Raw genomic sequence first — 288,358 nt, forward strand, 5'->3', positions numbered from 1 at the left:
ACCATGGCCCACCGAAGAGTACACACCCTGGTGAATAGCTTCAGCCGTGGGCCTGTAGGAAGCTAGATTGACATATCAATGGATTGTCACACATGGTGCACACTTTGTATTGGTGGTGTGTCGCTGTTTTCATCAGAGGTCTATGGAATATTGACAAAGCTGTAGACCAGGTTCGACGCGTTATGCCAGCAGCAGTGGCCGGCCGCTACATCATACAGGGAAGAAATCCACGCACACCTGCTGCGTCATCTGCTTGCAGCAGATGTGTGCCTCTGGCCAAGCAACCACTGACACCGCAACACTACCCCCGTGTCGTGAAAGAGTTCACTGGGGAATGGAATGGCTCTCTGTTGTCTTGAGTGATGAGAGTACATTCTGTCCGCATGCGAGTGATTGATGTACAGGTGTGTGGCGTAGACGTAGTGAGGTGTCTATTCCAGACTGCATTCGCTCACGACAGACAGACCCCACCCCAGATTCATGATCCGAGGGGCCATTGGGTGTTTCTGCATTGTAAAGTAACCAGCGTCCGGTACATTCCATGCTCTGTTATCTCCATGCTACAACCGTTTCTTCGACTTGAGGGTGGTGTGCTCTTTCAGCAGGACAATGCACGTCCACATATAGCGTACTATGGCCAGCGAGATCAAAAGGTCTCTCGCCAATGGAACAGGTGTGGGAAATAATGAAGTGGGAAATAGGATCTGCAGGAACCATTGGTGAATTGCAACAAAAGGCGTAAGGTTGTTGGGACATTTTATCACAGGATGCTATGCGGCACGTTGACGACCATTTGCTTGTGAGGATACATGCCTGAATTGTCACCAGAGCAGTACACATTGATGCGGTAGTTTCAGCGCCCTTTACTGCGACATGTGCGTTGCATTTGGTCTGAATTTTCGCCATATATGGAATTGAAACGTGTACGATAAATAGCAGAGACTAGAATAGAAGCTTTCGAAATGTGATGCTACAACAGAATGCTCAGGGTCAGATGGGTAGATGGCATATCTTACGAGAGGGTACCAAATCGAAACGAGGAAAAATGAAATTTACAGCACGATCTGACTAAAAGAAGAGATACGTTATTACGACAACTCCTGAGGGGTCAGGGAGTCATCGATTTGGTTATGGAGGAAGACTTAGGCTTGAATGCAGTACTAGCGTTCTAGTGAACTGCAGTAGCTAGGCAGGACAGAAGGGACTTGCATAGGATACACTGGTGTTCAGGATTCTCTCAAACCAGTATTTGGACTGAAGGCTACAGGAATAACAGATTATATTAGACTATGATAATCACTAGTCCTTAACTACGAATTAGGTCGTCACAATGTCATGGGAAAAATATATACACAGCACACACACACACACACACACACACAAACGCGCGTACACGCAATTTGATGAACATCAAGAAACTTGGAGTACTTATGTTGACTACATTTAAATTATAATATTGTGGTCCTCACCAAAACATTCATGTCGCTTACTTTTCAATGGAGGTGATTAGCGTTCTCTTCAGAGAATTACAGACTTAGATAGTGTGAATAGTAGGAACACATCACGTTGGTCTCCAAGGAAGATGTTAAAACATGTAATTGGCCTGGGCCTGAATAAACGCCGTGTGCATCTTACGCTATTCAGATATCCACTAAAGATCTCACATCAGAATGAATATGGTATGTGGAATAAAAACTGACTAATTTTATTTGTCACATTCACGAGTGAGTGTTTACAGAAGGCGCTATGGCCGCTTCTCAGACGAAGATGGCGCCGTCGTCTTCCTTGTTGTCGCCGTCTGTCCGACCGGGCACGTAGCTGATTGGACGCGTGATCCCCGGTGGTGCTGGCGGTGCCTGAAAACGAAAGCAAACGTTGAAACCCTTCCTCGGTTGCTGTTACTGTTGTTCTTGATGTCGTCTTTAGTTTCCATACTGATCTGATGTGGGACTTTGGTGACAACATGTACAGATTTCAAATGGTCTTGAGTGTCTCACTAAATGATTAACCTTCGGTCTATGTTTTTTTTAAATTGTAAGTCTAGGATAAAGAAATAACAACTGTGCTTAAAACCGTGCGTCCGCTGAATCTCTCCACAGCGGCAAGGTTGGCAGGACATACAAGTCTCGCCAGCACGTGTTACGTTGACCTGAAGTGGCTGGGTGGCTATAATAGTGTTGCATGTGCAATGCACCTATTAGTTGTGTTATTGTCCAATTCATGTGTAAGCTGAGTGTAGTGAGAATGCCTACCATTGCAGAGAGAGCGTTTTTGGAGATAGAGTTTTTACGTGCAGTGGGCAACTTTACGGAGCATGTGAGGTAACAATTTAGATTCCGTTTCCCCGCTTCGGGGTGACCTCATCGTGACAGTGTAAGTGATTTAACTCGCAAATTCTGGGCAACAGGTTCAGTTCATCATGCCCCATGTACTGGAAGGCTCACAATTTTAACAGAACGGAAGATTGACGATATTTCGGACATCACGTTGCAGAGACCAACAAAATCAGTGAGGAGATTACAGCAAGGGCTAAAGTCTCTTCTACGACAGTACATAAGGCCGTAACAAAAGAACAGGGGATGAATCCATATAAAATCACTGCTGCGCAACAATTACATTGTAGAGACCATGTGAAACGAATAGAGTATTGTGGTTTCAGCCATTTGTTAACCTTGGTGTTTTAGATCGAAACTTTTTCACTGATGACTTGGTTTCACCTATCTGCCTACATTAGTTCCCAAAATTGACAAATTTGGTCATTAAGAAATCGTTGGAGAGAGAGTAATTACGAAATGTCTCTGGTTCCTGTACTCGCTATATCTGTTTCTACCAGACTATCTTCTATGGGGTGTGACTGTATATCAGAATAAGCCAAAGACAATAGATGAACTGAAGGGAGCGATAATTGATTGTCTACATTATATCACACGTGAAACATTGGTGAAGGTATTCGCAAATATATGTAAACGCATTGAACTATGCCTTCAAGAAAGAGGAAAACGTTTCCAGCACATACAGTGGTGTTGGTGGGTGCAGTGTATTTAAGTGTAATTAATATAATTAATTTCGCTGTTATAACTGAAATAACGTTAAACCCCATCTCCCAATGTAACTGCAGCCACTAGCAATGAATCCTGTCCCAAAGCTTATGGAGTGGCATGGCTCCTGGCAACATTATGCACCCCGCAACATTATGCACACTTGGAGCTCGTCACTGCAGAGAGATTTTACGGACGCACTGTACACAGGAACTCTCTATCCTCAAACTATGTTTCCTCACTTATGATTCAGCCTGTATGCAGGGTGTATCATCTATGTGAAAGCTGGTCCAGGTGAAAATATTTCACCCATGACCCGCAGTTGGACAATGCGATATATGCATTGTAGCCCACCAGCCCTTCTTGCTACTAACGTCAGGCGACGTGTAGCACACACCTTTCGCCCAGGAGGGTCTGTAACTTGGCTTCTGAGAGCACCTGTTCTCGGAGTCCTCATTGACGAAATTTCAGGCCAGTCAGACGGGGTTCTTAATCAAATAGTTTCCATTCCATTTGCACTTTTACTAACGAGGACAGTAAATGATACTGAAGTCATTAACAATTATCCCCCTAAACGGCTCGTTTGCGGACTCATTTAGACGGAAATTTTTCATTTTACTGTAATAGTTTTTCACACGTGTAATTTTTATATGTATTCATGGTGTCTGTCCTTTCAGACATGTCAAATAGAATGGACACCACACATTTATATAAATGATTCAACTTAACCACCTTCAGTCTGGATCTACATCTACATCTACATGGATACTCTGCAAATCACATTTAAGTGCCTCGCAGAGCGTTCATCGAACCATCTTCACAATTCTCTGTTATTCCAATCTCATATAGCACGCGGAATGAACGAACACCTATATCTTTCCACACGAGCTCTGATTTTCCTTATTTTATCGTGGTGATCGTTTCTCCCTATGCAGGTCGGTGTCAACAAAATATTTTCGCATTCGGAGGAGAAGGTTGATGATTGGAATTTCGTGAGAAGGTTCCATCGAATCGAAAAACGCCTTTCGTTTAATGATATCCAGCCCAAATCCTATATCATTTCTGTGACACTCTCTCCCAAATTTCGCGATAATACAAAACGTGCTGTCCTTCTTTGAACTTTTTCGATGTACTCCGTCAGTCCTATCTGCTAAGGATCCCACACCGCGCAACGGTATTCTAAAAGAGGATGGACAAGCGTAGTGCAGGCAGTCTCCTTACTATACCTGGCACATTTTCTAAGTGTCCTTCCAATAAAACGTAGCCTTTGGTTAGCCTTCCCCACAACATTTTCTATGTGTTCTTTCCAATTTAAGTCGTTCGTAATTGTAATACCTAGGTATTTAATTGAATTTACGGCTTTTAGATTAGATTGATTTATCGTGTAACCGAAGTTTATCGAGTTCCTTTTAGCACTCATGTGGATGACCTCACACTTTTCGTTATTTAGGGTCAACTGCCACTTTTCGCACCACTCAGATATCTTTTCTAAATCGTTTTGCAGTTTGTTTTGATCTTCTGGTGACTTTATTAGTCCATAAACGATAGCGTCATCTGCAAACAACCTAAGACGGCTTCTCACATCGTCTCCCAAATCGTTTATATAGATAAGGAACAGCAAAGGGCCCATAACACTACTTTGGGGAAAGCCAGAAATCACCCCTGTTTTACTCGATGATTTTCCGTCAATTATTACGAACTGTGACCTCTCTGACAGGAAATCACAAATCCAGTCACATAACTGAGACGATATTCCATAAGCACGCAATTTCACTAAAAGCCGCTTGTGTGGTACAGTATCAAAAGCCTTCCGGAAATCCAGAAATACGGAACCGATCTGAAATCCCTTGTCAATAGCACTCAGCACTTCATGTGAATAAAGAGCTAGTTGTGTTTCACAGGAATGATGTTTTCTAAACCCACGTTGACTGTGTGTCAATAGACAGTTTTCTTCGAGATAATTCATAATGTTTGAACACAATGTATGTTCCAAAATCCTGCTGCATATCGACGTTAACGATATGGTCCAGTAATTTAGTGGATTACTCCTGCTACCTTTCTTGAATATTGGTGTGACCTGCGCAACTTTCCACTCTTTGGGTACGGATCTTTCGTAGAGCGAGCGGTTGTATATCATTGTTAAGTATGGAGCTAATGCATCAGCATACTCCGAAAGGAACCTAACTGGTATACAGTCTGGACCAGAAGATTTGCTTTTATTAAGTGATTTAAGTTGCTTCACTACTCCGAGGATACTTACTTTTACGTTACTCATGTTGGCAGCTGTTCTCGATTCGAATTCTGGAATATTTACATCGTCTTCTTTTGTGAAGACATTTCGGAAGGCTGTGTTTAGTAACTATGCTTTGGCAGCACTGTTTTCGATAGTATCTCCATTGTTATCGCGGAGAGAAGGCATTGATTGTGTCTTGCTGCTAACATACTTCACATACGACCAGAATCGCTTTGAATTTTCTGCCAGATTTCGAGACAAACTTTCGTTGTGGAAACAGTTATAAGTATCTGTGGACAGGTGGTGGTAGGTGGGGACGTGGGTCAGCTGGGAGGTGTGGCAAGACAGTCCGCGCGACTGCAATAAACTTTGTGTTCGGGTGGTGCGGTGGTTAATGTAAATGCCTAGTAAGAAAGAAAAAATGAATCAAATGGCTCTGAGCACTATGGGACTTAACATCTATGGTCATCAGTCCCCTAGAACTTAGAACTACTTGAACCTAACTAACCTAAGGACATCACACAACACCCAGTCATCACGAGGCATAGATAATCCCTAGAACTTAGAACTACTTAAACCTAACTAACCTAAGGACATCACACAACACCCAGTCATCACGAGGCATAGATAATCCCTAGAACTTAGAACTACTTAAACCTAACTAACCTAAGGACATCACACAACACCCAGTCATCACGAGGCACAGAAAATCCCTGACCCCGCCGGGAATCGAACCCGGGAACCCGGGCGTGGGAAGCGAGAACGCTACTGCACGACCACGAGCTGCGGACAGTAAGAAAGAGATCCCGGGTTCGAATCCCTGTCTGGCACACGTTTTCAGTCACCACTGCTGATTTTATATGAAGTCCGGATGCAGCTGACATCAATAGTCCCTTCCCTTTCTTTTCTGTTCTCCTCCTCCACTTTCAATTTTCATAATACGTATCATTTTTTGTATACAGACACAGGAAGTAACAAAAACCACACTAAAAAACTTTCATAGGTTATAAGCGTGTCTTGGGTAATGTGTTTAGTATAGAAACTCATTTTCAGAAATGTTACCATATGAAGGCGATAAAAAAGGGTCTATTATCAGTGTTGGATGACATAAATGAACATAAATTCAAATCCTTAATTAGTTCTTCAATTCACTCTACCACATCTCCAAGTTTGTTGGCATTGTTATGTGTACGAGATGAACATTAATGGAACTGACAAACTGTAGGTACAGATTCCACAGTTGTTTGTCCTGGAGAATGAAAGTTCCTCTGGCCATGTGCCATGTGTTCCTTGTGGTCCGTATTCATGTTGGGAACAATCAAAGATGTTTGTGTACAGCCAAGATGCAGCACGGTCCAGATGCAGCATGGCTATACAAATACAGGTACCCTCACAGACATCAACCACAACACACAACATTTTATTCCTTTTTTGAGTGTTCGTGTTATTATGGGCTCGGGCAGTGGACTATGCATACAGCCAGACACCACACTTGCTAGGTGGTAGCCTTTAAATCGGCCGCGGTCCGTTGGTATACGTCGGACCCGCGTGTCGCCATCATCAGTGATTGCAGACCGAGCGCCGTCACACGGCAGGTCTAGAGAGACTTCCTAGCACTCGCCCCAGTTGTTCAACCGACATTGCTAGCGATGGTTCACTGACAAAATACGCTCTGCTTTGCCGAGACGATAGTTAGCATAGCCTTCAGCTACGTCATTTGCTACGACCTAGCAAGGCGCCATTACCAGTTACTATTGACACTGTAAAACATGTACCGTCAAGAGCGATGTTCACCATTTATGGATTAAAGTTAAGTATTCCACAGCTACGTCCTTTTTTGCTAGTCTAATTTCCTTGACCTGTTCCAGACTTCACGCCAGCCTGGGTGAGCTAAAACGCGTGCCTATCGGCTTCCTCTTGTAGTACCGGGTTGGCTCTCTTGCCAATCCACAACACATTGTGTGTTGCAGGCTGTGTGATTGATACAGCGTAATGTAAACAGCAGAATGGTCCGTACTCATGTTGGGAACAATCAAAGATGTTTGTGTACAGCCAAGATGCAGCACGGTCCAGATGCAGCATGGCTATACAAATACAGGTACCCTCACAGACATCAACCACATCACACAACATTTTATTCCTTTTTTGAGTGTTCGTGTGATTATGAGCTCGGGCAATGGACTACGCATACATCATATCTGGAGGACCGGGTTCCACAGGATATTGAGACAAACCATAGTACAAGCTCCAGGCAAGTCGCCCACCAACGCGGTGTAAGCCAAAGTACGATTATGCTTATCTTGTATGACAACTGCTGCATCCCCATCTCCTGCAATCCCATGGAGGCCCCTTCCAACGTATGTTGTGACGTGGACATGACGGAACTCTGTACTGTGTTCCAGGACGATGTGTTGTTGCAAACATACTCTCCATTTCTGGACACATGTTCATTGGACCTTTTTTCTTCCATTTCGATTCAGAAATCTGTCACTGCAGTTTACCGGTTTCATTAATGTTTACCCTGGATATTGAGTGAACACACTGCCTGACAAAAACATTAAAGAATCCATGTGACATGTTCAGCGTTCAACATAACTTTGTGCATGTACTCTCCATCGGTGGGTATGTAAATGATTACTGATTAGAGTTACTAAAGTGCGCTTCACTAAAATCAGTGTGTTCTCTAAATTTAAAGCCAATCCTCAAGCAATAAGAGCTCATTTACTAGAATACAAGCTTTCTGCTTATGATATTAACAGAAACAGAACCACTCTCCACAAAGCAAAATAAAAAGGCAGATTATTAGATATTCTAGAAGAAAGTGAAAAATACACTCACATGACAAACCAACCGGACAACATAATGAACAAACAGAACTACCTTATACGATGTATATACAAAATTTCAACGGTGTTTTAACCGAATAATTTTAGTCGGGAGTCTATGTTCTGAAAGGAAAATTGTCTAATTTGGTGTGATATGTTGGATTATTTTGCAATCTTATATCTTTTGATTATTCTGCCTTCACATGCCTATTATCAAACAGTGTAATTTACACAATTATATGAATGCATGTCACAGATATAGACGTATATATTATCTTAGAAATAACAAAATACAGGTAATGTAGACTCCTTGGACTGTCAGTTTCATGTTTACTCTATATGACAGATATCAAATGTTAGTGCCTAAAATTTGACAGCAGTAGCATAGATGACAAACTGTGCACTGTGTTATAGGTCATATTTAAGATCCTGTCGTATTGACAAACAAGCATATCATTGCAATTGAAGTGCATAATGTAAGGAGACTTACATTACAGCTATAAGTGCACAGTTATCATTTCACAGATATCGATGAACATATAGTTGTTTGTCCCTCTGTATCACATGGCACTACTCATGGGTTACAAACCTGAAAACCAGTTTTGGAAAATGAAACATTTCTAGTGCAGCTCTTGATGTATAGAAGAGGTCCGTTAATGAATATCTGGAAGTTGTGGATCACTAAACACGCAAGACTGATGAACTCTGGCAGAGCGGTGAAGGAGTATAGAATGACATAAACGTATCACCACATGAGCTCATTTGAACTTGGCGAACAACTATGTTCCAGCCTTTCCGACTGCATGAAGTGGCACCTCTGTGTACTGTATGCCCACAAATCACTTACAGATGTAACCATACTACTACACGGTACGTGCATGACTAATAGAATTTGGTTATTTACGACGGCAATCCAGAAAGTAACAGACGTTTTGGTCTTTGGCGGCGTTGGTCGGGTCTACAGCCGCCATCTCGGTGCCGTAACGTTCCCACACTCACAAGGGGAGGCCACGACGTTTGGAACGCGGATTTACTGCAAACTTCGTACACTCGTAGTAATACATGAGGACAACAAAATGTGTAAGCAGTTGCGCGTACTTCTCAAGCGTTATTGAGAAAATCGCAAGATAATTTCGGTCTTCAAATATAAACCTGTGCATGGCCATTTTTACCACGAAGAGCCGGCAGCCGAGTGGTCAGTGTTCAAGCTCTGTAATCGTTGGGTTGCTGGATCGAGTCCCGCTCGTCAGTTTTTTTATTTCTAACACAGCCATTTTCTTTACTATCTATATTACAGTTGATGTAATGGGAAAAATACGTGTAATCGGATGAACTTTTATTAAATTTACTATGTTATTTGGCAGTCTACAAATTTTTGTTATCACAAATAATATAATACTCATAACTACCGAATAGCAAACGACCAAACGCATAAAGTGATACTGAAAATGTATGCTTGTCCGTGTCTTCAAAATTGTTCGTACTGAATCGAAAGAGAACGAGAAATTGCTTCTCTTGAAGACGCTATTAAAATACATTCGATACTGCATGACAAATGATCAGCGCCGATTTTTAAGGAAATGCTGCGTTATGCATGGTTTGCTCCATATTATCGGCTGAAAGAGAGGTTTTTGAAAATGTTAACGAGTTTTGGTTTTCCACGGAAAACCTCAAAAGAGCTTGCGTGTGCGGAAACATAGCATTTATTCAATGCAGCTAGTGCCGTTTACCTTTGTTTTTCATGTTTTCACGAAAAATACCATCCCGCAACTTGTACTCGTAATGTCGAAGGCGACGATTAATTGTATATCTTTCGAAAGCCGTCTGTGCCGGTCAAAACTTGGAGATAACAAGTCGTTTCGGGCTCCTTCCAGGTATAAGGGATTTCTCAAATCACGGACAAGCGTAAATTTTCAGTATCACTTTATGCGTTTGGCCGTTTAATAGTCGGTAGTTGTGAATATTATAATATTTGTGATAATAAAAATTTGTAGGCTGACAAATAACATTGTAAATTTAATAAAAGTTCATCCGATTACACGTATTTTTCCCATGCATCCATTGTAATATAAATAGTAAAAAAAAGACTGCGTTAAAAATTAAAAAAAACGAACTGATGAGCGGGACTCCATCCAGCGACCCAGCGATTACACTGCTTGAACGCTAACCACTTTTTTCCCTTTTTTCTTCTTCGTTGTTGATCGTTGTATTTGGTCGTTTCTGACGCCACATGGCATGCGGTCAAGTTCCTTTGTTGATCCTTCCACTCAGTTTTTTGTTACAGAGGCCAACCAGCTCTCTGACCGAACACGCTGAGCTACCGTGCTGGCGTACCACTCGGCTGCCGCCGCTTCCTGGTAAAAATGGCCACTCACTGGTATATATTTGACGACCGAAATTATCTTGCAATTTTCTCAATAACGCTTGAGAAAGTACGGCCTACTGCTTACACATTTCGTTGTCCTCGTGGAGTACTACGAGTGTACGAAGTTTGCAGTAAATCCGCGTTCCAAACGTCGTCGCCTCCCCTTGTCAGTACGCAGCCAGCGGTGGTAACGGGTGGACTATGTTTCCGCTACTTTGCTTTTTGTGACGTGTTAAAATGTGCGCTGCAATAAAAAATCCCACCCCTTGTGAGAGGCGTTTTGTGATTAGGCTTTCATTGGCAAAAAACTGCAAACCAATTGAAATTTATCGCGTCGTTTTTGATGTGTACAGAAAAGGAATAATGACTGAATGTTAAATGAGAGGCCGAGAGGTTCTAGGCGCTTCAGTCCGGAACCGTGGTGCTGCTACGGTCGCAGGTTCGAATCCTGCCTCGGGCATGATGTGTGTGATGCCCTTAGGTTAGTTAGGTCTAAATACACTCCTCGAAATGGAAAAAAGAACACATTGACACCGGTGTGTCAGACCCACCATACTTGCCCCGGACACTGCGAGATGGCTGTACAAGCAATGATCACACGCACGGCACAGCGGACACACCAGGAACCGCGGTGTTGGCCGTCGAATGGCGCTAGCTGCGCAGCATTTGTGCACCGCTGCCGTCAGTGTCAGCCAGTTTGCCGTGGCATACGGAGCTCCATCGCAGTCTTTAACACTGGTAGCATGCCGCGACAGCGTGGACGTGAACCGTATGTGCAGTTGACGGACTTTGAGCGAGGGCGTATAGTGGGCATGCGGGAGGCCGGGTGGACGTACCGCCGAATTGTTCAACACATGGGGCGTGAGGTCTCCACAGTACATCGATGTTGTCGCCAGTGGTCGGCGGAAGGTGCACGTGCCCGTCGACCTGGGACCGGACCGCAGCGACGCACGGATGCACGCCAAGACCGTAGGATCCTACGCAGTGCCGTAGGGGACCGCACCGCCACTTCCCAGCAAATTAGGGACACTGTTGCTCCTGGGGTATCGGCGAGGACCATTCGCAACCGTCTCCATGAAGCTGGGCTACGGTCCCGCACACCGTTAGGCCGTCTTCCGCTCACGCCCCAACATCGTGCAGCCCGCCTCCAGTGGTGTCGCGACAGGCGTGAATGGAGGGACGAATGGAGACGTGTCGTCTTCAGTGATGAGAGTCGCTTCTGCCTTAGTGCCAATGATGGTCGTATGCGTGTTTGGCGCCGTGCAGGTGAGCGCCACAATCAGGACTGCATACGACCGAGGCACACAGGGCCAACACCCGGCATCAGGGTGTGGGGAGCGATCTCCTACACTGGCCGTACACCACTGGTGATCGTCGAGGGGACACTGAATAGTGCACGGTACATCCAAACCGTCATCGAACCCATCGTTCTACCATTCCTAGACCGGCAAGGGAACTTGCTGTTCCAACAGGACAATGCACGTCCGCATGTATCCCGTGCCACCCAACGTGCTCTAGAAGGTGTAAGTCAACTACCCTGGCCAGCAAGATCTCCGGATCTGTCCCCCATTGAGCATGTTTGGGACTGGATGAAGCGTCGTCTCACGCGGTCTGCACGTCCAGCACGAACGCTGGTCCAACTGAGGCGCCAGGTGGAAATGGCATGGCAAGCCGTTCCACAGGACTACATCCAGCATCTCTACGATCGTCTCCATGGGAGAATAGCAGCCTGCATTGCAGCGAAAGGTGGATATACACTGTACTAGTGCCGACATTGTGCATGCTCTGTTGCCTGTGTCTATGTGCCTGTGGTTCTGTCAGTGTGATCATGTGATGTATCTGACCCCAGGAATGTGTCAATAAAGTTTCCCCTTCCTGGGACAATGAATTCACGGTGTTCTTATTTCAATTTCCAGGAGTGTAGTTCCAAGTGTAGGGGACTGATGACCTCAGATGTTAAGTCCCATAGCGCTTAGAGCCATTTGAACCATTTGCTAAGTGAGACAATGGGTCTTTGACTTTAAAAGTGGCCGTACCGGTCTTGACGATGAGAGCTGCAGTGGCAGGCCTAGCCTTGTGACTAGGAACTGGTGACGAAAATCAACGACAAAATTCAAAAAATCGTCGTTTCACGATTACGGAAACTTCGCAATATTTTATCCAAATTTCACAGGGTTTGGTGGTTGAAATTTTGGCAGACAAGCTCGGTTACCACAAATTTTGTGCTAGGTCGGTTCCCAAAATCCTATTGGAAGAACACAAAAAACAGAGAATGGCTGCAGCGCAGACCTTCTTCGAAGATAACGATAAAAATGGTAACAAAGTTATAGATCGTAACTGGGGACGAGACTTGACGGAAGCAAGTCAGCTACGAAACAAAAAGGCAGTCGATGGAATGGGGACACACAAATTCTCCCGATAAACCAAGGAAGTGTTTGCAATCGCTGTCGGCAGGAAAGATCATGGCTATGTGCTCTGGGATTCTAAGGGAGTGATTCTCGCTGATTTCCTTGAACGAGGCACAACAATTAACTCAGAAAGGTATTCAGAATGAGATTTTTCAGTCTGATGCGGAGTTTGCGCTGATACGAATCTTTGTGGCAGATTAAAACTGTGTGCCGGACCGAGACTCGGACTCGGGACCTTTGCCTTTCGCGGGCAAGTGCTCTACCAACTGAGCTACCGAAGCACGACTCACGCACAGTACTCACAGCTGTACTTCTGCCAGTACCTCGTCTCATACCTTCCAAACTTTACAGAAGCTCTCCTGCGAGCACTTGCCTGCGAAAGGCAAAGGTCCCGATTCGAGTCTCGGTCCGGCACACTGTTTTAATCTGCCAGAAAGTTTCATATCAGCGCACACTCCACTGCAGAGTGAAATTCTCATTCTGTAAACATCCTCCAGGCTGTGGCTAAGCCATGTCTCCACAATATCCTTTCTTTCAGGAGTGCTAGTCCTGGAAGATTCGCAGGAGAACTTCTGTAAAGTTTGGAAGGTAGGAAACGAGGTACTGGCAGAAGTAAAGCTGTGAGGAGGGGGCGTGAGTCGTGTTTGGGTAGTTCAATTCGTAAAGCACTTGCCCGCGAAAGGCAAAGGTCCCGAGTTCGAGTCTTGGTCCAGCACACAGTTTTAATCTGCCAGAAAGTTTCAGAGAGGTATTATCAAACACTGACAAAGTTAAGGCGGGCGACACGAAACAAGCGTCGGGGAGAACTTAGGCCATTATTATTTTTTTTTTCCAGGAGCACGCCACGTCCGCAGATGGCAAGTTGTACTCGAGAGCTCCTACAGGGTTTTGGATGGGAAGCGTCTGATCATCCACCAAGCAGTTCGGGTTTGGCGCTGAGCGACTACCATCTCTCCGCAGCAATGAAGACATGGCTCGCTACACAACGCTTTGACAATGACGCCGAAAAGCATGCCAGTATAAACCAATGGTTGCAATTGCAGACGGCAGATTTCTGCAGACAGTATTGAAAAACTTGTGCCACGGTATGATAAGCGCCTCACTTTGAATAGCGATTATGTTGAAAGACAGCTCAAAAGAAAGCCTTTATAATGTGTCTAATAAAACTGGTTTTCCATACTGTTAATTTTTTTTTTTTCAAAACGTCTGTTACTTTCTGGGTAGCCCTCGCACTACTTGAACTGTGACGGAATTTGACGGTTGGTTCTCTGCGTTTCCTCCTTGCCTGTAGCGCGTTCCTTTTGAAATTCCCGCTTCGCGCTCTGCTGTTTCCTTACCCTAGCCAGAGGGCGCTGTGGCTTTGCTGCAGCCGGCTGCCTGCCATGTTTGCGGGAGATCGTCAGTCTTGAGGAGGGACTGTGACTGCGGGCGTCTGGGAGCGTACAGGAGCCCACGCCGTTTTGTTGATGGTTTGGCGTGACTCGCGTCAGGTGTGATGCATCGTTAAAGCCGTGATAGCAGCCAATGTCACTGTCTTGTTCGTAGATGGATCGAGGGGGATGAGGCCTGGTTGTTCATTGAAACTCCTGTCCTACGGATGTCGTCGGACTTAAAATAAGACGTTTTGACCATTCATTTGCGTTATTTGCAAGCAACTGGGTATTCCGGCGTCTACAGTAATTCGGCGAAGATTAGTTGTTTCGTCGGTGTGTAAATGAACAAGGAGCAGTTTATTTAATGTTCACTTTATGCTCCTGTTCTAAGTGTGCTGTTTGCGACAGTTAACTTGATTCTCATTTTTGTCTGTTGACTTTGAGCGCATCGTGAAATACTGGATCCAAGTAGTGACTTTCAATTACTTAGCTGGATTCTTGCTTTTCCTAGTCACGACGCGTGTAAAACGGCAAAATAGACTTGTATACCTTAACTTGGTCCCTCAATTGCGTTGTCTCAATAACAGAGCCTAACCTGTTAAGTAATTAAGGCTTATGGTAAACAAAGGTATTTAACTACGTTGTTTTAAAATATTATATGAAATGTGCCAATGATTTATGTTGCGCTAGCTGACTCTGGGGTATGAACGGATGTGTTGGCACGTCTGCCGTGTAAGGGAATCCTGCTAGTTTTTATTACCTTCTGACCAGGTTCCTTGCTCGACACTTGTCTTTAAATACGCCGCTAATCTGGTTAGCGTATGTTGTGGCTATTTTAAATTAATCGCTGCTCAATAGTCCAACACAGTTTGTCGGCCGCCAGAAAGCGTGTATGTGTTATTTATTCCTTCATTCTAGTCAATCTATAAGCATGCTATTCTTAGTTTATTACACTAGGTAGCCATTAAGTTGCCATTTTTGACCTGTTTACATGGAGTGCGGGTCCTTTGAGTATAGATTTGTCAATTTCCAATTTATAGTTTTTGCACCAGTTTTTAATTGTGCTTATGCTCGTATATGTTACAAAAAGGTACGGACAAACTTTCAGGAAACATTCCTCACACACAAAGAAAGAAAATACGTTATGTGGACATGTGTCCGGAAACGCTTACTTTCCATGTTAGAGCTCATTTTATTACTTCTCTTCAAATCACATTAATCATGGAATGGAAACACAGAGCAACAGAACGTACCAGCGTGACTTCAAACACTTTGTTACAGGAAATGTTCAAATGTCCTCCGTTAGCGAGGATACATGCATCCACCCTCCGTCGCATGGAATCCCTGATGCGCTGATGCAGCCCTGGAGAATGGCGTATTGTATCACAGCCGTCCACAATACGAGCACGAAGAGTCTCTACATTTGGTACCGGGTTTGCGTAGACGAGAGCTTTCAAATGCCCCCCATAAATGAAAGTCAAGAGGGTTGCGGTCAGGAGAGCGTGGAGGCCATGGAATTGGTCCGCTTCTACCAATCCACCGGTCACCGAATCTGTTGTTGAGAAGCGTACGAACACTTCGACTGAAATGTGCAGGAGCTCCATCGTGCATGAACCACATGTTGTGTCGTACTTGTAAAGGCACATGTTCTAGCAGCACAGGTAGAGTATCCCGTATGAAATCTGGCGGTGAATCGAGGAAGTACAGTACATACTGACGAAACTAAAATGAGCTCTAACATGGAAATTAAGCGTTTCCGGACACATGACCACATAACATCTTACCTTTATTTGTGTGTGAGGAATGTTTCCTGAAAGTTTGGCCGTACCTTTATCTAACACCCTGTATATGGGTGGAATCTAAAATTTTTTATTGCTGTTGAGCTGTACTTATGTCATACCGAGAAGAAAGAAACTTATTGGAGGTTAACTGTCGCCGTAAGGTGCTGTGGACGGTGCACTTTCCTGTAATTCATTTTAATGCTCTAGTCAATGTGTAAACTTGTTAATTATTTTCTCTTTACATGGAGTGTGCCTACCCTGATGCTGTGACTGTTTGATAACCAGTTCTTTAACGCTGTGAGTAGGCTGCTAAGGTTTTTATATTGGTAACGCCACGTAGCGCTCTGTATGAAAATAACTGGCTGTGCTGTGTGCAGTGTGCGTGTGGTTTGAGGTTTTCGGGCGCTAAACAGCGTGGTCATCAGCGCCCAAACGCAGAGAAACGGGAACACATGTGGTGAAGGGACGAAGACGGACGGTGAATAAGGAGAACGGCTAAAAGACACAGACCTGACGCAGTTCCAAATCCTCACATACAGAGGCAAAACAAGAGGAGACGAAGCGCACTAAAAAAGGAAACACAAGGAAAAGAGAACAGAAATCGAAGTGAAACTGCTGTGTGCAGTCTGTGGCTGGTTAGCATTGTTGTAATACTCGCTATTGTAGTGTTGGGCAGTTGGAGGTGAGCCGCCAGCAGTGGTGGATGTGGGGAGAGAGATGGCGGAGTTTTGAGAGCGGATGATCTGGACGTGTGTCCATCAGAGACAGTAAATTTGTAAGACTGGATGTCATGAACTGATATATATATATATATATATATATATATATATATATATATATATATATAATATTTTATAACTTTTGGACACTATTAAGGTAAATACATTGTTTGTTCTTTATCAAAGTCTTTCATTTGCTAACTATGCCTATCAGTAGTCAGTGCCTTCAGTAGTTAGAATCTTTTCTTTAGCTGGCAGTATTGGCGCTCGCTGTATTGCAGTAGTTTGAGTAACGAAGATTTTTGTGAGGTAAGTGATTCATGAAAGGTATAGGTTATTGTTAGTCAGGGCCATTCTTTTGTAGGGATTATTAAAAGTCAGATTACGTTGGGCTAAAAATATTGTGTCAGTTTAAGCACAGTCATTTATAATTTTTCTAAGGGGACGGTTCAACACGCCTACGTGAATATTTATATTTATGGGAGAACTTAAGGTGTGTCCCCCTGTTGAACTTTAACTAAAGTGCAGAAAACTGAATCAGGTGTTTATTATTGTTCTAGTGCTATTACGAGAGCTTACGTTTTGGAATTAAAAATAAATAAAGTATTGGAATTTTTTTTATTATATACAGATGAAAGCCACACTTAAATACTACTTTTCTACATAGTTGCCATTTAAATTAAGGCACTTATCGTAGCGATGGACGAGCTCGGAAATTGCTTCGTAAAATTCGGCCGCCTGCGCCTTCAACCACGTGGTTACCTCTTCTTGAAGCTGTGCGTCGTCATCGAAACGCTGCATAGCCAACCACTTCTTCATTGCTGGGAATAAGTGGAAGTCGCTCGGTGCCAGGTCTGGACTGTACGGCGGATAAGGAAACAACTCCCATTTAAAAGATTCGAGAACTTCACGAGTGGCATTTGCCGTGTGGGCCCGGGCGTTGTCGTGAATCAGGAAGATCTTTGAGCCCAACTTTCCCCTGCGCTTGTTTTGTATTGCTCTTCTGAGGTTGTGCAGAATTTGACAATAACTTTGAGAGTTTATTGTAGTGCCTCTTTCCAGGAAATCCACAAAAATCATACCTTTTCTGTCCCAAAAGAGGTAACCACGTGGTTGAAGGCGCAGGCGGCCGAATTTTACGACGAAGGAATTTCCAAGCTCGTCCATCGCTACGATAAGTGCCTTAATTTAAATGGCAACTATGTAGAAAAGTAGTATTTAAGTGTGGCTTTCATCTGTATATAATAAAAAAAATTTCCTATACTTTATTTATTTTTAATTCCAAAACGTAATGTACTTTGTGGATAGCCCTCGTATCTGTCAAGTATAGCACCCGAAATTTTCTTGGCCTGTTATCAAGTGTTACAATAAATGAAAATTGCAGTGGAGCGTTGCGCTATTTCAGTTGTTCCCGTGATTTCCTACCTCCGCATTGGTTAATCTACACTCATAATATTTAAATGTTTAAATATTGCAGGGAGGTGCATGTGTCCCACCACCCCTGGCTGGTGTCGCAGTGTCAGTGGTCGGCAGGGTAGACTCACCGTGGCCGGCAGCGGCGGGGGCGGCGAGGGCGGCTCCCCGGCGTCCGGACCCCCGGAGGCGGCCCTTCCGGCGGCCCTCAGGCTGAGGGCGGCGTGTCCGGCGCCGCCCACCAGCTGCCACGTGCCGCGGCCCACGCCCGCCCTCTCCAGGGCCTTCCCAGACTCCTCGCCCTCCGAGGAGCTCGACGACGAGGACGAGGACGTCGACGACTGCTTGTCTTTTTTCTCTTTCTTCTCTTTCTTCTTCTCTTTCTTCTGGTCCGCCTCTTTCGCCTTCTCCTCTCTGTCTTCTTTGGCCACAGGCGGCTTCGGTGGAAGTGGAGGAGGCTGCAAAGATAACAACATTGACACTGAGGTGACAGAAGTCATTTGATAGCGGTATGCTCATATGCAGAGGGTGGTAGTATTACGTACAAGGGCAGTGCACTGGCGAAGCTGTAACTTGTACTTAACTGCATGAAGAATGTAGGTATCACACCAGCCTTAAATACATGTATTTCAGCGTAACATTTGGAATAGAATGGTTTAGAAAATTCAGGGTGGTTTATGGATAAACTGAGATCAACAGATGAATAGAAATCATTTAGTGCATGCATTCCTCTCAATATACAGATGGGTTACTTGGAAGATCTGAAATGCATTATAGTGAATTTAAAGGAAGAACTCATTTTAGTATCAAGTGGAATTGGGAGCAATGCATACATCCAGGGAGACACCAGTCCTTAAGAGAACAAGATTCTGCTTGACAAATTAATTTGAAAAATGCCCCATAGCTCTGTAATCGATGAGGAATGCTTGCAACTTCTGAAAATAATTGATATTGGCATTCAGTTGCCTCTAAATTTCAGATCATGGGATCTATCTGAATATCCTCTATTTCTGAATGCGTATTGACAGCTGGTATTTAATTGCCTCTAAATTTCAGATCATGGGAGCTATTTGAATGTACTCTACTTCTGAATACATATTGACAAACGTGGAGTAGTAAAACGTCAGTTCAATTAGAAACACTTCAAGTTACCACACTCGTACTTCAAACCAATAACAATGCAAATCTGAACCATGATTTGGCTGAATTTGGTAACTTCATTTTAACAGATTCAAAAGTTTGTTAATTCAGAGCTCTACCCTTATGGCAATTTGTAACAGGATTTGCCGAATAATGTCTACACCATGCTGTTTGATATTCATGCAAGGATCTGTCCAACGTACTATGTGGGTGTAGAGAATGATGGTGTCTGCTCAGTCCAAAGGAATTTAATAAATTAGCTTCAACCGTAGTTATAGATTGTTCAAAACAGAATAAAAGTGTGAAGACTGGACTGATTGATGTCCTTATTCAGTTCGAAGCCTCTAAAAAGTTCTCAGCAAACGTACCAGCACTCTAATTAATACTCCACAATCACTTAATTAACTACTGTCCACATACAGGAATTCTGCAAAGCCTTGTAAAAACTGGTAAGTGCCATATCAAATCCTAACCATTCCACTGTGGCATCTCAAAATGCGAACATTCTAACTGGTGTACAAGGCTTCCTTGATGAATATGGCCAGTTTGTATTTAAGGATGTCACTTTCATCATTTTCCCAAACGAGGGTCACATTAGCAGGACTTATTAACAATTATCATTTAGAGAATACCTTTCAGAGACGTGAAATATATCATGAGACTTAAAGGTGCTTTAGGGTTAAGTCAAAATCGCACAAGGATAAAGTCAGACTGCCATCACTACGAATTTTTGATCGTATTGACTCAATCGCTTAGATAGTGTCGAACCGATATGGATACATGATATTTATCAGAATTTCGGAGTTACAAATCTAGAAATATATGAGTGTCCTCCATTATACCTCCTTAGGACGAAGATGAAGAAGAATTGGTTTGTACATGCATTAGATAATGTAACATTCCATTAAGTTGGGTAAAAAATAAGTGCCTTACCTTAGAACAATTTCTTGTCTTATTATTTCACCCATGGCGTCCCCCTAGCACTCCCCACCACAGCCACAGGAACAGCATCATATATCTCCAACCCTGATGAAAGCTGCATCCCTACTCATGGACTTCACCCCCTCCCAATGCTCCCGCAACTGAGACAATATAAAGTGGGCTGGCAGCACCCATTTTACTTCATTCCGCCTGTAACATTTGTGTTGTCAGCATTAATAGCATCTTCGTCACAATGATGTGCTCCAGCAGTTGCAGTAGCAGTGGTAGTGGCAACAAACGATAGCATCTCGAATAGGAGGATGATACTATGCCATGGCTCCTTTAATGTAACGCACTTCAGAGGAAGACTTACGGGTTACTTTTTTTAATTTAAATATGTGTGTGTGAGTGTGTGTGTGTGCACGTGTGTGTGGGTGCGCATTTTCACGTTCTACTTAATGAGCGCTGTTTTTAAGATTGTTGAATGGTGATGATGGTATAACAAGGCAGTTCTTGGCTTTCTACATCTACATCTACATGATTACTCTGCAATTCACATTTAAGTGCTTGGCAGAGGGTTCATCGAACCACAATCATACTACCTCCATTTCATTCCACTCCCGAACAGCGCGCGGGAAAAACGAACACCTAAACCTTTCTGTTCGAGCTCTGATTTCTCTTATTTTATTTTGATGATCATTCCTACCTATGTATGTTGGGCTCAACAAAATATTTTCACATTCGGAAGAGAAAGTTGGTGACTGAAATTTCGCAAATAGATCTCGCCGCGACGAAAAATGTCTTTGCTTTAATGACTTCCATCCCAACTCGCGTATCATATCTGCCACACTCTCTCCCGTATTACGTGATAATACAAAACGAGCTGCCCTTTTTTGCACCCTTTCGATGTCCTCCGTCAATCCCACCTGGTAAGGACCCCACACCGCGCAGCAATATTCTAACAGAGGGCGAACGAGTGTAGTGTAAGCTTTCTCTTTAGTGGACTTGCTGCATCTTCCAAGTGTCCTGCCAATGAAACGCAACCTTTGGCTTGCCTTTCCCACAATATTATCTATGTGGTCTTTCCAACTGAAGTTGTTCGTAATTTTTACACCCAGGTACTTAGTTGAATTGACAGCCTTGAGAATTGTACTATTTATCGAGTAATCGAATTCCAACGGATTTCTTTTGGAACTCATGTGGATCACCTCACACTTTTCGTTATTTAGCGTCAACCGCCACCGGCCACACCATACAGCAATCTTTTCTAAATCGCTTTTCAACTGACACTGGTCTTCGGATGACCTTACTAGACGGTAAATTACAGCATCATCTGCGAACAACCTAAGAGAACTGCTCAGATTGTCACCCAGGTCATTTATATAGATCAGGAACAGCGGAGGTCTCAGGACGCTTCCCTGGGGAACACCTGATATCACTTCAGTTTTACTCGATGATTTGCCGTCTATTACTACGAACTGCGACCTTCCTGACAGGAAATCACGAATCCAGTCGCACAACTGAGATGATACCCCATAGGCCCGCAGCTTGGTTAGAAGTCGCTTGTGAGGAACGGTGTCAAAAGCTTTCCGGAAATCTAGAAATACGTAATCAACTTGAGATCCCCTGTCGATAGCGGCCATTACTTCGTGCCAATAAAGAGCTAGCTGCGTTGCACAAGAACGATGTTTCCTGAAACCATGCTGATTACGTATCAATAGATCGTTCCCTTCGAGGTGATTCATAATGTTTGAATACAGTATGTGCTCCAAAACCGTACTGCAAACCGACGTCAATGATATAGGTCTGTAGTTCGATGGATTACTCCTACTACCCCTCTTAAACACTGGTGCGACCTGCGCAATTTTCTAATGTGTAGGCACAGATCTATCGGTGAGCGAGCGGTTGTATATGATTGGTAAGTAGGAAGCTATTGTGTCAGCGTAATCTGAAAGGAACCTAATCGGTGTACAATCTGGACCTGAAGACTTGCCCGTATCAAGCGATTTGAGTTGCTTCGCAGTCCCTAAGGTATCTACTTCTAAGAAACTCATGCTAGCAGCTGTTCGTGTTTCAAATTCTGGAATATTCCATTCGTCTTCCCTGGTGAAGGCTTTGCTAGCATTAGAGAGATAGTCCCTTGATGTGAATTCACATGTTGGTCACATCATCTCCGGACCCTGATGGTGATGATGGTAAGTAACTTAGCTATTTATATGTGTATGTCCATGTATGTTTAACAAGTACCATTGTTTTCTTCTAGTAAACTGAGTGCCCTCAATGAAAGGCAGACAGTGTAATACATTATGGGCCACTGCATTCATGATTAGTCAGCTTACACATTCACAGAGTTCGATGTTAGATGATGAATTCAATCAGAGATTGCTGCCTCCTGCCTCTGACAATTTGCATGTGAATGCTAGAAGAGAAGCTCGAGGGGGGATACACACTCAAGAGGCATTCAGCAAAGGCTGAGCTTTTGTGTTTTGGATATGTCTGTCTCTCTCTCTCTCTCTCTCTCTCTCTCTCTCTCTCTCTCTCTCTCTCACGCTCTCACTATACGGATATGTTTGTGTGGGTGTCTCGCTCTCACTACATGTGTGTGTGTGTGTGTGTGTCTGTGTGTAAACTTTCGATACTCGTAGACTAACGCTGTTTTTACACAAATGTTGACTGGTTTGGACCTACCATCCCCTTGGATGGCATCGTCTGCACACACAGCCGGGCCTTGGCGATTGGCAGTGCTGACTTCGCCGCCCGCACTGGTGGCTTTCGCACCGCCGGCTTCACCTGCATCTGCGCCAGTGGCTGCGAAACAGTCCGCGTCCGGGTCTTCACGACCGCTGGCGCCCGCACTGACTGCATTGCCAGAGATTGGCTCCGCACTCTCTCTTGCGGCAGCATCGTCACCTGCGCCATGAGTGTCTGTGTCACCATCGACCGCACACAGACCAACATGAGCATCATCAGTATCTGGGCCATCGACATCTGCAAGGGGATTCTGTAGGCCAGCAGTAGCCTCTCTGGCCATCTGTTAGTGATGATGAGGGTCAGATGCTAATTCGAGTTGCACTTTGGGGCAGGATATCGTTTGATCACATTGATAACACTGTCCGGCATTGTGATCTGATTCTTTTTCTAAATGTGTGCCCATCTGTTTTGGAAAGGGAACTATCGAAGACCACAAATGATCCATAGTATCCTGCGAGTAAGTCTATTGTTGTGCTATGCAGCGAGTTTGCTGCCCCATTGAAGGCATCTCCAAAAGCTCAATTGTACCCATTGGAGTGATAATGGTGTGGTATTGTGGGACGCCGCAATATAATTGGAATAAAGGGCGTCAATAATGTCCAAAATAACGACTATTGTTATGCATGTTCACATTTGGGTTGCGAGAGAGAAATTGTGATACATTCTGAGTGTACGAGCAAATAACACATTGATAGTATTTGAAGGTGTTAAAAGCATGATGGAGTTGAATTCCCCGTGAGAATCTACAATGTTGCTGATTTTGCGGGGTAGAATCGCCATATATCTATATTTACGACACAGATGACTCCAAGTCAGATGGGCATGATGGGGAGAATAACATTAAGCATAAATTTGTTGGACCCCCTTCACTTATCGTCATTCACAGGTAGAAACATGAAGAGTTGTTGTTAATCTGTCAGTGTTGAACAACACTACTGCTGGATGTAAGACATGTCCCACCCAGTTTCCTCGAAATGGTTTCAAAATATGGTGGATGACATATTTTTCCTAGGTGCCTGAACTCATTTCGTATGAATGAGCGATTAGTAGAGTATCTGGTGGGTTACTCTATATATGATCTGGTATGTGCTGAGATGCCTACTCTGGGGCGAGTAAGCTTTAAAGTTTAAGAATGTTCTCCACAAGAGGCATGTGGCCTTTGAGGTATACTTCAAGTTCTAACATCTTCTCACTCAAGCGGCACACTGTCGGAGCAACACCATTGCCTCATATACTACCCTCATAGATATTTGTATCAGTGTATTAGGTTGTATGTGCATACAACTCAAGTCATAACTATTTTGAGTCATACGTCAGGGAAGATCCTGTGAGATGGTTGCTCTCTGAGCTTGAAGGACTTGCAAAGAAAGTTAGTGTGAATTATCACATGTACGTTTCTGTGAACAACACACAGGAAAATGAATCACTCTATGACAATGGAATTGCCTTCTGTATTTGTGGGCAGCCATTAGTTAATAAAGCTGAAATATCACTTAGAGATTAGTGCCATCTACCAGCAAATTCTGAGCGCTGTACACAATTCATGCAACGTGAATTATAAACTACCATTCCACATACCTGTATTCTTTTACAATTTAAGCAGATATGATACTCTCCTCCCTGCTGAGCACTTGGGTAAGATCGGTGTGTGCAATCATCAATTTAGTTTCATACCTGACAGCACAGAGAAATGTATTTCATTTTTAGAGATAATCACCAAGGATACTGCGCTGCATTTCCTGCACTCACTAGGATTCAGACAGGTAACGCTTCAAAAACTTACTGAAACCATGCATCAGGAACGTATTACTCTGACTCGAGTAGCACATCCTTATGACGGTAAGTTGCTGCTTAAAACCGAAGGGAGTCTTCCCATAAAAGTACATGGATATGATGGAGAAACTCAACTAAACCACATTACCTGACATAACCACATTCTCCAATAAACTCGCAGACAATGCTATAACTGACACAGAGTATGGGAACATGGTAAATTTTTTGCAGGAGTTTAACACCTCTAACTTAGGGGACTATGGAAGTCATATGGACACAGATGCATGCTTACTAGCAGACATTTTTGAACAATACCAGATGTATGCATGGAAACATACTTGCTGGACCCTGCATTCTGCTACACTGCACTGCTATCAAGCTCACACATGTCAACATTGAACTTTTAATCAATGATGCCATGCAGGTGTTTATGAACGCGGCATCTGTGGGGGACTTTGCAAAGGTTTTCATAGGCACACCATGGGAAATAAACCATTTATGCAAGAAATATTCAGTGCATTCGGCGATTTAGGTACATTATGTATTTAGATGTAAACAACTTATGCAGTCATACCATGTAACAATCTCTGTCCATTGGGAGGTCTCCTTGCCTATAAAGTGAAGAAATCACTGGATTTGGTAACTTCTCATCTCTGGTAGTAGATTCTGAAACTTTTTTTGAAGTAGCCTTAGTGTATCCTAATAGATTGCGTGACACGCACAGCGATTTCCGTTATGTTCAGAGCACTGATTTCCATGAAACGGTTTCCATCCACACTGGACTCGCATTCGGAAGGACGACAGCTCAAAGCAGTGTCTGGTCATCCTGATTTAGGTTTTCCATGATTTCCCTGGATCACTCTGGGCAAATGCTTGGATGTTTTCTATGAAAGGGCACTGCCGATTTCCTCCCCATCCTTGACCCCATCTGACCTTGCACTCCATCTCTAATCACCTCTAAGTCGATGGGACGTTGACAATGGTGTTGACAATTCTGGAGGGAAAAACAAGGAATTATCGAAACCTCCAGTGATGTATCGAGCTTGGGTTGGAACTGTAGAGTCACACAAGCTACTTCCTTCAAGCAACAGCCAGGTTCAAGGAATACACTGATGTAAATACAGAAAGGAGGATTTCTGCGGTGTCTGATTTTGAAAATGTTTTTATAAGTTAATGAATAATGCAGTTTTTGGTAAAACTATGCAAAATGTTAGAAACCACCGTAAGATACTCTTGTTCGTTTTTTGGGATGGCGTTGTGATACAAAAAGGTATATCATCAGGTCAAATTTTAAATGAACCACTATCTTTAATGAACTCGTGGTTCTAGACACAAGGTTTTTGTAGGTATGTGTATATTATACGTATTTAAACTCCACTTGTACTAGTTGCATTAGACATTTGCAAAAACTCATTTTGCTAAAGCAAAATCACTTTACATGGATACAGACAGCTCCATCTACCCGGTGCCAAGCTGCAGTGCATATGAAGCAAAAAGATGCCACCCTAATGCCTTTGACAATCTGGACATGGTTCTGATAATCTTTATGGCACCTGAAGAGCGGTAGCTACCTTTTCAGTGGTTGAAGAGGTAACAGTCAGGATGACTGACTGATCTAGTCTTGTAACATCAACCACAATGGGTTTGCTGTGCTGGTACGGTGAATGGCTGAAAGCAAAGCGAAACTACAGACGTAATTTTTCCTGGAGGCATGTAGCTCTACTGAATGGTAAATGATGATGGCATCCTCTTGGGTAAAATGGCACCCATTCGGATCTCTGGGTGGGGACTACTCAGGAAGACGTCGTTATCAGGAGAAACAAAACTGGCGTTCTATGGATTGCAGTATGAAATTTAAAGATCCCTTAATCACTCAGGTAGACTAGAAAATTTAAAAAGTAAATTCGAAAGGTTGAACTTAGATATAGTGGGAATCAGTGAAGTTTGGTGGCTGGAAGAACATTACTACTGGTCAGATGAATACAGAGTTATAGATACAAAATTAAATAGGGGCAATGCAGAATTAGGTTTAACAATGGATAAGAAAATAGGAATTCGGGTAAGCTACTACGAACAGCATCATGAATGCATTATTGTAGCCAAGACAGACGCAAAGCTCACACTCACCAGTGTAGAACAAGCTTATATCCCAAGTAACTCTGCAGATGATGAAGAGACTGAAGAAATGTATGTTGAGATAAACAAAGTATTCAGATAGTTAAGGGAGGCAAACTGAAATAGTGAAGTGTGATTGGAATTCCACACGAGGGATAGGAAGAGAAGGAAAAATAGTGGGTGAAATTGGCCTGGGGGAAATAAATGAGAGAAGGAGTTGCCAGGTACAATTTCGTACAGAGCAGAATTTAATCATCATTAACATTTGGTTTAAGAATCATGAAAGAAGGTTGTACATGTGGAAGACACCTGGAGACACTGGAAGGCTTCAGTTGATTGTATAATGGTGAGTCAGAGTTTTCAGAGCCAGATTTGAAATTTTAAAAGATTCCAGGGGCAGTTGTGGACTCTGACCACGATTTATTTTTTACGATCTGTACATTACAATGTTGAAATTACAAAAAAGGTTGGAAGTTAAGGAAATGGAACGTGGATGAGCTGAAAGCACCAGATGTTGTTGGAAGCTTCAGAGGGAGTATTAGACAACGATTGACAAGAATAGGGGAAAGGAATAGAACTGAAGATGAATGGATAGCTTTGAGAGATGAAACAGTACAGATAGCAGGTAAAAAGACAAGGCCTAGTAGAAATCTTTGGACAACACAGGAGATATTTAATTTAACTGATGAAAGGAGAGAATGTAAAAATGAACTAAATGAAGCAGGTGAAGGGGAAAACAATTGTCTACAAAATGAGAATGAAAGGAGGCGCGAAATAGCTAACAGGAATGGCTAAACGATAAATGTAAGGATTTAGAAGCATATATCACTAGGGAAAAGATTTCTATCGCCTACAGGAAAATTAAAGAGGCCTTTTGAGGAAAGAGAAACAGATGCATGAATATCAAGAACTCAGATGAAAAACCAGTCCTAAGCAAAGAAGGGAAAGCTGAAAGGTGAAAGGGGTATGAAGAGGGTCTATACAGGGGAGATACGCTTGAGGGCAGTATTATAGAAATGGAAGCTAAGATACAGATGAAGATGAAAATGGAGATACGATATTCTAGAAGAATTTGATGGAGCACTAAATGACCAAAGTCGAAACAAGGTCCAAGGAGTGGACGACATTCCGTTAGAACTACTGACAGCCTTGCGAAAGCCAACCATAACAAAACCCTTCCTCATGGTGTGCAGGATGTATGGGACATGCGAAATATCCTGAGACTTCAAGAAGAACACAATAATTCCAGTTCCAAAGAAATGAGTTGCTGACAGGTGTGATTATTACCGAGCTATCAGTTTAATAAGTCAAAGTTGTAAAATACTATCACCAATTCTTTGCAGAAGAATGGAAAAACTGATAGAGGACAACCTCGGGGAAGGTCAGTTAGAATTACCGAGAAATGTAGGAATACGTGTGGCAGTACTGACCCTACGGCTTCTATCAGAAGATAGCTTAAGGAAAGGCAAATCTATATTTATAGCATTTGTAGACTTAGAGAAAGCTTGTGACAATACTGACTGGAGTACCCTCTTTGCAATTCTGAAGGTTAAAAAGGCAAAATACAGGGAGCGATAGTTTATTTACAACTTATACAGAAACCAGACGGGAGTTATACAGGCTGACAGGCATGAAAGGGAAGCAGCGTTTGAGAAGGGAGTGAGACAGGATTGTAGCTTATCCCTGGTGTTATCCCATCTGCACAATCTGATCACATACTAACTCCAAAGGGTCTGTCATCACACCTACTCGATAAGGACCGTAAGTGCTGGAGCACTACTCTAGAACTGGTCACACAAGAGAGCTTTACCCAAACCCCTTCTGAGCAGTCAAACTCTTCCACTCACATTCCCCAGCCAAAGATTTTAGTTGCTCACCACTTGACGCCTCGACACATTGCTGGACAGTACGGAAGGTGCTCTATCGAGTTTTCAACAAGAATAAAGCAGGAGCGGCCACGGGCAGAAGTCTGAGAAACTCATTGTGGCAGTCAGCACTCGAAAAATGGCTCTGAGCTCTATGTGACTTAACTTTTGAGGTCATTAGTCGCCTAGAACTTAGAACTAATTGAACCTAACTAGCCTAAGAACATCACACACATCCATGCCCGAGGCAGGATTCGAACCTGCGACGGTAGCGGTCGCTCGGCTCCAGACTGTAGCGCCTAGAACCGCACGGCCACTCCGGACGGCCGCAGTTAGCACTAGACTGTTGTGTGAGTGTGATGAGCCTAGTAATCTTAGGCAGGTGGAAGACATGCCAGAAGCAGGTGTTCTAGTGACCTACAGATGAGGAGGTTGGAATCTTTGAGCAACTCAAAATAGACAGGTGATTTAAAATTGAGTTGTAAATACTAGGCAGTTGATAATACGCTACAAGTAGGTGTTCAGCTGACCTTCAGTAGGATGGGAATCTCAGGCTGGTAAAGGCGCAACGGAAGGTGATCGACTGATATCCAGGGAAAGACGTTGGGAATTTCGACAGATTTCGAGAAGGCAAAAGCAAATGCTCAGCTGATCTGCAGATGAGGATGTTGGGAATCTTGGAGAGATGGGAGCCACGCCAGAAGCTGGTGCTCAGCAGAGCTGCTCTCTTGATGCAGAGGTATAGAATCTTGCACGGGCAATGAGATACCAGAAGCAAGTGTTCAGCTGACGTCCCGTTGAGGTGTTTGGGAAACGCGGACAGTGGCTGAGACGCCAGAACAGTGGTTTGGGCTCACCTGCTGTGGCCTCTGTGGGGTGGCTGGCTGGGCTGCCGGGGCGTCTTCGTGGGCCGCAGCGGCTGGGCTGTCCTGGACGAGCGCCCAGGACTCGGCGCGCTCGGTGCCCTCCAGGGAGGACTCCAGTTGGGAGTGGGGGCGGCGCCGCCCCCTCTGGGAGCCCCGCAGCGACAGCCGGCGCTCCAGCTCCGCCTCCTCCTCCTCCAGCAGCGCCTCCGCCATGTTCTCCGTGGACACGCTCTCCTCGTCCGCGAAGATGTTCTCGATCAGGTTCTTCAGGCGCTGCTTCCGCTCCTGCAGCAAGGACGAGAGCGTGTCTCAGTTTCTGTAACACTGCAGTTGTCTCTACTGTTATGCGCCTAACAATTATGCTATGGTGTTCAAGAAGCAAGTTTCCGCATCGCAGAAAAGAAAACGAAAATGTAGCTATCTGGAAATCTTTATTGGAACAGATAGGGTAGCCGTTTGGCTTTTTCAGATAATCCTGAACTGATATACACTACTGGCCGGTGGCGACACCTACAACGTGCTGACATGAGGAACGTTTCCAACCAATTTCTCATACACAAACAGCAGTTGACCAGCGTTGCCTGGTGAAACGTTGCTGTGATGCCTCGTGTAAGGAGGAGAAATGCGTACCATCACGTTTCCGACTTTGATAAAGGTCGGATTGTAGCCTATCGCGATTGCGGTTTATCGTATCGCGACATTGCTGCTCGCGTTGGTCGAGATCCAATGACTGTTAGCAGAATATCGACTCAGTGGGTTCAGGAGGGTAATACGGAACGCCGTGCTGGATCCCAACGGCCTCGTATCATTAGCAGTCGAGACGACAGGCATCTTATCCGCATGGCTGTAACGGATCGTGCAGCAACGTCTCGATCCCTGAGTCAACAGATGGGGACGTTTGCAACACAACAACTATATGCACGAACAGTTAGACGACGTTTGCAGCAGCATGGACTATCAGCTCGGAGACGGTGGCTGCGGTTACGCTTGACGCTGCATCACAGACAGGAGCGCCTGCGACGGTGTACTCAACGACGAACCTGGCTGCACGAATGACAAAACTTCATTTTTTCGGATGAATCCAGGTTCTGTTTACAGCATCACGATGGTCGCATCCGTGTTTGGCGACATCGCGGTGAACGCACATAGGAAGCGTGTATTCGTCATCGCCGTACTGGCGTATCACCCTGCGTGATGGTATGGGGTGCCATTGGTTACACGTCTCGGTCACCTCTTGTTCGCACTGACGGCACTTTGAACAGTGGACATTACATTTCAGATGTATTACGACCCGTGGCTCTACCCTTCATTCGATCCCTGCGAAATCCTACATTTCAGAAGGATAATGCACGACCGCATGTTGCAAGTCTTGTACGGGCCTTTCTGGATGCAGAAAATGTTCGACTGCTGCCCTGGCCAGCACATTCTCCAGATCTCTCACCAATTGAAAACGTCTGGTCAATGTTCGCCGAGCAACTAGCTCGCCACAATACGCCAGTCACTACTCTTGATGTGTGGTATCGTGTTGTAGCTGCATGGGCAGCTGTACCTGTACACGCCATCCAAGCTCTATTTGACTCAATGCCCAGAAGTATCAAGGCCGTTATTACGGCCAGAGGTGGTTGTTCTGGGTACTGATTTCTCAGGAACTATGCACCAAAATTGCCTGAAAATGTAATCACATGTCAGTTGTAGTATAATATATTTGTCCGATGAATACCCGTTTATCATCTGCATTTCTTCTTGGTGTAGCAATTTTAATGGCCAGTAGTGTACTTGTTATACGTCTACAATGACATCTCTAGTCCGTAAGGCTCAGAACAGTGTGTATGGAGTGGGTGATGTAGAAACTGTTGTAAGGTCTATGTTCGATATGGAGATCATATGACAGTAGGACTTCTGTATTTTTTTTGTACACAGGACATTTCGTAATTAATACACACAATTTTTTTTAATTTACTAATTTTTCCAATATGTCTCTACTGTCCTTCAGCATTGTCACCCTGCTTCTCTATGAATGAATCCCAAGTCTCGAAACCTCTATTAGTCCATCCAGGAAACCACTTCTGTCCACCTCTCGAATGGCTCGGATAACGGTGGTAGAGAGCTCTTCCAGAGAAAGATAACGACGTCCACGAATAGATTTTTTCAAATTTGGGAACAAGTCGAAGTCTGGCGGACTCCCGTGCGGGCTGTAGGGGGGGATGTGACAACACTTCCGATCCGTATTCGCGCAGTTTTTGAGCTACAGAAAGGCTGATATGTGAGCGAGCATTGTCGTGGAGAACGAGTGGCGTAGCCGCGAGCAACTGATGTTGTGTTTTGTGCGCAGGTTTTTCATGAAGTTACAGTAATACACTGCTGTGCCCCTTGTTACACATCGGACTGTGTCATGATGATTCCTTGGTGAACATAAACAGAAATCATCATTTACTTGAGCTTTGATTGAGAGCGTCGAAATGTTTTGGACGTGGAGTACCTGAAGCTCTACATTCATTGTACTGCGATTTCACCTCCGGTCCAAAGTCTCCAATCGACATTTCATCAATACCAACAATTCGACACAAGAATCCTTGACCTTCACGGTCGAATTGTTATTTGAGCAAGGTTGCAATGACCAGGCGTTTCTACTTATCTTAGGCAGACAAAGTGCAGGATCTATCTCGCAGTATTTTTCTCTTCTTCAAATTATTTGTCGGAATACGGAAAACTGGTGTTGGGGGAATTCTCGTGGCTTCAGGGAGTTCCTTACAAATAGCACTGCGATCTTCTTCAAGAGCATCTGCCACAAGCCTTACACATCGTTCATCTGTTGACGCTTTTGGCCTTACAGATCCTGGATTATTTTCTATACTCCCACGACCACCACGAAAAGGATTAACCCAACGTGAAACTGTACTATGGTCCTCTGCAAACTCACCACAAACTTCACTTGAAGTACTGTGGATTTCGGTTGGGTTTTGACCGCGCAAAGTTTTGATCTTGATGTACGACCTCTGGTCTTTAATAGTCACAGTACCCGAGACCGTGGAGGGCCCTTATCTACCTCTCGCCAATTTTATGTTAGAGTACACAGCGAAAAAACAAAAAGAAAAAAAAAAAACGTGCTTATTCCTCAAGCTCCTAACTACATCCGACCATCTGACGTAATTTTCATTGTTGTTGCATCAAACAATCCACAGTAATACCAACGTGTGCATAATTTATGAATTGTCCCTCGTATTTATGGTATGTGAAATTCAGAACTTAAATATCAATCAACCGAAGCAAATTGATGCAACTCTCAAAAATTATCGAGAAAATCTACTTTGAACCTTTCAAAGCATCTTTAATAGACCAAAATAAAGGTCACCATTCCGTAGTCAGCCTGGCTGTGTGGTACTCGTAGAACGTTCGCCTGCCACGTCGGCGGTATGAGTACGATTCCAGGCCGATTGAAATTATTAAATGTTCTAATAGCATTTTAGAGATGCGTAAAACACATAACGATGGAAAAAAAATCTGTAGCACATCATGACTAGTGATTGCTGGATCGTTTGTTCGAGTCTCACTTCGGTCATTATATTTTTCTTTTGTTGTGCATCCTCGAATACCTACGTTACTTGCTACAGTTTTTATTGCCGCTGTATCAAATTTCATCACTTGAGAACAGCTCGACCGATTTGGGTGAATTTTTTTGTTGTGTTCGTAATTATCAGAACAAGGTTGTATGAAGACAGTAGGAGTTGTCCATTAAATTACAGGCCCATGTTATTAACGTTGACATGCAGCAGAATTTTGGAACATATATTCTGTTCGAACATTATGAATTACCTCGAAGAGAATGGTCTATTGGCACGCAGCCAATACGGATTTAGAAAACATCGTTCTTGCAAAACACAACTAGCTCTTTACTCACACGAAGTGTTGAGTGCTATCGACAAGAGATTTCAAACTGATTACGTATTTATTGATTTCCAGACGGCTTTTGACACTGTACCTTAGAAGCGGCTTGTAGTGAAATTGTTTGCTTCTGAAATATCGGCTCAGTTATGTCATTGGATTTGTGATTTCCTGCCTGTGAGGCCACGGTTCATAGTAACTGACGGAAAGTCATCGAGTAAAAGAGAAGTGATTTCTGGTAATCCCCAAGGCAGTGTTGTAGACCCTCTGCTGTTCCTTACCTATATAAGCGATTTAGGTGACCATCAGAACAGCTATCTTAGTTGTTTGCAGATGATGCTGTTGTTTATGGTCTAGTAAAGTCACCGGAAGATCAACAAACTGCAAAACGATTTAGAAAAGATGTCTGCATGGTGTGAAAATTGGCAGTAGAACCTAAATAATAAAAAGTGTGAGGTCGTCAACAAGAGTGCTGAAAGGAATCTGTTAAACTTCGTTAGCACGATAAATCTATCAAATATATAGAACGAGAATTTAACTAAATGCCTAGGAATTAAAATTACGAACAACTTAAATTTGATAAGAACACGTAAAAGTGTTGTGGGGAAGGGGAACCAAAAACTAGGTTATTTATTTTTAGAACATGCAACAGTTCTACTAAAGAGACTGCCTACACTACACTTGTCCGACTTCTTTTGGAGTACTGCTGCGCGGCGTGGGATCCTTACCAGGTGGGATTAACGGAGTGCACCGAGAAAATTCAAAGAAGAGCGGCACGTTTTTTGTTATCGAGAAATAGGGGAGAGAGTGTCACTGAGATGATACAGGATTTGGGGTGGACATCATTAAAACAAAGGCGTTTCTCGTTGCGCCGAGAACTTTTCACAAAGTTTCAGTCACCAGCTTTCTCCTCCGAATGAGAAAATATTTTGTTAACGCCGACGTACATTGGAAGAAAAGACTATGTTAATAAAATAAGGGAAATCAGAGCTCGCACGGAAAGATATACGTATTTTTTTTCGAGGTCTGGTCGAGACTGGAATAATTGAGAATTATTGTGAAGTTGGTCCGATGAACCCTCTGCACGCAGTCAAGTATGATTGGCATAGTATCCATGTAGATGTAGATGTGAACCGCCACATTGATTTCCTTCTTCCGTTCGTCACAGGTTGAAATGACTCGGCAGCAGAGATACATTCCTTTCAAGAGAGTGTCTCATCGATAGCAAACGAAGTGAAATGAAAATGAGTGAAGAACGAAGAGGGGGGGGGGGGGCGGGGTGGGTGGGGGTTGGGGGGGGGGGGAGGGAAGGCGTGCTGTTAGTAGCCAGACCTGGACCAGCGCTCCACGGCAGGGCACTGACCTCCATCTCGCGCTTGCGGTCCTCCTCCAGCTGTTGGTCCAGCTGGAGCCTCTGGTCGCACTCCTCCTGGAAGTCGCGTAGCAGTCGCTCGCACTCGCTCTGGACGCGAGACGTCGCTTCCAGCTCCAGCGTGGAGAGCCGCTCCTGGGCCTGTAAAGTGCAAGAAAAGAAAATAGCTGACTGAACGCTTCTCTTCTCGGCACATTAAAAATGCTTCTACGCTTTCCAGTACATTCTTCTACTTGTCAAATAGATACTGTGTTATTGAAGATATTCCCCGATACTAGGGCCTTTTCCTCAATTTACAAGTTATTCGCCGAGCACGTAACCAATCGAATAGTACAGAACAAGCAGTTGATTTTAATAAGGCAAACCAACTAGCGGACTTTGAATATACTATTTCCCTTGAATACGAACTGTTGTTGTTGTTGTGGTCTTCAGTCCTGAGACTGGTTTGATGCAGCTCTCCATGCTGCTCTATCTTGTGCAAGCTTCTTCATCTCCCAGTACCTACTGCAACCTACATCCTTCTGAATCTGGTTAGTGTATTCATCTCTTGGTCTCCCTCTACGATTTTTACCCTCCACGCTGCCCTCCAATACTAAATTGGTGATCCCTTGATGCCTCAGAACATGTCCTACCAACCGATCCCTTCTTCTAGTCAAGTTGTGCCACAAACTTCTCTTCTCCCCAATCCTATTCAATACCTCCTCATTAGTTATATGAACTACCCATCTAAACATCAGCATTCTTCTGCAGCACCACATTTCGAAAGCTTCTATTCTCTTCTTTTCCAAACTAGTTATCGTCCATGTTTCACTTCCATACATGGCTACGCTCCATACAAGTACTTTCAGAAACGACTTCCTGACACTTAAATCTATACTCGATGTTAACAAATTTCTCTTCTTCAGAAACGCTTTCCTTGCCATTGCCAGTCTACATTTTATATCCCCTCTACTTCGTCCATCATCCCAAATAGAAAACTCCTTTACTACTTTAAGTGTCTCATTTCCTAATCTAATTCCTTCAGCATCACCCGACTTAATTCGTCTACATTCCATTATCCTCGTTTTGCTTTTGTTGATGTTCATCTTATATCTTCCTTTCAAGACACTATCCATTCCGTTCAACTGCTCTTCCAAGTCGTATGCTGTGTCCGACAGAATTACAATGTCATCGGCGAACCTCAAGGTTTTAATTTCTTCTCCATTGATTTTAATACGTACTCCGAATTTTTTTTTTCCTTCACTGCTTGCTCAATATACAGATTGAATAATATCGGGGATAGGCTACAACCCTGTCTCACTCCCTGCCCAACCACTGCTTCCCTTTCATGTCCCTCGACTCTTATAACTGCCATCTGGTTTCTGTACAAATTGTAAATAGCCTTTCGCTCCCTGTATTTTACCCCCGCCACCTTTAGAATTTGAAAGAGAGTATTCCAGTCAACATTGTCAAAAGCTTTCCCTAAGTCTACAAATGCTAGAAACGTAGGTTTGCCTTTCCTTAATCTAGCTTCTAAGATAAGTCGTAGGGTCAGTATTGCCTCACGTATTCCAATATTTCTACGGAATCCAAACTGATCTTCCCCGAGGTCGGCTTCTACCAGTTTTTCCATTCGTCTGTAAATAATTCGCGTTAGTATTTTGTATCCGTGACTTATGAAATTGATTGTTCGGTAATTTTCACATGTGTCAGCACCTGAATACGAACTATTGCTGTAAAACTTCAGAGGTTGTGCCGGCTGTTTTCTGAGTGTTGTAGTAGCACGGCAGCAGGGTCTGCAGTGGCTCGTTACAGAGTAGTTAACTCCATTTCGTTAGACTTCTTTTTCTTATAAACATTTTTATTTTTACCTGTCACAGGTCAAAGGTGGACAACTCCGCTATTAATATTCACTAATAGATGTCTGGATACTTTTATGACATAGTGCATACTTTGAGGGCCGTTCTGGGTGTTTCGCCGCCCTTGGCGAGAACTGAAAAATGACTACACCTCTTTTTCACAACCAACAGTCTCAAGCTCATATTATACTTTTAATCATTAAAGTATGGTGACTTGACGTCCTAATTTCCTGGGACAGTTGTCATTTTCACGATCTGTCTACAATTCCTTTAAAACTGACTGAGAACAACAAATCAATTTCTTATTTTTTGTTCTTAGTTTTGAAATTTCCCCAAATAACTGAAACAGGAAGAGTGTAGTGAACATTTTAAACTAGCACTGAATTGAATATACCAATGCAACCGAATTTGGCATCACTTCTTATTTCATTTCATTGCAAGAAAAGGGACTAATACATTTGTGGAACCATTTTCTGGAGCGAATGAATTTTTCCTTGAAGTTAGAACTCACAATATACTGCCAGGAGACACGCCGAAGCATCAAACTACTCCACCGCTGGACAGATATGAATCAGGGTCATGTTCGTTTTCACTTTGTGCGCAGTAGCGTATGTTTTAGTTTTGAGGTAGGTAGAGGCAATGTGTTTTCTTTGGTCAAAGTAACAAGTCTTATTATGTAAGTGTTCCGTACGCTTTTGAAAATAATTTGGTCTTTTAATACCTCCTGTTTTTTATTTTCTCACCTCATTTACTCAATTCTTTCGTTGTTTTATATGAAATTAATTTTTTCCGTCTCTTGCCACACCTAAAATTTTACCGGCCTAGATAGCCGCCTAGTGTTGGCTAATGCTAGGAGTAGAAACGGTCCTGTATACTGATAGAAGCCGACCTCGGGGAAGATCAGTTTGGATTCCGTAGAAATGTTGGAACACGTGAGGCAATACTGACTCTTCGACTTATCTTTGAAGAAAGATTAAGGAAAGGCAAACCCACATTTCTAGCATTTGTAGACTTAGAGAAAGCTTTTGACAATGTTGATTGGAATACTCTCTTTCAAATTCTAAAGGTGGCAGGGGTAAAACACGGATGCGACCATCATGATGCTGTAAACAGAACCTGTATTCATCCGAAAAAATGACGTTTTGCCTTTCGTGCACCCAGGTTCGTCGTCGAGTACACCATCGCAGGTGCTCCTGTCTGTCATGCAGCGTCAAGGGTAACCGCAGCCACGGTCTCCGAGCTGTTTGTCCATGCTGCTGCAAACGTCGTCGAACTGTTCTACAGATGGTTGTTGTCTTGCAAACGTCCCCATCTGTTGACTCAGGGATCGAGACGTGGCTGCACGATCCGTTACAGCCATGCGGATAAGATGCTTGTCATCTCGACTGCTAGTGATACGAGGCCGTTGGGATCCAGCACGGCCTTCCGTACTACCCTCCTGAACCCACCGATTCCATATTCCGCTAACAGTCATTGGATCTCGACCAATGCGAGCAGCAGTGTCGCGATACGATAAACAGCATTCGCGATTGGCTACAATCCGACCTTTATCAAAGTCGGAAACGTGATGGTACGCATTCCTCCTCCTTACACGAGGCATCACAACAACGTTTCACCAGGCAACGCCGGTCAACTGCTGTTTGCGTATGAGAAATAGTTCGTCAGCACGATGTAGCTCATCATTTGCATATCACAGCATTTTCTTCCTGTCGGTTAAATTTCGCGTCTGTAGTACATCATTTTCGTGGTGTAGGAATTTTAATGGGCAGTAGTGTAGATGTTTTGTGGCCAGAGAAGTGTGTGTAACCGCTATTTACCGTCACCGTTACCCAAACTAGCCGTTATTTTGCAGGAAGAATGGAATAAGGTTGCCTTGGAAACCACACAGGACCTGTATTTATCTATTCCGAAACGACTGGAAGCTGTATTGAATGCCAACGGCATTCCTGTACCGTATTAGGCATGGTAATGGGTTATGTTTGTGGTATTTTCGTATTTTTGTACACACTTTGTATGAGAATTGTTCCATATGTCACCGAAGAATAAAAGTGTAGAATGAACTTAATTCTCAGATGCTTTCGCCATCAAATCACCAGTTACACTCAGAAGACACGTTTTCGAACTGAAGCGTTTGGGAAAATCTATAATACGTGTTTCCCAATGCAAATTCTGATCAGTATACACACTCAGGAATTATGAACAACCAGTTCCACATATCTATGTTCCTCCATGCAGTGTTATTATTGATGATCATATCTGAATGATATTGATGATCATATTTGAATAAACTCTGTTTTTTTGAAGATAAGCAATGGACCATTCTCAAGAACCAATTAATAATGCATTCGAATATTCCTATAATAGCCGTTTCTATTGTTTCAACTAGGTTGGGTTTTATTATGATTCCTGCATGGTCAGCTAGCAGCTAGGAGCACTCATTTTGATTCATCAGTTTAAGCGAAAAGAGAAGTGGTTTCCAAATTCAGCCCTGTGGGTATATCTTGTCTTGTACAGAACTGACATGATATAATTTCATTCCGCCCCTGAAGGAAATGGTGAGCTGCAGGAGATCATAGCCCTTTTCAGCCTGTGGTTGTAGTTTGTTCTGTTGTGGCGCCATTTAATTACGTTAATTGAGTGTTTATTCAATTTTTTAGGCTTTATGATTGCATAAAAAAGTATAATTGAGAGGAAGATGTTGTATTATGTTTTATTCCTTTCAAATACCGGTATTCGCCTTACGGCTGAGGGTAGAGCCTCTCAGTCGAAAAAACCCCAGCTGGGATTGGTTGCCTAATGTTCTGACTTATATATCTTCATATTATCTCAGTGGCCTTGACATGGTATTGTGATCGTGGAATTACGTTTATGTAGAGAATTTACGTCAAATTACGTAGAAGATGAAAAGCTTAAAAATCTAGTCGATGCAGAGGATATTGTCTCCTTCTGAAGGAGTTGACTGAAATATTTTTGCTCAATAAGTAACTTGTTCTGTCTATATCAGACTGCTGCAACGTCTCAAATTCTTGCAGGCGTTCTTGGTCTGTTGACAATCTCATTGATCTCTTCGTTTCCCTGAGGATTCTGTTCGAGTGAAATCGATACTGCTTCGAGAATAATGTAAAGAGGAAACACATACTCGAATTTCGGAAAATTAAACATTGTAGGGTCATGCTGTAAGAATGATTTTTAAATTTGTTGTTACGAAGTCTGATGAGTCAGAATCTGGAGACGGGATCTTTTATTCTGTCTAGCATATTTTTGAGTGTTTGTACAGGGAATTTGTTGCGAAGTCACAGCATAGGTCTCCATCTCTTCGAAACATCCTTCGGTCCGCAGATAAAATCTTTTTCGTTCGGTTAGATGACATAATCGACGCTTGTGATCTATATTCGAGACTGGGGCGGACAAACATTTTGTATGTAAGAAGGGCAACTGGCTGTTCCATCCCACGTGTTCGGTATTTCATGAGACGTACTAAGTTAAGTAGCCTTTCAGCTAGTTTAATTTTTTCCGATGTGTTTTTGTGCCAATTTAAGAGTTCATCCAGATAGATTCCGAGATATTTAATATTTGGTTGTGGAGTAATTTCTTGTCCCCAAAGTCGTATGCTGAGTTTGTGGGGGTCCTTTTGTTGGCAATTAGTGCGATTTCTACGCCTGACCAGAATAAGTTGACTTTTGGTTGGATTAGATCTGATTCTCCATTCGTTGAGGCAGGTTCCAAGTTTGTTGATGTAACTGCTGGCTTGTTCATTGACTACATCGCTAGTGGGAGCGTCACACCAGTAAGTGGTGCCACCAGCTTACAGAGCTATGTCCTCACTGCGCCAGGTCTTGGGATGTCAGAAACGCGTATCGTATATAACAATGGAGGGATGGCGGCACCCCGGGGGACTCCCGCTTTGAGTATGAAGCAAGATGACTTTTGACTCGTAGTTGTACTTTTCTATTTCCAATGAAGCTAGATATTAATTGTGCCATTTCAGGTGGGAAGTTGAAACTTGGCATTTCGTGAAGAAGTCCCGCACGCCATGCCTTATCAAGAACCTGTTCTATGTCCATAAAGGGGGTATTAGTCGCTGCCACGTTCCCGGCTGCTGCTACCTTGCTAACAAATCTTAATAATAGATCGTACGATGTATATTTTCCTAAGCGTTGTGTTACAGGGCATCTGACATACGATTTTATTAAGCTGCGAGAGAAGCTGTATCTCCAGATAAAACCACGACGTCAAAATGTTAAGCAGATCGATAAGAGTTGTGGTATTGGGAATCTACACATGTGTAGTCGTACGGGCTTGTTTTATTTCCAAATAACATTTTTCAGGCATCGCGGTTATGCGCTAGGTGCAGCAGTGACTATGATAACGGACTCCGACCTGCTACGGCTGAGATCAGACCTTGTGTTTGGCGTTGCCCACCAGGAGTTGGTTTTGCACAAGGACTCGGCAGTGTGTACTGACGCATCATAAACCCTGTCTGGCACACCGTTTACGAATGTGGGATACTGAAACGTCGTGCGCATGCTGGATTCAAATTCCCGATTTAACTGTAAGTGTACTGACTAGGGTTGCCAGTTATCACTAAAACAACAACAATTTAACGTAAAACTTAAAACCGCTCAAAATAAGCGGTTTCTGAAGTAACCGATAATCGGTTTTCTGTTACAACTATTGTAAGTAGGCTGTTTAGGTTTTCTTATTGGTAACGCCACGTAGCGCTCTGTATGAAAATCACTGGCTGTGCTGTGTGCAGTCTGTGGCTAGTTTGCATTGTTGTCTGCGGTTGTAGTGTTGGGCAGCGGCAGCTGGATGTGAACAGCGCGTAGCGTTGCGCAGTTGGAGGTGAGCCGCCAGCAGTGGTGGATGTGGGGAGAGAGATGGCGGAGTTTTGTAATTTGTCATGAACTGCTATATATATTATGACTATTAAGGTAAATACATTCTTTGTTCTCTATTAAAATCTTTCATTTGCTAACTATGCCTATCAGTAGTTAGTGCCTTCAGTAGTTTGAATCTTTTATTTAGCTGGCAGTAGTGGCGCTCGCTGTATTGCAGTAGTTCGAGTAACGAAGATTTTTGGTGAGGTAAGTGATTTGTGAAAGGTGTAGGTCAATGTTAGTCAGGGCCATTCTTTTGTAGGGATTTTTGAAAGTCATATTGCGTTGCGCTAAAAAATATTGTGTGTCAGGTTAAGCACAGTCCTGTACAATTTTTCAAAGGGGACGTTTCGAGCCCTAGCTAATATGGTATTTGCTTATACAACTTTACGCATCGGTACCATATTTCTCTAACACATAAATTACACAGCTATCTGATCATTTAACTGTGAGAGACAAACATTTATTTTACTACATCAGTGACAAATGTTTACGTAATTACACAGATGGATTACTTCACACTTACGAAATTGTACTTTGTCTGTACTTTGTAAACTGTTCATATTTTTTTTGGAACCATTGTGATACTATGAGAGCTTTGAATGATGTATTTGGTATGGGATCATGATTTTTAAAGTACGTTTGAGGCAGATAACACTTTTGACATGAGCAGAGAATTTTTTTTAGGTTTTGACACTATTGGAGGAAGCTACAACGATTTTGAGATTTGGCTAAGGTTTTATGAGGTTATTATTACGATGATGATGTGTATTATGCTGTTGCCATATGTTTATGATCAATAAGCTGATGCTATATGAGTTATTTGATTATGCTACGTATCTGTTATGATGAAATATTGAAGAAGTGTCGACGAATATTTATATGTGTAATAAGGTAAGGAGTAATGAATAGTGGTTAGGGACTCTGATTTGTGAAAAAGGTTGTTGGAAACCAAGAATCGTACTTTAAGAGTTATGAAATGTGTGTAAATGCGTGAATGTATCACAATGCAGGCGAAAATTTTTTGCGCACTGTTATATTCATAGGATTTTGTTTCTACACATTTGTAACATAAATTTTCGACCTGTGAAATTTTCATATGAGACTGTCACTGTAGTGGAAACTGGTGTCGTAAATATTTCGGTAAGAAAGTTAAGTGACCACCTGCACGTAATGCGTCGTGGGCACCCAGCTGGGCGACAGTCGCCTGGAAAAAAGCCATTAGCGTGTGCCCCTTTCAGAGGTACTGGTGGAGGAAAAAAAAGGGGAGGCCATTATCCTCGCTATTGACGTTCCTTTGCAGAAAGCATCGCAAAAACGACATGGTCGAACTTGAAAACATATGATTACACTGTGGAGCTCTTAATTTATGATATTTACTAAAATGCCTAATGAAACGATGAGAAACATTTCACGGCTATTGTCTTGCTAATTGAGAGAAATGCCACATGGCTTGCTTTATGTATTTATTTACTCATTTTGTTTAATATCTAGTTTCTAGCTGCACTGCAGCATTGGTTAAAATAAAATTTTATAGATGTACTAATATAAATATTTTCAGTCTACAGATAGAGTAAATAATAATTTTTTCAAAATAATGAGGAAGCACAAAAAGACATTTACCTTCACAGGAACTGCATTCATAATTTTCTTTTCAAGTACTTGGTAATTTCTTTTGTAGAAATAGTTGTGGTGCACCACTTTAATTACATAGTCATTAAGATGTGAATAGACATTTCCCTTATATGCATTGTTGTCTTTAGTGTACTATTTTTTCTGCTTGAGCTTTGTCATGTTTAGGTATAAGTTATTTCATTTTCTGCTGCTGGTTTTCCAGGCATAGTGCTACTAAATTTCACTTTGTATTACTCTGTTAAGCTAGTTTTACTACTGATTTATTTTTCTTGCTGCTGCACATTGGCTCATATTAGTTGTAATATTGCTGCTTGCTTGGCCAATTTGAATATTTTGTCATTGCTGTTTGTGTTAATTGTTTTGTACTGCTGCATTGCCTTGTCCCTTAGTTTAGCATCTGAGCTCAGTAGATTTAAGTTAGCTTAAGATGGGGTAGGCTGTATAAGAGAACGAGTTGTGATGAATTGGAAGAAATGCATTGAGAAGATATAAGAAAATGGTTTGGCCAAAAAAAAAAATGGTAGTGTACAGTGGAGAAAAACTATTTTGAAAGAAATATGAATAGAATACAGAAAGCAGGTATAGATAGGACTTTTTGGAAATAATGAAGAACGAAGGGAGATCTCCGAGAAGAAAAGGAAGTTTTGTTAGCAAAATACTGCAGTAAAAGAAACTCTGTCCTTTCCTTGTGTTATCCCACTATGTGTTTGTGTACTCTTGTATATTTGTGTTTTTCCTGTCTTTATGTGTTTAGCTGATGTTGTTCTGTTGTAGAATTTTTCTAATACTATGTTATTTACTTTGTAAAGATGTTTAGCCATTATTTATTCTGTTTTAATGCTCATGTGTAAAGTTGATGTTTCAAAAGTTATTCTGATCTTTTATGTATCTACTTATCTCATAATTCCTGTAACATTGATGTATATGTTTATTTCTATTCTGTTGTAAAGCCTGTACTACATATGTTATCTGTATTGTTATGTTCTTTAATGATGTATTTTGTACCTTTGTAATAGTATTCACATGTTATAAAATAGTAATTGACACCAGTTCATCAAATTAAGTAACTTGTAAGTTACATTTCACTGCACACGTTTCTGTTGGGTATAGTATATGGGTATAGTATATGTGAGAAGTAGGGACTGATAGTGTTTGCACGTGTGTTAATAATTCAGCAAGGGACTGGATAACAGCATTGCTGGTTCTAAGGACAATTCCAGAAACTTTGTGAGTGCACAAGTTGTGGTTTATGGACTTGCTATATTCTCTGCAAGACTCTTCGATGGTGATTGTGCACCTGCACAGTCGCAACAGATGGCTGCTAGCTATCTCTACAAGAACTACAGTGGGTCTACACCTTTGATGACTCACCAACACCATTATTTCTACAAGGACTGCAGTGGGTCTGCGCCTCTGGTGGCCCACCAATACCATATTCTCCAATATTCTTCAAAACGTCGAATGACTCTGCTGTGGGTTTGCCCTGTTGTGGCCCATTACATGTCAAGAGTCAGCACTGTCTTTCCATTGGAAGGACAACACTACTTCTTCAAGACTGCATGGAAATCCACTACTTCCGTGTGCATTGTCTTTTACTGCTCAGACTTTGAGAAAAGAAACGGCAGTTTCACTGTGATGAATGATCAGGACTGTCTTTATGGACTCTGAGAAAATTTTAGCTTTTGACCAACATTGTATTAATAAGTGTGTGCATCTGATATCTTTGTTATTGTAATTATGAAAAATTTCTTCAAATCATTATTGGCCACTGCCCAAAACAATTTGTAAAATTTTTTGTGGGGAGCATGGGGGCTATGTAAGTAGGCTGTTTAGGTTTTCTTATTGGTAACGCCACGTAGCGCTCTGTATGAAAATCACTGGCTGTGCTGTGTGTAGTCTGTGGCTAGTTTGCATTGTTGTCTGCCATTGAAGTGTTGGGCAGCGGCAGCTGGATGTGAACAGCGCGTAGCGTTGCGCAGTTGGAGGTGAGCCGCCAGCAGTGGTGGATGTGGGGAGAGAGATGGCGGAGTTTTGTAATTTGTCATGAACTGCTATATATATTATGACTATTAAGGCAAATACATTGTTTGTTCTCTATTAAAATCTTTCATTTGCTAACTATGCCTATCAGTAGTTCGTGCCTTCAGTAGTTTGAATCTATTATTTAGCTGGCAGTAGTGGCGCTCGCTGTATTGCAGTAGTTCGAGTAACGAAGATTTTTGGTGAGGTAAGTGATTTGTGAAAGGTGTAGGTTAAAGTTAGTCAGGGCCATTCTTTTGTAGGGATTTTTGAAAGTCATATTGCGTTGCGCTAAAAAATATTGTGTGTCAGGTTAAGCACAGTACTGTACAATTTTTCAAAGGGGACGTTTCACTATTTCCTACAATAAATGTAGAAATAGAATAAAGAATGAAAAATTTTGTCTGCTTTAGTTTCAAGTTACATAGAATCAACATATGAAATACAGTAGCCAAGTAGAAGAAAACTTCGTCCGTCCACCGCTCGCTGCTTCTCTCGGTAAGTGGTAACTGGTTGAACTTAACAAAAAATCACCGGTATTCTACTACTGATTCCAATTTTTTGAAACTTTTCTCAAAATTCATGTAATCGTCGCACATACTGCTATTTGGGCATCACGAATAGTCAGTACTAAAGGGTGGAAACTTAAGTAGTACAACTCTATTTTTCGAGTTAATTTATACGTTTTCAAAGACTAGAAGCAGATAAAGACGTATTATGTAGACCCTACGACATATCTTAGAAAATAGATGAAGGAAAGTCAAACCTACTTTTCTAGCATTTGTAGACTTAGAGAAAGCTTTTGACAATGTTGACTGGAATACTCTCTTTCGAATTCTGCAGGTGGCACAGGTAAAATACAGGGAGTGAAGGGCTATTTACAATTTGTACAGAAACCAGATGGCAGTTATAAGAGTCGAGGGACATGAAAGGGAAGCAGTGGTTGGGAAGGGAGTGAGACAGGGTTGTAGCCTCTCCCCGACGTTATTCAATCTGTATATTGAGCAAGCAGTAAAGGAAACAAAAGAAAAATTCGGAATAAGAATTAAAATCCATGGAGAAGAAATAAAAACTTTGAGGTTCGCCGATGACATGGTTATTCTGTCAGAGACAGCAAAGGACCTGGAAGAGCAGTTGAACGGAATAGACAGTGTCTTGGAAGGAGGATATAAGATGAACATCAACAAAAGCAAAACGAGGATAATGGAATGTAGTTGAATTAAGTTGGGTGATGCTGAAGGAATTAGATTAGGAAATGAGACACTTAAAGTAGTAAAGGAGTTTTGCTATTTCGGGAGCAGAATAACTGATGATGGTCGAAATAGAGAGGATATAGAGTGTAGACTGGCAACGACAAGGAAAGCGTTTCTGATGCAGAGAAATTTGTTAACATCGAGTATAGATTTAAGTGTCAGGAAGTCGTTTCTGAAAGTATTTGTAAGAAGTGTAGCCATGTATGGAAGTGAAACACGGACGGTAAAAAGTCTGGACAAGAGGAGAATAGAAGCTTTCGAAATGTGGTGCTACAGAAAACTGCTGAAGATTAGATGGGTAGATCACATAACTAATGAGGAGGTATTGAATAGGACTGGGGAGAAGAGGAGTTTGTGGCACAACTTGACTAGAAGAAGAGATCGGTTGGTAGGACATGTTCTGAGGCATCAAGGGATCACCAATTTAGTATTGGAGGGCAATGTGGAGAGTAAAAATCGTAGAGGGAGACCAAGAGATGAATACACTAAGCAGATTCAGAAGGATGTAGGTTGCAGTAGGCACTGGGAGATGAAGAAGCTTGCACAGGATAGAGTCGCATGGAGAGCTGCATCGAATCAGTGTCAGGACCGAAGACAACAACAACAACAACATATAGACACAGGCAGCAGGTGAGGTATTTTTTTTCATCGTAAACTATTAATGAGCAGTTAATTTTTGTGTTTCTTCCTAATATGAAGTCACAAGTTTCTTGTGGCTCCTCCCGTTTTTAATTTTGCAAAGCAAACTAAGCATTGTACTTCTTTGCTATGTCACTTTGTGAAAATATTGTTTGGTGCCATTCTGTAATACGTCGCACGTCCGGTGACGACTGTCAGAAAGTACCGTACAGATCAGGTGGGACAAGGCTTGTACGATGCATGTACACGCGTACCGCCTAAGAGACCACAGCACATAGTAAGGTCCGTTTCACACTGGGACAGTGATGACGGTCACAAGCGACGGTCATCGAGAGAGATACATTCATTTGAACTGGAGCGTTCACACTGGGACACTACACTGCATCACCGAGCCACTGTGACCCAGCAGTGACTCAGCCTCGCCGCATGTGACGGACAGGGTAAAAAAAATGGTTCAAATGGCTCTGAGCACTATGGGACTCAACTGCTGTGGTCATCAGTCCCCTAGAACTTAGAACTACTTAAACCTAACTAACCTAAGGACAGCACACACATCCATGCCCGAGGCAGGATTCGAACCTGCGACCGTAGCAGTCGCACTGATCCGGACTGCGCGCCTAGAACCGCGAGACCACCGCGGCCGGCGAACAGGGTCACTGTGTTCACACCAGTCACCGCCTGACATACGTTAGTTTGGAATGTTCACACTGGGACACAGACCACAGACACAGCGCTGCAGATTAGCCAACAGACAGGCAGTCATATCTGAGACAGTGCCGCGAAACATTCATTATATATTATACTATACACATTGTAGCCATGAGTTTAGATTTCATTAACATAGAAGATTTTATACACTACTGGCCATTAAAATTGCTACACCACGAAGATGACGTGCTGCAGACGCGAAATTTAACCGACAGGAAGACGATGCTGTGGTAGGCAAATGATTAGCTTTTCAGAGCATTCACACAAGGTTGGCGCCGGTGGCGACACCTACAACGTGTTGACACGAGGAAAATTTCCAAGCGATTTCTCATACGCAAACAGCAGTTGACCGGCGTTGCCTGGTGAAACGTTGTTGTGATGCCTCGTGTAAGGAGGAGAAATGCGGACCATCACGTTTCCGACTTCGATAAAGGTCGTATTGTAGCCTATCGTGATTGCGGTTTATCGTATCGCGACACTGCTGCTCGCGTTGGTCGAGATCCAATGACTGTTAGCAGAATATAGAATCGGTGGGTTCAGGAGGGTAATACGGAACGCCGTGCTGGATCCCAACGGCCTCGTATCACTAGCAGTCGAGATGACAGGCATCTTATGCGCATGGCTGTAACGGATCGTGCAGCCACGTCTCGATCCCTGAGTCAACAGATGGGGACGTTTGCAAGACGACAACCATCTGTAGAACAGTTCGACGACGTTTGCAGCAGCATGGACAATCAGCTCGGTGACCGTGGCTGCGGTTACCCTTGACGCTGCATCACAGACAGGAGCGCCTGCGATGGTGTACTCAACGACGAACCTGGGTGGACGAAAGGCAAAACGTCATTTTTTCGGATGTATCCAAGTTCTGTTTACAGCATCATGATGGTCGCATCCGTGTTTGGCGACATCGCGGTGAACGCACATTCGAAGCGTGTATTCGTCATGGCCATACTGGCGTATCACCCGGCGGGATGGTATGGGGTGCCATTGGTTACACGTCTCGGTCACCTCTTGTTCGCATTGACGGCACTTTGAAATAGTGGACGTTACATTTCAGATGTGTTACGACCCGTGGCTCTACCCTTCATTCGAACCCTGCGAAACCCTACATTTCAGCAGGATAATGGACGATGGCATGTTGCAGGTCCTGTACGGGCCTTTCTGGATACAGAAAATGTTCGATGCTGCCCTGGCCAACAAATTCTCCAGATCTGTCACCAATTGAAAACGTCTGGTCAATGGTGGCCGAGCAACTGGCTCGTCACAATACGCCAGTCACTACCCTTGATGAACTGTGGTATCGTGTTGAAGCTGCATGGGCAGCTGTACCTGTACACGCAATCCAAGCTCTGTTTGACTCAATGCCCAGGCGTATCAAGGCCGTTATTACGGCCAGAGGTGGTTGTTCTGGGTAATGATTTCTCAGGATCTATGCACCCAAATTGCGTGAAAATGTAATCACATGTCAGTACTAGGATAATATATTTGTCCGATGAATACCCGTTTATCATCTGAATTTCTTCGGCTGCTAAGCCACTTCACTTTGAGGGCTAACGAAGTAGTTTGCAAAGTCATGTCTGATACTGTTCGCAATATTTCCTTCACGGACTAAACGCGGTGACATGTCCCGCAATCTCTGAATAGTTAACGTATCCTCAAACGACATAAAGAGTATAAAACAATCCTTTCTCCAGTCGATCATGTAGCAGTGGATGTACGTGAAATAAACTTTTGTCTTCGTTCTCCTCCTCCTGCTCAGAAGTACCAACAAAAGTTCCTCCTCGCTCGAGTGCATTTCACTCACTAATCAGTTGCCAATACCTGCAGTTTCGGACACCGGTGATTCAGGAGTGTTCACCACAGTCACCGGTGACTGTCACTGGCGACCGTCACCAGTCTCTCAGTGTGAAACGGGCCTAACGGTTACAGTAACGTCTCAGCAATGATGTACCAGTATTGTTACTCGTTACCGTCAGCATTTTTATTAAAATAGCACTGGTCGCTTATACTATTTTCTATTGTAATTTAATATTATAAGACAATGGAAATCTTACGAATAAAAATTACTCGTTTTTAAAAAAAGGTTTAGTTAAAAACCAAAAATTTTAACACTGCTGCTGTCGTTAATTGGTATTTCGATTCCTTTACGCGGTTATTAGGAAATAATAAAAAAACACCTGATGCAACCGAAGCCAAACAAATACCGGAAAATACCAGCTATTCAGAAGTATAATACTGGTGTCGTTCTTAACAGGTCAGTTTCCCACATCCCTACTACTGACGAATGAAGACCAAACACGGGGATTCATTGCCCACTGATAGTGTAGAGGTGCTTACCTTGTGGACTGCACTGTCAGCAGAATCTCGAATTCCTGAGTTAATCTGATCCGTTGCCTTCTCGATCTGGAAAAACAAGAAAGAAAAGCAAAAATCAGAAATACCACCAGTGTAACATGCCGTCTCTCTAGATTTCTCGACTTCTTACAAGTAAAATGACGATGGTATCTCCACAGTCAGAAACAGTGAACAAAATTGTGTGGTCTTTTATTAATAATGAAACCAATTGCGGAGGATTAATCCATCCTCAGGTGGCAGGTAGCTTAGTGCCAAGAGACGTGCTGCGCCGTTGGTGTAGGAGTCCTTGACGCTTGAGGTCTGAGAATAGACAACTAATTCTCCAGAAGTGGTATTATTTTTATTAAAGGACAGTCTCTTAGTAAAGCTTAGCCACATCGTGTGCCATAGCATAACAGACAAACAGAATATTGTATTTGAAGATATAGGGTTTTTTTATGTGGAGGATTTCTCTACTATTATTAAAAAAGTAAATGATTATTTATGTTTATGATCATTTTCAAGAAATATATAAAGTTTATCTCAATGTTTACTTCATGAGTGATGTATGCAGATATTATGTATCTCCACTGGTTTCTATTCAGGGATTCGACACGTATTGAGAAGCATGTAACGTAATGATGAAGGTACACACATCAAAAAAAGTTTTGCATCACCCCAGTTCCCATAATTCCTCAAGACAGACGTTGACTGTGGATATTGTATCACAGACACAGACCCTTTGACTGTTCAGAGATGTCACTAAATCCGCCCGCCCAAAGACATAAACACCTATGCATGAGCAGCGCCTATTAGACGGAGGGGGTCCGACAGTCGATCAGTTCCAGTCATTCCACCAGGAAGGAGGTACACGGTTCGTGTTGTCTGTAGTTCAAACATGCCTAGACGGTCAAGACCGCGGTTCGATCGCGTCCGCATTGTTACATTGTGTCAGGAAGGGCTCTTAACAAGGGAAATGCCCAGGCATTTCGGAGTGAACCAAAGTGATGTTGTTCGGACACGGAGGAGATACAGAGAGACAGGAACTGTCGATGACATGCCTCGCTCAGGCCGCCCAAGGGCTACTACTGCAATGGATGACCGCTACCTACGGATTATAGCTCGGAGGAACCCTGACAGCAACACCACCATGTTAGATAATGCTTTTCGAGCAGCCACAGGACGTCGTCTTACGACTCACACTGTGCGCAATAGGCTGCATGATGCGCAACTACACTCCCAACCACCATGGCGAGGTCCATCTCTGCAACCACGACACCATTCAGCACGGTGCAGATGGGTCCAACAACATGCCGACTGGACCGCTCAGGATTGGCGTCACGTTCTCTTCACCAATGAGTGTCGCATATGCCTTCAACCAGACAATCGTCGGAGAGGTGTTTGGAGGCAACCCGGTCAGTCTGAGTGCCTTAGACACACGGTCCAGCGAGTGCAGCAAGGTAGAGGTTCCCTAATGTTTTGGGGTGGCATTATGTGGGGCTGACGTACGCCGTTGGTGGTCGTGGAAGGCGCCGTAATGGCTGAACGATACGTGAATGCTATCCTCGGAACGATGGTGCAACTATATCGGCAGCATATTGGCGAGGCATTCGTCTTCATGGACGACAATTCGCGCTTCCATCGTGCACGTCTTGTGAATGACTTCCTTTGGGATAAAGACTTCGCTCGACTAGAGTGGCCAGCATGTTCTCCAGACATGAACCCTATCGAACGTGCCTGGGATAGATTGAAAAGGGCTGTTTATGGAAGACATGACCCAGCAACCAGTCTGAGGGGTCTACACCGAATCACCGTTGAGGAGTGTGATAATCTGGACCAACAATTCCTTAATGAGCTTGTGGATAGTATGCCACGACGAACGTCGCATTTTCTAGTATTTCCCATTTGTTGATGCGTATTATGGACACCGGATTTGCTAGCGAGATGTTAATTTTACTGGATCCTCCGGCGTTGTTGCAGTGTGTAGGTGTTTGCCCTGCATTGTTTAGAACAAAGAGGCTGCATTCATTTATTGTGTCAAATACGATTTGTCCGCTATTGTCTGTTCTGTCTGCGTGCCATAGACACGACGGTGCACTGAAGTCACTAAGTATGAGTGATCTTTTGTGCCTAGAAAGTTGTGATATATCTCTTAGTTGCTCAGCAAAAGTCTCTGCGTCATGTGAATACTGCCCACACACGGATGTGATGGCTCAAATGGCTCTGAGCACTATGGGACTTAACTTCTGAGGTCATCAGTCCCCTAGAACTTAGAACTACTTAAACCTAACTAACCTAAGGACATCCCACACATCCAGGCCCGAGGCAGGATTCTAACCTGCGACCGCAGCGGTCGCGCGGTTCACACGGATGTGACAATCCATGATTCTCATCCATGTGTAATTTCAGATGTGGCTACACGTTCAGAACATAGCTGTGCTATTTTTGTGAATGTGTAATTTAAATTCGCTATTACAATCGCATCCTTGGCATTTTGGGTCCCAGCAATTGTTATGAGATGTTTGGAAACCCTGGATGTTTCCCACCACTCTTGGAGATAGATTATACCCGCCCGTACTTCTTTCAGAAGTCTACGCAGTTCCACTCCAATCACAGTGCGAAACCCTTATAAACTTTATCTATGTTTAAACCCTCACATCTTCGTGCGCACGGTGGCCAGTTGGCAGGTTCTCTGTCCAAGGTGTCATTCTGTCTACCTGCTCCGTTGTCTGGAAATATATTTTTTCCCTTCGCTTGCAGAGGAGTATGAAAATTTTCCCTATTTTCTAAAGTACTTATACGTAAGTGACTCTCAAGATCGTTATATTCAGTTACGTTGTTCTTGTATTGTTTGGGGTTTCTGTATGTGTCCTGCGGTACATACCGGCATTTGTCTTCCTCTGTTATTAGTGTACACTGTGAACTGGGTGTGGATGAAGTATTTGTAATTTTGTCATTAGATAGCTTATTTGTATTTTGCATTAGGCTGCGGCTATCTGATTTATTATCTGAGGACGTGCTGCAGTAAACATTAGTACGGCAGAGGAACATATCTTCACTTCAGGACTGATCGCTGATACGGGGGATGAACTTGCAATTCTCAGCCACTACTGCGACCATCCTTGGGTATCAGCAGAATGGCAAGCATGGGCCGCATTTCTACATCTACATCTACATTTATACTCCGCAAGTCACCCAACGGTGTGTGGCGGAGGGCACTTTACGTGCCACTGTCATTACCTCCCTTTCCTGTTCCAGTCGCGTACGGTTCGCGGGAAGAACGACTGCCGGAAAGCCTCCGTGCGCGCTCGAATCTCTCTAATTTTACATTCGTGATCTTCTCGGGAGGTATAAGTAGGGGGAAGCAATATATTCGATACCTAATCCAGAAATGCACCCTCTCGAAACCTGGATAGCAAGCTACACCGCGATGCAGAGCGCCTCTCTTGCAGAGTCTGCCACTTGAGCTTGTTAAACATCTCCGTAACGCTATCACGGTTACCAAATAACCCTGTGACGAAACGCGCCGCTCTTCTTTGGATCTTTTCTATCTCCTCCGTCAACCCGACCTGGTACGGGTCCCACACTGATGAGCAATACTCAAGTATAGGTCGAACGAGTGTTTTGTAAGCCACCTCCTTTGTTGATGGACTACATTTTCTAAGGACTCTCCCAATGAATCTCAACCTGGTACCCGCCTTACCAACAATTAATTTTATATGATCATTCCATTTCGAATTGTTCCGCACGCATACTCCCAGATATTTTACAGAAGTAACTGCTACCAGTGTTTGTGCCGCTATTATATAATCATACAATAAAGGATCCTTTGCATGCGTCATGATGAGGGGACTGTGAAGTTAGTTGGTTCAGCTCAAAATTTCGTTCTGCTGAACTAATTCACAGCCAGTTACCTGCACTCAGCATGTACCTAGGCGAGATAACTGGTGCTCTTTCTTATTTTTCTGCCTCTTTTCGTTAGGTTATCAATTTTCTCAGCAATCATTACCGATGTTCTTGTAGTGTTTCTGTATCATTCTATCTCAAACCTACCCACCTGTACCAAGATTTTTCGGACATGTTTTTGCATCCTTCTGTTCTTTTGTAATTACTTTTATTGTTTATTCCGTGACTAGACTTGCATTAATGCATCTAGCAATAAATCAAATTGTTGTAGTGATGTTTAGTTTCATATAGTAGCTGGATGGCAACCTTTACCAATATTTCTATTGCGTTTTGGTACCCATGTTTCATGTTGAATTGGGCCACCCCTGTTCAGCTCAGAAAGTCAGTACATGACTTTGCACGACTTGTTCGCATATGGGGTCATCGGTTCACTGAGTAGATCAACAGATTCCGATCTCGTAGAATAGCAGAAGTGTGTCAGATGATCAACTGACACCTCACACTAGAGTTTCTAGGGGAACGTTCTAGGCCCTCTGTTGTTCCTAATATATATAAACGATTACAGAATACATTCTAAGGGGTCCCCTTAGATCGTTTTCAGATGACGCTGTCGTTGACAACCCAGTAAAGTCATCAGAAGATAAAAAAAAGTGCAATATGACTGAGACGACGCATCTGCATGGCGCAAAAGTAGCAACTAACACAAAATAATAAAAATGTGAGGTCTCAGAATCAAAAACTAAAAAAATCCATTAGGCTTCGGTTACATGCTAAATCACACAAACATGAAGGCTAACGATTCAGTTAAATACCAAAGGTTTACAATTACGATGAACATGGATTGCAACAATAACACAGCTAATGTTGTGGGCAAGGCGAATCAAAGACTATGTTTTACTAACAGAACGCTTGGAACATAGAATAGGTCTACTAAAGGCACTGCACACACTGGGCTCCTCCATCCTCTTTCGGAGTACTGCTATGCAGTATGGGATCCTTAGCAGACTGTATTGATGCAGAGAATTGAAAATGCACAAACAAGGGCAGTTCGTTTTGTATAGTGGAGAGATGGGGTCGCAGTCATGAACATAAAGGCGTTCCACATCCACATCTACATCTACATGGTTATCTGCAATTCACACTTAAGTGCCTGGAAGAGGGTTCATCAAACCATTTTCACACTACTTCCCTACCATTCCACCCTCGAATGGCGCGTGGGAAAAAGGAGCACCTAAATCTATCCGTTCGAGCTCTAATTTCTCTTATTTTATTATGATGATCATTTCTCCCTACGTAGGTGGGTGTCAACAAAATATTTTCGCATTCGGAAGAGAAAGTTGGTGATTGAAATTTCGTAAATAGATCTCGCCTCGAAGAAAACCGCCTTTGTTTCAGTGACTGCCGCCCCAACTCGTGTATCATATCAGTGACACTCTCATCCCTATTGCTCGATAACACGAAACGAGCTGCCCTTCTTTGCACTTTTTCGATGTCCTCCGTCAATCCTACCTGGTAAGGATCCCACACTGCGCAGCAATATTCCAGAAGAGGACGGACAAGTTTAATGTAGGCTGTCTGTTTGGTGGGTTTGTCGCATATTCTAAGTGTTCTGCCAACAAAGCGCAGTCTTTGTTTAGCCTTCCCCACAATATTATCTATGTGGTCTTTCCAATTTAAGTTGCTCGTAATTGTAATTCCTAGGTATTTAGTCGAATTGACAGCCCTTAGATTTGTACGATTTATCGTAAACCAAAAATTTATCGGATTTCTTTTAGTACCCATGTGGATGACCTCGCACTTTTCTTTGTTTAGTGCCAATTGCCACTTTTCGCACCATACAGAAATTCTCTCTACATCATTTTGTAACTGGAACTAGACGGTAAATTACAGCGTCATCTGCAAACAATCTAAGGGGGCTTCTCAGATTGTGACCTAGACCATTTATGTAAATCAGGAACAGCAGAGGGCCTATGACACTACCTTGCGGAACGCCATATATCACTTTTTCGTTGCTTCTGCGACAGTGTTCTGACGTGTTTTGTGTACCATGGTGGACCAGTCCCGCCTCTTATTAACTTATGCGGTATGTATCTATCTATTACTGTCGATACTGTATCTTTGAATTTGAGCCATATCTGGTCTACGTTTACATAAGTAGCTTGGAAGGAATGGAGACTCTCTCTTAGGAAGGCATCAAGCGATTTTTTATCTGCTGTTTTAAATAGATATATTTTGCGTTTATTTTTAGTGGTTTTGGTTGATATGGTTTTGATCCTCACTACAATGACCTTATGTCCACTAATCTCTGTATCCGTCATGACGCTCTCTATTAGATCAGGATTATTTGTGGCTAAGAGGTCAAGTGTGTTTTCGCAACCATTTACAATTCGTGTGGGCTCATGAACTAATTGTTCAAAGTAATTCTCAGAGAAAGCATTTAGTACAATTTCGGAAAATGTTTTCTGTCTACCACCGGCTTTGAACATGTATTTTCGTCCGCAAATCGAGGATAGATTGAAGTCTCCACCAATTATAACTGTATGAGTGGGGTACTTATTTGTAATGAGATTCAAGTTTTCTTTGAAGCGTTCAGCTATTATATCATCTGAGTCGGGGGGTCGCTAGAAGGAGCCAATTATTATTTTGGTACGACTGTTGAGTATAGCTTCTACCCATAGTAATTCGCAGGAACTATCTATTTCAACTTTACTACAAGATAAACTATTACCAACTGACACAAACACACCACCACCTACTTTATTTACTCTATCCTTTCTGAACACGGTTTGCGCCTCTGTTGAAATTCGGGAGAATTTATCTCCGGCTTTATCCAGCTTTCTGTTCGTATAACGATTTCAGCTTCAGTGCTTTCTATCAGCTCTTGAAGCTCTGGTACTATTCCAACACAGCTACGACACTTTACAACTACAATACCGACTGTTGCTTGGTCGATTCTGGTCGTTTCTTTGCCCTGTATCCTTTGAGACTGGAGCCCTTTTTGATCTTTCCCAAGACTGTCTAACCTAAAAAACCGCCCAGTCCGCGCCACACAGCCCCTGCTACCCGTGTAGCCGCCTCCTGTGTGTAGTGGACACCTGACCTATTTAGTGGAACCCGAAACCGCACCACCCTATGGCGCAAGTCGAGGAATCTGCAGCCTACACGGTCGCAGAATCGTCTGAGCCTCTGATTCAGACCTTCCACTCGGCTCTGTACTAAAGGTCCGCAATCGGTCCTGTCGACGATGCTACAGATGGTGAGCTCTGCCTTCATCTCGCTAGCAAGACTGATAGTCTTCATCAACTCAGATAGCCGCCGGAAACCAGGGGCAATCTCTTCCGATCCATAGTGACACACGTCATTAGTGCCGACATGAGCCAACACCTGCAGTTGGCTGCACCCTGTACCCTTCATGGCATCCGGAAGGACCATTTCCATATCTTGGATGACTCCCCACGGTATGCACCCGGAGTGCACATTGGCTTTCTTCCCGTCCTTGGCTACCATACCCCTAAAGGGCGCCATCACCCGCCTAACATTGGAGCTCCCAATGACAAGCAATCCCATCCTATGCGCTTGTCCGAACCTCTCAGGAAGACCGGCTACTGCCGCAATAGGCGAGGCCGCCCTTGCTGGCCCAGAAATACTTTCAACAATGGGAAGCACCTCAAACTCGTTACGCCTTCCACCCAGGGATTCGCGACCCCGCCACTCTTCGCCAATCACCGTCAGGCAAGTGTCGACCGGCAGGGACGTCCGAATCCGTGGGCGCAGTGGCATCAGAGATCCCAGGCGATGCTACAGGTTTCAGAGGCGCCAAAGCGATCGCCTCCTGTGTCCCAATGTCAACGTGGCCCAGGGCAACAGCAGGAGCCTGTCGACCACGGCCAACACAACTTCCAGCTGTTTACGGACGGTGACAAATTCCCTCTGAATCCGTACAGGCGCAGTCCCTATTCATCCTTAACAATTTTTTTCCTCTCTTTTATCTCACAACCCGTTCAAAACAAACAAATGACTGACGACTACGCGAATTTACACTATACAGGTACTAAAACGCGATGCTACAACTCTCAAATACTGTAATAACGCCCGAAATTTGTGAATTAAACTATGCAAGTATCCAATAACACGCAAAGAAATTAAGAATTAAACTAGGAAACAAATAAGTGATCTGAGAATACGACTTGCTGCTGGCTGATGTATTTCACCTTCATACTCTGAACGGACCTTGTTGGTGTACAGTTTGTATTGAAAGACTTTCCTTTATTAAGTGACTTAAGCTGCTTCGCTACACCAAGGGTATATATGGTAAATTTCTCTTGTTAGTAGGTGTTCTTTATTCGAATAATTACTACATCTTCTTTCATAAGATAACTACACAAAACCGTGACTGCTGACTATGCACTGAAGATGCAGTCGTTGGTGATATTACCATTGATATCATACAGTGAAAGAACAGATTGTCTCTTTGTATTTGTACCCTCTGCATATGACTACAATTTATTCGAGTTTTCTGCCAGATTTATAGGCAGAGTTTCGTTGTAGAAACTATTAAAAACATATCGCATTGAATTCACATTAAGTTAAGAGATTGCGTAACCTGTTGCATGCCCTATAGATTCTGTGTTCTTTTATAATATGTGATATGCTTCTTTAGTTGCTTCTACAGCTGTGTCCTGACCTGTTTTATGTACCATGGTGAAACACCAGAAAAACCTCAATGGTGATAGACGATGTAATTTGAACCCCAATCCTCCTAAATGTGAGTTGCATGTCTTAACCACTCTTCTGCCTCTCTTTGAGACGGTCCTTTAATGTTAAGTTTTCTTCCAAAGATATTGTTTCTGTATATCACAGTGCAAAAGGCAATACTGATGTGACCCTGTGCATGGTTTTATGTGGTCATAGGAAATAAGACACACAGTAACCAGAACTGTGTAAAAAGTACATTTACAATAAGAAAAAAGTAACAAAATGTTTCAATAAGAAAAGTTCACAAAATGATGCCGAGAACAGCAGAATGGACCCTAAGCTGATAGCGCCAGTTAGTTAATGAAGGACATTAAGTTTTCTTTCAAATACACAGCGTAGAGGTGAGATAATGAAACAAAAAATTTATAAGGCATCCATAATATACAGGGAGGTATAGCCAAAAGGAGAATTATTCTTATGGGGCAGCCGAAACTGTTTAAGTGCATTTTGAAAATTGAAGAAACCGAAGAAAAGTTGCTTAATCCACAAACTTTCACTGTGTTCATGAATGGTTTTGGGATACTTAAAATTCAATGACCTGGTTAAAAAAAAGATCACTTCATCATTCTGAGATCATCTTCACACCAATGGATCCATGACAACATTGAGGGTGAGGATGACCTCAAAATGATTAAGTGTTTTTTATTTTTAAACCAGATCATTGAACTTTAAGTGTCCCAAAACCGTTCATGAACACAATAAAAGTTTGTGGATTAAGCAACTGTTCTTCGGTTTCTTCATTTTTCGAAACAAGAGTCGTCATCTGACAAGAAGTTTCCGATGGTGGGATCGACTTTCTGAAAAGATCTCTGGGGTTATGCAGGATAACATCCGAGGTGTCATACCCTGAAGCCATTCACCCTGCTGGTCCTTCGTTTGCGAATAATTCACTAAAAATGATGTCGGTATTTCACTTGTCTCTCACAGCTCTGAAAATGTAGCATTGTAGACATTGTTTGCATAGCATAAGGGCTAGGGTGAGAGTTTCAACGACAGAATATTGTTAGATCGAATCGCTTCAGGTGCTTTAATATTTTTGTTATTAACTCTTTGTCAAAATGGATTTGATCATTATTTTTATTCAATTAGTTGGTTTAAGTGTAAACTTTCTTCTATTCCTTTGTTACTGCTTTTACTCACCCTATGACCTATTTATTTGTTCTCATTTTTTCTTTATATCATTCCTTTTCCACTCAGAAGTTTTGAGAATGTGAATTTAATTACATTTATTTACCTATTTTAAAGTTTAAGCACTTGAAAATGCCGATCTACTGCTTAAAATTACAAAAGACGAAATAATCTCTCTACATTGACGGCGCAGTGGGGTCAAAACTTTCATTTGAAAGATGTGCATTTTTTTTGGAAGGTAATCGTCTCGCAAACATTTAATACAAAAATTTCGTACTGCACTATGGACAAAAATATGCAAACGAAAATTGAATGAGGAGAAGGAATTAAAGCTAAAACAAAATTCAAGCAAAATGAGAATTAGAAATAATGAATGCAATAACATGGAAGGAAGTATAAGATGATAAAATGAAAGAAATGGAATCTAAATTAATTCATAAAGTTAAATAGTTTCACACGAAGAAAGATTACAAGTGGAAAAGGAAGAAAAATGAGAAAAAATGTAAAAGTTGGTAGGATGATTAGCATAATGTGATAAAGGAACTGAAATTGAAAAACACATTTAAACTAATTAATTGAATAAAGATAATGATCAAAGTCATTTTGATAAAGATTTAAAGCCAGCCGGTGTGGCCGAGCGGTTCTAGGCGCTTTAGTCTGGAACCGCGCGACCACTACGGTCGCAGGTTCGAATCCTGCCTCGGGCATGGATGTGTGTGATGTCCTTAGGTTAGTTAGGTTTAAGTAGTTCTAAGTTCTAGGGGACTGATGACCTCAGATGTTACGTCCCATAGTGCTTTGAGCCATTTGAACCATTTTTGAATGATTTAAAAATAAAAAATTGGGCTCCTGACGAGATTCGAAGCCATGACTTACTGTATGTGAGAGCTTTACACTGTCCATTGCGCTGCACAATCAGTCTATACAACATGACATTCTTAAAGCTACTGAGCATCATGAAAAATTTTAAAACTTTTTCTTGTTGCTTATTTGCAAATGTTTGCGCACCAGGATGAATAGCTGCAGGGTGTGATGTCTGGGACCTTAACCTACATCACTATATAAATGGTTTCAAAAAATCGATGCCACTGCTGGGAACTTCTGCTACAGAGTAAAGATTATGATACACTTTTGCATTATGTTATACACAGTCTGTCACTTATCAAATATGCTGCACATTGGTATGTTCTCTTGCTCAAGAAGGAATCTCTAAGCCTAAGCACACTAGTCGATTTGTAGGTGAGCTCGCTGCTCTAAAGAGCTGTACCACAGCGAGACAAGTGAGTTCACTGGGCCAAACTAGTCATCTTCACCCTACCACCATGGCTGCTGACCCCTACCAGCCACTCCATGTCACATCAGTGTACCACCTAGTGCCTTGACAACAGCGAGCTCACTGCACGAAGGGTATCAGCATAGTATGGGGCGACAGGAGTGCTGCTGTGAATGACAGACACCTCCCATATCTGCTGCTGACCCCACTGAATGGAAGAAATGGACAGCAGGTGAACAGCTGTGGGTTATATACTCATGTTCGTATCTCCTGAAGTTCCAAATGAATGGAGGGAATGGGTAAAATATGAGACAGTACGTGAGCAACTGTGAGTGACATGTCACATCCCATATCTTCTGCAGCTCTCACTGTCTGAAACAGCAGATGAACTGCTGCAAGTGACACACCATCTGCTGACGGCCCAGCTGAATGGAGACGTCGGAGAGAGTAGGGGGACAGCAAGTGCACGGGCCCACACTGTACAGAGTGCTGGGGCAGGGTGTGGGGTGTGGGTCAGACAGCTGGTGCGGGTGACTCACCGCCTCCCTGATCTCCTGCAGCCCGCGGTCGCAGCAGCGGCCCAGCCTGTCCAGCTGGCCCTTGATCAGCTCCTGGCACACCAGCTCCAGGCGGTCGCGCGCCTCCTGCTCGTGCCGTGACAGCGTCGCCAGCACGCGGCCGCACTCCACGCTCACCGCCTCGCGAACCACCGCCTCCGAGTCTGCAACCACAATGGCACCACTGCATGTTTGCGAGTTTGTCATGTCGAATAATGTCTCAGGTAATATATCAACCAACTCGAGAGCATCTGCAATTTAACAACGACTGCACTTCTGTTTGTAGATACCCAAACGGCACTGCAGCTAATGAGCACACCTCATTTAACAATATAGTCAACACTTAAAAAAAGTTGTGCCTGTGATGGGGTCTTATAGACCACATAAAAATGTCTGATCTCCTTGTCATCCTTCACCATTAGGACCATGGAGCCTTAGATTCGATTAGAGATTAGATTAGATTAGTACTTGTTCCACAGATCATGAATACGACACTTTGTAATGATGTGGAACATGCCAGGTTAATAAAAGGTGTCTATACAAGATATTACATTACACAAAATATTACAAGACACTTTTTTGTGGGGGTTGGGGAAATTACCCACTTACTATATCCAAAAATTCATCTAATGAGTAGAAGAACTTGCCATTAAGAAATTCTTTTAATTTCCTTTTAAATGCTATATGGCTATCTGTCAGACTTTTGATGCTATTAGGTAAGTGAACAAAGACTTTTGTGGCAGAATAATTTGCCTCCTTCTGAGCCAAAGTTAGGTTTAACCTTGAGTAGTGAAGATCATCCTTTCTCCTAGTGTTGTAGCCATGTACGCTGCTATTACTTTTGAATTCGTTCGGATTGTTAATAACAAATTTCATAAGTGCACATATATATTGTGAGGCTACAGTGAAGATACCTAGATCTTTAAATAAGTGTCTGCAGGACGATCTTGGATGAGGTCTAGCAAATATTCTGATTACACGCTTTTGTGCAATAAACACTCTTTTACTCAATGATATGATGCCATACGAAAGCAGAGAATGAAAATAGGCATGGTAAGCTAATTTACTGAGATGTATATCACCAAAATTTGCAATGATCCTAATAGCGTAAGTAGCTGAATTCACACGTTTCAGCAGATCTTCAGTGTGTTTTTTGCAGTTCAACCCCCCATCAATGCATACACCTAGAAATTTTGAATATGCTACCTGAGCTACCGATTTCTGATCCAAGTCTATATTTATTAATAGTATCATTCCATTTAGTATGTGGAACTGTATGTACTGTATTTTGTCAAAGTTTAATGAGAGCCCATTTGCAGAGAACCACTTAATGATTTTCTGAAAAACATGGTTCATGGTTCATGCTTCTAATTCCATAGACCGAAGTGATTAATGCCTTAACTTAAAACATGGAGTTATCACGTTTTTATTCTTTTGAGAGGAGCTTAAAATCTTAAGTACACTCGGGCAACATAAGAAAAGATTTTCAAACAAATGAAACCCCGCTTATACCCTTTTCAGCACCGATAGCTACGCGTTTGGCCGCTAGAGAGCATCTGGTACTACATTTTTAGTGCAGCTGTCGTGTTTTGGTTGAGGTGGTTGCCACTTCTTTATTGTGTGCGGGTTTCGATACTCGCCAACAAAACGCTTGCCTTCAGACACATTCTTGTACTGTTGTTTAATCAATGCTTTCAGAAAGGATGGCTACAGTGATCGTGAGCTTGACACCGAATTTAGCGGCTCAGGCACTGAAGAAGAATGTGATGTTACTTCATTAGAACTGAAAGTGACGACAGTTCATCAGCTGAGAGGAAAGTGCTCCCCAGATGTACGAGATAAATACATCCACTGTGCTCCAAGCAGCTCCTCCGGGATTTATGTTCACAGGAAACCATTGTGAAATACCTGAGTAGACTTCTTAGCTACACAGACAGTAAACAATACTTCAAGTTTCACGATATTTTAGTCGAAGTTCAGTGCACGAGTATAGTCGGGCTTTTATTATTGGTCATCTTCAAAATTTTGTAACTCATTATTTTGAGCTTTAAAAGCTGTTTTTTTAAGTCTATGTGCAATGGCATTCAATATAGGATGTTTTTCATTAGCACTGTTCCTACCGCCACTGTTCTAAGTTTAACTCTACATGTGCTATGTCTAAAACAACTGCAGAGAGTAGGATAGTAACAATTCATCTTTGTTTAAAAAAGCAAAGAGATATCAGATTGGGAAGAAGTCCCATTTCAGCGATCACAGAGTTTGTGATTGAGGAGGAGTAATGTGCATCTATTGGTGTTAAATTTCTGTCCAGAATGCATGTATGTACGTATGTATGTTTGTGTGTATGTGGGGGGCGGTTGTAGATTGTTGGTGCTCCTCGCTAGCTGTCCTAGCCTTCCTTTCTCATTCTCTATTGAGTAGACTAGGCTGGAGGAACTCTCCTGTGCTTTTCAATAGTAAACTTCCCAGCTCATTCCCTATTGAGTAGACTTGGATGGAGCAACCATACAGTGCTTCTCAATCCCTGCATTCCTATCACTCGCAGTGATGTAACCCTGATGATGATGATGTTTGGTTTGTAGGGAGCTAAACTGTGCGGTCATCAGTGCCCGTACAAAGTCCCAATTTTTTACACAGTCCAATTTTTTCACAATCCAATCTAGCCACTGTCACGAATGATGATGATGGTGATGAAAAGAGGAGGACAATACAAACACCCAGTCCCTGGGCAGAGAAAATCCCCAACCTGGCCGGGAATCGAACCCGGGACCCCATCACCCAGAGGCAGCAACGCTAGCCACTACACCAAGAACTGCGGACGCTATTATCCTGGCAGTGGTGTGCAGTGATACAACAAAACTAAGCTTCGGGAGTGGCTACTAAGGAAATTGCATTTCAACAAGACATTGCAAGACTTCCCTCACAGATGTTTTGGCTGTTGCTCTGGTGAGATTGCTCAAAAATGGTTCTAACGGCTCTGTGTACTATGGAACATAACATCTGAGGTCATCAGTCCCCTAGAACTTAGAACTACTTAAACCTAACTGTAGCCGAGCGGTTCTAGGCGCTACAGTCTGGAACCACGCGACCGCTACGGCGGAGGTTCGAATCCTGCCTCGGGCCTGGATGTGTGTGATGTCCTTAGGTTAGTTATGTTTAAGTAGTTCTAAGTTCTAGGGGACTGATGACCTCAGAAGTTGAGTCCCATAGTGCTCAGAGCCATTTGAACCATTTTTTAAACCTAACTAACCTAAGGACATCACACACATCCATGCCCGAGGCAGGATTCGAACCCGCGACCGTTGCGGTCACGCGGTTCCAGACTGAAGCGCCTAGAACCGCTCGGCCACAGCGGTCGGCGGCGAGCTGGCTCTCCCCAACGCCCGCTCACTAAAAATTTCTTTTCAGGGCTTGATGGCAGAGTGGTAGAGGACCACTCGCTAGTATCATGGAATGAAATGTCCGTATCTGTCTTACAAGATCACTTCTGATCGACGACTGCCCGGGTTAGGTATGTTGTTTCTGCCTGATGTGGCAGCTCTGTGTGGTTAACTCAGCAGCCTATACACGCCCAGATGACCTACAGCTACTGCTTACAAGCACTATAAGTAAAATTTGCTGTCCTTCCTGCTGCTGCAGTTGTAGTAAAGAGCAGAGCAGAACGGCCACGGATGGTCTATATCTAGGTCAGGTGAGGATATTTAATAAGAAGTACATGGGTTAATATCACAGTGGGTAGAAATACTACTGTTGCATTGCTTAGCACCAGTATGAGATGGCAGTGGAAAAGTTATAAAATTACTGATTCTTTATAAAATAAATACAAGGAAACATTTACAGCTGATTGGCCAATCATAGAGCTCTCTCTGCAGACCAGAGAAAGAGATACTCTTGGACTCTTGTGTTCTACCACCTGTTTGCGGGGCTCTGGAGGGATATACATGTGTTCCCCATTACAGTCTAATAATACAATAGCTGTGCAGCCCCTTGTAGAATGTTGCTTTTCATATTTCATGAGTAATGAATGAGGTGCCAACAGTAGCGTTTGAAACCTTAGGAGTCTTTATACAGCAATACAGAGTTGTTCTGATATTTTTGTGTGGCAGTTTATAGTCTCGCAATGTTCAAACGAGTGGTAGTTCACTTCTACTCCAGCCAGGAGACCAACCGATGTGGTGACTGCGCCATACAAATGTCTTTTGAAAGAGTGTATCCATTGTGTTCATGAAAGTGCGCACCATAATTTGGCCAGAGACTTAGATTCCATCCTTGGTCCACGGTTTTAACCGTTTCGCACAAAAATCTAGAACAAGAAATCTCGTATTTAAATTGTTGAGAAAGAAACCTTAGATATTTATTTCTCTTGTACCGATACGTAAGTGTGCCGGTCACGATGTTGCACAACAAAACCAAGACAGAACGGCCATAGTTCGATATAGGGTCGTCTACGGCAAAGGCATCTCCATTTCATGAATAATACGGGTTTCTGGCCTTTAGCGAAATGAAAATGCGCCGGCTGCCATTTACGATCGAAATCAGGGCCTATCCACAAAGAGATCTGTCATCCATTGATCTGGAGTCCAACATACACCCTCTTAAGATCACTCCAAACGCCCTCTGCTCCTCGATGTTTCATTTTATCACCATTACAATAAAGAGAGGTAATGCATGGGATATGACCGAGATCCTATTCAATAAGCTTCATGATACTGAATACACAGTATTAATCAAAGATACTCACCGGGAAGTCTCAGCTTAATGTCTCAGTTAAATGTTTGACCGGTGCTAATAAATCGACGACGCAGGCCAATATTTACACAACAGTCATAATTTTGCATATGATGACATATGCCTTTCGAAATTTTCGAACTGGTCTCAGAAATCACTTATCTGAAAAGGATAGGTGACGTAACTGGATTACTGCGCCAAAGGTTTGCTTACGACGGCTTAGTGTAACACTGAAATCAGTATAGGCAACTTTGGTGTTATTTGTTTTGTGTTTTCCCGACTGTTGCTTGTGCAGTTTTCCACAAATTTATGAATACATACAGAGTCTGGTCATCATCAGCGTCATAGAAGGCAGGACGACTATCTACTCTGCACTTACTCATGCATTACAGTCTTCAGTTTAATGCATCGACGCTTCTCTTGTTTTCTGTCCTTATGTCATCTCCCGAACATTCATTCACTCGTAGTCCTTTTGTCTTAGAATCCAGCACAGGACTTTCTTGGGACTCGAAACCATCAACTCACTTACCTAAATGTCCCATTCAAATGCATTTTATTCCCACTACAGTGATAATTACGTCTTATACTCTAGCCTTTCACCTGCTCCATCCTTTCTTCATGTGTCTCCCAAAAGTTTCAGCCATTTTTCTAATTACAAATCGGAGACCTATTCTTGTAAGTCCATACTGATAATGCACATTGACTAGCCACATCCGAAACTTGGTTTTAAAATGCGTATTTGACTTACTAAACGTACTGTACGCTATTTTTACTCTTTATTTCTTCTTCAAATGCCATAAATACTAATACTCAACAACTAGATTCATAGCTTCATGGTTAATACGTATTATTTCTCTACTGATATGTTACCTACACGTTATTTTAGTCCTATTATATCTGATGTTCTGGACTACTTTCGAACATCTTGTATCACGTTCTTTCACTTGGCTGCTCAACTTCGTTTCCACTAGAGTCAAATGGAACAGTGACATCTGGGAAATGAATGAGGTCGAAATACGTTACATTAGGTCGTAGCCCTTCTTCATTTTCCTAGTTCAAGGATCACAGAATAATTTTGATTTTGTGAAATGTCCTTAATTGCCTCCTGTGGATCTTACGAGCACAAACAGTGTGACGCATCATCGCCAATATCATTATTGGAATTAGGCAAATGTACTGCAAACATTTGCTGCTGTAGCGTAGGTTTACCTGTGACACTTCCCTCCAGTGGTAAACTGGTGATACCTGATGTCTCAGAAAGTGTCCTTCCAACTGATCCGTTCTTTTAGTCACGGTATGCCACAGATATCTTGTCTCTCCAATTCTCTTCAAAAGCCCCACACTACTTACGCGATCTACCACTGTGATCTTCACCATTCTTCTGTAGCTGCACCTTTCAAAACCTTCTACTCTCTACTTGTCTAAACTGCTTATCGTCCATGCTCTACTCCCATACCTACAGAAAAGACTTTGCTAACACTCGAATTTATATTCACTGATTACAAATTTGCCTTTTTAAGAAATTCTTCTGGTTCTATAGTCAGTCTTATTTTACTTTTTCTCTACTCCGGCGATCAGAAGTTATTTTTCTACCAAAATAGCAAAACTCACCAAGAACCTTGATTGTCTGCTTTCCTAATCTAATTCCTTCAGCATCACCTGATTTTACTCGACTACATTCAGTTATCCTTGTTTAATCATTGCTGATTTTCATCTCATATCTGCTTGCTACATCACGAAGATGACGTGCTACAGACGCAAAATTTAACCGACAGGAAGAAGATGCTGTGATATGCAAATGATTAGCTTTTCAGAGCATTCACACAAGGTTGGCGCCGGTGGCGACACCTACAACGTGCTGACACGAGGAAAGTTTCCAACCGATTTCTCGTGCACAAACAGCAGTGACCGGCGTTGCCTGGCGAAACGTTGTTGTGATGCCTCGTGTAAGGAGGAGAAATGCGTACCATCACGTTTCCGACTTTGATAATGGTCGGATTGTAGCCTATCGCGATTGCGGTTTATCGTATCGCGACATTGCTGTTCGCGTTGGTCGACATCCAATGACTGTTAGCAGAATATGGAATTGGTGGGTTCAGGAGGGTAATACAGAAAGCCGTGCTGGATCCACAACGGCCTCGTATCACTAGCAGTCGAGATGACAAGCATCTTATCCGCACGGCTGTAACGGATCGTGCAGCCACGTCTCGATCCGTGGGTCAACAGAGGGGACGTTTGCAAGACAACAACCATCTGCACGAACGTTTGAGCAGCATGGACTATCAGCTCGGAAACCATGGCTGCGGTTACCCTTGACGCTGTATCACAGACAGGAGCGCCTGCGATGGTGTACTCAACGACGAACCTGGGTGCACGAATGGCAAAACGTCATTTTTTCGGATGAATCCAGTTTCTGTTTACAGCATCATGATGGTCGCATCCGTGTTTGACGACATCGCGGTGAACGCACATTGGAAGCGTGTATTAGTCATCGCCATACTGGCGTATCACCCGGCGTGATGATATGGAGTGCCATTGGTTACTCGTCTCGGTCACCTCTTGTTCGCATTGACGGCACTTTGAACAGTGGACGTTAACATTTCAGATGTGTTACGACCCGTAGCTCTACCCTTCTTTCGATCCCTGCGAAACCCTACATTTCAGCAGGATAATGCACGATCGCATGTTGCAGGTCCTGTATGGGCCTTTCTGGATACAGAAAATGTTCGACTGCTGCCCTGGCCAGCACATTTCCAGATCTCTCACCAATTAAAAACGTCTGGTCAATGGTGGCCGAGCAACTGGCTCGTCACAATACGCCAGTCACTACTCTTGATGAACTGTGGTATCGTGTTGAAGCTGCATGGGGAGCTGTAGCTTTACACGCCATCCAAACTCTGTTTGACTCAATGCCCAGGCGTATCAAGGCTGTTATTACGGCCAGAGGTGGTTGTTCTGGGTACTGATTTCTCAGGATCTATGTACCCAAACGGCCCATGTCAGTTCTAGTATAATATATTTGTCCAATGAATACCCGTTTATCATCTGCATTTCTTCTTGGTGTAGCAATTTTAATGGCCAGTAGTGTAGTTAAACCTAACTAACCTACGGACATGACACACATCCATGCCTGAGGCAGGATTCGAACCTGCGACCGTAACAACAGCGGGGTTCCGGATTGAAGCGCCTAGAACCGCTTGGCCATAATGGCCGGCAAACCATTCACAATGGACTATTCGTTTCCCATGGTCCATACAATGTAACTGTTGCACAGCAGTAATGTTATACAGACACATCTCCAGTTCTTTGTTTACGGTCTTATGAACTGTCGTACGAGACTCTTTAGCCTCTTCCCATATGTGGTGTGCGTACTGTAAGACCTTCGGTACAGACACCATCAAATTATTTGACTTGTCGCTCTAACGAAGTAGGCGAGTGTCAGCAATATGTCTCGTGGTCTTATCGTGGTGTGTTTATCTTCTGCTGTTAGGTCAGACGATAGAAATGACACTTGCACGCTTAGAGTAGCAGATTGACGGTGACCACCTTTAAACAGAACTTGACATTTATTAAAATAATATAAAGGATATACATTACGTAACTTGATTCTGGATGCTGTTTACAATTGACAATCTGAAGTTCCTTTGGTTTTGGTACGTTAATCTTATTCTCACATATCTCTGATACTTGACAAAGTGTTTATACATTTATCTTCATGGCTATGTACAGGAATATGATAATCTTATTAGGCACAGACTGAAACTTGACTATAGACTGGTACAGACAAATGCACACTAATGCAGACTGACTAATCGGAGGTCTGTACACTCATTATAATACCTCGCGCGTTCAGGTATCACTGCGCGAGTGTGATCTGCGAGGAGAAAAGGTTCTACGTTAGCAGCAATCTCATTGGCTGCGTTACATAATAATACGCGGATCGGCGGAAGCAGAATTTGGTCTGTCTCTAAGGCAGCGCCATCTCGTAGTGCGGAGATGGACGAGCGCTGCGCCTGCGCTGTTGTGCTTAGCGGGGCGCGCTCTAGTGGGAAAGTTGTGTACGCGCTGACTACGCGGAACTATGTACACAACACCATAATTTTATCAATTTTTTGTTGGGCTCTGCAACGTGATGTCCGAAATATCGTCGATCTTCCGTCCTGTTAAAATTGTTAGCCTTCCAGTACGTGGTGCATGATGAACTGAACCTGTTGTCTGGAATTTGCGAATTAAATCACGTACAGTGTGATGATGTGGGTATCTTGAAGCAGGGAAATGCATTCTAAATTGCCACCTTACACGCTCCATAAAGTTTCCTCCTGTGTGGAAAACCTTTCCACTGAAATAGCTCTCTCTGGAATAGTAAGCATTCTCACTGCAGTCACCTTCACAAGAGCTGGACAGTAACACAACTAACAGCTGCAACCCACACACGACACTACTAGCCCCAGCCTACCAGTGCAGGTCCACGGAACACGTGCAGGCGAGACTTGAATGTGCTGCCAACCTTACGAGCTCCAAAAGGCGAAGCACGAGAGGCTCGTCGCAGTGGAGAGACTATGTGGACGCACAGTATTAAAATCTCATGTCGGATTTGAGTAGGAAAAATTGAAACTCGAGCTTTCGAATAAATGGAAAATTTGAAAATTTGTGGTACGTTCTTATGGGACCAAACTGCTTAGGTCATCGGTCGCTAGGCTTCCACACTACTTAATCTATCTTAAACTTACTTACGCTAAGGACAACACAACACACACACCTATGCCCGAACCTCCGACGGCAGAGGCCGGGCGAAACTCGAATATATGTCCCATCCTCATAGACACGAGACGACTTGCCTACCACGAACGAAGTTTAACTCTTGCATAATGGCGGTTTAGAAGCATTTAGGAGCAAGATATAAAATTAAGGTAGGCAAGAGCGAGCAAAACGTTTCTCAAAGTCAGCAACTTATGAACACTGAATACAGATTTAAATATATACTAATGCTCATAAATTAAGGAGAATTGCAGAATGTGGTGCCACATAACGTGGCACTACACAAAACTGGCGCTAATAGCATAGACACATAGGGAACACACGCGGCACAGATGTGTAAGTCCACGGTATTGGTGATAAGTTGAGAAAACCATCCCGAAACACATGTGCTACAAAACGCCACTGTTTCCTGCGCATGTATCCCATCAATATGGGATATGATCACCATGCAGCCGTACACAGTCCGCACAATGGGTTGGCATACTCTGGATCCGGTGGTCGAGCAGCTGCTGGGGTATAGCCAGTGCCTGTCGGAGCTCCTGAAGTGTCGTAGGGGTTTGAAGACCTGAAGCGATACGTCGACCGAGAGCATCCCAGATGTGCTCGATAGGGTTTAGGTCTGGAGAACAGGCAGGCCACTCCTTTCGCCTGATATCTTCTGTTTCAAGGTACTCCTCCACGATGGCAGCTCGGTGGGGCCGTGTGTTATCATCCATCAGGGGGAAGGTAGGACCCACTGCACCCCTTAAAAGGCGGACTTACTGGTGCAAAATGACGTCCCGATACACCTGACCTGTTACACTTCCTCTGTCAAAGACATGCAGGGGTGTACGTTCTCCAATCATAATCCCACCCCACACCATCAAACCACGACCTCCACACAGGTCCCTTTCGAGGACATTAAGGGGTTGGTATCTGATTCCTGGTCCACGCCAGATGAAAACGCGGCGGGAATCGCTGTTCAGACTATACCTGGACTCGTCCGTGAACATAACGTGGGACCACTGTTCCAATGACCATGTACTATGTTCTTGACACCAGGCTTTACGTGCTGTCCTGTGACCAGGGGTAAGTGGAATGCACCTTGCAGGCCTCTGGGCGAATAAACCATGTCTGTTCAGTCATCTGTAGACTGTGTGTCTGGAGACAACTGTTCAAGAGCCTGTGGTAAGGTCCCGAGCAAGGCTACCAGCAGTACTCTGGGCCCTGATGGTGAGATACCGATCTTCTTGTGGTGTTGTACACTGTGGACGTCCCGTACTGTAGCGCCTGGACACGTTTCCTGTCTGCTGGAATCGTTGTCATAATCCTGAGTTCACACTTTGTGGCACACGGAAGGCCCATGCTACGACACGCTGTGTTTGACCAGCCTCCAGTCGCCCAAATATTCTACTCCTCATAAAGTCATCGATGTGTGTTCTTTAAGCCATTTTCGACACACAGTCACCATTAGCACGTCTGAAAACGTTTACACACTTACTCGCTGCACCGTACTCTGACATGCACAAACTCTACGGGTCAAATGCACCGCATGGTCATACCCCGAGGTGATTTAAACCCGCAAACCGCCCACCGTAAGCGTTATTTCACTATGTATCAGCATTATTGGAACACGTGAGGCAATACTAACCTTACGACTTATCTTAGAAGAAAGATTAAGAAAAGGCAAACCTACGTTTCTAGCATTTGTAGACTTAGAGAAAGCTTTTGACAACGTTTACTGGAATACTCTCTTTCAAATTCTGAAGATGGCAGGGGTAAAATACAGGGAGCGAAAGGCTATTTACAATTTGTACAGAAACCAGATGGCAGTTATAAGAGTCGAGGGGCATGAAAGGGAAGCAGTGGTTGGGAAAGGAGTGAGACAGGGTTGTAGCCTCTCCCTGATGTTATTCAATCTGTATATTGAGCAAGCAATAAAGGAAACAAAAGAAAAATTCGGAGTAGGTATTAAAATCCATGGAGAAGAAATAAAAACTTTGAGGTTCGCCGATGACATTGTAATTCTGTCAGAGACAGCAAAGGACTTGGAAGAGCAGTTGAACGGAATGGACAGTGTCTTGAAAGGAGGATATAAGATGAACATCAACAAAAGCAAAACGAGGATAATGGAATGTAGTCAAATTAAATCGGGTGATGCTGAGGGGATTAGATTAGGAACTGAGACACTTAAAGTAGTAAAGGAGTTTTGCTATTTAGGGAGTAAAATAACTGATGATGCTCGAAGTAGAGAGGATATAAAATGTAGACTGGCAATGGCAAGGAAAGCGTTTCTGAAGAAGAGAAATTTGTTAACATCGAGTATAGATTTAAGTGTCAGGAAGTCGTTTCTGAAAGTATTTGTGTGGAGTGTAGCCATGTATGGAAGTGAAACGTGGACGATAACCAATTTGGACAAGAAGAGAATAGAGGCTTTCGAAATGTGGTGCTACAGAAGAATGCTGAAGATAGGGTGGGTAGATCACGTAACTAATGAGGAGCTATTGAATAGGATTGGGGAGAAGAGAAGTTTGTGGCACAACTTGACTAGAAGAAGGGATCGGTTGGTAGGACATGTTTTGAGGCATCAAGGGATCACAAATTTAGCATTGGAGGGCAGTGTGGAGGGTAAAAATCGTAGAGGGAGACCAAGAGATCAATACACTAAGCAGATTCAGAAGGATGTAGGCTGCAGTAGGTACTGGGAGATGAAGAAGCTTGGACAGGATAGAGTAGCATGGAGAGCTGCATCAAACCAGTCTCAGGACTGAAGACCCACAACAACAAAACATCAGCATTATCCTTAATTTTTGAGCATGAGTGTAAAAAGCCCATTCCGAATGTATTTGTCTCGAGTGCAGTGCTGTACAGAGCTGGAACGTGGGGGATAAGCCGATCAGACATGAAGAGAATAGTAGGTTGGGTAGATGACGTAACTAATGTGGAGGTACTGAGTAGGAGAAAAGAAATTTGGGGTGGAAGCTGCCTATAACAGGTAATCGGTTGGTAGGACACATTCTGAGGCGACAAGCAATCGTCAATTTCGTAATCGAGGAAAATGTGGTGAGTAAAAGTTACAGGCGGACACGTAGGCACGAACAGAGTAAGCAGGTGCAGGCTGTTGCAGTAGTGATAGACATATGAAGAGGTTTGCACAAGGCAGAGTAGCAAGGACAGCTTCTTCAAAACAGTCGTCAGAGCTATGACCACAACTACAATAAGAGAGCACAAAGCATTTTAGCAATGGCTACTAACGATGCAACGTGCTTAATTTTCCTAGGAAAAGTGCGATAATCTGCTTTCTTTTGAAGCTATAATTTTGTTAGTGGAGCTTTCGAAGAATATCATCTCTGAGTTATTGAATTAACGAGAAATACGATTAGTCTGTTCAGTGTTGCACGTCAGCGCGTTTCGTCTCACTTAAAGGTTAGTTATTCTTGTCACGGCAGCGAGATAAACGCGATCCGAACATACTGACTCACGCCACTTGTTGAAACAGTATACAGGCCTGCCGCACAGATAAGGCTGAGACGAAAAATTGACTCACACCCAGCTTTAAGTCGGGGCTGTGGCCAAAGTGTCCCAGATATGGCCTCATCTGCAGCACAACGGCGCGTGATGGATCGACTCTTCTTGTACGGTTTGCAGGCCCGTTCACAGAGACATTATCACAGGGTTGCACTGACGTCTGCCTTAATGATACTGGATTACTACTAATTCGTCATCGCCAAAAAAAAGAAAAAAAGAAGAGTAGAAGTCGCGCCCTACAAACTTATTTATACTACCCTACAAATTTATTTATGCTAGGTGTTTCACAACTCATGTTACACACTTCTACAGGTTGTAGAAGGGAGTTAGTACACTATTGGCCATTAAAATTGCTACACCACGAAGATGCTACAGACGTGAAATTTAACCGACAGGAAGAAGATGCTGTGATATCCAAATGATTAGCTTTTCAGAGCATACACACACGGTTGGCGCCGGAGCATACACCTATAACGTGCTGACATGAGGAAAGTTTCCAACGGATTTCTCATACACAAACAGCAGTTGACCGGCGTTGCCTGGTGAAACGTTGTTGTGATGCCTCGTGTAAGGAAGAGAAATGCGTACCATCACGTTTCCGACTTTGATAAAGATCGGATTGTAGCCTATCGTGATTGCGGTTTATCGTATCGCGACATTGCTGCTCGCTTTGGTCGAGATTCAATGACTGTTAGCAGAATATAGACTCGGTGGGTTCAGGAGGGTAATACGGAACGCCGTGCTGGATCCCAACGGCCTCGTATCACTAGCAGTCGAGATGACAGGCATCTTACCCACATGGCTGTAACGGATCGTGCAGCCACGTCTCGATCCCTGAGTCAACAGATGGGGACGTTTGCAAGACAACAACCGTCTGCACGAACAGTTCGACGACGTTTGCAGCAGCATGGACTACCAGCTCGGAGACCGTGGCTGCGGTTACCCTTGACACTGCATCACACACAGGAGCGCCTGCGATGGTGTAGTCAACGACGAACCTGGGTGCGCGAATGGTAAAACGTCGATTTTTCGGATGAATCCAGGTTCTGTTTACAGCATCTTGATGCTCGCATCCGTGTTTGACGACATCGCGGTGAACGCACATTGGAAGCGTGTATTAGTCATCACCATACTGGCGTATCACCCGACGTGACGGTATGGGTGCCACTGGTTACACGTCTCGGTCACCTCTTGTTCGCATTGACGGCACTTTGAACGGTGGTTGTTACATTTCGGATGTGTTACGATCCGTGGCTCTACCCTTCATTCGATCCCTGCGAGACCCTACATTTCAGCAGGATAATGCACGACCGCATGTTGCAGGTCCTGTACGGGCCTCTCTGGATACAGAAAAAATTCGGCTGCTGCCCTGGCCAGCACACTCTTCAGATCTCTCACCAACTGAAAACGTCTGGTCAATGGTGGCCGAGCAACTGGCTCGTCACAATATGCCAGTCACTACTCTTGATGAACTGTGGTATCGTGTTGAAGCTGCATGGGCATCTGTACCTGTACACGCCATCCAAGGTCTGTTTGACTCAATGCCCAGGCGTATCAAGGCCGTTACTACGGCCTGAGGTTGTTGTTCTGGGTACTGATTTCTCAGGATATATACTACACAAATTGCGTGAAAATGTAATCACATGTCAGTTCTAGTATAATAAATTTGTCCAATGAATACCCGTTTATCATCTGCATTTCTGCTTGGTGTAGCAATTGTAATGGCCAGTTTTTACACCCATGTCAGGAAACGTCATCCAACGACGTTATATAGGTGCTGGCACGTTTTTATATACGGGGTAAACACCAGTAAACCGACAAACTGTAGGGACGAATTGTTGACTGGAAATGGAGGAAAAAAGGTCCAATGAACATGCGTCCGGAAAAGCATCGTTGCCACGGTAGATGGCACTGGCGAATAACAGTTCCTTTGACCACGGGTGTGCGTTCCTTGTGTGTTGCAGGTTCATAAGAGGGCGCCACACGGCCAACCGACGTGTTCTGTGCAAAGCCTACCTTCATTATACAGTAGTTTTTATTGGACTGTGACAAGACCCTGAACTACAGGTGTAGACCTACTACGACACAAGTAACAACTCCGAAATACTGGTATGCAATTTAATGTAATGTACGAGGGTTGGAAGTTTGAATAGTGTCAACTATTTATTCCCACCCTCCTCTCCCCCCCACCCCTCCCCCACCGCACCTTCCTACCCTCTTTTTCCCTCGGCTCCAGTCTCCAGTCCCTCGCCGGGTTGCTACGACGGTTTTTTATTCTTCATGAGGGCTCCGTCGTTTCCAGTGGTTTTTTAAGTGTCGTGCTCTGTGTGAATTTTATCCTGTGGCCGACTTGTGTTTGCTTTCACTGTTTTTTTTTAATTTTTTTTAAGTGCACTTTGATGCCAGCTGTGTTCTTTTAACTTTATGTCGACTTTTTAACTGTCCCCCAACGCATGTCCCCATCTTAGTGTATATTTTAACTCCCATTATCTCCATTACTATGTTTTTTATGTCCCCTTTTTTATCCCCCCTTTTAATGTAATTAGCTTTATGTACTTTTGTAAAGCCAATTGGCGGAAGAGCGGTGGACCCATATGGGGCAGGGGAATGAAATTACAATAAAGAAACAAAATATTCACTTCCGATACAAAAGAGTTACATGTTTGCATCTGTTACTGTCCTTCAAAGTAGTCACCAGCGTTGTGCAGAACCTGTTGCCAGCGATGTGGAAGGCGTAGTATGCCGTTAGCAGAGCCTGTTCTGTTGATGGTGTAAATTGAGCGGTCTATTGACTATCGAATCTCTGGAACAGTTCTGAAGCGAATGCCACGAAGTGGTTCCTTCATCTTAGCAATCAAATCAAAGTCTCAAGGACTTAAGTCCGGCGAGTATGGGGGACGGTACAGTACTTCCCTCTAGGCGCTTCAGTCTGGAACCGCGCGACTGCTACGGTCTCAGGTTCGAATCCTGCCTCGGGCATGGATGTGTGTGGTGTCCTTAGGATGGTTAGGTTTAAGTAGTTCTGAGTTCTAGGGGACTGATGATCTCAGATGTTAAGTCCCATAGTGCTCAGAGCCATTTTTTGAGTTCTTCCCAGTCCCATCGAGCGAACAGAGCAGCCACAGCTTGCGCCGTATGCGCCCGCGCATTGTCGTGCAAAATGATGGGTGGGTTGCGCAGAATGAGTCGCCGCTTCTTTCGCAAAGCTGGTCGCAGGTGATGCTCCAAAAACGAACAGTAATACTGTGCATTGAAGGTCTGCCGTGGAGGAACGTAATGCGTTAGAATAACACCATCACAGTCGTACACGAGAATCACCATAACTTTCACCATACTGAGGCTCTGACGCACTTTCGACTTTCGCGGCGACCGGCAATGACGCCATTCGTTTGATTGGCGTTTCAGTTGTGGCTCGTACGATGTGGCCCATGTTTCATCCAGTGTTACGATACGGCGGAAGAAAGCCTCTCCTTCGCGCTCATAGCGCTCCAAGTGCGTCTGAGCAGCGTCGTAACGCATCCATTTCCGTCAAGTCATGCGGAACCCATCATGGTGCGATTTTTCGCATGCCCAGGCGTTCTTTCAGCACAGTCGTATACGCTAATCCGGTTTCGTTGGCTAGCTCACGAATCGTATTGCGTCGATCACTGTCCACTAACGCGGCAACAGCATACACTTCTTCTTCAGAGACGCTAGGACGACCTGCCTTTGCACGTCTGCCACAGTTTGCCGACCTTCGTTGAAGGCTTTTACCAAACATGCAACTGTTCCGTACGGCAATGCCGATTCCCCGCACGACTCTCGAAGACCTTGATGACACTGTGGTGCTGTACGACCCCTGGCACATTCAGTCTTGATCCAACTCCGTTGTTCCTGATTCGAGAACATAGTGACACCGTTACGTTAGACCGCTCGCTCACAAGTGACTGTGATTCCCGCGATTGTGCGCACGCCGGTGACGTGGGACGGGCGAGTCCATTTGCTCGGAGGTAAGGGTTTCGAAGCTCCTCCTCATGCATTTTTTCTTTTTAATTTTTAAATCTTTATCGAAGTAACTTTATCATTGTTTTTATTAATTTAGTTGATGTAAACGTAATTTTTTGTTTCTATTACTTTGTCACATCATTTTAATCATCGTATTTTTTTTCAGTTCTTTACACTTTTTCTTTGCATCACCATTTTTCCACTCGGAATTTTTGCGATTATCAATTCAGCTGTATTTACGTAATATATCATTTAAATATTTAAAAACGCTCAACTATCAGTTAAAAAACAAAATACGACATAATCCCTTTATTTTGACTGTGGAATGGCGTGAAAAATTTATTTTTCGGTAGAAAATATGCATTTTTGGAGAGGTAATCGTCATACAAACATTTAAAACATATCTTAAATTCGTATTTCACTATGGACAAAATAACGCAACTGAAGATTTAAATGACAGAGGAGATTATAAGTAAAACGAAATCCATGTAAAATGACCAAACGAAGCAATGAACGCATTAAAATGGACGAAAAAATGGGGTGATAAAGAGGTAGAAATTAAAACGTAAGATTAATTAAAATCACATGAACAAAGACTTCTGCCAGAAAAAGAGTGTCAGGAAGAAAAATGAGAGCAGTTGAAGAAGTTGATATGATGATCAAAATGATGTCACAAAGGGCCAAATATAAGACGTTAAATTTAAACCCATTAACTGAACCAAAACAATGACAAAGTCATTTAGATTTTTTTTTTTTTTTTGGTCATCAGTCTACTGACTGGTTTGATGCGGGCCGCCACAAATTCCTTTCCTGTGCTAACCTCTTCATCTCAGAGTAGCACTTGCAACCTACGTCCTCAATTATTTGCTTGACGTATTCCAATCTCTGTCTTCCTCTACAGTTTTTGCCCACTACAGCTCCCTCTAGTACCATAGAAGTCATACCCTCATGTCTTAGCAGATGTCCTATCATCCTGTACCTTCTCCTTATCAGTGTTTTCCACATATTCCTTTCCTCTCCGATTCTGCGTAGAACCTCCTCATTCCTTACCTTATCAGTCCACCTAATTTTCAACATTCGTCTATAGCACCACATCTCAAATGCTTCGATTCTCTTCTGTTCCGGTTTTCCCACAGTCCATGTTTCACTACCATACAATGCTGTACTCCAGACGTACATGCTCAGAAATTTCTTCCTCAAATTAAGGTCGGTATTTGATATTAGTAGACCTCTCTTGGCCAGAAATGCCTTTTTTGCCATAGCGAGTCTGCTTTTGATGTCCTCCTTGCTCCGTCCGTCATTGGTTATTTTACTGCCTAGGTAGCAGAATTCCTTAACTTCATTGACTTCGTGACCATCAATCCTCATGTTAAGTTTCTCGCTGTTCTCATTTCTACTACTTCTCATAACCTTCGTCTTTCTCCGATTTACTCTCAAACCATACTGTGTACTCATTAGACTGTTCATTCCGTTCAGCAGATCATTTAATTCTTCTTCACTTTCACTCAGGATAGCAATGTCATCAGCGAATCGTATCATTGATATCCTTTCACCTTGTATTTTAATTCCACTCCTGAACCTTTCTTTTATTTCCATCATTGCCTCCTCGATGTACAGATTGAAGAATAGGGGTGAAAGGCTACAGTCTTGTCTTACACCCTTCTTAATACGAGCATTTCGTTCTTGATCGTCCACTCTTATTATTCCCTCTTGGTTGTTGTACATATTGTATATGACCCGTCTCTCCCTATAGCTTACCCCTACGTTTTTCAGAATCTCGTACAGCTTGCACCATTTTATATTGTCGAACGCTTTTTCCAGGTCGACAAATCCTATGAAAGTGTCTTGATTTTTCTTTAGCCTTCCTTCCAAATTATTAGCCGTAACGTCAGAATTGCCTCTCTCGTCCCTTTACTTTTCCTAAAGCCAAACTGATCGTCACCTAGCGCATTCTCAATTTTCTTTTCCATTCCTCTGTACATTATTCTTGTAAGCAGCTTCGATGCATGAGCTGTTAAGCTGATTGTGCGATAATTCTCGCACTTGTCAGCTCTTGCCGTCTTCGGAATTGTGTGGATGATGCTTTTCCGAAAGTCAGATGGTATATCGCCAGACTCATATATTCTACACACCAACGTGAGTAGTCATTTAGATAAAAAATTTAAAAACAAGAAGAAATTTAATCTATCTGATGAGATTAGAACCGACGGCCTTCTACACATGAACTTTTTACCGTATGCATCACACCAAACAACCACTGAACACAACTATCCCTCCTTTTGGTAGTACTGAGCGTCACCTGGGATCTTAACCTACATCACTGTATAGATTGATTGGCGACTCCATGGAGTGCTGTGTGCACAACGACCATATATGTTAAATTAAAAGGAAGGTCAGCGTTAGCGGTAATATTGATGTTTTATTGATAGCAGAATCGATTTTCGATCACATGGTGATCATCTTCAGTGCTGTACAAACTAAACTCAGACACTGGTGTCAAGTTATCAATAACCAAAACTGAGAAGCTCAAAACTCAGTTTTGGTTATTGATAACTTGATGCCAGTGTCTGAGTTTAATTTGTACAGCACTGAAGATGATCACCAAGTGATCGAAAATCGATTCTGCTATCAATAAAACATCAATATTACGGCCAACGCTGACCTTCCTTTTAATTTTAACCGTATAGATTGTTTCAAAAAGTCGGTACCACCGCCGGGGCGTCTCCTTGTAAGTGTGAATGTAATCACGCGTGCGCGCATGTCGACAAAGAGGCGCGCACGCACAGGCATGCGGCGTCTTGCGTGAGAGGAAAACGCAAGGGCGCGGCGTTTGCGCACAAGGCGCACACGTGTAAACGCAACTTGAATGAAATTATTAAAAAAGTACAGGACTAACTGGATTTTTATGTTCTTCAGGAGGCTCACACCATAGGATCTATTACGAGGGCTGTTCAATCAAGAACGATCATAATTTTTTTTGACAGCATACCTTTAGTCATTCTAACAATTTTGATGATCCTTCTCAAAGTAGTCTCCTATGAATGCGATGCACTTGTCCCAGTGTTTCTGCCAGTCTTCAAATACACGCTGGAAACCATTTTTGAGAGGTCCTTCAAAATCGCCTCCGCAGCCTTCACCACTGCTTCTGATGATTGATAATGCCTCCCACGAAGGCGTTTCTTCATGTTAGGGAATAGAAAAAAGTCCCATAGGGCTAAATCCGGACTATAGGGAGGGTGAGGAATGCACTTCACGTTGATTTTTGCGAGATATTCAGCAACAACATTGGCCATATGCGGCCGCACATTATCGTGGTGCAGCATCCAGACTGCTTCACAGGAATGTGGTCTTTTGTGCCTGATATGGACTTGCAATGTTTTCAGGACATCCCTGTAGTATTGTCCAGTTACTGATGTGTGTCCAGGTACAATATGCTGATAAACCATTGCATGAATATCAAAGAATGAGATGACACAAACTTTCCCAGCAGAAGCAACCACAATTGCTTAAACCACCTTCGAACTGTGCTGTAGGGAAGAACAGACTCTCAATAGGTCTCATGTAACATTGTGTAGACCTCAGCTGAAGATATTTTGGACGAAAGCAGAATTTCAAAGCCGCATATTGTTCCTCGCGTGTTACCTCCATTGCAGCGGTAGGCGATACTGAACATGTCTGACCTTGCCTGCCTCTCATAGGCGGGAACCACGAGTCCCAACAATGAAACTACTACGGCGTATTTGCCGCCCATTAAGCTTCCAGAATATCATAAGATTAAATTTTAGCGCGAGAAATTGTGACCATAAAAAAATTATGACTTTTTTATTGAACAGCCCTCGTATTTATAATCTTCCATTACGGCGTTTGACCGTCGTTCTCTGTCTCATATTCATACAGTTTCTCTCCTGCAGTACCCCTGAAGTTTCGTATCACTGTCACGGGAACAGCTTCTGAAGCGTCCTCAGTGTTCATTTCTTCTCTTCCGCAGAGATCAATATGCTTTCCACAAACAAAGATAGCGTGAAAGCCAACTCGCACTGTTTGTCCACGAGTAGGGTTGCCATCGGTCCAGAGATGGCGGGAGCATCACCGTTATGGGCCTTCTTATTCCGATATCCCGACAAGAGTCAGTTTTGTCCCGATTCCTACACCATAACATTGGATTACTTAGACAAATGGGCTATTTCCATGAATACATATCAAGTATTTGATTGGTTGACGCTATCTGAAACCGCAGACTGGGCAATGATTCAAAAAACGATTGTATAACTGACTAAAAATGGTGTTTCAGGTGACAATTGTTTTTAGGAATATATATACCTGAAGGGCTTTTTAGAAAATAAGCGTGACTCAGAAGAATGGAAGTCTAAACATTCCGTGGAAGGAAGATGGATTTACTTTCTTAAGGAAACCGAAAATTCTAAACACAAATGCCAACTGCTAAAATTATGCGAGTACTTGTTTTCTATTACCGCACACAACATCACTGCGGAAAGAGTATTTTCGCTGATGTCGAGCCAGTGGATGCATAAAAGAAATCGACTGCTGCCTGGGATGGTGTAATAAACGGCGCCAGTTTAAAAACAAGCTGACTTGCATGGAGTGTTATATATACGTAAAAGGGAAAAAAAGACTTGCTGAAAACGGTGAAATCTACCGAAAAAATGGAGTACCAGCTACTTCTGCCGCAACAAGTTCCATGTACGTATGTTCCAAATGAAAAGTAACTATATTAAATAAATTTTTTACTTCGTTTATATATCCCACCTCCCCCCTGTCTCAGAGTGTACCGACGAGGCCCCAACCAGATATGGCAACCATGTGCGCGAGGGCCATAAGGCGGCAGATGCCGATGTCCAGTTCGATGCTCCTTGACTTCCGAAACAGGGTCGTACACAATATCGTACGACCGCCTAACGGATAAATCCCGTGCTTACTCAATACAAGACGTGCTTTGTGACTAGACTGAAAAGTTTCTGCCAAATAGAACACACTTGCGTCGCCTGGTGTCTACAGAAAGCTATCGTTTGTTTTCCGTTACAAACAAAACGATTTTTAAAGCGGAATTTTACGAGCCCATTCGATAGGGCGGTCCCTGATTAGTCTAAAGAGATATTCGTGTTATCGATATGTATATACACGGACAGTAATACACGAAGAATAACCGCTATCTGATTTTTTTACTATGAAAACTCGAGTTTAAGGATGAATTAGAAAAGAACCAATAGGACTGTCACAAAATGAATGATATTATTATTTTTCTTGTTTTATTCTGCGTTAGGCTATGTGGAACAATTTGGTTTTAAAGATTAATATATATTTTTTTATTCTAGACTGTAGTAAGGATTGTGCAGTTTTCGGCGTCTTCGCTACGAACTGCTCACTTAAAAACTATATAGTGTAAAATATATTTGTCTGATGTCACTGAAATGTTCATAGGTTGTTGTTCTTGTGGTCTTCAGTCCTGAGACTGGTTTGATGCAGCTCTCCATGCTACTCTATTCTGTGCAAGCTTCTTCATCTCCCAGGACCGACTGCAGCCTACATCCTTCTGAATCTGTTTAGTGTATTCATCTTTAGGTCTCCCTCTACGATTTTTACTCTCCACGCTGCCCTCCAATACTAAATTGGTGATCCCTTGATGCCTCAGAACATGTCCTACCAAGTGATCCCTTCTTCTGGTCAAGTTGTGCCACAAACTTCTCTTCTCCCCAATCCTATTCAATACTTCCTCATTAGTTATGTGACCTACCCATCTAATCTTCAGCATTCTTCTGTAGCACCACATTTCAAAAGCTTCTATTCTCTTCTTGTCCAAACTATTTACCGTCCATGTTTCACTTCCATACATGGCTACACTCCATACAAATACTTTCAGAAACATCTTCCTGACATTTAAATCTATACTCAATGTTAAAAAATTTTTCTTCTTCAGAAACGCTTTCCTTGCCATTGCCACTCTACATTTTATATCCTCTGTACTTCGACCATCATCAGTTATTTTGCTCCCCAAATAGAAAACTCCTTTACTACTTTAAGTGTCTCATTTCCTAATATAATTCGCTCAGCATCCCCCGACTTAATTCGACTACATTCCATTATCCTCGTTTTGCTTTTGTTGATGTTCATCTTATAACCTCCTTTCAAGACACTGTCCATTCCGTTCATCTGCTCTTCGAGGTCCTTTGCTGTCTCTGACAGAAGTACAATGTCATCGGCGAACCTCAAAGTTTTTATTTCTTCTCCATGGATTTTAATACCTACTCCGAACTTTTCTTTTGTTTCCTTTATTGCTTTCTCAATATACAGATTGAATAACATCGGGGAGAGGCTACAACCCTGTCTCACTCCCTTCCCAACCACTGCTTCCCTTTCATGCCCCTCAACTCTTATAACTGTCATTTGGTTTCTATACAAATTGTAAATAGCCTTTCGCTCCCTGTATTTTACCCCTGCCACCTTCATAATTTGAAAGAGAGTATTCCAGTCAACATTGTCAAAAGCTTTCTCTAAGTCTACAAATGCTAGAAACGTAGGTTTGCCTTTCCTTAATCTTTCATAGGTTATCGACACATATATTTCTACTGGAAATTTCAAGTTACAGAGTTTTCCAGTCAGCCAAAAAAAAAGTTGTTATGATTTTTCTAAAGTAATTTTTTGTCAGCCCAGGACAAACATGCTAACAGAAAGCGTGGCTTTGTTTTGAAGGTTTGTTTTCTCGTAGTAATAAACTACAACCACTGTGACCGTACAGTGTGGTACGGATTTGATAAAGAGTGGTATTTAAGACTGGTTCTGTACGTGCTGGACCGTGGGAATAACAGTTGAAACGTCCCCTTTGAACAATTATACATGACTGTGCTTAAACTGACACACAATATTTTGTTAGCGCAATGCAATCTGACTTTTAAAATTCCCTACAAAAGAATGGCCCTGACTAACATTAAACTATACCTTTCACAAATCACTTACCTCACAAAAATCTTCGCTGCTCAAGCTACTGCAATACAGCGAGCGCCACTACTGCCAGCTAAATAAAAGATTCAAACTATGGAAGGCACTAACTACTGATAGGGATAGTTAGCAAATCAAAGATATTAGTAGAGAACAAACAATGTATTTACCTTGATATCACCATATATATATATATATATATATATATATATATAGCAGTTCATGACAAATTACAAATCTCCGCCATCCCTCTCCCCACATCCACCACTGCTGGCGGCTCACCTCCCACTGCGCAACGCTACGCGCTGTTCACAGCCAGCTGCCTGACACTACAATGGCGAGTATTACAACAATGCAAAGCAGCCACAGACTGCACACAGCACAGCCAGTGATTTTCATATTGAGCGCTACGTAACGTTGCCAATAAGAAAACATAAACAGCCTACTTACATAGAGAAAACATAAACAGCCTACTTACACAGTAGTCGTAGAGTCGGTATCAGGTGCTACGTTGCCAGACACAGATAACTCGTTTTCCAACAGCCCGGGGCTTCGTCGCAACGGCGCATTCATTTTCACAGCCGGACACGCTGTTAGTTAATGGCGAGGTCCAGCACGCACAGTGCCAGTCTTAAAATCATCGCAGAAGAAGCTGACTAGGACAGTCATCGTGGTGTAGTGGTTATGATACTAGAGTGTTGCATGGAGGGTCGTGAGTTCGAAACTCACCTGAACTGTAAAATTCTAATTTCTATATTCGGTTCGAGTACATTCTAGAAGTATCCACAAGTGTCAAGAATCATTGTACTGGACTGTTCTGTAACTGTATGTATACCGCATGTGTTCTGGCCGGAGGCAGTTCACTCCGCTCTCTTGTATGAGCAAGTGTTGAATAAACGTTCGTTAAGTGAAGTTAGTGTTCGTCATTCATCTAATTACACCTTCTTCTACGTGACAATATTACTCTTCATAAAATCCGTATCACACTGTGCAGTCACAGTGGTTGTAGTTTATTACAATGAGAAAAGAAACCACCAAAACAAACCCACGCTCTCTGTTGGCATGTTAATTCTGCGCTGAGAAAAAGTAACTTTAGAAAAATCAGAAAAACATTTTTTTGGGTGATTGAAAAAATCTGTGACTTGAGATTTCCACTACCAATATGTGTCCTTGTAACATATCAAAATTTTGTTAACATACGAAAAATACATTTTCATCTGTATAATTTTGAAGTGAGCATTTCATAGCGAAGACGCTGAAAACCAGCCAATTCTTACTACAATCTAAAATAAAAAATATTTACTGAACTTTAAAACCAAATTGATACATGTGGACTAAAGCAGAATAAAACAAGAAAAATACTGATGTAACTCATTTTGCGATAGGCCTATTAGTTTGACTGGACTCGCATTCGGGAGGACGACGGTTCAATCCCGCGTCCGGCGATCCTGATTTAGGTTTTCCGTAATTTCCCTAAATCGCTCCAGGCAAATGCTGGGATGGTTCCTTTGAAAGGACACGGCCGACTTCCTTCCCCACCCTTCCCTAATCCGATGAGACCGATGACCTCGCTGTTTGGTCTCTTCCCCCAAACAACTCAGCCCCTATTAGTTTGCTTTTAATTAAAACTTAAACTCGAATCTCCATGAAAAGAATCCGACAGCGGTGCACAGGGCCCGAAAGCCAGCTGACTGCGGCGGTGGAAGCGGCTGACGTAGGAGCATGTGAATTGCGGGACCGAAGTGGGCAGCCACAAAAGAGCGGGAAACCGAGGTTGGCTGGTCCGCCCGCTTACTAAGTGTGGTTCGCAAGATTGCTACAAACGGTAATTACAAATATAATACTAATAAAATAGCATGCAAACATGGGGAATAGACATAATGCCTACGGGCGAACTTGACGGACTACATCAGGTAAAAGAGATATAAGATAAAAATACAACTAAAACAGTGCGTACGGATTATTCATAAAAACATACATCGGAACATTGAGTAACAAAAGCAGGAGACCTGAGATGTGGTGGGAGAATGATGCAAAGTGTTACGATCGTTAACCCTGTATACACTCCCCCTTGCAGGGCAAAACCATTTTAGTATAAAAAGCTTAGGTAGGATTAAAATGATAAACGCAAAACCAATAACAATGTACACATACACATGTTCGGAAATTCCCATAACAAATTCAAAGTCTTGTAGAGAGGAGTGAGTACATAATATTTTGAATAGGAACCCATGTCCAGGGAAATCATCCAAAGACGCTGCAGAGCGCCAAAGTTACAGGCGCCGGCCACTGTAAACGTAAACTGATGCAGGGTGATTCTGTCATGATGTTACAAACTTTCTAGGATGGTAGAGTAGGAGAAGTGTACCAATTTGAGGTAAGGATCCTTGTGCTGGAAACGAAGGAGTCAAAAGCTATAAGCGAAACCCGTTCTGATACCTCTGACTGGTACTCCTGTTGCTAAGATTGCAGAGTAGGCAACTTTCGGAGGCGGTAATATGAAGTAAAACAAGAACAACTGTTAAGTAAACATGTGCTCTAAAATGCATACCTTATGAGTAGTTAGAACGAAAAAAATGTTTTTCACATTTTCGGCTTTTTATCTCATTATAAAATTTGAAATTTTTTGAATAAAATTATATATATAATGTTAAAATGTTTACGTGCATTGCTTCAAGATCTAATAAAGTCAATAATTTTTTTTATATAGAAGGCTGTGGATTGCTGTGTTATATAGGTCATCTCCAGAAGAGGATGGGCACCAGGTTGAGGAAGTTGAAACAAAGTTTGAGAGACAAGAAACTTTCTGATGGGGTAACCATAAGAGGCAGGCTGACAGACAAAAAGATTGATGAACTACAGCAGTATTATGGGATGACCATTAAAAATAATACTGAGGACTTGTTTACAATGAAGCAGTATGTGCTACCTTCTACCGCAGACTGTCAACTGATGAAAAACGAGTACACAATCTTTGCCCTCCTGGACGTGATTCATGGTGCCCAGTACTCGAGCAGCTCATACAGTCATAAATATTCCATCCCAGCAGCAGTCATGGATATCATGAAACCTATTTACAGAGAGCTGGCGAGTCCTAAATTACTGAAAAAGTGTCTGCATGGCCAGAATCTAACCCAATGAGTCGTTCAAGAATTTTATATGGACTCGCTTACCAAAAAATGTTTTTGTTGGTATGAAGACACTAAAGTGAGGGGTCAGTGATGCTGTTATTTCTTTTAATGATGGCAAAATTGGTAGGGTGTAAGTGCTACAGCATATGGGAATTAATCCTGGAGCAAACTGCATCAGAGAACTTGAACGGATGGACAAGGTTCGCATTGATAAAGCAGAGTATGCAGCACAGTTGGCCACTAAGGAGTCCAGAAAGAAGAAAAAACTTGAAAAAAATCAAGAGGATGTTATACAGTATAGTGCAGGGTGCTTCTGAGTGGCTAAAAATAAAAAATTAAGCATATATCAAGTGAGTTAGAGTCTTTTGAAACTTTAGAAGCCGGTCCTGAGAATTTTCATTTTCTGTTGCATTTTTCCCTAAATCTCAGAAACCACTTCGAGTAGAGTATTCAAATTTTCAGGGAGTAATAACATACATATCCTGAGTCTACTGAACTAGAGGAAGAACATTATGTTATGTATAAATAAAATTATTTAGGATAACGTACAAGAAAGTACACAACATTTTAAACGTGTAATTAAAAAATTGTATTTCCGAAAGGAGTGGGTGAACTGCAATTATTGTAATTCAGTAGACTCAGAACATACAGTTTAATGTTCTGGAGTTTCATGTTAATGGCTCCAGTGGTTCCTTTAATACAAGGAAGCCAAGTCACTAAATTTAACATTGTCGCCATAGGGCGTTCCAACTCTCCTTAAGAGCTGTAAGCACTTCTTCAATAAAGAGCTTGCGTTTCACACTAGCGAAGATAAACAAGTGCTCATAGCTCCTCAGGTATGCATATTAGAACCCATGTTTTCTAGACATTTTTTCCTTGTTTTGGTCCATACTACCATCTATGAAAGTTGCCTAGCCTACAATCTTAGCAACAAGAGTACCAGTACGTGTATTCCACGGTCAGAGGTAACAGAACTATTTTCGCTTATAACTTTTGACTCGTTGGTTTCCGGTAGAGAGACCCTTACCTCAAATTGATATATTTACCCTTCTCCATTATGCTAGAAGGTTTGTAACATCATCACGGAATCACTCTGTATATACACTCCTGGAAATTGAAATAAGAACACCGTGAATTCATTGTCCCAGGAAGGGGAAACTTTATTGACACATTCCTGGGGTCAGATACATCACATGATCACACTGACAGAACCACAGGCACATAGACACAGGCAACAGAGCATGCACAATGTCGGCACTAGTACAGTGTATATCCACCTTTCGCAGCAATGCAGGCTGCTATTCTCCCATGGAGACGATCGTAGAGATGCTGGATGTAGTCCTGTGGAACGGCTTGCCATGCCATTTCCACCTGGCGCCTCAGTTGGACCAGCGTTCGTGCTGGACGTGCAGACCGCGTGAGACGACGCTTCATCCAGTCCCAAACATGCTCAATGGGGGACAGATCCGGAGATCTTGCTGGCCAGGGTAGTTGACTTACACCTTCTAGAGCACGTTGGGTGGCACGGGATACATGCGGACGTGCATTGTCCTGTTGGAACAGCAAGTTCCCTTGCCGGTCTAGGAATGGTAGAACGAGGGGTTCGATGACGGTTTGGATGTACCGTGCACTATTCAGTGTCCCCTCGACGATCACCAGTGGTGTACGGCCAGTGTAGGAGATCGCTCCCCACACCATGATGCCGAGTGTTGGCCCTGTGTGCCTCGGTCGTATGCAGTCCTGATTGTGGCGCTCACCTGCACGGCGCCAAACACGCATACGACCATCATTGGCACCAAGGCAGAAGCGACTCTCATCGCTGAAGACGACACGTCTCCATTCGTCCCTCCATTCACGCCTGTCGCGACACCACTGGAGGCGGGCTGCACGATGTTGGGGCGTGAGCGGAAGACGGCCTAACGGTGTGCGGGACCGTAGCCCAGCTTCATGGAGACGGTTGCGAATGGTCCTCGCCGATCCCCAGGAGCAACAGTGTCCCTAATTTGCTGGGAAGTGGCGGTGCGGTCCCCTACGGCACTGCGTGGGATCCTACGGTCTTGGCGTGCATCCGTGCGTCGCTGCGGTCCGGTCCCAGGTCGACGGGCACGTGCACCTTCCGCCGACCACTGGCGACAACATCGCTGTACTGTGGAGGCCTCACGCACCACGTGTTGAGCAATTCGGCGTTACGTCCACCCGGCCTCCCGCACGCCCACTATACGCCCTCGCTCAAAGTCCGTCAACTGCACATACGGTTCACGTCCACGCTGTCGCGGCATGCTACCAGTGTTAAAGACTGCGATGGAGCTCCGTATGCCACGGCAAACTGGCTGACACTGACGGCGGCGGTGCACAAATGCTGCGCAGCTAGCGCCATTCGACGGCCAACACCGCGGTTCCTGGTGTGTCCGCTGTGCCGTGCGTGTGATCATTGCTTGTACAGCCCTCTCGCAGTGTCCGGAGCAAGTATGATGGGTCTGTCACACCGGTGTCAATGTGTTCTTTTTTCCATTTCCAGGAGTGTACACAGATTTACAGACGCCGGCGCCTATATCTTTCACTATGTGTAACTTCGCTGGATTACTTTTCTAGACGTTGGTTCCTATGCAAAACTTAATCTATTAAGTCATCTCTACAAGTCCTAATAGTCTGTAACGGGAATTTCTTAACACCCTGCATTAATAATCTAGTAGAAAGCGGCGGATGATCTTTAAGTTTGTTCGAAGATGATGTGTTTTACTATATGGTTGTAGCAACGCCAAAAGACAATAACGATTTCCAGAGTCATCTGCAGAGGATTGATAAACGGGGCAACACATTACTTCCTCCCACATACGTCTCGCGAAATAACGACGACGAGAAAATTCTTGAAATTGAGCCAACACAGAGGCTTACCGACCATCATTCTTCCCTCGCACCATTCGCGACTGGACCAGGCAGAGGAGAATCAGTTAGTGCCACCAGAAATACCCTCCGCCACACGCCGTCGCGTGGCTTGCGGAGTACTGTTGTAAATGGAAATGTTGCTACCTAGACCAAGGTAGATGACCATTTTCAAATCAATGGGCATCCGTCCGAAGTAATACTGAGGAGAGGCTTTAATTTTAGCCTTTTGCTCTTGCCATTCTAGGCGAATAACAGGATGCTACCCATTTCAATTTAAATTACCACTACCAACAGAACACAAATACTGAAAAATACAGTAGAAGAGAATGTTGTACGCTGAGGATAGGCTTCCGAGGAAACAAACGATGCTTCTGGGTCATTCTTTCAGTCTAGTGACCGATTTTAGGATCACATCAAGGAATACACACTACAGTCAGTGATAAGCAGTTTCCACCACTTTCTACTGTTTTCGTCGTCGTTGAGACATGGGGTTCTATTTCGTCTAGCGCTTGTATACAGGGTGGTTCATTGATCGTGACCAGGCCAAATATCTCACGAAATAAGCGTCAAACGAAAAAACTACAAAGAACGAAACTTATCTAGCTTGAAGGGGGAAACCAGATGGCGCTATGGTTGACCCGCCAGATGGCGCTGCCATAGGTCAAACGGATAACAATGAATGTTTTAGTTGGATCACTTTTTTCGCTTTGTGATAGATGGCGCTATAATAGTCACAAACATATAGCTCACAATTTTAGACGAACAGTTGGAAACAGGTAGGTTTCTTAAATTAAAATACAGAACGTCGGTACGTTTGAACATTTTATTTCGGTTGTTTCAATGTGGTGATACATGTACCCTTGTGAACTTATCATTTCTGAGAACGCATGCTGTAACAGCGCGATTACCTGTAAATACCACATTAATGCAATAAATGCTCAAAATGATGTCCGTCAACCTTAGTGCATTTGGCAATACGAGTAACGACATTACTCTCAACAGCGAGTAGTTCGCCTTCCGTAATGTTTGCACATGCATTGACAATGCGCTGACGCGTGCTGTCAGGCGTTGTCGGTGGATCAAGATAGCAAATATCCTTCAACTTCCCCCACAGTAAGAAATCCGGGGATGTCAGATCAGGCTAACGACGACCAATCCATCTGTCATGAAATATGCTATTCATTACTGCTTCAACCGCACGCGAGCTATGTGCTGGACATCCATCATGCTGGAAGTACATCGCCATTCTGTCATGCAGTGAAACATCTTGTAGTAACATCGGTAGAACATTACGTAGGAAATCAGCATACATTGCACCATTTAGATTGCCATCGATAAAATGGGGGCCAATTACCGTTCCTCCCATAATGCCGCACCATACATTAACCCGCCAAGGTCGCTGATGTTCCACTTGTCGCAGCCATCGTGGATTTTCCAACAGTGCATATTATGCTGGTTTACGTTACCGCTGTTGGTGAATGACGCTTCGTCGCTAAATAGAACGCGTGCAAAAAATCTGACATCGTCCCGTAATTCCTCTTGTGCCCAGTGGCAGAACTTTACACGACGTTCAAAGTCGTCGCCATGCAGTTCCTGGTGCATAGAAATATGGTACGGGTGCAATCGATGTTGATGTAGCATTCTCAACACCAACGTTTTTGAGATTCCCGATTCTGGCGCAGTTTGTCTGCTACTGATGTGTGGATTAGCCGTGACAGCAGCTAAAACACCTACTTGGGCATCATCATTTGTTGCAGGTGGTGGTTGACGCTTCACATGTGGCTGAACACTTCATGTTTCCTTAAATAACGTAACTATCCGGCGAACGGTCCGGACACTTGGATGATGTTGTCCAGGATACCGAGCAGCATACATAGCACACGCCCTTGGGCATTTTGATCACAATAGCCATACATCAACACGATATCGACCTTTTCCGCCATTGGTAAACGGTCCATTTTAACACGGGTAATGTATCACGAAGCAAATACCGTCCGCACTGGCGGAGTGTCGCATGATACCATGTACTTACACGTTTGTGACTATTACAGCGCCATCTATGACAAAGCGAAAAAAGTGGTCCAACTAAAACATTCACATTTCTTTACGTACTACACGAATATGTAATAAAAAATGGGGGTTCCTATTTAAAATAAAAGAAGCAGTTGATATCCGTTCGACCTATGGCAGCGCTATATAGCGGGCCAACCATAGCGCCATCTGGTTTCTCCCTTCAAGCTAGACGAGTTTCGTTCTTTGTAGTTTTTTCATTTGATGCTTATTTCGTGAGTAATTTGGCCCGGTCACTATCAATGGACCACCCTGTATATTGAGATATTCATATGTAAGTGGAGTGTAATGTAGAGGATTTTTCAAAATGAATATACCGGTTTTAAGGCGTTGTACTATTTATTACGTTGAACGTACAATTGTAAATAATACACCAAATGAAAGAGCAGCTCCAACAGTTTTTTTTGTATGCCCGTGCGCAATGGGAAGAGTTTGGAATGACAAAGAATGACTGAAAAACGTGTTGAACCAGTGCGAGTCTTTCACGCTTTCTCCGCGGAAAATTTATGGGCCTTTCTTTTTCGGTGAATAATCTGTAACTGATGTGTCTTATCTTGATGTGCTACAGCTATGGCCCGTGCCTCAATGGGAAGGAGCTGAACAACACATCTTTATTTGCGAGCAAGATGGTGCGCCGCCTCACTGGCATAACTCAGTACGCGACTGGTTAAACGACGTTGTATCCGAGCGGTGGAATTGGGCGCAAGGGGCTGGTTGACACAGCAGTTTATGCATGACCTCTACGTTCACACACGATCTCACACGGTCATGTGTGTGTGCGTCCGATACCAGCTGATCTATCCGACTTAAGAAACAGTGTTATTTCAACAGTTGCTCCTGACACATTGATCAAGGTTTCGGAATGACTCGCCTAGCGACTCTGTGGTGTGATCAGTGTACACACTGAATAACTGTAAGACAAACTGTTTGTGTTTCTCTTTTGTTTGGTGTATCATTTATAATTGTCAGGGGAATGTTATATGTGCTACAAAGCCTTAAAACCCTTTTGCTCATTTTGAAACAACCTGTATTAAAACTCCTTGGAGGATATCGTTAATTCTTCAGGTACAGAGTTTCATGCCGAGTAAAATTCTGTATATTTTTGAAACTAGTTGTATAACGTGTGAACGTTTGGACCATACTTCGTCGTTCGTGCACCACGTTGTACCTTCAAACGCAAGAAGGTCTTTTGCTACAGAACATGTGATACTTGCAAATGAGCTGAGTTTCTTTAATCTCTTAACATTTTTCCATATCTTTAAAATGAAAATTTGGTTTCGCTTCCAATAGCTGCCGTTTCACTATGTATTTAAATTGTAGCTGGTTTTTGATAATACTTCTACCTAATTTTTTTCACTTATTGATTGTTAGTGTGTAGTAATAATATAGCGGATAGACCATCAAATACAGTTCTGAAATGATTTTTTCTCACAGCAACGCTTTCAAATTTTAATACATTATTTGTTCCTAGGTAATAGACCATATTATATTATGGAAAATTTTTTCACATTTGGAAACATCTTACTTTTCCAGAGTAATTTCAGCAAAAAACTATAGCGTACAGGAAGTGGATTTCATCATTTAAAAATGGAATACGACAATTTTGTGGGTGTGGTTTATTTGTGTTGTACCGTCATATTATTGTGCTCACTGGGTCCTGAGTGAAACGATTGTACAGGAATGGCTGCTTTGTGTACAACTCGATACATATCGATTGCTTGTTATACACCGAAGATCTGGGATATTGAAATCTGGAAATTTACAAGATTACCGATCTGGAGTATCTTCATCGAGTAATTGCGAATTACTTACTGCATTTTGACATCTGAAAAAACGTGTTTCAGAATCTCCATAGGTAGACACACAGCCGTGCCTGTTGGGACCATGATACTGGGGTATGCTCGATTCACTTAATGTCTGAGGCTACGATTCGGGGCATATTATGGAATAGACGTGACATATAACCGTTAACTTTACACATTACTATCACAGGGCGCTAGTTTTTTTTTAAATTTTTTTGTTGCTACTGTTGTGGTCTTCAGCCCAGAGACTGGTATTATTCATCTCCGAATAACCACTGTAAACTACATCTTTCTGAATCTGCTTACTGTATTCATCTCTTTGTCTCCCTCTACCATTTTTACCCTCCACGCTGCCCTCCAATAGTCAATTAGTGATCCCTTGATGGCCGCGCGGGATTAGCCGAGCGGTCTATGGGGCTGCAGTCATGGACTGTGCGGCTGATCCAGGCGGAGGTTCGAGTCCTCCCTCGGGCATGGGTGTGTGTGTTTGTCCTTAGGATAATTTATGTTAAGTAGTGTGTAAGCTTAGGGACTGATGACCTTAGCTGTTAAGTCCCATTCGATTTCACACATATTTGAACATTTGATCCCTTGATGCCTCAGAACATGACCTACTAACCGATCCCTTCTTCTACTCAAGTTGTGCGACAAATTCCTCTTCACCCCTCGTATGTTTAGTACCTCCTCATTAGTTATGTGATCTACCCATCTAATCTTCAGCATTCTTCTGTAGCATCACATTTCGAAACCTTCTATTCTCTTCTTGTCTAAACTATTTATCGTCCATGTTACACTTCCGTATATGGCTACACACCATACAAATACCTTCAGAAACGACTTCCTAACACTTTAATCTATACTAGATGTTAACAAATTTCTCTTCTTCAGAAACGTTTTCCTTGCCACTGCCAGTCTACATTTCATACCTTCTCTACTGTGACCATGATCAGTTATTTTGCTACCCAAATAGCAGAACTCATATACTATTTCTTCTGTCTCATTTCCTAATCTAATTCCCTTAATATCATCTGATTTAATTCGACTACATTCCATTACCCTCGGTTTGCTTTTGTTGATGTTCATCTTATATCCTCCTTTCAAGGTACTCCCTACCCCATTCAACTGCTCTTCCAAGTCTTTTGCTGTCTCTGACCGAATTACGATGTCATCGGCAAACCTCAAAATTTTTATTTCTTTTACCTAGACTTTCATTACTACTCCAAATTTTTCTTTGGTTTTCTTTATTGCTTTCTCCGTGTACAGATTGAATAACATCGGCGATAGGCTACAACCCTATCTCATTCCCTTCTGAACCCCTGCTTCCTTTCATGCCCCTCGACTCTTATAACTGCCATACTTCGGTCCCTGTATTTTACCTCCGCCATCTTTAGAATTTCAATGAGTGTATTCCAGTCGATATTGGCACAAGATTTGTCTACGTCTACAAAAGCTATAAACGTAGATTTTCCTTTTCTTCTAAGGTTTGGGATTCATCAGTCGAAATATGCCATTTAATTTATGATGTATATTTGTTTGTTTCCGAAACTAGCAACTATGGTCTTTCATGAATTACACTGCTGTCACGCTATGGTTCTTGCTCCAAACTTACCTTGTATGACTTGCTGTTTGGTCTTCAGGAGCTCCTCTTCCACCAAAGATTTCGTCGTCTGAGATATTTCACTACCAAACTCTTCCTTTAGCTGGTACTGCAAGCTGGCCAACTTTGTTCCGACTTCGGCAGTGATGATCGCTTTCATCTTCACCTCGCTCTCCTTAACTTCTGAGAGTGCTTTCTCCGTTACGTCTTCCCGAATGTCTTTCTTCACTTTTTTCACTTCTTCTTTTATTTCCTCCTTGAGTTTCTCTTCCAAGTCCTTCCTGATCTTGTTGCTGTCTTCTTTCCAGCGCTTTCTAACTTCTTCAGACACTTCCTTCTCCATTTTGTCCCTCAGCTCGACTGTGGAGCGTCTGACGGTCTCGTTCCACTGTTCGATCAGTTCCTGCCTGGCTTTGTCCTGGTCGACCTTAATGGAGTCTTTCACGTGGACCAGCACTCCCTGCAGTAGCTTCTCATCCATTTCTCCAGAAACCAGTTTCCCCCTTTCTTCGATCAGACTGACGACCAAACTCTTCGTGTACTCTCTTTCGTCATTTCTCGACGTAGACAGTGTTTCTCTGACCCTGCGGTCCACTTTATCCTCAACATCGTCTACAGTTTTGCGCAGTTTCTCCTCTACCTCCTTGGCAACAGTTTGTTCGATTTCGCTTATATCTTCCTTTCTCTCTTTCTTGACTTTCTCCATGACGGCCGACACGATGTCTTTCTCCAGCTGCTTTGCGGTATGACTCCATTTCTCCTCCACCATTTCGGCAACGACAGACGCTACTACAGCTGTTCTCAGATCTTCGATCTTACTGTACACCTCCTCCAGGGTCTTGGTCTGGATGTCTCGTTCCATATCGTGCATGTATCGCCGCACCTTCACTTCCAGGTCCTCCGCCAGTTCTTCCTTGATCCCCACCCTCTCCAGCTTCCATTTGGAGCTGATCTCGTTGGCGGTCTTCTCCTTGAGCTCCTCGGCCAGTTCCTCCACGCGCCGGCGGATCTCCCCCTGCGACGCGTCGCCGTCCCCCCCTTCGGCGCTGGCCGCCTGCTCGATCTCGCCCAGCCGCCCCTCGATGCGGGCCACCAGCGCCGCCTCCATCTCCTTCAGCACCAGCCGCGACGTCTCGTTCCGCTGCTCGGCGGCCCTCCGCTGCTCCTCCCGCAGGTCCTCCTTGACCCTGTCCAGCTCGGCCAGCACCTGGCCCCACACCTCAGCCTTCAGCTTCTGGACGGACCTCCCTCTGGGACGCTCGGATCCGCTGTCGCTGTCGCTGCTGCTACTGCTGCCTCTGCTGCGCTTCCTGGACCCCGAGACCGCCTGCGCCGCGACGGCCGCCGCCAGGGCCTCCAGCCTGCTCCGGCTCTGCTCCAGCGCCTCCTCCAGCTGGCGGACGGTCCCCTCCTGGGCCTCGCGCCAGCGCCGCAGCTCCTGCGAGGCCTCTTCGTCCAGCTGCTGTCTCCTCTTGGTCTCCTCGTCCCGACGCCTCGCCAGCAGCGCCTCGTAGTCCCGGATGCGCAGCGTGAGCTGCTCCTGGGCGCCGTCCTGATCTCGGCGTGCGGCCTCCAGCTTCCTCTCCAGGTCTGCGGTCATCTGCTCCCGGTCCCGTTTACGGGCCTCCGTCAGTTTGCGTTCCAGTTCGTCAGAAGTGCGTTGCAGATGGTCCTCCGCCTCCTTGAGGAACTTCTTCCTCGCTGCAGAGTCTTCCTCAAGGAGAGCTTCATGGTCCTGTATTAGTGACCTCACCTTCTCCTCGAGTTTGTCGCCATCCTGAACAGAACAGACGTTACATATAGCCACCACTTTGCATATCAACATCTACATATACATTTACATCTACATGGCTACTCTGCAAATCACACTTAAGCGCCTGGCAAGGGCTTCATCGAACCACCTTCACAATAATTCTCTAGTATTCCAATCTCGTACAAAATGGTTCAAATGGCTCTGAGCACTATGGTACTTAACATCTGAGGTCATCACTTAGAACTACCACGTGTACCGGTATGAAATGAGCGTTAAGATACAAATGTGTCGATAGGGAACATTTGTTGTGAACGAGCCTTAATTTTTTTTTTGTTTGGTTGATATGACATCTGTCAAAGATATTTAGTATACATCAGGTCATGGAACAAACAACATCATATGTTTTCATCGTGTTAACAATGTCGAATTTTGTACCAGAATGTTATGATTTGCGGAAAGCATTAATTTTTTGTTTTCATTTGAAAAAAAGTGCTGCAGAGTCGCATAGAATGCTTGTCGAGGCATATGGTAATCATGCTCAATCAGAAGCAACATGAAAAAGATGGTTTCAACGGTTCAGAAATAGATTTTGATGTAAGAAATGAAGAACGTGGAAAATCACCAAAAAAGTTCGAAGACGCCGAATTGCAAGCAATATTAGATGAAGATGATACTTTGAGTCAGAAGCAAATGGCAGCAATGCTAAATGTTGCACAACAAACAATTTCTGACCGTTTGAAAGCTATGGGAAAGATGCGAAAGTGTGAAAATGGGTGCCACATGAATTGAATGAAAGACAGATGGAAAACCGAAAAACTATTTGTCAAATTTTGCTTCAAAGACATGAAAGAAAATCAATTTTGCATCGAATTGTTACTTGCGATGAAAAATGGATTTATTTTAAGAATCCTAAACGGGAAAAATCGTGGGTTAATCCGGGACAATCATCAACATCGACTGCAAAACCAGATCGATTCGGCAAGAAGACGATGCTCTGTGTTCGGTGGGATCAGAAAGGTGTGGTGTATCATGAGCTTCTAAAACCCGGTGAAACTGTGAATACTAATCGCTACAGACAACAAATGATCAATTTGAACTATGCATTGATCGAAAAAAGACCAGAATGGGCCAGAAGACATGGCAAAGTAATTTTTTACACGACAATACTCCTGCACACAAAGCAAAACTGGTTCAGGATACAATCAAAACACTTGGCTGGGAGCTGCTACCCCACCCGCCGTATTCACCAGCCTTGGCCCCTCCCGACTACCATTTGTTTTCATCAATGGGACACGCATTGGCTGATTCCAACGAAGAAGTCGAAAATAGGGTGTCTGATTGGTTTGCTTCAAAAGACGAACATTTCTATTGGCGTGGTGTCCACAAATTGCCATAAAGGTGGTCAAAATGTATAGAAAGCAATGGTCAGTACTTTAAATAAAATGTGTTTACTTTTCAATTCAAAATTACTGTTTCATTTTCACAAAAAACAAACGCTCATTTCATACCGGTACACCTGGTACTTAAACCTAATTAATCTAAGGACATCACACACATCCATGCCCGAGGCAGGATTCGAACCTGCGACCGTAGCGGTCGCGCGGCTCCAGACTGAAGCGCCTAGAACCGCTCGGCCACCAAGGCCGGCCTACATCTACATATACATCTACATGGCTACTTTGCAAATCTAACTTAAGTGCCTGGCAAAGGCTTCATCGAACCATCTTCACAATAATTCTCTAGTATTCCAATCTCGTTCAGCTAGCAGAAGAAACGAACACCTACACTGTTGTTGTTGTTGTTGTGGTCTTCAGTCCTGAGACTGGTTTGATGCAGCTCTCCATGCTACTCTATCCTGTGCAAGCTTCTTCATCTCCCAGTACCTACTGCAACCTACATCCTTCTGAATCTGCTTAGTGTATTGATCTCTTGGTCTCCCTCTACGATTTTTACCCTCCACGCTGCCCTCCAATGCTAAATTTGTGATCCCTTGATGCCTCAAAACATGTCCTACCAACCGATCCCTTCTTCTAGTCAAGTTGTGCCACAAACTTCTCTTCTCCCCAATCCTATTCAATACCTCCTCATTAATTACGTGATCTACCCACCTTATCTTCAGCATTCTTCTGTAGCACCACATTTCGAAAGCTTCTATTCACTTCTTGTCCAAACTGGTTATCGTGCATGTTTTACTTCCATACATGGCTACACTCCATACAAATACTTTCAGAAACGACTTCCTGACACTTAAATCTATACTCGATGTTAACAAATTTCTCTTCTTCAGAAACGATTTCCTTGCCATTGCCAGTCTACATTTTATATCCTCTCTACTTCGACCATCATCAGTTATTTTACTCCCTAAATAGCAAAACTCCTTCACTACTTGAAGTCTCTCATTTCCTAATCTAATCCCCTCAGCATCACCCGATTTAATTTGACTACATTCCATTATCCTCGTTTTGCTTTTGTTGATGTTCATCTTATATCCTCCTTTCAAGACACTGTCCATTCCGTTCAACTGCTCTTCCAGGTCCTTTGCTGTCTCTGACAGAATTACAATGTCATCGGCGAACCTCAAAGTTTTTATTTCTTCTCCATGGATTTTAATACCTACTCCGAATTTTTCTTTAGTTTCTTTTACTGCTTGCTCAATATACAGATTGAATAACATCGGGGAGAGGCTACAACCCTGTCTCACTCCTTTCCCAACCACTGCTTCCCTTTCATGCCCCTCGACTCTTATAACTGCCATCTGATTTCTGTACAAATTGTAAATAGCCTTTCGCTCCCTGTATTTTACCCCTGCCACCTTTAGAATTTGAAAGAGAGTATTCCAGTTAACGTTGTCAAAAGCTTTCTCTAAGTCTACAAATGCTAGAAACGTAGGTTTGCCTTTTCTTAATCTTTCTTCTAAGATAAGTCGTAAGGTTAGTATTGCCTCACGTGTTCCAACGTTTCTACGGAATCCAAACTGATCTTCCCCGAGGTCCGCTTCTACCAGTTTTTCCATTCGTCTGTAAAGAATTCGCGTTAGTATTTTGCAGCTGTGACTTATTAAACTGATAGTTCGGTAATTTTCACATCTGTCAACACCTGCTTTCTTTGGGATTGGAATTATTATATTCTTCTTGAAGTCTGTGGGTATTTCGCCTGTCTCATACATCTTGCTCACCAGATGGTAGAGTTTTGTCATGACTGGCTCTCCCAAGGCCATCAGTAGTTCTAATGGAATGTTGTCTACTCCCGGGGCCTTGTTTCGACTCAGATCTTTCAGTGCTCTGTCAAACTCTTCACGCAGTATCTTATCTCCCATTTCATCTTCATCTACATCCTCTTTCATTTCCATAATATTGTCCTCAAGTACATCGCCCTTGTATAAACCCTCTATATACTCCTTCCACCTTTCTGCCTTCCCTTCTTTGCTTAGAACTGGGTTGCCATCTGATCTCTTGTTATTCATACAAGTGGTTCTCTTCTCTCCAAAGGTCTCTTTAATTTTCCTGTAGGCAGTATCTATCTTACCCCTAGTGAGACAAGCCTCTACATCCTTACATTTGTCCTCTAGCCATCCCTGCTTAGCCATTTTGCACTTCCTGTCGATCTCATTTTTGAGACGTTTGTATTCCTTTTTGCCTGCTTCATTTACTGCATTTTTATATTTTCTCCTTTCATCAATTAAATTCAATATTTCTTCTGTTACCCAAGGATTTCTATTAGCCCTCGTCTTTTTACCTACTTGATCCTCTGCTGCCTTCACTACTTCATCCCTCAGAGCTACCCATTCTTCTTCTACTCTATTTCTTTCCCCCATTCCTGTCAATTGTTCCCTTATGCTCTCCCTGAAACTCTGTACAACCTCTGGTTCTTTCAGTTTATCCAGGTCCCATCTCCTTAAATTCCCGCCTTTTTGCAGTTTCTTCAGTTTCAATCTGCAGTTCATAACCAATAGATTGTGGTCAGAATCCACATCTGCCCCTGGAAATGTCTTACAAGCACCTACACTATGTGCTCAAAAGTATCCGGACACGTGGCTGAAAATGACTTACAAGTTCGTGGCGCCCTCCATCGGTAATACTGGAATTCAGTGTGGTGCTGGCCTACCCTTCGCCCTGATGACAATTTCCACTCCCGCAAGCATACGTTCAGTCAGGTGCTGTAAGGTTTCTCGGAGAATGGCAGCCCATTCTTCACGGAGTGCTGCGCTGAGGAGAGGTATCGATGTCGGTCGGTGAGGCATGGCACGAAGTCAGCGTTCCAAAACATCCAAAAGGTGTTTTATAGCATTCAGGTCAGGACTCTGTGCACGCCAATCCTTTACTGACGTATAACCACTCCGCCACAGGCCGTGCATTATGAACAGGTGCTCGATCGTGTTATGCAATCGGCATCCCAGAATTGCTCTTCAACAGTCGGAAGCAAGAAGGTGCTTAAAAACATAAATGTAGGCCTGTGCTGCGATAGTGCCGCGCAAAATAACAAGAGCTGCAAGTCCCCTTCATGAAAAACAAGATCACACCTTAACACCACGGCCTCTGAATTGTACTGTTCACACTACACACGCTGGCAGATGACGTCCACCGGGCATTCGTCATACCCAAGCCCTGCCATCGGATCACCACACTGTATACCGTGATTTGTCACTCCACACAACGATTTTCCATTGTTCAATCGTCCAATGTTTAGGATCCTTACACCACGCGAACGTTGTTTGGCATTTACCGGCGTGATGTGTGGCTTATGAGCAGCCTATCGACCATGAAATCCACGTTTTCTCACCTCCCGCCTAATTGTCATAGTACTTGCAGTGGATCCTGATGCAGTCTGGAATTCGTGTCTGATGGTGTGGATAGATGTCTGCCTATTACACATTATGACCCTTTTCAACTGTCGGCAGTCTCTGTCAGTCAACAGACGAGGTCGGCCTGTATGCTTTTGTGCTGTGCGTGTCCCTTCACGTTTCCACTTGACTATCACATCGTAAACAGTGGGCGCAGAGATGTTTAGGAGTGTGGAGATCTCGCGTTCAGACGTATGACACTTGTGACACCAAATCACCTGACCACGTTCGAAATCCGTGAGTGCCGCGGAGCGCCCCAATCTGCTTTCTCACGTTGTCTACTGACTACTGAGGTCGCTGATATGGAGCAGGTGGCAGCACAATGCATCTAATACGAAAAACCTATGTTTTTGGGGGTGTCCGGATACTTCTGATCACATAGTGTAAGTAAATCCTGTTATATAGTGTTTGATGTCATGTTAGTGACTGTTTGTCTCAAATAAACCATTTGTGTAATAAATCACGCGTACTTACAGTATTCTCGTCGTAACTTTGACGACTGATATTTCCTGTCCTAATAGTCTATAGCAGCTGAAATTTTTATAGTGTTGTTTTATTAACCACGCTATGTATGAATATTATTTGCGCGACAAAACATTCCGACCTTCCCGTACAAGATTACACTGCTTACGAGGAGAACACTGTAAGTGTCATAACCCGATTTCCTAGAAACTTCGCTCAGTGGAAGAAGAGCCAAAATAAGCGAACACGAATCTCGGTTTATCCGTACGTGTTGGACCGTTTCTGAAAATTTAGCCAAGTGTTTCACACTGTTATACACTGATGCGCCGGAGAAACTAGTATAGGCATGCGTATTCAAATAGAGATATATGTAAACAGGTAGAATACAGCGCTACAGTTGTCTATATAAGACAGGTGTCTGGCGCAGTTGTTAGATCGGTTACTGCTGCTACAATGGCAGTGAGTCTGAACGTGGTGTTATAGTCGGCGCACCGCAATGAAATTGGTGATAAATTACTAATTACTGTTTGAGAAGAATAGCATTTACGTAAGTAATATTCACACTTTTCTTCATAATTATTTATTTGTGTAGTATTCAACCTGCTCCAGTTCCATAACGATTAAAAATCTGACACGTGTTCATAGAACGTTTTCGGCTTCTTACCACATGTAGAACCACTTCACAAATTGCCTGACTTGCCTCCTGAACCAGTCTGTATATGTGTGCGTCCAGCACTATTGACATATGTACATATACGAAAGAAAGCTAAGCGTATCATACCAGGAATGGTAACGCAAGTTATGCAGTAAAGTCACAATTATCCGCGGGCGACTGTAAACACATGTGCTATTCGAAAAGTGCAAGCGCTGGTCTGTAGCTATTGCGAGAACGGGCTGTTAATGCCGAATAATCTCTGAAAAGCTAAAACGCATTGTGTTACTGATACAGCAGAAACTGGAAATAGTACACGTACCCAAGGAAGGCGGTATTGGCACGTGAAATCGGCATTGATTTACAATGTGGGTGAAACTACGATGTGTGATATTGGAAAAACGAAGACCAAGTAATTGCCCTTCTGCAGTGGTAACACCGGTTCCCGTCAGATCACCGAAGTTAAGCGCTGTCGGGCTGGGCTAGCACTTGGATGGGTGACCATCCGGTCTGCCGAGCGCTGTTGGTAAGCGGTGTGCACTCATCCCTTGTGAGGAAAACTGAGGAGCTACTTGACTGAGAAGTAGCGGCTGCGGTGTCTGACACATGGCCGGGAGAGCGGTGTGCTGACCCTCCATATCTGTATCCAGTGACGCCTATGGGCTGAGGATGACACGGCGTCCGGTCGGTACCGTTGGGCCTTCATTGCCTGTTCAGGAGGAGTTAAGCACTTGAGTTTGCTAGCACTTCTGACTCATTTAAAGGTTTGTCACAGTGGAAGGCTGTCAAAATGTCTACAATGAGGTAGCGAATGTCATGGGATTGCGAGATGAACATATACAGACGGCGGTAGTATCGTGTACACAAGGTATAAAAGGCCAGTGCATTGGCGCAGCTGTCATTTGTAGTCAAGTGATTCACGTGAAAAGGTCTTCGACGTGATTATGGCTGCAGCGCCTCTCCTTGGCTCGTCACCATATCGGTTGAACACTAGACGACTAGAATACCGTGGCCTGGTCAGATGAGCCCCAATTTCAGTTCGTAAGAGCTGATTACAGGATTCGAGTGTGGCGCAGGCCCCACGAAGTCATGGACCCAAGTTGTCAACAAAACACTGCGTAAGCTGGTGGTGGCGCCATAATGGTGTGGGCTGTGTTTACACGGAGTGGAGTGGGTCCTCCGGTCCATCTGAACCGATCATTGACTGTAAACGGTTGTGTTAGGCTTCTTGGAGACAACAACGTAGCAATTCTACATCTACATGCATACTCCGCAAGCCACCTGACGCTATGTGGCGGAGGGTACCTCGAGTACCTCTATCTGTTCTCCCTTCTATTCCAGTCTCGTATTGTTCGTGGAAAGAAAGATTGTCGGTATGCCTCTGTGTGGGCTCTAATCTCTCTCATTTTATCCTCATGGGCTCTTCGCGAGATATAAGTAGGAGGGAGGAATATACTGCTTGACTCTTCGGTGAAGGTATGTTCTCGAGACTTCGACAACAACCCGTACCGAGCTACTGAGCGTCTCTCTTGCAGAGTCTTCCACTGGAGTTTATCATCTCCGTAACGCTTTCGTGATTACTAAATGATCCTGTAACGAAGCGCCCTGCACTCCGTTGGATCTTCTCTATCTCTTCTACAACCCTATCTGGTACAGAACCCACACTGGTGAGCAATATTCAAGCAGTGGGCGAACAAGTGTACTGTAACCTACTTCCTTTGTTTTCGGATTGCATTTCCTTAGGATTGTTTCAACGAATTTCAGTCTGGCACCTGCTTTACTGACGATCAACTTTATATGGTCATTCCATTTTAAATCATTCCTAATGCCTACTCCCAGATAATTTATAGAATTAACTGCTTCCAGTTGCTGACCTGCTATATTGTAGCTAAATGATGAAGGATCTTTCTTTCTACGTATTCGCAGCACATTACACTTGTCTACATTGAGATTCAATTGCCATTCTCTGCACCGTGCGTCAATTCGTTGCAGATCCTCCTGCATTTCAGTACAATTTTCCATTGTTACAACCTCTCGATATGCTACAGCATCAGCCGCAAAAGGCCTCAGTGGACTTCCGATGTTATCCACAAGGTCATTTATATATATTGTGAATAGCAACGGTCCTACGACAGTCCCCTGCGGCACACCTGAAATCACCCTTTCTTCGGAAGACTTCTCTACATTGAGAATGACATGCTGCGTTCTGTTATCTAGGAACTCTTCAATTCAATCATGCAATTGGTCTGATTGTCCATATGCTCTTATTTTGTTCATTAAACGACTGTGGGGAACTGTATCAAACGCCTTGCGGAAGTCAAGAAACCTGGAAACCCGTGTCTATGGCCCTCTGAGTCTCGTGGACGAATATCGCGAGCTGGGTTTCACACAATCGTCTTTTCCGAAACCCATGCTGATTCCTACAGAGTAGATTTCTAGTCTCCAGAAAAGTCATTATACTCGAACATAATACGTGTTCCAGAATTCTACAACTGATCGACATGGATTATTATGGATGACAATGCGTCATGTCATCAGGCCACAACTGTTCGCCATTGGTTTGATGTACGTTCTGAACAACTGAACGAATGTTTTGGACACCCATAGAACGTTAATGGGATATAATCAAGAGGTCAGTTCGTGCACAGAATCCTGCACTAGAAAAACTATTGCAATTGTGGACGGCTAGAGGCAGCATGGCACAATATTTTTGCACAGGACTTTCAACTACTTGTTGAGTCCATGCCACACGGAATTGCTGCACTATGCAGGGCAACAGGAGGCGTGACACGATATTAGGAGGTATCCCATGACATTACTTACCTCATTTCACATACGGAGATCTGGAGAAAGCTACGTTGGACTTGTTTCAGGAGAGAAGACCAGTGGGCACACAAGTTGGGTAGGTGGGGACAAAGATCTGAATCTGGTGTTTTCTCCTACTTGTGAGACCTTTTACGGTGGAAGAGTCAGGTGTGTTCTGTTAGTGGTTTGCGCTTTGAAGCTTTCGAGATATAAGGTGAGTTAGTTTTTTGAAAATTTCAGTCTAAGTATATACAATTGTTATCGATGGTATAACAAAATGCCTTATACCTCGTGTTAAGTAAACCAATTCAAGCTTTAAGCGTAGTAGTTAGTTTAACAAGCTGCTACATATGGCAACTGGTACCACAATATCAGAAATGCGCGCAAGGGGGCAAAGATCCTACGAACTAGGTAAGGAAAATGTCCGCATGCGTACCTTTGCCCGAAAACCTTTGTCTTTTCTTTCTTCGGTTTTAATACTGTTTGCATATTGTTGCATAACATATTTAATTTGCCTTAATTTATAATTCAATATCTCAGATCGATTATTCAGTAGTGATAAGACTAGTTGAACTTCATAATACACAAACTACGCCACTGTCTTCTAAAAGGTCCAAATGGCTCTGAGCACTATGGGACTTAACTTCTGAGGTCATCAGTCCCCTAGAACTTAGAACTACTTAAACCTAACTAACCTAAGGACATCACACACGCCCATGCCCGATGCTGGATTCGAAACCGCGACCGTAGCGGTCGCGCGGTTCCAGACTGTAGCGCCTAGAACCGCTCGGCCACTCCGGCCGGCTTACGGTCACCGAATGAATAAAATAAGAGCGTACGGAATACCAGACCAGATATGTGACTCGACTGTGGACTTTCTAGCACAGCATGTCATTCTTATCGGAGAGAAATCTTCAGACGTAGAAGCAGTTTCGTGCGGACCCCAAGGGAGGATGGCTTAACTTGAGACAACTAAATATCTCGATAACGAAGCACTGTAGGAAAAAATATTGTAAGCGAAAAATTAATGTTAGTAAAGGGGACCTCTGTCTGTGCTACAACCGGCCACGTCCTAAGAACCCCTCCTGCGGTTCCGGACTGCGCGCCTAGAACCGCGAGACCACCGCGGCCGGCGCTTCTAAAAGGTTAGAGGAGTCTAAGACGCTAAAAGAAAATGGATCTTCGATTCGAAATGCAGCTAAAACGTTTCGATGTAATGAATCCACATTACGTAAAGGACTTAAGGCGGGCTATGAAGTTAGATCACTCGGCCTTTTCAAGAGAGTATTTTCTGAGACACAGGGAACTGAATTGGCGGAGCACTGTATCGGGCTGGATTCTATGTTCTATGAGCTTATGTTTAAGCACTTTCAACATTCAGCATATCGGTTTGCCAAAAGAAATGGCGTAAACCGCATGTTGAGTAAAGAAATCCAAGTGGTAGGGGAAGACTGGACTCATTCGTTCATAGCCTATCATAATTTAAATTTGAGGCAACCGGAGAAAATCAGTATCGGGTGGATGACAAGAGTTCAATAGAGCACAGATGGAACGTTCTTCCAGCAACTTGGAAACTTCGCAATCAAAATATAAATTTCCGCCCCATCGAGTCTATAATGAATACAAAACAGGAATACAGAGTGTACCTGCAAAACAACAAGAAAGGGTGGCAAGAAAACGCCAAATAATAATAATGCAACGTGTTTCCTTGTGCGAAAATGTTTTGTATTGAAATTAGTGATGCGTTAATGTCCCGTTTCGATGTCTAATACGATCTCGATGATGGAGACAATGAGATTAATATTGTACGGATTAATCATGGTAGTACATGACAGGTACTATAATTCTTCTTTAGTCTGTTATAATTATAATAATTTCTTTTTGTGTGAAATTTTGCAACGTAACAATACGATTCCAGAATGAAATTTTCACTCTGCAGCGGAGTGTGCGCTGATATGAAACTTCCTGGCAGATTAAAATCGTGTGCCGGACCGAGACTCGAACTCAGGACCTTTGCCTTTTGCGGGTATGTGCTCTACCATCTGAGCTATCCAAGCACGAGTCACTGTGCGAACGTCCAGTGCCGATGGTCATTTGCCCATTTCAGTCGCAGTCGCCGATGTCGTGGTGTTGACATCGGCATATGTGCGGGGCATCGGCTGTGGAGGCGCACCGTCAGGAGTGTTCGAATCACTGTGTGTTCAGACACACTTGTACTCTGCCCAGCATTAAAGTGTGATGTCAGTCCGGCCACAATTCGTCGCCTATCCTGTTTTACTAGTCTGCCCAGCCTACGACATCCGACATCTGTAATGAGGGGTGGCCACCCAACATCATGACACCTGGACGTGGTTTCAACTTGCTTTCGCCACGTATTGAAGCCACTCACCGCAGCACTCCTCGAACACCTGACAAGTCGTGCAGTCTCCTGGCCATCACAATCTGCCCTCGGTCAAACTCAGATAGATCTTGCACTTTCCCCAATCTACATACGGACAGTACGCTCACTAATACTACATGCACCGTGCGTATGTCTGACTAGCAGTCATTCCACGCAAGGTGACGGGTTTATATCGATAGTAGGTCGGTGGTCATAATATTCTGGGTGATCAGTGTATAAACTTCATAGCCGGCCGGTGTGGCCGTGCGGTTCTAGACGCTTCAGTCTGGAACCGCGTGACCGCTACGGTCGCAGGTTCGAATCCTGCCTGGGGCATGGATGTGTGTGATGTCCTTACGTTAGTTAGGTTTAAGTAGTTCTAAGTTAGGGGACTGATGACCTCAGATGTTAAGTCCCATAGTGCTCAGAGCCATTTGAACCATTTTTTATAAACTTCATATTGGAAGCAACATTTCAGTCTCAGGAGTCAGTACTGTGAGACGTGTAAACACTTCAGGCCCGGAAATGTAATGGCGCAAACATTCCTTGGTAACAGTGCCCCACAATGTTGGCACTTAATGTTGCCAGGCTACATTGTCAACAATACATAATTTCTATTGCTAGTCTAAACCTACGTTTAGAATTGTTTTTATGAGATCGACACATACTTCCAGATGATTAGTGCCCGGAGCAAACTGTATGTGTGAACAGCGGCAAGCTATTTCTCATGCCTCTTTTCATTTAGTATGAGAATAACACACTAATTAGAGGAGCAGATTTCAGTATTAATATTTTATTAAAGGCAACTGCATTACAGTGACTGTACGTACTGACTTCTAACTTCATATAAAACACATTTATTATGGTGTAGCTCTTTCTTGTTTTTCTGTATGCTTTCTGTGAGTGTGGGGGAATGGAAAGCACACTGCCCTGAGGCAGGCAACATCGATCAGTTGTGAAGTTTTGGAACACGTATTATGTTCGAGTGTAATGACTTTTCTGGAGACTAGAAATCTACTCTGTAGGAATCAGCATGGGTTTCGAAAAAGACGATCGTGTGAAACCCAGCTCGCGCTATTCGTCCACGAGACTCAGAGGGCCATAGACACGGGTCCCCAGGTAGATGCCGTGTTTCTTGACTTCCGCAAGGCGTTCGATACAGTTCCCCACAGACGTTTAATGAACAAAGTAAGAGCATATGGACTATGAGACCAATTATGTGATTGAGTTGAAGAGTTCCTAGATAACAGAACGCAGCATGTCATTCTCAATGGAGAGAAGTCTACCGAAGTAAGAGTGATTTCAGGTGTGCCGCAGGGGAGTGACGTAGGACAGTTGCTACTCACAATATATATAAATGACCTTGTGGATAACATCGGAAGTCCACTGAGGCTTTTTGTGGCTGATGCTGTAGCATATCGAGACGTTGTAACAATGGAAAATTGTACTGAAATGCAGGAGGATGTGCAACTAATTGACGCATGGTGCAGGGAATGGCAACTGAATTTCAATGTAGACAAGTGTAATGTGCTGCGAATACATAGAAGGAAAGATACTTTATCATTTAGCTTCAATATAGCAGGTCAGCAACTGGAAGCAGTTAATTCCATAAATTATCTGGGAGTAGGCATCTGAAGCGATTTAAAACGGAATGGCTATATAAAACTAATCGTCGGTAAAGCAGATGCCAGACTGAGATTCATTGGAAGAATCCTAAATAAATGCAGTCCAAAAACAAAGGAAGTAGGTTACAGTACACTTGTTCGCCCACTGCTTGAATATTGCTCACCAGTGTGGGATCCGTACCAGATAGGGTTGATGGAAGAGATAGAGAAGATCCAACGGAGAGCAGCGCGCTTCGTTACAGGATCATTTACTAATCGCGAAAGCGTTACGGAGATGATAGATAAACTCCAGTGGAAGACTCTGCAGGAGACACGCTCAGTAGCTCCGTACGGGCTTGTGTTAAAGTTTCGAGAACATATCTTCACCGAGGAGTCAAGCAGTATATTGCTCCCTCCTATGTATATCTCGTGAAGAGACCATGAGGATAAAATCAGAGAGATTAGAGCCCACACAGAGGTATACCGACAATGTTTCTTTCCACGAACAATACGAGACTGGAACAGAAGGGAGAACCAATAGAGGTACTCAAAGTCCCCTCCGCCACACACCGTCAGGTGGCACGCGGAGTATGGCATGGGCACAGCTGGGTAGCTGCTGGTGCTGACTCCATGGAAGTCGCGATGCCGGGTCAGCCACGGGTGGGCGGGGGGGGGGGGGAATGGGGAAGGGGAGAGAGTCAGCTGTTGTACATTAACGACCTAGCCTGCCCTGAAGTCGAGCTGAGGTCAGGGAATGGTCTGTGTCAGGGGGGGGGGGGGGCAGCGCTTACTCATGTACTGGAGAGTGCCTTCAAGAGATCAAAATCTTACACTGTCCCAATCAAACATGGCCTGCAGAAAGATAAGAACCTAGTCTTGGGCTCAGTTTTCTACACTCTTGGCCATCCAAAATACAACACCCTGAAGGAAGCATTCAAATCAGGTGAAATCTGCAGTATACATTTGCGCGATGACAGAGGGAGATGAATAGCATTTCAGCACAGGTGCACATCACGGGAGCCGGTAGCGGCACCTGCAAGCACTATATGAATGAGGAACAAACAGCCATATTGAAGCACTGTGATTGTTCTTTCGTATGGTTGTTTTGAGTAAGCATCTCCAGACTGCCTCTCAGCAGACAGCAAGTGTCTTTCGAGTACATCCTGGAGTTCGAACGAGGAAGAATAGTTGCCTATAGGGATTGCAGATTATCTGTCATAGAAATCGGTGATAGTGTCAGAGAGACCGAAACAACTGCGATGTGGATCTGTAATCGCTGAATGAAGAAGTGAATGACGGACCAAGGGGACCGATTGCAACCACGACTACACATGATGATGGGCATATTGTGGGCATGGCAGTGATGGATCACTCTGCCACATCGCGTACCGTATCACAACAAATTCTGTCTGTTGTGCAACAAGCAGTGTCCATGCCTACCATTTGACGTCATTTGCAGCAGAATGGACTGTCACAAGGCGTCTATTGCTGCGTTTGCCTCTGAGTCAGTGCTATAGGCATTTGTGTTGGCAGTGATGCGATAAACGACGGACATGGGCAACTGAATGGAACAACACTGTTTTTACCGAGAAATCCCGATTCTTCCTGCACCACCGCGATGGTTGGATTAGAGTCTGGAGAGATTTTTTAACTGTTGCCTTATGCATCGCCATACTGGTCCTGCACCCGGTATTATGGTTTGGGGTGGTATTGGATACCACTCCACCCCCTCCCCTCATAGTATGCGGTGCTGGTACACTAAACAGACAGCGTTACATCTCTGAAGCGCTAGAGCCTGTTGTCTTCCTACACCTTCAGAGCTTGCCGAAGTCACATTCGAACAGGATAGGAGACATCTGTAAAGTAAACTGATAACCTTTCTTAGTAGATCTGTTTCACGTGAATTTAATTGAATAAACGAATGTGTTAATCCAAAGCTTGTTTCTGTTAACACCTCCCATTCACAAAAATTTTTTTCATTGTAATTCTCCACTTTAGGATCCATACCTATAGCCTCAAATTCTTCACGTTATCCATTCCATTGTGCACAATAATGGCTTGGGTCTTAAAGGCATGTCTAGCTCTTAATTAACTTTCTGTGTCAGGGTAAACATTTTTACACGTAAGGACTTTTTCAAGGGGCGATCAAAAACTTTCCATTCGAGAGCGCTGTTGCAGTATATATGCAACCCAGTACGACTCTGATGCGAGTATATAAGCACCGACATGTAGGGTTATTGGCACCTTCAAATGCAGACTCTTTGATGGCCCATTACATTTGCACTTGACTCTCAACAAAGTAAATGTAACATAATGCACACACATGGACTTGAGGATATAATATGGTTTGACTGTGTAATTGGTGGTCAATCACTGGAATCACACACAGCCTACAAATACGAAGAAGTTTCTATCAAAAGCAACTGAAAGACACAAATTTATTGAAAGAATCCACATGATGTGTAATAGTCATATGAGAGAGATCTCTTATGTATCACTCTTCAACTAATTCTTGAGTATTTTTTGTAAGCGTGGGTCCATCACCAAGCTGGATTAACTGGAGAGATAGAAAAGTTCCAAAGAAGAGCTGCACTGTTGATTTAGAATTTGGTTTGTCAGTGTGAATGTCAGGAGAAAGACTCCAAAAACTGCAGTGTGTAATGAGTGGGATAGCTTGTTGTGGAAGGACTTACTCACGGAACTTACTACATCCTCCACTACATATCCTCAATAATGTACAAATTCCGTGAATAATAGAGAAATTCTGACTCTGAGACATTCGTACCGACACCGTTTTCCCCTCATAAAATCTACGAATCGAATGAATTGTAAGGAAAGTTATAGTGGTGCTCCGTGCACCCTCCCTGTCACATCATACGGGGATTGGGAGTGTACACTATATGTACATGAGGTGCACAAAAATATGGAAACACCAAAAACTCAACACATTACCACGCCTAATACGGTGTAAGAAAACTTCTGGCATGCAAAAGATTCCAATCACGTCGAAATGGATAAATACAGGCCGTGTTTGGGTTTCAAGGGAATTTTACCATTCTTCCTGAAAACTACCAGCAATCTCACATTATTATGATGGAGGTGGATAGCGACCATGCACCCTTCTCTTCATATCAGATTACAAATCTCAATAACACTGGTGTCTGGTGACGATGGTGGTCATGGTAGATGTGTTAATTCAGCCTGGTGCTCACAAAAGCAGTTCTGCATAATGCAAGCTGTGCAAATAGGGTTTCTGTCGTTTTGGAACACAGCATCACCTTGGGGGAACAAACTTTGTGCCATGGGACTTAGACAAGTTGCCTCTTGAAACACCGAAGACTTTGGCTCTCTTCGTTATAGAAGTATGCATTGTAGCAGCACAGACAATTCTCCCACGTTCTAAATCACTCAACTGGGATATAATCTACTCACAACTGCACAGAGCGCTGTTCTGACCACGACTGACACTTGCGCCATATGGGGGCACTGAACAGGTCGCACTCGTGGTCAGATACAGCAGCGCAATCAGCAGGCTTAGCCAGCAGCGGCCGCAGCCGCACAGCTGCCGCCGCCTCTGCGCCTACACACCTGTGCGGCGGGCCGCAGCTGCTGCAGCGAACCCAGCTGCGCCGCCAGCTGTTCCCTCGCGGCCGCCAGTCGCTGTTCCTGCTGCTCCACCGCCTCCCTCAGCTGCCTCGTCGCCTCCTCCCTCTTCTCCAGGGACTTCTGCCACTGCTCCCGCTGCTGTCTCTCCGACGTCTCCAGCCGCTCCAAGCGCTTCTTCGACTCTGCCTCCAGCTTCTCCAGGGACACGCGCCACATCTGCAAGCATTGCAAAGTTCTCCAGCTGAGATGGGTGACAAATTACGACAGTAATAATAGTTTTAAGCGTTCATCATTATGAACATTATAGTCTACACTAAAGTAGGACATTCAAAACAACAATGAGAGAAGCTCAGAAAGTAGTGCACAATAATTTTATTACCACAATGTATAATAGGTTACAAAAAAATCACAAATGAACTTCCCTGTTCGTAGAAGTCCGTTTGGTTCGAGTATAACCATCTGAAGACTGCTGGATTTCACTTCTGGATCCTTACAAGTAATCGTGAATACCACACACCTCGCCAGAATAGAACAACATACTGCCCTCCTAGGCGAAACTAGGAAGCCAGTATTGACACACACAGCACATAACTGCGTACATATGATCAACTGGCTCTCTAGGTGTCCATTACAAAGCATATTAGTAAACACTCTAGCACCCCACTACTCTAAGACACTGGGTAAGGCAACACATGGAATGGAACCAGTGTCAATGCTGTTCCATTTTCTACACTGAGAGGCGCAACAATATGCATTGAGGTGACAACAGTCATTGGGTAGCGATATCCACATGTAGAGATGGCAGCAGAATAGCATATGATGATGATGAACTCCCATACTTCGAGGAGCATAGGGGACGATGCGGGAGACCTGCACCACCGTACTAGGCAAGGTCCTAGCGGAGGTGGTTTGCCATTGCCTTCCTCCGACCGTAATGAGGATGACTGATGATGGTGAAGACGACACAACAATACCCAGACATCTCGAGGCAGGAAAAATTCCTGAGCCCGCCGGGAATCGAACCTGGGACCCCGTGCGTGGGAAGCGAGAACGCCACCGCAAGACCACAAGCTGCGGACATAGAATCGCATATGCAAGGTGTAAAAGGACATAGGATTGGCGGAGCTATCATCTGCACCCAAGTGATTAATGTGGAAAGGTTTCCGACGTGACTATGGCCGTACAACGGCAGTTAACAGACGTTGATCGCGGAACGGTAGTTGGAGACATGGGGCGATCTGTTTCGGATATCGTTAGGGAATCAAATATTCCGAGATCCACACTGTCAAGAGTGTGCCAAGAATACCCCCCCTCCATCCCTCCCTCCCCCTCCCCATAACACACTTTATATATCCTCTGCTGCTAGCATTCACACCTGGCGTCTGTGAGTGGTTATTGAATGTTGACGTCCAACATAGGCAGTTGTCACATTAATGTCACTAGATCGTCTATCTGGGGGATATTATATGAGGTAAATGAAAACATCATATTCAACATTGATAATACTATAACGTGAGTGAGTGATACGGGGTGCCCACGTTGTTATTCAACGTCGTTATTCAATCGGCACATTGTACAAGCTGTAGACGAAACCAAGAAGAAATTTGGAAAGAGAAACAAAGGTGAGGGGAAATAATGACATTCTAAGTCAGTGACAGACGCCAAGGGACCTGAAAGAATAGCTGTACAGAGAGGCTAGTGTCATAAAACATGGTATAAGATGAACAAAACACAAGCAAAGAAGGAGTAACGGAATGTAGCTGAGTTAAATCAGGCGATGCTGAGGGAATTAAATTTGGGAATGATGCACTTAAAGTGCTAGATCAATTGTGCTACTTTGGTAGCAAAATAAGTGCTGATGGCTGAAGTAGAGTGGACATATAAAATGCGGATTGACACAACCTTGGGAAGCATCTCTGAAAAACAGAGATATGTTAACATCGATTATCAATTTAAATGGTGATCCATCTTTTCTGAAGGTGTTTGTCACGAATGTAGTGTTATGTGGAAATGAAATGTGAACGATACACAGTTCAGGCAAGAAGATATTAGAAGCTTTTGAAATATGGTACTAAAGGTAAATGCTGAAGATAGATGCACAGATCGAACAACTACTGAAAAGGCGCTGAAAACAGAAACAGGAATATTTCTGTATATGTAATTTTTTTTTGAGACAGTAGTTCCTGTATCATCTGCGAAAACCTGCTAATATTGTCTTCCATGTTATAGATGTATGTATGATAATGACAGGAAGTCTGCTTTCTGACTTCCGTCCCATCCGTTCCTGTTCCTGCTGACCCACCTGTTCCTGTTCGGATCGTCTTTCTGCGGCACGCTCCTCTTCTTCCAGGATTCGTTCCAGGCGCATCATAGCCTGCTCCGCTTTCGACTCCAACTCCTGCTGTTGTTCCTGGAGCATCAAGAATAAACATAATGACATATCATGACTAGTCAATGAATGTTTTCAACAGGAGGTACAACAAACATTCGACCAAACAGTCTTACCAATTCTACAAGACCTAACCAACGGTTCAAATAAAAATGTGTTTCACTTATCGTATTAAAAACATTATCAGTGGATTTTTCTGGAATAGTGCTCAGTGTTTTTACATATATTGCTTATACACTAATCCACCTATGTAGCTGAGTTGTCAGCGAGTCTGGCTGGTATGCACCACTGGCAGAGGACGACGCGGCGGTCGGTCGGGACAGATTCGTCCATCATGGCCAGAAGATGGAGCTCTATTTATAGATTTGACAAGATTGTAATTTTTTACATTAATAAAATGTTACTTACAGAAAACTTGTGCCTGTCATAAGCGTTTCCAAGTTTTGTAATGAACTGTTTCTGCTGAAGAGTTAATCTATGGTAATGGAGTTGTTAAAGAGAAACGACTACAGTCTATATTTTGACGTAATGCTGCTGCCTGTCAAACAAATGGAAGGGCCGGAGGTAGAAATCGTTACCCATAAGAGCAGCCCGCCATGAATTCCTCTTCTTCTGTGCCAACCTTTTCATCTTAGAGTAGCACTTACAACCTGCCTCCTCAATAATTCCATTCTCTCAAGAAAAATATAATAATTCCAATACCAAAGAAAGCAGGTGTTGACAAATGTGAAAATTAGCGAACTATCAGTTTAATAAGTCACAGCTGCAAAATACTAACGCCAATTCTTTACAGACCAATGGAAAAACTAGTAGAAGCCAACCTCGGGGAAGATCAGTTTGGATTCCATAGAAATATTGAAATACGTGAAGCAATACTGACCCTACGACTTAACTTAGAAGCTAGATTAAGGAAGGCAAACCTACGTTTCTAGCATTTGTAGACTCAGAGAAGGCTTTTGACAATGTTGACTGGAATACTCTCTTTCAAATTCCGAAGGTGGCAGGGGTAAAATACAGGGAGCGAAAGACTATTTACAATCTGAACAGAAACCAGATGGCAGTTATAAGAGTCGAGGGACATGAAAGGGAAGCAGCAGTTGGAAAGGGAGTGAGACACGGTTGTAGCCTCTCCCCGATGTTATTCAATCTGTATATTGAGCAAGCAGTAAAGGAAACAAAAGAAAAATTTGGAGTAGGAATTAAAATCCATAGGGAAGAAATAAAAACTTTGAGGTTCGCCGATGACATTGTAATTCTGTCAGAGACAGCAAAGGACTTGGAACAGCAGTTGACCGGAATAGGCACTGTCTTGAAAGGAGGATATAAGATGAACATCAACAAAAACAAAACGAGGATAATGGAATGTATTCGAATTAAGTCGGGTGATGCTGCGGAAATTAGATTAAAGTAGTAAACGAGTTTTGCTATTTGGGGAGCAAAATAACTGATGATGGTAGAAGTAGAGAGGATATAAAATGTAGACTGGCAATGGCAAGGAAAGCGTTTCTGAAGAAGAGAAATCTGTTAACATCGAGTATAGATTTAAGTGCCAGGAAGTCTTTTCTGAATGTATTTGTATGCAGTTTAGCCATGTATGGAAGTGAAACGTGGACGATAGATAGTTTAGACAAGAAGAGAATAGAAGATTTCGAAATGTGGTGCTATAGAAGAATGCTGAAGATTAGATGGGTAGATCACATAACTAATGAGGAGGTATTGAATAGGATTGGGGAGAAGAGAAGTTTGTGGCACAACTTGACTAGAAGAAGGGATCAGTTGGTAGGACATGTTCTGAGGCATCAAGGGATCACCAATTTAGTATTGGAGGGCAGCGTGGAAGGTAAAAATCGTAGAGGGAGACCGAAGAGATGAATACACTAAGCAGATTCAGAAGGATGTAGGTTGGAGTAGGTACTGGGAGATGAAGAAGCTTGCACAGGATAGAGTAGCATGGAGAGCTGCATCAAACTAGTGTCAGGACTGAAGACCACAACAACAACAATATTCCATTCTCCGTTTTCCTCTACAGTTTTTATCCTGTACAGCCCCCTCTAGAGGTGTGGAAGCTATTTCGTAATGTATAAACAGATGTCCTATCGTCCTGGCCCTTCTCGTTATCGCTGTTTTCCAGATATTCCTTTCCTCTCTGAAGTTAAGTGCTCAGAGCCATTTGAACCATTTTTGAGAACGACCTCTTTGGTGCCTTTACCTTTCCAAAAGCCAAACTGATCGCCATCCAACACATCCTCAATTTACTATTGTTATGTTGCATGTTTGGTTAAACTGAGATATGAGAGCAATACCATATGGCAAAGCAAATTGTACTACAGACAATTTTCTAGCGATACTTGCGGATCTGCATTGTACCAGAATATGCTGCATTCGAAAGCACAACAGATAAGGTGATCAGACTAATCGATACCAAACTGAAAGTTTGGACCGAACCAATAGACAGGGTATCAAAAAGTTTTACAGCTGAGTTATGTGTTCGTTTCTATGCAAATGGTTCAAATGGCTCTGAGCACTATGGGACTTAACATCTGAGGTCATCAGTCCCCTAGACGTAGAACTACTTAAACCTAACTAACCTAAGGACATTACACACATCCATGCGAGAGGCGGGATTCGAACCTGCGACCCTATCAGCAGCGAGGTTCTGGACTGAAGCGCCTAGAACCGCTCGGTCACATCGGCCGGCTATAGCCCCTAACGTTGTGAATATTAACCACATTAAAGGTGAGCAAAGAGCATATAAACCTTCCCGTACTAACGTCTCACTCACACATTTAGAACAGAAACAGCACATCTCCAGAAGTGTCGTTTCTGTACGAAGCTGAAATTTTACACACTGTCTGTGGGTGAGGCATCTATTTCTACATAAAACTATGGGTACTGCCTCTATAACCACGAAAATATGAATAACTGATGCAGTGTCAAAAAGTGGAGCAGTGCTGTTTCTGTACTAAACGACTGAGCCGAAAATCGATATTGAATTGAAAATTACAAAATAATCTACATCTACATTTATACTCCGAAAGCCACCCAACGGTGTGTGGCGGAGGGCACTTTACGTGCCACTGTCATTACCTCCCTTTTCTGTTCCAGTCGCGTATGGTTCGCGGGAAGAACGACTGTCTGAAAGCCTCCGTGCGCGCTCTAATCTCTCTAATTTTACATTCGTGATCTCCTCGGGAGGTATAAGTAGGGGCAAGCAATATATTTGATACCTCATCAAGAAACGCACCCTCCAGAAACCTGGACAGCAAGCTACACCGCGATTCAGGGCGCCTCTCTTGCAGAGTCTGCCACTTGAGTTTATTAAACATCTCCGTAACGCTATCACGCTTACCAAATAACCCTGTGACGAAACGCGCCGCTCTTCTTTGGATCTTCTCCATCTCCTCCGTCAACCCGATCTGGTACGGATCCCACACTGATGAGCAATACTCGAGTATAGGTCGAACGAGTGTTTTGTAAGCCACCTCGTTTGTCTATGGACTACATTTTCTAAGGACTCTCCCAATGAATCTCAACCTGGTACCCGCCTTACCAACAATTAATTTTATGTGATCATTCCACTTCAAATCGTTCCGCACGCATACTCCCAGATATTTTACAGAAGTAACTTGTACCAGTGTTTGTTCCGCTATCATATAATCACACAATAAAGGGTCCTTCTTTCTATGTATTCGCAATACATTACATTCATCTATGTTAAGGGTCAATTGCCAGTCCCTGCACCAAGTGCCTATCCGCTGCAGATCTTCCTGCATTTCGCTACAATTTTGTAATGCTGCAACTTCTCTGTATACTACAGCATCATCCGCGAAAAGCCGCATGGAACTTCCGACACTATCTACTAGGTGATTTATATATATTGTGAAAAGCAATGGTCCCATAACACTCCCCTGTGGCACGCCAGGGGTTACCTTAACGTCTGCAGACGTCTCTCCATTGAGAACAACATGCTGTGTTCTGTTTGCTAAAAACTCTTCAATCCAGCCACACAGCTGATGTGTGTAGTCTCGCATGACTCTTTAATATGCTCAGAGCTGCAGAAAGCGCCAGTCCGAGGAAAGCTGGCATCGAAGGGAAGCACAAAAAAGGAAAACGTCCAGTGCCAAGCGAATACGAGAGCTACGACAGTGTCCAAAATTAAATGGAGAAACGGCGCTAGCCCGTCAGGCATACGGCGACGATGTGAGAGAGTCTAAGTTTGTGACTTATCTAGTCTGTAAACATCACATTACTCTGTGCAACCAGTGCGTTACAGAGATTGGTAATTAAATTACACATAATTACGAAATACTTGTTACGCTTTTATCCTGACTTTATCACGAGAAGTCTACAGCGCGGACCCGACAGGCGTAAACAGAATTTTTTTCTCGGTATAAGTCTCCACAGAGTTCGTAAAATACTGGACTGTCACCACACGATGGAATACTTTTCATTTCTGTTACTCTATATAAAAACTTCTCCTGGAAGCGGAAGGCAGTCAGATCGACGCATATATTGTGAGCTACAGCGTTTCACGAACAACCGTTGTTGTTGTTGTTGTTGTTGTTGTCGTTGATGTTGTGGTTTTCGGTCCGAAGACAGATTTGACGCAACTACTCTATGATGGGCAAGCCTCTTCATCCCTGAATAACTATTGCGACCCTCAACCTTCTGAATCTGATTACCGTGTTCATTTCTTCGTCTATCTCTATGATGTTTACCCTCCAATACTAAATACGTGATCCCTTGATGTCTCAGATTGTGTCCTATCAACTGATTCCTTCTTCTAGTCATGCTGTACTAAAATTTCTTTTGTCACCAGCTCTATTAAGTACATCCTCATTACTTACGTGACCTACCCATTTAAACTCCAGCATTCTTCTGCAGCATCGCATTTCAAAAGCTTCTATTTTTCTCTTTTCCAAACTGTTCATCGTCCATGTTTCACTTCCATACATTGCTACACCCCATACAAATACTTTCAGAAAAGACTTCCTGCCACTTAAACCTCTATTTAATATTAACAAATTTATCTTCTTCAGAAACGTCTTGTTGGCCATTGCCACTCTACATTTTATATCCTGTCTACTTCGGCCATGGTCAGTTCGTTTGCTACCCAAATGGTAAAATTCATCTGTTCCTTTTAGTGTCTCGTTTCCTAATCTCATTTTCTCACCATAACCTGATTTAATTCGACTACATTCCATTATCCTTGTTTTGCGTTTGTTGATGTGCATCTTATATCCACCTTTCAAGTCACTTTCGGTTTAGTTCAACTGCTCTTTCAAGTCCTTTGCTGTCTCTGACAGAATTACAATGTCACTGGCAAACCTCACAGATTTTATTTCTTCTCCCTGAAATTTAATTCTGACTCATAATTTTTCTTTGGGTTCCTTTATTGGCTGTTCAAAGGACAGAATTAATAAATTTGGGGGTAGGCTACAGGCCACCCTCAGTCCCTTCTCAACTACTGCTTCCCTTTCAAGCCACTCAACTCTTATAACTGTCGTCTGGTTTCTGTAAAAGTAGGAAACGGCCTTTCACTCCCTGTATTTTACTCCTGCTATCTTCAGTATTCCAAAAAGAAGATTCCAGTCAACATTATCAAAAGATTTCTCTAAGTCTACGAATGCTGTAAATGTAGGATTGCCTTGCCTTAACCTATTTTTTAAGATATTTCGTAGGGTCAGTTTTGCCTCGCGTATTCCCACATTCCTGTGGAATACAAACTGATCTTCCCAGAGGTCGGCTTCCACCAGTTTTTCCATTCTTCTATAAAGAATTCGCGTTAGTATTTTGGAACCATGAATAATTAAATTGATAGCTCGGTAATTTTCGCACCTGATTAACTGTAGGATGTTGCAAACACAAGAAGCAGTTTCACTAGTCGTTCTCCGGTGAACACTCACCTTGCGGACGAGCGCCTGCTCCAGCTGCCTGGAGCGCTGCTCCAGCTGCAGTTCCAGTTCGGTCAGCGCCTCTGCTTGCGAAGCCAGTTGCTTCTCTCTGTCTGCCATCTTGCTCTCCATCTGCTGGAGTCTGGAGTCCAGGGCGTTCACGCTGCTCAGCTTGGAGTCAAGTTCCTCTTGTTGGCGCTCCTGGACAGATAAAACGAAGACGTAGAGCAGTGGAGACTCCAAGGGCGTCGGGCGGTTTGAGAATTCATAATCGTCAGTGTCAAGTTACAGAACTCGAACATTTATTGAAGCAGTCGTCATTAAATACGTACACTGGAAAAAGTCTTGTGTTATGCCACTAATCCTATTCCAGAAAAAAAATTGAACATCACTGGAGCATCGACACATTACAGACAACTCACAAGGGAGGTCCGCAGGTGTGGGTCTGACATTTTGAAGCCAATTCACACGGTGAAATAGGTTAGGGTCCAGGTATCACCTACTGCAGCCACTCAGCATTGTGAGAATGCGAGAAATCGAAAAAAATTTTAGAATTCCGTGTTACGGTCTAAAGTCTGTAAATAGTAAGTTTATGCAGACTTAGAGTGTAGCGCAGTGGATCAGATACCTTCCTGCAGTGCAGAAGATTGTGGTTTCGAATCTTCTCTTGGACTTGGAAATATTTCACTTCAAAACCTTTATGGTAATGGATTTGATCACTATTTTCATCGAATCAATTAGTTTGAATTTATTTTTTATTTATAGTATTTTGTCACGTAAGTTTAAACATCTTACTAACTGTTTCAGTAACCCTTACTTTTTCACCCTGTTATTCTTTCTTCATTTGGACTGGTTATGCATGTGATTATAATTATCTTTATTTATTTGACACAGCACGTAAAAGTAGGAAAATGCTGACCCATCAGTTAAAAAACAAAAGACGAAGTAATCCATTTCTGTTGGCTGCTCATGTGGTCTAAAATGTATTCTTCGTTACAAGATGTGCATTTTTTCTGATGGTGATCTTCATATAAACAGTTAAGATGTAAATTCTTGTTACGTTCTGGACAATATAATGCAGATGAAGATTTAAACATAAGAAGGGATTACGTATAAAACGAAATTTAAGCAACGTGTGGAACAGAAGTAATAAATGCGCAAGGACAAAAATGTACGACCATAAAATGGAAGATATTAAACAGAAGTGAATACATAAAAATAATTTAAATCACATGCACAAGGAGTCTAAACGAGAAAAGAATGACGAGAACAAAAAATGAGAGCTAATGAAACAGTGAATACGAAGTTTAAAATGATGTCACAAAGGATTATAAATACAATATAACGTTTAAATCAATTAATTGAATAAATATAGTGATCAAAGCTTTTTCGATGAAGATTTTAAAATAAAAGATATCGAAGCACCTACCAGAATTTCAACGCACAACCTTCTGGATATCAGGAATGCACTTTCTCCTCCACACTACTTACTCAGTATACATAGTGCTACTATTTTTTTTGGTTCTAGTCCATTACGTGACGTTCCGAAATTTTTTATCGATTCCTATCAAATGAGTGCTCACCCTGGTGAATGAATGGAAGATGTCCCCACAGTGGGGAACTCTCTTTGTCAGAAAAAAGTCTGGTCGTTCCCCTTTTGAGGAAGAGTCGTCAGACAGATGTGCACAACTGAAGTCGTATATCGACGATATTAATCTATTTTACAATTATTTTCGAGGATTTTAATATTTTTCGAGCATTAAAACACCTGATATTAGAATCAACATGGATTCCTCAAACAGCCAGCAAGCGAAATTCAAGTTTTTGATATCCAGAACTAAGTAAATAGTGTGTCCAAGATGATGATGTATCCCTTGATCCAGATGCTATTCAGTGCAGTTATGCAGTGTTTCCTGGTAAATAAATGAGCTTATGGAATAATGACTTTGTGACTTGTTTGAAGGCATTGTAGCCAATGGGACTCAGCACTTGGTTCTTATGGTGGAGGAATCGGCCAGTGTGAGGTTTTCCAGAAGAATAGTTCATATGCTGAGGATGATCAAATTAAATGAAACAGAACTATGAGATATGCCACTAAGTGAAATAAATCCCTAATGAGATATGTATTGAAATTGGCTTGAAACTGTTTGATCGCATCAATGAATGGATTAACAACAAGCGCTAGAGTCTGGTTTGAGAAAGGAGTCAAAGCAATGATACAGCTAAGGAAGACATAGTTCAATTATTGCTGAAACGACTTCGCATGGCGAGATTCAGAATTATAGCTGAAATACTCTTGGATAGAAATAAGTGCAAAGTGCACTCTCATTCTGTCTGGGAAACTGGTGCTTCGTTAAGAAAACGGCGACGTAATTCATATTTATTGGCTGGACTAGAAGCTGGACATCTCATATAGGAGAACTATATTCTCTCGTGTGGTGATCAGTTAATCACTGGTGTCCAGTGTCACTTGTCATGTACTGGAGTATTAGTCACCATGTCTTCACATCATCTCGTGAACTAGGAAGGAAGAATTTCTCCACAGAAGTCAGTGGTCCCAGTAAACAATAGCTCCTTTACTCATTGCCTAGCAGTAATAAAACCACCGCCCACTGCAAACGTGAACTTTTTGGAGGTGATACCACTGTTGCTCTTGTACTGTGAGTGTGGACCTAGCGTCTGAGTTGACCACGCCTACCCAGTGTAAAGTCAGGATACTCCATGTTCTCAGACAGCTGTCATGAAACCCATTTCACTGATACTATAGTACTTCTCATGGCGATCTTACTCTCCCCAACATTGAAAACTCATGTGCACTGTCCCTGTGTCATGTTTCTGTTGTCAATGTATGCCTGTTATTCTAGTGTGTAGGTTGGCGTACTTCACAGAAAACTTTAATGGTGAAGGCTGTGTTGTCGGTCAAGGGACTATGTCGTAACTCTGATGAGAACTTACACATGCCAACAACTGACATACTTCCTCCTTGCCCAGCCACTGTGGTCGAGCGGTTCTAAGCGCTTCAGCCCGGAACAACGCGGCTGCTGCTGTCGCAGGTTCGAATCCTGCCTCGGGCATGGATGTGTGTGATGTCCTTAGGTTAGTTAGGTTTAAGTAGTTCTAAGTCAAGGGGAATGATGACCTCAGATGTTAAGTCCCATAGTGCTTAGAGCCATTTCAACCAACTTGCCCCATGGTTTCCATATAAACCTGTTGTACCTGGGTTGGCGACATTTCCTACAAGACATTTGAAGTTCTAACATCAACAACACTTGTGCATTACTTCTGGGAAACGTTCCTGATACTGTTACATGGCATATGTCCATTACTCACATGCCAAATACCAAGTGACAGAATTAGGAGTAAATGTCGTGTATATGAATCGGCTACATTGTGGACCAGAGAGGGAATCAGTTATTAATGAGTTCCACAACAGATGTTGTGGATATATTGATCAGCGGACATAGTACCAAACTGGCAATGACTACTGTAGCTAGAAGAGACTATCAGTTGACAGAGTATGCTGGAGGATGGCTTGACTTGGGAAAGAATAATGGAATCTCCAGCTCGGCCTTGTGCCTGCTGAGTACAGTGGTGGCCTCTTGGTTTACGGCCTAGTGTGATCATCCTGCTCACTGAGCACCCCCATGAACCTGCACCAGTTAAGCCTCCAGCATAAAGTAGTGGAACCACAAGCTCAGCCTCGAGCTGCTGAGCGTAATGGCGACTGCAAAAGCCACTGTACAGTCTGTTCTCTACCTGCTTTCTGAGCACCTATGCGTACCTGCAGCTCTGAGACTCGCCAACAGTGAGCGGTGGACTCACCAGCTCGGTCTCACATGTGCTGAGCATTGTGGTGTCTGTGACGAAATACACTCCTGGAAATGGAAAAAAGAACACATTGACACCGGTGTGTCAGACCCACCATACTTGCTCCGGACACTGCGAGAGGGCTGTACAAGCAATGATCACACGCACGGCACAGCGGACACACCAGGAACCGCGGTGTTGGCCGTCGAATGGCGCTAGCTGCACAGCATTTGTGCACCGCCGCCGTCAGTGTCAGCCAGTTTGCCGTGGCATACGGAGCTCCATCGCAGTCTTTAACACTGGTAGCATGCCGCGACAGCGTGGACGCGAACCGTATGTGCAGTTGACGGACTTTGAGCGAGGGCGTATAGTGGGCGTGCGGGAGGCCGGGTGGACGTAACGCCGAATTGCTCAACACGTGGGGCGTGAGGCCTCCACAGTACAGCGATGTTGTCGCCAGTGGTCGGCGGAAGGTGCACGTGCCCGTCGACCTGGGACCGGACCGCAGCGACGCACGGATGCACGCCAAGACCGTAGGATCCCACGCAGTGCCGTAGGGGACCGCACCGCCACTTCCCAGCAAATTAGGGACACTGTTGCTCCTGGGGTATCGGCGAGGACCATTCGCAACCGTCTCCATGAAGCTGGGCTACGGTCCCGCACACCGTTAGGCCGTCTTCCGCTCACGCCCCAACATCGAGTAGCCCGCCTCCAGTGGTGTCGCGACAGGCGTGAATGGAGGGACGAATGGAGACGTGTCGTCTTCAGCGATGAGAGTCGCTTCTGCCTTGGTGCCAATGATGGTCGTATGCGTGTTTGGCGCCGTGCAGGTGAGCGCCACAATCAGGACTGCATACGACCGAGGCACACAGGGCCAACACCCGGCATCATGGTGTGGGGAGCGATCTCCTACACTGGCCGTACACCACTGGTGATCGTCGAGGGGACACTGAATAGTGCACGGTACATCCAAACGGTCATCGAACCCATCGTTCTACCATTCCTAGACCGACAAGGGAACTTGCTGTTCCAACAGGACAATGCACGTCCGCATGTATCCCGTGCCACCCAACGTGCTCTAGAAGGTGTAAGTCAACTACCCTGGCCAGCAAGATCTCCGGATCTGTCCCCCATTGAGCATGTTTAGGACTTGATGAAGCGTCGTCTCACGCGGTCTGCACGTCCAGCACGAACGCTGGTCCAACTGAGGCGCCAGGTGGAAATGGCATGGCAAGCCGTTCCACAGGACTACATCCAGCATCTCTACGATCGTCTCCATGGGAGAATAGCAGCCTGCATTGCTGCGAAAGGTGGATATACACTGTACTAGTGCCGACATTGTGCATGCTCTGTTGCCTGTGTCTATGTGCCTGTGGTTCTGTCAGTGTGATCATGTGATGTATCTGACCCCAGGAATGTGTCAATAAAGTTTCCCCTTCCTGGGACAATGAATTCACGGTGTTCTTATTTCAATTTCCAGGAGTGTAGTTCAAATGGCTCTAAGCACTATGGGACTTAACATCTGAGGGCATCAGTCCCTTAGTCTTAGAACTACTTAACCCTAACTAACCTAAGGGCATCACACACATCCAAGCCCGAGGCATAATTTGAACCTGCAACTGTAGTGGCAGCGCGATTTCGGACTGAAGGGCCTAGAACTTCTCGGTCACAGCAGACAGATGACTGTGACGGTCACTGTCGAGTCGGCAACCTCCACCACATGATCTGCCTGCTATCTGAGTCCCTCTACACATCTGCATTTGTGTGCCCAGGCTGACCAGTGGACTCACCACCTGGGCTTTAGGCCACTTGAGTGTGGCAGCTACTGTGAGGGTCACTGTTGTGGACATAGTTCCGCGTAGTCAGCGCATACACAACTTTCCCAATAGAGTGCACCCCGCTAAGCACAACAATGCAGGCGCAGCGCTCGTCCGTCTCCGCACTACGAGATGGCGGTGTCTTAGAGACGGACCAAATTCTGCTTCCTCCGATCCGCTTATTAATATGTAACACAGCCAATGAGATTGCTGCTAACGTAGAACCTTTTCTCCTCCTGGATCACACTCGCGCAGTGATACCTGAACGCGCGAGGTATTGTAACAAGTGTACAGACCTCTGATTAGTCAATATGCATTAGTCTGCATTTGCCTGCACCAGTCTGCATTAGTCTGCATGAGTCTGCATTAGTTTATAGTCACGTTTCAGTCTGTGCCTAATAAGATTATCGTATTCCTGCACAAAGCCATGAAGATAAATGAATAGACACTTTGTCAAACATCACAAATATGTGAGAATAAGATTAACGTATCAAGACCAAAGGAACTTCAGATTGTCAATTGTAAATAGCATCCTGAACCAAGTTAAGTAATTTTTACGCTTGTTATTATTTTAATAAATGTGTGTGAAAATTAATCAAGTTCTGTTTACAGTTGGTCACCATCAATCTGCTACTCTAAGCGTGCAAGTGGCATTTCTATCGTCTGACCTAACGGCAGAAGATAAACACGCCACGATAAGACCACGAGACATATTGCTGACACTGGCCTACTTCGTTAGAGTGACAAGTCAAATAATGTGATGGTGTGTGTACCGAAGGTCTTACAGTACGCACACCACAGTCACCATACAGTTGCCCACATCGGGCATTTTCTGCACGTGCTCTGACAATCCCTCCGCATATTTGTACCTCTAACGCACCATCAGTGAGTAGTGGTTGTACCAGATCGGCTATGTGCCATTGAGAGCAGTGGGGACAGTGGCAGCCTCGAGCACGTCCTACCCCTGCTCAGTGAGTACCTCCACATACCAATAGGAGTGGGACACCCCATCGGATCCACTAGCTTGGCCTCGAGCCTGCCGAGCACAGCAGCCATTGGAATGTCCGTCGCATGCACCTGCTTCCTCTGTGCATAGCTACAGGCCCCAGCGGACTCACCAGCTTGGCCTTGTGCTTGCTGAGCGCGGCGGCGACCGCGGCGGACACCATCTGGTCGGCGGCCCGCAGCACGTCCTCCGCCTGCTCCCGGAGCGCCGCCTCCGCGTGCTGCCGCAGCGCCAGCCGCGCCCCCGCCAGCGCCTGCAGCCTCTCCTCGTCCAGCTCCACCCTCAGCATCTGGCGCGCCTCCGCCACCGCCTCCTGCAGGTCGGCCTCCCTCCTGCCGCGCAGCCGCTGCTCCTCCGCACGCAGACGCTCTGCCGCCGCACGCCATTCCTCGTCCACTGTCTCCATAGCCAGTTTCCACCTGCCGTACGAATGTACACACTTCTCTTCGCAAAAGGTAATTTTCTGTGTCACAAACTGTTAAGACTATGTGTGACTGCCATAATCTAAAAAGTCTATTTTCACAGCACAATGATTTCTTTGGAATGGAACCATTGAAAATACAGTGCGTCAGCAAAGTCTCCCCACAGTGGAATGCTCCGCATGTCATGCCCTGCGGGACTTGTTAGTTTGGCAACATATTCATGCTGCTGTATAATCTAGAGGCCGGGATCCATTGCTAGTCGGTGCAGTAATTTTGGGAGTTGGGATTCTACAATATTGCAATTAAAGTAGTAAGTGGGTACGTTGAGTGCAGTTGCAGATAATTTAATGATGTTTTTTTATTTTCATATAACAGTTATTTCTTATAAACAGTTATTTTCTTATAAACAGCTAGACTGCACACAAAAGTCACTTACTTACTAAATTTTTTTATAAACGGATGCAAGCCAACACTACCATAAAAAATACAAATTTTTAAAAATTTTCAACTAAAATTCTATGTTGTGAATGACATGTTAAATTCTTTTTACCATACATTACCACATACATAAACGTATTTTTCTGAATTTTATCATTAAAATTTGCACACAACTTCATTCTAGTTTTCTGAGTAGATAACACATTCATTCTTCTAGACATATTTATAACAGACAGGATAATTTTCAATAAAGCTGAGTGGACTCACATTAACGTCACCGTTCAATTGTGTAGTTCTCTTAAAATCTAAGAAAGCATCATAAGCTTTTTAATAATTATTTGGTGGTTCTAGATTCCACATTTTTTGAGGAAAAATCTCTCTCTTCCATTTTTAATATAGATATTCTGTAATTTAACATGATCGATTAAGGAAGAGCCAACTAACTGATTATTTTTAAAAATTTTCAACTAAAATTCTGCAGCTACACAAAAAGCTCCAGGTCATGAAATTCGTTATCATTACTTTTAGTTCTTTTCATTCCTTTATATTTTAATTTAATTTCACCATCTTCAAAAATTGGAAGTCCCAGTTATCTATTATTTTATTGAACCTTTCTGGCAAAAGATTTTTTAATTTATTATCGAGCTCAAGAGAAATTTTATCACCATATCTAGTTTCTAAACATTCACAATCGGTAATGTAATAACACTCATTTACCTCAAGGTCACTAATCTTATTAAACAGATTAAAATTGCTTGCATTATTGAGCTTCTTCAGTAGCGTGTCTATTTACACAGAACAAAATTTTAATAATCTTTTAAATTTTTAATCATTATAAATGTGACTAATGTATGGGATAAATTTCAATTTGACATCTTTGTCGAAAGAAGTAATAGTCCAAGAGAGAAACAAGTTGAGTGTAATACTTGCAAAGAATATTTTAAACCATCATTAATTATATAACACTAGAGAAGTCAGGATCATACTACATGTGTTAGTGCATGAAAGAGAATTTACAGAGAAGATTATGAAAAGTACTTTGATAGCTATGAGGAAACTGAAATAGAGATATGGGAGGAAATTGGAAACTCTGATTCTCTCTTTTCTATGACCATAAAGCAAATAGTGAATTATAATTTGCCAGTTAATAATTTACCTACAAAATTACAAAATTACATTAAAGCCTATTCGTTACTTTTAAAAGTTTATCACTTTATAACCAAAAAGTTGGACGAAGTAGAATACAACAAAATGCAACTAACTAATTTATTATATTTATATAAGGAATGTGGTACGAATTTTTTATTTTCATTAGAAGATATAGATAAATTATTTAATTTTTAATATCGATAAGGCACTGTTTGGATTCCGTAGAAACACTGGAACACGTGAGGCAATACTGACCTTACGACTTATCTTAGAAGAAAGATTAAGGAAAGGCAAACCTACGTTTCTAGCATTTGTAGACTTAGAGAAAGCTTTTGACAATGTTGACTGGAATACTCTCTTTCAAATTCTAAAGGTGGCAGGGGTAAAATACAGGGAGCGAAAGGCTATTTACAATTTGTACAGAAACCAGATGGCAGTTATAAGAGTCGAGGGACATGAAAGGGAAGCAGTGGTTGGGAAGGGAGTAAGACAGGGTTGTAGCCTCTCCCCGATGTTGTTCAATCTGTATATTGAGCAAGCAGTAAAGGAAACAAAAGAAAAATTCGGAGTAGGTATTAAAATTCATGGAGAAGAAATAAAAACTTTGAGGTTCGCCGATGACATTGTAATTCTGTCAGAGACAGCAAAGGACTTGGAAGAGCAGTTGAATGGAATGGACAGTGTCTTGAAAGGAGGATATAAGATGAACATCAACAAAAGCAAAACAAGGATAATGGAATGTAGTCTAATTAAGTCGGGTGATGCTGAGGGAATTAGATTAGGAAATGAGGCACTTAAAGTAGTAAAGGAGTTTTGCTATTTGGGGAGCAAAATAACTGATGATGGTCGAAGTAGAGAGGATATAAAATGTAGGCTGGCAATGGCAAGGAAAGCGTTTCTGAAGAAGAGAAATTTGTTAACATCGAGTATAGATTTAAGTGTCAGGAAGTCATTTCTGAAAGTATTCGTATGGAGTGTAGCCATGTATGGAAGTGAAACATGGACGATAAATAGTTTGGACAAGAAGAGAATAGAAGCTTTCGAAATGTGGTGCTACAGAAGAATGCTGAAGATTAGATGGGTAGATCACATAACTAATGAGGAAGTATTGAATAGGATTGGGGAGAAGAGAAGTTTGTGGCACAACTTGACCAGAAGAAGGGATCGGTTGGTAGGACATGTTCTGAGGCATCAAGGGATCACCAATTTAGTATTGGAGGGCAGCGTGGAGGGTAAAAATCGTAGAGGGAGACCAAGAGATGAATACACTAAGCAGATTCAGAAGGATGTAGGTTGCAGTAGGTACTGGGAGATGAAAAAGCTTGCACAGGATAGAGTAGCATGGAGAGCTGCATCAAACCAGTCTCAGGACTGAAGACCACAACAACAACAACAAGGCACTGTATCATAATTTCTTTAGAACAATTCTTTTACCAGACTGAAATGAAAATTCTTTCTTAACCTGTTTCTTTTTAGTATGAACATCTCTGGTCATCTGATTGTATTTTAAATGTATCTTTTATTTTACTTCACTTTCTATTAGCCTTATCATAGATTCGCCATTCAACTTTTGAATATTCTTGCAATTTAATGTGAATCCTTTCACCATCATTTCTGTTTTTCCGTCATTTATCTCATAATAGTAACTTTTGGACCTGTTGAAGCCTAATCTGTAATCCAATTATTTCCTAATTCATTTGTCCATTCACCTAACATACAACCTGTTTCCACATTATTTTTACCATTATCAATATATACTACTCTGGATACAGAAAATGTTCGACTGCTGTCCTGGCCAGCGCATTCTGCAGATCTTTCACCAATTGAAAACGTCTGGTCAATGGTGGCCGAGCAACTGGCTCGTCACAATACGCCAGTCACTACTCTTGATGAACTGTGGTATCGTGTTGAAGCTGCATGGACAGCTGTACCTGTACACGCCATTTAAGCTCTGTTTTACCCAATGCCTAGGCGTATCAAGGCCGTTATTACGGCCAGAGGTGGTTGTCCTGCGTACTGATTCCTCAGGATCCATGCACCCAAATTGTGTGAAAATCACATCTCAGTTCTAGTATAATATATTTGTGCAATGAATATCATCTGCATTTCTTCGTGGTGTAGCAATTTTAATGGCCAGTAGTGTAATATGAACACCATACCTCAAGAGCATAGACAAAGACATAGTGGCAAATCACAGGAGAAATTTTCGCAAATAGCCTACAGTTGCGTGAACCATCGGCTTTGATCCATAGAGATCCATAGAGGAGGCGGCGGTTAGCACCCCGTATGCAAGCCGACCACGGCCGAGCGAATTTCCTGTCATGTCACGGAACTTTTATGGTGCAAACTTAACATGTCTCCATACTGGGGTTTCTAAATGGTGACAGGCAGCATACGTAAGGCAAGTCACTGAATTTTCTCGTCTATTTTATGGTGAAATCAATGAATAACTTTTCCATATCTATGAAATTACCACCGAAATAGCTGCCAACCTCCGTTTCCAGCTGTAGTCTTATGCTTTTGAAACGAACATTGTACCGACGACAACACTGAGTTTTACTGTGTTGGTCCACATGTTTTCAGTGTCGCAGTTCTGTGTAACCCGAAATGAACAAGTGTGTGATAGGATGAAAGAGAAGGAATACATGTTGTTGTTATTCTGTCTCCAGAAAGGCCATTAAACTTTTTCCAAAACTGTACAGCCGACTAGTGTTAGTGATATAGATCTTCGGTTCTATGCATCAACTCCATGATATTTTGCACAGTACATTTTACATTCCTACTATAATTTCGGACCTGCAGAACAGATGTTACTTTGACATATGGTGGTGCTATCCATTGAATTATCACGTCAAGTTCCTCCTGGATCGAGCAGCGTGGAGAAAGATGAAGTACAGCAATGAAAATGTCAACTGACCATTGACAGAAAATATTAGAAGCAGAACAAAGAAATATGCAGAGCAGTGGATGCCGCTATTCTGCCGCCCCCTCCTTACCTGGACTCCCGGTAGCTTTCCTCTTCCTTCCGCTTCTGCAGGCGTTCTTCAAACGCGTTCTGCTCGGCCTCCAGCGCCTCGCGCACCTGCCGCACTATGTCTTCCGCCTGAAACACACACAGGGAAAGGTTCATCTCCGACACTGGCGTGGAAATTTCCTGCTGCCCGCGACCATTTTTCAGACTCACACCATCTGAATTCCCCTTAACTTGATACTTATCCAATTCAACCTTCGTTATGGTGTTTCGCTGAAAAGAACGTTACTGTACAATACACTGTTGTTGTTGTTGTGGTCTTCAGTCCTGAGACTGGTTTGATGCAGCTCTCCATGCTACTCTATCCTGTGCAAGCTTCTTCATCTCCCAGTACCTACTGCAACCTACATCCTTCTGAATCTGCTTAGTGTATTCATCTCTTGGTCTCCCTCTACGATTTTTACCCTCCACGCTGCCCTCCAATGCTAAATTTGTGATCCCTTGATGCCTCAAAACATGTCCTACCAACCGATTCCTTCTTCTAGTCAAGTTGTGCCACAAACTTCTCTTCTCCCCAATCCTATTCAATACCTCCTCATTAGTTACGTGATCTACCCACCTTATCTTCAGCATTCTTCTGTAGCACCACATTTCGAAAGCTTCTATTCTCGTCTTGTCCAAACTGATTATCGTCCATGTTTCACTTCCATACATGGCTACACTCCATACAAATACTTTCAGAAACGACTTCCTGACACTTAAATCTATACTCGATGTTAACAAATTTCTCTTCTTCAGAAACGCTTTCCTTGCCATTGCCAGCCTACATTTTATATCCTCTCTACTTCGACCATCATCAGTTACTTTACTCCCTAAATAGCAAAACTCCTTTACTACTTTAAGTGTCTCATTTCCTAATCTAATCCCCTCAGCGTCACCGGATTTAATTTAACTACATTCCATTATCCTCGTTTTGCTTTTGTTGATGTTCATCTTATATCCTCCTTTCAAGAGACTGTCCATTCCGTTCAACTGCTCTTCCAAGTCCTTTGCTGTCTCTGACAGAATCACAATGTCATCGGCGAACCTCAAGACTGAGGTAAGAAAAATCATGCGATAGCGATGTGCACACATATAGATGGCACCAGTATTGCGTGAACTAGGTATAAAACGGCAGTTCATTTGTGTGGTTGTAAACTATACTCAGATGATTCATGTCAAAATGTGCACACATATAGATGGCACCAGTATTGCGTGAACTAGGTATAAAACGGCAGTTCATTTGTGTGGTTGTAAACTATACTCAGATGATTCATGTCAAAATGTGCACACATATAGATGGCACCAGTATTGCGTGAACTAGGTATAAAACGGCAGTTCATTTGTGTGGTTGTAAACTATACTCAGATGATTCATGTCAAAATGTGCACACATATAGATGGCACCAGTATTGCGTGAACTAGGTATAAAACGGCAGTTCATTTGTGTGGTTGTAAACTATACTCAGATGATTCATGTCAAAACGTGCACACATATAGATGGCACCAGTATTGCGTGAACTAGGTATAAAACGGCAGTTCATTTGTGTGGTTGTAAACTATACTCAGATGATTCATGTCAAAATGTGCACACATATAGATGGCACCAGTATTGCGTGAACTAGGTATAAAACGGCAGTTCATTTGTGTGGTTGTAAACTATACTCAGATGATTCATGTCAAAATGTGCACACATATAGATGGCACCAGTATTGCGTGAACTAGGTATAAAACGGCAGTTCATTTGTGTGGTTGTAAACTATACTCAGATGATTCATGTCAAAATGTGCACACATATAGATGGCACCAGTATTGCGTGAACTAGGTATAAAACGGCAGTTCATTTGTGTGGTTGTAAACTATACTCAGATGATTCATGTCAAAATGTGCACACATATAGATGGCACCAGTATTGCGTGAACTAGGTATAAAACGGCAGTTCATTTGTGTGGTTGTAAACTATACTCAGATGATTCATGTCAAAATGTGCACACATATAGATGGCACCAGTATTGCGTGAACTAGGTATAAAACGGCAGTTCATTTGTGTGGTTGTAAACTATACTCAGATGATTCATGTCAAAATGTGCACACATATAGATGGCACCAGTATTGCGTGAACTAGGTATAAAACGGCAGTTCATTTGTGTGGTTGTAAACTATACTCAGATGATTCATGTCAAAATGTGCACACATATAGATGGCACCAGTATTGCGTGAACTAGGTATAAAACGGCAGTTCATTTGTGTGGTTGTAAACTATACTCAGATGATTCATGTCAAAATGTGCACACATATAGATGGCACCAGTATTGCGTGAACTAGGTATAAAACGGCAGTTCATTTGTGTGGTTGTAAACTATACTCAGATGATTCATGTCAAAATGTGCACACATATAGATGGCACCAGTATTGCGTGAACTAGGTATAAAACGGCAGTCCATTTGTGTGGTTGTAAACTATACTCAGATGATTCATGTCAAAATATTTCCGACGTGATTATGGCCGCACGACGGTAACTAATAAGGTTTGAACACGGAGAAGCACTCCATTTCGGAAATGGTTTGGGAATTCAATATTCTGAGATTCCCAGTATCAAGACTGTGTTAAGAATACCACATTTCAGGCATTGCTTCTCGCCACGGGCAACGCAGTGGTGGGGGGCCTATGCTTAACGAGCTAGTGCAGTGACGTTCGCGTAGAGTTGGCAGTACAAACAGACAAGCTCAAAATTCAAATGGCTCTGAGCACTATGGAACTTAACATCTGAGGTCATCAGACCCCTAGAACATAGAACTACTTAAACCTAACTAACCTAAGGACATCACACACATCCATGACCGACGCAGGCGTCGAACCTGCGACCGTAGCAGTGGCGCGGCTCCAGACTGAAGCGCCTAGAACCGCTCGGCCACACCGCCCGGCAAAAAACAGACAAGCAACACTGTGTGAAATAACCGAAGAAATCAAAGTCGGACATACGACGAACATATCCGCTAAGATAGTGTGGCGGAAGATGGCGTTAATGGGCTATGGCAGCAGACGACCGACGCAAGTGTCTTTACTAACAGCACGACACTGCCTGCAGCGCCTTGTCTGGGATCGTGGACATATCGGTTGGACCCTAGACGAGTGGGTCAGTAAGTCCCGATTTCAGTTCGTAAGAGTTGACGGTAGGATTCGAGTCTGGCGCAGACCCCACGAAGCCATTGACCCAATTTGTCAACAAGATAGTGTGCAAGCTGGTGGTGCCTCCATAACAATGTGGGCTGTGTTTACATGGGATATACTGGGTCATCAAGTCCAAATGAACAATCACTGACTGCAAATGGTTATGTTCAGCTACTTGGCGACCATTTGCAGCCATTCACGCACCTCATGTACCCATACAATGATCTCATGTCACCAGGCAACAAACGTTCACGAATGATCTGAAGAATATTCTGGACGATTTGAGCGAATGATTTGGCCACACGGATAGCCCGACACGAAGCCCATCGAACGTTTATAAGATATAATCGAGAGGTTACTTTGTGCACAACATCCTGCACAGGCAATACTTTCGCGATTATTGACGTCTGTAATGGCAGTATGGCTCCATATTTCTGCACGAGGCTTCCAACGACTCGTTGAGTCCACGCCACGTCTACACTCGTGCGCATAAACTGAGGATAATGCTGATACATGGTGAAACAACGCTCTGGTGGGCGGTTTGCGGGTTTAAATCACCTCGGGAATGACCATGCGGTGGCGCTCGCAGCAGTCCACATACGCAGCGGTGTGACGGTGCAGTGAGAAAAATGTGCAGACGTTTTCAGACGTGCTAATGGTGACTGAGTGTTGAAAGTGGCTCAAAGAACACATATTGATGACGTTATGAGGGGTAGAATACTAGGCTGGTCAAACACAGCACAGCAGGTCGTAGCACGGGCCCTCCATGTGCCACGAAGTGTGATCTCCATATTATGGCAACGATTCCAGCAGATAGGAAACGTGTCCAGGCGCTACAGTACGGGACGTCCACAGTGTACAACACAAGACCGATATCTCATCATCGGTACCCGCAGACGGCCACGGAGTACTGCAGGTAGCCTTGCTCAGGACCTTACCGCAGCCACTGGAACAGTTGTCTCCAGACACACAGTCTACAGACGACTGAACAGACGTGGTTTATTCGCCCGGAGACCTGCAAGGTGCATTCCACTGACGCCTAGTCACAGGAGAGCCCGTAAAGCCTGGTGTCAAGAACATCGTACATGGTCATTGGAACAGTGGTCCCAGGTTTTGTTCACGGACGAGTCCAGGTCTAGTCTGGACAGTGATTCTCGCCGGGTTTTCATCTGGCGTGAACCAGGAACCAGATACCAACCCTTAATGTCCTTGAAAGGGACCTGTTGGGAGGTCGTGGTTTGATGGTGTGGGGTGGAATTATGATTGGTGCACGTACACAACTGCAAGTCTTTGACAGAGGAAGTGTAACAGGTCATGTGTATCGGGACGCCATTTTGCACAAGTATGTCCACTTTTCAGCGGTGCAGTGGGTCCCACTTTCCTCCTGATGGATAATAACGCACGGCCCCACCGAGCTGCCATCGTGGAGGAGTACGTCGAAACAGAAGATATCAGGCGATGTCAGGGTACACGCGCAGGAAACGGTGGGGCTTTGTAGCGCATGTGTTTCGGGGCAGTGTTCTCAACTTATTACCAATACCGTGGACTTACAGATCTGTGTCGTGCGTGTTCCCTATGTGCCTATATTATTAGCGCCAGTTTTGTGTACTGCCACGTCGTGTGGCACAACATTCTGGAATTATCCTTAATTTATGAGCATGAGTGTAGATGACACCAGTATTGCGTACACAAGGTATAAAATGGCATTCGATTTGTATAGCTGAAAATTGTACTCAGATGATTCATGTCAAAAGGTTTCCGACGTGGTAATGACCGCACGATGGTAACTAATAGAGTTTGCCGGCCGCTGTCGCCGAGCGGTTCTAGGCACTTCAGTCCGGAACCGCGCTGCTGCTACGATCGCAGGTTCGAATCCTGTCTGGGGCTGGGATGTGTGTGATGTCCTTAGGTTAGTTAGGTTTAAGTAGTTCTAAGTCTAGGGGACTGATGACCTCAGATGTTAAGTCCCATAGTGATTAGAGCCATTTTTTGAGTACTTTGAAGGGTATTGAAGGCTTATGCTTAAATGTGAATAAAGAAGTTTAAGAAAATGAATTCGGTATCTTTTGGGTACCCCTTCGTATTTGGAACAGATGAAGAGAAATTGATAATAACAAACGATTACAATTAATATGCACTGCGCAACATGCTTAGAGCCATTTGAACCATTTTTAATAGAGTTTGAAAGCGGAATAGTAGTTAGAGTTGGACACACGGGCACTCCATTTCGGAGGTGGTTTGGTAATTCAATATTTCGAGATTCACAGTATCAAGGCAGTGCCGAGGATACCACATTTCAGGCATTGCCTCTCGCCACGGGCAACGCAGTGGTCGAGGGTCTTTGCTTAACGACGTTTGCGTAGAGTTGGAACTGCAAATAGACAAGCAACACTGTGTGAAATAACCGCAGAAATCAATGTGGAATGTAAGACGAAGGTATCCGTTGAGATGGTGCGGTGAAACATGGCGTTAATGGGCTATGGCAGCCAACGACCGACGCGAGTGCCTTTACTAACATTACGAAGTCGCCTGCAGCGCCTTACCTGGGCTCGTCACCATATCGGTTGGACCATAGACGAGTGGGTCAGAGGACTCTCGATTTTAGGTGTTAAAAGTTACCGTAGGATTCGAGTCCGGTGCAGACCCCAAGAAGCCATGGACACAAGTTGTCAGCTGGCTGCTGTGGCCGTGCGGTTCTAGGCGCTTCAGTCCGGAACCCTGCGGCTGCTACGGTCGCAGGTTCGAATCCTGCCTCGGGCATGGATGTGTGTGATGTCCTTAGGTTAGTTAGGTTTAAGTAGTTCTAAGTCTAGGGGACTGATGACCTCAGATGTCAAATCCCATAGAGCTTAGAGCCATTTGAACCCAAGTAGTCAACAACAGTGTGCAAGCTGGTGGTGTATCCATAACGGTGTGGACTGTGTTTATGTGGAATAGACTGGATCCTCTGGTCCAACTGAACCAATCGTTGACTGGAAATGGTTATGGTCGGCTACTTGGCGACCATTTGCAGCTGTTACGCACTTCATGTTCCCATACAATGATTTCATGTCACAGAGCCGTGATTGTTCACGACTGGTTCGAAGAACTTTCGGGACTACTCGAGCAAATGATTTGGCCACCAGATAGCCCGACATGAAGCTCATCGAACATTTATGGCACATAATCGAGAGGTCAGTTCGTTCAATAAATCCGGCATGGGCAACATTTTCGCAATTATCGACGGCTGTATAGGCAGTGGGGCTCCACATTTCTGCATGAGACTTCCAACGGCTTATGAATCCATGCCACATCCACAGTTGCTGCGCTACGCTGGGGGGGTGGGCGGGGGGGGGGGGGGGGGGGAGGTCTGACGTTATGACGTGATATTAGGAGGTCTCCCACGACTTTTGTATCTCAGTGTAGGTCAGAAACGAAAGACCCCCCCCCCCCCCGCCCCTGTATCTTTAACACTTGTTGTTGTTGTTGTCTCTCAGGTATACTCGGGGTGTTTGCCTAATGGCGTGCTTCCGGGTGTTCTGCTGAGCTGTTGTTTTGTTTTTATGCGCTGCTCTACAGAACACCCAGAAACACACCATCGTCGTCGTCTGAAGACTGGTTTGATGCACCTCTCTGCGCTACTGTGTCCTGTGTAAGAGTCTTAATTTCTGCATCACTACTGCGACCTACATCCTACTGAATCTGCTTACTGTATTCATTTCTTAGTCTCCCTCTACATTCTTTTTACCTCTCACACTTCCATCCATCACCAAAAACTGGCGATTCCTCGACTCAGGATGTATTATATCTACCAGTCCACTCTGTTATTTACAATGTGCCATATATTTGTTTCTTACTCTGTTCTGATCAGTACCTATTCATCACTTATTCGATCTACATATTCTCAGCACTCTCTGTAGCACCAAATTTCTAAAGCTTCTATTCTGTTCTGATATGAAGCTCTTATGGAGGTATTTCACTTCTGTACGTGACTACACTGCTAACCAATGACTTCACAAAAACTTCCTACCATCCACATTTCTATTCGATATTTACAAATACGACTTGTACAGAGTTCGTATTCTACGCATTGACATTCCGTGTTTTTTATCCTCACTATTTTGGTCAGCTGTTCTGCTGCCTAAATAGCAAAATACATCTAATACTTGCAGAGTCTCATTTTCTCAGCAAATTGCCACAGGATCGCCTGATTTAGTTCGACTGCATTTCATTACCTTTGTCGTACTTTTGTTGATGTTCATCCCGTATCCTCATTTCAAGCCACTATACATTCAGTTCAGCTGCTCCTAAACGTCCTTCCCTGTTTCAGACAGAATTAGAATGTTATCACCAAATCTCAAAGTTTTCATTTCTGCTACTCGAACATTAATTTCCTTAACAAAGTTTTCTTTGATTTCGTCTTGTGTTACAAGGACACAATATGAGAATCAGATATGTTGATTTATAAGGAGACAGTATGACAAGTGAAGTTCAGAACTCAAATATCAATCACCCAAAGTGTGTCGATACAACTCTCTAACATTCTCGAGTAGTTTTCTAAGTGTCTTTAATAGAGTAAAGTGTCAGCTTTTCAGACAGGCTCTGTGGAAGAATGCTCGCCTGCCTTGTGGGTGGCCCAAGTTCGATTCATGGCTGAGGATATTAAAAAGTAAGTGTATGTTCTATGAGTGTTTCCGTGAAGCATAAAATACATAATGATGAAAAAAGTAATTGCTAATGTTTTTTAATTTAAACAATCCTCTTTAACAATATTTTATAAAAGATCAGTAATTACGAATTTATATTTGCAGTAAAACTGTATTTTTGTGTGTGATAAATAATTAGAAACAACAAGACGTATATTTTTTGTAAAAATTGCATTTTGATATGTGTTAATTAGCATATATTTGATGAATTTTATATTTAAATGACGTAGGTATTCGAACTGAATGGAAAAAAGAGGCAATAATGATTCAAACAAGAGCCGAACATGTGATCCAGAGCCTATGTCTCGAGCGCTATCAACTTTATTCCACTTTTATGTATTTCATGCATCACAGAAATGCTCATACAGCATGCACCTGTGTTGAAAACTTTTCTTCAGCGAGGATCTGAAGCCAGGTCGCTAGCAAGCGAGGATTCTACGATGTAACCAGGTTTCCTGTCGAAAGTTTGAACACACTTTAGGACAAGGTTCCCAAAATTTTTGTCACGTGTAACATTTGACATTTTTAGTAATTTGGGTGTACCTCTACATCTTGTTTACTTTTTAACTAAACCTCTGCTTTGTTTGGGGGGGGGGGGGGGGGGGAGAGGATGAGCGACGACTGCCGCCAGGGAAGTAACGGTAAGGGGGGGGGGGCAATAATTTTCGCCATATTGCTCAGCTCTGACAACACACATACGGTTTTTGCGTCGTACCAGTCAGGTAGTATGTACGGTAGGAATCTGACGCACACAAGTAATAACGTTCCATGGAAGCATTTTTTTACACAGTCCTTTATGTGGTACTTATTTGTAGCAAATAATATGAAATTACATTATCCTGGTTGTGATACAAATATTCACTGAATAAGAAGGGAATGATATCTAAAATATTACTTTTACATTACAAAAAATTTATACCAGAATTGCAACAGAGCAGTAAACTGAACATGGACTATAGTAAATAAAAGACAAAAAAAAAGTCAGAATCGAATCAAATGTCGGCGTTAAATCGAACTTCAAAATCTGTAATTAGTCAGATTTAAGTTTAGATTCTGATGAAAGAACATCTACATATTTCAGTTGGAAGCACGCTGTCGTTTATTTTTAATTGGACTTCAAAGTCTGGCTCGATTCAGCTCAACTTAATCCCCAAGTCTTCTTCAGTACTTAGTCTGTTATTGTATTTAATGTACAAGAACTCAGACGACCCACATCTCGCATATGTACCTAGCAACAAACGGGACCAAAAAGTGGATTATTTGTTTGAAAAGAGAATGGTATTCTGTTTTTGTCCACATCCAAAAAGAGAGCAGAATTTTCTTTTTGAAACCACCTTCCATTCAACTGTCGCTAGTCACGACGATGAAAGTTTCTTTCGTGGTTACTTCTTCGGGTACTTTTCCTGAAAATGGATTTCTTAGACAGTCATATTTTGTGTAATCAACTGGACAGTACTTTTCAAAACCTCTCTGAAGATCCCGAGTTCGAGTCTTGGTCCGGCACACAGTTTTATTCTGCCAGGAAGTTTCATATCAGCTCACACTCCTCTGCAGCGTGAAAATCTCATCTTTTGTGCAGGGCCTTTAAGTGTATAATGTCTTGAACTAAATCTTCCATGGGAGCAAGTTCATTGTCTTACAAAAATGATATAAGGATAAGGAATGCGAAAAAGTTATTGTTCAGCACTTCAGAACTAAACAAAGTCGACTTTCTATGGAATGACGAAATTCTTTTACCGGCTAAGAAAGCTGTTGTGCCTAGTTTTGTAGGCCCATTTTCAGTATGTGAAGTCTGTCAGAGATATCAGCTAAATAGGCCAATCTTGATAACCACTGATCATCGGGGATAAAAAGTTTCATGCCATTGTTTTTGTCACTGAGAAAAATAAAATCCTCGGACCTCATTTCAAGTAATCGGTTTAAAATATTACCCTGGGTCAGCTGTCTTACGTGAGTATGAAGAAGCTAACTTTTAATAGCTTGAATTGAACGTAAGTTTAGAACCCTTACTGTGGTGACGTTTGTAATCTTTAGATCATCTGTCAAAACTATATGAAGAGTTTCGGGTATATCCTCAGAAGCCAGCGCTTCTCGGTGTACTATATGGTGTGTGCTTTGACAATCAGGCGCAACTTTGTCATTTTTGCTGCCAGTGCTGCTAAGCGTAGCATTGCCATCCCTTCCGATACGTCGGGACCGTCAGCGTTATGGACCTTCCTGTCCCGACATCCCGACAGGATCCAGCATTGTTCCGATTTTTCGAAATCCTGTTACGAGATTGGCTCAAGAACTGAAGTAATGCCATCCGTTAGCGCAGCATATAAATGCAGCCTCAATTGGTTATATTTATGTCAACAGGTTTATGTTGACAACGTCGTCTCATAGATGGTGTTGCATGTTGCGTATCCTGTATCGACGATGCAGGCACCTTCTAGATATGCCGTCATGATTCAAGAAATACTGCGAATTCTATTAGACAAATTAATCGCTGGTTGTGGAGACAATACCAATATCAGTTTCGGACGGCTTCATCGAGGCGGCCAACGGAATATGTTTCACCAGATTAAAGAAGAACTAGAAAATTGCATGCCCTGCCCATATTCTCCACAACACCGTATCAAGAGCTGCTGGAGTATTAGCTGTCAGCACTGAAATAATTGTCATGAAAATATTTAATTATTTTTAAATATGCACGGTAAGGACAGAGAAGCTGAAAGCGTTCTGCTTATACGTTGATGTCAGTCATCTCCCCTCTCACTCAAAAACAAGATGGCTGTCATTAATGCCCATAGTTGAGAGAATTCTTAATCTTTGAATTAGATTAAACAATTTTATGACGCCGAAGGCAAGCAAGCTAAAATAATTTGAAATCTTTTCGGTAGTCCGATCACTGAAATTTACATGTTTCTGCAGTGAAACTTAGCTCTGCGAGAAAAAATATAAAATTGTCGAGAAGAATAACGTGTCAATAATTGAAATAAGAAATATATTGATCGACACTCAAAGATGTCTCAGTGGAAGGAAGACTGACAATTTGATTGGCATGCAAATAAAGATGAATTTCAACAAACTAAAGAATCAGAACCCTAACGAAGAAATAATTACTTTTGAATTCGAAATTTGAAGACCAGAAAATGGCTTTTTCCACCAGAGCATTTGACTGCTTAGAGAAATGGGCTATTTCTTTTAATAAATATCAAGTATTTGATTGGATGACGCCATCTGAAACCCTAAACTGGTTGATGATTCAAAAAACTATTGTATAACTGACTAAAACTGGTGTGAAGATATCTTGTTTCCCGGAATATATGTGTCTGAAGGGCTTTTTAGAAATTAAGCGTGACTCAGAGGAGTGGAAGTCTAAACGATTTGTGGAAGAAAGGTGGATTTACTTTCTTAAGGAAACCGAAAATCCTAAACACAAATGCCAACTGTGCGAGTTCTTGTTTTCTATTACCGCACACAACGCCACTATAGAAAGAGAATTTTCGCTGATGTCGGCCCAGTGGACTGATGAAAAAGAAATCAGCTGCTGCGTGGGACTGTGGAATCAATCTTAAAGTGCCAGTTTAACTACAAGCTGACTTGCATGGAGTTTTATCAACACATAAAAGGAAAAAAGACTTGCTTGAAAAGGTGAAATCTTCCGGAAAACATGGTGTACCAGCAACTTCTGCCGCAACAAGTCCCACGTAATTGTGTTCTAAATGAAAAGTAATTATATTAAATAAAGTTTTTGCTTAATTTCTACACCACCATCTCAGAGTATCCCAAAGGGGTCCCAGCTGGAGATAGCAGCACTAGTTAAATGATCATACATTGCTTTGGCCCCATCTATACAAATACCAACACATTTTTTCCGAGCAATACTCACTATTAACAAGTAAAGGTCAATAACATTGAAAATATTTTCTGTTGATAGACAAAACGAAAAAAACGAGTAATAGCGCCGTATTTGTGACATCTGTACTCTCGTCTATTTGAAGAGCGAAATATGCGCACTCTTGTAGTCGTAATACCCGTTTCTTCAATACTGGAAGACATGTCTTCAATTCTCTTTTTTACCTTATTGTTGGATAACGGAACTTCTTAATTTTTCGTTATTACTGTACAACACTCATCATTCACTACAGTTGAGAATGCAAGAATTTTAGTGTGATGCTGTTGACTATGGTGAACTACACGTTTGCAGAATATGCCGACATGATGTATTGTGCGGCTAAGCTCGTCAGTTGTACACGGAGCATTTTCCACACTGGCACACACCTTCGGTCTCCCTCTCTGCTTCCAAAGCACTGCCAGGGAGTCTCTGAGACAGATAGATTCACCACCAGCAGGGCCGACTGTGGTGCGCCCACAGCTGCACCGCACCACATTGTACTCCATGTAGTGGAAAACCGTGTGACAACAAACACCAGAAACGTGGTAGGCAGGCTGAATGTGGATCAGCAAGATGTCTGTCTGGCATGATCTGCATGAGCAGCAGCTACACTCCGACCTCCCGTTACGATTTTTCGTCACAAGCCGACTTTTGCAAGTGGTTCTTGCACTGTTGTTTGGATGAGCCCAGCTCCCCATGGCGGATCCTTTTCACGGATGAAGTCAAGTTCACCAGCTAAGGTGTTCTCTGTTCCTACAACTTATTTGTGGACCAATGAAAATCCACTTGCTGTGCACTCCCAAGGGTTTCAGCAACAATGCGGTCTGAACATTTGGCTAGGGTTCCTGGATGGATGTTCGACTGGGGCACATGAGGGTGATTCAAATGAGGACCTTAAAGGTTCCATGAAATTTCGAAAAGTTTTGTGATGTATTTGCCAGGTTCCTTGGGGTTCACAAAGTGATCGACAGGTGGCAGAGTGATGATACAGCACGGGAGAAGGCAACAAGATGGCCGACCCGCTGTCAACACACACTGACTGAGCAGCGATATGCGATGCGTTTTTTGTGCAGTGAAGGTGTCAAACCAATCGAAATTCATCGAAGAATTACAGCGCAGCACGGTGATTCGTGTTTATCGTTGCAGCACGTGTACGAGCGGTGTACAAAATTTAAAAGCGGTGTAGCGTCTGTCAAGACCAGGACAAGCTCACCACGTAGTGGTGGGCGAGAACATGGCTTTAGTGGAGGAGCTTCTAAAGGAGAACAGACCGAATCTCTGAACAAAATACCCGCAAATTTGAAGAGTGGTATTGGTTCAGCACATACTATTATTCACAACCTATTGCACTTCAATAAGATGTCTGCAAGATGCCTATGAAGAACTTTTGCATCGTTTCCACGACGTAGGTGAAGTGCATTTTTGAGAAAAATTGTTACAGGCCATGAGGCTCGGTTCCATTATCGCCAACAAGAAACGGAAAGGTCAAGCAAGGAATGGCGCCACAGCTCATTGCCGAAACCAAAAGAATTCCGCACTCAACCGTCTGCTGGAAAAGTCATGCTAATTTTCTTCTGGGATGCAAATGGATTAATTTTGGAGCGTTACATTGAAAGGGAGTGACGGTAACCAATACTTCTACGACAGCAAATGATTCCACTGGCAGATCAACCCCACTCCCACACTCCATGAATTCGGTATCGATGATGAAGTTAATTATTGGGTTAAGGAATCCTTCACAAACAGGAAATCTTAACTGAAATTTCTCGCAAAAATCTCCGAATCATTCGAAACAATAACAGGTGTCAGGCAGGAAGATGAACCGTCACCCGCGTACTGTAACTGGCTTGAAAAATAAAAATCATCCGAGAGTGGTAAGAAGCACTACCAAAGACAGATATAAATAATGTAAAACTAGGACTATAAGAGAAAGGATTCAAAACCAACAGTTTCTCTTTCGCTAGTAACCTAGAGATATTTACCAGATACACAAATTCAGCCATAACTCTGAGGAATTATATAGAACAATTGTTAGGAAACATGCCTAAAAATAACGACTTACAAGTAGAAATAAATAAGTAACACACTAGGTGCCTCAAAATAATTATAAACAGACTCTGAGGGGCTCAAAAAAGTTAAAAAAAATCAAAGATATAAGAGATGTCACTTAGATCAATGGACTGCATAAAGAAACAAATGGTACCACAGACTAAAAGTCTGTGACTGAATGCCTACTCTGCAAAGGCTTCTGTAACTAAATGTTATACCATTGTAATAAGACCTCGAGGAGTCAAACCAACAGAGCATATTACGTTACTGAGAGTAGGACAAATGGAGATAATACAGAAGAATCCTTCGAAAAATTCTTGATCCGTTATCTGATGACGATGGGCAACACTTGCTAAGGAGCGACAACGAACTCAGTAGCAAAAGCTCACAAAAAAAGTCCGTCCGAACAGGCCTCGGCAGGCCCAACGGCACCGACCGGCCGCCGTGTCATCCTCACCCACAGGCGTCACTGGATGCGGAGATGGAGGGGCATGTGGTCAGCACACCGCTCTCCCGGCCGTATGTCAGTTTACGAGACCGGAGCCGCTACTTTTCAGTCAAGTAGCTCCTCAGTTTGCCTCACAAGGGCTGAGTGCAGCCCGCTTGCCAACAGCGCTCGGCAGACCAGATGGTCACCGATCCAAGTGCTAGCCCAGCCCGACAGCGCTTAACTTCGGTGATCTGACGGGAACCGGTGTTACCACTGCGGCAAGGCCGTTGGCAAAACCCCACAAAGTGCCAGACAAAATTCAGAGCGTTTCCTTTGACGAATAAAAAATGAGGGAAACATGATACCTAAACAAATATTCCAGTACAAAAAAATAAAAGAAAGACACTCAATCAATGAACCTCAAAGAAGAAATGAATGTTTCTCTTTTAGATATCCAGAACAAAGAAAAAGGTTAGAAACTAATTAAAGAACTCCGACGTTTTTCAAGAAAAAGAAAAATACTAAATAAATAAAAATATTCACCGAGTAACAGACTTAAAGACTGAAAAAGTACTGGTAAGAAGAAAGGAACACCAGAAATAAGAAACAAGTGACGGTGGTCCATAGTCATCAAGATTCAATACAGCAATGGCAGCCACTGTCTCGAAGATATATATGACTCTAAAACACTAAGGGGCCTACACAATTTTTTTCACTCTTGACGAACACACTCATTTAATTCACTATGAAATGACATTAACCCTCGGTTTGATTACACGGTCTTTAAACATATTTAAACCTAATTTGACCAGTCGGTATTGTTAGCTGTTATACGAGGCACATTGCTACAAATGAAAAGGTGGAAGGACCGAGTTTATTGTTCCGTCTTATCCCAAATAATGGGACACGCACCCTTGGATTACACGTAGATCCGCTAGTAACTGGACCAGTGATGGACCCGTCCCAGCAACTGCCTCGCAAAGGATTTAGGAACAGCCTGTGTATGAACCCGCCTGCTCTGAATGGGATCAAAGTGCTTGCCTCGATCTGAGAGTCAGTTTTCTCATACAGTTATGTACTCTATAAACCATTCTGGGTGATCGATGTTTCATAATTAATCAGTCCGTGTCACGTACGGATAGAGGAATTAGTCTCCGCATACATCAGCTAATCTTTCTTATCACGTACTTAATACTCTGAAGTGAAATATGCGATAGAGACAACAGAACTTCAAATACGTGTTGATTTAGCTTTAGATTATCGAACAGCACACAAAGAGAAGAACTCCAGTTTTATTCCTGCAATTTAGATTTAAAGATACCTGAAGAGCGAACGGATGATCAATATGCGTCAGTTTTCAATATCTTTCTTCATCATTTTCGAAGGAGAACTGTACTTGTGGGTTAATGGCTGATAAAATATTTATTTTGTAAAAGAAAGTCTAGGTGTAGTGTTATTCTTTCTATTTTATTTAGTTGTGTTTCATTTTTTGCAACTAGTTTCTCGATCGCTCCTGTAAAAAAATACTAAGTTAAGAGTGCTCTGACCTTATCGCCCTCAGTTCTAAGGTACATCTGCTATATCAAACTTTTAAGTTTTTCTGGTTCAGAAGATCAATTAAAATCGCTGTCTCATTGTTGCACATATTTTATACCATGTGATTTCTGTGGATCACTTGTTTCTGTTCCTGCATGTTCGTAGCAGGTGGCAGTATCTGCTTGAAGAAAGCCGTTTATCGCAGTGTCAGCATGGGTTCGAGATAGAAAGTTCTGTATGTTTTCAGTAACTTTTAACTAGGATATGTTTATAATATACTGTAATATGGTGACATATCCTGCTGCATCGAACAAGCCATTGCTTATTGCATTACAACACTAGAGCCGGCCGCTGTGGCCGAGTGGTTCTAGGCGCTTCAGTCCGGAACCGCGCTGCTGCTACGGTCGCAGGTTCGAATCCTGCCTCGGGGATGGATGTGTGTGATTTCTTTAGGTTAGTTAGGTTAAAGTAGTTCTAAGTCTAGGGGACTAATGACCTCAGATGTTAAGTCCCATAGTGCTTAGAGCCATTTGAACTCCAACTACCAGAATCGCTTTTTGGTCAGAAGTATGCCCAGTTACAGTAATTAAAACGTCAACTTTTGTTGAATTGTTTGTTAGAAACTGTAAAAACTGAGTCTCACTGTGACTTAGCGTTAGTTTCTTTTCTACAAGCTATGAGCTTATGTCTTGAACTGCACAATTTGAAGCCGGCCGCTGTGGTCGAACGGATCTAGGCGCTTCAGTCCGGAACCGCGCTGCTGCTACGGTCACAGGTTCGAATGCTGTCTTGGACATGGATGTGTGTGATGTCCTTAGGTTAGTTAGGTTTAAGTAGTTGTAAGTCTAGGGGACTGATGACCTCAGATGTTAAATGGTTCAAATGGCTCTGAGCACTATGGGACTTAACATCTGACGTCATCAGTCCCCTAGACTTAGAACTACTTAAACCTAACTAACCTAAGGACATCACACACATCCATCCCCGAGACAGGATTCGAACCTGCGACCGTAGAAGCAGCGCGGTTCCGGACTGAAGCGCCTAGAACCGTTCGGCCACAGCGGCCGGCAGATGTTAAGTCCCATAGTGCTTAGAGCCATTTGAACCATTTTTGAACAACACTGGAGCAACATATTTTTTTCCCCGGAGTAGCGCTGGTTCTACATTCGGCAACGACCTATACTTCCCCAACACAATGGCAGTTTTCATAAATTTTGGGTTTTATGATTGATTCTTCTACATAAGTATCTGGGTTATTTTATAACAAGAATAGTATTCACTTTGAACATGAGCTGAAATTTTGGTGACGCATACAGCTTTTTTAAAATTTGATATTTTTGTCTTATTTTCTCCCGGTCCGCAGCTCGTAATCTCGCGGTAGCGTTCTCGCTTCCCGAGCACGGGGTCCCGTGTTCGATTCGCAGGCGGGGTCAGGGATTTTCACCTGCCTCGAGATGACTGGGTGTTGTTTTGTCGTCTTCATCATTATCATTCATCCCCTTTACGGTCGGAGTAAGGGACCTTGCCTAGTACGGCGGTGCGGGTCTCCTGCATCGTCCCCTACGCTCTGTTACGGAGTATGAGACTTCATCATCATCATTTTCTCCCAGAACAGCGCATTGATCACCAATACACAATGAGGTGACGGAAGTCATGAGACAGCGACATACACACGAGGTGGTAGTATCGCGTACATCAGGTATAAAAGGGCTGTGCATTGCCTGTGTTGTCACTTGTACTCAGACGAGTTATGTTAAAAGGTTTCCGACGTGATTACCACAGCACGGTGAGAATTGACAGGCTTTGAGCGTGGAATAATGATTTGAGCTAGGCGCATTGGACATTCCATTTCGGAAATCGTTATGGAATTCAATATTGCGATATCCACAGTGTGAATTGTTTGTCGAGAATACCAAATTTTAGTCATTACCGTTCACCGCGGACAACACAGTGGCCGATGGCCTTCACTTAACGACCGAGAGCAGTGTCGCTTGCGTAGAGTTGTCAGTGCTAACAGACAAGCAAGACTGAGTGAAATAACTGCAGAAAGCAATGTGGGACCTACAACGAACGTATCCGTTAGCACAGTGCGACGAAATTTGGCGTTAATGGTCTATGGCAGCAGACGACAGATGCGAATGTCTTTGCTAACAGCCCGACATCGCCTGCAGCACCTCTCCGGGGCCCGTGACAGTATCGGTTGGATCCTAGACGACTGTAAGACCGTGGCCTGATCAGATGAGTCCCGGTTTCAGTTGGAACGAGCTGATGGTAGGGGCTGAGTGTGGCGCACTTCCCAAGAAGCTATAGACCCGAGCTTTCAACAAGACACCGTGCGAGCTGTTGGTGAATCCATAACGGTGTGGGCTGTGTTTACATGGATAACTGACTCGAAGTGGTTATGTTCGGCTAATTGGACACCATTTGAGGCCATGCATGGATTTCATGATCCCAGACGATTGAATTGTCACCAGGCCACAAATGTTCGTGACTCGTCTGCAGAATATTCTGTACAATTCCAGGTAATGAATTGGCCAGCCAGACCTGCTCAGACATACGGGGTGTTCAAAAAGTCTCTCCGAAGCGCCGTATGATTGTTAGCCGCGCGTATGATTGTTTGCCTGCCCCGGTTACTTCCCTTCAAGTGGACTCTCCCAACATTCCACTGTTTCGTTTATCTCAGCCAGCGTCTGTAGTATCGTTGGTGTGTGTCGTTACGTGTTGACGTGAACGTTCAAGTTTAGTCCCTTTGTTCGTTTGTTTCGTTTTTGTCACTGTTAAAATGGTAACAGTTGAAGAACAATTGTTCAAAGCTGGCCGTAAATACACAGCTTCAGTTCGTCAAACATTTAATTCAGTTTTCCAGGAGACAACATTCCCACATCGCGATACTGTGCGAGATTTGATTAACAAATTTCGAAGTACGGGTTCAGTGACGGATGCACCAAGAAGTGGTCGTCCTAGCGTTTTGTCTGAGGATAAACTACTCGATATTTCCGATGAAATGTCCATGAGTCCGAACAAGTCAGTAATAGAACTCGTCCAGGAAATCGATGTTAGTGTCGGAACGGCCCAAACAGCTCTAAGGAAAAAATCAGAACTTTTCCCATACGAAGTGATACTCGTGCAGGGACTGAAAAAAATACTGATCATGGCAAGAGATTGCATTATTGTCAATGGTTCAAAAATTTCGTTGAGAAAAATGGAAGGGATATTCTTAATGAAACGTTTTTCACTGATGAGGCGTGGTTTCATTTATCCGGGTACATGAACTCGCAAAATTCTCGTATATGGAGTACTGCAAATCCATTGTGTATTCATGAGGAAGCACTTCATTCTGTGAAAATACGAGTTTGGATTGCAATTTCTAGACGTCGGATTGTGGGTCCCATATTTTTCAACGAAACAATAAACGCACAACGATGCTGCAGTGATATTCTGTACCCAATCATAGGAGAACTTGTTTTAAGTGAAATACTGACCGGTTATTTTCAACAAGATGGTGCAACCGCGCATACAGCTCGCGGTTCAGTGTCACTGCTTGCTGATGTTTTTGGTGATCGCATGATTTCACAGGGACTTTGGTGTCCACTATCGCCTGACCTAATACCACCTGACTTTTTCTTCTGGGGTGCAGCGAAAGCAACTGTCTATAAAAACCGTCCAAAATCCATCGATGAATTGAAAACTGCAATATCAACTTTCACTGCTTCTCTTACAGAAGAAATGCTACAGCTTGTGTTTGGAACCATGATTAGACTAATTGAATAGTGTATTCAGCAACAGGGGGGACACTTTCAACATTTAATGTGAAAATCTGTAAGTAAAAATGAGTATTCAATGAATTAATAACTTGTATTTCACTTCGTTTCATTTCGGTATATTCACTGCGGCATACGGCACGCATGGCTAACAGTCATACGACACTGCGGAGAGACTTTTTGAACACCCCGTATATACCTGGCGGTTCTGTAGTCACGCTGGATTGACAGGCTGGACGGGTCCCGTGAAGCTTGCCAGCCGAGCGGAAACACAAGCTAACCTGCTTTGACCACTGCGCTTTAGTACGCGTGCACTCTTGTGGCAGGCTAGGGTGCTTTAATGATTAAGGCGGAGACAATGGCAGGCAGGGCTTGTGCAACAGCCTGTAGCAGTTAGTGTGGGGACTCGCTAGTACAGGGTGATTCCGTCAAAGAGTTACGAACTTCCTAGAATGATGGAGAAGGATAAAGTTATCAAAATGAGGTAGGGGACCGTATACAGGGAACAACCGAGTCGAAATCATAAGGGAAACTCGCTCTGATACTTCCGACAGTGGACTAGATCTACGGGTACTGTTATTGATAAGACAGTGGGGTAGGAAACTTTCAGATGGACCAAACATGGGCTCTAAAATGCTTACCTTAAGAGTTACGAGCACTTCTTCACCTTTGATACTATAAAACGCATCTGATCTCCTGCAAGCCCTTTCGTTTCCATGTACACTCCTGGAAATGGAAAAAAGAACACATTGACACCGGTGTGTCAGACCCACCATACTTGCTCCGGACACTGCGAGAGGGCTGTACAAGCAATGATCACACGCACGGCACAGCGGACACACCAGGAACCGCGGTGTTGGCCGTCGAATGGCGCTAGCTGCGCAGCATTTGTGCACCGCCGCCGTCAGTGTCAGCCAGTTTGCCGTGGCATACGGAGCTCCATCGCAGTCTTTAACACTGGTAGCATGCCGCGACAGCGTGGACGTGAACCGTATGTGCAGTTGACGGACTTTGAGCGAGGGCGTATAGTGGGCATGCGGGAGGCCGGGTGGACGTACCGCCGAATTGCTCAACACGTCGGGCGTGAGGTCTCCACAGTACATCGATGTTGTCGCCAGTGGTCGGCGGAAGGTGCACGTGCCCGTCGACCTGGGACCGGACCGCAGCGACGCACGGATGCACGCCAAGACCGTAGGATCCTACGCAGTGCCGTAGGGGACCGCACCGCCACTTCCCAGCAAATTAGGGACACTGTTGCTCCTGGGGTATCGGCGAGGACCATTCGCAACCGTCTCCATGAAGCTGGGCTACGGTCCCGCACACCGTTAGGCCGTCTTCCGCTCACGCCCCAACATCGTGCAGCCCGCCTCCAGTGGTGTCGCGACAGGCGTGAATGGAGGGACGAATGGAGACGTGTCGTCTTCAGCGATGAGAGTCGCTTCTGCCTTGGTGCCAATGATGGTCGTATGCGTGTTTGGCGCCGTGCAGGTGAGCGCCACAATCAGGACTGCATACGACCGAGGCACACAGGGCCAACACCCGGCATCATGGTGTGGGGAGCGATCTCCTACACTGGCCGTACACCACTGGTGATCGTCGAGGGGACACTGAATAGTGCACGGTACATCCAAACCGTCATCGAACCCATCGTTCTACCATTCCTAGACCGGCAAGGGAACTTGCTGTTCCAACAGGACAATGCACGTCCGCATGTATCCCGTGCCACCCAACGTGCTCTAGAAGGTGTAAGTCAACTACCCTGGCAAGCAAGATCTCCGGATCTGTCCCCCATTGAGCATGTTTGGGACTGGATGAAGCGCCGTCTCACGCGGTCTGCACGTCCAGCACGAACGCTGGTCCAACTGAGGCGCCAGGTGGAAATGGCATGGCAAGCCGTTCCACAGGACTACATCCAGCATCTCTACGATCGTCTCCATGGGAGAATAGCAGCCCGCATTGCTGCGAAAGGTCGATATACACTGTACTAGTGCCGACATTGTGCATGCTCTGTTGCCTGTGTCTATGTGCCTGTGGTTCTGTCAGTGTGATCATGTGATGTATCTGACCCCAGGAATGTGTCAATAAAGTTTCCCCTTCCTGGGACAATGAATTCACGGTGTTCTTATTTCAATTTCCAGGAGTGTATTTTTGGAGGAGCTACTACGGGCCAAAACAAAGAAAAATTCAGTAAATATGGACACTGAAATCTGTACTTTTTACATACATCTACATCTGCATTTATACTCCGCAAGCCACCCAACGGTGTGTGGCGGAGGGCACTTTACGTGCCACTGTCATTACCTCCCTTTCCTGTTCCAGTCGCGTATGGTTCGCTGGAAGAACGACTGCCGGAAAGCCTCCGTGCGCGTTCGAATCTCTCTAATTTTACATTCGTGGTCTCCTCGGGAGGTATAAGCAGGGGGAAGCAATATATTCGATACCTCATCCAGAAACGCACCCTCTCCAAACCTGGACACCAAGCTACACCGCAATGCAGAGCGCCTCTCTTGCAGAGTCTGACACTTGAGTTTGTTAAACATCTCCGTAACGCTATCACGGTTACCAAATAACCCTGTGACGAAACGCGCCGCTCTTCTTTGGATCTTCTCTATCTCCTCCGTCAACACGATCTGATACGGATCCCACACTGATGAGCAATACTCGAGTATAGGTCGAACGAGTGTTTTGTAAGCCACCTCCTTTGTCTATGGACTACATTTTCTAAGGACTCTTCAAATGAATCTCAACCTGGTACCCGCCTTACCAACAATTAATTTTATGTGATCATTCCACTTCAAATCGTTCCGCACGCATACTCCCAGATATTTTACAGACGTAACTGCTACCAGTGTTTGTTCCGCTATCATATAATCATACAATAAAGGATCCTTCTTTCTGTTTATTTCGCAATACATTACATTTGTCTATGTTAAGGGTCAGTTGCCACTCCCTGCACCAAGTGCCTATCCGCTGCAGATCTTCCTGCATTTCGCTACAATTTTCTAATGCTGCAACTTCTCTGTATACTACAGCATCATCCGCGAAAAGCCGCATGGAACTTCCGACACTATCTACTAGGTCATTTATATATATTGTGAAAAGCAATGCCCCCTGTGGCACGCCAGAGCTTACTTTAACGCCTGTAGACGTCTCTCCATTGAGAACAACATGCTGTGTTCTGTTTACTAAAAACTCTTCAATCCAGCCACACAGTCTGATGTTCCGTAGGCTCTTACTTTGTTTATCAGTGCGGAACTGTATCGAACGCCTTCCGGAAGTCAAGGAAAATGGGATCTACCTGGGAGCCTGTATCCAATACTTTAAGAGGTATGAACAGTTTTTCATCTTTACTACTGTGAAGGCAAGCATTTTAGAGCCCCTGTTTGCTCGACATTTTTCTCTTTTATTTTGGACGATACTACCTCCTCCCAAAACCAGAGAACCAGAGAACTAGAAGAGGTCCACAGCCAGAAGTATCAGAACGATTTTCGCTTACAACTACTGCTGCACATACGATAAAACTGAGTATTCGTGTCTCACCTGCTTCTCCAGTTCCTCCCTGGCGTTTGGTGGGAGCTCCGCCACAGCCTCTGGTTTCTTCTTGTTGCGAGGCTCAACAGTCGCATACTGGAACACAGAAGAACGACTGAGTCATCGCTATTGCGAAACCTTCTCACAAGTAAAACAGTTAAACAGATTCACTCGCACACACCAAGGAAGCACTAGTATAATTATTGAGACTGTTCTTGACATTGCCGGCCGGTGTGGCGGAGCGGTTCTAAGCGCTACAGCCTAGAACCGCGTGACCGCTACGGCCGCAGGTTCGAATCATGCTTCGGGCATGGATGTATGTGATGTCCTTAGGTTAGTTAGGTTTAAATAGTTCTAAGTTCTAGGGGACTGATGACCTCAGAAGTTAAGTTCCATAGTGCTCAGAGCCCTTTGAACCATTTTTTGTTCCTGACTTTATGACCTTCCGCTCGTACAGCTTAACACGCTGCGCGGTAGCTTGCGAGACGGCGAGCGAGGCAGACCTGGACCGAACCCGCCTCAGGAGGCAGTTAACGGACGAAGTCACCCGCGCAAAGTTCACTCGTTTCCCAAACAGATCACGCGAACAACTCCCCTCTCTTATGTCAAGTGCCCATTATACACTCCTGGAAATTGAAATAAGAACACCGTGAATTCATTGTCCGAGGAAGGGGAAACTTTATTGACACATTCCTGGGGTCAGATACATTACATGATCACACTGACAGAACCACAGGCACATAGACACAGGCAACAGAGCATGCACAATGTCGGCACTAGTACAGTGTATATCCACCTTTCGCAGCAATGCAGGCTGCTATTCTCCCATGGAGACGATCGTAGAGATGCTGGATGTAGTCCTGTGGAACGGCTTGCCATGCCATTTCCACCTGGCGCCTCAGTTGGACCAGCGTTCGTGCTGGACGTGCAGACCGCGTGAGACGATGCTTCATCCAGTCCCAAACATGCTCAATGGGGGACAGATCCGGAGATCTTGCTGGCCAGGGTAGTTGACTTACACCTTCTAGAGCACGTTGGGTGGCACGGGATACATGCGGACGTGCATTGTCCTGTTGGAACAGCAAGTTCCCTTGCCGGTCTAGGAATGGTAGAACGATGGGTTCGATGACGGTTTGGATGTACCGTGCACTATTCAGTGTCCCCTCGACGATCACCAGTGGTGTACGGCCAGTGTAGGAGATCGCTCCCCACACCATGATGCCGGGTGTTGGCCCTGTGTGCCTCGGTCGTATGCAGTCCTGATTGTGGCGCTCACCTGCACGGCGCCAAACACGCATACGACCATCATTGGCACCAAGGCAGAAGCGACTCTCATCGCTGAAGACGACACGTCTCCATTCGTCCCTCCATTCACGCCTGTCGCGACACCACTGGAGGCGGGCTGCACGATGTTGGGGCGTGAGCGGAAGACGGCCTAACGGTGTGCGGGACCGTAGCCCAGCTTCATGGAGACGGTTGCGAATGGTCCTCGCCGATACCCCAGGAGCAACAGTGTCCCTAATTTGCTGGGAAGTGGCGGTGCGGTCCCCTACGGCACTGCGTAGGATCCTACGGTCTTGGCGTGCATCCGTGCGTCGCTGCGGTCCGGTCCCAGGTCGACGGGCACGTGCACCTTCCGCCGACCACTGGCGACAACATCGATGTACTGTGGAGACCTCACGCCCCACGTGTTGAGCAATTCGGCGGTACGTCCACCCGGCCTCCCGCGTGCCCACTATACGCCCTCGCTCAAAGTCCGTCAACTGCACATACGGTTCACGTCCACGCTGTCGCGGCATGCTACCAGTGTTAAAGACTGCGATGGAGCTCCGTATGCCACGGCAAACTGGCTGACACTGACGGCGGCGGTGCACAAATGCTGCGCAGCTAGCGCCATTCGACGGCCAACACCGCGGTTCCTGGTGTGTCCGCTGTGCCGTGCGTGTGATCATTGCTTGTACAGCCCTCTCGCAGTGTCCGGAGCAAGTATGATGGGTCTGACACACCGGTGTCAATGTGTTCTTTTTTCCATTTCCAGGAGTGTATCAACAGAAAGGGTGTCACAGCAGAAAAATCAAAATCAAACGAATCTTCTGAAATAATAAAAACATCAGAAACCGTACGATCCACCCACACTTCGGTGTTTCGTTTACAAAAGGCGGGCCGGAGCCGATTATCAAATCTACAACTCACATTCGAAAGTCAACACTTATCTTGTCGTTATTCTTTTGACCAAGGCTGCGAGTCCTTGGCTTCAATTCATGGTTAGTTGATTTTAAATTTACACTACTGGCCATTAAAATTGCTACACCACGAAGATGACGTGCTACAGACGCGAGATTTAACCGACGGGAAGAAGATGCTGTGATGTGCAAATGATTAGCTCTTCATAGCACTCACACAAGGATGGCACCGGTGGTGACACCTACAACGTGTTGACATGAGGAAAGTTTCCAACCGACTTCTCATACACAAACAGCAGTTGACCGGCATTGCCTGGTGAAACGTTGTTGTGATGCCTCGTGCAAGGAGGAGAAATGCGTACCATCACGTTTACGACTTTGATAAATGTCGGATTGTAGCCTATCGCGATTGCGGTTTATCGTATCGCGACATTGCTGCTCGCGTTGGTCGAGATCCAATCGGTGGGTTCAGGAGGGTAATACGGAACGCCGTACTGGATCCCAACGGCTTCGTATCACTAGCAGTCGAGATGACAGGCACCTTATTCTCATGGTTGTAACGGATCGTTAGCCACGTCTCGATCCCTGAGTCAACAGATGGGGACGTTTGCAAGACAACAATCATCTGCACGAACAGTTCGACGACGTTTGCAGCAGCATGGACTATCAGCTCGGAGACCATGGCTGCGGTTACCCTTGACGCTGCATCACAGGCAGGAGTGCCTGCGATGGTGTACTCAGCGACGAACTTGGGTGCACGAATGCCAAAACGTCAGTTTTTCAGATGAATCCAGGTTCTGTTTACAGCATCATGATGGTCGCATCCGTGTTTGGCGACATCGTGGTGAACGCACAATGGAAGTGCGTATTCGTCAATGCCATACTGGCGTATCATCCGGCGTGATGGTGTGGGGTGCCATTGGTTACACGTCTCGGTCACCTCTTGTTCGCATTGATGGCACTTTAAACAGTGGACGTTACATTTCAGATGAGTTACGATCCGTGGCTCTACCCTTCATTCGATCCCTGCGAAACCCTACATTTCAGGAGGATAATGCACGACCGCATGTTGCAGGTCCCGTGCGGACCTTTCTGGATACAGGAAATGTTCGACTGCTGCCCTGGCCAGCACATTCTCGAGATCTCTCACCAATTGAAAACGTCTGGTCAATGGTGGCCGAGCAACTGGCTCGTCACGATACGCCAGTCAGTACTCTTGCAGAACTGTGGTATCGTGTTGAAGCTGCATGGGCAGCTGTACCCGTACACGCCATCCAAGCTCTGACTCAATGCCCAGGCGTGTCAAGGCCGTTATTACGGCCAGAGGTGGTTGTTCTGGGTACTGATTTCTCAGGATCTATGCACCCAAATTGCGTGAAAATGTAAGCACATGTTAGGTCTAGTATATTTGTCGAATGAATACCCGTTTATCATCTACATTTCTTGTTGGTGTAGCAATTTTAATGGCCAGTAGTGTATGTATGCTTTGTTGTCTTCAGTCCGAAACTGGTTTGATGCAGCTCTCCACGGTACTTTGCTTTGTACAAAGTACACTACACTATTTATGAGAAACAGCTGGAGACAGCGTCTGCCGTAAAATATCCAGGCGTAACTATCGAGTACGACCTTAAGTGGAATGACCGTATAAAACAGATAGTGGGAAAAGCAGACACAAGACTCAGATTCATCGGAATAATCTTAAGGAAATGTAGCTCATCCACGAAAGAAGTGCCTTACGAGGCGCTTGTTCGCCCGATTCTTCAGTATTGTTCAGCTATCTGGGACCCCTATCAGGTACGACTGATAGAGGAGATAGAGAAGATCCAACGAAGAGCGGCGCTTTTCGTCACGGGATGGTTTAGCTGGCGAGAGAGCGTTACGAAGATGCCAAACAAACTCCACTGGCAGACGTTACAAGAGAGGCGGGGAGATTTACTATTGAAATTTCGGGACAACACTTTTTAGGAGGAGTCAAACAACATAATACTTCCCCCCACATACATCTCGCGTACTGACCACGAGGAGAAAATTCGAGAAATTAAAGCCAATACAGATGCTTACCGACAATCATTATTCCCACGCACTATTCGCGAGTGGAACAGGGTTGGAGGGTTCAGATAGTTGTACCAAAAGTACCCTCCGCCACACATCATTAGGTGGCTTGCGGAGTATGATGAAGGTGTGGATATATATTCAGTTCCTCCTCATTAATTACACAATCTACCCATCCACTCTTCAGTATTCGTCTGTAGCACCACGTAGCTAGAGCTTGTGTTCTCTTCTTGTCTGAACTGTATATCGTCCACATCTCAGTTTCATACAAAGCTACACTCCAAACAAATACGTCCAGGAAAGACTTGAATCTGTTTTCGATGTTAAAATATTCCTCTTCTTCAGAAACGCTTTTCCTCCCATTGGAAGTGTATATTTTATATCCTCTTTGCTTGGCAATTGTCAGTAATTTTGCTACTCAAATATCAAAACTCATACATTACAGTTGGTGTCTCGTCGCCTAATCTAATTCCCTCAGCATTCAACTACATTCAGGGGCCGAACCGCACAATAACCCTGAAGGAGAGGAAGCCATTCCTGCTTACCCATTTTGCACTTTCTGTCAACCTCATTTTGTAGACGTCTTGTATTCTTTTTCTCCTGCTTTCTTTTTTCTGTTTTCTGTTTTCTTCAGTTAGATTCACAACTCTTCTGTTATCCAAGGATTACTGATAGGCGTCGTCTTTTTACCTATTTGATCCTCTGCTGCCTTCACAATTTCTTCATGTTCTACTGCATTCTTTTCCGTGTTTCATTCAATCGTTGCCTAATGATCCCTCTGCAAATCGGAACAATCTCTGGAATGTTTAGATTATCTAGGGCTCATCACCTTAATTTAATACCTCTTTATAAATTTAATTTACAGTTAATAGCTAATAAATTATGGTCTGAGTCCTCATCTGCCATTGGAAATGTCTTACATGTTAATACATGTTTTCGAAATCTCTGTCTTACAATTATATAGCGGCTCCATGTTTGCAGTTATATAGCGACTTCATGTCTACAATTAGATAGCGAGTCCGGTCTCATGCAAGCTTACAACATTGTTACATGATCTTTAAACCAAGTGTTAGCGATCATTAAATTGTGGTCTGTGCAAAATTCTGCCAGATAGCTTCATCTTTTAATCCTTTCCCCCCAGTCCATATTCTCCTTCTATTTTTCCTTCTCTTCCTTTTCCTAGTATCCAGTTCCAGTTCCACATTTCAGTTTTCGTCTCCTATAAGTGTCTGAAAAATTTCCTGTATCGCAACATAAAGTCTTCGTATCTCTTCATCATCTGCGGTGTTAGTTGGCATGTAAACTTGTATTTCTGTGGTGAGTGTTGCTTTTGTGTCTGTCTTTCCTGCGATAAAGCGCTCACTATGCTGATCGAAAAGAGTTACCCACATTCCCATACTGTTATTCATTATTAGGGGTACCCCTCCATTACCTCTATTTGATTTCGTATGCATAATCCTTTATTCACCTGACCGGAACTGATTTTCTACTGCCGGCCGTGCTGGCCGTGCGGTTCTAGGCGCTTCAGTTCGGAACCGCGAGACTGCTACGGTCGCGGGTTCGAATCCTGCCTCGGGCATGAATGTGTGTGATGTCCTTAGGTTAGTTAGGTTTAAGTAGTTCTAAGTTCTAGGGGACTGATGACCTCAGATGTCATGTCCCATAGTGCCCATAGCCATTCGAACAATTTTTTGCTTTTCTACTTGCCACCCTATTTCAGTAATTCCACTATATTTCACGTTAACCTATCCATTTACATTCTTAAATTCTCTAACATATTTTCGCGAATAAGGGATCTAACATTCTTGCTGAAACTTGCAGATTGTCAGTCTTGTTTTTCCTGATTACGATATCCTCCTGAGTAGACCCCGTTCGGAGTTTCGAATGGGTGGCTATTTTACGCCTGAAAATCTTTGCGAACACGATGACATCATGGTTAAACCATGCAGTAGACTTGCACATCTTCGAGAAAAAGAACGGCTGCAGTTTGTCCTAGCTTTCAGCTATTCGTAGTTGCAGTATAGCAAGGCCACGTCGAGTAATGTTAGAAAGGCATATCAGTCAATCCTCAAGACTGTTTTCACTGCACTTACTGAAAACACGGCTGCGTCTGTTCACGAAGCACATATTGTATCTGGCCCCTTCACAGATACCCCTCCATTGATACAGCTATCTGTATCGTTCAGGAACGCAAGCCAACACACCTCGGTAAGGTCCATGATTCACAGAAATTTATAAATAAAAAACAAAACTTTGCCTCATCTTTGCTTCTTATCGTCGGGCAAGAAACTAAAAACTGCTCCGCTTCAGTATGGTTACATCTCATTGCTACCATAAACCTGTCTAGTACAACAGAATCGTCCGAAACTAATGGTCTCGTCAGTCTGCTAGTAACTCGCCTAATTAATTGAAGACTGTCCAGAACTACTCACAGCTGCCCACCTAAAAGTGAGGCGACCACGTTTAAATGGCGGCTTGTGACGTCATTCTTATGGTACCAAACAAACTATACGTTACAATTAGAAGCTGTCTCATGAAACAAATAACCATATATAAAATTTCCAGTTACACTGAAGGCGAATTTGTTGTATGATTCAGTGGAGCAAACTAGTATTCGAAGATCTTCCCAGATTGCCGATTAAGTCTTCTATGCTTATCATGTTTACAAAACACTGATTGAACCTGCATATCACGGGCATAGAAGGGTTACAAACACACAGAAACGAAAATTAGCACAAAAATTTCAAAATACAAACCAAACAAAATCAGTTTCATATATACATCACACGATAGCATTTTCATCACAGATTCCAAATCTATGCTTGGATTTTTCTAAGGTAAATTATCTCATAAACTGGGATTCTCCTTACCCAGTATACCATAAGTAGCATCAAATGAAAACGAGACACGTGAAAAAAAGTAAATATACTTTTTATTATTTCAAAAGTAATCTTCATAACTGTTAATATATTTAGTTCTCTGTGAGACAAGACGGTCAGTGCCTTCATGGAAAAATATTTGCGGTTGCCTAAAGAAACAAAGATCGTACCGGGCGTGCACCTTTTCGTCTGAAGCATATCGACGGTCACGAAAATCTTTCTTCGGGGCTCCAAAAATATGGATATCGCATGCCGAGAGATTCGGAAATTTTCGAAATTTTTGGTAAGTTCCTATGGGAGCAAACTGGTGATGTCGCCGGTCCGTAAGCTTACACTCTACGTAATCTAACTTAAACTAACTTGCGCTATGGACAACACAGACACCCATGCCCGAGGGAGGACTCGAACCTCTGACGGGGGGAGCCGCGCAAACCGTGGCAAGGCGTCCTAGACCACGTGGCATGAGTCTGGGACTCTATGGAGGAAGTGTAAGGGTTTCCAGCAAAAGCTCTGTACTGTACTCGAAACAACCCAGACGTTTGCTAGCATGTATCGACTATTCTGCAGAAGCTTCGCTGGGAAGCCCTTATACATCCCCCACAGATTCTCGCTCTTTCCCCATGCGATTTTGTTTTGTTTTTTGTTTTGTTTTTGTTTTTGAGCCCCGAAGCAAGACATTCGTGGCCGTCGCTTTGCTTCGGACGAGGAGGTGCACCCCTGGGTACGATCTCGGTTCTGTAACATTTTTCCATTTGTCTCACAGTAGGATAAATGAAGTAACAGTTACAGCGACTACTTTTGAAACATTAAACAATTTACTTACTCTTTTTTCGTCTGTCTCGCTTTCATTCGACTGCCGCTTATAATACACGGTTATTCTAAATGATGGACCCATTTTCAAAACTTCGTATTTATTAAAGTGCAAAACCAAAATGAACAAGCTTTGTACCAATGAAAAGAGGAAGTTTCAAAGTTTTTTTCATAATATTTGATATCAATTTAATAAATTTAGTAATTCGTAATTAATTAGTTTTCAATAATTATTTAATAATTAGAAATGTGATAAATGTTATGAACGTTCTATGTGACCACTGTTGGCTGCACGGCAGACATCGACGCGATAGCCAAATTCGTCCCACACAAGCGAAAGCGTATCTGCTGTTGGTACTCAGTAACAGCAGTGATACGGTTCTGTAGATCGTTCAGAGTGGTTGGTAGAGGTGGGACGTAAATAGCTTCCCGCACATAACCCTATAAGAAATAGTCGCAGGTGTGAGATCAAGAGACCTCTGTGGCCAGAAGTGCAGAGCCAGGTCTTCAAGTCCACTGCGACAGATCCAGCGCTGAGGAAGGGAGTAATTCAAAACGCCTTGTATATCATGGTGCCAATGGGTACGGAGCTCCAGCCTGTGGGAAAATGAAGTCCTGGGACTCTTCCATGACTTGAGGGAACAGCCATTGTTCCGACATGTCCAGGTACGTGATTCCCATTACAGTTATTTCTGTAAAGAAAAACCGTCCGTAAACCTTTGTACAAGATATAGCACAGAACACTTTTGATCTTCGGTCAGACTCTTTCCTGTTGCAATGGTGAATGTGGATTTTCCAACCCAATATGCGAAAAATATGTCTGTTGACTTTTCCACTAAGGTGGAATGTCGCTTCATCGCTAAAAATTACACGCTGTAGAAATGCGTCATCCTCCATCTTTGCTAGCACATAACCACAATATCCGAGACGCTTCTATTTGTCTGTAGGCTTATGGGCCTGCACAAGTAGTAATCGGTAGGGCTTGTACAGCAAATGCAGTCTCAGAACTTTCCATACAGTTGGTTGGGGTATTCCAAGTTCTCGACCAGCGCTGTTGGTAGACTTACAGGGACTATGCACAGATTTTTCTTGAATCCGTCGGACAACATCCTCCGACACATGCAATTCAAATGGTTCAAATGGCTCTGAGCACTATGGGACTTAACATCTGAGGTCATCAGTCCCCTAGAACTGAGAACTACTTAAACCTAACCAACCTAAGGACATCACACACATCCATGCCCGAGGAAGGATTCGAACCTGCGACCGTAGCGGTCGCGCGGTTCCAGAATAAAAAGCCTAGAACCGCTCGGCCGCAGATACCGGCCATAATACTGCCCTCAGCTATATCGCCCTTGTATAAACCCTTTATATACTCCTTTCACCTTTCTGCTTTTCCTTCTTTGCTGAGAACTGGTTTTCCATCTGAGCTCTTGATATTCATACAAGTGGTTCTCTTTTCTCCAAAGGTCTCTTTAATTTTCCTGTCGCAGTATCTGTCTTATCCCTAGTGAGATAAGCCTCTACATCCGTACATTTGTCCTCTAGCCATCCCTGCTTAGCCAATTTGCACTTCCAAAAAAAAATGTTCAATTGTGTGTGAAATCTTATGGGACTTAACTGCTAAGGTCATCAGTCCCTAAGCTTACACACTACTAAACCTAAATTACCCTAAGGACAAACACACACACCCATGCCCGAGGGAGGACTCGAACCTTCCGGTCGATCTCGTTTTTGAGACGTTTTTATTCCTTTTTGCCTGCTCCATTTACTGCATTTTTATATTTCCTCCTAAAGTACGATAACTAATCACAAGGTGGTCGCTGAAACTTTCAAGGTGACCAATTTCACTACTACTACCACGAGTAATAGCAACGGTCAACCAGCTGCCATTATACTACTAAAATTCAACACTCCTCCAAAGAAAACACAAGGGCCATCAAACGGCTAGGAAAGATCCATTTCATTCCCACTTGACTTGATTCTCCGTAACCGTAGACCGTGTCATAATGTTTACATCGTCAATGTTGTTGTTGTTGTGGTCTTCAGTCCCGAGACTGGTTTGATGCAGCTCTCCATGCTACTCTATCATGTGCAAGCTTTTTCATCTCCCAGTACCTACTGCAACCTACATTCTTCTGAATCTGCTTAGTGTATTCATCTCTTGGTCTCCCTCTACGATTTTTACCCTCCACACTGCCCTCCAATACTAAATTGGTGATCCCTTGATGCCTCAGAACATGTCCTACCAACCGACCCCTTCTTCTGGTCAAGTTGTGCCACAAACTTCTCTTCTCCCCAATCCTATTCAATACTTCCTCATTAGTTATGTGATCTACCCATCTAATCTTCAGCATTCTTCTGTAGCACCACATTTCGAAAGCTTCTATTCTCTTCTTGTCCAAACTATTTATCGTCCATGTTTCACTTCCATACATGGCTACACTCCATACGAATACTTTCAGAAATGACTTCCTGACACTTAAATCAATACTGGATGTTAACAAATTTCTCTTCTTCAGAAACGCTTTCCTTGCCATTGTCAGCATACATTTTATATCCTCTCTACTTCGACCATCATCAGTTATTTTGCTCCCCAAATAGCAAAACTCCTTTACTACTTTAAGTGTCTCATTTTCTAGTCTAATCCCCTCAGCATCACCCGATTTAATTTGACTACATTCCATTATCCTTGTTTTGCTTTTGTTGATGTTCATCTTATATCCTCCTTTCAAGACACTGTCCATTCCGTTCAACTGCTCTTCCAAGTCCTTTGCTGTCTCTGACAGAATTACAATGTCATCGGCGAATCTCAAAGTTTTTATTTCTTCTCCATGGATTTTAATACGTACTCCGAATTTTTCTTTTGTTTCCTTTACTGCTTGCTCAATATACAGATTGAATAACATCGGGGAGAGGCTACAACCCTGTCTCACTCCTTTCCCAACCACTGCTTCCCTTTCATGTCCCTCGACTCTTACAACTGCCATCTGGTTTCTGTACAAATTGTAAATAGCCTTTCGCTCCCTGTATTTTACCCCTGCCACCTTCAGAATTTCAAAGAGAGTATTCCACTTAACGTTGTCAAAAGCTTTCTCTAAGTCTACAAATGCTAGAAACGTAGGTTTGCCTTTCCTTAACCTATCTTCTAAGATATGGCGTAGGGTCAGTATTGCCTCGCGTGTTCCAACATTTCTACGGAATCTTCACCGAGGTCCACTTCAACCAGTTTTTCCATTCGTCTGTAAAGAATTCGCGTTAGTATTTAAAAACTGTGACTTATTAAACTGATAGTTCGGTAATTTTCACATCTTTCAACACCTGCTTTCTTTGGGATTGGAATTATTATATTCTTCTTGAAGTCTGTGGGTATTTCGCCTGTCTCATACATTTTGCTCACCAGATGGTAGAGTTTTGTCATGACTGGCTCTCCCAAGGCCATCAGTAGTTCTAATGGAATGTTGTCTACTGCCGGGGCCTTGTTTCGACTCAGGTCTTTCAGTGCTCTGTCAAACTCTTCACGCAGTATGTTATCACCCATTTCATCTTCATCTACATCCTCTTCCATTTCCATAATATTGTCCTCAAGTACATCGCCCTTGTATAAACCCTCTATATACTCCTTCCACCTTTCTGCCTTCCCTTCTTTGCTTAGAACTGGGTTGCCATCTGATCTCTTGTTATTCATACAAGTGGTTCTCTTCTCTCCAAAGGTCTCCTTAATTTTCCTGTAGGCAGTATCTATCTTACCCCTAGTGAGACAAGCCTCTACATCCTTACATTTGTCCTCTAGCCATCCCTGCTTAGCCATTTTGCACTGTCGATCTCATTTTTGAGACGTTTGTATTCCTTTTTGCCTGCTTCATTTACTGCATTTTTATATGTTCTCCTTTCATCAATTAAATTCAATATTTCTTCTGTTACCCAAGGATTTCTATTAGCCCTCGTCTTTTTACCTACTTGATCCTCTGCTGCCTTCACTACTTCATCCCTCAGAGCTACCCATTCTTCTTCTACTGTATTTCTTTCCCCCATTCCTGTCAATTGTTCCCTTATGCTCTCCCTCAAACTCTCTACAACCTCTGATTCTTTCAGTTTATCCAGGTCCCATCTCCTTAAATTCCCGCCTTTTTGCAGTTTCTTCAGTTTCAATCTGCAGTTCATAACCAATAGATTGTGGTCAGAATCCACATCTGCCCCTGGAAATGTCTTACAATTTAAAACCTGGTTCCTAAATCTCTGTCTTACCATTATGTAATCTATCTGATACCTTTTAGTATCTCCAGGGTTCTTCCAGGTATACAACCTTCTTTCATGATTCTTGAACCAAGTGTTAGCTATGATTAAGTTACGCTCTGTGCAAAATTCTACAAGGCGGCTTCCTTTTTCATTTCTTCCCCCCAATCCATATTCACCTACTATGTTTCTTTCTCTCCCTTTTCCTACTGACGAATTCCAGTCACCAATGACTATTAAATGTTCGTCTCCCTTCACTACCTGAATAATTTCTTTTATCTCGTCATACATTTCATCAATTTCTTCATCATCTGCAGAGCTAGTTGGCATATAAACTTGTACTACTGTAGTAGGCATGGGCTTTGTGTCTATCTTGGCCACAATAATGCGTTCACTGTGGTGTTTGTAGTAGCTAACCCGCACTCCTATTTTTTTATTCATTATTAAACCTACTCCTGCATTACCCCTATTTCATTTTGTATTTATAACCCTGTATTCACCTGTCCAGAAGTCTTGTTCCTCCTGCCACCGAACATCACTAATTCCGACTATATCTAACTTTAAACTATCCATTTCCCTTTTCAGATTTTCTAACCTGCCTGCTCGATTAAGGGATCTGACATTTCACGCTCCGATCCGTAGAATGCCAGTTTTCTTTCTCCTGATAACAACGTCCTCTTGAGTAGCCCCCGCCCGGAGATCCGAATGGGGGACTATTTTACCTCCGGAATATTTTACCCAAGAGGACGCCATCATCATTTAATTATACAGTAAATCTGCATGTCCTCGGGAAAAATTCCGGCTGTAGTTCCCCCTTACTTTCAGCCGTTCGCAGTACCAGCACAGCAAGGCCGTTTTGGTTAATGTTACAAGGCCAAATCAGTCAATCATCCAGGCTGTTGCCCCTGCAACTACTGAAAAGGCTGCTGCCCCTCTTCAGGAACCACATGTTTGTCTGGCCTCTCAACAGATACCCCTCCGTTGTGGTTGCACCTACGGTACGGCCATCTGTATCGCTGAGGCACGCAAGCCTCCCCACCAACGGCAAGGTCCATGGTTCATGGGGGGGGGGGGGGGGGGGTAATAACATAACGACTCATATTTGTGGATCGTTCAATGCAGTTGTCTGGAAGTAACGCCGCTTCTATAGCCGAGCGTGGGCTTAAACCGCAACTCTCGGCCCTTCAGGAATATGCCTGAGCCCCATAGTAAAACTAGTCGTGCTGAGGTGGGAAGGACGCAGTAGCTACAACATGTCTTAAGTGATATAAGTGCGTGTTGTGCAATCGTGAGCATTCGAGCTGCGAATCACAGAGTGGCAGTGAGAGCATCCCAGTGTGCCTCTAGTATTTTCGAGATATCTCGTGTAAAGAGAACAAACTGTCTTTCGTACATCCTCAGACGGTACACTGTGAAAGTGCTCATGTCACTCTGATTTTCTTTCCAGTTTGTTCACCAACTCACTGCTGCAGTTTTAAAGGCGGTAATAAAAGGGAGGCAGAAACAAAGTGAGAATGATATGAAGATGGTATCTATTCTTTCGGACATGTCCGAAAGAACAGATACCATCTTAATATAGTTAAGGCTAACCGGCCATTGACTTTCTTCTTCTGTGCTGGATGCACACGTATTGCCCGAACCCTTACGGGACGCGGTAAGATTGTTTGCAGTGAGTAAAGAGTGTAGTGGGCAGGGGCACTACGAATGTAGTTTGTGGACATTAAGTTGGGAATGTGGGTTTCACGGGGAGCGTGCAAGCGATAAATCCCTGCAGTCGCAATATGTTCTGTGTCCTCGGTGGCTCAGATAAATGGAGCGTGTGCCATGTAAGCAGGAGATCCCAGGTTCGAGTCCCGGTGGGGGCACACATTTTCAACTGTCCCCGTTGATGTATACCAACGCCTGCCGACAGCTTAGGGTCCTGATTTAATTATCATTTCAAGTGAGAATGAAGCGATGCGGCCTTACCAGACTCTCGGCCCTGGTGGAGCGCGCGAACTCCTCCATCCTCTCCCGCTGCTGGCGTTCTCTCATCTGCTGCACCACCATGCTCTCCTGTAACAGAGTGACAGGAACACACGGTATCAGCTTAGTTGACTTTCCTGTAAGTTCCGTGGGCCATATTTGTGACTCCTTTCAATGACGTAGAACGTGTCACGAGGCTTATAGGCAAGATACGTTACCTCTGTGGATACATGGCAAAAAAGGGCAGCGGGGGTAGACAGCATTCCACTAGAGCTGCTGACAGACTCGGGAGAACCAGCCACGACAAAACTGTACCATGTGGTGAGCAAGATGTATGACAGGCGAAATACCCTCAGACTTCAAGAAGAATATAATAATTCCAATCCCAAAGAAATCAAGTGTTGGCAGGTGTGAAAATTACCGAACTATCAGTTTAATAAGCCACGGCTGCAAAATACTAACATGAATTCTTTACAGACGAATGGAAAGACTGGTAGAAGCCGACCTCGGGGAAGATCAGTTTGGATTCCGTCGAAATGTTGGAACACGCGAGGCAATACTGACCCTATGCCATATCTTAGAAGATAGGTTAAGGAAAGGCAAACCTACGTTTCTAGCATTTGTAGACTTAGAGAAAGCTTATGACAGTGTTGACTGGAATACTCTCTTTCATATTCTAAAGCTGGCAGGTGTAAAATACAGTGAGCGAAAGGCTATTTACAATTTGTACAGAAACCAGAATGCAGTTATAAGAGTCGCGGGACATGAAAGGGAAGCAGTGGTTGAGAAGGGAGTGAGATAGTGTTGTAGCCTATTCCCGACGTTATTCAATCTATATACTGCGCAAGCTGTAAAGGAAACAAAAGAAAAATTCGGAGTAGAAACTAAAATCCATGGAGAAAAAATAAAAACTTTGAGGTTTGCAGACGACATTGTAATTCTGTCAGAGACAGCAAAGAACCTGGAAGAGCAATTGAACAGAATGCACAGTGTCTTGAAAGGAGGATTTAAGATGATCATCAACAAAAGCAAAACGAGGATAATGGAATGTAGTCGAATTAAATCGGGTGATGCTGAGGGAATTAGATTAGGAAATGAGACACTTAAAGTAAAAGATGAGTTTTGCTATTTGGGGAGCAAAATAACTAATGATGGTCGAAGTAGAGAGGATATAAGATGTAGACTGGCAATGACAGGGAAAGCGTTTCTGAAGAAGGGAAGTTTGATAACCCGGAGTATAGATTTAAGTGTCAGAAAATCTTTTCTGAAAGCATTTGTATGGAGTGTAGCCCTGTATGAAAGTGAAACATGGACGGTAAATAGTTTACACAAGAAGAGAATGGAAGCTTTCCAAATGTGGTGCTACAGAAGAATGCTGAAGATTAGATGGGTAGATCACATAGCCAATGAAGAGGTACTGAACAAGATTGTGGAGAAGAGAAATTTGTGGCACAACTTGACTAGAAGAAGGGATTGGTTGGTAGGACACGTTCTGAGACATCAAGGGATCACCAATTTTGTATTGGAGGGCAGCGTGGAGGGTAAAAATCGTAGAGGGAGATCAAGAGATGAATGCAATAAACAGATTCAGAAGGATGTAGGTTGCAGTAGATACTGGGAGATGAAGACGCTTTTGCAGAATAGAGTAGCATGGAGAGCTGCATCAAACCAGTCTCTGGACTGAAGACGACAAGAACAACAACATGGCAACATGCTTGTTACTTACGTAATGCCATTTTTTGTATTAGTGTTTTGTTACTCGTAGTGCAAAATTTGATAAATTTACCCAGCCAGCTAGATATGGTATCTATTTAGAAACAAATCTACACAGCATAAGGAGTCATGAAGAATAAATGATGTCAACTCCGTTTTAAAACTTTCATTATCTGCCAGCACCCTTGATTCACAAGCATGCTGATCAATAATTTTTTGATAGGACATTTGTGAGACATTCTTTACAAGGGAAGAGGTAAGTTGTGAATAGCGGAGGCTCTTATTGTTCCTAGTGTCATGCACGTTTATTCGTAAATGCTTGGTGGTTGGAATTAAAATGACACTTTTCCGAGTGGTGTAGTGTGGGCTGTATAAGTCGCAGGACGCCGAAACATCGTATGCAAGTTTATCAATCGGTGTGCTCTGGAGTACGCTGAAAAAATAGTAGTTTCACTTTCTGTCACCAGGCGAAAAAATGCCGCTGTAAGCAGTCAGAAAGTGGTGTGAGACCAGAAAAAGGGGAGGAACGATGGGACACATGATAATGGCGGTTAAGGTACTTTTATTATGGTACTGTTGCAAGTTACAACATGTGTTCAAAATGGTTTCCCGACTCAGCAACGTACTGCATCTGTAATACGGCAGGATTGACAGTTGCTCGAGGAACAACCAGTGCAATCAGAATGCTATGTCATTGTGCACTGTCATTCAGATCAGGAAGAGTCCGGATACATTCCTGGTAGTCACGATCTTTCAGATATGCACACAGCCTGAAGTCACATGGTTAGGGGATCAGGAAGGCCACACATCTTGAAACTGCCCTGAGATGATGCAGTCGTTACCGAAGTTTTCTCGAAGCACATCTTTCACCTGACAAGTGACACATGGTGTCACCTCATTTTGGATCAAAATAATGGTGTGGACGCAGTTGTGCTCTTGCAGAGCTCGAATGACATGATGCCAATGGAGGTCCTTACAATATGCAAATATCACTATACACAAAACAGGCCTGCAAGGTGTCATCTCCTCAAAGAACAACGGACCGAGAATGAAGGAGCTTGTGAAACCACACCACACAGTCACATAAGCGGAGTGCAGTGGATGTTTTTGCACAACACGTGGACGAGTAGACCGCCACATGCAACCGTTCTGTGCATTCACAGAGGCGTGCTGAGTAAAATGTAGCTTGTCCATTCAAAGAATATTCCGTGGCCACAAGTCATCCATTTCCACGTGTGCCAAAAAATGAAGCGCAAAATCACGGCGTTGCAGCCTATCTTCGAGCTTCATCTGGTCCACATTCCGAACCTTGTAGGGATACCAGTGCAAAATGCGCCGCAAAATCTTTTGAACTGTTGACCAGGGGGGAGACAATTCCCTTGACACAGCTCGAGCATTGGTCGCAAAATTTGAGTCATGTGCTGCACGGTCGGCTAACTGCACCAACGTCAACAACTGCCATGGGAATGGGCCACCTCCCTGTCCCTGTTGCACCACATAATTTACCTTTTCTTCAAATTTTTGTTATCATGTTATTCAGCCCATTTTAGGACATGGGGCTTATTCGCAGTTGTTTCTGTCAACGATATTCCTCCAATACAGCGCTCCTATAGCTCCCGTATTGATAAAGCAACTTTACCATCAGCGCAAAGTCTTTGTTCTCAATAGCCACTGCGTTTCACACTTCAACCTCCTTAACCCTTTACATCAACAGTCACTTCACAAAATAAATGAACATGCATAGCCAAGTGACAATAAACGTGCTGATGTCAAAATGGGAAACATTTTATATTCTGACTGCCTACATATCCATATTTTCAACTTGTGGCACAAAGTGCAACTATTATTATTTTTTCAGCATACTCCATGAGCGCACCGATTCAAGAATATACCCAGGATCTTTCAGCATCCTGCGATGTATGCAGCCCACACTGCAACAGTTGGAACACCATCAGTTAAATAATAACCAACCGGGTACTTCCGTGGTTTCAGAAGACGACTGCAACAAAAAGAATAAGACAGACAGAAAAATGGCAGGTATCAGTGGATAGAACATCTCAACCAATTTCGATTCGTAATACATGCCACGGCACATTAGAGGGCAGCCGTGTCACAACAGGTCGACAACTCATCCACTCCATATTGTGGCATCGGCCTCGTTCCTGCAGATAGACAAACCATTGAATAGTTATACAAAACAAGCTGCTTTTATCCCTTTCTGGACAATTGGTATTAGCGGATTTAATCAACTACACATACGTACTGACATCTGATGCGTCACAAACGGTTCCAGTATTCCCCACCTATGAACTGAGTTAAAAACTTTGAGAAATGCTCTATCCACCCATAGGTGTCTATTTTCTGTACATGTTGTAGTTTTAATGAAGTCGTCTTCTCAAATCACAAAGATAGGAATAACACTGTATATATGAATGTAGAGCCGGCCGGAGTGGCCGTGCGGTTATAGGCGCTACAGTCTGGAACCGCGTGACCGCTACGGTCGCAGGTTCGAATCCTGCCTCGGGCATGGACGTGTGTGATGTCCTTAGATTAGTTAGGTTTGAGTAGTTCTAAGTTCTAGGGGACTGATGACCACAGTAGTTAAGTCCCATAGTGCTCAGAGCCAGCCAGCCATTAATGTAGATATTATTATCGAATTCTCCCTAATGCTTCACAATACAGTCGCATATCTGTCGCGAATGAGCAGCGTGAAGTATTGTGAATGTATAGCGAAGGCTATACGAGGTGCGACAATAAAGTAATGAGACTGATTTTCTTTGCAAGATGTGGCAACCCTGCAGGCTTGCGTAAGCACAATATCTTTGACCTTGGTTCTATAAGCTGCTTCAAGTCCAAATGGCACATCGATGCAATTGCTCAGTCGTGAGTTGTGCTGTAATAAGTTAACACGTGTTTGTGCCTCTTGTCACGGAAATGGGACGGCAAAATATTGCGCAACGGTATGCCATTCCTTTTTGCGTTAAATTGGGTTAAAACGCGACGACAACTTACGGTAAGCTCCAGAAGGCTTAAGGAGAGGAGGTTATGTCAAGAGCTCAAAGGGATCACCCAGACCAAAAAGAGCTCGCATGTCAAAGTCAAAAGTGAAATGGATGCTTGTGTGCTTCTTTGATTCCAAGGGAATTGTTCATAAAGAGTGGGTGGCTCCTGGACAAACAGTTAACCAATATTACTACAAAGAAATTTTACAAAGACTTCGTAAAAGAATTCTTCGTTTCTATGCCAACATTGCTGATAATTGGATTCTGTTTCACGATAATGCGCCATCCCATACTGCTCTGTCAGTACAGCAATTTTTAAACTCAAAACAAATTTCAGTACTACCACAGCCACCTTATTCACCAGATATCGCTCCGTGTGACTCTCCTCTATTTTCAAGAGTCAAAACGGCGGTAAAGGGGCACAATTTTCAAACAACACAGGATGTACAAAAAGCTGTGACGAGGGTATTGGAGGATATTACAGAAGATGAGTTCCAGAAATGTTACCATCAATGGCAGAAGCGCTGGAAAAAGTGTGTGCAATCAGAAGGGAACTACTTTGAAGGAGACAACACTGAACTTCACTAAAACGGTAAGCAATTTTTTTTACATCAGTCTCATTACTTTATTGTCATTACTTTATTGTCGCACCTCGTAATGTTGCACAAGATGTGCCATTAAGGAGTACCCTAACGTGAGCAGGGAGGCCAGGAAGGAGGTGGAACTGCGCTTTTGTGGTAATGGTATTGTGGGTTACGTGGCCGGGAACATAGAAGCTTCAGGAAGGAGCCGAGGTCAGGTCAGCACGTGATCGCGTCGGAGGCGCGTCATGCGAGACTACTGTACAAGCGGCGCCGCCGGCGCTGCTGAAGATTCCGACTCCGATCTCAGTCTGCCTCAGACGCTGGACCTGCGTTACTCTGCCCCCGAGACGGAACTTTCTTTCTCGTGGCTCTTGACTGCACAGGATACATGCAGGATTGCAGACCTTAGCCAATGTGTTGGTGCCTCGTAGGATTCGATAGTAGTTTCCAATACTACTTTGTTGTTTAGTGTCAGTTATTATGCAGAGTTCCTCGTCATTTCCCCACCGAGCTTCCTTATATGGAAATATTCCAGCTTGTTTTCTCAGGCACCAGCCTTACAAGTTGGACGAGCCACTTCCCAACTGGAGACAGCGACAGCTCGCATCCTGATCCGCTCACGGGACACTAGCACACGCTTAGGTGACGAATGTCTTGGGATACCGAGATCTATCGCTTGCGCCTTTGTCCCGCATTGTGCGCGGGGTTGGCGTGGTTAAATCGGATTTGGCATGTTAATTTGAAGGGGTGGCCGGATGCCCTTCCTGCCGCCACCCCGTACCCATCCCCCTCCCCCCCCCCCTCCCTGGACGGAATTAGAGTACCCCATCTGTCTGCGTCTAGTGGAAGTCATGGAAAAGTGCGGATGTGTTTCAAATGTCTGTGAGTCGTGTAACTGAGGCGGGACGTGGGGACTAGCCCGGTATTCACCAAGAGCGATGTGGAAAACTTGGGATACCGAGATGCACACATACATATGCTGCACAAAACGTATCAAAGTACAGAGCTGTAAACTACTCAGATTCGATTACACGAATAAGTCACACAAATTTTAAGGCTGTAAATTCAACTAAATACTCAGGGACTACAAATACCCTAAATTGGAACGATAACATAGATACATTGTGGGTAGAGCCAATCAAAGACTGCGATTCATTGGCAGAACACTTAGAAGGTGCAACAGGTCTACTAAAGAGACTGCTGACACCAAGCTTGTCCGCCCTATTATGGAGTATTGCTGTGCGGTGTGGGATCAGCATAAGATGGAACTGACGGATGACATCGAAAAAGTACAAAGAAGGGCAGCTCGTTTTGTATTATCGCGAAGTAGAGGAGATAGTGCCACAGACATGATACGTGAACTGGAGTGGCTATCATTAAAACAAAGGCGTTTTTCGTTGCAACGGGATCTTCTCATGAAATCTGTATCGCCAGTTTTCTCCTCCGATAGCGAAAACATTCTTTGGCACCTACCTTAATTCGGAGAAATGATCATCACGATAAAATAAGAGAAATCAGGGCTCGCACAGAAAAATTTAAGTGCTCGTTTTTCCCGCGCGCCGTTCGAGAGTGGAACGGTAGAGGGTTGTTTTGGGAGAAGAGACCAAACGGCGAGGTCATCGGTCTCATCGGATTATGGAAGGACGGGGAAGGAAGTCGGCCGTGCCCTTTCAAAGGAACCATCCTGGAATTTGCCCGGGGCGATTTAGGGAAATCACGAAAAACCTAAATCAGGATGGCCGGACGCGGGATTGAACCGTCGTCCTCCCGAATGCGAGTCCAGTGTGATAACCAATGCGCCACCACGCTCGGTAGTGGAACGGTAGAGAGACAGCTTGAAGGTGGTTCATTGAACTCCCCTTTATTGTGAATAACAGATTAATCACGTAGATGGAGATGTAGATGACTCATGTTAAAAGGTTTCCGACGTGATTGAGACAGCACGACGAGAATTAACAAGCTTTGAGCGCGGAATAGTAGTTTCAGCTAGACGAATGGGACATATCATTTCGGAAATCGTTAGAGAATTCAGTATTTCGAAACGCACAGTGTGAAAAGTGTGCTGAGAATACCAAAATTCAGGCATTATCTCTCACCACTGTCGATGCAGTGGCCGACGTCCTTCATTTAACAGCAGTGGCGTTTGCGTAGATGTATCAGTGCTAACAGACAAGCAACACTGCGTGAAGTAACCGCAAAAATCAATGTGGGACGTACGACGAACGTACCTGTTGCAACAGTGTGGCGAAATATGGTGTTAATGGGCTATGGCAGTAGACGACCAACGCGAGTACCTTTGGTAACAGCACAACATCGCCTGCAGCACCTCTACTGGGCTCGTGACCATATCAGTTGGACCTTAGCCGACTGGGAAACTGTGGGCTGGTCAGATGAGTCCCGATTTCAAATGGTAAGAGCTGTTGGCAGAGATCGAAATCGGCGCGGATCCCACGCAGTCATGGACCCATGTTATTAACAAGATAGTGTCCAAGGTGGTGGTAGCTACATAACGGTGTGAGCTGTGTTTTCGTGGAATGAAGTGGGCGCTTTGGTCCAACTGAACCCATCAAGGACAGGAAATGGTTATGTTCGGCTACTTAGAGACCATTTGCAGTCGATCATGGACTTCATGCTCACAAACAACGAAGGAATTCTAATGGATGATAATGCGTCATTAACAACATTTTGGACAATTCGAGTGAATGATTTGGCCATTCAGATGGCTCGACATGAATCCCATTGAACATTTATAGGACCTAATCGAGAGGTCATGGCAACGGCCTTGCCGCCTTGGATCCACCGTTTCCCGTGAGATCACCAAAGTTAAGCGCTGTCGGGCGTGGTCGGCACTTGGATGGGTGACCATCCATGCCGCCATGCGCTGTTGCCATTTTTCGGGGTGCACTCAGCCTCGTGATGCCAGTTGAGGAGTTACTCGACCGAATAGTAGCGGCTCTGGTCAAAGAAAACCATTATAACGAGCGGGAGAGCGGTGTGCTGACCCCACGCCCCTCCTATCCGCATCCTCCTCTGAGGATGACACGGCGGTCGGATGGTCCCGATAGGGCACTCGTGGCCTGACGACGGAGTGCTTTAATTGAGAGGTCAGTTCGTACACAAAATCCTGCACCGGCAACACATTCACAATTACGGACAGCTACAGATGCAGCCTGACTAAGTATTTCTACGGGGAACTTCCAGCGAGCTGTTGAGTCCATACCACATCGAGCTGCTGCAATATGCCGGGCAAAAACAAGTCCGACACGATATTAGGAGGTGCTCCATGACTTTTGTCACCTCAGTGTTTTGTATAACAGTGCCTTAGATTTCGTTCTCATATGAAGAATATAGACTAGCGTGAAGAGCAGCATCAAAGCAGACTTTGGACTGAGGACTGCACCACCGCACTCACCTGCACCTTGAGCTCCACCAGCGAGACCTTCTGCTCCAGCTGGACCTCCTGGGCCGCCGGTGTCGTGACCTGGCCGGCGTCACCCCCCGCGGACTTCTCAAACTTCTCCACCATCTCGGACACGCTGGGCTGGCGCGGGCCCATGGGCGACAGCGGCGGCGAGCTGCTGGAGCTGCTGCTCTTCCTGGAAGCCGCCGCCAGCGTGACGGAGGGGGGCGACGGCGGCTGGAACTCCACCTGCGCGCTGGACGCATCTCTCTTCCCCTTCTTGTCCTTGCCCCTCTTCTTGGCCTTGGCCTTCTTCGGAGGCTCCTTCTCGGTGGGGGAGGTGGCCGGACTGCTGCTCCGGCTGCTGTACCTGCTCTGGGGCCGGCCCTCCGTCACGTCGTCACCCGAGTGGCCATTCAGCTGGACAGTCTGGAACAGGCACAGTCACTCAGATTAAAAGGCTAGCTGCAACCATTTCACACGCAGGATGATCTACCAAGAAGCGGCGTCAGCAGTACCAAATCTGAGTCACAGCATATCTCTGTACAGGGCGTTACAAAAAGGTACGGTCAAACTTTCAGGAAACATTCCTCACACACAAATAAAGAAAATATGTTATGTGGACATGTGTCCGGAAACGCTTAATTTCCATGTTACAGCTCATTTTAGTTTCGTCAGTATGTACTGTACTTCCTCGATTCACCGCCAGGTGGCCCAATTGAAGGAAGGTAATGTTGACTTCGGTGCTTGTGTTGACATGCGGTTCATTGCTCTACAGTACTAGCATCAAGCACATCAGTACGCAGCATCAAAAGGTTAGTGTTCATCACGAACGTGGTTTTGCAGTCAGTGCAATGTTTACAAATGCGGAGTTGGTTCAAAATGATCAAATTACTCTGAGCACTATGGGACTTAACATCTACGGTTATCAGTCCCCTAGAACTACTTAAACCTAACTAACCTAAGGACATCACACAACACCCAGTCATCACGAGGCAGAGAAAATCCCTGACCTCGCCGGGAATCCAATTCGGGAACCCGGGCGCGGGAAGCGAGAACGCTACCCCATGACCACGAGCTGCGGACGCGGAGTTGGCAGATGCCCATTTGATGTATGGTTTAGCACGGGGCAATAGCCGTGGCGCGGTACGTTTGTATCGAGACAGATTTACAGAACGAAGGTGTCCCGACAGGAAGACGTTCGAAGCAATTGATCGGCGTCTTAGGGAGCACGGAACATTCCAGCCTATGACTCGCGACTGGGGAAGACCTAGAACGACGAGGACACCTGCAATGGACGAGGCAATTCTTCGTGCAGTTGACGATAACCCTAATGTCACCGTCAGAGAAGTTGCTGGTGTACGAGGTAACATTGACCACGTCACTGTATGGAGAGTGCTACAGGAGAACCAGTTGTTTCCGTACCATGTACAGCGTATACAGGCACTATCAGCAGCTGATTGGCCTCCACGGGTACACTTCTGCGAATGGTTTATCCAACAATGTGTCAATCCTCATTTCAGTGCAAATGTTCTTTTTACGGATGAGGCTTCATTCCGACGTGATCAAATTGCAAATTTTCACAATCAACATGTGTGGGCTGACGAGAATCCGCACGCAATTGTGCAATCACGTCATCAACACAGATTTTCTGTGAACGTTTGGGCAGGCATTGTTGGTGATGTCTTGATCGGGCCCCATGTTCTTCCACCTACGCTCAATGGAGCACGTTATCATGATTTCATACGGGATACTCTACCTGTGCTGCTAGAACATGTGCCTTTACAAGTACGACACAACATGTGGTTCATGCACGATGGAGCTCCTGCACATTTCAGTCGAAGTGTTCGTACGCTTCTCAACAACAGATTCGGTGACCGATGGATTGGTAGAGGCGGACCAATTCTATGGCCTCAACGCTCTCTTGACCTCAACCCTCTTGACTTTCATTTATGGGGGCATTTGAAAGTTCTTGTCTACGCAATCCCGGTACCAAATGTAGAGACTCTTCGTGCTCGTATTGTGGACGGCTGTGATACAATACGCCATTCTCCAGGGCTGCATCAGCGCATCAGGGATTCCATGCGACGTAGGGTACATGCATGTATCCTCGCTAACAGAGCACATTTTGAACATTTCCTGTAACAAAGTGTTTGAAGTCACGCTGGTACGCTCTGTTGCTGTGTGTTTCCATTCCATGTTTAATGTGATTTGAAGAGAAGTAATAAAATGAGCTCTAACATGGAAGGTAAGCGTTTCCGGACACATGTCTACATTACATATTTTCTTTCTTTGTGTGTGAGGAATGTTTCCTGAAAGTTTGGCTGTACCCTTTTGTAACACCCTGTATAAGGTAATTCAAAAAAATGTTTAGAAACAGAGATAGCATGTCTACATCTACAAAAATGTTCAAATGTGTGTGAAATCTTATGGGACTTAACTGCTAAGGTCATCAGCCCTTAAGCTTACACACTATGTAACCTAAATTATCCTAAGGACAAACATACACACCCATGCCCGAGGGAGGACTCGAACCTCCGCCGGGACTAGCCGCACAGTCCATGACTGCAGCGCCTTAGAGCGCTCGGCCAATCCCATGCGGCTCTACATCTACATCTACAACTACATGGTTACTCTTCAATTCACACTTAAGTGCCTGGCCGAGGGTTCATCGAACCATTTTCATACTACTTCCCTACCATTCCACTCTCGAATGGCGCGTTGGGAAAAAGGAACACCTAAATATTTCCGTTCGAGCTCTGATTTCTCTTATTTTATTATGATTATCATTTCTCCTTACATAGGTGGATGTCAACAAAATATTTTCGCGTTCGGAAGTGAAAGTTGGTGATTGAAATTTCGTAAATAGATCTCGCCGCAAAGAAAACAGCCTCTGTTTCAGTGACTGCCACCCCAACTCGCGTATCATATCGGTGACACTCTCGCCCCTGTTGCGCTATAACATGAAACGGGCTGCCCCTCTTTGCACCTTTTCGATGTCCTCCGTCAATCAAAAATGGTTCAAATGGCTCTGAGCACTATGGGACTTAACTGCTGTGGTCATCAGTCCCCTAGAACTTAGAACTACTTAAACCTAACGAACCTAAAGACATCACACACATCCATGCCCGAGGCAGGATTCGAACCTGCGACCGCAATCCTACCTGGTAAGGATCCCACACCGCGCAGCAGTATTCCAGCAGAGGATGTACAAGCGTAATTTAGGCTGTCTCTTTAGTGGGTTTGTCACATCTTCTAAGTGTTTCCCAACAAAGCGCAATCTTTGTTTAGCCTTCCCCACAATATTATCTATGTGGTATTTCCAATTTAAGTTGCTCGTAATTGTAATCCCTAGGTATTTAGTCTAATTTACAGCCCTTAGATTTGTGGGATTTATCGTATACCCAAAATTTATCGGATTTCTTTTAGTACCCTCGCACTTTTCTTTATTTAGTGCCAATTGCCACTTTTCGCACCATACAGAAATACTCTCTAGATCATTTTGTAACCACTGTGCCACCTCGCTCTTTCGACAACGTTGCTGTATCTCCATAACTCTGTTCATCATTTACATGTATGAGGTAAAGCATATATGGAAATCAGAATTTCAGAAAGATATATACCTAAACAGGAGGACACCCTCAAACATACGCCAACGATGTAGTGATCCTAACAGATAAAGAAATCTAACATGAAGCTCTCAGCAGAAGAAATTAAGATAATGACCTTTATATGGAAAAAACAAAGTAGTAATGGGCCAGAAGATTCTAGAACAAGTAAACCACATCAGTCACCTATGGCGGGAGTCGATATATGGCTACAGAAAAAATATAGAAATTAAGCTTAGTAAGTTCAGCAGGGTAGATACTCAAATTAAATTCTACAAAACTGTTGCAGTCCTCTCACTGCTCTATGGAAGCGAGACCTCAGTATTTACCAAAAAGCAACGACAACGTATTCAGGCACAATAAATGAAATTCCTGAGAAGGGGTAAAGGTTGCGTGATAGAAGGAAGACTAAGGAACCAAGATGTTAGAGAAGAAGTAAAGGTATCTAATCTAATTGATGAATTGTAGATGACACAAGGAGGTGGAACCAACACCTACCAACAATGGAGAGTGAGAGACTTCCCTTAAAGGCCAGACATTCTAAGCGGGAAGGAAGGAAAAGCAGAGCTAGATTCTGGCAAAAATGTGTTTCTGGGAGCGCCACCAGCCCTGGATCAAATCAGCCCGGCGGATTAGCGGCGAGGGTTCGGTGTGCCAGCCAAGCTGGATGCGGTGTTTAGGCGCTTTCCCACATGTCATTAGGTGAATACCAGGCTGGTTCCCACATTCCGCCTCAGACGCACTCTACGCAAACATTTCTCACACTTGGATACAAGATTTACTTCATACACAGGCAGAATGGGTACAATACTACTGTTCTCGGGAGTGAATGGTGAATAGGAGACTGATTGTCCTTAATTTTCTGGTCTCCTTAAACGCTCAACCAGAGAATCAAAAAGATGAGTACCGTAACACACAATTTTGCCTAATACCTGAAGTGAAGACGAAGAAGAAGGAGAAAACAAATTGTGAGAAATGCGAGGGCATTTCAGAAAGTAACAGTAAACTATCAACATTAAATGCAGTTAATATGTCAGGAATTTGAGACTCCTGGGGAGTGAAGATGCATGTTTTGAGGAAGTTCTGGCGTAAGCCTATATATGTCATGACAAGGTGAATAGGAAAGGTGGCTGAAACAAAATGGACGCATCCCTAGCTATGTGCAGGTTAGAAGAACAGTAATACAATTTTTGTGGTTGGGGGCATGAAACCTCGACACAATCATAGAGGCATGTTGTAAAGGTATAGAGATAGCTGCATTAATGAGAGAAGAGTGAAAAAGTGGATAGATTCCTTTAAAATGTGGAAGTAACTAAGCCACATGAGCAACGGTCTGGTCGTCTCAGCACAGCCGTTACTGATGAGTATATAGGACATGCTGATGCTATGATTCGTGAGAACCGCCGTATTTCTGTAGTAGCTTAGTATCACTGTCAGATGCCGTCATAACATTGTTAGTGAGGTTCTCAAGTACTGTTTTTCCTGTGCACGATGGGTGCCTAGGATGCGCACTGGTGAACACAGGATGATGCGTGTTCGGGCTCGACGTCGTTTCTGGCGCGATGTAACGCTGAAGGACAAGACTTTCTGTCACGTATCGTCACAGGACACGAAGCCTGGGTGCATCACCATGAACCAGATAGCAAAAGGGAGTCTTCATAATGGTGACACACATCTTCTACAGCCAAGAGGAAATTCAAATCTCAGCCCTCTGCCAGAAAGCCCCTTTTCACCTTCTTTCTTTCTTTCGCTGACGCCATAGTCCCGCACCGATCGCAGGGTCGGCGTGGTTACAACGGATTTGGCAATGTTAGTGTTAGGGATGGCCGGATGCCCTTCCTGCCGCCACTCCGTACCCCCCTGGATGGAATCAGTGTACCCCAACTGTCTACATCTAGTGGAAACCGTGAAATAGTGCGGACATGTTTCACATGTCTGCGACGCGTGTAACTGAGGCGGAACATGGGGACTAGCCCAGTATGCATCTAGCGGGATTTGGAAAACCGCCTAAAAACCACATCCCGGCTGGCCGGCACATCGGCCCTCGTCGTTAATACGTCGGGCGGATTCGATCCGGGGCCGGGGCGCCTACCCGCGTCCAGGAAGCAGTGCATTAGCGCTCTCGGCTACCCTGGCCCCTTTTCACCCTCTTCTGGTATATAAATGGGCCGGTTTTAGAGCACTGTTAGCAACGAGGTGAAACAGTGAACAGTGCCCGCCAAAGTCCCATGTTTGAGAATTAGCTGAAGCCAACAATACGGAGCCGTCGCAGAGGGCTTCTGTCTAGAGGCGTTCTTCTCCTTGACGACAACGCGCGCCCCCACACCGCCGCTGAAACTCTTGCCGGCATTCGAAGACTGAGGTTTTAGGTGGTACTTCGCACCCCATACAGCCATGATCTCTCTCCTTCGGAGTACCGTGTGTTCGGACCGCTGGAGGACCATTTCAGAGGACGACGATTTGAAAGTGATGATGAGGTTAAAGAAATGGTGCACTCTTGGTTGCGGGCACAACCAGAAACCTTTTATTCTAATGGAATAGAATAAGTTGACGCAACGATATGAGAAATGATCGAAAAGAGGGTAGTTATGTTGACAAATGACATCTTGTTTGTACCTGTAAGTGAAATACACTACTGGCCATTAAAATTGCTACACCACGAAGATGACGTGCTACAGACGCGAAATTGACCGACAGAAAGAATATGCTGTGATATGCAAATGGTTACCTCTTCAGAGCATTCACACAAGATTGGCGCCGGTGGCGACACCTACAACGTGCTGACATGAGGAACGTTTCCAACCGATTTCTCACACACAAACAGCAGTTGACCGGCGTTGCCTAGTGAATCGTTGTTCTGATGCCTCGTGTAAGGAGTAGAAATGCGTACTATCACGTTTCCGACTTTGATAAAGGTCGTATTGTAGCCTATCGCAATTGCGGTTTATCGTATCACGACATTACTGTTCGCGTTGGTCGAGATCCAATGACTGTTAGCAGAACATGGAATCGATGGGTTCAGGAGGGTAATACGGAACGCTGTGCTGGATCCCTACGGCCTCGCATCACTAGCAGTCGAGATGACAGGCATCTTATCCGCATGGCTGTAACGGATCGTGCAGTCACGTCTCGATCCCTGAATCAACAGATGGGGACGTTTGCAAGACAACAAGCATGTACACGAACAGTTCGACGACGTTTGCAGCAGCATGGGCTGTCAGCTCGGAGACCATTGCTGCGGTTACGCTTGACGCTGCATCACAGTCAGGAGCGCCTGCGATGGTGTACTCAACGAAGAACCTGGGTGCACGAATGGCAAAACGTCATTTTTTGGGATCCATCCAGGTTCTGTTTACAGCATCATGATGGTCGCATCCGTGTTTGGCGACATCGCGGTGAACGCACATCGGAAGCGTGTATTCGGGACCGCCATACTGGCGTATCACCCGGCATGATGCTATGGGGTGCCATTGGTTACACGTCTCGGTCACCTCTTGTTCGCATTGACGGCACTTTGAACAGTGGACGTTACATTTCAGATATGTTACGACCCGTGGCTCTACACTTCATTCGTTCCATGCGAAACCCTACATTTCAGGAGGATAATGCACGACCGCATGTTCCAGGTCCTGTACGGGCGTTTCTGGATACAGAAAATGTTCGACCGCTGCCCTGGCCAGCACATTCTCCAGACGTCTCACCAACTGAAAACATGTGGTCAATGGTGGCCGAGCAACTGGCTCGTCACAATACACCAGTCACTACTCTTGATTAACTGTGGTTTCGTGTTGAAGCTGCATGGGCAGCTGTGCCTGGACACGCCATAAAAGGTCTGTTTGACTTAATGCCCAGGCATATCAAGACCGTTATTACGGCCAGAGGTGATTATTCTGGGTACTGATTTCTCAGGATCTCTGCACCCAAACTGCGTGAAAATCTAATCACATGTCAGTTCTAGTATAATATATTTGTCCAATGACTACCGGTTTGTGAGCTACATTTCTTCATGGTGTAGCAATTGTAATGGCCAGTAGTGTATATACTTCACAAAATATAGTTTGCAGTTACTTTTGGAATCACCCTCATACAACCTTAGAGATAAGATAACCAAACTAAGCCCAAAAATAACAATAAGGCAAAGCACTTATGTAATGGATAGGAAAAATTATACAAAGCGATAGCCTGCCGCAGCACTGTGGCGGAACTCCGGCGCTCACCTGTGAGGTGCTGCTGTCCAGTGGGACCTCCCAGAGGCCGTCCTCTCCAGCCCTGCCCTCCTGGCTCTCCCTCAGGATGCGGTCCCTCTCCTGGAGATCCTCCTGGAGGCGGCGCTCTTGCTCGGCCTCCGCGCGTCGCCTCTCCTTGCTGCCGCGCCTATTCAGAAGTCCCGACCCAAAGGGCGAAGTCCCGGTGCCGGACCGCTTCTTCTCCTTTGGAGACTTCTCCTTTTGGGGCTTCTCCTTCTGGGGCTTCGCCTTTGGGGACTTGTCCTTGGAGGACCGCTTGGCGGACACCTTGACCACCGGCTCCTCATTCAGGTCGGTCTCGAGGCTCTCGCGGCTCGCGCGGGTGCTCGCGGACCCGCCCGGCTTCTTAGGCCGGGCTCCACTGAATAAGTTCTTAAACATTTCCTGAGGAAGGAAAGAAAAACACTGTGTGATGTGGTGGAAGGTTGGACAGTAGTGGTCAGTGGCTTACATAAGAAAAGAGCTGTTTCTAAATTTTGCCATTATTGGCAGTACTTGCTACGTCACTGTTGTGTCAGCGATGCAGGAGCAAGACCATTCATGTTAGTTTGAATCAAAACAATAGTGCATATCTGGGCAGTAGCAGTAGCAAGCTATCTCTTTCTTGTAGGATTTTTCTGCACACACTGAACTTTAGAGTGCTGTGTATTATTTACAAGAGTATATATATATATATATATATACCCTAAATTTTAAGTTGACAAACCAGAATAACTTGAAAAGTAAGATTCACACGAAAAAATGTGTAGAATTCGAAGTTCATTATTTTCGAGGCTAAAATTAGCCCGCCACCCCAGCCTCCTGGGGGTGGGGCGGGAAGCAACTTCAAAATTTCAAATGGGAACCCCCATTTTTATTGCAGAGCCAGACTGTACATAACAAACTACGTACATTTTGTCTTAAACATTTGTTTTGATTCTTGGTAGTTGGCGCTGTAATTCAAGAAAATCCGTGTTCTCATTTTTGCTTGGAAAAAGCTTACGGATAAATAAAAAAATGCTTATTTACTTCGTAAGTTTTGATTCGATAGATCTAAAACTCTCCCTCTCTCCCCATAGGGTGGGGTCTGAGAGAGAGGATTTAGCGTTTTACAAATGTTGACCTATAAAATTTGTTCTGCAGATTCGGATAAGTTTTGTTTGTTTCCTGGTCATGAGGTCACACAACTTTTCATTATGAAACAAATCGTCTGACTAGCTAACTAACTAACCAAACATCCAACTCACTAACGAGTGAACTCATTAACTCACATAGTAAATAAAATAATAGACTAACTGAAGAAAAGACTAACCTACTCGCTAACTAAAGATGAACGTATTCGTATATCCCGTTTAAGATTTGGTGATCCTGAAAAGGAACGATTGGTTTCGTTTTATTGTTGTTTATTTGCAAATACTTGCAAGTAAATGAATTTCGGGGCGCTTGTTTCCAGTGAGTCCGTAACCATTTTCCAAGCAAAAATGAGAACAAGGATTTTCTTGAATTACAGAGCCAAGTATCAAGAATCAAAACAAGTATTTAAGACAAGATGTACGTAGTTTCTTATGTAGAATATGATTATGCAATAAAGAATGGGGGTTCCCATTTGAAATTTTAAAGTTGCCTCCCGCCCCAGTCCCCCGGGGGACTAGGTTGGCGGGCTAATTTTAGCACCAGCACATGTCCCCCTCGAAAATAATCAACTTTGGATTCTACACATTTTTTCGTGTGAAGCTTATTTTTCGAATTATTCTGGTTTGTCAACTTAAAATGTGTGTGTGTCCAAAAGAAAAGACACCAGACAAAAAGGAATTACAGGCATTGGCAGCGAGAAGGCATTGATTGAAATCAATGGGGAAAGATGAAAATTTGTGCCAGACAGGGATTCGAATCTGGGTCTCCTGTTTACGAGGCAGATGTACTGGCCAGTGAACGATCCGGAGACACTGAACATTGGAACTGCATGGACAACTATCCTACCAGGCTTCCCATTAGACCCAAATTCGAGCGATCTAAGGCGCTGCAGTCATGGACTGTGCGGCTGATCCCGGCGGAGGTTCGAGTCCTCCGTTTGGCATGGGTGTGTGTGTTTGTCCTTAGGATAATTTAGGTTACGTAGTGTGTAAGCTTAGGGACTGATGACTTAGCAATTATGTCCCATAAGATTTCACACACATTTGAACATTTTTGAGACCCAAATTCTCAATTTATCCACACGCTGTGAATGTACTGCTCCTTGCCCATTATCGTCTTTACTCGCGGCATTTTGCCGATTCCCGTAAATATAAGACATTTATTGTATATTTACATACAACTGATATTAATCCTGTCACAATGTCTGGTCAGAGCAACAACAATGGGAATGTTAAAGACGACAGCAGTACATTTGTTCTGAATCGTAAAAAGCAATTAAACCTCGTACCGGACAAAATAGACGGTATATAAACTCAATTTTTTCCGTGTTTTTTTACAGACCAAGATGGAGAAGACACAACATAAATGTGATGAAAATAACATAATGAAGCCCTAGAAAAAGTCAGAATTCTTGAAATGACAGACAGTGAATCAAGTGAGAAATAATTTAGTTCCAAGAAGAGGCATAGGTGATAGACTTATAGCTTTATCGGGAAATGAAGAAGTGGCAACCCTGTTTGTTCCAATAACATTCAGTTATGAACGAAAAACAGTACTGTACGATCATGTTCAAAATTTAAATAGCACCTTACCCTGAAATAATGATGACAAACTGCTTAATAAACTAGGCATGCTGATGGACAAGTCCAGTTTTATAACTATTTACGATTCAGTTAAAATATGACTTGTTTTCACATTACTATTCCATGTGAAGTACAATAGTCATAAAATGTTAATGAATATACTGCAAAACGTGGAAGAAGTATTCAAAAATCAACAAAAGTGCATTCTTATGACATCGAGTTTTATAATTTTACTAGCTGACAAACCTGGCATTGCGCAGACACTCATTTTGCCAGTTTTCTATTAGAAACGAAAACAAAAACTGAACCGTATTTTTAGTATAATACTGCTACTTTCAATTCATGTATTCATGAAAACACCTTTGAAATTATTGAACAGTCATAGAAAGAAATATGTGTAATGTTCAAAAATTGAGAGTATTCAAATGGAGAGATGTAATAAGCAAAATACAAATTCTCTGTAGTCTTCATTTAACTCTTAACTGATCACAAACATTATTACTAGTTACATGTCCAGGAGGTACAATGAAGAACGTTAGTAACAAGAAAGTAATAAATTTAAATGTGGTGTATGATGTGGCAGTTTTTCACGCTTCTTATTGTTTATGATGTCGGATCTCCTGAACTATGATAGGCAGGTGGTTCTTACCCGACAGCGATTTCTGGTTGACAGTAAGGAATATGTGTACCAAGTTTGGTTGATATCGGTCAGTGGTTTAGCAGGAGATGTGGAACGCACACACATACATTTTTGTAGTATGTATGGGTTAAGTAACATATCTTACTAATGATCTGGGAAGTTACATTTTCCTAGAGACACGAGTCTCAACTTATCTTCGATAAGGATAGATCTGAAGAAACGAACTAAATGTTGTGCCAAGTCCGAGACTTGAACCCAGGTCTCCTGCTTGCCATGCAGATGTGCTAACCACTACATCACTGCAACTCTCCTTTATCGCAGCTAGTCGAGTGACCTCCCTAACACAAACTTCAGTTCACACCTTCAGCCCATGTTCCCCTTCTTAAATCGTCAGTATTGCCGAAGCTCTCCGATATTGGAATAGCATCCCAGCTTTGTACATTATGGGGAAATCCTGCCTGTACCTCAGGCTTGGGTGATCTGATCTACTGATCTGATGGAATGACATTTTCCTGGAGACAAACGAGTCTCAATTTTATCTTCGATAAGGACAGAAGCTGTAGACTATTGTTTAGCGCGAAGAATGTTCCAATACAACCCACAAATAATTTTATTATTTCGAAAAAGCTTATATGTCCAGTGTTAGTCGATCTTCCCCTAGAGCAAGAAATCTGTACAAACGAATATATTATTACTTCTTTTCCATAGGCTGAGCGCCGTTGCCAGACACACGATCGGGCAGTAAAACACACCTACCAGTCGTTTTTACTCTAACACCTAACAGTCGTTGCCTTTATGAAGTGTTGCGGCGATAGCTCACCTAGGGAATGTTGTTTGTTGGCTAGGGATCTACTCATGTCAGTTTTATAGAATGAGGTATGGAGGAAACAAAGCACACTTACACACGAAACAAAACTTACAACTGAATAAGGCATGTGTTTTTATCAGCAAACGTTCTAATTTTCATTCATTCATATTTAAATGGTTCAAATGGCTCTGAGCACTATGGGATTTAACATCTGAGATCATCAGTCCCCTAGAATTGAAACTACTTAAACCTAACTAACCTAAGGACATCACACACATCCACGCCCGAGGCAGGATTCGAACCTGCGACCGTAGCAGCAGCGTAGTTCCGGACTGAAGCGCCTAGAACCGCTCGGTCACAACGGCCGGCTCATTCATACTGAGGCTTGCATGAGTTTCAGACTGATTTACTGTGTCGTTTTATGCCAGCACCCAATGCCATCAGGTAAAGCAGTATTAGAAACTGTATATGCAGGGTTATTAATACAGGGTGACAATTATTGAACTGTATGAAATAAAATCGTCAGAACGTCTCAACGGTTTGCTTTAGGACGTTCAAACTGCACGGTTGGCCATGGGGCATGATGGAAAATATATGCGCATGCGTGGTTTGGTTTGGCGACGAAGCCCCCTTTCATTTGGATGGGTGCGTCAACAAGGAAAATTGGTGCACTTGGAGGACTGGGAATTCGCATTTCGTGATCGAGAAGTCTCTTCTTGCTAAACGGTTGACTTTGTTGTTGTTGTTGTGGTCTTCAGTCCTGAGACTGGTTTGATGCAGCTCTCCATGCTACTCTATCCTGTGCAAGCTTCTTCATCTCCCAGTACCTACTGCAACCTACATCCTTCTGAATCTGCTTAGTGTATTCATCTCTTGGTCTCCCCCTATGATTTTTACCCTCCACGCTGTCCTCCAATACTAAATTGGTGATCCCTTGATGCCTCAGAACATGTCCTACCAACCGATCCCTTCTTCTGGTCAAGTTGTGCCACAAACTTCTCTTCTCCCCAATCCTATTCAATACTTCCTCATTAGTTATGTGATCTACCCATCTAATCTTCAGCATTCTTCTGTAGCACCACATTTCAAAAGCTTCTATTCTCTTCTTGTCCAAACTATTTACCGTCCATGTTTTAATCATACAGTAAAGCTGCATGCTCTCGGGAAAAATTACGGCCGTAGTTTCCCCTTGCTTTCAGCCGTTCGCAGTACCAGCACAGCAAGGCCATTTTGGTTATTGTTACAAGGCCAGATCAGTCAATCATCCAGACTGTTGCCCTTGCAACTACTGAAAAGGCTGCTGCCCCTCTTCAGGAACCACACGTTTGTCTGGCCTCTCAGCAGATACCCCTCCGTTGTGGCTGCACCTACGGTACGGCCATCTGTATCGCTGAGGCACGCAAGCCTCCCCACCAACGGCAAGGTCCATGGTTCATGGGGGGGAACGGTTGACTGTGTGGTGTGAAATGTCCAGTCACGGAATAATCGGTGCGGTATTCCTCGATGGTACGTTGACTACCGAACGGTACGTAAAGGTTTTGGAAGATGATTTCATCCCCATTGTTAAAAATGACACTGATTTCGACAAGATGTGATTTATACAAGACGGAGCTCGATCCCATCGGGGCAGGAGAGTGACGTCCTGGAGGAGCACTTTGGGGACCGCATTCTGGCTCTGGGGCACCCAGAGGCCACTGGCATGGGCCCCGATTGTGCCGCAATATTGGATCTGAATACATGCGACTCCTTTTCGTGGGGCTATATTAAAGAAAAAGTGTACAGCAATAACCCCAAAATCATTGCTGAGCTGAAAACAGCCATTTAGGAGGTCATCGATAGCGTCGATTTTCCGACATTTCAGCGGGTCATGCAGAATTTCGCTATTCGTCTGTGCCACATCACCGCCAATGATAGCAGGCATATCGAACATGTCATAACCTAAGTTCAAATATCTGTAGTGACGTTTGCTTGTTGAATGAAATGTGTGTACGCCGTAGTTTGTAACTAATTTATGTCTTTTTTTCATAGAGTTCACTAATTGTCATCCTGTAAGTACCTCTGAGCTTTCAGAAGAGGACTGCATGAAAACTGCAGGACATTCACGAAACAGGCATTTATCATCGAAGACAGCATCTTTTCAGGTTTTCAGCTCTCATTCGGTCACCGTTTGTGACGTGGCAAACGTCAATAGGTCCTATAATTCGCTGGCGCGAATTGCCCGTGCAGGAACCGAAGCAACACGCTTGCGTTCATTCAGTTGCCTGCTGCAGTCGCGAACTAATTCGATACAGGAATATGGAGCGGAATGTGTTGTGACGCGCCTAGCCCCTAGTTGTCACTGCGGGTATTATAAATCGAAACCTGGAGAGATATTCTATTCTCTAATACGTCATTTTTGTGTGTGTCCTGTAACTTTCTTTTGAAATGAAATCTTTCCTTCGTGGGGGACCAGAGTCATGTGCAATTTTTTTGAAAAAATGGAAATGGAAATGAGCTTATGGAGTCAGTTGCCTGGAGTTCCCATCCGGGAAGTTCAGCCGCCAAGTGCAGTTCTTATTGAGTGCGATGCCATACTGGACGACCTGCGCGTCGACAATGGGAATGAAATAAGGACGTGGACTGTACAACATCCAGTCCCTGAGGGAAGAAAATCTCCCACCCCAGCCGGGAATCGAACCCGGGCCCCCGTGCGTGGCAATCAAATGCGCTGACCGTTCAGCTAATGGAGCGGACTTTGAAATAAATTTCCGTCATTTGATTTTTCATTGTTCATTTACTTTACACAGTCATAATTTCGGCTTTGTAGCCATTCGCTGGTGGATGTTGAAATGTTAAAATGTGCCCGACACACTTGTTCTCAGGGTACGATCGATCTGCGATCAGGAGAGCCTTCCAGTAGAACTGCAGCACCTATAAACAACATTTCGGAAAAATGGGTACAACCAGACGCAAATAATACACGCACTCAGACAGACTGCGCCAAGAGGGCAAGAAGAAGAAACAGAAGAACACAAGTCATTGCAGAGCATTCTGTTTGTCGGAAACACCTCTAGAAAAATCGGTAGAATCCTGGGGAAACACAATGTGAAATGTGTATTCCGACCCCCTGCAAAAACGTTGACTCTACTGGGTTCAGTGAAAGATGACGTAGGCCTTCGAAAACCAGGCGTTTATCAAATTCCCTGTCAGTGCTGAAAATCATACATTGGGGAGACAGTCCGCACTGTAGAAGAGAGGTGTGCCACGAACACAAGCGCAACACCGCATTACGCCAGGCCACTAAATCAGCCGTGGCTGACCATTGTATAAATACTGGCCATACTATGGACTATGAAACAACAAAAATACTCTGTCAATCCTCCTACTTCTGGGACTGCGTTACCAAAGAAGCCATCGAAATCCGACTACAGGACGATGTAATTAATAAAGGCAGCGGCCTTCAACTTAGTCAGGCTTGGAACCCTGGACTCAGCCTGGAGAGAAAGATGCGGTCCTAGAGACCGAGGACCGCCCCCGACGGGGGCAGTAGGGAGACTGCAGACCCCAGTTCACACCCAGGCGCCGCTTCCCCCACCACCTCCAGCAGCCGCCGCGCCGGCCGCACCAAAGACACCAGGAGTGGAACTGTGGAGGGGGTAACGGCTAGTATCTATAGGGCGGCGAGAGGAACAGCACAGCATTCGTCAGGAACCACCTGAAGAGGGCAGTGTGTACGTCTGCCGAAATATTGTGGAGAAATTACGACGCTACCAGGTCGGATACCCGAGAACTGTTCAAATGCAGTAACCGAATTTCTACCTGCAGAAAACGTTGTTCCACACATGAAGCAGGGTCTTCTTCAGCATGACAACACCAGTCCACACACGACCGCCGCAACATCTGTAGCGCGACGAAGTCCTGGGTTCACTGTCTTCGATTGTTCTCCATACAGTCCCCACCTGGCCATATCCAATTGTTATCTGTTTCCAAAGCTTAAAGAACACCTTGGAGGCCTTGAGTTTGATACTTGTCGCTCCATCAACAAACCCAGACATTTTATAGTAGAGGTATCAACAAACTGGTCTCTCGTTGTGAAAAATGTTCAAAATGGTTCAAATGGCTCTGAGCACTATGGAACTTTATATCTGAGGTCATCAGTCGCCTAGACTTACATATGCTTAAACCTAACTAACCTAAGGACATCACACACATTCATGCCCGAGGCAGGATTTGAACCAGCGACTGTAGCGCCTAGAACCGCTCGGCCACAACGGCAGGCGAGAAAAATGTGTTCGTGGTCAGGATAACTACTTTGAGAAACAAATACTGTATATAGACATGAATAATAAAAATGTAGAGTGTTAATACAGTTTGTTTTATTTAGACATAAAAATTTTGGGGGCATTAATTTTCACCGTACAAGAACGAACTGCGTTCTTGCTACGCTCTCCATATACAATGAGCATGTTGGCTTGTCTCTGTGTTAGTAAGTCCCGTCGTCCATTCACGACCTACTCTTTGGACTGTGGCTGCGTACCAAGTCGTAATGGACTCAAGGAAAACAGAAGTACACTGGAAACAAACACAGCACAGTATGTAGCAATTACGCAAGCTGAACTTCGAAACAAGTGTCGGTGTGGAAACTTTTCAAAATACGATATTTCGTAAACGACTCGCGCTTGAATCCTGCAACAAACAACAATGACATTCTGATTTACACTAATTTTAATCTGTTAGCGTCAATAGACATCGTTCCATTTAAACAAGCGTATGTATGCACAGTAAATACACTTTCTAAGTATTGTTACAGTGTGTTAATTGGCTAACAATACGAGCTCCTGACTACCAATCCATTCCGTGAAAACCGCACATCAACAGCATCTTCCATTTCTGCAATATTCCATATGTAAGTTTCGGTGATTCACGCTGTATTCTACATCCCATAAACATGCCCAAAAGAAGGTGCAATAAAGCATGGCATGGGTAGCTTTTGGAGAAGATAGAAGACAAAACGGGTAAATACAATACCTAGGTCTGGCTGGCAAACGGATCTCTATAGAAGTAAACTGAACTACCGACTTTTACTTCACAGGAACAAGCCATCAGCTGGCCTCTGTGGTCGAACGGTTCTATTCGCTTCAGACCGGAACCGCGCTGCTGCTGCGGTCGCAGGTTCGAACCCTGCCTCGGGCATGGATGTGTGTGATGTCCTTAGTTAGGTTTAAGCAGTTCTAAGTCTAGGGGACTGATGACCTCAGATGTTAAGTCGCATAGTGCTTAGAGCCATTTGAACCATTTGAACAAGCCATCAGAACTAGCGCCATCAAAAACAGAATCTAGAAAGCAGTAAAACATCCAAAGCGCAGGCTCTCCAAAGAAGCTGACAAAACATCTGCCCATATCTTGATCTGTTGCAAAAAGGTCGCCACGACGGATTACGAGCGGAGTCGGTGTGCCACGAATTATCCTCTGGAACTTTCGCCACAAACAGTATTTGCCGGAAGCAAAGAGGTGATCGGACGACACGTCAGAGGAAATGTTCGAAAGCGAAAGTGGCAAATTACTGTGAGGCTTCTGACTTTAGACAGATCGAATGTCGGAACACAATACATCACACATCAAAACTGTATAGAAAAGAAGTGTGGATTCCGTCATAGGTCATAGCAGAATCGTCGAAAAAAAAACTGAAATACTTGCCAGCTGCGAGGAGTAGAAAATCAAAATACAGCGACTCTGGCGTAAAGAACTTACAGTGGTTTTAGTAGACCTCCAAACTCCGGGAACAGTGAGCAAAAACTTTAGTTGGCACTTGAAAACCATTAGCATTTATAAAATATCCTCTGTCAACTGCAGAAAGCCACTTTACTAGAATCTGTGTGATCTATCCGCCGATATACCACTCTGTGATAGGCCCTTGGGAAGTGCTCTACTAGTGATAGAATGCGACGTCCAACGTAGGTGTCTCACTTGGTGTGTTTACTGTTATAATAATGATCTACAGTAATGTCAAACAAGGGCTTATTAAGCACAGAACGGAAGTAAAAGCCATAACTGCAAATCACATGTAAATATACGATTCGAGAAACATTCTACCCAGAGCTGTTTACATTGCTGTGCATAAAGACACATAAAAATTGTCTGTTTCCTGTATTTCTTCAAGTAAATATGCAACCTCTGACAACAAAGGTCGGTGAATGGAGTCAGAACGGTCGATCGGGCAACACTGGCGACTCACAACGCTGCAGCTGCGTAGCGGCCGGTGTTGACAACCTGCTCCCGCCGTAGTTCAGTTGAGCATCGCCTGTGTTCCGTGTTAGACATGTAGGACGAAGGGCTTGTTTACTGCGTTGGTTCTGAAATGAGCACAGGACAATGAACAAGCAAAGGATCAATTTAAAGTTTTGTTTTAAGCTTGGCAAGGCACCGAAAGAAACGCATCCAATGCTGGTACGTGTTTATGGGGATCAAGCACTGTCCATGAAGTGTGTGTACGGGTGGTTCGCCCGTTTACGAGAAGGCAGGGTAAGTGTTTCTGACAATCCCCGTAGCGGACGACCGGCGACTGCCGTCAATGTCGAAAACATTGAGAAAGTGAGGACATTAATCACGAACGACCGTGAATTAATTGTGCATGATAGCGGATGAATGCACATGAACTGTGAATCCGTGCGACAAATCCTTACCCAGGATTTATGGAAGAGCAAAACGTGTTGTCGTCTTGTGCCACATCACTTGACTGACAATCAGAAGCAGCCACGTTTAGAGGCTTCACAGGTTTTTGTCGAAACGGTGGATGCGACGCCCAGTTTCTTGAACTGTGTTGTCACTGAGGATGAAAAGCAAAACAAGGAACGGCTTTCTGCGACAACATCTCGTCGGGCAAAGGTCCCCGCCAAAAAATCACCTTTCAGAACGATGCTCATCACGTTTTTCGACAGTGAAGACATTATCCACAAGCAATTTCTACCAGAGGGAGCGACGTTGAACGCTGCACGGTACGTCGAAATTTTGATCCGTTTCATGCAACGTCCACGCAGGGTACGACCCCAGTATACATAACAAGGTTCCTGGTTTTTTGTTCTCGGCAACGCTCACCCATACGCAGCCAATATCGCCCAACCGTTCCTGGCAAAAAAGGCGATGGTGCAACATGAACATCCACCGTACTCGTCGGATCTCAATTCTCCAGACTTCTTCCTATCCCCTCGACTCAAACTCTCTTTGAGAAGAAAAGAGAATTGACGGTATTCCTGACATACAACGAAACGTGACACGGGTTTTGAACACCATCCCAAAGGAAGACTTCGTGCAAAGTTTTCAGGACATGTAACGCAGAGCTCAGCAGCACATAGTTATCCGAGGTGACTATTTCGAAGGACGGTAAGATAACTAGTTCATAGTTCATCTACGTTAATGTTACAGGACTATTCAAAGAACTTCATTGTCAGACGTTGTACTAATGCTACTACTTTATAATAGTCATCTACTGTTTACATTTTGAAAAGAAAGTGGTAAATCTGCAGTTTGTATTCAGCAGTACCAACTTTAACTTCGATCAAACTTGGATCTTGGCAACAATCTGTTTTGCCAGACAGTTTTCTTTCTAAAGCAGCCTAGTTACCGTAGACATTTAAGAAATTTTCACACCTGTATAGTAGCAACGGCATTTCAATATTGATCCAGAAGACACAAAATTAGTATTAAGTTAAAAAAAAAACAAAAAACTGAACTCTCTTTTCCATTTGAAATGTATCGTCCCTCTACAGGGTATATCAAAATTAATGGCGTAAACGCATACAGATGAAACAACACGATACTAGAAGCAAAAACGTCACGGTAAACGGCTACTTTGTGGTCGAGCATGTCCCACGTGTCCCCCGTTCGGTCCACTGCTGTGGCCGCCCCGGGTACTGCCTGCACCGAGGTTGACCCCTCACCCGTAGTCGAGTGGGAGACCATTCCAAAGTCTGGCAAGCAGCGAAAAACTTTCCGAGGGGCCCAGTGTAGGGCCTTCCCGGTTCATTTGACGAACAGGTTTCGGGCGTTATCTGTGGCTGACGAAGTCTCTAAGCCGGATGCAGTCGTCCACCCCGTTCCAGAGGAAGCTTCTCGGCCCGCAAGTCTGGGCATTCACAGAGGGTGGGTTTGCTGGTAGCTGGGAACTCCAACGCTAGGCGCGTAGTGGGGCCCTTTAGGAACATGGCTGCCAAAGAGAGGAAGGGAGCCAGTGTGCACTCCGCGTGCATACCGGGAGGAGTCATTCCGGATGTGGAAAGGGTGCTTCTGGATGCCATGAAGATTACAGCATGCAGCCAACTGCAATGTCGGTACCAATGACGTGTGTCGCTTTGGATCGGAGCAGATTCTCTCTGCTTTCGGGCGACAAGCGGAAATGGTAAAGACTGCCAGTCTTGCTTGGGAGATTAAGGCGGAGCTCGCCATCTGCAGCATCGTCGATAGAACCGACTGTGGCCCTTAGGCGCAGAGCCGAGTGGAGGGTCTGAATCATAGGCTCAGGCGGTTCTGTGTCCGTGTAGGCGAAGATTCCTTGACTTGCGTCATCGGGTGATGGGTTTCCGGGTTCCGCTTAATAGGTCAGGAGTCCACTACACACAGGAAGAGGCTACATGGGTAGCGGGGGCTGTGTGGAAGGGACTGGGCGGTTTTTTAGGTTAGAGGGTCTCAGGGAACCACAGAAATAGCGTCCGTCTAAAAGGTGGCAGGTAAAACACAATAAGGTAGTTGTAGAAACGATCGGTATTGTTGTTGTAAATCGTCGTAGCTGTGTTGGGAAAGAACCAGAACTAAAGCTGGAAATAAGTTCAGCCGAAATTTTTTCAAACGATCTAACAGTGTTCAGAAAGGGTAGATTAAATACAATTGGTGGTGCAGTATTTATTGCCGTCAGAAGTAGTTTACCTTCCAGTGAAATTGAAATAGATAGTTCCCGCGAAACAGTATGGGTAGAGGTTATACTTGACAATCGGACTAAACTATTAATGGGATCTTTATACCGACCCCCCGACTCAAAAGATATAGTTGCTGAATAGCTCAAAGAAAAATTGAGTTTCATTTCAAATAGGTACCCCACTCTTACAGTTATAGTCGGTGGTGACTTCAGTCTACCCTCGATATGCTGGAAAAATTATACGTTAAAAGCCGGCGGCAGACATAAAACATCATTGGAAATTGTACTGAATGCTTTGTCAGAAAATTATTTTGAGCAATTACTTCATGAGCCCACTCGAAATGTAAATGGGCGCGAAAGCAAACTTGACCTCTTAGTAATAAATAATCGTGGACAAATAGGGAGTATCGTGACGAATATAGGGATTAGCGACCACAAGGCAGTTGCTGCTAGGCTGACTGACGTAACACCTACAACCATCAAAAAGAAACGCGAAGTATATCTATTTAAAGAAGCTGATAAAAATCCTCTTAACGCCTTATTAAGAGACAGTCTTCACTCCTTCAGATCTGATCATGTAAGCGCAGAAAAGATGTGGATTGATTTCAAAGAGATTATATCGATTGTAATTGACAGATATCTACCACATAAATTAATAAGTGATGGTACTGATCCCCCATGGTACACAAAACGGGTCAGATCGCTGTTGCAGAAGCAGCGAAAGCAGCATGCCAAATTTAAAAGAACGCAAAATCCCCAAGATTGGTAAAGTTTTGCAAAAGTTCGAAATAGCGCGTACTTCATTGTGAAATGCTTTTAATAATTTGCACAACCAAACTCTGTCTTGGAATATGGCAGAAAACCCAAAGATATTCTGGTCATACATAAAGCACACCAGTGGCAAGACGCAGTCAATACCTTCACTGCGCGATAACAACGGTGAAGTCACTCAAGACATTCCCACTAAAGCAGACTTATTAAACACGATTTTCCGAAATTTCTTCACCGACGAAGACGAAGTAAATATTCCTGAATTCCAATCAAGAGCAACTACCCAGAGGAGAAACATAGAAGTAGATATACTCGGAGTAACGAAGCAGCTTAAATCACTTAATAAAGGCAAGGCCTCCGGTCCGGACTGTATACTAGTCAGGTTCCTTTCATAGTATCCTGATACAATAGCTCTATATATAGCAATTATATATAGCTCCATATTTAGCCAGTTATATACAACAGCTCGCTCACAGAAAGATCCGTACCTAAAGACTGGAAAATTGCTCAAGACACACGAATACCCAAAAAGGGAAGTAGGAGTAATCCGCTGAATTACAGGCCCATATCACTAATGTCGATTTTCAGTAGGGTTTTGGAACATATGCTGTGTCCGAACATTATGAATTACATCGAAGAAAACGATTTATTGACACATAGCACGGATTCAGAAAATGTCATTCTTCTGAAACACAAATAGCTCTTTATATTCATGAAGTAATGAGTGCTATCGACAGGGATATCAAATTAATTCCATATTTTTAGATATCCAGAAGGCTTTCGACAGCGCCCCTCACAAGCGTCTTCTAACCACACAACGTGCCTATGGAATATTGCCTCAGTTGTGCGACCAGATTCCTGATTTCCTGCCAGAAAGGTCACAGTTCTTACAAGGGGAGGCTGCCAATTGTGAAATTCAGATTCAATTCATACTGCGCATAATAAAAGCTCATGGCCAGAGGTGTAATGTGGCAAAGCACCAAGATGCACTTCTCAGCCGTTGTCGAGAAAATCGACAGTTAAAAGAAACCGTTGCGGTGAAATACTCTCTACGATTAATGATTTTCTACAGCGTCGTGGCGCAGCGGTAAGCGCTCGGGTTCGTAATCCGAAGGTCGCCGGATCGAATCTCGCGCCATGCAACTTTTTTTTTATTATTTGTTTTTTGTAATTCAAATTGTACACACACACACACACACACACACACACACACACACACACACACACACACATAATTCCCGGCAATCAGTTGCAACATTTATGCATATAATAAATTGTTGAAAGTCGTTTGTTGTGGAAAAATAATACTTGAAATAAAACACAATATCACAAATAATATTCAAGTGGATACAATTTATTGAAAAGTTCGATATACACTCGCACATAATTAACAATTAGGGACCAGAAGTAGCTGGAGTACCGCGCGAACCAGAGTGATAGTTATTATAGCAAAATGGAAAGCAGAAAACAGCACGACATCGAGCACATCTGATAAACGATGCGTTTTTACAAGAACAATTGTTTTTTTAAATTGTCTGTTGGGAAAGACACCTGATTGACATTCTGAAAAATTGTTCTATCGTTAGTCAGGTTTGATGCATACCACGTGTATCGTATCATATAGGCAAAAATCGGAGAAGACACTTGGTGGTGAACGATGGATTGGATTGTTATACAATCGACTCTGGAGTTGATGTCACGGTTTCGCTCGATTAAAAAAGAACAATTTTGAAGGTGCTTGATCAAATTTTTTACCTGCCGGTAAAAATACACGTCACACGGTTGGACGAGAGGAGTGCACTTTGGAGGAATGACTTTTATAGTGCACATTGGTAACTTCTTATCGTCCTGGAACATCTCATCGTATAACACCGGGTTCGTTTGCCCACCCCAAGAGTTGATCAGAAGGTGAAATTCTTTCTTTTGTACGTATGGTATATACATTTGAATTACAAAAAACAAATAATAAAAAAAGTTGCACGGCGCGAGATTCGATCCGGTGACCTTCGGATTACGAACCCGAGCGCTTACCGTTGCGCCACGACGCAGTAGAAAACTATTAATCATAGAGAGTATTTCACCGCAACGGTTTCTTTTAACTGTCGATTTTCTCGACAACGGCTGAGAAGTGCATCTTGGTGCTTTGCCACATTACACCTCTGGCCATGAGCTTTTATTATGCGCAGTATGAATCGAATCTGAATTTCACAATTGGCGGCCTCCCCTTGTTAGTTATCGACGAAAAGTCATCTAGAAAACAGAAGTAATATCTGCCCTCTTAGATTGCTTGAAGATGATGCTGTCATTTATCATCAGGTAAAGAGATCAAATGATCAAAACAGACTGCAAAACCATTTGGACAGGATATCTGTATCCATAAAATGTACTTGCAATTACAAATATTGAGAACTACCAGCTGTATAATGGAATGACGACAACGAAAATTTGTGCAGGCCGGGGCTCGAACCCGGATTTCCCGCTTCTAGTGAGCGGTCGCCTTACCATTAGGCTATCCGAGCAGGATTCACAGCTAGACCAAAACTTCCATGTGCTGTCAGCTACGCGTCTACAATCTGTACTCGTAGATCCTTCAGGTATATTTCCGTACAGGTGAGACATTCTACCTGAAGCTTTTGTATATCCATCCTTTTAGCAGGACGTCTCTGGGACGACGGCCGTTTACTGCCGTGACAATCAGAAGGACGGCTATAGGTATTTTTGTCACGATTTTACTTGAAAGTCGATTGCCCATTGCGGATAAATGCGATATTACAGAGCCTGTGTTATTCTGAATTATGATGCAAAGTTCCTTTGGACAAGGCACTGTGACGACAACAATCGTTATGGAACACATGAAATGTACTGGTAGTTGCAAACACGGACAACCATCAGGTGTGTAACGGAAAGACGACAATGAAAATTTGTGTCGGACCGGGCCTCGAACCCCGATTTTCCACTTCATGTATTTCATAACGGCTGTAGTCGCCCCAGTGCCTATTCCTTTGGACATGGAAATGGTTGAAATGGCTCTGAGCACTATGGGACTTAACATCTGAGGTCATCAGTCCTCTAGGCTTAGAACTACTTAAACCTAACTAACCAAAGGACATCACACACAGCCATGCCCGAGGCAGGTTTCGAACCTGCGACCATAGCAGCAGCGCGGTTCCGACTAAAGTGGCTAGAACCTCTCGGTCACAGCGGCGGGCGATGATTTAAGTGGTAGTCTTTTCCCGCGCGCTGGTCGAGAGTGGCACGGAAGAGAAATAGGTGAAATGGGTAGATGTTGATGAATGTAGAGTTTTAATAAACAGGAGACGGTACTGGTCAAAACAGAAAAAAGTCCCACACATCCATGTCCGGAAACAAGCACTTGTTGACATATGGAGAACTTGAGTTGTGTCCAGAACAGTTAGTACTCAACGGTAGAGGCAGTGTTCTTCTTGACCTCCAAGGCCCATTTATTGTTGGCCGTGTTTGGTTTTGTACTTGGTCCTTGAACGCTGATCTTGTTTCAGAGGCTGAAAAGCTTCTCTCCGCAAATAAAAATTCGGAAATTTGTGGTATGGGACCAAACTACTTAGGTCATCGGCCCCTAGGCTTACACACTAATGAAACTAACTTAAACTAATTTACGCTATGGACAACACTCACACCCATGCCCATGCCCGAAGGAGGATTCGAACCTCCGATGGGGTAAGCCGGGCGAACCGTGACAAGACGCCTTGACCGCGCGGCTACCCTGTGCGGCTCTCCGCAAATAAACTTGCTCTTTTTCCGCATAGCGTGCGACACGGAGTCCAACTGCAGACTGTTAACGAAGGTCCCAGCGTACTCGTACAGAACAGGTTCTCAGATGTGTGAGTTGCTCCAACAAGTTTTACGGTAAATACTGTACGTTCTCCTCGAAGCCGAATGTTCATCAGAGACAAGGTTCCAGGGAAGAGCGACAGGACCAGTCTTGTTCTCTGTATTCAGTAATGATCTGATATAAACAGCCATGCCGTAGGTGGAAACACTTTGAAGAGGTATACGCAGATAGTCTGGACTAATCAATGGTTCCTGAAGAGGGGCAACAGCCTTTTCAATAGTTGCAGCGGCTTTTAGTCTGTACGACTGACTGGTATGGCCTTGTATGTTAGCCAACATAGGATTGTTGTGTTGATAGTCCAGAGGCTGAGAGGAACGGGAAACTACCGCCGTAATTTTTCCAAGGAACATACAGCTCCACTATGTGAGTATGTGAGTTAATGATGATGGCATCGTTTTGCGTAAAATGTCTCAGAGGTAAAATAGTTCCCCATTCAGATCAGCGGACGGGGCTCTTCACGAAGATGTCTTCAGGAAAAACAGAACTGGCGTTCTAAAGTGTAGGCAAAGGTGCCCTATTCTCGGATGGTGGCCTGATTCAGGATAGGTGGATATTTACTCCATGGACAGCGCTGGTGATCCGTAAACTAGCTGAACTCCTTGTGCTTCTGAGATTTTAGTGTCCTGATAACTGCCAAGCGCATCAGTCGCGTTCCGTGCTCGCAGTTGATTTTTTCTTAATATCTCACATTTGAATATAATAATGTATTTAGTATACACAACGTAAGCATTATAGTTTCACGGTAAGTAGTTTGATATTTTAGTCTTATTTTTTAGTGATATACCATATTTAATGAAACTTTTGAGTAGCTCTTAAATGCAACAACTCGTTACATGTTTCGGACACTCATAGGGCGCCTAAATTCAGTCATCTGACAAATCCGTCCCTCTATAAATTTCGCTTTTTATCTCTTTCAGGAAATGGCCGGGAATAAAAGAATGTAATGGGCAGAGGAAAATACGAGGAAGGCAATGGAAGCCATTAGAAACAAAAGAAATGAATTCTTAATCTTGTCCAAAGTGCTTCAAGAAAAAGTGGTTCAAATGGCTCTAAGCACTATGGGACTTAACATCTGAGGTCATCAGTCCCCTAGACTTAGAACTACTTAAACCTAACTAACCTAAGGACATCACACACATCCATGCCCGAGGCAGGATTCGAACCTGCGACCGTAGCAGCAGCGCGGTTCCGGACTGAAGTGTCTAGAACCGCTCGACCACAGCGGCCGGCGTGCTTCAAGAGCCAGAATCTACATTCTTATGTTACGTAAAGGCAGGGAAGAGTAACTGGGCTCCAGGAGCAGAAAATATGCAATAGCAAGAGCCTTCAGCTCAAGACAAGCTAAAATGCAAGGGGCAATTGTAGAACAGCCAGGAGAATCTTCAAAACGAGGAAAACATAAAAGCACCCAAAAGGCCAGCCAGGAGAACACAAAGGTGGGTAAAACAAGCAGGCAACAAAGAAAATCGACATTTAAGTTATCATCTGCCGTCGACTCCGAAAGTTCTGTTTCCCTTGTCTAGAAAGATGATGAAGACAGTGCAGATGAGAAATGCATCTATCGTTCCCTCCCATACTGGGAAGATAAATTTGGAAAAGATTGGATAAAGTGTTTAGAATGTTTGCGTTGGGTACATGAACTGTGCGTTGGGACTGAGAAGCATGGCTGGAAGGCGTATAAATGTGAAAACTGCAAATGATAGCCTCCATGTAGTTATATGTGTATCATCGTTGAAATCAAATGAGAATATCTCAGTATTACATTTTGTACTTTTTATAATAAAATAATATTCCCATACGTATGCAATCTTGAATTTTCCTTATTAAATAATCCTATCCAAAATTAGGAACCACACGATCTGTTAAATTATGAAATGTAATCTGTTAACTTTCGCTGTAAAAGGTTACATATAACCAAAACGTATTATGTTTCACATACGTCGGTGATTTTCAGGAGCTTTCAGATGATTTTTAATCCACCATAGGCTCAGATTTCCTTAGCTGTTCCAAAACAGGGCACCTTACCTTATAGCGTGGGAAGTTACACTCCTTAACCGGGCAGTTGCGCTAGAGAATTTAAAAAGGGAAATGAATTTGTTGAATACAGGTGCAGTACGAAATACTAAACTGCGATGGCAGGAGGAAGAGGACTTCTAGTCAGGCGAGAAGAGAGTTATAAACAGAAAAAACAAATAGCGATAATGCACCAGTAGGTGTAATAATAAATAAGTGAACAGGAACGCAAAAAAATGAATAAATAAATAAAAAAAACATGAAGAGCAGAGTGATCACATTATCGTCTCCAAGATGTATGCAAAACTGACACCCACCCCACTAGTATATGTGAATATGGCCACAAGAAAATGATGAAGAGACTGAATCAGTGCATGATGATATAAATCGTATCATTCAAATCTTAAGTGATACACGTTTACAACGATGGGGAGAAACATTATGATCACGTCATTTTAGCGCTTCAGTCCGCTTTTGCAGGCCAATTCAGCAGCGATTCGACGAGCCCCTGCTAATTTCCGGAGTATCACAGATGTGTTCCATCGGCTAAGTGAATTTGGTGGCCACGGCGTCAACGTTTCTTCAGTAGCAAGTTTTTGAAAGCACTGTAGCACGAACTCGCCTTGCGACAGGTACAATTATCCTGCTGGAAGGTACCATCGCACATGGTCCACAAAAATCTTGATGCAGTCAATAGCAGTCCTGGTGCCTTCGAGTATTACCACAAGTTTCATGGAAACCCAGGCAAATGGACCACATAACAAAATACGAGTACGAAAGACAAAGTCGTCTCATTATTGGCATAATAAGAATCGTGAGAGAAGCTTCCATTCGTGGAAAAACTCTAGACACACTACGAGGTTTCAGATTCATAGTGGTTAGACAGATATTTCGGAATCATGTTTTAAACCGTAACACTTTCCCAGGGTCATTGGTGGGTTCTGACCACAATTTATTGACTGTGAGCTCCAGATTGAAACTAAATTTAGAATGTTATATGTGACCTGGATAAATTGGAGTTACAAAAGTTGTTGAGAGTTTCAGAGGGTGCATCAGGCAACGTTGGATTGAAACAGGGACAAGGAACACAACAGAAGACGAATTGGTAGCTTTGAGAGATGAAATAGCGATGACAGCACAGGATCATAAAGGTAAAATGGCAAGGCGTACGAGAACTCCACGAATGACACAAAATAAACTGAATTTAACTGATGAAAGAAGAAAATACAGAAATGTAACAAAGGAAACAGGCGAAAGGGAATGTAGACGTCTAAAAAGTGAGACTGACAGATAGTGCGAAATGGCTGAGCAGGAACGGCTACAGGATAAATGCAACGGTATAAAACAATGCATAACTAGGGGAAAGGTAAATTCTGTCTGTAGGGAAATTAAGGAGGCCTCTGGGGAAAAGAAATGTACCTCTTCTGAGTGTTCAGAGCTCAGATGGAAAGGCAGTTCTGAAAGGTGGTTGAAATATATGGAGGGGCTAAACTTGATAGCAGTATTCTAGAAAGAGAAAAGGTCGGCGATTAACATGAAGTCGCATTTATAATACTGTAAGAACAAATCGACAGAGAAGCTTGCTGGCAGATTAAAACTATGTGCTGGACCGAGACTCGAACTCGGGACCTATTCGTTTCACTGCCAAGTGCTCTACCATCTGGCATACCCAAACACAGCTCACGACCTGTCTTCACAGCTTTACTTCCGCCAGTAACTCGTCCCTTACCTTCCAAACTTCACAGAAGCTTGTAAGGTGGCAGCTTGAATGAATGTTAATTTCACACCTTACACGAGATTTCATATGGTGTAACTAGTACGAGGGCAGTTCAATAAGTAATGCAACACATTTTTTTTCTCGGCCAATTTTGGTTGAAAAAACCGGAAATTTCTTATGGAATATTTTCAAACATTCCCGCTTCGTCTCGTATAGTTTCATTGACTTCCGACAGGTGGCAGCGCTGTACGGAGCTGTTAAAATGGCGTCTGTAACGGATGTGCGTTGCAAACAACGGCCAGTGATAGAGTTTCTTTTGGCGGAAAACCAGGGCATCTCAGATATTCATAGGCGCTTGCAGAATGTCTACGGTGATCTGGCAGTGGACAAAAGCACGGTGAGTCGTTGGGCAAAGCGTGTGTCATCATCGCCGCAAGGTCAAGCAAGACTGTCTGATCTCCCGCGTGCGGGCCGGCCGTGCACAGCTGTGACTCCTGCAATGGCGGAGCGTGCGAACACACTCGTTCGAGATGATCGACGGATCACCATCAAATAACTCAGTGCTCAACTTGACATCTCTGTTGGTAGTGCTGTCACAATTGTTCACCAGTTGGGATATTCAAAGGTTTGTTCCCGCTGGGTCCCTCGTTGTCTAACCGAACACCATAAAGAGCAAAGGAGAACCATCTGTGCGGAATTGCTTGCTCGTCATGTGGCTGAGGGTGACAATTTCTTGTCAAAGATTGTTACAGGCGATGAAACATGGGTTCATCACTTCGAACCTGAAACAAAACGGCAATCAATGGAATGGCGCTACACCCACTCCCCTACCAAGAAAAAGTTTAAAGCCATACCCTCAGCCGCTAAAGTCATGGTTACAGTCTTCTGGGACGCTGAAGGGGTTATTCTGTTCGATGTCCTTCCCCATGGTCAAACGATCAACTCTGAAGTGTATTGTGCTACTCTTCAGAAATTGAAGAAACGACTTCAGCGTGTTCGTAGGCACAAAAATCTGAACGAACTTCTCCTTCTTCATGACAACGCAAGACCTCACACAAGTCTTCGCACCCGAGAGGAGCTCACAAAACTTCAGTGGACTGTTCTTCCTCATGCACCCTACAGCCCCGATCTCGCACCGTCGGATTTCCATATGTTTGGCCCAATGAAGGACGCAATCCGTGGGAGGCACTACGCGGATGATGAAGAAGTTATTGATGCAGTACGACGTTGGCTCCGACATCGACCAGTGGAATGGTACCGTGCAGGCATACAGGCCCTCATTTCAAGGTGGCGTAAGGCCGTAGCATTGAATGGAGATTACGTTGAAAAATGGTGTTGTGTAGCTAAAAGATTGGGGAATAACCTGGTGTATTTCAATGCTGAATTAAAGAACCCCTGTTTCAGAAAAAAAAGTGTTGCATTACTTATTGAACTGCCCTCGTAGAAGGATATGTCACCTGACATACTTCAGTGATAGTAAACAGATTTGCCTATCAAAATGTATGGTGTGTAATGCAAAGGGATGGCACTCGATTCGATGGTATTAACATACCAAACCCAAATTCTGCATGTCAATGAGCAAAAGGTGAAAAAAACTGCTGGAAGGAATGTTTTAGTTTGGGGACAGACGTGAGTTGCACCGTCACGGGCTGGATGCAACGGAAGGATTCTAAGAGGGGTTGGTGACCTGCTGTGGGAGAGACAATGAACGCACTGGGCGCTGCAGCGAGCGGAGCAGGTAGCGGCCCAGCGCTGCTTGCGACGCAGCAATTCTTTAGAAAACTGCATTGGGGAATTTCCAGATGCATACAAACAGACCACCAATGCAGTTGCCGCGCTGGATAACCGAGCGGCCTAAGGCGCTGCAGTCATGGACTGTGCGTCTGGTCCCGGCGGAGGTTCGAGTCCTCCCTCGGGCATGGGTGTGTGTGTTTGTCCTTAGGATAATTTAGGTTAAGTAGCGTGTAAGCTTAGGGACTGATGACCTTAGCAGTTAAGTCCCATAAGATTTCACACACATTTTTTTTGCAACGCAGTTGATCCCGTGAAAGACCTGTGGTACACTTTTGATGCACGCGTGAAACTTTTAGGCATCAGGAGCGGGCACAAAATGTCTGATTGGCTGAAATAAACTCGGAATGAGAAAAAGGGGCGATGTTGCGACGCAGTTTAAAGGTAGGCCCTTTACAATTGGCAGGGGTAGTTTCCGCAAGATGAAAGGAACGCTCCCTTTGATCTGACAAAGCTGTGACGTGAAGCACGAATGGACACAGGTGGGAGACTGTTACAAAAGACACAACACCAAAAACTTCGTGGACTCTCCTCTGAATCAGCGTCATGTGTAGAACCGGGCGCATCATGCTCTGTACGACGACAAAAGAGGAATTTTTGTGTGAGCGCTGCCTTCACTTTGGCTGACATTCAGCTATAAATTAGCTGACGAGCCGTTGAGCTCCGATAGCAGAGAAACAGAACAGCCACGTAGTTAATTGTTCTTGCGAGAACTGAGAGGGCGTTGAAGCATACATGCTGTTCCATCTATGCACGTGTTTATCACCATATTTTCCAGACTAGGGATGAGTGTATGTTTTCTCACCTAATGAGAAACATAGGACAGTTTTAGCTGATAAAATCAGTAAAGACCTTGATTAGCTTTTTATAGGATTTTCAGAGGAAGAGAGCAGCCATGCAGTCGACAGCAGCTAAAGGTAAATGCCGCTCGCAGAGGCGTAAAATTGTTGGATCACTAGCCTGCGTCCACTGTGAACTCGAGCAACCTTGAGTAATCTTTTGCTCATATTGTCACAAAAGCTAACGTGATTGTCATCCTAAATAGTACCAAACTTAAAACAATAATTGGATGATTCGTCGTAATATTGGCCAACTTCACTGTCTATAAGTAAGAAAATTCTTGTAGAGAGGCCGTCATGTGTGGCCGTGAGGTTCTAGGCGCTCCAGTCTGAAACCGCGTGACCGCTACGGTCGCAGGTTCGAATCCTGCCTCGGGCATGGATGTGTGTGTTGTCCTTAGGTTAGTTAGGTTTAAGTAGTTCTAAGTTCTAGGGGACTGATGACCACTGATGTTAAGTCCCATAGTGCTCAGAGCCATTTGAACCAATCTTGTAGAGAACCTTCTATTCAAATCTGATATTGTTGTGTTCACTGTTATTTCTGCTAAACACGACTTAATGCCTTATCTTGACAACTGTCCTGAAATTTTCATGTCACAATCTATATAAACTCGTGTGCTTCTTTGACAATAATAGAGAAATTAAGCCAATTTTACAGCTAAGCACCGATATGCTCTGTCATAGAATAAGGGTCCACTCCTAACCTCAAAAAAGTTATTCTAGTGACACTAACGGACTCACAGGGTGTTTTTGCAGATGTCGAACGAACGTAAAAAGGAGTGGAGTGTCAGAAGCTCTCCTGCTAAACTTGGAGAACTAGCGCTCCTAGAAGAAGGGATATTGCGGAGACGTGGCTATGTCACAGCCTTGGGGATGTTTCCGGAATGAAATTTTCAGTCTGCAGCGGAGTGTGCGCTGATATGAAACTTCCTGGCAGAATAAAACTGCGTGCCGGACCGAGACTCGAACTCAGGACCTTCGCAAAGGCATTCGCTAAGAATTACTGAGCCTCTATGGAGAACTTACAACGAGAAGACTATTTCAACTAGTTCGTAAGGTATATGTGACAGGCGAAATACCGTCAGACTCCAAGAACAATGAAAGAATTCAAAGCCCACAGAATGCATGCGCTGACAGGTGTGAAAACTGCCAAACCACGAGTTTAGTAAGTCATGGATGAAAATGCTGAAACGGAAGAATGCAAAAATTGGTTGAATCTGGCTTCTGGGAAGACCAGTTTAATCTCTGGAGGAATACAGGAACACGCGAGGGAATATTGACCGTACACTGAGCGAGGTGGCGCATTTGTTAACACACTGGACTCGCATTCGGAAGAGGACGGTTCAATCCCGCGTCCAGACATCCTGATTTAGGTTTTCCGTGATTTTCCTAAATCGCTTCAGACAAATGCCGGGATGGTTCCTTTGAAGGGGCACAGCCGACGTCCTTCCCCGTCCTTCTCTAATCCGAGACCGATGACCTTGCTGTTTGGTCTCTTCCACCATACCAACCCAATTGACCATATGACTTATTTTATAAGGTAGGGGAACATACTTTTATAGAATTTTTATATTTAGAGAAAGCACTTTGTAATACCGACTGCTATACATTCTTTGAAATTCTGAAGGTAGCAGGGGCAAAATACAGGGAGAAAAATGTCATATACAGTTTGTACGGACACCAGACTGCAGTTATAAGAATCGAGAGGCATGAAAGAGAAGTGGTTGTTGAGAAGGGAGCGAGTCAGGATTATAGCCTATTCACGACATTACTCAGTCGGTAGGTTGACCAAGCAATAAATGAAACCAAAGAAAAATTTGGTGTAGGAATTAAAGTTCAGGAAGAAAAAATAAAAACTTTGAGATTTGCTGATGGATTGCGAAACGCTCGTTCGAGCAATACTTGAGTGTTGTTCGTCGGTATAGAATCCCTACCAGATAGGACTGATAGCGGAAATAGAGAGAATCGAAAGATGAGCAGCCCTTTTCGTTAAAAGTTCGTGTAACAAGCGCGAAAGCATCAGGGAGATCTTCAGACAACTCCAGAGGCAGAAGCTGCAACAGAGGTGTTCTGCATCACGGTATGGTCTATTGTTAAACTTCCGAGAGCATAGTTCCTGGAAGAGTCGACCAATATATTGCTTGCCCCTTCGTACATATCACAAAAATAACCGGGAGGATTAAATTACAGACTTCGAGCCCACACAGAGGCCTACCTACAACCGTTCCTCCAGCGACTGGAACTGGAAAAGGGGGAAGTGACAGTGGTACAGAAATGTACCCTCTGCCACACATCGTAATGTGGCTTGCGGAGTATAGATGTTCTGTCAGAGATGGCTACAGGACTTAGAAGAGATGCTGAACGGAATGAACAGTGTCTTGAAAAGAGGTTGTCACCTGAACACCAAGAAAAGTAAAAGGGGACAAAGGGTATTTAGTGTAATTACATCAGGGATACTGAGAGAATCAGATTATGAAATCAGACTCTAAAACTAGTAGAGGAATTTTGCTGTTTTGGAACCAAAATATCTTATGACGGCCAACGGAGAGAACATATGCAAGAAAAGCATTCGGAAAAAGTGGAATTTGTTTGTCTCTAATGTAAATTTAAATGCTGGGAAGACTTTGTTGAAGGTATTTGTCTGGAGTGTAGTCATGTACAGAGTGAAACGGGGACGATAAACATTTCAGACAAGAAGAGAAAGGCCTAATAATTAATGAGAATGTGCTGAATCAAACTGGAGAAATAGAAATTTTTGACACAATTTGACTAAGAGAAGGGACTGGTTGAAGCGACAGGTAGGGAAGTTATAGAAGTGGTGGGAGATTGTACAGGAAGATCAAGACATGCAACCGAGCGGGGTGGCTCAGTGGCTAGCTCACGGCGGTTGAAACTCTCCTCCGGGCGTCCTGCTTTAGGTTTTCCGTGATTTCCCTAAATTGTTCCAGGCAAATGCTGAGATTGGTCCTTTGAAAGAGTATGGCCGACTTCCTTCCCCGTCCTTCCCAAATCCGATGGGACAGATGACCTCGCTGTTTGGTCCCCACCCCCCATCCAACCAACCAACCAAACAATCAAGCCATGAATGTATATTCCAGCAGTTCTACAGAGATAAAGAGGCCTACAGAGGATAGGTTAGAGTGGAAAGCTGCATCAAACGAGTCTTCTGACAGAACACCACAACAACAATGAAAACTACGTAGTGAATATATGTTTGATCGTTCCAGATGTGTTTGGGAAGGCCTGTTTTAGCTGCCTCATCCCGTATGTTGAAATAAGCAGTTGTTTTATTACCCTACATGTGGTATATATACAGGGTGTTTCAGAAGTAATGGTGAATATTCAGGGATTGACTGGAATGGTCATTCGAAACAAAAAAGTCAAGTAAACGTGGGGTCCAAAACGCATACCTTATGGGCTATGAGCAATTCTTGATCTTCGATGCTTTGAAACAAATCTCGTCTACTGCAAGCTCTTTGCTTTCCATATTTTGGGAAGTGGTAGTATGGAGCAAAACAAGAAAAAAGTCCTGTAAACATGCGCTCTAAAATGGGTACCTTAAAAGTTATGAGTACTTGTTCATTCGAAAAGTTGTGTTTCAAAGTAGCGAAGATGAACACATGCTTATAACTTTTAAGGTATGCACTTTAGAGCACGTGTTTACTGGAAATTTTTTTCTTGTTTTGGTCCCGATGGCTCTCGATCTTGCACCACAATCGAGGCCATCAACATTAGGTGGCAAATACGAGGTAGCCAAGGAGGTGAAAACGTGGGTTGTACTATGCCAAGACTGTTTGGTAGCTACAACAGGAAAACACAATTAATTAGCAGTAGCACAAAATAAGAAAGTATTTATTACTTAACTTTGCTGTAATCCATTATCAGTAGGCTAACAATTATAGAAGAAGCGACTAGACTTAGCGTCTGTAGAATGACATATTATAGAAGACGCGACTAGACTTAGCGTCTGTAGAAGGACATAATTTACAAGTCAAAAATCTTGCAGTGGCGAATTAATCTTTCGTAATCTTGAATGTCGAATCCGGTGAATTTGAAGACTAACTTGGAACAGAGGTACAAATACTTGATGGCAGCAATGACTGAGCTGCAGACGATGACTAACATCGGCGCTGGCTGACCACTGGACGCGGCTACCAACTGTAGACTGGCACAACTGCACTACCCTCCTGCGGCACATGAATTGGCCTAGCGGCGAGCCTAAGTACCGCGACTGGCTGTGTACTCTTTGGCTAACACAGCCGTTGTTCTGTTCTGTTTATCCAGAGAATCGCATCCGGCGGATCGATCTCTCAGGCGGGGGTGTGGTCGTATGACTGACGACGTCACAGGTCCATATTAACATTTCCCAAAATATGGAAAGCAAAGAGCTTGCAGTAGAAGAGATTTGTTTCACAGTATCGAATATCAAGAATTGCTCATAGCTCATAAGGTATGCATTTTAGATCCCAGCGTTTACTTGACTCTTTGTTTCGAGACATCATTCCTGTCGTATCTATAAATATTCACCATCACTTCTGAAACACCCTGTATAATTAAAGCGAGGCCGGCTAATGATGCCTTCAGTGGCGACGCACACCATGCTCGAACTATTACCGGAATCGGTGAAAACCCACGGGCTATGAGGATAATGGGCAAGGCGCATTGCGTTGATAATGTGTAGCTCAGTTGAGAATTTGGACCTGACGGGAGAAGTGTAGGTGCGCCGCTGGCCACTCTGTCCGGATAGGTCAGTGGTCAGTCGTGAGTCAACCGCTGAGTGAGACGAACGTGTGGTGACCCCGCTGGACGTCACATTGTCGACAAGGTTCTTTACCTGCGAGCGAGGTTACTTGTTGCTGCGCACCACTTCTGCTTTCCGATACGATTTAGAAGGAAAAAATGAGTCTATCTACACTGAAGAGCCAAAGAAACTCCGTAGTACACCTGCCTAATATCGTGCAGGCTCCCCGCAACCACGCAGAAGTGCCGCATCACGACGTGGCATGGACTCGACTAACGCCTGAAGTAGTGATGGAGGGAACTGACACCATGAATCCTGCAGGGCTGTCCATAAATCCGTGAGTACGAGGGAGTGGAGCTCTCTCAGATATGCAGATATGCTCAATAATGTTCATGTCCGAAGAGTTTGGTGGCCAGCGGAAATGTTTAAACTCAAAAGACTGTTACTGGAACCACACTAGCAATTATAGACGTATGGGGTGGAACATTGTTCTGCTGGAATTGCTCAAGTCCGTCGGAATGCAAAAATGGACATGAGTGTATGCAGGTGATCAGACAGAATGCTTACGTGCATGACACCTGTCAGAGTCCTATCTAGACTTATCAGGAGTCCCATATCACTCCAACTGTACGCACCCCACACCATTACACAACTTCCACCAGCTTGAACGGTCACCTGCTGACATGTAGGATCCATGGATTCATAACCGTAGGCGTCTATCCACTCAATACAATTTCAAACGAGACTCGTCCGCCCATGCAACATGTTTGCAGTCATCAACAGTCCAACATCGGCATCCATGGGCCCAGGCGAGGCGTAAAGCTTTGTGTCGTGCAGTCATCAAGGGCATACGAGTGGACCCTCGACTCCGAAAGCCCATATCGATGAAGTTTCGTTGAATGGCCCGCATGCTGATACGTGTTGATGGCCCAGCATTGAAATCTGCAGCAATTTGCTGAAGGGTTGCACTTGTGTCACGTTGAACGACTCTCTTCAGTCGTCGTTGGTCCCGTTCTTGCAGGATCTTTTTCCGGCCACAGGGATGCCAGAGATTTGGTGTTTTTACAAACTGCCTATTGGCTTCTGTCTAGGGTTCTTCAGCCGACGTTCGTCTAATGATTTTACTGACGTTTCGCCAGCACGAGTGGCTGGCATTGTCAAACCTTTACCCTCTACTGCCGGTGGTGAACTGGAGCCGAGCTCGCGGCCGCAGACTATATGTATCTGGCGCGCCAACGTCCGAGGGCTTCTCCGCTGTCATTTCCGGTGCGGTTCTTCTCTTGCTACCTACGACGGTCGTTCGCTGCAGAACGGGAAGCTGGGATCCGTTTACCTTTAGGCTTTCCTCTGTCTTGTTGGAAATGTTCCCGTGTTTTTGTATTTCTACACGCGAACAGTTTCAACAAGAAAGAGGAAAGCCTTAAGGTAAACGGATCCTCGCTTTTTTTATTTCTACACGCGAACAGTCGGGTTCCTTTCAAAGTATGCTGATACAATAGCTCGATACTTAACAATCATATACAACCGCTCATCGAAAGATCCGTACCCAAAGACTAGAAAGTTGCACAGGTTACACTAATATTCAAGAGAGGTAGTAGGAGCAATCCACTAACTTACAGGCCCACATCATTAACGTCGATATGCAACTGGATTTTGGAACATATATTGTGTTCGAACATTATGAATTACCTCGAAGAGAATGATCTATTGACACCCAGTCAACACGGAATTAGAAAATTCTTGTTAAACACAACTAGCTCTTTATCTGCATGAAGTGATGAGTGCTACTGTCAAGGGATTTTAAATTGTTCCTCATTTCTAGATTTCCAGGAGGCTTTTGATACTGTACCACACCATTGGCTTGTAGTCGAATCGCGTGCTCACAGAATATCGTCTCAACTATGTGACTGGATTTGTGATTTCCTGTCAGAGAGGCCACAGTTCGTAGCAACTGACGGAAAGTCATCGAGTAAAACAGAAGTGAATTCTGGCGTTCCCCAAGGTAGTGTTGTAGGTCCTTTGCTGTTCCTTATCTACATAAACAATTTGGGAGACAATTTGAGCAGCCGTCTTCGGTTGTTTGCAAATGACGCTGTCATTTATCGACTAATAAAGTTATCAGAAGACCAAAACAAATTGCAAAACGATTTAGAAAAGATACCTGTATGGTACGAAAATTGGCAGTTGACCCTAAATAACGAAAAGAGTGAGGTCATCCACATGAGTGCTAAAAGGAATCCGTTAAACTTCGGTTACATGATAAATCAATCAAATCTAAGGGTCGTAAATTCAACTAAATACCTAGGAATTACAATTACGAACAACTTAAATTGGAAGGAACACATAGAAAACGTTGTGGGGAGGGCTAACCGATGACTGCGAATTAGAAAATGTAACAGATCTCCTAAAGAGACTGGCTACATTACGCTTGTCCGTCCTCTTTTAAAACAAAGCTGCGCTGTGTGGCATCCTTACCTGATAGGATTGACGGAGTACATCGAGAAAGTTCAAATAAGGTCAGCACGTTTTCTATTATCGCGAAATGGGGGAGAGAGTGTAATTGAAATGATACAGGATTTGGGATGCACACCATTAAAACAAAGCGTCTTTCGTTGCGGTGGAATCTTCTGAAATATTTTGTTGACGCCGACCTACACAAGGAGAAACGACCATCATAATAAAATGAACGCCAAGACTGAACGATGAGCAGAGAAAGAAAAAGTTTTCAAGGTATCAGTTGTCCCCGAGCAGGGAGCAATCTCCCGGCAAAGGATGGCGAACGATAGTAGAAAAGCTGGTGGAAAAGAAGAGAAGTTCCCTTTTACGACCCGATCATCAGAGTTTTGTGACAAGTCCCCAAATTCATCTTCAAATCGCTCGAGGTTACGCGGGATATCTAGGAAACGTAACAAGAAGAGAATACTGGCACATCTGGTTGCAGATGGCTTGGAACTAGCTGTAAGCGAGAAGTTACGAAGTATGCAAGAAGAGGTAAAGGCGAAAGATAATGCTGCTATGGGACGAGTTGACGAACGATTGAAGATGAGTTTCAGCACGACCACTGCTGACGATACGACCAGTAGAGGGCGATCAGAACTGATTTATTCAGGAAGCAAAGAAGGGAACAAGTCGCTATCCTGGACAAAGAAGTTTAGATTGCGCAGACGAATATCAGCACTATGATCTACCTCTGACTAAGGCAAATGAAATGGAATGTTAAGAAATAATAACGTGAATTCATATAAAACTACAGAAACGAACAGTGTAATAGAACAGAGGACACCCGCCGAGTATCAACTTATTGTCAGAACAGCCTGTTAAAGTGGATCAAACATATAATGTCGCAACTATAAATACACTCCTGGAAATTGAAATAAGAACACCGTGAATTCATTGTCCCAGGAAGGGGAAACTTTATTGACACATTCCTGGGGTCAGATACATCACATGATCACACTGACAGAACCACAGGCACATAGACACAGGCAACAGAGCATGCACAATGTCGGCACTAGTACAGTGTATATCCACCTTTCGCAGCAATGCAGGCTGCTATTCTCCCATGGAGACGATCATAGAGATGCTGGATGTAGTCCTGTGGAACGGCTTGCTATGCCATTTCCACCTGGCGCCTCAGTTGGACCAGCGTTCGTGCTGGACGTGCAGACCGCGTGAGACGACGCTTCATCCAGTCCCAAACATGCTCAATGGGGGACAGATCCGGAGATCTTGCTGGCCAGGGTAGTTGACTTACACCTTTTAGAGCATGTTGGGTGGCACGGGATACATGCGGACGTGCATTGTCCTGTTCGAACAGCAAGTTCCCTTGCCGGTCTAGGAATGGTAGAACGATGGGTTCGATGACGGTTTGGATGTACCGTGCACTATTCAGTGTCCCCTCGACGATCACTAGTGGTGTACAGCCAGTGTAGGAGATCGCTCCCCACACCATGATGCCGGGTGTTGGCCCTGTGTGCCTCGGTCGTATGCAGTCCTGATTGTGGCGCTCACCTGCACGGCGCCAAACCCGCATACGACCATCATTGGCACCAAGTCAGAAGCGACTCTCATCGCTGAAGACGACACGTCTCCATTCGTCCCTCCATTCACGCCTGTCGCGACACCACTGGAGGCGGGCTGCACGATGTTGGGGCGTGAGCGGAAGACGGCCTAACGGTGTGCGGGACCGTAGCCCAGCTTCATGGAGACGGTTGCGAATGGTCCTCGCCGATACCCCAGGAGCAACAGTGTCCCTAATTTGCTGGGAAGTGGCGGTGCGGTCCCCTACGGCACTGCGTAGGATCCTACGGTCTTGGCGTGCATCCGTGCGTCGCTGCGGTCCGGTCCCAGGTCGACGGGCACGTGCACCTTCCGCCGACCACTGGCGACAACATCGATGTACTGTGGAGACCTCACGCCCCACGTGTTGAGCAATTCGGCGGTACGCCCACCCGGCCTCCCGCATGCCCACTATACGCCCTCGCTCAAAGTCCGTCAACTGCATATACGGTTCACGTCCACGCTGTCGCGGCATGCTACCAGTGTTAAAGACTGCGATGGAGCTCCGTATGCCACGGCAAACTGGCTGACACTGACGGCGGCGGTGCACAAATGCTGCGCAGCTAGCGCCATTCGACGGCCAACACCGCGGTTCCTGGTGTGTCCGCTGTGCCGTGCGTGTGATCATTGCTTGTACAGCCCTCTCGCAGTGTCCGGAGCAAGTATGGTGGGTCTGACACACCGGTGTCAATGTGTTCTTTTTTCCATTTCCAGGAGTGTATAAACAAGATGCAGTGCGACACAAAAACGGCCGCTCTCAAAGACTTTCTCCAACTGTCCAATACAGATGTTGTGCTATTGAAAGAAGTCAATTTTAAAAGCATTTCTATTGGGGGATACAAAGGAATTTAAATGTGGCCTCAGAAAGGGCGTGTGACACTGTTGTCCTCGTCAAAGAAGGAATAGAGATCACTCAGGGCGGTGCATCAGACGCAGACTTTTAAACGTAACTGTTGTTAATGTTTATGTTTCTTCTGGAAATAATGATTGACGCGATAGGGCCAATTTTTTAAAACATGATATTGTGTTTTTACTGAAAGAAAATCCTGTGGAAGTTATCATTGGTGGAAACTGGAACTGTGTAATAAATAGGAAAGATTACCAACAAAATTTCAATATTTCCAAAGAACTAGAGGGCCTAGATAAAAATATGTAATGGAACAATGTACGGGAAATTGAATATTCCACGTCTGTGGAATATAAGTACTTCAGCAATAAAGTGCAAAGGAGGTTAGACCGTATACATGTAACATCAAATTTAGCCCACAAAATGTTGTGGAGAAAGAGATGAGTACGAGTTCATCTTGCCGTGAGGTTTAGTATTGGGCTTCCGAAGCAGAAAACGTATTTGGATCGTCCTCTTTAGAAATCAAGTACTGATTTGCTGAACAACAATCCTCTAGTTGAGCAAGTAGGTGGATCTTGGAACGCTACTCTATGGGAGTGTCACAAATACAGGTCCTCAACTGACTGGTGGACACTGTGTGCAAAAAAGAAACTTAGGTCAACTTTGATATCTTATGGAAGGGAAACAGCGAGGTGGGGTGGTTTACAAATACAGTGGAATTTCGCTAGTATAAACCTTCCTCTGCAACAGAACTGCTCCGCAAAAGCGATGTAAAAAATCAAATAACTGAAGAACAAAACAGCGATCTCAATAGTGTAATGAAGTGCGAAGCCGTTTTAGATATAATTATAAGGGCACCTTCCAAAAAGTCACGAGGTCCTGATGGTTTACCCTCAGAATTTTACTTAAAATAATGGCACATAATTGGTGATAAATTTACAGAAGTTCTTAAAGAAACAGTGAATGACAGAGGGTTTTAATGAAACAGTGAATGGAGTGCGTATAACTGAAGAATTAAGAGAGGGCATTATGTTTCTAATTCCTAAAGGGAGAAATACGGAATTAAAACACATGACCAAAACGAGGCCAATTACTGCAATGAACTCTGATTATAAAATAATTTCGAGGGCAGTGAAAGACAAATATCGACCAGCGTTGGATAAAGTAATTTGTTAGCATCACACCTGTCTTCCTGGCTGGAATATTTTTGAAACATGTGTATAACAGTATGTGAATATGGATTGGCGGTAAGAAATGAAAGAGGAAGCCGTCTGGTAGAATATTGCACAGAGCATAACTTAATCCTAGCTAACACTTGGTTCAGGAATCATAATAGAAGATTGTATACTTGGAAGAATCCTGGAAATACTAGAAGCTATCAGATAGATTATATAATGGTAAGACAGAGATTTAGGAACCAGGTTTTAAATTGTAAGACATTTCCAGGGGCAGATGTGGGCTCTGATCACAATGTATTGGTTATGAACTATAGATTAAAACTGAAGAAACTGCAAAAAGGTATCAATTTAAGGAGATGGGACCTGGATAAACTGACTAAACCAGAGGTTGTACAAAGTTTCAGGGAAAGCATAAGGGAACAATTGTCACAAATGAGGCAAAGAAATACAGTAGAAGAAGAATGGATAGATCTGAGTGATGAAGTAGTGAGGCAGCAGAGGATAAGCAGGTAAAAAGACGAGGGCTAGTAGAAATCCTTGAGAAACAGAAGAAATATTGAATTAAATTGATGACAGGAGAAAATATAAAAATGCAGTAAATGAAGCAAGCAAAAAGAAATACAAACGTCTAAAAAATGAGATCGACATGAAGTGCAAAATGGCTAAGCAGGGATGGCTAGAGGACAAATGTAAGGATGTAGAGGCTTATGTCACTAGGGGTAAGATAAATACTGCCCACAGGAAAATTAAAGAGACCTTTGGAGAAAAGAGAACCACTTGTATGGATATCAAGAGGTCAGATGGAAACCCAGTTCTAAGCAAAGAAGGGAAAGCAGAAAGGTGGAAGGAGTATATAGAGGGTCTATACAAGGGTGATGTACTTGAGGATAATATTATGGAAATGGAAGAGGATGTAGATGAAGATGAAATGGGAGATACGATACTGCGTGAAGAGTTTGACAGAGCACTGAAAGACCTGAGTCGAAACAAAGCCCCGGGAGTAGACAACATTCCCTTAGAACTACTGACGGCCTTGGGAGAGCCAGTCCTGACAAAACACTACCATGTGGTGAGCAAGATGTATGAGACATGCGAAATACCCTCAGACTTCAAGAAGAATATAATAATTCCAATCCCAAACAAAGCAGGTGTTGGCAGGTGTGAAAATTACCGAACTATCAGTTTAATAATTCACAGCTGCAAAATACTAACGCGAATTCTTTACAGACGAATGGAAAAACTGGTAGAAGCCGAACTCGGGGAAGATCAGTTTGGATTTCGTAGAAATGTTGGAACACGTGAGGCAATGCTGACCTTACGACTTATTTTGGAAGAAACATTAAGGAAAGGCAAACCTATGTTTCTAGCATTTGTAGACTTAGAGAAAGCTTTTGACAATGTTGACTGGAATACTCTCTTTCAAATTCTAAAGGTGGCAGGGGTAAAATACAGGAAGCGAAAGGCTATTTACAATTTGTGCAGAAACCAGATGGCGGTTATAATAGTCGAGGGGCATGAAAGGGAAGCAGTGGCTGGGAAGGGAGTGAGACGGGGTTGTAGCCTCTCTCCGATATTATTCAATCTTTATATTGAGCAAGCAATACAGGAAACAAAAGAAAAATTCGGAGTAGGAATTAAAATCCATGGAGAAGAAATAAAAACTTTGAGGTTCGCCGATGACATTGTAATTCTGTCAGAGACAGCAAAGGACTTGGAACAGCAGTTGAACGGAATGGATAGTGTCTTGAAAGGAGGATTTAAGATGAACATCAACAAAAGCAAAACGAGGATAATTGAATGTAGTCGAATTAAGTTGGGTGATGCTGTGGGAATTAGATTAGGAAATGAGACACTTAAAGTAGTAAATGAATTTTGCTATTTGGGGAGCAAAATAACTGATGATGGTCGAGGTAGAGGGGATATAAAATGTAGAGTGGCAATGGCAAGGAAAGCGTTTCTGAAGAAGAGCAACTTGTTAACATCGAGTACAGATTTAAATGTCAGGAAGTCGTTTCTGAAAGTATTTGTGTGGAGTGTAGCCATGTATGGAAGTGAAACATGGATGGTAAATAGTTTGGACAAGAAGAGAATAGAAGCTTTCGAAATGTGATGCTACAGAAGAATGCTGAAGATTAGATGGGTAGATCACATAGGTAATGAGGAGGTATTGATTAGAATTGGAGAGAAGAGAAATTTTTGGCACAACTTGACTAGAAGAAGGGATCGGTTGGTAGGGCATATTATGAGGCATCAAGGGATCACAAATTTAGCATTGGAGGGCAGCGTGGAGGGTAAAAATCGTAGAGGGAGACCAAGAGATGAATACACTAAGCAGATTCGGAAGGATGTAGGTTGCAGTAGGTACTGGGAGATGAAGAAGCTTACACAGGATAGAGCAGCATGGAGAGCTGCATCAAACCAGTCTCTGGACTGAAGACCATCACAACAACAACAACAACAACGTGTATAATCGGACTGTTTTCGATTACATCAACAAAAGCTGGTTCTGCATTAAATGATTTTTGGAAAGCTTAGACAGGGTCAACCACGAATAGTTATTGTTCTTTTAAGAAGTCTGCTGAGGGAGACAATAACAAAAATTTCAATCAGTGGTCGCTATACAAGGCTTTTCGAGATTAAAAATAGTATCCCGCGGGGAAGTCCACTATCAATGCTTTTATCGTAACTTTAGAAGCTTTCTTGCACTGACTGAATAATGAGCTAGAGGGCATAACAATATTACTTGAAAGTCGAGCTAGCAGCGCTTCAGTCGACGATTTCGGAGTCGTTGTAGAAGTTAGGAGGGTATCCAATGACTGACATTACTTGCTTGATTCTACTGCAGTGCCACAGGAACTAAAATAAGCTCGTTTTTAAATCTCAACGGCTTTCGACACGTATACCTAGAGTCTTTCAACAAACGAAAAGCGAAATACAATGGTACTCAAGTATCCGAATCAAAACTGGAAAAGCATCTGGCGCGATATACATAACGAAGTCTTGTCAACATACGTACAAGGAGCGTGGTATCAGGTTGTAAATAACATCGTTTGTACGAATGACAGATCTTATCTATAGGTTTAAGTAACGCAAACGTGTGGCAGAAATGTAATGCAGTGACTATCGATCATCGTTTCATCTGCAACAGCAACAAAATTGTCCGGGATAATGTAAGGAAACAAATAGCCTTCATAATAAGGACTGAAGGCCGAGAAATAAAGATTAATACCATACTTTTGCCGCAAAATTAATCGTCTCATCAACAGAAACATAACGTAATCTTTTGGCTGCTTGCAAATTTCGTTCACTATGTCATTAACAATAAAGGCGCCAGCAACAGCCTGGAATATAATCAACATTTACAAACACAATACTACAAAACATGCAGTAAAAATAACCATCAAAAACAGTTTGGGAACAAGCTACAGACGCTTTTAGAAAAGCAGGGAATCGGATAACGGATGTAGGAAATGAGAGATGCATAACGTAATCTTTTGGCTGCTTGCAAATTTCGTTCACTATGTCATTAACAATAAAGGCGCCAGCAACAGCCTGGAATATAATCAACATTTACAAACACAATACTACAAAACATGCAGTAAAAATAACCATCAAAAACAGTTTGGGAACAAGCTACAGACGCTTTTAGAAAAGCAGGGAATCGGATAACGGATGTAGGAAATGAGAGATGCATAACGTAATCTTTTGGCTGCTTGCAAATTTCGTTCACTATGTCATTAACAATAAAGGCGCCAGCAACAGCCTGGAATATTATCAACATTTACAAACACAATACTACAAAACATGCAGTAAAAATAACCACCAAAAACAGTTTGGGAACAAGCTACAGACGCTTTTAGAAAAGCAGGGAATCGGATAACGGATGTAGGAAATGAGAGATGCATGCCGAAATAGGGGGTTGCTGCTGGGGGCGAAGTACGGTGGGGTCTTCGTAGCCGTGAAGACCTCAGCAGAACCCTAAAAAAGTACTGCGTGCAGTGCTGAAACAGGCTTGATAACTTTGTGAGACATCGGAAGGAGGAGCCTCCCAAAATGTTGGAAGATATTTATCTATTTCTTTATTTTATTTTCCCTTTATTATTAATTCTTTTCTACATTAACAAGTATTTCGCTTAACTTCCAAATGGTGTTTCTCAGTAGTACTTTTGTTTATCGTTATTTATTTTACTGCAAAGGACTTCCCCTCAGCTGCGCTGATAGGGAAGCCCGGTTTTCCGGCCGTGGTGGCCGAGCGGTTCTATATGCTTCAATCCAGAACCACGCGGCTGCTACGGTCGCAGGTTCGAATCTTGCCTCGGGCATGGATGTGTGTGATGTCCTTATCTTAGTTAGGTTTAAGTAGTTCTAAGTCTAGGGGACTGATGGCCCCAGATGTCAAGTCCCATAGTGCTTAGAGCCATTTGAACCATCTGAAGCCCGGTTTCTTATAGAAGCGAAGAAAGTTTTGTTTTAGAAGAGGAGAAACGTTCGTTGCAGACGAAGCTCATTGCTTTTAGAAGCAGATATATGTTTATTACGAAGGAAGACAAAAAAAAAAATGTTCAAATGGCTCTGAGCACTATGGGACTTAACATCTGAGGTCATCAGTCCCCTAGAACTTAGAACTACTTAAACCTAACTAACCTAAGGACATCACACACATCCATGCCCGAGGAAGGATTCGAACTTGCGACCGTAGCAGTCGCGCGGTTCCAGACTGAAGCGCCTAGAACCGCTCGGCGACACCGGCCGAAGGAAGACATATCCTTGTTCCAGAAGAGAAGAGGAAGGGAAATTACTCTTTCGTTTCGGAAGAGATACGTTATTTAAATATCTTGCGAACCTAAAAGACACTGTCTTTACTTCAAACAAGAATCTTATTGTTTATTTTAGTGGAGAGAAGTACTACAGATCATGCCTTACCACACTGTCGAACATTGTGCGAAGCAAATATAAAACATATCTAACAAAAAAAAAAAAAAAATGCCGCAGAGGAAAAAAAATTGGTGAATATGGCTGGATATCTGGCTCTCTCCTAATTAAAAAAAAGGCTTAGTGGTAAGAGCATTTGATTCATAAGCAGAAGACCCGGGTTCGAATCCCGTGACGGCATAAATTTTCAGCTTTCCCCATTGATTTCAGTCAATACTCCCTTGCAGCTAATGTCTGTAATTCCTTTGTGTTTTAATAGTGTCCTATATCTACGATAGCAACGAGTTGCAAATACAGGGTGGAGCGCGGTAAGTTGCTGATTTGGGAATGAAGTATAAAAATAATGAACAATTAAAACTTACATTTTTATTTTTCTCATATTGGACAATAATGGAAGTTTCTAATTACATGGATTAAACAGTATACCTGGGATATGTCTACCTTCACAACCCACACACTGCCGCAGTTGTTTTCTGAAATTCCCATGCACTCTCTCAAGCATGTCTTCTAGTATTCTTGCAATTTTAGCCTCAATATTGTTATGTAGGACTTTCAGGGTGTTGCGACGATTATAATACACCTTTGACTTCAAGTAACCCCAAAAAAGATAATCGCAGGGGGCTAAGTCCGGCGATCGTGCGGGCCTGTTGAGATCCCCTACCCGAGACATAAGCCATCCAGGAAACGTTTGCCTCAAAAAATTCATGGTAACGCCCACTGCTTGCGCAGTGGCACCGACTTGTTGAAACAAGGTATCCTGTAATTGTATTGCCTCGAAAGCAGCTGGGAAAACTCTTGAAGCATAGTTAAGAAACGATCGGAATTCATAGTTACAGCACGACGATTTTCCTGGAAAAAGTAAGGGTCAGAGATGCCTACTTGTGATACGGCGCACGACACAGTGACGCGGTCTGAGTGCGGGGGCCTCTGGTGAATGCCGCGCGGGGTAGCCGAGCGGTCTATGGGCGTCTTGTCACGGTCCGCACGGCTTTCTCCGTCGGAGGTTCGAGTTCTCCCTTGGGCATGGCTGTGTGTGTTGTCCTTAATGTAAGATAGTTTAAGTTACATTAAGTAGTGTGTAAGCTTAGGGACCGATGACCTCAGCATCAGACCTTACATCTACATCTACATCCATACTCCGCAAGCCACCTGACGGTGTGTGGCGGAGGGTACCTTGAGTACCTCTATCGGTTCTCCCTTCTATTCCAGTCTCGTATTGTTCGTGGAAAGAAGGATTGTCGATATGCCTCTGGGTGGGCTCTAATCTCCCTGATTTTATCCTCATGGTCTCTTCGCGAGATATACGTAGGAGGGAGCAATGTACTGCTTGACTCATCGGTGAAGGTATGTTCTCGAAACTTCAACAATAGCCCGTACCGAGCTACTGAGCGTCTCTCCTGCAGAGTCTTCCACCGGAGTTTATCTATCTTCTCCGTAACGCTTTCGCGATTACTAAATGATCCTGTAACGAAGCGCGCTGCTCTCCGTTGGATCTTTTCTATCTCTTCTATCAACCCTATCTGGTACGGATCCCACACTGCTGAGCAGTACTCAAGCAGTGGGCGAACAAGCGTACTGTAACCTACTTCCTTTGTTTTCGGATTGCATGTCCTTAGGATTCTTCCAATGAATCTCAGTCTGGCATCTGCTTTACCGACGATCAAATTTATATGATCATTCCATTTTAAACCACTCCTAATGCCTACTCCCGGATAATTTATGGAATTAACTGCTTCCAGTTGCTGACCTGCTATATTGTAGCTAAATGATAAAGGATCTTTCCTTCTAAGTATTCGCAGCACATTACACTTGTCTACATTGAGATTCAATTGCCATTCCCTGCACCATGCGTCAATTCGCCGCAGATCCTCCTGCATTTCAGTACAATTTTCTATTGTTACAACCTCTCGATATACTACCGCATCATCCGCAAAAAGCCTCAGAAAACTTCCGATGTTATCCACAAGGACATTTATGTATATTGCGAATAGCAACGGTCCTACGATACTCCCCTGCGGCACACCTGAAATCACTCTTACTTCGGAAGATTTCTCTCCATTGAGAATGTCATGCTGTGTTCTGCTATCTAGGAACTCTTCAATCCAATCACACAATTGGTATTATAGTCCATATGCTCTTACTTTGTTCATTAAACGACTATTGGGAACTGTATCGAACGCCTTGCGGAAGTCAAGAAACACGGCATCTACCTGGGAACCCGTGTCTATGGCCCTCTGAGTCTCGTGGACGAATAGCGCGAGCTGGGTTTCACACGATCGTCTTTTTCGAAACCCATGCTGATTCCTACAGAGTAGATTACCACAAATTTCCAAATTTTTCCTCTGGTGAATTTGCCAGGGGTTCCGCATATTCTGTTTGTTTATACACCCACTGAGGTGCAATTGTGCCTCATCAGAAAAAAACACATTTGTGTCACGGGGTATGGTTGCAAGCATTTCTTCAAAAGATGTTCTTCGTGTTACATTGTTCCGTACTGACAATTGCTGGTCCACGAACAGTTTACACGGGTGAAAATTCAGTTCATTATGAAGAATCCGGCGGAGAATGTGTGTGTGTGTGTGTGTGTGTGTGTGTGTGTGTGTGTGTGAAATCCTATGGGACTGAACTGCTAAGGTTATCAGTCCCTAAGCTTACACGCTACTTAACCTAAGTTATCCTAAGGACATACACACACACACCCATGCCGGAGGGAGGACTAGAACCTCCGCCGGGACCAGCCGCACAGTCCATGACTGCAGCGCCTAAGACCGCTCGGCTAATCCTGCGCGGCAATCCGGTGAAGAGAACGTCTTGAAATGCGAAAAGTAAGTGCGTGTTTCCGAGCTGCCTTCCGGAGGTTACAATACTGCTGCTCTCACTCGGTCGACTTTCCGTGACGTTGTAACGCTTCTCTCAGGTCCTCTTCGGACAGATGACACATCCTCCGTTGTTCTGAAGCATTTACCCAATTTAAAATTGATTGCCGTCTGGGAGCACGTCCGCATGGGGGTACTGCAAATCGCAAACGAGGAGCACGCTGGACTGAAATGATCGAGTGGGAATTCAAGAAATACACTTCAACACAAAATGAGCGCTCCTCACGTGACCACTGTATTATCACAACTGAACAACAATTGAATACAAACCTCCCGTCAATCACTAGAAACCACGCCCACTTCCCCCTCTAGTCGACCAACAGCGCCGCCATAACGTGAATTCTAAAAACGCAATTTACCGCACTCCACCCCGTACCTGGGTGTAATGCTTCGTAGCGACGTCAAATGGATAGACCAATAGGCTCAGATAAAGCGGGGGACATAGTTCGATTCACTGGTAGAATACTAAGAAAATGCAATCAGTCTACGAAGGAGATTCCTCACAAAACACTCGTGCAACCAATCCCAGAATATTGCTCAAATGTGTGGGACCCGTACGCAATAGCACCAATAGGGGTATTGAACATATACAGAAAAGGGTAGCATGAGCAGTCAATAGTTTCATTATATCCGATATGTTCATTCCAAGCAGCTGCATTCATAGTTTAAAAAATTCTCATTTTCAGTTTCTATGCTTTCAGAGCAATACCTTACGGTTTTATAATTTCAGTGATTCGCACTTAATGTTTTAATACAGTAATACAGTTCTAGTTACTTCATTTCCACTTTTATAATTTATTCTGTTACCCCTTTTAGAGTTTTACACATCCATTGGTCTACGCTTTTAATATTAGAACGGAAAATAGTTTTTAGATTTTTGATTTTTCTACAAATTTAGCGTAACACACTACCTTGATAAAGCCATAACATCCCTATTACCACCCGCCTCCTCACCTGTTCTTTTCTTCTTTAACCAATCTGAAAGTCTCTCGCTCTATTTTATAGTTTTATTCTTTTATGCTGATGTAGTTCATACTGCCATTGTTCTACACTATTGACATTTAATGACAATTAGTACATAATTATAGTTTTTATAATTTCAGCAAGATCCGTTCTTTAAGCTAATGAAATCCGTACCGCTCTCCCTTCTGCTTCCTTCCCCTCTCCCAGTCGCTCTCTCTCCGTTTTTCTCTTTAGACCTATTTAAAAGAATGACCGCAGTTGCAGGACACAGTATTCTGATGTGAGTCTCTGTACAAAGAACAAGTTTGCTGACACAACTAATTATATAATTTCTACATTAATGCACAATTCTTTTCAAGTTATTGTACAATACTTGACGGTAGATATTTAGTTTTACTTTGTTTCAGATCTGAAGATGATCCAGAGTGATCGAAACATGTCACGTAATTAATAATGTACAACTTGAGACTGAATAATGAATGTGAATTGTTTTAAAGGCACGGATTGGTTTCACCCGCGGTACAGTGCCACAGAGATGTTGAAGGAACTGTACTGGCAGACTCTTGAAGATAGACGGGAAGTATTCCCAGAAAGCCTACTTGTAACGATCAAGGAATCGGTTCTAAGTTATGACTGTATGAATATACAACAACCCGATACGTATCTCTCCAGTACGGATCGTTAAGTCAGAATTTGATTAATTATAGCACGCAGAGAGGCATTGAAACAATCATTTTTCAACTACATTTTCTAAACGGTAGAGAGGAAATGGAATATTAGTCTTCAAGAGAAAGGAATCCAAGAAATCAGATTAGGTTATAAAAACGCGAACGTCAAACTCAACCATCAAGCCTTTGCCGAACATTTAGCAATATTCTCCGAATATATCAATACAACAACGGAGGAAATCAATCTATTAAGAGTGATAGCGGAAAAGGCTCGACTAAAAATTTATTTCGGAAAGTCAAACTCATAACGAACAGTAAAAATGGTGGAAAATTCTTAATACCAGATGCAGTAGAATCAACAGGTTGAACAAATTTAAGTATTTAGCGGAAAATACAGCTAAACCGTCTAGATAAAGAAGAAAATAAAAATAGCACCCGAAAAATGGAAGTGACTTATCAATTAAGTAAGTACGTTTTCAATAAAGAATCGCTCTTAGAAAAACAACAATCCACCACTATAACACTGCCATAAACCGGTAGTGCCTTAATGCAGCGGAATGTTTAATCTCCAACAAAAAAGGAGAAACTGGACAGTTGGAGAAAAAGGAAAGGGAATGTCCTATGGAAAAAACTTGGTCCAGGAAAATTTTGGAGAAAGCAGATGAAAAGAAGTAATGAAGAACTGTACACCCAAACTGAAAAAAAAAATCTAATGCACTCAAGAAAAGAACACTTTCATATTATGGTCACTTGGTTAGAATGAACCCAGAAAAACGGACTAAAATATTAAGGGGCAAAGAAATTACAGACGTTAGATGCAAGTGGGCATCAACGGGGAAAAGTTGAAAATTTGTGCCAGACCAGGATTCGAACTCCCTACTTTTTTTTTTACTACGCAGTTACTCTGATAACTAAGCCATCCGGACAGAGCAGGCAGCGCAACCGCACGGAGCACCCTAGCACGTCTCTTGTCAAACCCAAATTGTCCTTTCGGACATTCATAGTGGCTGCTGGATCAAAATTGTGCCTATTGTTTCCGACACGTCCGGAAGAACAGACTCCACATGTATATGACAAAAAAATATTTTACCATTTCAACAAAAATCCCTAAACGCAGACAACTTGGTTCATGGAGGTGAAAACGGATTTAGGGTAAATGAACGTTACAAAAGCATAAATTCTAGACAGACCAGCTTTCCGAAACCAAGTCTAAGTATTTCGCGGGTGTTCAGGAAAACGTCCGAAACAGTTTGCATCATAGACGGGAAAATGAAAGAAGAAGAGAACACAGTGAGAAAATGAAGCAGTTCTAGAAAGACTGAAAAATCAAGAAGGAAGAAAAAAATTATGAGGAAGTTATTTCGTGTGGTCCATGGATGGTTGAAATCGAAGAGAGAATAAAATGGTTCAAATGGCTCTGAGCACTATGGGACTTAACTTCTGAGGTCATCAGTCCCCTAGAACTTAGAACTACTTAAACCTAACTAACCTAAGGACATCACAAACATCCATGCCCGAGGCAGGATTCGAACCTGAGACCGTAGCGGTCGCGCGGCTCCAGACTGTAGCGCCTAGAACCGCTCGGCTACTCCAGCCGGCGAAGAAAGAAGAAGAAGAGGCAGAAGATACAATCGTAAGTACCCTCCGCAGAAGACTTCGCGGTGGTTTGGAGAATGTACGTGTAGGTGTCGATGTAGATGTTGATCAACACCCTGGATAATTATCTTCGCGGCTTGGATACGGGATGGGGCTCGATTTATGTATGATCTGCAGCCTTAAGTACACACTCCAGACACGCCCACTCAAGCCCACGGCGTGCTGCGTAGTTCACAGCATCTCCACGGAGAAAGCTGCCCGGTGGATACATATAAACCTAAAACACAGTGTCTGTTCCCCATAGCGAGATTACGAGAGGCAACAAGCAGCTCACCTGGTGAAAATAATTCGCTGTGGTGTCAACAGGCCGGCTCAGAGCGTGGCATCGCCTCGATGAACACCAAGACCATTACACTACACTGGCTTCACGCTAGTCGACTGCCGACAGATAAGACCAACAGAATCGGGCACAGTTATCTCTATCGTGTTCTGCCGATAAGACAACTTATCCGCGGCGGATTACGGTACAAACATGCTGTCACGTTTATGGCCCGCGGCTAACCGTGATGCGAGGCGACAATCTGACGCTACACAGGTTCCCAGTCCCTATCGTACAGGTCACTGGTCTCACCTCCGAATGCCGAAATTGACTCCCAGCTACATAAGGAAATGACCATCGTGATAAGACAACAGGAATCAGATCTCGTAGGGAAAGATTTAACTACTCATTCACCTCTAGTTCTCGTCGAGAGCGGCACCGTTCATGTGTGTGTGTGAATTCCTAAGGGACGAAACTCCTGAGATCATCAGTCCCCAGACTTACACACTATTTTAACTTATGCTAAGAACAACACACACACCCACGCCCGAGGGAGGACTCGAACCTCTGGCGAGATGGGCTGCGCAATCCGTGACATGGCGTCTCAAACCGCGCGGCTGCTACCATAGGTAAATACTCTGAGAGCGGTTCCATAAATCATCTCTTACACGTGTTAGTGTGTAATTTGGTGTCGAAATAGTTGTGTTTCCGCTATTAATTATTTTCTAAGCCGTCACTAAAGTGTGAGTAAACAAGCAGTTCTAACAAGGAGAGAACCTCAGCGGTGCGATCGACTTTTTGAAACTATCTCCACGGTGATGTAGATTAAGATCCCATGTATCAAGCACTGCAGCCATTGACCCAGGGTGGACCCTCATTTGCGAGTAATTGACGAAAAAAAAGTTAGAATTTCGTGGGATAATATCGTTAAAATAGGTACCTGAAAGTCTCATGGTGTGGTGTAATGCTTTACAAGCAATTATTAGCAAATATTTTTTTACTTTCAAACGTTTATCGAAATGAATTGGATCGTAATTTTTATTCAGTTGACTGGATTAAATGTAATTTTTTTTATTCCATTCCTTTTTTCAGACAATTTTCATCATAGCATCAACTTCTTTATTTGCTCTCATTTTTCTCCATATCATTCTTTCTCCACTTGAAATCTTTCTTCGTGTGTTCTTCATTAATTGTATGTTTTAATTTCGATTTAATTTCTTTTGTTCTATAACCCTATTTTTTCCTCTTCATTATTGCTTTCATTACATCTACGTCTCACTTTGCTTGAATTCCGTTTTACTTATAAACGCGTCTTTCACTTAAATTTTCATCTGCGCTATTGTCCATAGTGCAATAGGTATTTAGGTCATGTTTTAAATGTTTGTATGACGATCACCGTGCTAAAAACTTACACATCTTGTAAGAAAAATACATTTTTCATACAGCTGTAGAATTACATATAGATTACTCCGTCTTTTGTTTTTTAACTGATACGTCAGAATTTTCAAATAATTTAATATTATAGTGGATAAAGGTAATTAAATTCATATTCATGAAAATTCCGATTGGAAAGGAAATGATTTAAAGAAAAAAATGAAACAAATGAAAAAGTTCATACGGTGATTAAAATGAAGTTACAAAGGAACAGAAATAAAAATAATATCAAAGTCATTTAATACAGATCAAAAATAAAAAAATAATTCCTGAGGATCTACCGACACTTGAAAGCCGCAACCTCCCAAACATTACGCTGTCATCCGATCCATTACACCACACAATCATACCTGCTCAGGTAGCTATTTCAGTTATATTACGTGTCACACAAGAGCCCGAATTTTTTTTTCGTCAATTACTCGCAAATGAAGACCCACAAGGGTGAATGGCTGCAGTGTGTGATTCCTGCTATCTTAACCTACACAACACCGTATAGATTGTTCCAAACAGTCGACCGCACGGCTGGGGACCTCTCCTTTTAAGGTGTAGAAAATTCCATGACCAGGAGGGTTGTGCTGGACAGAAAGAGTCCACTTTATTTCTCTTTTTCGATAGCACAGTTACCGTTTTAGCTAAAACCTTCTGGGTTTTTAAGAACTGATGTTACACGTACTTGATTAGCTAGACAGTGAGTCTACGGAAAGCGAAGAATTAGGCTTCTTTTGAACTTTCTCCAATGCTACCATTTTGTACACTTGTCGTATATACACTCACTTCTCTACATATACAAAAAAGTTTTGCATCACCTCGGTTCCCAGAGTTCCGGAATCTGTACGGAAAATTGGAATAGAGATCAACATAAACATCTAGAATGAAATTTTCACTCTACAGCGGAGTGTGCGCTGATATGAAACTTCCTGGCAGATTAGAACTGTGTGCCGGACCGAGACTCGAACTCGGGACCTTTGCCTTTCGCGGGCAAGTGCTCTACCAACTGAGCTACCCGAGCACGACTCACGCACTTTTAATCTGCCAGGAAGTTTCATATCAGCGCACACTCCGCTGTAGAGCGAAAATTTCATTCTAGAAACATCCCCCAGGCTGTGGCTAAGCCATGTCTCCGCAATATCCTTTCTTTCAGGAGTGCTAGTTCTGCAAGGTTCGCAGGAGAGCTTCTGTAAAGTTTGGAAGGTAGGAGACGAGGTAGTGACCGAAGTAAAGCTGTGAGTACCGGGCGTGAGTCGTGCTTCGGTAGCTCAGTTGGTAGAGCACTTGCCCGCGAAAGGCAAAGGTCCTGAGTTCGAGTCTCGGTCCGGCACACAGTTTTAATCTGCCAGGAAGTTTCAACATAAACATCATTTTCGCCCGTTTTACTGCTCATGAAAACCACGCATTGCACGTTGTACCACCATACAACGAGACCTTCAGAGGTGATAGTCCGATTGCTGTACACACCGGTACCTCAATACTCAATAGCACGTCCTCTTGCATTGATGTATGCCTGTATTCGTCGTGGCATACTATCCACAAGTTCATCAAGGCACTGTTGGTCCAGATTCTCCCACTCCTCAACGGCTATTCGACATAGACCCCTCAGAGTGGTTGGTGGGTCACGTCGTCCATGAACAGCCCTTTTCAATCTATCCCAGGCATGTTCGATACGGTTCATGTCTGGAGAACATGCTGGCCACTCTAGTCGAACGATGTCGTTATCCTGAAGGAAGTCATTCATAAGATGTGCACGGTGGGGTGCGAATTGTCGTCCATGAAGACGAATGCCTCGCCGATATGCTGCCGATATGATTGCACTATCGGTCGGAGGATGGCATTCACATATTGTATAGCCGTTACGGCGCCTTACAAACCACCAATGGCGTACGTCGGCCCCACAAGATGCTATCCCAAAACATCAGGGAACACCTTGCTGCTGGATAGTGTGTCTAAGGCGTTCAGCCTGACCGGGTTGCCTCCAAACACGTCTCCGACGATTGTCTGGTTGAAGGCATGTGCGACATTCAGCGGTGAAGAGAACATGATGCCAGTCCTGAGTGGTCCATTCGGCATGTTGTTGGGCCATCTGTACTGCGCTGCATGGTGTCGTGGCTGTAACGATGGATCTTGCCATGGACGTCGGGAGTGAAGTTGTGCATCATGCAGCAAATTGCATACAGTTTGAGTCGTAACACGACGTCCTGTGGCTGCACGAAAAGCAAGGTGGCGTTGCTGTCAGTGTTCCTCCGAGCCATAATCGGTAGGTAGCGGTCATCCACTGCAGTAGTAGCTCTTGGGTGGCCTGAGCGAGGCATGCCATCGACAGTTCCTGTCTCTCTGTATCTCCTCCACGTCCGAACAACATTGCTTTGGTTCACTCCGGGAAACCTGGACACTTCTCTTGTTGAGAGCCCTTCCTGGCAGAAAGTAACACTGCGGACGCGATCGAGCAGCGGTATTGACTGTCTAAGCATGGCTGAATTACAGACAACAGAGCCGTGTACCTCCTTCCTGGTGGAATGACTGGAACTGATCGGCTGTCGGACCCCCTCCGTCTAATAGGCGCTGCTCATGCATGGTTGTTTATATCGTTGGGCGGGTGTAGTGATATCTCTGAACACTGTGTCTGTGATATAATATCCAGAGTCAACGTCTGTCCTCAGGAGTTCTGGGAACCGCGGTGATGCAAAACTTTTTTTGATGTGTGTATATTTACATCTTTAGTTCGGAAGCCTCCTTACGGCGCTTGGCGGACGGTACTTAGTGTACGTCACTTCCCCTGTTTCCCGTTCCAGTCGCGTATGGTTCGCCTCGAGAGTGGTTGCTGGGAAGTATCCGTGCGGGCTCGCATCTCTCTACTTTCTCTCTATTTTCACTCATTTTATCTTCACGAGGTAAACATAGGAGTCAGCAATATATTGATTTATTGTTGTAGGAATATATGCTCTATGAATTTTAACAAAAATCACACCGTAATGCAAGCTATTTCTATGGAAGCGTTGCTAGTGGAATTTGTTGAGAATGGCCACCAAGCTTTCGTGCTCACTAGCCAAACCCGCAAGGACGCGCTCCTACCAAGTTTGTACCTCCTGTACTTCAACAACGTATACTACCTGGAGTGGCTTCCAGCCTGAGGCGCAACGTTCAAGTACTGTTCGACGTTGATTTTCTAAGGTCCCTCATGAATGGATGTCCTGAGGATTGTAACAACACACTGACATGACAAATGTCATGCCGTACTTTCTAATGTCGTGACCGACTTCCTTTTGGCCGGGGTAGTGCAGTAACTCGACATGGCATGAACTCAACAAGTTGTTGGAAGTCCCCTGCAGAAATGTTGAGCCATACTGCATCTATAGCCGTCCACAATTGCGGAAGTGTTGTCGGTGCAGAATTTTGTGCACAAACTGACCTCTAGACTACGTCCCATACGTATTCGATGGGATTCCTGTTGGGCGATGTGGATGGTGAAATCATTCTCTTGAATTGTCCAAATTTTTCTTCAAAACAATAACCTGTGATAAAGCGCACTGCCATTCATAAAGATTCCGCTATTGTATGGGAACATGAAATCCATGTAGGGCTGGAAGTGGTCTCCAAGTAGCCAAACATAGGCAGAGGGCCGAGACCACTCCATGTAAACACAGCCCACACCGTTAAAGAGGCTCCACCAGCTTAAACAGTGCGTTTTTGGCAACTTGGGTCCATGACTTCGTGGGGTCCGCACGACACTCGAACCTTATCATCATCTCTTAACAACTGAAATAGGGAGTCATCAGATCAGGCCACTGTTTCCCAGTAGTCTGGGGGTCAACCGATTTGGTCACGAGCTCAGGACAGACGCTCCAGGCGATGCCATTCTGATGGCAAAGGTCTGCTGCCATAGCCCATTAACACCACATTCCGCCGCACCGTCCTAACGGACAGGTTCGTCGTACGTCCCTCATTGATTTCTGCGGTCATTTCACGCAGTGTTGCTTGTCTGTTAGCACTGACAACTCTACGCAAATGCCTCTGCTCTTGGTCGTTAAGTGGAGGCTGGCGGCCACTGTGTTGTCTGTGTCGGCACACTCTTCACACTGTGGAATCCCGAATATTGAATTCCGTAACGACGTCCAAAATGGAATGCTCCAGCTGCCATTCCGAGTCCAAGGTCTGTTAATTCCTTCTCTTGCGACCATAATCACGTCAGAAACTTTTTCACATGAATCACCTAGTACTCATGACTACTCCGCCAATTCACTGCCCATTATATCTTGTTTACGCGATATTATTGCCCTCTGTGTATGTGTCTATTCCCATGACTTTTGTCATCTCAGCGTAAATCACAATCTGTAGTTTGTGTTTCCTTCGATAAAAATAAGTGTCGTGTGACTAGGGCCTCCCGTCGGGTAGACCGTTCGCCGGGTGCAAGTCTTTCGATTTGACGCCACTTCGGCGATTTGCTCGTCGACAGGGATGAAATGATGATGATTAGGACAACACATGACGCAGTCCCTAAGCGGAGGAAATCTTCGACCCTGCCTGGAATCTAACCCGGGCCCTTAGGATTGACATTCTGTCGCGCTGGCCACTCAGCAACCGGGGGCGGACTTTCCTTCGATTATCTTTACGCGGTCGTTTCGAATTTATACTCTGAGACATTTAATTGATTGTGACTGCTTCCAGTGACTATTTTGGAATTTAATGACGGGTCTCCTTGCATCTTTATGCACATGGCTGCCTACAGTGATTATTTGGCAGTCACCCAGTCACACAACAGCGGATCTTTCCGCTCATGTACTCGCAGTGCGTTACATTTTCTTATGTTGGAGGTTAATTGTCACAGCCTGCAGCAAGAGAAGGTCCTCCTGCATTTCGAGCCATTTTCCTAGCGTTGCTACCTGTCTGTAGATAAAGCGTCATCCACCAAATGTCTCATGGAAATTCCGACGCTACCCACCAGCTCATCTTCTCTGCATACTGACTGAGTCATCATCACCCAGTCCAAATTGCTGAGGATGGAAACTTGAAATTTGGAGAAGATGTGGATCTTATACTGTAGGTGTCGTTTGAGAAGATATTTTTCGAATTTCCAACCCTAAGGGAGTAATTAGGGGATGACGTGTTTTTTTTTCAAAAATGCCGCTATTAAGACAGTTTTGAAGTTATACCTACGAAAATTAGTATTTGGTTTCTCTGTCAGAAATAAAGAAATAAGTGTTTCAGCATATTTGTAAGTCTAACCCTATGGCTGTCAAATACTGCGTGAAATCTTCTTGGTAATATATCATTATTAAAGAACTACTGAAGTATTTTTAAACCTACATCTGTGAACATTGCTATTTGACTTCTCGGCTGCAAATTTTCGAAATTGGACCCCTAAGAAGGTAAAATAGTGGATGCAAGCTTTTTATGGAATTATTGCATTGTGAAAACATTTTTGAAGTTAAATAAATGAAAATTTGTATTTGGATTCTCTGTTAGGAATAAAAATATACGAAGGCGCAGTTTTTTGAAATTCAATCTCTAAGTGAGTTTAACAAAAATAATTCATTGCGAAAGCATTTTTAAAGCTAAATCTTTGAAAATTGGTATTTGACTCCTCGGTTAGAGATGAAAAATTAGGTGTTTCATCTATTTTTGGAAAGTCAACCCCAAAGGGAGTGAAATAGGGTAAGAATTATTTATTGACTCATCGTCACCCAGTCCAAATCACTAAGGATAGGAACTTGAAAATTGCAGAGGGCGTTATCTTATAGTAAGATCATGTAAAATGGCACCATTTCGATAATCCACCACCTCAGGAGATAAAGAAGGGATGAAATGTTTTTTTGAAGCTATGTCGCTATGAAGCCATATCTGAAGCCAGACCTACGAAAACTGATGTTTGGTTTCTTGGTTAGAAATAATAAAAGAATACACATTTTTGGAAACGTAACCCATATAGGGGTGAAATAGTGGGGAAAGTTTTTATGGAAAAATTTCATTGTGCAAGCATTTTTGAGGATAAATCTATGAAAATTTTTATTTGGCTTCTCCGTTATAAATAAAAAAGTATTTCATTATTTTTACAAATTCAACTCCTGAGAGGAAGAATAAGGGGTGAAATTTTTTGTGGAAATATTTCATTATGCAAGGATTTTTGAAGTTACAGTTATGAAAACTTGTATTTGCCTTCTTTATTACAAATTTAAGAAATATGCATGTCACTGTTTTAGGAAATTCAAACCCCAGGTGGGTGAAATATGTGGTGAAATGTTTTATGAAGGTATTTCATTGTGAAAACATTTTTAAAGCTAAACCTATGAAACTAAGTTTTTGACTTCTCAATTAGAAATGAAAAATAGGTATTTCTGTGGTTTTGGAAATTCCAACCCTAAGGGATAAAATACGGACTGGACATTCTTAACAAAATATTTAGTTATATTAAAAAAATTAAAGTTAAATCTAAGAGAATTGGTATTTCACGTCTCGGTTACATATAAAGAAATATGCGTTAGGGGCTGAAAGTTTCTATTGAAACATCACCACAGGAACGCAAATTAACAAAAACCTTGAAATCCAGCAACTAGAATCGCTTTTAGGCCAGAAGTACCTGAGGAAAAGACCAGGCTTCTGTGGCCTTAACTAGCGTGAAAAGTTTAGAATGTGTTACAATTTAAGAAAAACATTAAAATTTTATTAGAGCAAAACAAAGAAAAAAAAATGTGCAGATCAGACAGATAATGCGAGAGAAGCAGCGGTCTCTAAGCTAGTTTACATACACCATATGTCGTAAGCAATGATGTTGCTATAAGAATCCAAAGCTTCTGAATTTATCCAGACTGCTTACACACACACACACACACACACACACACACACACTGATGGGTCAAATCATAACAATTCTGAGAACAGCCCGCTGCGAAGATAAATGCTACATACTGGGGTAGAGGGTACACGACTGGGTAAGGTCAGAATATAAGCGTAGCAGATGCGAACAGTCTCTCTAGCAACGCTACGGGCAGAAAACGGCGAAATTCACAGATATAAGGAACTCGGACAAAGGGCGGATTGTTACGGCCCGACAGTCGGCAAAGAGGATCTCGCAAATGATGAAGATAGTGTGCTTTTCACGCAGTGTTGTCGTGGGCATAAACGGAAAGTGTTTGAAGGACGGCGAGATCAAGAGTTGGACGTCCACACCTTAATGCAAAACGTGGAGGTCGAAAGGTAGCCTGATCTGCGGTAGATCTGAGAACAGGTTATACGTGAGGGAGAATCAGAAAGTAAAGTACACTAATTTTTTCCTCCCGTGGTACTGCAGCTGGAATGTTGATACTTCAGGAGGAGGTAATTTGAAAAAAAAAAAAAATGGTTCTGAGCACTATGGGACTTAACTGCTGAGGTCATCAGTCCCCTAGGACTTAGAACTACTTAAACCTAACTAACCTAAGGACATCACACACATCCATGCCTGAGGCAGGATTCGAACCTGCGACGTAGCGGTCTCGCGGTTCCAGACTGTAGCGCCTAGAACCGCTCGGCCACTCTGTGTAATTTGAAGCTTGCGCTACAGAGAGTATTTTGTTTTCATGTGCACCTCTAGCGAGAGAAGCTTGAACTACGAAACAGACATGGTGCACGTGTTATGACCGTCAACTGGCGAATAGCAGCGAAATGTAGTTCGATATTTGTGGTCCGAAGGGCATAAACCGAATGAAATTCACAGAGACATGGGTAGCGTGATGGAGACGACTGTATGTACACCACCTGGAGAAACTGCTAGAGTCCATTCTTCCAAGAGGGCGTTGTGAACCTCAGTGATTCGCCACGCTCCGGGCGGCCGGTAACAGCTGCAACCCCGCGGAATGTCGGAGCCACTGAGACAGCAATTCAGAACGACCGGCGTGAGCACCTGGGAACCTTACGGCAGCAGTTCAACGTTTCCTATGGTGCGGTGTACGATATTGTTTATGACATGTTGAAATTTCGTAAAGTTTGCGCTCGCTTGGTGGCTAAGAACCCGACAACAACCACAAGAGCCAAGGAATGATGACAAACCTGGTTCATTTAACGTGTTACGCCGCAGAAGGGTGTCACTTTCTGGAAGGAATCGTCACTGGGGATGAGTCGTGGGCCTACCGCTACACACCTGAAACCGAGCAGGTCTCTGTCGAGTGGAAATATGCTGGTTCACTAGTGAAAAAAAAATCGCTGTGACTAAATCTGCTTGTGACAGTGTGAAACGCCAATTTTTTCATCTCCACTTTTGGACTGTGAATGCTCAGCCTACATTGGTTAAGTTGCGTCGTGCCCTTCGTCACAAACGCCACGACATTAATGCTGACGGTGTCATACTTTTTCATGGCAATACTCGCCCCCATATTGCTGCCCCTGTTCGAAAGAAAACCGTCAAATTTGGGTGGGAGGTGCTCCAGAATCCACCATACAGCCCGGACTTTGCACCGTCGGACTTTCATCTGTTTGGTCCCACGAAGAAATTCCTGGTTTTTCACGCTTTGCGGCAGATGGGGAAGTTTAATCAGTAGTACGCAGATGGCTGTACTCCAACCAAAGAGACTTTTGTGAACAGGGAATACTGAAAATGGAGCCACAATGGGAAAAATGTCTTTAGAACGTTGGTGAGTATGTAGAATATCAGGTATAAGATGTAAGTTCATTTGTTTTTATGTTACATATTAAACTTGTTGTGATCAAATTATTTTGCGTTGCTTTCCGATCTTCACTCGTATGAAATCAAACTAAATATCTGTTTGAGAATACAAAAGATAAAAAAAAGGGTGTAGCGTTTCTTTGGGGTGCAAAAAACCTGGGTTCATAGACACTCAAGTAGAGTAACGAAGAGAAAGATCAACAATTTCCATACTGAAAGGAGAATCTGTCACAATGCGTGCAGTTATCCACGGATTGAATGTGTGTTCTGTTATTGTGACGTAATTGTGTGAAGCGCTATAGTTTGTTAAATGTCGTAGTTTCTGTTGTGGCGGCGGCCGCTGTGGCCGAGCGGTTCTAGGCGCTTCAGTTCGGAATCACGCTGCTGCTATGGTCGCAGGTTCGAATCCTGCCTCGGGCATGGATGTGTGTGATGTCCTTAGGTTAGTTAGGTTTAGGTAGTTCTAAGTCTAAGGGACTGATGACCTCAGATGTTAAGCCCCATAGTGCTCAAAGCCATTTGAACCATTTTTCTGTTGTGGTCTTCAGTGCGAAGATTGTTTAATGTTGCTCTATCCGGTGCAGGCCTCTTAGCTTCTGCAGAACAACTGCAGTCTACACCCACTCGAACCTGCTCACTACATTCATTTTCTGGTCACCCTCTACAGCTGGGTCGCACAAACACGGAAAACCGCACGCGTTGCAAAGCGAGGTGCAGCGAGTGCCTGCACAGTGCATCGGTTCAACTCGGCATACTTCGCCTCAACTCGGCTTGCTAGGTGTGGCCGACGCAGTGCGCTGCCGAATGCGCTGCCAGACGGCTTAGTCAACATTGGAATACGTATGCGCAAGACAATTACCCGAATAATGGAACCATCTTCTCCAAAAAAAGGGAAAATTGCCGAAAGTCAATTTTACCGGAATGGGAACTCTCCTACTTTTTTGTGCGTTGTGACGATAAAGCCAAATGTCTAATCTACGGTACAATAATTACGTGTGTCAGAAAATCGTCTATTGAAAGGCACTACAGCAAATTTCATTGAGAAAAGTATAGTGATATAACAGGGGATGCCAGAGAGGAAGAATTACAGAAGTTGCAAACTCTTGCAGAAGAGAATTCTGTATCTACAAACGAGGTTTGCTGCAAGTACTTTAGCATGTATATTTCGGTTAAAGGTAATGCGAAACGAAATAACATTTGTTTCGATTCCTTAGTTTTCGTTTTCGCATAAATTATTTCTAACATACCTTTTTTCTCTACTTTAGGGTGAAGAAGATGAGGGGTGTTGCGAAAGGACTCTCAGAGCTAGTTACAAAGCTGCTCTACGTTTAGCAAGAGCTGGGAGGCCATTTATGGACGGGCCATTAATAAAAAACATTATGTTGGACGTAGTAGAGACAATGAATACCACATTAGCTCCCGCGTACAGCAGAATACCACTTTCCAGAATGACAATACATTGGAGAATCAACGACATTGCTGAGAATTTGCATGAACAACTGGCAGCCAAAATTGAAAACTTCCTAGCGTACTCCATCGAACTCAGTTAGCAATATTTTTGCGTGGCGTGGACGACGACCTACATGTAACGGAAGAGCACCTGGATATGATTTCGTTGAAGGACACTGTTACAGGGGCGGATACTTTAGCAGCTGTTGAAATGGCAGCTGAAGCAATAGGACTCCCTTGGGAAAAGCTGTTTTCCGTAACCACAGACGGGGCACCAGCAATGAGCGGTAAAGCAAAAGGGTTTATTGGCCTCCTGCGGAAAAAACTTAACATGCCGAATTTACCTTCCGTTCATTGTTTTGCACACCAAGAGGCTCTCTGTGCGAAAGTTAACGGTCTTCAAGATGCGATGAAGGTAGTGGTGCGTATCGTGAACTACATTCGTTCTGATGGACTCACTCATCGTCAATTCAAAGAATTTTTGATTTGCTTTCAAGAGGAGTATCCAGATATTCCCTACCACGCTGAGGTGCGCTGGCTGAGCAAAGGGAAAATGATTTCCCGAATTTTTCGACTACGCCACACTGTGGCTCAGTTTTTGGAGAGCAAAGGACGTCCGGAGCCATTTTTTCATGACCCTGAATGGGTAGCTGATTTAGGATTTTTAGCAGACATTATGGCTTTCCTAAATGATTTAAGTCTGAAACTCCAAAAAGAAAACAATCTCATCAACGATATGATCAGCAAAATAAACGCTTTCCAGTATAAACTGAAGCTCCTCAAAAACAAACTTTCAGAGAAAAATACGCAACACTTTTCTGAACTAGGTAAGCGAGATATAAATTGTACCTTTATTAAAACAGCCTGATTTTTATAACCGCTCTAATCAAAACGGTACAATGGTTTTGTTTGACAGCCTCTGTGCAGGAAGGAGCGCGCTTGGGAAAATACGTCGAGGTACTACAATCCCTTGAAAATGCGTTTAACGACCGATTCCAGGTAATGTGCCGGTATATGACATACAGCTAAATAAAGAAGATTGCGTTACATATGCAAGTGTAACATTACATTAAAACCAATAGTACACATTACATGTTTATTAAAATCTATCGCATTTTAGTACTTCGAAACAACGGCTTACATTACTTTCATTTATTAACATTGGCTTTGTTATTGTTTCAGGAAATTACCTACCTGCAGCTAATTCTCGCTGTTTTTGTGACTCCTTTTTCGATGGATATTGAAAGTGCGCCTTCAGATTTACATTTCGAACTAATTGATTTTCAAAGCGATGTTCACCGAAAGGATGTGTTTTACAATGCAAAAGGTTTGCTCCAATTCTACCAGAAGTTGCCGAAGGAAGAATTTCCCAAGTTACACAGAGAAGCAGCGATGATTATTTCTATGTTTGGTTCCACTTGTGTATGTGAAAGGCTTTTTTCTGTTTTGTCTTGTACAAAAACTAGATAGCGTGCGAGTATTTCTAATCGTAATTTAAAAAATTTTCTCAGAATTTCTGTCAGCCAATCTCTTGTTCCAGATCTTAGTAGCATAATTGCAAATAAAATAAAGAGAACATAGGAAGATACATTTGTGTTGAGACCAAATTTAAAATTGTTACCATTACAGTTATTATATAAATCTCTTTTGTACCGGTACACCAAACTAAGCTCTCCACCTAGTGTACATTAGTATTTGGCAATGACGAAGACAACAGGGTAAGAGCTTTGAAACAGGTCGAGACAGGCGGCGCGAGCGACACAAGCTAAGGAAGTGAGAGGCAGCGCTGTTGCGCAAAGGCGAGGAGTGGGGGGTCTGTACCGTCGTCAACATAGCGCAGCACTCTACACTGTGCGATGCACCGGTGCATGCACCTTGTGCGGCCCTGATCTACAGTTTTAAAACTCCCACCCCCTGCCTTCCACACAGACACTTCCTTCCAGTTCGATGACGATTCGAGATGAGTCCCGTCAACCAATCCCTTCGTTTAGTCAGATTATGCTACAAATTTTCTTTCTCCCCATTTTGATTCAATACCTCCTCATTGCTTATTCGAGCTACTCCAATATCTACATACATCATATGCAAGCCACCTTACGGTGCATGATGAATGGTAGTTTTTACCGCTGCTAGTCATTTTATTTCCTTTTCCATTCACAAATGGAGTCAGGGAAAAACGACTGTCTACATGCTTCCGTACGAGCTCCTATTTACCATGTCTTCGCGGTCCTTACGTGACTTATACGAAGGCGGCAGCTGGCTGTAAATGCAGTTTCTATACATTTTCTGAATATTGTTCGGCAAAAAAGATGTCATCTTTCCTCCAGGGATTCCCATTTGACTACATGGAGCATTTTCGTAATCGAACATACCAGAAACAAATCTAGTCGTCCACCTCTGAATTGCTTCAATGTCTTCCTTTAATCCGACCTGGTGCGGATCCCAAACACTAGAACATTAACAACTATGGGTCGCACAGCATTCTATACGCAGATTCCTCTACAGATGAACCATTTGAACCCAAAATTCTCACAATAAACAGAAGTCGTCCATCCGCCTTTCTTACTAGCATCCTTATGCGCTCCATATATTTCATACCACTTCACACCTTTACTCCTAAATATGTAATCGTCGTAATTATGTCAGTCAGCACACCACTAACACTACAATTCGAACGTTATAGCATTGTTTTTCCCGTTCAGTTCACTAACTTACATTCCGTCACATTTAGAGCAATCTGTCAGTGGTCACATCAAATAGAAATTCTATCCAAATCATCTTGTATCCCCTCACGAGACTTTCCTGTACACGACAGTGACCTTAACAATCCTTCCCAGAATGCTGCTCATTCTACCTGGCAGATAGTCTTTGTACGTATTGGACAAGAGCGGTGCTATTACACTTCCTGGCGATACCTTTGCCTTCGACGTTCCCTCTAGGATAGTTGCGATGTTCGAACTTATAATATGCTCAAGAATTCCGCAGAGTGCCTACACTAAGGATACTGGTCCGTAATTTTTAGTTCCGATCTTCCACCATTCTTATACAGGGTGATTCACAATTCATGTTACACACTTCTAGAGGTTGTAGAGGGCACTTACTAGATGAAGTTTTACACAGCAGTCCTTGTCCGAAAACATCATCGAAAGACGGGCGTCAAAGTTATAGGCGTTGGCGCCTGTAAATGTATGTATATACCGGGTGATTCCGTGGTGGTGTAACAAACTTTCTAGTATGATTCAGAAGGACAAATGTTTCGGAAACGAACGAGTCGAAAGTTAAAGTGAAAACTGTTCCGATACCACTAACAGTGGAATACATGTACCGGTACTGTTGTTGCCAAGATTCTATGCTATGCACCTTTCAGAGGTGGTAGTGTAGACCAAGACAAGAAAAAATGTCCAGTAAACATGGGCATTAAAATGCATACCTTGAGACCTGTGAGTCCTTGTTCAGTAGCGAAGATGAAGCAGTGGTCATAGCTCCTCATATTCACTGGACTTTTTTCCTTGTTTTGGTCTATACTACCATCTCTGGAAGTTGCATACCCTCCAATGTTAGCAGTAACAGTACTAGAACATGTATTCCAGTGTCAGAGGTTATCAGAACAGTTTTCGTGTATAACTTTCGACTCGTTCGTTTTCAGTACGAGGACCCTCACCACAATTTCATATATTTATCTATCGTCACCGAAAGTTTGTAACATCGTCACGGAATTGCCCTGTACGTACATACATTTACAGGCGCCGGCGCCAATCACTTTAACATACTGTAGCGTCCCTGGATGACGATTTTGTATGTGGGTAACATGAATTGTGAATTACCGTGTATGAAGGCGTCAGTTGTGTTTTTTTTTTTTTTAGTCGTTTGGGAGTTCCTGCTGCGAGAGAGATACACTATAAATGCGAGCTAAGTATGGAGCCAATGTCTGTAAAACCGAAGTGAGATTCCATCTGCACCTGGAAACTTATTGATTTTCAACTCCTTCGGCTCCATTTCAACGCCAGGGGTGACTGTTTCCATATCCTCCGTAAGGGAGTTCGTGCGACGGCAAACTACCGTTCGGCCATACGATACTACTGCTTGAAAGATTTTTTGAAAACGTAGTTTAAAGGTTCAGATTTTCTTTTCCTGACTTCTATTGCCACACTATACTGGTCTATGAATGACTGAACACGATCCGATCTTTACAGCATTTTGCATAACCGTAGTTCAAAAGCTTCTCTTTTCTTGTCAACTGTTTATTGCACAGCTGCTGTGTACTGGACAGATGTGCGGATTGCGTCGTGAAATTTGCTAAATAACTGTAAAAATAAAAAAAAGTGTCAGAGACCACTAAAGCACCTCTCTTCTTTCTCGAACAAAATTTTTTGCGCGTGACTGTTGCCTGGAAGGTGATGGATTCCGGCTTAATCTCCCAGAGATATCTTGGTTTGGCGATAAGAAGGGACTAGCAGTGTTATGCAAGACTTCCCGATACTGCAATGAGCCCCAGAGGATTTCACTCAGGTCTTCTAGATATAGATACAAACAAGTGTTGTCACACGTATCACGTCACATACACAGAATTACTCCGTTTGTGATGCATTTTTCGTTGTTTATGACGTCATTCGTAATCAGCTTGGAATGTCATTAAGGTACGGACCGAGGTACACGTAAATGCAGATGAGGCCATGTTAGTCAGCGTAGCGGCTTCGTTTGAATTAAAATTCACGGAAACGTTTCATGCTGGGATAGTGCGACGTTCTTAGAGCCCTAAAATCTTCTGCGTAGGAAAGGACGAAGATTTCGAAAAGTTCGCTCCGTTCGTCCACGACACCCAGAAGGCAGTTGATACCGGCTCCCAGATTGATATCATGTTTCTTGACTACCGAAAGCGGCTAGACACAGTTTCGTACGGTCACCAAAATGGCTCTGAGCACTATGGGACTTAACTTCTGAGGTCATCAGTCCCCTAGAACTTAGAACTACTTAAACCTAACTAACCTAGGGACATCACACACATCCATTCCCGATGCTGGATTCGAAACCGCGACCGTAGCGGTCGCGCGGTTCCAGACTGTAGCGCCTAGAACCGCTCGGCCACTCCGGCCGGCTTACGGTCACCGAATGAATAAAATAAGAGCGTACGGAATACCAGACCAGATATGTGACTCGACTGTGGACTTTCTAGCACAGCATGTCATTCTTATCGGAGAGAAATCTTCAGACGTAGAAGCAGTTTCGGGCGGACCCCAAGGGAGGATGGCTTAACTTGAGACAACTAAATATCTCGATAACGAAGCACTGTAGGAAAAAATGTTGTAAGCGAAAAATTAATGTTAGTAAAGGGGACCTCTGTCTGTGCTACAACCGGCCACGTCCTAACAACCTCTCCTGCGTGGGTAGGTCAACTTTGCGTTTTCAAATGGGAGGCCTTCATTTTACCATTCGTGACAGATGGCGCTGTAATCGACAGATACCAAATGGGGCTGTTTTAGGAAACAATCGACGCAAGTGATTCTATATTTCATTTACCGTGTAGCCGGCCGCGGTGGCCGAGCGGTTCTAAGCGCTTCAGTCCGGAACCGCGCTGCTGCCACGGTCGCAGGTTGGAATCCTGCGTCGGGCATGGATATGTGTGATGTCCTTAGGTTAGTTAGGTTTAAGTAGTTCTAAGTTTTAGGGGACTGATGACCTCAGATGTTAAGCCCATAGTGCTCAGAGCCATTTGAACCATTTGAACCATTTACCGTGTAAATGTAAACCTTTGTAGTCTGGCAGTTGATACAGATGTTCAAACGTTTCTTGGATGCTGCAAATGTGACGTACAGTAGAAATAATATGGTCAGGCATTAACATTTCTGGAAAATGAGCTAGTTATTTGGTAATGTAGTTCTCCGTTCCCTATGGGGTTGATCGTGGTGACTCCCCAAACCATTGGAATGTCGACCATCAATGTGACTGATTTCGGCGCGTGTTTACACGCAACCGCTGTAACTCTAGCACCGGTCGCTATGCAGCTACCGGCGGAATACAAGCTCCAAACGTTGCAATAAGGCAAAATTTCCATGAAGTGATATTGACAGCCGCAACTGTCAAGGATACTCACCGACATGAAGCACTCCCACCGATGAGAAACAAGGGTACCCACCGATATCAAGGATCCTGATGAGAACAGAAAACTATTACATCAAAATCGTTGCTCCTGGATCACACTAAACGTAGTTCCTTCGAGGGTTGCCCAGAGATTAATGCACCGCATTTCTTCTCTCAGCCGAAAATAATGCTACGATTGGGAATGTATTGTTTGAAGTCTCCTGTGTGGGTGTGCCAAGTTTCCGTCACTTCCGACAGATAGCGTAGCTGCAGGACAGTTTCAAAATGGCGTCTGTAGGTGATGTAAGTTACAAACAAACGTGCCGTCATTGAATTTCAGACTGCAGAGAAAGACACTGTGGGGAATATTCACAAACGCTTGTGCAAAGTCTATGGAGCATCTGCTGCCGACAGAAGTACAATTAGTCACTGGGCACGGAGGGTGAAATCACCAGAAGCCGGTTCGGCGGAACTCCACGATTTGCAGCGGTTGGGGAGACCATCCACAGTTGTTGCACCTGACATGTTGCAACGAGCTGATGTCATTCGCGAGGACAGATTCATTACGATTCGGTAGCTGGCGCTGCATCTGTCAATCAGCAAAGGAATAGTGGATGCAATTATCCACACTCTTGGACATTCAAAAGTGTGTGCAAAATGGGTCTCGCGGTGTCTAATGGTGGATCACAACTCGCACAGAAAAACATTTGTCTTCATATGTTGCAACGTTTGAAGCTGAGGGGGCGTTCTTCTTGCACGGATTGAGACAGGTGATGAAACCTGCATTTACCATTTTGAGTGCGAAACAAAATGACAGTAGAAATGGCGCCATTCCTGCTCCCTACAGAAGAAAACATTCGAAGCAACTGCTTCCGCCAGTAAGGTCATGATCACCGTGTCCTGGGGACTGTGAAGGTGTGATTATCGTTGATGTGATTCCAAGGGGTGGTACCATTAATTCGGAAGCATATGTCAACACATTAACAAAACTCAAGACGAGTTTCTAGTGACTTAGGTGCTACAGCAACCAAGGAGATGTTTTGCTGCAACGCGATAACGCTCGGCCCCACACAAGTCTGAGGACTGCTGAACACATAGCAAGGCAGGGCTGGACAGTGACACCCCATCCACCCTACAGCCCTGGTCTAGCCCCCTCGCACTTCCACTTGTTTGGACCATTAAAGGATGCCATTCGTGGGAGACATTTTGACGACGATGAGGAGGTGATTCAAACAGTGAAGTACTGGCTCCGCCACCAGGACAAGGATTGCTACCGATAGGGGATACACGTCCTTGTTTCGCGCTGGAGGAATGCCGTAAAACGGGATGGAGATTACGTGGAAAAATAGGATGTGTAGATAAAACAGCATTCTTTCGTGTGTGTAATTCTCATTATGTTCAGTAAAGAGTTCTTGAAGAAAAAAATGCGGTGCGTTAGTTTCTGGGCAAACCCTGTAATCAAACATTAAAACGGCTAACCGTATTGTACTTTACAATGGAATTTGCAACACTAAAGTAAATTTCGAACATCAGTACATCAATCGTTAAAATACGAAGGTTTACACTTACATCGTAAACAGGTCGGTTCTTAATGGCAAAATCAGGCACACTGAAGATCTGCCGATTATGCTGCCATATACCACGAATGGAAAACAATGGTTTGAGTAAACCATGAGTATTTTTTGTGTAGAGTCTGACTGTCGTTGTTGTTGTTGTTGTGGTCTTCAGTCCTGAGACTGGTTTGATGCAGCTCTCCATGCTACTCTATCCTGTGCAAGCTTTTTCATCTCCCAGTACCTACTGCAACCTACATCCTTCTGAATCTGCTTAGTGTATTCATCTCTTGGTCTCCCTCTACGATTTTTACCCTCCACGCTGCCCTCCAATACTAAATTGGTGATCCCTTGATGCCTCAGAATATGTCCTACCAACCGATCCCTTCTTCTGGTCAAGTTGTGCCACAAACTTCTCTTCTCCCCAATCCTATTCAATACTTCCTCATTAGTTATGTGATCTACCCATCTAATCTTCAGCATTCTTCTGTAGCACCACATTTCGAAAGCTTCTATTCTCTTCTTGTCCAAACTATTTATCGTCCATGTTTCACTTCCATGCATGGCTACACTCCATACAAATACTTTCAGAAATGACTTCCTGACACTTAAATCAATACTCGATGTTAACAAATTCCTCTTCTTCAGAAACGCTTTCCTTGCCATTGCCAGCCTACATTTTATATCCTCTCTACTTCGACCATCATCAGTTATTTTGCTCCCCAAATAGCAAAACTCCTTTACTACTTTAAGTGTCTCATTTCCTAATATAATACCCTCAACATCACCCGATTTAATTCTACTACATTCCATTATCCTTATTTGCTTTTGTTGATGTTCATCTTATATCCTCCTTTCAAGACACTGTCCATTCCGTTCAACTGCTCTTCCAAGTCCTTTGCTGTCTCTAACAGAATTACAATTTCATCGGCGAACCTCAAAGTTTTTATTTCTTCTCCATGAATTTTAATACCTACTCCGAATTTTTCTTTTGTGTCCTTTACTGCTTGCTCAATATACAGATTGAACAACATCGGGGAGAGGCTACAACCCTGTCTTACTCCCTTCCCAACCACTGCTTCCCTTTCATGTCCCTCGACTCTTATAACTGCCATCTGGTTTCTGTACAAATTGTAAATAGCCTTTCGCTCCCTGTATTTTACCCCTGCCACCTTTAGAATTTGAAAGAGAGTATTCCAGTCAACATTGTCAAAAGCTTTCTCTGAGTCTACAAATGCTAGAAACGTAGGTTTGCCTTTCCTTAATCTTTCTTGTAAGATAAGTCGTAAGGTCAGTATTGCCTCACGTGTTCCAGTGTTTCTACGGAATCCAAACTGATCTTCCCCGAGGTTGGCTTCTACTAGTTTTTCCATTCGCCTGTAAAGAATTCGTGTTAGTATTTTGCAGCTGTGACTTATTAAGCTGGTAGTTCGGTAATTTTCACATCTGTCAACACCTGCTTTCTTTGGGATTGGAATTATTATATTCTTCTTGAAGTCTGAGGGTATTTCGCCTGTTTCATACATCTTGCTCATCAGATGGTAGAGTTTTGTCAGGACTGGCTCTGCCACTGCCGTCAGTAGTTCCAATGGAATATTGTCTACTCCGGGGGCCTTGTTTCGACTCAGGTCTTTCAGTGCTCTGTCAAACTCTTCACGCAGTATCATATCTCCCATTTCATCTTCATATACATCCTCTTCCATTTCCATAATATTGTCCTCAAGTACATCGCCCTTGTATAGACCCTCTATATACTCCTTCCACCTTTCTGCTTTCCCTTCTTTGCTTAGAACTGGGTTTCCATCTGAGCTCTTGATATTCATACAAGTCGTTCTCTTATCTCCAAAGGTCTCTTTAATTTTCCTGTAGGCGGTATCTATCTTACCCCTAGTGAGATAGGCCTCTACATCTTTACATTTGTCCTCTAGCCATCCCTGCTTAGCCATTTTGCACTTCCTGTCGATCTCATTTTTGAGACGTTTGTATTCCTTTTTGCCTGATTCACTTACTGCATTTTTATATTTTCTCCTTTCATCAATTAAATTCAATATTTCTTCTGTTACCCAAGGATTTCTACTAGCCCTCGTCTTTTTACCTACTTGATCCTCTGCTGCCTTCACTACTTCATCCCTCAAAGCTACCCATTCTTCTTCTACTGTATTTATTTCCCCCATTCCTGTCAATTGCTCCCTTATGCTCTCCCTGAATCTCTGTACAACCTCTGGTTCTTTTAGTTTATCCAGGTCCCATCTCCTTAAATTCCCACCTTTTTGCAGTTTCTTCAGTTTTAATCTACAGGTCATAACCAATAGATTGTGGTCAGAGTCCACATCTGCCCCTGGAAATGTCTTACAATTTAAAACCTGGTTCCTAAATCTCTGTCTTACCATTATATAATCTATCTGATACCTTTTAGTATCTCCAGGGTTCTTCCATGTATATAACCTTCTTTCACGATTCTTAAACCAAGTGTTAGTTATGATTATGTTGTGCTCTGTGCAAAATTCTACCAGGCGGCTTCCTCTTTCATTTCTGTCCCCCAATCCATATTCACCTACTATGTTTCCTTCTCTCCCTTTTCCTACACTCGAATTCCAGTCACCCATGACTATTAAATTTTCGTCTCCCCTCACAATCTGAATAATTTCTTTTATTTCATCATACATTTCTTCAATTTCTTCGTCATCTGCAGAGCTAGTTGGCATATAAACTTGTACTACTGTAGTAGGTGTGGGCTTCGTATCTATCTTGGCCACAATAATGCGTTCACTATGCTGTTTGTAGTAGCTTACCCGCATTCCTATTTTCCTATTCATTATTAAACCTACTCCTGCATTACCCCTATTGGACTTTGTGTTTATAACCCTGTAGTCACCTGACCAGAAGTCTTGTTCCTCCTGACACCGAACTTCACTAATTTCCACTATATCTAGCTTCAACCTATCCATTTCCCTTTTTAAATTTTCTAACCTACCTGTCCAATTAAGGGATCTGACATTCCACGCTCCGATCCGTAGAACGCCAGTTTTCTTTCTCCTGATAACGACATCCTCTTGAGTAGTCCCCGCCCGGAGATCCGAATGGGGGACTATTTTACCTCCGGAATATTTTACCCAAGAGGACGCAATCATCATGTAATCATACAGTAAAGCTGCATGCCCTCGGGAAAAATTACGGCTGTAGTTTCCCCTTGCTTTCAGCCGTTCGCAGTACCAGCACAGCAAGGCCGTTTTGGTTATTGTTACAAGGCCACATCAGTCAATCATCCAGACTGTTGCCCTTGCAACTACTGAAAAGGCTGCTGCCCCTCTTCAGGAACCACACGTTTGTCTGGCCTCTCAACAGATACCCCTCCGTTGTGGTTGCACCTACGGTACGGCTATCTGTATCGCTGAGGCACGCAAGCCTCCCCACCAACGGCAAGGTCCATGGTTCATGGGGAGGAGAGTCTGACTATGCAATAAAATATGGGAGTGTGTGCCGGACCGAGACTCGAACTCATGACCTTTGCGTTTCGCGGGCGAGTCTCGGTCCGGCACACAGTTTTAATCTGGCAGGAAGTTTCATATCAGCGCACACTCCGCTGCAGAGTGAAAATTTCATTCTGGAAAATATGAGAGGTTTCTACTTTCAAACTACAAAACTGACTCCGCCCACGCAGGAGGGTTGGTTAGGCGGTGGCCTGTTGCAGCACAGACAAACGGCCCCTTTATTATTATTATTATTATTATTATTTTCGTATTGCTCAACTAGGCCAACGTCAATTCCTCTTCTTCCTTGTTGTTTTCTATTTTTCCAGTAATCCTTCATCTTCTTCTCATATTGTCTTTTCCTTTCTTCTGTCTATGTTGTGCTGTTCCCGATTTCTTACTTCTTCTGCACCGAAAACTTTCTTAAGTTTAGTCTCTTATTCTTAAAAACATTAGTGGCTGCTATTTCTGATTCTTTGACGTTGTTTCTTTATAGATATTTCCTTCTTTCTGTAATCCATACTACTGTCGATTTCTTCTTCCAGAAATACAGTAATATTTGTTTTGTGAACACATCCTGATTCATTCGGTAGAAGTGTCCAAAAAAGATAATCTTCTTTTAGCCATTACTTCTGATATTTCCTCTGTATTTTTGTAGATCTTTTCATTACTTCTCATTTTCCAGGCATCTGTAGTTTATATTGCACCCATTATTTATCTAACTATCCGTGTTTCAGGTACTACAATGCTAGCCAACTTATAGTTCATTGTTTGGCCTTCACATCCATATAAACATTCTGGACGTGCCACTATGGCACAGTGTTTTAGTTTCGTTTTTCTAACTATACATTTCTTGTTTTAAATATTTTTGTCGAATCATATGCTCTCTCCGTTTCATTAGATCTTGCATCTATAGCAAATTTTTCTAGTCTAATCTGTTGTACAGTTTCCTACAGACATTTGATTTTATTTACTTACTCTATTTTACCTATTTGTGTATCTATAAATTTTGATGCATTTTTTATGTTGTCGTGGATTTTCCTTTTTCATCTGAAATTTTGAGACCAATTCTGTTGTTTACTTTAATTCCATTTGTTTTCCTTCCTAGAACTATTTTCTGATTCTTTAGCTCCAAATTCCAGAGCCTTACAATTTTTTCTAGAAGGCAGTTAAACAGTACAGGCAATAAATCATCCCATTGTCTAACACCAGGTTTATTTCAAGTGGCTGAGATATATTTCCCATAAATTTAGCTTCAGATATCGTATGTGTAAGACTTTCACAAAATATGTTTGCTAACTTTGCTTTAACACCAATTTCTCTATTGATTTTCTCTATTGTTTCTCTGTCTACAGAATCAAATGCTTGTTTGAAATCAATAAATGATACTACTATAGGTTTGCTGGTTAACTTTATGTGGCCAATCACTGATTTACGTTAAAACTCCGTCACTTTCCCAATATTCTCCTAATTGCTTGTCAAATGTTTCTACAGCTCTGCCAAGGGTAAGTTTTGATAGTAGCCGGCCAGAGTGGCCGAGCGGTTCTAGTCGCTACAGTCTGGAACCGCAAGACCGCTACGGTCGCAGGTTCGAATCCTGCCTCGGGCATGGATGCGTGTGATGACCTTAGGTTAGTTAGGTTTAAGTAGTTCTAAGTTCTAGGGGACTGATGACCTCAGATGTTAAGTCTCATAGTGCTGAGAGCCATTTGAACCATTTTGTGTTTTTTGGTAGTATTTTGTATACCTCTGACAGAATGACACTTCTCTGTAATTGCTGACATTTGTTTGTTTTCCTTTTTATGTAGCCGATAGATTAACGCTATTTTCCACTCTTCTGGAAGCTACTCAGTTTTCTAGATGTTCTCAAAAAACAGTTGTAGATCATTGGCCCTAACAATTTCAATAATTCTGCAATAATGGAGTCTTCACCACTTTTCAACAAGAACATGTTTTTAATACGATACGTCGTTCTCGAGGTACTTAGCTGTCTCAGGTTAAAACAAAGACCACGTATATATATGAACTAGAGTACGAGGGTTGACTGAAAAGTAATGCCTCCACCTTCGTAACTCTTCAACAGTTGGCAGAATTGGTATGCGGCAGGTACTGGCTTGTTCCGTAGACTCTTCTCTACAGCTCCAGTTGGCGGGAAGCCTTAGCATTGAACGGTTGTGTTGTTACAGTGTAAAGTATGGAACCCTGCGCAGACGTTCGGTCAATGCGATTTAAGCAACGTGCAGCCACTGAATTCTTGACAGCAGAAGGTGTCTCCCCAAACGGGATTCATCAGAGAATGAAAGCAGTTTATGGTGATTGTGTTGATGTGAGTACTGTGCGTCGTTGGGCGAGTAAGTTTAAAGATGCTGAGGTGGGAACATTTGACCTGCATGACAAACAAAGAGTTGGACATCCTGTGACAGCAACCACCGAGTTTCACAAGCAAACTGGCTCACATTATTGCTTTGCTTCGCTTACGGAAGATCTGTGCACGATGGGTACCCCGCATGCTGACTCCTGAAAGGAAAGCGCACAGACTTGAAATTTGTCAGGAACTCCTCTCGCGCTACGAGAATGTAGCTGACGCCTTTCTCCATTCAATTTTGACAGGAGACGAAACGTGGGTACACCATCACGACCCGGAGACAAAACGTTAGTCTACGGAATATCGACACAAAGACTCGCCTCAGAATAAATTCAAGACGCAGCCCTCAGCTGGAAAAACCATGGTCACAGTGTTCTGGGACGCAGATGGTGTTATCCATGTTGATTTCTTTGAGCGTGGAACAACAACAAATTCAGAGCGTTACATCACAACGCTGCGATCTCTGAAACGACGGCTAACAAGTGTCCAAAAGGAAAAGGAAAATGGTTTCTTGCAGCATGACAATGCCAAACCACACACTTCATGTGCCACCATGGCTGAACTTCAGAGACTGAATCTTACCACCGTATGGCATCCTCCATACAGTCCAGATTTAGCACCGTCTGACTCCCATCTACTCCCGATAATGAAAGACGATCTGCCGGCACATCATTATGCTTATGAGGAAGACGTTGAGAGTTGTGACACTGTGGTTGCGGAAACAATGTCTCGACTTCTTCCGTGACGGCTTCAGAAAACCTGTTCATCGTTGGCAGAAATGTATCCAGTTGGCTGGTGATTATGTCGAAAAGTGAATATTGGTAATTAATGATCACATTCTAAGGATTATTTCTGCGTCTGATATATTAAAATATTCCAATACAAACCCAATTAACGAAGGTGGAGGCAGTACTTTTCAATCAACCGTCGTACAAGTTTAACATCGAAAGATTCATGAGACTTTTCTCGGAAGATGCTGCTGGCGTACAGAGTCGGAATTTCAGAATATCGTAACGAAATACAAGAAGATATGCAGAGGACTGATGCTTGGTGCAGGGTTTGGGAACTGACCCACAACATAAACAAATGTAAGTTAATCCGCATAAATAGAAAGAGCCATTATTTTATGCCTACATGATTGCAGAACGATCACTGGAAATAGTCACATGCATTAAACAAGTGCATGCGGAGTGTTTTAACTCTCGATCGGTCGCGTTGGTTGGCGAGTCAAGCAGAGTTCATTGTTTTGCTCTAAATTGTAATTGCTCATTGTTGGAATTCTGACGGTTCCACCTATCTTCAAGCTGGACCTCTGTTAGGCGTATGGATTGTTGATGGAGTTGCAGCGAGAAGGCGTTGGCAATAATGGTAGTTTATTTTTGTCCGCGCTCTGTTTCCTTTGTAGAGTAATGAAAGTACAATTTTTTATATTAATTATTTATTCCATCGTTTTTATGGGTTTTCATTATCAGGTAAGTTTCATTTTTGTTCGTACTTTTAAGGCTAATTTCAAAAATGGAGGAATTCTAAAAGCTTCTAAATGACGATTCAGACGACAGTGGGTATTCTGAATTTGGCTGGTTCGACGGGGAGGGAGAACAAACACTAGTTAGCGATCACAATAGTGAATCAGAAATAGAAGTGGGTACTCTAGAGAGAAATGAATATGTACATCTTGAAGAAGAGGAAATATAACGTCATGAAGAAAATGATTTTAGTGACGACGATTTTAATTTTATTTTTAGGTCTTTTGTTGGTAGAAATAATAAAACTATGTGGTCCAAGGAAAGTATTGTAGCCAAAAAAGAAAAACGCCCTCAATAAATATAATAGAAATCCTCCTGCTTCAAAGAGGTCTGCTAGCGGTATTACATGAGAAGTGACGGCTTTCAACGTGATTAGTAGTGAGGAAATGGTTGATTCACTTGTGGAACACACCAACTTGCGTATTAGAAACCTGATATCACAAAACAGCTATTCTAAAGAGAGGAATGTCAAGGAGAAATCGAAGGAAGAAATCTGTGCTCTTATTTTGATTGGCTTGAAGGACGGAAATAAAACAAGTGTTGAAGATCTTTGGAATAAAGATGGCACTGGTATGATAATTCTCATAGCTTGTATGTCCTATATATAGTTCCTATCTCTCCTCAGAAGTGCGAGATATGATGATAAAGAGAATACAAAGGTGCGAGAAAGATAAATCAGCAGCGATGAGGCCATATTTGGATAAATTTTTTACAAACTGTAAAGAAAGCTATATAGTTTGGAAGAGTTAGCAACCGTAACTGAGATTCTAACACCTTTTAGAAGAAGATGTACGTTCAATGCATACCAACAAATCTGCCGAGTTTGCCTTGAAGTTCTTTGCTATTTTTGAGGCCAAAACATTCTTCACAGCATCAGTTGCGTTATACTGCGGGACACAACCAGATGGTGTTTGCAAGATGTCAAATAAACCACATGAAATTGTGCATCGACTGGCAGAGACTCTGAATTGTATCCGAGGGGAATGTTACTTTTGATAATTTGTAAACTAGTTATCCATTGACAATCTCACTTTTGCAGAAACGCATCACTTGCATTGGAGCTCTGCAAATAAATAAATGAAGACCAGATATCCCGCGATATTGGGTATTCACTGTTTGGATAGCAGAAAGATAACACAATGGTCTCATAGTGCCCAAAAAAGATAAAAAAAACCGTGTTGTTCTGTTTATCACAACGTACAGGGAAGGTACAATTAATGAAGGAACCAATAAGTCACACATTATCATGGACTAAAACTTGATAAAATGAAGTGTTGACCGAGTCGACCAGATGTGCAGAATACTCTGTGACTCGTGTACCGAGAAGAAGGGAAATGGCTGAATGGTTTGCTTTACGAAACATCGCTGACACAAGGCCCAAATATTGTGTCCAACGCAGAAAATCCAAGAAATCAAAGGAGGCTACTTTTGAAACAGCTGTCTCAACAACTTTTGAAAGATCATTTGGTTACAAGATTCCACGTTCCTACGCTTCCCAATGACCTCAAATTATCTTTGGCACCATATAAATTGCAGGAACCTTGACAAGTGGAAGATGCTCCAAACAAAGAGAAGAGTTGCTGCATTATGCTCGGCAGAAGAAATAGTGTTGTCACCACAATTCGTCGTTGTCAGTGTAAGATGTTTGCGTGCAAAAAGCATGCATCCATTGTCTGTGAAATCGTGCATCTAACTTTATGGATGAGCTGGAGGAACAGGATGTATAAAATTTGTGAAATAACAATTATAGCATATCTAATAAATAAAGTGAATATGATACAATAAGTGTTGTAAAAGTAATATACACTGAGAAATAAAAGTGGGCCAAATTGATGTGAGATTATTATGAGTGCTAGAAATTTCTTGTTTGATAAAAGAGTAGGATACTTTTGTAACTACCAGATAATAAGAAATTAAGTTCAGATATTAAAATATACGTTTAAGTATGCAAAAAGCAAAATAAAATTTATTTTTTCAATGCTAAGCATATTAAGGCAGCACTTTACGTGCCTCTAAAGAACGCGACGCGGCCACTAATGCTACAAAAACTGACGCAACCGCTCGAGGGTTACAGCGCAGCGACGACATATATACTACTGGCCAATAAAATTGCCACACCAAGGAGAAATGCAGATGATAAACGCGTATTCATTGGACAAATATATTTTACTAGAACTGACATGTGATTACATTGTCACGCGATTTGGGTGCACAGATCCTGAGAAACCAGTACCCAGAACAACCACCTCTGGCCGTAATAACGGCCTTGATAGCCTGGGCATTGAGTCAAACCGAGCTTGGATGGCGTGTACAGGTACAGCTGCCCATACAGCTTCAACACGATACCACAGTTCATCAAGAGTAGTGACTGGCGTATTGTGACGAGGCAGTTGCTCAGCCACCATTTACCAGACGTTTCCAATTGGTGAGAGATCTGGAGAATGTGCTGGCCAGGGCAGCAGTCGATTTTCTGTATCCAGAAAGGCGCCGGACGGAGTGGCCGAGAGGTTCTAGGCGCTACAGTCTGGAACCGCCCGACCGCTACGGTCGCAGGTTCGAATCCTGCCTCGGGCATGGACGTGTGTGATGTCCTTAGGTTAGTTAGGTTTAAGTAGTTCTAAGTCTAGGGGACTGATGACCTTAGAAGTTAAGTCCCATAGTGCTCAGAGCCATTTTTGGAGGACTGCTGTAGCGCAAAAGTGAAGTAACTGTCTCAGGTACGGAAGGTCGTGAGCTCGAATCTCATAAAGTAACACTATTTTTTTAATAAAATTTTCGTCGATATCACTCTGATGACTATCATTTTCTATATATTAGTTTCAATGTAATCTTTTATTTTTAATCTTTTGTCGTATTATTTTCAACGTAGTATTGACTTTTTCATTTGTTCTTATTTTTTTTCTTCCTACCACTCTTTTTTCGTTTGGAATCTGTCTCTGTCACCTATAACCTGTAAATGACTGCTCATCAGTTAGTATCGCATTAGCTCGCGTAACAAAAGCGAGATGTTAAAGTGCGCTTTCAGCGCTCAAGCTGATTTTTTAATAGTTTGGTTGGTTTTTTGGGGGGGAGGAGACCAGACAGCGAGGTCATCGGTCTCATCGGATTAGGGAAGGACTGGGAAGGAAGTCGCCCGTGCCCTTTCAAAGGAACCATAGCGGCATTTGCCTGGAGCGATTTAGGGAAATCACGGAAAACCTACATCAGGATGGCCGGACGCGGGATTGAACCGTCGTCCTCCCGAAAGCAAGTTCAGTGTGCTAGCCACTGCGTCACCTCGCTCGGTTTTTAATAGTTCTGCCACCGATTGCTGACTGCCGTTTTCTCGGATACACTACACCCGAGAAGTTGCGGTTAGGTTCGGACACAAGTGTAATTCAGGGTTACAAAACGCGTTGTCTGCCGCAGTCCAGTCATTGGTTATTTAAAATCAGCTTTGGGCAGAGCATTTCGTCTTCCTCCCATGCCAGATGGCAGAAACTTTCAATATTTCTCCGCATTACATAGACAGCATTTCAGCAGTTGTGAAGTGACCTGCTGTGTTTTGAGTGTCGACGTGGCAGCACTGTAGCACCAATTGAGAGATGTGAACTATCAAGTAATTTTAATCGGACTATAGTCCGTAGGTAATGCTTCATGGGCCGTACCACTGTCCTTGTTTATCGTGAGCAACTTTCCCTCTGTCCGGACTAATACTGAAGATTAGCCGCAGTATGGCTAGATTTACTGGAGACGAGTTGGCCGATATGCAACACATTTTCACTGAGTGCACTGGACGTGTTCTCGCAGCGACGGCCACGACGCCACTGAACTATACTCATGCTCATAAATTAAGGATAATTGCAGAATGTGGTGCCACACAACGTGGCACTACACAAAACTGGTGCTAAGAGCATAAGCACATAGAGAACACACACGACACAGATCTTTAAGTCCACAGTATTCATGATAAGTTGAGAAAACCGTCCCGAAACACATGTGCTACAAAACGCCACTGTTTCCTGAGGATGTACCTCGACATCAATATGGGATATGATCACCATGCACACGTACACAGGCTGCACAACGGGTTGGCATACTCTGGATCAGGTGGTCGAGCAGCTCCTGTGGAATAGCCTCCCATTCTTGCACCAGTGCCTGTCGGAGCTCCTGAAGTGTCGTAGGTGAAGACGTGCAGCGATACGTCGACCGAGAACATCCCAGACGTGCTCGATGGGGTTTAGGTCTTGAAAACAGGCAGGCCACTCCGTTCGCCTCATATCGTCTGTTTCAAGGTAGCCTACTCCTCCATGATTCCAGCACGGTGGTGCCGTGCATTATCATCCATCAGGAGGAAGGTGGGACTCACTACACCCCTGAAAAGGTGGACGTACTGGTGCAAAATGACGTCCCGGTACACGTGACCTGTTACATTTCCTCTGTCAAAGACATTCAGGGGTGTACGTGCACCAATCATAATCCCACCCCAAACAATCAAACCACGACCTCCATACAGGTCTCTTTCAAGGTCATTAAGGGGTTGGTATCTGGTTCCTGGTTCACCCCAGATGAAAACTCGGCGAGAATCACTGTTCAGCCTATACCTGGAAACGTCCGTGAACATAGCGTGGGATCACTGTTCCAATGACCATGTACTGTGTTCTTGAGACCAGGCTTGACGGGCTCTCCTGTGACCAGGGGTCAGTGGAATGCACCTTGCAAGTCTCCGAGCGAGTAAACCATGTCTGTTCAGTCGTCTGTAGACTGTGTGTCTGGAGACAACTGTTCCATTGGCTGCGGAAAGGTCCCGAATAAGGCTACCTGCAGTACTCCGTGGCCGTCTGCGGGCACTGATGGTGAGATACACGTTTTCTTGTGGTGTTGTACACTGTGGACGTCCCGCCTGGACATGTTTCCTGTCAGCTGGAATCGTTGCCATAATCTTGAGATCACACTCTGTGGTACACGGAGGGCCCGTGCTACGACCTGCTGTGTTTGACCAGCCTCCAGTCTCCCTAGTATTCTACCCCTCATAACGTCATCAATCGTGCATTTGTTGCGAGTTGACATGGCTGATGGTGGCGTAAACGACAAATTCTACACAAGACACATAATTTGCGGGATACACGCTTACATCAAGCGCTAAGCATGTCTATGTGCGTATCGCAACTGTTCTTGTCTCGACGTGCGCGAACCGCCAGCTTTCATGGATCCGACCATATTTACCCACCACCCCATCCAATTCAACCAGCCCTCCCTCCACTGCCACTGTAACCTCTTTGTCGAGTGGTACAATACGCGGAAACTTAAGTAAATCCACAGAGACAGCCGAGCCACCACCTTCGATTACCATTCAGTGTTTCCACTTCTCCATCTGCAAACAACCCATCCCTCTCACTAACACAGTAAAGTATGTCAAACTGACCCTTGACGGCAAACTAACACGGAATGCGCAATTCTCAGGGCGAGCGAGAATTAACTCCCTATTCGAAATTGTTTGTTACTTTTTTAGTACTTAGGGTAAGGCTGAGCGAGTTGGACTGCTGGGTGGGACGGACCAGTGGCTCATTTCACAGGTGCCACAAAGCAGCTCCCATTATTTTAGAGGAAGCTCTTTTATGAACAAACGTTGTGCAAAAGTGTTGCTGTCTTTTTGTGTTACTTCTGCAGAAAAATCACATTCTCTGCTCTGACAAGCCAAAAAGTTCCATCGCATACTTGCATAATCTTAGTATTAAGACTTAGGCTGCACAATATTGATATACTTTTTTCTTTGAGTTTGACAAACGAGTGGTATGAAGCTAACCTAAAATGACCACTGAGTGCGCTACCCGCAGGTAGAAGTCGAGTTGGTCCATTTCTCTCAGTACAGGTCAGTGAGGCGTTGATTCCTGAAAATCATTGATGCGGTACACCATGAGGGCATCACGCTGTCCACAGGTGCTTACAAGGACTAGCCCCATACCCAGAGTTTGTGCTAAGGCTGATGAACAGCCACTTACCATATGATGGCAGCTTATCATGGTGCACCAGGCATTTCAGCTCCCACCTCCCCCCATTCCACACCGTTGCTCGTCCAGCTATGATAAGCTTTTTTACGAATCATCCACAGGCAACGAGACCGTTTGGAATCCACGCAAAATGTGTGATGGAGTCCCTTGGTGTGAGGCACATAGAGGTTCAAATCCAGGTTTTTGAGCGACTGCCACCCTGGTTATTGCAGAGGCCCAGAGTAATTTTAGATTTAGTGCAGTGCAGGAGAGACTGCACTCTTGCTTCTGCTTTTAATGTGATATTTTCTGGCATTTTAAATGAGGACAACTATGTATCTGCCTTCACAGACAGATCTAAACAGGGGGCTGTGTTGGTTGCTCTGTTCTTTTCCCAGACTGTGTCCTCAAGATTCGACTGCCTCCAGATTCAAATGGTTCAAATGGCTCTAAGCACCATGGGACTTAACATCTGAGGTCATCAGTCCCCTAGACTTAGAACTACTTAAACCTAACTAACCTACGGACATCATGCACATCCACGCCAGAGGCAGGATTCGAACCTACGACCGTAGCAGCAGCGCGGTTCCGGAATGAAGCGCTTAGAACCGCTCGGCGACAGGAGCCTGCGCTGTCTCCAGAGTCCACTATATTTGATGCCGAATTATCTGCTATCTTGAGGGCAAAGGAGCTGATGAGATGTGCCACGCCTACTAAATTTTTCTCCTGTTCCGAATCCCTTAGTGCTCTTGAGTCCTGTGACCCTTGTATCCAGCTGATAAAGAGGCCCAGGATATCCTGGGCGCCCTACTCTGGCTACAACGGCTGAGGAAAGAGATGTCCGTCTGCTGGGTACCAGCGCACACGGTTCTTGCGGGGAGCGAAAAGGCGGATGTAGCAGCCACGGAGGCGGTTAGCGATCATCACTTAGTTCATTGTGCCATACTCCTGCTAGCTATCACCTCGCTCTTGAGATAAAAAGTTATGCGATTATGAGACGACAAGTGGCTGAAAGTGGAAATGGAATTGAGCGTTTGGCGTCATTGGCCGGGAGACCCCTTGCGGGGCAGGTCCGACCGCCTTGGTGCAGCTCTTATTACATTCGACGCCACATTGGGCGACCTGCGCGCCGGATGGGGATGAAATGACGATGAAGACAACACAACACCCAATCCCTGAGCGGAGAAAATCTCCGACCCAGCCGGGAATCGAACCCGGGGCCGTAGGACGGCAATCCGTCACGCTGACCACTCAGCTATCATTTTTTTTTGTCATTTTGTTCGATATAGTTCGTTGCGTTTGGTCTGGGTGGACATCATAAGACATCTGTTCAAGTTAATCGTGGATTCCTTGACTCAGTTTTTTTATTACAGAGGGCGAACAGCTCTCTGACCGAACACGCTGAGTTACCGCACCGGCTTTCTATCGGGGCGGACAGTGGCTGGAAGTGACAGACAATAAACTCCCTCTAGTAGAGCCCACAACGCGGCAATGCGATACGCCCTTTCTCATCTTCTCATATGCCACAGCCCTATGATGCATTGTTCCTTGCTCTGTCGAGGAAGACCCCCCGATGTTCATTGCTCGCGACAAGCAGATTACTGTTCCTCACATTTGGTAGACTGCGTTTAATTTTCCGACCAGAGGGTAGCGGTTGATTTGCCGACGGTTCTGCTCTCTATTTTAAGTGACGTTCAAACGAATGTGATTAGAGTTTTAAAGTTTTGTCAGTTGTTCATTATTTTTCCCAAGATTTTAGGGATCTTCACTGTAGCCTCACAATATATATATTCACTTATGAAATTTGTTATTAACAATCCGAACGAATTCAAAAGTAATAGCTGTGTACATGGCTACAACACTAGGAGAAAGGATGATCTTCACTACTCAAGGTTAAATCTAACTTTGGTTCAGAAGGGGGTAAATTATGCTGCCACAAAAGTCTTTGGTCACTTACCTAATAGCATCAAAAGTCTGACAGATAGCCACATAGGATTTAAAAGGAAATTAAAAGAATTTCTGAATGGCAACTCCTTCTACTCATTAGATGAATTTTTGGATATAGTAAGTGGGTAATTTCCCCACCCCCTCCCCAAAAAAAATTAAATGTAATGTAATATTTTGTCTAATGTAATATCTTGTATAGACACCTTTTATTAACCTGACACGTTCCACATCATTATGAAGTGTTGTACTCATGATCTATGGAACAAGTACTAATCTAATCTAATCAAATCTAATGTGTTAAATAGGTGACTGGCTCGCCAACGTTTTTTGTAAGTGGTCAGCCAACTATATTTCCATGCGCTTTTCTTTTAACTCCTTTGTCATTTTACTTTACTTCAATCTCATATATAGCTACTTTTATTCTTTCACCGTTGTTTTTAGTGCGTGTGAGATAGAGTGATTGTGTTGCCAATTCAAGTGCATGAGACTTTATTCACATTCGTTTGTTTTACTGAGTCTAAGGACGCTGATAACCTCGCCATAGAGCGCCCATAAGCTCCAACCACACACACACACACACACACACACACACACACACACACACACACACACACACACACACACAGCCGCCGATGTGGCCGAGCGGTTCTAGGAGCTTCAGTCTGGAACCGCGCGACCCCTACGGTCGCAGGTTCGAATCCTGCCTTGGGCACGGATGTGTGTGATGTCCTTAGGTTAGTTAGGTTTAAGTAGTTATAAGTCTCGGGGACTGATGACCTCAGATGTTTAGTCCCATAGTGCTCAGAGCCATTTGAGCCACACACACACACTGGGACAAATGGACCAGTGTTATTTTGCGCGAGATGAACCATGCGTTTTAATGTTGGAGAGATGGACCAAAATTAAATTTAGTTTCAAGACATGTGGAACAATCCCACTGAAGATGGCCACAGCCTCGGACTACATTTATTTGCCAGAAGAAGTGACCCGTGCGAACAAATGGAAGAGCAGAATCTCACACGCAGTCCAACCAAGCATTTAAAAAGCTCATCAAAAGACCTACTGATCCCAAGCAAATCAAAAGAGCGCGATTCAAATTCCGTCACGGACACAATTTCGGACTCCCTCCTACTAAACCAAAAACCACCAAGGCTACCAATTCAAAAATGATTGCTCCTAAGCCAGAACAGACAAAACTTTTGGAACAAATATCAGCTGTTCCTTCCATTGATAAAACCATGTATTTTAAGAGAAAGGCAGCAACTGTATCCAAAGTGCGGTGTCGTTGAGTATCGAGCTCGGCGTAAGAAGCATTGCCCAGCACAGCAAAGCGGTATCAGGAGGCGCCCATGAGGTGCTACGAAGAAGCCATGCCTTTCGTAGTTCCGTGGCGCCATTGCCACGCCTCTGGCCTGAAAGAGTGTCGCCATAGGCCAGGAGGGCAATTCTGTTCGAGGTCGGATGCTGCCCACTCCCAGGAGGTTCCTCTAGGAGTAACACCGTTGTGCTGCCTATTCGCTGTGACACAGCTCGTGTCAACAGCCCTGGAGTGAAGAGACTTCCGTCTTCCATAGAACTGTCTCTACGCGCCAGCGCTGTCAGAACTGTGCCAACAAATATCCACGAAATTGTGTTTTCTAATGGTGAGGCTAGAGTACGGTCTTTCTGAACGTGTATCAATTCGGCACTCTGTAATCGTTGTTCATTTAGTGTGTTCTGAGCCGCAAGCCCATGTGTCAGTTTCACAGCTACAGCCGAACCTGGCGAGCAAAGATAAGTTTTATTATAATTAATAAAGTATTACTTATGCAGAGCGTTCTAATTAACTGTGTTATTACTAGCCTCCTCAGTGTCCAAGAAGCCCAATACAACACAAACTGTTAAATTCTGCTCAAAATACTGAGACTGTAGAGGAAAAAATGGGATAACAAAAGAAAGAAAACAGAAAAAGACACAGAAAAGAACATCAAAGGAAAATACTAGTGATGAGAAAAACAGATGAAAGAGGCTAAAAAAGAATAATACTGCAGATAGCTCAGCGTGTTCATCAGACACAGAAAGCTAGAACACTGTAGACATTGTAGAAGATTACGAAAGTGCCTTTGATGAATGGGATGAAGGTGAATGAGTTGGGTGTGGTGAAATCTATTCAGTGTGTTTCCGGTTCACGATGGTTAAATGAGTATTGATAATCATTTGGTAGTAAGTGTAATTGTTGTGGTGAGAGAAAGACAGGCTAATGCTTGAAAAAAAAAACCCAGCAACTCTTTGGAAAAGCTAATCCTCAATCAAGATTTATAATAAATTCTTAAGTGGGGCAGTAATTCAGCTTTTTCATAATGCAAAATCTTTCTGAAAAGTGTGTATTGTTTGCCTATATAAAGAAGGGATGGTTTGTGGGACTCCATATCATTCTTTTGTATCAGGAAGAAACCAAACTGAATAGTTGTTTTCTAGCTAAAGAAACCAGAAGTGATTATTTAAAAGAGTATATACGAGGTGCATTCAAGTTCTAAGGCCTCCGATTTTTTTTCTCCGGACTGGAAACAGATAGAAACATGCGCATTGTTTTAAAATGAGGCCGCGTTCATTGTCAATATGTCCCAGAGATGGCTGCACCGTATGGCAGATAGAATTTTACCGCCAGCGGCGAGAATGAGAACTGTTTTAAATACTTAAAATGGCGACGTTTTCCTTACTTGAGCAGCATGCAATCATTCGTTTTCTGAATGTGTTTGGCGTGAAACCAATTGAAATTCATCGACAGTTGGAGACATGTGGTGATGGAGTTATGGATGTGTCGAAAGTGCGTTCGTGGGTGCGAGAGTTTAATGAAGGCAGAACATCGTGTGACAACAAACCGAAACAACCTCGGGCTCGCACAAGCCGGTCTGACGACACGATCGAGAAAGTGGAGAGAATTGTTTTGAGGGATCGCCGAATGACTGTTGAACAGATAGCCTCCAGAGTTGGCATTTCTGTGGGTTCTGTGCACACAATCCTGCATGACGACCTGAAAATGCGAAAAGTGTCATCCAAAAAAATGGTTCAAATGGCTCTGAGCACTATGGGACTTAACATCTGTGGTCATCAGTCCCCTAGAACTTAGAACTACTTAAACCTAACTAACCTAAGGACATCACACACATCCATGCCCGAGGCAGGATTCGAACCTGCGACTGCAGCAGTCGCGCGGTTCCGGACTGAGCGCCTAGAACCGCTAGACCACCGCAGCCGGCAGTGTCATCCAGGTGGGTGCCACGAATGCTGACGGACGACCACACGGCTGCCCTTGTGGCATGTTGCCAAGCAATGTTGACACGCAACGACAGCACGAATGGGACTTTCTTTTCGTCGGTTGTGACAATGGATGAGACGTGGATGCCATTTTTCAATCCAGAAACAAAGCGCCAGTCAGCTCAATGGAAGCACGCAGATTCACCACCACCAAAAAAATTTCGGGTAACCGCCAGTGCTGAAAAAATGGTGGTGTCCATGTTCTGGGACAGCGAGGGCATAATCCTTACCCATTGCGTTCCAAAGGGCACTATGGTAACAGGTGCATCCTACGAAAATGTTTTGAAGAACAAATTCCTTCCTGCACTGCAACAAAAACGTCCGGGAAGGGCTGCGCGTGTGCTGTTTCACCAAGACAACGCACCCGCACACCGAGCTAACGTTACGCAACAGTTTCTTCGTGATAACAACTTTGAAGTGATTCCTCATGCTCCCTACTCACCTGACCTGGCTCCTAGTGACTTTTGGCTTTTTCCAACAATGAAAGACACCCTCAGTGGCCGCACATTCACCAGCCGTGCTGCTGTTGCCTCAGCGATTTTCCAGTGGTCAGAACAGACTCCTAAAGAAGCCTTCGCCGCTGCCATGGAATCATGGCGTCAGCGTTGTGAAAAATGTGTACGTCTGCAAGTCGATTACGTCGAGAAGTAACGCCAGTTTCATCGATTTCGGGTGAGTAGTTAATTAGAAAAAAAAAAAAAAATCGGAGGCCTGAGAACTTGAATGCACCTCGTATAAAAGGTATGTGTACAGTGTTATCTTATTTCATTTGTGATGTGTATATGCGTGTTACTCAAACTTTAATTCTTACCATATGCCACTTAGTCTTGTGTATGCCCTAGGGAACAATTCATGTGCCAAATTAGTGAAAGGTAGAAGTGAAAATTGTGTTTAACAGGGATAAAGTCTCTTTTCCATTTTTATGATTGCTTAACTATGCTATTGATAACTACTGCTACTCACAGTGTAGTTCGTCTGGTTATTGTAGGTGTTTATTGCACTTGATTAAGAAACGCTTATGAAAGTTACTTTTGCAAGAGTAAAAATAGATTCTTTAAAAATAATTTTTCCACATTATTATGCCTGATTAGGCTGGCGACAGTTTTATATTTCATTTACAGGAACTCTGTTACTGTAATTTCTTACAAAATTTTAGTCTCTCTGTTGTCTACCAACTGCAACTATGACGAACTTCGTGCTCGATTCCCTCTGTCTGTTAAGTAACACACTTTCAAAAATCCTCCCAGAGGGTAACACATACTGTGCGTTTAGATCATATTCAATCAAATTGTAGCGGTAGTGTTATACTTGGCTTCCTTGTGACAATTTAGTAAGTTCCGTTATTTGAAAAACAGTGTAGTACAAGCACGCGAACGCCAGTAATAGTGCTATAATGAGCAAATGAAGCGCTGTGCTTCATTCTTTCGTCACTTCGTAAAAATATTTACTGACTACGGTTGGTGCAATTCTGCAACACAACGGATCTCTGGCGACGACAGGGAGAAACTACCGTATAGACCTGATGGGGCAAGTCATGCACGCTTCACGTACACTCGTTCCTTAAGCCACGACAAACGGCAAAAGGGACTTTATTCCCTCAGCAACGCTGCAACAATTCTTATGCCACGTGTTTGCTGGTCATTTCTGTCGGCACTGTTATTAAAATAGAAATGATCGCTTTTTCTATTTTCTATAATAACGGAATATTTCAAGCCAGTGCAAATTTTACGAATAAAAATTACTCCTTTCTTCAAAAAGTTCACTAAAAACGAAAAATTTTAGCACTGCTGCTAGGCTAATTGACATTTCGATTTTTTTACTCCGTTATTAGTAAAAAAACCACCTGTTACAACCGAGATAAAACAAATACCGAGAAACATCCGAAAATCAGAACTAAAATATTGATGTCGGTTTTTCTTAACCGTATAGTGTCATTAAAATCAATTTCGATTATATTTTAACTGTAATTTAAAATCAACCACAAGTTTAAAACATCGTAAAAACCGTGCTTCAAAGTGTTTCTTTTGAATTCATTTAATAACATCTGTTTTTTATATATTTTAAAACTTCAGCCAACTGTGTAAAACCTTTGTATGAAAAACGTTATTATCCGCTTGGGGCAAATCAAATAGCAATCAAGGGAAAAGGGGTTTCTATGAGTAATCGGATCTCCTGTTTGGTGTTCCGCGTTTCCTTTATTGCATTTTACAAGCTTATTCATTTCTGTGGAAGCATCTGCACAGAAACAAAGATAATTGGGGTAACAAAACTGAACAAATCATAATTACTCTGTAACGAGCCCTCAGATGCCACCGGTCTCTTAACGCCACCGTCAGACATCAAAAACGTTTGTCAAATTCACTGTTGCCTTTATACACATTTGTAAAACAAGCGCGAAGGCGTAAAAAGGCGTTTGTTAAACTTAACCTCACTTTTGAAGTAGCTCTCGCTTTCTTTAGCTACCGCGGCCGCAAGTATTTTAGCACAACTGGGAACGGCTAGATGCTAACAGCAGAGTCAAAACATTCTTCCTGTTGATTTTAGTGCTGTGTATAAAGGGAAAAAATCAAGACGCTGGTGGAGGGAAAAATATATCCATGAAAATCTGCTAACGGTAAATGTCATGCATAGAACCTAAAGAATACAATATAATTAAACATTCAATAACTTGTTAGAATTACTTCGCCCTCGCACTGGAAAAGACACAGTTACGTAAAAATCCACTCCCGTTTCTCAAGAATTACCTATAACTATGAGCTATCTCACATTTATCAATATATCAGGTTTCGAAGACTCAAAATTTGTATCCTGCATTGCACCTGGAACACATCAAAGAATCTCGTCAAATGTGGAAGATTACTAGACGTAATTTTGACGGTGATTGGATTATTCCGTATTCTGTAATGAATCTTGCCTCCCCAGAACTTCGGTATTTCAATTGAAATGTTCGATTCCATATAAATTTCGGCCTGACGTCACTTAATTTTTATACTTAAATTATATATTCGACATCTAAAGATAATTTTTCATATTTTCCTGATAATATAATTTTATTACTAATATCGATCCATTTAGGAACATCGATCTTTAACCATGAAAATTAGTAATCACAATTGTTAACATAAATGAATCAAAAATCACTTTAGAGGGATACTGTTATGCTTTAGTTTCCACGTCAACAGAATTTCTGTTTTAATTTTTAATTTTTCTAATTTCATTATAGATAGTTAAATCGACAGTTATACAAAGAAAAGAAGCTGATAGATTTTATTCGCAACCTTCATTACTAATTATTAGGCACAAAAAACTTGTTACAAATAATTATATCCAGAAAACATTATGCAAATTATACTTGAAAAGTAATTTCAATTAAGACAGACATAATAAAATTCATTTGAACTACGTCCTGTTCTGGAAGGATCTGAAAGATATCTACGTAATACTTACAGAAACTTTAGGCGCCAGACGCGCTGTAATAGTTTTAGTTGTTGTGGAAATTGGTTAATGTAACTATCAAGTATTTTGACTTGTGCTGAAACATTGCACAATGCATTTACTTAACAAGTGTTGTTGTAGAAACTATCAAGAATTTATGAATAAATACTGATGATGTCAAAAAGCAACAATATTCCAGGGATCTTTACTGAAAAAAAATACCTTGGAGCTATTAACAGGAAAGGATAAACAGGAACCGACATTCTAGACAACGAGCCAGCCGTAACAAGTAACATTTATCTGCTAATATAATGTTTCTGCCCTTACAAAATTATACAAAAGTTGAATACACTAAAATAGTTACCTGAGATTAGGGTATTTAATTTCTTTACATATACGAACATTTTGGTAGTAAGGGATATGTAACATTGTAATTCGTAACGTACGTTGTACTTGTAGGAATGAGATATGCTGTACTCACTACATATTGACTGCTCCGGATCTATCTGTTATTGCAGTGTTCATCTCTATTTAGGTTCGATGGCTTCACCTTCAAACGTTAGTCTACTCGGCTAGCTTGATGATCTGTTACCGCCGCGAAACCTTAGGGCAGCTTCACAGAGTAGCAATGCTGAGCGCTGGCGATACAATCGTCTTTCTAGTTGACATCCACTAAAAAAGTATCAGTTCACGATTCTGAAACAGCGATTTTTCGCACATTATGCATAAATATCAAAATAAGATGACCTTAGACCCGAAGGGAATCCTGGTTTCAAGGAATGCAGTTCATATCTTCGCTGCAACCAATATTTATAATATATGCGAAATGTGGGACAATATCATCACGTAAAGTTCAAGTAACTGCCTCAGATCCGTCCACTTCCGTATGAGTGTTCTGTAGAGCGAAGCAGCTAAATTAAAATAAGTACGTAGAGATGGTGAAGGTAACAGCAAGCACGCTATGCAGTTACGGGGTCTAGTTTAGCAGGGGATACAACCCGTCAGCTTTGACCAATGACGTCAGAATTGGCCAGAGAGCATGTATTACAAAGATGAACGAGCTGAGAAGAATGTTCAGAAACAAAGGAATGCAAGAGAGAAAAACTGTACTTCACATATGTAAGGGCCAGTAGCATTTTCACGTTAACGATATCGCGTGTATGTTTCTTAGTATTTCTCCGCAAAATACAATGGAAAGAAATTAATGAAATATATTCCTAGCAAAGAATACATCACGTTACAAGTATGTCAGTTGTATGTCGAAACTCTTTAGAACTGTATTGCTTAAGTGCAGTACGGAATACAAGTTCAGCGTACGTCGATTTCTTAGTTTCAACTAGCATTGCTGTCCTATTGTTCACTTGAACTATGTATCCCCTGCTTCACTAAACCGTAAATGAAACACCGGATACAAATTAAAAGCTCACTCGAAGTGTGTTGCATAAGTGCAGTACGGAATACGAGTTTGTCGTAAGTCGATTTCTTCGTTTTCACTAGCATTACTGTCCTGTTCTTCACCTGAACGATGTATCCTCCGCTTAAGTAAACCGTAAGTGGAACACGGGATACAAATTGTAGATGTGTTGTTTATTTCGTCTCTGCTATTACTAACAGTCCTTTCTTACGTATATATCAGTACTACTTATGACCGAAGGACCTACATATGTAATATATGTATACCAGACTTTCGTTGACCTCTATTTATGTACACTGGTAACGAACGGATGGAAATAGACGTCAGTTATATTTGCAACCTGTACCACAACTGAACTACACGGAGACAAGAAGACGACACATGTAGAATTTGTATCCCGTACTTCCCTATGGGGTACAGTTTTCTTGTTGCCTTGGACGCTAATAGTATCCCATTAGTTACTTGAGCTATATAGCTATACGCAACATTTGTATCTTGCTCGCCAGTTGACATATATAGTATCGGTGTAAATGCGAAGTGAAGGACGGGATACAAATCTTAGATGTGTCGTCAGTGTAAAGGCGAAGTGATGGACGGGATACAAATTTTAGCTGTCAGGGGTTTCACCCGAAAATGTCGTACTGATACTACTGCTGGGAAACGAAAGGAGATCAACAGCTGAGAAATTTCTATTACGTCCTTCATAACACGAAAATACACATATTGTTGGAATAAAACAGTGAAACATGTCAAAATAGTGAAATACAGGGAAAGAAGCAAATGGAAAAGTGAACTTACCACACGGAAATATCGAGGAATAACCGAAGCTCGCCTAGACAGACAGTAACGAAAATTACATACCCACAAACAGACAAATCCATTCCTATAAACGAAAATAAGACAGTATAAATTGTTCAACAATAACAAACTAATACTCCAAATTACCTCAATATCATTGCGAATAATTTTAATGCACAATGATAGCGCTTATCCGAAACATAGAACTGTTTTATTATCTATGCCTCGAAGTGAAGACATTACTATCTATAACTAATGTATGACGTCATTGGTCAAAGCCGACGGGTTGTATCCCCTGCTTCACTAGACCCCAGTTACGTTGAAGGAGTGTTGTCCACAAAGTCAACTTTCTAACACTTCCAGACGTGACTTGTCATTTATTTAGGACGTAAGAATTTAATCACAGAATTTAACTGAGGCATCGTTCAACATTTATGATAACGTCGAAGTAAAGAAACTTACCAGGAATGAGATGTTCTACAGCTGATTTGTCTTGCTTGGCGTTCAGAATAACGATGACTATCTTTTGTTTCCACAGATGCACCACTTAGCGCCAGTGGGGGTAAAAAAAGAAGGGAGCTGGCATTACAGACTTACGCTATACGTTGTTTTGAAGCCATAGTTGACGAGGCCTGCGCCGCCATTTTAAGTAGCCTAAAACAATAGCAGACTACTGTTTACAATTGCTTCTTGCTCATTGTTTCTGAAGTGTCCAAGCAACATCTATTTTCAATGCTAAAAATTATAGAGCTTACGTGAATAGCATAGCTTTAGGAAGGCACTTTCGAACGTTTTTCTATTCTTGAATGCGTGTGTGCTCTAGTAATACGACACGTTTTGTCTAATTAATGTAACTTATTTTTTGTTGTTTTTGTTTTCTTTTGTTTTTTTTCTCTTTTTGGTCATCAGTCTTCTGACTGGTTTGATGCGGCCCGCCAAAAGTTCCTCTCCAGTGCCAACCTTTTCATCTCAGAGTAGCACTTGCAACCTACGTCCCAAATTGTCTGCTGGATGAATACCAATCTCTGCCTTACTTTACAGTTTTTACCATCTACAGCTCCCTCTAGTACCGTGGAAGTCATTCCCTCATGTCTTAAAAGACTTAACAGTTGTCCTGTTATCCTGTCCCTTCTCCCTGTCAGCATTTTCCACACATTCCTTTCCTCTCCGATTCTGCACAGAACCTCCTCATTCCTTACCTTGATATGTTTCGAAAACTAAAAGGAGAAGAAAATGATGCGAAAACATTCTTTTGTAATCCATTAAATTCCACTTTTACTCCATTTGTGCATATAGCAAATAATGCTGGAACTCCGAAAACAATGCTTGTTTGCTTACTGGTAGTGCTTGTTGTTCGTTACGTTTTCAGCTTTCAACTCGTATGCACAACATTTTTAATGTTCCCGTTGGTAACGAGTGATTTGTTAGCCCATAAATGTGTGCAGTGAGGAAAGAAACAAGCCGTTCCATCGTATCTTGCGCATGTCAACAAAGAGAACGATTATTGAAATGTCAAAGAAACAGAACCTCCATGTCTTCTTTTATTTGACTGCAGTGCATTAGTCTCACTGCAGCTTACACATCTTCTCAGTTAGAAATCTTAGCTATGATGCGTCATTCAATGTGTGGCCAATAATAGTAACTTACAGGGCAAAAAAATATATAATTTTTTAAACATATTCCAGCATTGTGGAATGCTTTAAATGGGATCAATGAATTGATCTCAGACTCTTAAGACCCCTTAAAATGGATACTTTGCTTTAACATGTATGTGAGTAACATTTTAGTAATGATAGCCTAACCTGTGTAAGATGTAGGCCTATCTCTCCAGCGGTAGCTTATTTGCTTCTTTTCCCGGAATATTTCTCGCGAGCATAGGTCGCGCGGGATACAGTGGTCGATGCCCAGTGAACTGTTTTCGTGTTCAGTTTCACAGTGTTGAGTGATTTCAATGATTTCATGGATACTCTGCAAATCACATTTAAGTGTCTGGCGGAGGGTTCATCCAAACACCTTCACAATTCCCTATTACTACAATCTCGTATAGCGCGTGGAAAGAACGAACACCTGTATCTTTCCCTACGAGCTCTGATTTCCGTTATTTTATCGTGGTGAACGTTCCTCCCTATGTACTATGGTAGTTGTTTTGTTTCTGTCATTTGACTTTATAATTTATTCAATGTCCGTTCTTTCATGTGTATTTCATTGCCTGTATTTCCAAACTGGAGCAAAGGTTGATAGGAGCCCTACCCACCCCCCCCCCCCCCCCCGCCATCCCCTCGATACCAAACATAAAAAAAATGGAGTTTTCAAAAACATGTTCATTTTGAAGAGTTTGATATATAAAATATGTATGTTCGAGGGAATGTAGGACACGTTATTTGGTCTTAAGTGTGTCAAAGTGCAGTGCCGCGGCTCTTCACACAGCAGTCTTCTATCGCACGTCACTGTATTTCGCTCTGTGAAATTCAAACGTGTATATTTTATAATGGAAGCCACTTCCACCCCCAGTTGGGTGGATTGACATCCGACCCCCCCTCGCTTTTTCTCAAAAAAAGGTCACAATTAATACTGGATGGGATTATTGTCTATTAATAATTTTCTTCTTTGTGTGACACAAAATTAAGTATAGGAAGCATAAAGCCAGTAAACACAAGAGACAAGTCAGACACTGCACAATTGTTCAATCCTTAGGCCCCAGCATTTTTATCTCTCTACCTTGCTTCAACTTCGCGCGGCTTGCTTTTCTCTCTGCAAAAGAATCTATTACCTCACTGAAGTTTGTCAAACGCCTTGCAACATGAAAAATCAGAACGTCGTTGTCTAATATTAAAAGAGTTGTGGACATGAATAATATCCAAGACTGGTGCGGTTTCTCGATTTAATTACGTCTGTTCTGTGACTCTCTGCTAGATATAATGATAAAGCTCTTTCTAATACTGCAGCAATTGTTGACACACGCGAAAAAAGCGAGACTGTTTACGCATTAATGGTCATTTTTATGTATGTCATTTACATTAATAACACGACAGAATATAATTCACGAAATATCAAATCAAATGCCTATTACGAGTACTACAAGCAAACAGTTCTATGTAAGGAGATAGTTTCAGAATCCATTCGGCCGGCCGCGGTGGTCTAGCGCTTCTAGGCACTCAGTCCGGAACCGCGCGACTGCTACGGTCGCAGGTTCGAATACTGCCTCGGGCATGGATGTGTGTGATGTCCTTAGGTTAGTTAGGTTTAAGTAGTTCTAAGTTCTAGGGGACTGATGACCACAGGTGTTAAGTCCCATAGTGCTCAGAGCCATTTGAACCATTTTTTTAGAATCCATTCATACGCTCTAATTTCTCAAGCATTAGATCGAAAAGTATTTCTATAGAAAATTTCGAATCGTCATATTCTTCCACATAATTTGTGTGATGTCCCAGTTTCTTCTCCTCCGTCGTTCTAACAAACAATCTTGTCCTCACTAATTGTGTAACTATACCTGCCACTGTCAAATCTTATTCTCTGGTTAACTTCCCTAACCCTGCCAGAATCACCAATTCAGTTATCCCGTGTTTATTCTCCGGTTAGGCGTTATTACGTGTTCGTACAATGCGTTTTCCGCGCTATTCCGAGAACAGAACTTTAGCGGTTGCCAACCGAGGGAGATGCAACTGGTCTTTAGTAGTGAAGGTTCTGTCAAAATTTTCTCTCAAAATTTCATTTTCTTGGGTTTACCGAGAAGATTATATGTAATCTTTCTTACCTGTTATTCCAGTTGGTCTTTTATTTTCGCTCTGGTAATCTGAATCTACGTATTTAGCTAATGATTATAACAACCGATCAACCACATAAATAAACAACGATTGGCATTCACCCATTTGGGTTTATTCGGCTCAGCTTGTATAGCCCCGTCCCCTTTTGTCTGCTGGAAAGTTCTTTTTATTTTTAGATGTGACGGCAGAGACACCACACATTCAAAAATCATGTTATGATTCGTTCAGAAACCAACCTATAATGTGTTCCAAAATGTCCAAAACTAACTGAGAAGCATTCGAAAATCGTATGAATAATCGATAGACCAACGTGCGCAGGATGTTACGCGCTTTGTGAAACAAGATTTTTTTCTTCAAGAATATCAATTTTGCCCTAAAACTGCCACCCGGGGCAAATACCTCTGTTTGCCTCCCCCTTCCCCCCCCCCCCCTCCCATATGAGCGCCGGCTTCCAATTAGCAAAGGCTCTGACTTCCGAGCCACACTGTATCAACGGTTTCGCCCCTGCACAGCACACGGCTACGTAACCGCGCTGGTTGTTGTTGCAGCATCTCATGCCCTGAATTCCTCCCGCCGATAATTATGCATTGCCCGCATTTCCTCCCCCTTTAAACAAGATTCTGGCAAGATTGCGGCCGTGTGTGTATGACTGTGTGATGTTTGGTTCAAATGGCTCAAATGGCTCTGAGCACTATGGGACTCAACTGCTGAGGTCATTAGTCCCATAGAACTTAGAACTAATTAAACCTAACTAACCTAAGGACATCACACACATCCATGCCCGAGGCAGGATTCGAACCTGCGACCGTAGCGGTCTCGCGGTTCCAGACTGCAGCGCCAGAACTGCGCGGCCACTGTGATGTTTGCTTTGCTTTCTGTCTGGAGAAGGATTTGCCTGAAAACATGTGGACATTCTTTTCGTCTTGCCTGCCTACTGCTCGGCATGTGAGTAGCAATCTATCCTTTTCACAGTATATTTATTCTCACATGAAATTTGTTGTAAATAATCCGCTACGTTTCAACAGGAGCAATGATACACGTAATTACAATAACAGAAGAACAAAATGATATTCATTACGCCACATTAAGATGATCTGTAGCACAAACAGGGGTTCACAATGCTGCAATCAAAAGTTTTGATCGCTTTCGCATTGATATACACTCCTGGAAATGGAAAAAAGAACACATTGACACCGGTGTGTCAGACCCACCATACTTGCTCCGGACACTGCGACAGGGCTGTACAAGCAATGATCACACGCACGGCACAGCGGACACACCAGGAACCGCGGTGTTGGCCGTCGAATGGCGCTATCTGCGCAGCATTTGTGCACCGCCGCCGTCAGTGTCAGCCAGTTTGCCGTGGCATACGGAGCTCCATCGCAGTCTTTAACACTGGTAGCATGCCGCGACAGCGTGGACGTGAACCGTATGTGCAGTTGATGGACTTTGAGCGAGGGCGTATAGTGGGCATGCGGGAGGCCGGCTGGACGTACCGCCGAATTGCTCAACACGTGGGGCGTGAGGTCTCCACAGTACATCGATGTTGTCGCCAGTGGTCGGCGGAAGGTGCACGTGCCCGTCGACCTGGGACCGGACCGCAGCGACGCACGGATGCACGCCAAGACCGTAGGATCCTACGCAGTGCCGTAGGGGACCGCACCGCCACTTCCCAGCAAATTAGGGACACTGTTGCTCCTGGGGTATCGGCGAGGACCATTCGCAACCGTCTCCATGAAGTTGGGCTACGGTCCCGCACACCGTTAGGCCGTCTTCCGCTCACGCCCCAACATCGTGCAGCCCGCCTCCAGTGGTGTCGCGACAGGCGTGAATGGAGGGACGAATGGAGACGTGTCGTCTTCAGCGATGAGAGTCGCTTCTGCCTTGGTGCCAATGATGGTCGTAAGCGTGTTTGGCGCCGTGCAGGTGAGCGCCACAATCAGGACTGCATACGACCGAGGCACACAGGGCCAACACCCGGCATCATGGTGTGGGGAGCGATCTTCTACACTGGCCGTACACCACTGGTGATCGTCGAGGGGACGCTGAATAGTGCACGGTACATCCAAACCGTCATCGAACCCATCGTTCTACCATTCCTAGACCGGCAAGGGAACTTGCTGTTCCAACAGGACAATGCACGTCCGCATGTATCCCGTGCCACCCAACGTGCTCTAGAAGGTGTAAGTCAACTACCCTGGCCAGCAAGATCTCCGGATCTGTCTCCCATTGAGCATGTTTGGGACTGGATGAGGCGTCGTCTCACGCGGTCTGCACGTCCAGCACGAACGCTGGTCCAACTGAGGCGCCAGGTGGAAATGGCATGGCAAGCCGTTCCACAGGACTACATCCAGCATCTCTACGATCGTCTCCATGGGAGAATAGCAGCCTGCATTGCTGCGAAAGGTGTATATACACTGTACTAGTGCCGACATTGTGCATGCTCTGTTGCCTGTGTCTATGTGCCTGTGGTTCTGTCAGTGTGATCATGTGATGTATCTGACCCCAGGAATGTGTCAATAAAGTTTCCCCTTCCTGCGACAATGAATTCACGGTGTTCTTATTTCAATTTCCAGGAGTGGAAAATGCCTGACACACAGCTAACAAAAATTTGAAAATAAACTGAATGCGTTTCTCCTTGATGTGGTGTCACCGCCAGACACCACACTTGCTAGGTGGTAGCCTTTAAATCGGCCGCGGTCCGTTAGTATACGTCGGACCTGCGTGTCGCCACTGTCAGTGATTGCAGACCGAGCGCCACCACACGGCAGGTCTAGAGAAACGTCCTGGCACTCGCCCCAGTTGTACAGCCGACTTTCCTAGCGACGCTACACTGACAAATTACGCTCTCATTTGCCGAGACGATAGTTAGCATAGCCTTCAGCTACGTCATTTGCTACGACCTAGCTAGGCGCCATTACCAGATTATATTGCGAGTGTTATTAATGTACCGTCAAGAGCGATGTACACCAATTATGGATTAAAGTTAAGTATTACATCAACTTCGTACTTTAATTGCTACTATTAATTCCCTTAACTGTTCCAGACCTCGTGCCAGCCTGCGTGAGCTTAAGCGCGTGCCTTTCGGCTTCCTCTCATTGTGACTTGGCTGTCTTGCCAAGTCACAACACTTGACAACTTTATTCCGGAGAGGGTTATCTACGAGGGTTGCCCAGACAGTAATGTACCGCATGCAGCCGAAAATAATGCTACGAATGCGAAACGTTACGTATGTATTATCTGAAGTTTCCTGAGTGAGCCCGCCAAGTTTCCGTCACTTCCGACAGATAGCGTAGCTGCGAGACAGTTTCAAAATGACCTCTGTCGGTGATGTATGCTACAAGCAATGTGTCGTCATTGAATTTCTCACTGCAGAGAAAGAAACTTTGGGGAATATTCACAAACGCTTGTGCAAAGTCTATGGAGCATCTGCTGTCGACAGAAGTACAGTTAGTCGCTGGACACGGAGGGTGAGGTCATGAGAAGGCGGTTCGGCGGAGCTCCACTATATGCAGCGGTCGGGGAGACCATCCACGGCTGTCACACCTGACACACCTGACCTAGCCCCCTTGGACTTCCACTTGTTTGGTCCATTAAAGGATGCCATTCGTAGAAGACATTTTGAGGACGATAATGAGGTGAGCCACACAGTGAAACACTGGCTTCACCTCCAGAATAAGGATTAGTACCGACAGGGCATACACGCCTTAGTTTCACGCGGAGGAAGGGCATAGAATGGGATGGAGATACGTGGAAAAACAGGGTGTGTAGATAAAACACTATTCTTTCGCGTTGTGTAATTCTCATTATGTCCAATAAAGAATTGTTGAAAAAATGTGGTACATCGCTTTCTGGGCAATCCTCATATTACTAAAATGCGTAAATGGTGGTGGGTAGAAATTACTAACATCTGTCTGTCTTTAATTAAAACACGAAAAAAACTAATAAATGGTCAGTATGGAGGCATGTTTATAAAAAAAATTGATGTCAGTATATAATGAGGCATTCCACATCATTACGATTTGTTGCGTAAATGATAAATGGAACATGAAACTAAGTAACTAACAAACCGGTATATCACAAAGCATGGTATAGGCTTATATACTTTGAAAACCTCAAAATGAAATTCAAAAGCAAAGTCAATCAGATGGTCAAAGTAGACCTACTTTCCAATTGTGCTTCGTCTGGTTATTCCTGAAAAACTGACGAGTTACTACAGATGGGGAAAAGAAACAACTAGGCTACTGTTGGAAAGGTAGGCCTGCATCTTTCACAGGTTAGGCTATTATTACTAAGAAGCATTTCTTACGAGGATATATCCAGTTTATGAGGTCTTTAGCGTGTGACACCATTTCCTTAATCACATTTACAGCATTCCACAATGCTAGAGGATGTTTCGGAAATTATATATTTTTCGTCCTGTAAATTGCTCCTATTGGCCGAAAAAGTGAGAAAACATGCAAACTACAGTGAGATTAATGCACTGACAACGTAATAAAATAAGAATACTCTGTATGGAGGTATACCTACGCAGTTATGTTTCTTTGAAATTTCAGTAATCGTTTACTTTGTTGACATGTGCAAGACAGGATAGCATGACTTGCTTCTTTCCTCACGGCACACTTTTATGCACTAACAAATCACATCTAGGTGAATTTCTAGCAATTGCAAAATGTTAAAAATATTATGCACACGAGATGAAAGCTAAACCTGTAACGAACAAGAAGCTGTACTAGTAAGCAAACAACCATTGGTTTCGGAGTTCCAGCTTCATTTGCTATCGACACAAATGGCGTAGAAGTTGAATTAAACGGGTTACGAAAGTATGGTTTTTACCTGTCTTCCTTCTCTTCTTGGTTTTTCGAAATATATCGACAAAAAACTAGTTACATTAACGAAACCAAATGTTTTGTATTACTAGGGCAAACAAGCATTCAAGATAGAAGAACATTCGAAACTGCGTTCCTGAGACCATGTTATTTATGTAAGCACTGGTGCGTGCACACTGCAGAAATACACTACTGGCCATTAAAATTGCCACACCAAGAATAAATGCAGATGATAAACGAGTATTCATTGGACAAATATATTATACTAGAACTGACATGTGATGACATTTTCACGCAATTTGGGTGCATAGATCCTGAGAAATCAGTACCCACAACAACCACCTCTGGCCGTAATAACGGCCTTGATACGCCTGGGCATTGAGTCAAACAGAGTTTGGATGACGTGTACAGGTACAGCTGCCCATGCAGCTTCAACACGATACCGCAGTTCATCAAGAGTAGTGACTGGCGTATTGTGACGAGCCAGTTGCTCGGCCACCATTGACCAGACGTTTCCAATTGGTGAGAGATCTGGAGAATGTGCATGCCAGGGCAGCAGTCGAACATTTTCTGCATTCAGAAAGGATCGTACAGGACCAGCAACATGCGGTCATGCATTATCCTGCTGAAATATGAGGTTTCGCAGGGATCGAATGAAGGGTAGACCCACGGGTCTTAACACGTCTTAAATGTAACGTCCACTGTTCAAAGTGCCGTCAATGCGAACAAGAGGTGACCGAGACGTGTAACCAATGGCACCCCATACCATCACGCCGGGTGATACGCCAGTATGGCGATGATGAATACACGCTTCCAGAGTGCGTTCACCACGATGTCGCCAAACACGGATGCGACCATCATGATGCTGTAAACAGAACCTAGATTCATCCGAAAAATTGACGTTTTGCCATTCGTGCACCCAGGTTCGTCGTTGAGTACTCAATCGCAGGCGCTCCTGTCTGTGAAGCAGCGTCAAGGGTAAGAGCAGCCACGGTCTCCGAGCTGATAGTCTATACTGCTGCAAACGTCGTCGAACTGTCGTGCAGATGGTTGTTGTCTTGCAAACGTCCCCATCTGTTGACTCAGGGATCGAGACGTGGGCCGCACGATCCGTTACAGCTATGCGGATAAGATGCCTGTCATCTCGACTGCTAGTGATACGAGGCCGTTGGGATCCAGCACGGCGTTCCGTATTACCCTCATGAACCCACCGAGTCGATATTCTGCTAACAGTCATTGGATTTCGACCGAC

At 43.5% G+C, this 288,358-nt stretch overlaps 2 protein-coding genes, 1 non-coding gene and 1 pseudogene across 3 annotated transcripts; all 4 read right to left on the reverse strand.

The window, feature by feature from the left end:
• Positions 1–1,757: 1,757 nt before the first annotated feature.
• Positions 1,758–61,972, reverse strand: LOC124716804 (actin cytoskeleton-regulatory complex protein PAN1-like). Its single transcript, XM_047243353.1, has 7 exons — positions 61,616–61,972; positions 50,150–50,215; positions 34,832–34,981; positions 29,578–29,871; positions 22,905–23,204; positions 18,287–18,613; positions 1,758–1,856 (listed from the first exon to the last, which is right to left on the reverse strand). Exons 1-7 carry the CDS (start codon positions 61,970–61,972, stop codon positions 1,758–1,760), a joined length of 1,593 nt encoding a protein of 530 aa, XP_047099309.1.
• An 8,962-nt stretch (positions 61,973–70,934) lies between these two features.
• Positions 70,935–189,318, reverse strand: LOC124716805 (trichohyalin-like). The gene is made up of 11 exons (XM_047243354.1): positions 188,908–189,318; positions 181,095–181,511; positions 172,387–172,473; positions 158,268–158,354; positions 135,203–135,309; positions 130,310–130,616; positions 123,580–123,768; positions 117,587–117,694; positions 115,267–115,500; positions 97,195–98,959; positions 70,935–71,050 (listed from the first exon to the last, which is right to left on the reverse strand). Exons 1-11 carry the CDS (start codon positions 189,316–189,318, stop codon positions 70,935–70,937), a joined length of 3,828 nt encoding a protein of 1,275 aa, XP_047099310.1.
• LOC124717649 lies at positions 149,605–149,722 on the reverse strand (annotated as a pseudogene).
• A 48,200-nt stretch (positions 189,319–237,518) lies between the features above and the next one.
• Positions 237,519–237,593, reverse strand: Trnas-cga. The gene has a single exon. It is a non-coding gene; the product is annotated as a tRNA-Ser (tRNA).
• Between the last annotated feature and the right edge of the window lie 50,765 nt (positions 237,594–288,358).

Source organism: Schistocerca piceifrons, chromosome 9 (assembly GCF_021461385.2).
Source record: "Schistocerca piceifrons isolate TAMUIC-IGC-003096 chromosome 9, iqSchPice1.1, whole genome shotgun sequence".
Taxonomy (NCBI): Eukaryota; Metazoa; Arthropoda; class Insecta; order Orthoptera; family Acrididae; genus Schistocerca; species Schistocerca piceifrons.

Excerpts from the sequence above, each read along its gene's own strand:
- LOC124716805 (XM_047243354.1), bottom strand. The coding sequence starts at position 189,318 with ATGTTTAAGAACTTATTCAGTGGAGCCCGGCCTAAGAAGCCGGGCGGG. Across the intron at positions 117,695-123,579 it reads AGCAGGCGCTCGTCCGCAAG|GAACAACAGCAGGAGTTGGA; the intron begins GTGAGTGTTCAC and ends TTGATGCTCCAG. Across the intron at positions 115,501-117,586 it reads GACGATCCGAACAGGAACAG|ATGTGGCGCGTGTCCCTGGA; the intron begins GTGGGTCAGCAG and ends CAATGCTTGCAG.
- LOC124716804 (XM_047243353.1), bottom strand. The coding sequence starts at position 61,972 with ATGACAAACTCGCAAACATGCAGTGGTGCCATTGTGGTTGCAGACTCG. Across the intron at positions 34,982-50,149 it reads CTGACAGTGCAGTCCACAAG|GCCCAGGAGCGGCTCTCCAC; the intron begins GTAAGCACCTCT and ends TGCACTTTACAG. Across the intron at positions 1,857-18,286 it reads CCCCGCCGCTGCCGGCCACG|GCACCGCCAGCACCACCGGG; the intron begins GTGAGTCTACCC and ends TTTCGTTTTCAG.